The 288,358-nt window shown below is 38.2% G+C and overlaps 1 protein-coding gene, 1 non-coding gene and 2 pseudogenes across 4 annotated transcripts; all 4 read left to right on the top strand.

Annotated features, from left to right (window-relative positions):
• The first annotated feature begins 12,635 nt into the window (after nt 1–12,635).
• On the top strand, nt 12,636–15,612 carry LOC107526112 (glucose-dependent insulinotropic receptor-like; annotated as a pseudogene).
• A 101,606-nt stretch (nt 15,613–117,218) lies between these two features.
• BAZ1A (bromodomain adjacent to zinc finger domain 1A) lies at nt 117,219–229,676 on the top strand. 3 transcript variants are annotated; one of them, XM_087823434.1, is made up of 27 exons: nt 117,219–117,296; nt 117,782–117,952; nt 128,393–128,671; nt 138,042–138,185; nt 141,803–141,904; nt 143,603–143,690; nt 145,068–145,202; nt 146,783–146,882; nt 147,571–147,737; nt 149,699–149,794; nt 150,733–150,871; nt 152,127–152,273; nt 156,659–156,754; nt 156,871–157,095; nt 158,020–158,185; nt 158,402–158,515; nt 162,202–162,326; nt 165,454–166,050; nt 168,205–168,368; nt 169,090–169,244; nt 170,632–170,780; nt 177,711–177,958; nt 178,051–178,277; nt 180,089–180,555; nt 182,024–182,166; nt 186,875–186,962; nt 187,366–188,347. In XM_087823434.1, the coding sequence occupies exons 2-27, from the start codon at nt 117,840–117,842 to the stop codon at nt 187,560–187,562; spliced, it is 4,671 nt and encodes a 1,556-aa protein (XP_087679560.1). In that variant the 5' UTR covers nt 117,219–117,296; nt 117,782–117,839; the 3' UTR covers nt 187,563–188,347. The 3 variants fall into 3 exon arrangements, with proteins under 3 accessions (XP_087679560.1, XP_016075740.1, XP_087679561.1); XM_087823435.1 differs by lacking the exons at nt 117,219–117,296; nt 186,875–186,962; nt 187,366–188,347 and adding exons at nt 225,502–225,809; nt 225,938–226,014; nt 226,096–229,676 and having other exon boundaries at nt 117,825–117,952; XM_016220254.2 differs by lacking the exon at nt 117,219–117,296 and having other exon boundaries at nt 117,734–117,952.
• An 8,272-nt stretch (nt 229,677–237,948) lies between these two features.
• Nucleotides 237,949–238,112, top strand: LOC148094233 (U1 spliceosomal RNA). Its single transcript, XR_015716385.1, has one exon. It is a non-coding gene; the product is annotated as a U1 spliceosomal RNA (small nuclear RNA).
• Nucleotides 238,113–274,497: 36,385 nt separating this feature from the next.
• LOC107542799 (keratin, type II cytoskeletal 8 pseudogene) lies at nt 274,498–275,983 on the top strand (annotated as a pseudogene).
• The last annotated feature ends 12,375 nt before the right edge of the window (nt 275,984–288,358 follow it).

Raw genomic sequence — 288,358 nt, 5'->3', positions numbered from 1 at the left:
TTTTTTAGAGGCATTCTGTTTTGTACTTTTAATAAATAATGCTTAGGTCATAAACACAGTCCTACTTCTTGCCAGAGCATTTGTTTTCTATGAACCTAGACACCTGATTGACTTTTTTTTTAACCAGAAAGCCATTTATCATCAGCAATAAATGCTGAAAATGAAAGGTCCAAGGATCACATCCATAGCACATAAACTAACTTGAAATTAATCTGATGTTGTAAAGATCCTTTCTTATGTTCTCTGTACACCATGATTGGATTCTAGTTATGCATTTCTTTATATATCAAGATTAGTCCCTGTCCCTAAAATAGAGTAAATTTACATGTGATTTCCTTGTATCCCTGCTTGCCTCCTTTCCAGGTAACTTCTGAAGAACTGAACAGTAAAATTCAAAGCACAGTGACCTGGGTTGTAGCAGCAGTGACCAGTATTTTATACCCAGCCATCATAAGATATGAAGAAATGTTGCAAAATGTTACATACCCAATTCCTGATGACTCCACCCTCTCTTCAGAGAGTTTGAGTTTCTGTAGCACATGCGGTGAAACATCTGTATGTGAAAAAAGTAAGATGTGTCAGGCAGAGCCCTGTGCGAAGGCAGCTGACAAGTCAATAGAGCTACCGATAACACCTTTAAAACTATCTTCTGCCCATAAGGAAATAACATTTGTGGGAAAAACATATCACAGGAAAGAAAAACCTAAAATTTCTGAACCTAAATATAATAAGACTTCTGAATTCCCCAAGGTTAAAACCTATAAATCTGATAGTTACCTTTTCCCACTGATTAAAACACACACAAATAATTTTAAAGATGTTACCACTCAAACAGATGGCTTGGAATGCCCACTGCCTTCCAGTGAAAAAGCAAAAGCCGCAAAGGAGATGTGGGAGTTAAGGAAAATTTTTCTTGACTTTAAGTATCACCTAAAACAGGAAACTGAGTTAATTTTAAAAAGCATTTTTCATGAAATGGTGTCTGAATTAACCCATGCCATCCCCACCCTTTCCTCTCTTGCGGCCCAAGCTCTGGTTGACCAAACTGGCAATGACAAAGGGGACTTGTGCTCCAATGTCAACATCTCTGCAGCAGCTGCTGAAATTATGGAAAATATACTTGAGAAGCTACAGTCTGCAGTTGAAAAAAAATGTATTGCTGTATTTTCACAAGAAAATTTGTCAGTTCACTTTAAATCAGACCTAACAGCCAGTGGAGAACATTTCATTTCTCCAAAAGAAAAAACTTCAGAAGCTTCACTGTCATGTGCTTTGGAGAACACGAATGATACTGCAGAGGATATGGCTCACATGATTTCAGAAAAGCTGATGGCTCGTGCATCTTCTAAGCAGAATGAACTTGCTCATCTTGAAATCACAACTGGACCTGGTTGTCAGCAACATAGGAAAGATCTAACATACATGTTCCTTCAAAGAGCCAGCAAAAGGAAATCCAGTGCTGAACCTAATGTAGCCAATTTGATTGGCAAAGAAGAAATACAAAATTTTGTGTCAAATATTTTTTCCCAGTCCTCTCTGGTTGGTTATATAAAGGAAGCAATCAGCACTGTACTAGGTTGTATACAGATTGGACTTAATAATGAAAGGCTTATTGCAAATGAAGAAACAGTGACCATCACTCAGCTACTTGATGATGTCTTGGCTAAGCTCCATCAGAAACCAGTGAAAACAAATGTCCAAAAGAGTAGGTACCCCAGACTGAGTTCTTCCAGCACTGAGGACGAGAAGAGACTCGCCAGCACCAGAGTAGCTAATGGTCCTAGACATGAACGCCTATTTCCACCTATTAATGTTCCTGGCATGGTTCTTTATTCTGAAGATGAAAATGAAGAAATAGACAAAATTGTGGACAATGTACTGCTTTCATCTATCAAAAAAGTAAGAGCAAAATTACAAGAACGGGTTCCTGACCACTGGTTAACTAGGGAAAATGCTGGTTTTAAGTACAAAATAAATATGAACTTACCTACCAAGATTGATTATAGAGACGAAGTAGCATTTCGGGATTGGGAATCCAAGCCTGACCTTCCAACTTTTAAGAATAAGGACCTTTTAAAGGGCGAGCCATGTTTAAATAAAGGCATTTTGCTTTTCAGCCAAAAGGAAAAGCATCAAACACAAAAGGCCTCAGATAATGTAATTACAAGTATTTTAGCACAGATGCTCCAAGACATCTCTTCTGGGCCTTCTGGTCACTTAGATTATAAAAATGGTAAAGAAGCTTCAGTGCTTACCTCAGGAAAACCACAAGATCTGTCACATCAAGAACAGATGGATGAGATGTTCTCTGCCGCAGAAATCCATAGAGTAGCTAAAGACATTGTAGATGCTGTATTAAAAATCCTTCACATATCTTCTATTGACATTATCGAACATTCTTTATCAGCACAGCAAACTTCTCTAGACAGTGCTGATGTACCAAGTAAAGAGCCATTACAAATATGGCTTGATGGTCAAAGGGAGATGAAGCTCTTACCTGCATTTGACACAGTCCCTATCAAAGATCCCTGGTTCGAAACTAGAGACAGTGAATCAACCTTTGAACCTGTAGTTCACATTAATGATAAGATCATTTGTACAATTTTTCAGAAGCTGAAATCATTTGTTTGTCCAAAATCACAAAACTGCTTCAAACCAGAAAGCCATGCTGGCCATTTGACGTCTGCACCGGACAAGAAATTGTCTCAATCTCACCTTAGTGCTTACGTGACTAAAGTGGTCAAAATTGTTTTGGATGCTATCCAGAAAGAATTGAAGTGCAATAAGAAAAATCTAAATCTTAGGAAGAGTGGCCCTCCCAAGAACTTTATAGGGACAGGATGTTTTTCTGATACCAAAAACGAACTAGACTGTGTTGTCACAACACTAAATAATGACATTATGACAAGTTCACTAGCAACTTGTATTTGTGAAGTATTAAGTGGAAATAAAGGTAAAAGCAATGTTCTGCTTCCTTCAGATAAGTTAAGATCTAAAATTTCAAATGAAACTGCTGACATATATCAACAAAAACTTTTGCCTTCTCATTGTCTTTGTAGGCAAGCAGAAGTTCCCAAATGTCCCAGGTTGCAAGTGTTAGATAGAATGGGAAGGACCTTATATCACATGTTATGTGAGCTCATAGAAAACCATCCACATTCTCCCTTATCTGAGGAGCAAAACACAGAGCAGGTCAATGAGAATTTGAGAATGACCACTGCATTGCAGTCTGATATTCAACATACTTCTCATACAATTCTAGAAGATATCATTACAAAATTATGTAGTGTTGAGATGGATCGCATTTTCACAAATTCAGAGTTTCAAGTTATCTCAGAGTATATCGATACTGACAGCCTAGCGTTTGCTTTGCTCGTTGAGGAAGTGAGCAGATGCTGTGACATAATCTCCAGCATGGTGCCCACTGTGATCCAGCCAGGCAGTCAAGAGGTCACTAACAATAAGGGAAATGCTACTGCCCCCCAAACAGGGGCCACCACAAAAGAAAAGCATCCAAATAAACTGGAAGTTATGACTTCAGATATCTGTGAAATGGTTTTTGCTAAATTGGAAGGGTTTGCCAATAGAAATTTAGAAATTCTGAGTACTATAATCAATGGAAATAAAGAGAGCAACAAGATGTACTGTGAAAGTGAAAGTACCAACATTAGTGCTAACACACATGAAAAACAGTTGAAGTCTTCTCTACACGTACTTGCAAAGCAAATATCAAGTACTATTTTGAAGGCTCTTCAAACGGAATTAAATGGGAACTTGCCAGATCTGGAAACATGTATAAGCAAGCCACTACGAGAGAAACAAGGGCTTAAGAAAATAATCAATTTAATTTTAGATGCAGTCCCTCCAGATGTGTTTAATGAAACTGAACCAGAAGAGAAAGGCATTGAAAATTACAGATACAGGCCAACCAATGGAAATCTTCCTGGAAGAGCTGACCCAGAGTCATATTTAGAAGATCCTGCAGGTACAGAGAAAGAAAATGCTGAACAGCAAAGTCCACCAGAAGAAGAAATTAAAACAGATTCTCTTGAGCAGCAGAAACTAGAAAGAATATTTTTAAAAACTGAAGTAGAACTCAAAGAGCCACAAAAGTCCCCAGTGGTGCCCATTATAAGAAATATTTTGAAAGAAAAAATTTCAGAATAATTTAATTGATCAAATAAATCTGCTTCCTGTCCCCCAGGCTTATTTATGTGACATTCCTCACCCTGGTGATGAGCCAGTTTTCCAATATCTGTTCAATCCCTGGGTAAAACAATGAATTACTTAGTATCTGAAGCAGATGTAACCATTGTTGCAGATAATGTTGTTAGAATCATATTTCAAAAACTTTTTCTGCTTCCATGACAGATAGAACTGCAAATGAAAATAGGTATGACACTATCATCTTTCCAGAAAATATCTCTTTTCCTGATCACACCAGTGGAGGAAAGGCCTCTATTTATTCTACCACACTAAACAGAAGTCCAAGTACACTTCAGTCCACATTGCACATTGGTAAACTGGCCAAAATAAATGTAGTTGAAGATATTATACAGTCAGTATTAACAAATTTAGAAACATTTGCTACTTCCAAAGTATAAGCTCTCTTTTGTTCTCATATAAATTTCACAAGTCCAACAGTTTTAGTTTCACAGTGGGATGAGACTGCTTCAAGTCAACCATGGTTCTCAACCAAAGACTCAAATTCTGATGATCAATGTTCCTGTTGCTCAGTTTATCATGATAAATCAACAAAGACCACTTCTGTATGTCAACTAACTGACTCTAAATTGAATATATATGCGAGAGAAGTAGCTAGGCAAATTTTACAAGGAATCATAAGTTAGATAAAGGAATAAAAAGTCCATTCTTAACTCATAATGTTGTGGTTTCTGAAAGTATTCCAAGTCAGATTGTTAACACACTGTTAGATATGGTGTCTACTAAGGGTAAATATGAAAAAATACTTGAGAGGGAGATTGATCCAGGTCGGCCAGCACATATATTGTTGAAAAGCTGTTCAATAAAAGTGATTATAAAAAAAACAACAACAAAAAACCCTTCAATTTCAAATACTAGATACTATTGAGGGTATCTTAAGTGACAGCTGTAAGAAAACACTACATGAGAATAATCTCCCACTTTCGGCATCCACTCCTAACAACAGCGGAAGTGGGAGCTAATTAGAAGCAAACTCTGAAATGGGCCCTGAGAGTACACATGAGGCTATCCCAATGTCTTTAGTTCCTAAGTCATGTGTTGTACGATTTCCAATGACATGGTGGATATTGTTCTTGAAAACCTTATTCTGCTATCATGCTTGGCATAAATACAAAGAATTCAAATGTTCCAAGTTTTCCCCTGATGTCTTCTAATGAATTACCCAAAGCAGAGCATCAAGAACTCCCTGTTATGGACTCAGTAAATGAAAGGAAAAGGGATAGATTTCCATTTTCATTAAAGGGAAGACATGTGCAGCTAAAATCAGCTTATTCTGGTGATAATCAGACAATTGTACTTAAGAACCAAGATGCTAAGAAATCTGCTTCTGAAACATGTGAGGAAAATGTTCACTTCATTACTAAAACTATTTTGAATAGATTGAAATCTTTTGCCACAGAAAGAATAGATTTGAAACTTACTCTAGATGCTCAGACAAAAGGAAAACCGTATGTTGGGCCAGAATTTACAAATTGTAAATAAAATGACAGTGTATTTCTTGAATCAAACCAAGTGCCATCAGATGGGAATGTCCTGAAAATATTGAGAGCTAGAGCTGTTCTCAGTCAAGAGGTCCCCGGTTACACCCTTGCTAATTACAGGAAAAATCATGGACCTAAAATTTATATATCACAAGCTAGTTTTAAGGAATATGCTGACATAATCGCCAGTACCATTTTGATACTTATAAAAACTGATGTAGACCTAGAAATCAACAATATCTCACTTCAAGAAAACAAAAACATAATTACAAGTGAAACTGTGAACAACATGTTAAAGAGTTTACATAATAAAATATCTCCAAAGGCAAGTAGTGTTTACTCAAAGCAGAACCCTAGCATTTTTAGGCAACTGGCTGTACAGAATGAAATAGTAAGTCAAAGAAAGATGGAAGACAACACCAAATTGTCTTCCTTTTCAAAATACCCAGATCAAAAACAAGTTGTATCAGAAGCAGAAACCCTGAGAAGGGTTTTGGAAGAAATATTTAGAAATGGAGAATCTAGACAGAAAAAAACGATTGCCTTAAGTACAGGTAAGGAAATTTTAAAGAAGGTATATGAAAGGGTAATAGAAGGCATAGACTATTGGCCTCTGTTGGACAAACTCCCCCACTTTACATCTGATTCCAAAATTAAAACAGCAGTAGCATGAAAAAACACCTTGTAGTCACATATAAGCAGTGTTGCAAATAACATAGTTGAAAATGTTTTTAGAAAAATGTTCTCCACAGTTATGTCATCCTTGTATGAGAACAACAAGACCAGGGCAGAACTGGAAACATCTGGCAGTGATGAAATGCTGACGAAGCCACCGTGCTTTAGGGGACTGAAACAAGCAGAAAAGGAAGCGTTCCCCCGCAACAGGTGAGGCCACGAGCTTATCCTCGCACAGGAGTTAGAAGTGTCACCTCATTGGAAAACACCTTGCAGTTTTCTCCATCGCAAGTGGGTGAAGAATTGGTCCAAAAGGTTCTCAAGATCACAAATTTTGCTTTGCTGAATCTAGAAGGGAGTTCGCCTCCTAAACATTAATCTGATGAAATGCTATCCTCCAGGCCACCCAGATCTAAAGCTAGTTCCAAGGGCAGTACTAAGGCAGGGTTTAAAACAAATTTTATAAAATGAAAAGTTACCTCTTTGTCTAAATTTGGAACAAAACCACAGCTAGGACCTAGTGGTACGAAAGCCAAAAGCAAGACTAATTTAAGTCTTGCAGAGAAGACTCTTAAAGAGGCAGCTGGTCCAAGACTGCCACTGGGCTGCCACACCTGCTATCAAAAGGGGGTGCCAGAACCCCTTACTGAGCGCAAAGCTCCCCACTGCAGAACTAAAAATGTACGCCATGGATATAGTAAGTAATATTCTGGAAACAACTTTGAGTGAATTTCAAAAAGTGAGGCAAAGTAGAGCAACGCTAAATGTTAACTCTTTACCTTCTGATCAAATTGTGACAGCAGGTGAAATTGTTAATGGAGTTTTGTAAGGATTACGTGCTACAAAGAACAATTTGGCTAACCTGAAAGACTCATACGCTGATGACTGCAAACTTCCAGAGGAATTTGAACACAATCTCTTGCATATCCAGAAGCCTTTCTCTCTTTGGAGAATGTTTCTTCACAGCTAGAGAAAATCTTTCCTAAAGAAAATATTTTTAAACAAATGTTTGAGAAATGGAAACAGATTTAAATGACATGGAAAATGAAAAATATAAACTATTGCTAATAGCTAAGGCTGTTTTGAATAAAATTTCAATCAAAGCAAAAGAATTAGAACAGTCTGTATCGCTTTTAAACTTGTCACCCCTGAAGGCTCGTGAAAGCAGATACCATAATTTTAAATGTGCTGCTTCTAGAACTGAAGGTTCCTAAGCACAAATGAATAAATCTGGCCAGGACATTATTGAAAAGCTATTTGAAAAATTAGAGTTGTGCTTCTTAACTCAGATGTTAATAACAGATAGTAAAGAAGCACTACTAAGCAAGAAACTACTGACAGAAGTAAACGTGGTTCCTTAAAAACAAACAGCCTCAACTATGTACCAGATTAAAACACAAAGTTGAGAGACAAAAAATCTGGGGTTCTAGCCACCAAATTGCTCAAGAGATTATGGAGGAGTCTCTTAACACCTTGGAGTCATTTGTAGACTTAGGGTTGCAACATGTCTCTACATACACTTTTTCTGAAATTGTGAAAATACCTATTGAAAACTTTTTTGCTGTCCAATAGAAACCATTAATGAAAACGATATTGCCCAACTTACATTCACTGGGTAAGTTTTCTGATGAATCTAAATCAAGTAGTATGATTTCCCAGGAAAACGTACAAAATACCCTTAGACAGCTTTACTTATTCCATTCAGAATCGCTTACATAGTCTGCTAATACTGTCAATGACATGCCTGGTATAATTAAGAACAGCCTAGAAAAAGAAAAATGCCAAATGGAACCATCTTCAATTAAAGTATCTGAAGAAAACATTGTAGCAAGTCAGAGCATGAGCACACTGAGGAAGGAGTGTACTAATTTCTATGAGTTAATGATTAAAAGCCATCTAAAAGAAAACTTATTACCGGAAGTTGAAAATGCCTGCACTGTTAATTGGTCCAAATTTGCAACAAGGCTAGGACGGTTGGGTAATGCCATCTGACGGAAGCAAAATAGAAGCTGAAAGGTGGATGTGGGCCACACTTTCCTTTAGTTGAAGATAACTGATTAAACGTTTTGTTTAAACATCTGTTCCTTAATTGTAGGTTGCCTGGAGTAATAAAGGGAATAAGAAATGATGTTATTGTGTTAACAGAGGACCTCTTCCAGGAATATTAAACTAAATTCATGATGTGTATGTACAAGAACATGCATTTTTTTAGAAGGTCCATGGCTTGCATCAAGTTCTAAAAAGGTTCCATGGTTCAGAAACAACAGCTAAGGGTAACTAAGGATTATCTGTGAATACCATCAACAAGGATAATTGAGGGCAGTTTGCAAAGTGTAGCAGGAAGCTGTTGCAAGAAAACATGCATGAGTCTGGCCAGCGTGGCTCAGAGGTTGAGCATCGACCCAGGATCCAGGAGATCAAGGTTCAATTCCCGGTCATGGCACATGCCTGGGTTGCGGGCAGGAGGCAGCCGATCAATGACTCTCTCATCATTGACGTTTCTCTCTCTCCCCTCCTCTCTCTGAAATCAATAAAGATATATTTTTAAAAAGAAAACATGCATGAGTTATTTAAATCAGACATTGAAGAACTGAAATCACAATCGCACCCCCGTGGGCTCCCCTCAGGCTCAGCACAGCTGCTTGCTCCCAGCAATCTGACATTTAGCTAGAAACTCGAGGAGCTGGGTAGAGAATCCAAACTCTTGAAGCGGAGGAGGCCTAGTTGCCTCCAGGAGGAAGCATGCCTTCTAGGAGGCCTACAACAGATGTCCTCATGCCACCGGGTGTTGTTTCTCACCCTTCTTCCACTGCCCAGGCCAAAGCAGCAGCTTTCCAAAGCTCAAGCAGCACAAATTTCAGAAGCTGACCAAGTTTTTGTTGAGCTGACTTAAAAGGCAGAGCCTAGTTCCAAGGAAGAAAGGGACTAAGTAGAGAAGAAATGGCTCAGGGAGTATATGGCTCTAGCTGACCCAAGTGGAGCCTTCCTGTCATCACAGATCGTATTTCCTCTAAATTCATAATGTGAAGTCCCCGTGGGCATGCAGCCCTAGGAGCACACATGCTGAACCGAACTGAATAGGACAAACAGACCAGGTATGAGGAGGAGGGGAGCTCATTTGATTTAGCAGGAGCTGAAAGGAAAGAATTTTTGAGGGATGACGGGCCTGCCTGGAGCAGGTGGTCCAAAATGGTCATTGCAATTGCATCTAAGCAGATAAGTACAGAATAAGCATTTGATGGACCAGTGACTAGTGCCCCACCCCCTGTTCTCCAAAAGATTCTTCACATAGTCAGCTTTTACCCTCCTCTCAGTCATTTTCACTGTACCAAGTCACTTTTTCTGGGATGTTCTGTTGCTGAGACAGATCAGAGGATGCCATATCGAGACCAAGGTAAAGAAACCAGTTACCACGAGTGCCAGGAAAAACACTGACCCAAGGAATAGGAGACAGTCTGCAGATTAGGGAAAGGAGTGGGTGGGCCATGGGGCAGAGAAGCCAGAAAACTGAGAAGTATCAGTGTGAAGACAAGAGCAGATGGCTGGTCAGAGAGACAGGCTGAGGGGCAAGCAGAGCCCTCAGAGATGAAGCCCAGAGAAGGCTTGTCTTAGCTCAAGTCACAATGATGTTGTGTGCTGGCTGGCAGCATTCCTCTTGTGCATGCTGGGGGTTGGCATCAAGAGGCTGTACGCAGGTTTTTCAAAGCTGTAGGATGATGCCACACATTTTTCATTCTATCTCTGTTCAGCAACTTCTGGAGAGAACAGATAGCATGTTAGAAGAATATAGACTCTAGAGCTTGACAGATTTGAGTTCAAATCCCAGTTCCACCACTTGCTAGCTGTAAAACCTTGGTCAGTTTAGTTGGCTTCAGTAATTTCTTTATGCATTGGTGATAATATCACTTCACCGTGATGTTGTGAGAATTAAATGATATCATGCATGTAAAGTTGGATAAGAGATAGGTATTACTAATATTAATAGCAACCATCTCGAGTTCCAAACACCCCCAGCCATTGTTACAACCCCCAAGTTGTTTCAATCCCCAAATCTTACCCCCAGGTCTTTCTCAAGAAAAAGTTGGAAATGGCTGGCTGAGCAATGGAGGGCTGCAATACACAATTCAGGCTAGCACGGCCTCTTCAGCACAGTCTTTTTTTTTTTTTTTTAATTTGTCTTTATTGTTGAAAGTATTACAGATATCCCCCTTCCCCTCCCCCATTGATCCCTTCCACCCTACATCCGCCCCTCCCCAGGTCTTCACCACACTATTGTTTGTGTCCATGGGTTATGCATATATGCATATAAGTTCCTTGATTAATATCTCCCCACCCATTCTCCCACCCCCGCCTAACCACTGAGATTCATCAGTCTGTTCCGTGCTTCTATGTCTCAGGATCTATTTTGTTCCTCAGTCTATCTTGTTTATTAGATTCCACATATGAGTGAGATCATGTAAAACTGAATCAGGAAGAACCAGAAAACCTGAATAAGCCAATAACTGATGAAATTGAAGCAGTAATAGAAAAAACTCCCAGCCAACAAAAGCCCTGGTGCAGACGACTACACAGGGGAGCTTTCTAATTCTTTAAGTTGTAGGGTTATGAGTTTCTAAAAATTTTTCTTGCTTTTTGAGGTAGGCTTGCAGTGCTATGAACTTCCCTCTTAGGACTTCTTTTGCTGTGTCCCATAGATATTGGGTGGTTGTATGTTCATTTTCATTTGTTTCCAGGAAGTTTTTTATTTCTTTCTTGATCTCTTTGGTAACCCATTCATTGTTTAATAACATGTTATTTTAGCCCTTGTGATCCAAAATGCTTGATATGATTTCAATCTTCTTAAACTTGTAGAGAATTGTTTTGTGTCCTAACATGTGATGTATCTTTGAGAATGACCCATGTGCACTTGAGAGAAATGTATATTCTGCAGCTTTGGCATGGAATGTTCTGTGAATGCCAATTAAATCCATCTGATCTAATATGCCATTTAGAGTCACTGTTTCTGTGTTGACTTTTTGTCTGGAAGATCTATCCAGTGAAGTCAGTGGGGTGGTAAAGTCCCCAACTATGACTATATCGCTGTCAATCTCTCCCTTAAAGTCTCAAGGTTATTATTGATACATCCTTATTTATTGCCATTTTATCTCTTTATGCTTATATTTCTCTCTCTTTTTCTTCTATTACAGCAGTCCCTTTCACATTTCTTGACATGCTGGTTTGGTGGTGATAAACTCCTTTAGCCTTTTTTTGTCAGGAAAGCTCTTTATTTCACCATCTATTTTGGAGGATAGCCTTGCTGGATAGAGTAGTCTTGGTTTCAGATCCTTGTTTTGCATTACCTTGAATACTTCATGCCATTTCTTCTGGCCTGTAGAATTTCTGATGAGAAGGCAGCTGAAAACCTTATGGGAGCTCCTTTGTAGGTAACAGATTGCTTTCTCTTGCTGCCTTTAAGATTCTCTGTCTTGAATTTTTGGCATTTTAATTGTGATGTGTCTGGGTTTGGGCCTCTTTGGGTTCTTCTTGCTTGAGACTCTCTGTGCCTCTGGAACTTGTGTGACTTTTTCCTTCACCAGGTTAGGGAAGTAAAATAAGAAACAGCTTAGATATGTGGTAAATCCCCTGCAAGTATGCTAGGCCCTGACAGAGCTGCCTGCATCACTTCACTTCAACTGACTACAAGCATCTTGCTTGATTAAAAGCAGTCATAAAAATAACAGAATTAGTTATTAAGCAAATGCTTAATTAAGCTGAGATTAGTTGTTAAAGCTTGAGGCTGAGGAAGAAAAGAAGTGGAAATTTAACATCAAGCTATGGGGAAGAAAAGTGTGGTTATGGTCAGTTATATCTTCTGCCAGACAGGAGACCTGTGGAATTCTCTAGCCCCTCCAAAGTCCATGAAGCATCAGTGAAAGGAGAGAGAGCCTGGAGAGATGTGCACAGAGTCTTGTGAGTTGTCTAGTAACTTGGTTGTTGGAGGGGGAGGGACTAGCTCAGGGCCCCAGGGAGGTCTGCACAGGAATTACTGCCTTCAGAGAGCGGGAGCGGCAAGAGGCTGAGGACTGAAAAGGGGAGAGTGAGTGATTCTTAATAACCAGCAGGATCCCAAAGATGGCAAGCTGCCAGCCTGGACTGCCAGCGATGGCCAGAACTGTGCTGCAGCTCTGAGTCCAGGCTCCTTCTCCCCCAGCCCATGAGACTCTGAGCTGGAGAGCCAGCATGCCCTGGTAAGTGGAAATCCTGCCACTTCCAGACATGGAGTCATCTTTCCCATTTAGAGTAATCCTCGCTGTCCTGGCCTCCTCCATCATTGCTGCTAACGTGATAGTGGCTTTGGCTGAGCTGTTGTCGATCCACAGGAATTATGGTGTCAGTCTCTGCTTCACTTTGAATCTGGCTGTGGCTGACACCTGGCTTGGCGTGGCCATTTCTGGCCTAGACACAGACCAGCTCTCCAGCCCAGCTCAGCCCCCACACAAGACCCTGTGCAGTCTTCGGATGGCATTTGTCACTTCCTCCACGGCTGCCTCTGTCCTCACAGTCTTGCTGATTGCCTTCAACAGGTACCTTGCTATCAAGCAGCTCCTCCGCTCCTTTCAGATCAAGAACGGACTTGTGGCTGGAGCCTGCATGGCTGGGCTGTGGCTGGTGTCTTACCTCACTGGCTTCCTCCCACTCGGAGTCCCCACACGCCAGCAGAGCACCTACCAGGGGCCCTGCAGCTTCTTCGCTGTGTTTCACCGCACTTCATGCTGACCCTCTCCTGCGCTGGCTTCTTCCCAGCCCTGCTCCTTTTTGTCTTCTTCTGCGACATGCTCAAGATCATCTCTATGCACAGCCAGCAGATCTGGAAGATGGAACATGTGGGAGCCCCAGCTGGAGCTCCCAGCGACTTCAAGGCTGTCCTCACTGTGGCTGTTCTCATTGGGACCTTCACTCTGTCCTGGGCCCCATTCCTTATCACTGGCATTGTGCAGGTGGCCTGCGTGGCACTGGAACAGTATCTGTGGCTGCTTGGTGTGGGCAACTCCCTGCTCAACCCACGTTATCTACGCCTGTTGGCAGAAGGAGGTGGGGCAGCAGCTCTACCAGGCAGCCCTGGGAGTGAGGAAGGGCTTCGTCTCACTCCTCCTCCTGTTCTCGGCCAGGGATGTAGCCCAGAGGGGTCAGAGAAAGCTCCTGTCACATCACCGCCATCCCCCACCCACAGCTTGGTGGTAAAGAAGGTAAAGGGCAAAGAAGTTTCAAAGTGCCTTTTCCCTCCTCTCTCTGGGTCCCAACCCGGAGATGAGATGGAGCTAGGGGAATGAGAGCACTTTTCAGGCAGATGACCTCCCTCCATGCCCCTCACCCCAGACTGAGAGGTAACCGAGGCAGGGTGCTGACTTTCTTCTATAAGCGGTTTTCCCATTTCCAAACCTCCATTCCTCTGTCGTTCTCTTGCAATGAGTCTGTTTCTCCTGTGCAGGTATACTTACTTAAAGCATACTACTGTATGCTTTACACTTTTAAGAAGTGTACTACTATAAAGATGCTTAAAAGTCAAGCCCTATTTATTCTTATTGTTGAACTATTACAGATGTCCCCCTTTTGACCCCCATTGACCCCCTCCACCCTGCCCCTGCCCCCCCAGCTGCACCATCCAATAGAAATATAATGCAAGCCATATACATAGTTTTAAATGTTCTATTAGTCACATTAAAAGGTTAAAAAATAAGAAATAGGTGAAATTAATGTTAATGTTTCATTTAACCTACTATATCCAAAATATTATTTCAATGTAATCAACATACAAATTATTACATTATTTTTTCAAGCTAAATCCTTGAAGTTTGGTGTGTATTTTACCTTTACAGAACATCTCAATTCAAACTAGTCATATTTCAAATGCTCAGTAGCCACATTGAACAGCACAGTGCTAGAGAAATGAGGTCCTATTATTTCTAACTGTTTACTATGATGATTGTTTCGGTAAAGGGAGGAGTCCTGACCCCCTGATATAAATGAGACATTGTAAAGTAGTGAGTTTGCACAAAATGTAGGAACCTGTATTAGCTTCTAAAGCATGCCTTTTCCCACACTTCATGGTGTTCAAGACAGGGTTTCTTTGGGAAATAGCCTATCTTATGATTATTTCTAGTAACCCTCCCAATCTACCACCTTTCAAAGTCTGTGATGCCCCTTCCCCTCAGTTGGCCTCTTACTTAATTTGTAGCGACTTGCTTATGACAATGTTGACCCACAAGTTCTGAGGCACTGAAAGGGGAAGAAGAGGCAAAGGGGGTTGGCACCAAGAAAGGCACTACCAAGCTCTGTACACTGGACCCACTTTGCTCCTCAAAACTTGACTTTCTTCCATTTACTCCCAAACTTTCATTTTCCTAAGAAACTCAGTCATATAAGAGGATATCTCCAAAAATGGCTCAGGAGACAAGCTGAGGAGCAGGTACCTCTTTCTGCTTTCTTTGGGTATGAAAATGACTGTTGGAATCTAGGAATTATGCTCAGGCTCCCTCTGGGCAACCCTAGCAGAACAAATTCAAGAACAGAGTGGGAAAGAAACCCAGGAACTACACTCAACCTTCCTGAGCTTCCCTAACCCGTTCCTCAGCCTCCTGGTCTCCATAGTGGATTCCTAGAAAATTTGTCTCTTAAGGCCCTAAACTAGCTCATCTCCCTAGAAAGATGAATAGACAAAAGAGGGCAAGAAGAAACCCCAAGAGTATGGATTAATTTGTCTAGGACTTAGTGCCAGGACAACCTTTGAAAGTTAACCTCTCCATATCTCTAAAATGATGGCCTGAGAACCAGGATGCTTTGCACTTGGGTTTTAATTCTCCTTCCGTCTTAGATAAACGCCCAGCTTGCTTTCCCTAAGTTGTTTAGAGGTTAATGATCATCCCTTTCAATTTTCATACTCTCGACAATCCCCGTCTCCCCATCTTCAAACTCTACCTTCAGCACAAATGGTCTGTTTCCCACTAATTTATTCTAATACATAAGCCCTCCTTTGGTAGATCTTTTTGCAATTGCTTTGGTTACCACTCTGGCCCAGAGGAGGCCTGTGCTTGCCTTCACTGTAGCAGGTTTTATGTTCCTGCAACTGGAGAACATTTTGGCTCTCGAGGGGCGATGGAAGCCAATGCTTCGAAGTGTTGAGCACCCAGCAGGGACCAGTTATGCCAGCAATAAGGAACACTCTTTGATTGGGTTAAGAGTTACTGGGAACTAATTAAAACACCAACAGTAACTGGGTTTTTGGACAAAATTGAAAGCAGGCTCAAATGAATGCCCTCCTTATTAGTGGCTTGGAGCTTAATTTCTTGGCCTTTCTGGGAAGGACTGATCTTGCCAAGGTAACACAAGCAAAAGTATAATGGAAATTAGTTAGTTACTGGAGAAAGGCAGGAGCTGAGAGGAGGCTAGGTGACCGTTGTGTTATTAGGTTCAATCTTAGAAACCCTGCTGTTCCTGGGAGTCAGTATGTACAGCGGGAAAATCACAGGCTTTGAAGTCCCACAAACCAGTGTTCAAATTATGATCAGTCATTTAAATTCTCAAAGCTGCAGTTTCCTCATTTGTAAAATTGGGGTAATAATGACTACCTTACATGGTTATAGTGAGGACTAACTCTGATACGTATGTGGAAAATGCCTAGTAAACTACAGCACATTGTTAGTGCTTAGAAAATGTTCTTTTTCTCTTCCTTAAAAATCCTGAAGAATTAAACATCCAGCTGACCAATTTAAGAGAATCCATCATATCTGCAGATATTATCACTTCCAGGACAAAAACAGTTAGGCTCAGAACTGTGAATTCCTCAACCTCTGAATAAGCTTTTAAAAATGAATGATGAGAGGTAATTCCAACTGAAAAACAAACCATAAATCTAATATTTGACACAGGCTTCTTCACAGATACGGGAATGCACCAGAGAAGAAACATTTAAATTTCATTCATGGATCCAATGTTGTCTCCGGATAGACTTGCAAAAAAGCCAGATTCTGTTCAGCAAATTGATCAAGATAGCCAAAAAGATATTAAGACCTTGTCAGACAGAATGTAGGTCAATCAGTCCTATGTATAATTTCCATAAACAGCTTATTGTGAAGTTGTTATAAAAATTGTGATATGACTAAGTTTTATACTGACTTCTTGGGTAGCTAACATTATATGTAGCACACCCCAGTTTCAGGGGACTACTCTTAACATAAGAACACACAGCACTCTGTACAGGGGCATTTTGAGTGGTCTCATAAGTGTTAGAGGCAGGTTTCCTTAATTCACCAACACTGACTGCTTGTCCACATGACCAATAAGCCCATCTCTGAGAGCTGGCCAGCGAGAGTGAGCCTTGGGATATCTTCCCCCGATATGGACAAGTGTACATGCTTCAAACGGGAAATAAATTCATGACTTTGATTTCCTTCTCACTCAGTAACTGGGCAAACTGAATAGAGACCAGTGAAATCAGCAGGCATGAGAGATACTTCAAGGACACAAGTAGGACAAGAGGAAGAATAGTGTAAATAGCTGGGCAACAAGGACAGCAACAGACCTAAGGCCAGACCACAACTTCTTGGCTGCCGTCAGCCACTCACTTATTTTGTGACTCCTTCAGACCTTCCGTGTCATCCTTCAAACTGCTGACTGATCTGGAATCATCTTCTTTTAACTAAAAAACAAAAAATCTTCATTTGTTATTTCTGCAGTCATATAAACTCAATGATGGTACCTACAAGTGTCAACTGTCATTCATTCATTTATCTCTCTATCCATCTGTTTACCTACCGCACAAACAGTCATTCAGAACTAGGTATTAAAATTGCCCTAGCTTTGCTGGGATTTGTTAGAGATATATATTGATGTATATATGATTTCCATGGTTCTTTTCTGATATATAAAAGCAATTTTTGTTCATTTTAGAGTTTTTTGAAAATACCTAAAGCTACCCATAATTGTATCATCCAGAGATGATCACTGCTATTCTCTTTCATTTGCTTTCTTCACTTAACATTACATTGTGCATTTTTCTGTCATTAAGTTTTCTTCAAAAATATGACTTGTAAATGTGGCATGTTTTTTCAACACCCATATATAATATTTTAACCATTTCCCTATAGTTGTACATTTATGTTATTTTCCAATTTCTCACTTTTATAATACCACCATAAATGCCCTGCATATAAATATTTGACATGTCTGTTTAATGCCTTAGGATAAATTCTCCAAAGCAGTGTTACCAGGTCAAGGAGCATTAAACATTTATAAGAATTCTGTTTCATATTTTTGCTGGCATTTCTTGAAGTGTAATGTTTCCCTGGGATATTTGCTAACAAAAGTCGAAAGTGAGCCATAAATTAACAGACCGCACTATTATGAATCTCTTAAAGAAATAAAAGTGCATGGCACCCTGAAAGTCTAAACCATACCAAGGGGGTTTACCTAGCCGTTATTCACAAAAGGAAACCTATTGATATGTCTACTGCTGGAGTTAATCTGCAAATTTAGAAATCTGGTCTAATGGGACACTGCACTTTAAGAATAGCTCTCACAGTACAACTAGATCATCAATACAGCATTGTATGATACCCAAGTATTGATTTCAATGTGTTTTCACTCTTAAAATTTTCTGAGGTAGTTGCTTTGTACAATAGCATAAACTCCTAACGCATGAGAATATGAAAACACAATCTCATGGGGCCAGGAGACAAGTCCCGACGCAGTTAAGCCTTGAAGCCGAGGCTCCCAGCCTTGCTAAAAAGGAAAGGTGGCTCCACCTAATGGATCAACTGTGGCAGGGTAAAGTTCATGAGAGCTTAGCATGCTCACTGGATTTATAAGCTGCTGGGACCATAATCAGCCACTGAGCTCAAAGGGCCCTCTCATGAGGAGTCCTAGAAATGACCAGAGTCTGTTTCAATGCGCAAAGTACTTCCTGTTTTTTTTTAAAAAAAACACCTTCTATACAATGGGGCAGGTAGGATTAATTTGCTCCAGGGCACTGTAGGGACTAAAATCATGTAAGACCAAGAGCCTGAGGGGGGGGTCTCTTTTATTTCTTTAGGTTTGTTTTTATTTGTTGTATGTCACCCAACACTCTTGTGACTGAATCATATTTCCCATTTACTGTAATAAATCCACATCAGTTCCAGTTGTGTTTCAATTATGTTGCCATTAGGCACTAAAAAGCTGATAAACACACCGAGATAACACAGTCATTGGCCCAGTAAAATGCCACACTGTCTTACAAAACTGTTCATTGTGCTTTTATCACTCATATCATTTTTGCAGATACGAAAGCACTTGCTATTTAACAAATACGAAAGCTCTTCCTACATAAAAGCAAACTGGTGTCATGTCATCTCAGAGGTGGTTTAAAAGTGAGAAAACTAAGCCAAGAAATTATAGTTGAATGTCTAGAGATTATTTTAAATGTGAAAAACAGTCTCATATTCCAAAATTGCAACTACTACTTTAAGATTACCAGGTCCCTCAGTAGTTTTATACAATGATGTGTTAAATTGTTTTTCTTTTTACTAAATAAATGGGACAGACAAGGATGCACAATGAATGTTTATAATGAGTTGAGCACAGCCCAAAATAAAACTGAATTTTGATGCTGTGACACTGAATAAAGAGAAGAAATATTCTCTAGTGAAATCTTAGGAATTAAGATTAATGAGGAGTGGCCATTTTGAGAAGATATGAAGATATTTGTTTTTTAAAAACAATATTAATACTCTAACTTAGATGTAATATCCTGGCTGGGCCAGGCTAACAAAAATATTATCCCTTATATGATACACTTTAGTGAATAGAAAAAAAGTATTTATAATCAAGTTCATAGTAGTTTAATCATTCCTCCCATAAATTTTTTTTTAAGCCTAACAACACACTTCTTTGCCCTCGATGAGAAAGGGCAAGAATACTGGCCCCATGTCCACATCATTCAATTTCAAACTAGTGGTATCTGTAACAATAATTCCAAGTTATTTGATAAATAGTAAAACATACAACAAGAACAAGTTCATCTATATGTGGTGGGCTAGCAATGAAAGAGGCCATGGACAAGAAAGGCCAAAAAAGGAAAGAGAAGGAAAGCAGTAGAAAGTGGAGAATAAGAGAAAAATTATATATTTGCAGTCACATGTCTCCAGGAAAATAATTTTAGTCCAGTATTAGAGTTAAGTGTCAAAGAGTGGCCAACCACAACTATTGACCTTCTTTCTCCCAGGGTGCTATAAAGATAGGAGAAATAATGAAATCAATATTCTTTACTGCTCACCTGCCATAAACTTTAGGTGACCCTGGGCAAAGTTGGGTCAGTTCACTTCTAGCATAGTGATTACAAGCTTGAGCTCATGAGCTAGACTGCCTAGGTTAGAATCCAAGGTCAGCCATTTCCTAGGAACAAATGTATTTTACCTTTCTGTACCTCAGCTTCTCATCTAAAAAATAAGAAGGGTACCTGTCTTATAGGGTGGTTGGAGAAATGTAAAGACTTTTATAAACACAACAAACACACTTATAACAGTATCTGGCACATAATAGAGCCATATAAATGTTTGTTATTATTATTATTATTATTATTATTTTATGAGTTGTCTCATGCTGTAGCTTCTCAAATAAAAAAAAAAAATTGACAATGTTTTCATCATGTAACCTACAGACTTTGATCATTATTTTATCCCTTTAAACCTGGGGTTTCCTGATCAGAAATGTCGCTTATTTGATCTTCAGGTTGCTGGTAACATTGAATTTGCTTATTCCAAAGGAAACTACTCATGTAATCATCTGGAGTTAATATAAATCAGTCTGTATTTTATTACCAAGCAGCTTCACTGAAATGCCTGACTAGCCATCCTAATCAAACTAAACCACATGCTGGGCTCTTAAAAAAACTTGATTGAGATGTAATTTACATACAATAAGGATCACCTATTTCAGAATGGCAGCAGATTGAGCTGACACTGACATTCTCCCAGGACCAAATTGGAATTACAACTAACATAGAGAAGAACCATCCTGAATAAGCAACTGAAGATTAGCTGGCAAACACCCTCATAACTAAGGATGTAAAGTGGAGAACACATAGAGACTGGTAGGAAGTGTGGAGGCTCAAGAGGGCTGGCTGGGTTCCCACAGGCAGCAGCTGATGGTCCAGAGGGATATCTCAGCTGTGGGGGTTCCCACTGAAACTCTGGGGCTAATCCCCAAAGTGGGCTTCCCAGCTAAGAGCATCAGAACTGAGAAATGTGCCCACATAACATCTGGCTGTGAAAAGCAACAGGGTTTCTGCCTGCCGGGGAGAGATGGTAGGAAATGCAGGCACCCACTTAAAGGGCCAATGCACAAAGTTTCATGTATAGCCACTCACCTTGGGCTCCAGTGGAGAGAGGGCAGAGTGGACTGGAGCTATGTGGGGAGAACCCATGGATGCAACTTGGGAAATAGAGCTTAGAGGGCAGCTATCTGGGTTCTGTGCTCAGTCATTCCCCATATGGTGGAGGACATCTTTCTCAGGCAGACATTTATCATCAAAGCAGCTTTTGTCTGGGTGGGGAAGCAATTGCCCCACCCATTGAAATCATCTGCCCCACCCTCTGGAGTTTCTACAGCCTGAGGCTCCTTAAGAATCTGAATAACAATCAGCCTCTGGGTGCTTTGATTTGCCTGAGTTGCTTTGGGTTCCAGGGCTTGGAAAAGCAGACCTTGGTGCACATCTTGGTCCTTTCCAAAAGCACCCAGCACCAGCAGAGGAAACCACAAGCTGTGGAGTGTGGAAAGCTTCAAACAGTTTACACAAGGCCAGTCACAAACAGTGCCTGACATTGGACTGCACTAGAGACCATCCAAAAGACTGGGAGTCCTAGCAGATCTAACTAATACATAAAAACAAATCCAAAAAGGCAGCCAAAATGAGGAGACAAAAAAACAAGCCCCAAATGAAAGAACAAAAGAATTCTTCAGAAGAAGAGATAAATGAAATGGAGATAAGGTATCTGTCAGATATATAGTTTAGAATACTGATTGTAAAGATACTCAACAGCATGAAAAAAGATATGGAAACTATGAAGGAAATTAAGAATGACAGAGTAGAAATTTAAAACACATTGGAAGGAATAAACAGCAGATTAGAGGAAGCTGGGGATTGCATCAGGGAATTAGCAGAAAGGGTAGAAAAAAAATCACTCAATCAGGGATCCAAAAAGAAAAATCAATTAAAAAACAGGAGGACAGTTTAAGGGAGCTGTGAGACAACATGAACCACAGTAACATTTGCATCGTAGGAGTGCCAGAAGATGTAGATAGTAAGCAAGGGTTGAAGGACCTGTTTGAAGAAATAATGGCAGAAAACTTCCCTAACCTGGTCAAGGAAAAAGTCACCCAAGTTCCAGAGGCACAGAGAGTCTCAAGCAAGAAGAACCCAAAGAGGCGCACGCCCAGACACATCATAATTTAAATGCCAAAAGTTCAAGACAGAGAGAGACTTTTAAAGGCAGCAAGAGAAAAGCAATCTGTTACCTACAAAGGAGCTCCCATAAGGCTGTCAGCTGACTTCTCATCACACACTTTACAGGCCAGAAGGGAATGGTTTGAAGTATTCAAGGTAATGCAAAACAAGGATCTGAAACCAAGACTACTCTATCCAGCAAGGCTATCCTTCAAAATAGATGGTGAAATAAAGAGCTTTCCAGACCAAAAAAGGCTAAAGAAGTTTATCTCTAACAAACCAACATTGCAAGAAATGTTAAAGGGACTGCTGTAATAGGAAGTTGAAATAGAGAGAAAGAGAAACATGCATAAAGAAATAAAATGGCTCCCAGCCAGTGTGGCTCAGAAGTTGAGCATCGTCCTACAATCCAGGTGATCGTTGTTTGATCCCTGGTCAGGGCACATGCCTGGGTTCTGGGCTCAATCCCTAGTTGGGTGTGTGGGAGGCAGCCAATCAATGACTCTCTCATCATTCATGTTTCTCTCTCTCTCCCTCTCCCTTCCTCTCTCTGAAATCAATAAAGATATATTTAAAAATTAAAAATAATTTTAAAATTTTTAAAAAGAAATAAAATGACAATAGATTAGGACCTATCAATAATAACCTTAAATATAAATGAATTAAATGCTCCAATCAAAACATAGGGTAGCTGAATGGATAAGAAAACAAGACACAAATATATGCAGACTACAGGAGACTCACTTCAGAACAAAAGACTCACACAGGCTGAAAAAACAAAACTAAAACAAACAAACAAAAACTTCTGGAGTACTTTAAAGGAGAGATCAACAGCAATACAGTCACAACAGTGGACTTTAACACCTCACTGACTTCACTGGATAGATCTTCCAGACAAAAAGTCAACACAGAAACAGTGACTAAATGGCACACTAGATCAGATGGATTTAATTGATATTTTCAGAACATTTCACCCCAAAGCTGCAGAATATATATTCCTCTCAAGTGCATATGGGTCACAAAACAAGTCTATACAAGTTCAAGAAGATCGAAATCATATCAAGCGTCTCAGATAACAAGGGCATCAAATTAGAAATCAACTACAGTAAAAACACTCAAAAACATTCAAACACAAAGAGGCTAAATAACATGTTTTTAAACAATGAATGGGTTACCAAAGAGATCAAGAAAGAAATAAAAAACTTTCTGGAAACAAATGAAAATGAACACACAACAACCCAATATCTATGGGACACAGAAAAAGCAGTCCTAAGAGGGAAGTTCATAGCACTGTAGGCCTACCTCAAAAAGCAAGAAAAACTTTTAGTAAACTATCTAACCCTACAACTTAGGGTTAGAAAGAATTAGAAAGCTCCCCTGTGAAACCCTCAGGACCAGAGCTTTTGTTGGCTGGGAGTTTTTTTATTACTGCTTCGATTTCATCAGTTGTTATTGGCCTATTCAGGTTTTCTGGTACTTCCTGATTCAGTTTTACATGATCTCACTCATATGTGGAATCTAATAAACAAAATAGACTGAGGAACAAAATAGATCCTGAGACATAGAAGCATGGAACAGACTTATGAATCTCAGTGGGAAAGTGGGGGTGGGGAAGTGGATGGAGAGAGATTAATCAAAGAATTTATATGCATATATGCATAACCCATGGACACAAACAATAGTGTGGTGAAGGCCTGGGGGGCGGGGCAGATGTCGGGTGGAGGGGATTAAGAAGGGAAAAAAGGGGATATCTGTAATAGTTTCAATAATAAAGATAAATTTTTTAAAAAAGATAAATTAAAACATTAAAAATAAGATTCTTATTAAGGGTACCCATGTCTTTCACAAAGATAAATAATATTTTTACCATAGGTCTTGATAAAGAGAAAAACATTAAAACATACAAAGTATTTTTCTGACCACAACAGAATTAAACCAGAAATTCTAATAACAAAAATTTCTGGAAATGTCCAAATATTTGGATATTAAACAACATACTAATAAATAAATCATAGATCAGAGAAGACCACAAGAAAAACTAAAATATATTTTCAATTGTAAAAATTTTTTAAATACAACATTTCAAAATCTGTAGGATACATGTAACAAATTCCTTAGAGGGAAAGTAAGTACTCCTATTAGAAAAGTCTAAAATCCATGATATAAGCTTTCACATTAATAAACTAAGAAAAGAAGAGCAAATTAAACCCAAAGTAAGTAGAAGGAAGGACCTAAAAAAGATAAAAGCAGAATTAGAAAACAGACAAACACTGGAGAAAATTAATGAAATAAAAGGAAATGGTCTTCAAAGTAGGCCCTTCAGGATATGATTCTGGAACTGGATCCCCCCAGGCATGCCCCAGGGTGTCAAGTGTGTGGAGATAACCCCTCAAGTGAGCTGTCACATTACAATTACCAGGAGTCTTACCTGGGCTGAATTGGGATGGGGACCAGGTGGAAAGGGAAGTATAGAAGATTATTCAGCTAATATGGCAGCTGTGCCTTGTTCACTCATTTATATTTTCTTATTTTTCTGTGACTAACATAAATTAATTTTTAATTAAAAAAAAAACACCACATTTTAAAGAAAAAAATTCATGTCCAAGATTTGGCAAGATCAGAAATAGACACCATGAAGAAATCTCTAAGGTTGAAAGGGTTTAACCTACACCTAAATATCAGAATCATTGCATTTTAGAACCGGAAAGTACTTCAGGAATGAACCAGATCAGTTTATTTTACGGATTAGGAAGCCAAGAAATATAGCGCTAAAAAGGATTTTCCAAGGGTCACACTCGAGTTGGTAGAAAATCTAAAACTAGAACTAATAGTGACCAAAATTTTCTAACTATAAACTAGGACATATGATCTGAGTAGGTTTTGGCATCACCTCCAGGGGAAAGAGATCACTGAAAAATAGAGTTTGAAGGTAAAAAATAAAAACAAAAAATCTGGCATCATCCGAACATTTAGGTAATTTACGGAATTAATGTGACATAATATTTAAAACTGGAGCATTTGAAATATATTGATGTAAAGCATATAAAACTTTCTTTGATATAAACCACCCCCCATTTTTTGCCTTTTCATAAAAACACACTGAGCCTGAATAACTTTTGTACATGATTCTCTCATCCTTCCTCCTTCAATTTGATTATAAGTCTCTAGAGGGCGGGGATTTTCTCTTAGCTTGGTCATTTTCCTGTGGGAATCCTCCATGGACATTCACTTAATGTTTGTTGATTTTGCTTCTTCAGGTACAGAGAGCTGAAAGGAGTATCAAAGAAAGAGTAGAACCATGGGTGTTTCCTTTCACTATGATCCCAACTTTCCTACTAAATGACTCATGAGAGTTATTCTAGATTATGCACTTGAGAGGTAGATAAATCTCTTTGGGAAAAGCTATGAGCAACACCTCAGGCTTTCATATTTCTGTGTGTCCTCTGGAAAGAGTACTCTGAGCACATCCACTGGCCCTACAAGGCCATGCTGGCATCAGCCATTAGTCAGGGACATTGCCCCCCTTTTGCACTCTGTGCCAATAATCCTCCCCAGCACTCTCCTCAGTTTTCAGCCAACCAGCCATACAGCCCTCCTCTGCAGCATGGCCACCACATGCAGCCTGCCATTGGAACTGAAACCAGCATGCACCCTCCTACTGCTCGTTAACATGCTGCTGGAACCACAATGATCACGATTTATTCAAGCTCAGCCCAAATTTTTCATGAAGAAAATAATGGGCCTCATTAAATGGGAAGAAGAAAGGATAGAGTTAGAGTTCCTATGAGAATTCTTACAGTTTAAATTCTGACTGGATCTGTCAATGTAAGAAACATTCAAGCCTGTAGCAAATTTTTGTGAATTTATTTGAGCCAAACTGACAATAATTGCTGGGAAGTATAATCTCAATGGATTGAGAAAATGCTCTGGAAAATGGTAGTTTTGCACCCTGCTTTATACATTACAATCAAAAGAGAAGACATAAGTGAGTTACATGAAATCCACTGGTATTAAATTAGGGAGGTAGGAGAAAGCAAAGTGGGGAAACCTCTGGGATTGGGTAAAAATTAAAATGATAGACACATACTTCTTTTACATAGGTGGGTACAGGATAGTTAACAGTCAACAATATAACAATAACAAGGAGGGGATTTGTGGTCTCCACTCTGGTGTGGTGCCAGTACTTTGACGGTTCCGGGAAAAGGAAGTTACTTTGACATTCCAAAGGTATTTTATCATAGATGCAAAAAGACAATAGACAGGCTTAATTAAAGTAGATTGACTTTTGTCAGGGAAGATTCTAGCCTAGGACATGACTACCCATCATAAACTGTGTTTAGTTAAAAAGTTTTGATTTCAGAACATCCTATGTGGTTACTTTGGGTCTCTGAGTTTGTAAGGCCGCCATGCAAGCCTCCCCTGAGCCTGTCAGGTTAGCATGTGGCCCCTTTTCATCCACAGATCTTTATTGATCTTAAGTGAAAATATAATAAGAAATAGAAAGAGGAGGAGGAAAGGCAGCCTCGGACAGAGCATGGCAAACTGGAAAAGAAATCTGCAACAAGGAGTCCCCAAAGACAATTAGCTTAATTACTTCCATGGTCATCCACTACATTCAGTACATATTAATTGACTTTACTGTTAATTATACTAACTGAGTTTGAACATTTCTATACAATCAGTTACAGTCTGTAGAGTATTTCTTCTCTGTGGTATTTTGATAGTAATTCAGCTCTTATCTTACATGCTAGAAGACATTTCTTTAATATCTAAAGTACACAAGGAGAATACTATAAAACATTTTGGGGGGAAGGTTTAAGTGAAGAAAATCAAATATAAATTATATATAATTTCTTCCAATTCTGTAATCCTATAGTCTGCCTCTATACATTTATTTTAAGCTATATGTGAACTTTAAATTCAGCTTTAATGAATAAAGGGTGTGGCAAAAGTAGGTTTACAGCAGTTTGTATAGAAAATAATACAGTAATTAATAAATAATAATACAACAATAAATTCTGTGTTTCATATATGCACAATGATACCATTATAATTAGCTACTTAGTAATAGTGAAGGAGCAAAGGAGGAAGCCAGACATTGTAGGCATGTCATGTGGGCAGCTTCACCAGGAAGCTGCACCTTTGTACTCCCCAGGGAGCCACAGGTCTATTCCCTGCAAAACACTGGGGGAAAGGGGCTGGACAAAGGAAAGATAGACACATGTCCAGTAAAGCTGGGGTGACATAGGGAAGATACTTGGCTGTCAGTCAGACCTGGGAACAAAAATCATTGGCCAGAATGGGTATGGCCACTGCAAGTGCACAAACATTTAGGAATGCATAATCTAAATGAAGGAGCTCACTCTCTTGTTGCTGTTGTTGCTCCCTGTGGTTCCTGCTTCCTTGCATTGGCCCATGCTTCCTCCATAGCCATGTGGCCCTGCACACCCCACACGCAATGCACTGATAAACTGCAGTGGGGAACACAAACTGTACTAGCCTGATGCTGCTCCAACATGGAAAGAAAACTCTGGACACTGGTTCTGATTTTAACTCTGCTTAAGCCCCAGCTACACTTCTTCTATGACTGGGCTAAGAAAAATGAGACCTTGGAAACTCAGGGATATAATTCCACAGAAATAAAAATCCCTCATTCTCCCATGTGAGTCTCAGAAAATTCTTTTTCTCAGGATATCTCAAGAAATCCACCCCCAGCAACAACCAAGGAAGACAAGGTGCTCTCCCCTCCATTAACAACTATAAACCTACTTTTGCCTCACACCGTATATGTGAAGATCAAATTCTATGCTGTTCCAGAAAAAAATAATTTTAGCAAATGATGTGACAAGGAAAGCAGCAATTAATTAACTGATAATTAAGAGAACTTAATTCATGGAAAATATTTCTAGCAATTAGGCCTGGGTTCCTGAAATGGGCTGAAATGAAATGGACTATTGAGCCACCAAACACTGGAAACCCTCAGTTAGAAGGCTGGTGATCAAGGACGCTAGAAAGGGAATCCCTGTACTGGAGAAGAGATTGGGCTAGATGGTTCTACAGGTCCATTCCAGACATAATATTTGTATCATGTACTTGAGTGTCTAGTCAAGGTTACATAGAAATTAAGCCAGAATGTGGCCTAATTGTTTAGGAGTGGTGGGCCCTTGGGCAAGGAAGAGATGTACATCTAATTTCCTTTGCATAAAGTTCTGGCTGGTGGTAGGATCTGCTCTTGTGATTGGAAAAATCTGTGGAGCTTGAGACATAGGCTCCTTGTCTGCTACCTACAAGTTGGCTGTTAAATGCAAAGACCTTCATATATTTTTCTTTCTGCTCAATAGCTGACCTACAAACTCAACAGATGGAGGACTTACAAACATCAACTCTCTCTCTAAAAGGCCTCCATACAGAAACCCAAATGGATCTTACCACTGCTGCTTGTGGTGACTACATTATACTTCAAGTGTCCCACCTAATTCTCTACAACTGACTTCTTGGGGTTAATTTGGAGAGTGGAAATCCAGGTGAAATGAAACCAGTACAGCCGCAGTTGGGACTCCATGAGAAAACAGTCCTGGATGAGACATGCTGAGGGAGGCAGCCAGGTGGCCGTGGAGGGCTGTGCATTTGTGTACTCCACAAGGGCTCCACAGCCAAGAGGCAACACTCACGTCGTAGACAACTTCATCATTTTGAACCTTTGTCAGACTTTTATAATAATTTATTAATTCCAAAAACAGGTAATTTGTCTATTTATTATGATAATTTTCTAGAATACAGTAGCACTGCATGTTGTTCTAACAAAATCAGTATATTGTAACCATTTACTGATAAAGAGGACACACAAGTTTGATCATCAAAAGACTTTGTTAGTCAAACATCAAAAATAACCTGTGTTTTTACACAAAAAATTCTGTGTATTGAGAGCTCATATCTGAAAATGTGATCCCAACTCCTCTGTTGGTATTAGGGCAGAGGTTAAATGTGATGCCATATAGTACAATTCATATCATCTGCTATCGGTTTATTGTATTGGAATAGTATTTATGAGTTCTTAACTTAAATCTGTAAACACTCATGATAATGTAAATCACTATGTAACAACAAATCTTTATATTCCATTAATAATATACCAAGTATTACTTAGACATAAATTAGAGATTACTATGTAATCATTCACTTAATATGACAACTGATTATTTTTTGTTGTGGAAACTCTGGCAGTATAAAAATTAACTCCTGTTAAAAATACTGCAGCCTCCTTACAAAAAATATTTAATGCTACCCACAAAATGTGCAGGAACCAAAATTTAGTCAAGCACGCCTCTGATAGAATCAAAAGGAATAAGAAATTCTTTGAAGAAACATGAAGCAATGGTGCTCACTGAAATATTATCACTGATGCTGAACCAATTGCAGTTTCTTGACTCTGACACCAACTTCTCCAACACTGAATTACCACAAAAAAGAGGAAGAAGGTTTATTTCAACATAATATTTGTATCATGTACAAATCTATATTTGTATCATGTATAAATCTATCAGCCCTGCTATGATCCAAAACTAAATTTCAAAAACAATTTTTCTATATTGAATATAACAATATTGCTTTAAAAGATTATTATAATGACCACTGTTCTAGATTTTGCTACTCAAAGTGTAGTCCAGAGACTAGCAACATCGACTAAAAACTGGTTACCTGCAAGATTCTTAGAACTGCAGAATCTCAGGCCCCACCAGACTTAATAAATTAGACTCTTCATTTTAATGTGATCTCCGAATGATCCTAATGCATACTACAGTTTGAGACGTACTCTTCCAGATGACATATATAATTTGAAAGTTTGATGAATGTGAATTACTGCAACTTTATAAAATATTATAATTTATACTGACGACCTCAGTAAGGAATATGATAGTGTTACCATATCTATAACTAAGTTGTTTTTGAAAAACCAATTATTTCTTTCATTAAAATATTCCATTTCCCTGGTGATTAGCAATGTTGTGCATCTTTTTGTGCTCAACACCACTAATCATCAAAGAAATACAAATCAAAACCACAACAAACTATCACCCCACACCTAAACGTTAGTAAGGATGTGGAGACACTGGGACCCTCACACACTGTTAGTGGGAATGTGAAACGGTGCGGCTGCTATGAAAAACGGTACCGGAGATTCCTCAAAAAGTTAAAGAGAGGACTACCACGTAATCCAGCAATCTCAGCTCTGAGTATTTATGCAAAAACATTGAAATCTAGATCTAAAAGAAATGTTTGCACTTTCGTGTTCATTGCAGCATCATTCACAATAACCAAGACATGAAAACAACTGGAATGTCCATCGATGGATGAATGGATAAAGAAAATACGGCACATGCATACAATGGAATATTATTTAGCTTTAAAAAGATGGAAGATTGAAGACATGCGAAGTGAAACAAGCCAGTCACAGAAGGACAAATACTGTTTTATCCCATGGATATGAGGTATCCAAAACAGTCAAATGCATAGAAGCAGAGAGTAGACTGGTGGTTGCCCAAGACTGAGGGGAGAGGAAATAGGAAATTGCTATTCAGCAGGCATGAAGCTTCAGTTAAGCAATGTGATTAAGTTCCAGAGGCCTGCTGGACAGCACGGTGCCTATGGTTAACAATACTGCATGGCACACTTCACAAATTTGTTAACAGGGCAGATCTCATGTCAAGTGTTCTTATCACAATCTTTAAAAAAGATTTTATAATAGCATGTATAGTATGATCAGACGTTTCTTTAAAAACTATTATATATTTGAAAATCAAATAAATACACACACACAATATACTTTCAGGAACGATTTATCAGACACATCCATATACTTTATAACTCTCAGGAAATGTTTAACTTTTCTAGTATTAGTCACCAGTGGAGAAAATATCTTCTTAAAAAGTAAAATATATGAACTCCTTAAGGCCTAAAATGCCACAAAAGAGATGTGACACAACTCTAGAAACTATTTCTATAGAAAAGGAGATATTGGAGAAAGTAAGCATCCAATTTGCCACAATATTTAATTTCTATGAAAGCAAGATGTATATTTTGAAACAAATTTTTATATCCCAGGGGCTATTTTCCAAAATTTGACTAAGAATCCAAAAGATCTATTATTTTATGTTTAATAATCCAATTTGCATAACTCCTGAAGAATGGCATTACGTTTGCAATAGTTTTTATTATTGAGGAAGATGCACTTTCTAAACTTGCACAGAAGCACCAAAGGGGCAGTGGCAGCCTTGGAGGTAGCCTGAGCCCCCGGGGCAGCACTGAACAAGGGCTCACAGCCAGCGCTTTGCCGAAGTTCAGTGTCTGACTCCACACCTACCAGCTGAGCGATCTTGGGTCCATGCCCTCCCCCCATGCCTTAGTTTCCCCGCCTGCAACATGAGATTGATACAGTTTAAGTAATTATTACATATAATCACTTAGTGCCTGGCACATAGCAAGTACTCAAACGTTAGCTATTGCTAGTGTTATTGTCTTTAGTGTAATTTAAAGTGTATATCACAGTTCTTTAACTATAATAAGCATGCAACATATGGTATCTGTTACTGTTGTGAGAATCATCCCCTTCCGGGAAACTGAAGGGAAATAAGAGGAGGAAACAACCTTCTCATGAACCTTTGGTGCGAACCTGGCATGCGACTGTTCCCAGTTTTGAAAGAACGGTTTGGTTTGGTTTTCATTTGTCTGAGCTAGGAATACATTATGGATACTGTAACTTAGAACCCATTTTGCCTCTGTTTTTAGAAAAATCTAGTTCACTCATAATGGTTGCATTCATTAAAATGCTAAATGCTTAAGATGCACTGGTGAATGAAACATGACTCCTGATCCAAAGACTCTCCCATTAACGGAGGTAATTATCAGTGTGGATAATAACCCAGTAGCTAAATCATTGGTAGCTTTTTCTAACCATCGCTGCAGACTTTCAATCCCAGAAACAGGCGGCTCAAGTGGAAAAGACCAGCTCCAGGAACTATCTCAAGAGTGGGACTCGCTACTTAATTCTCCGGCCCTTCTCCTACGGTTGGCCTTTCTCTGGTACCATGACTTGAACAGATGATATTCGGGGGAGAGAAAACTCAACTCTTGATCAACAGATTGCATTTGAGATGGTGCTCTGGTTCCTCTCAGGTCTAGAGGGACCGTTAGGACTGACAGATTTCCAGAGGTTTTGTGTAGTGGCAACATTGCTGCACTAACTATATTACCACAGGAAAGCAGCTGCACTACTTTCCCATTGAATGAGGCTGCACTTCCCTGCGGCCACACTCCAGGATCTCAACGTCCATGTCATCACTACAGAGCCAGGGTAAAAATCTTAGCTAATGAGCTGTCTCCGCATCCTGACAGAGTGACATGAATGGGGGCGAGTTGAAGAAGTTTCTCTGCCCTCATTTTCCTGACTATTTAAACAAAACGGCTACTGGGGTACTGTGGCTGCTGTAACTATGAATAACCACAGACACATGGACTTGGGAACCTTCAGGGGCAGACACCTCTTAGCCCCCAGGCCCGCACCGCTGATATAGTCCCAGAGAAACCCCGACGTATCCTTGACCACCCGTCCTTGGGGTTGGTATCTGCCTCAGTGTCATCAGCTCGGCTGCTCCAGAAGCCCCTTGGCAAGCATCTCAGTACCACTTCAGTGCCCTGGTTATCACTGTCTGACTAAGCTTCATATGCTTTTGGATTTTACTTTATTTTCCAGTGGTTAAAATAATAACATTCCGATCACTTCATTGGTTTGGCTCCCAGCAGTGGTCTAACTTAATTTGTTCCACCACTATGCTTTTATTCCATTCTCCTCACTCACTGATTATGTTTTTTGTTTCTCTCAGCTCACCTTTTGGATCAGCAGGAATGTCAGAGGCAAAAGAAGCTGACCTGACAGAGTGGTGATAGTGGCTGTAGATAAGCAGTGCTGAGCGAGAAATGAGCTGTGTGTGTCATGGACTTAATGTTTGCACCCCCAAAACTCATATGATGAAGTGCTAGTCCCCAATGTGATGATATTTAAAAATGGGGCCTTTGGGAGGTAATTAGGATTGAAAGAAGCCATGTGGGCCTTTATGATAGACTTAATTCTCTCTCTCCCTCTCCCCTGCCATGTGTGTGTGTATATAAACTGAGAAGACGCAAGGACTCAGAGAGAAGAAAGCCAGGAAGAGAGTGCTCACTAGAAACTGAAATGGCCAGCACCTTGATCTTGGACTTCCCAGCCTCCAGAATTATGAGAATAAATTTCTGTTATTAAGTCACTCAGTCTGTAGGATTTTGTTATGGCGGCCCGAGCAGACTAATACAGTACAGAATAGACCCAATGCTACTGATCTGAATATGGCTGTAAATCCTCAATATTCTGGGTCCTCCATGAGCACTGGAGTATGTCAGGAATTTTCTTTTTTGTTCATGTATTTATAAGCAAAAGTTTACAGAATTATGAAATCAAAACTACAGAAATGCTTGTAATGGACACATGTGTTAAAAGACTACGTTATGCCCTGGCCTGTTTGGCTCAGTGGTTGGAGCGTCAGCCAGTGGACCAAATGGTTCTGGGTTCAATTCCGGCCAAGGGCATGTACCTTGGTTGCAGGCTCAGTCCCCTGTGCGTGCGGGAGGCAACCAATCGATGTGTCTCTCTCACATCGATGTTTCTCTCTTTCTCTCTCCCTCCTTTGCACTCTCTCTGAAAAGTAATGGGAAGAGAAAAAAGACTATGTTACATCAAAATGGAATTCTCTTAGAAATCTTAAAATGTGCAGTTGTCATAAAATTTTTTATATGTCTTTATTGATTTCAGAGAGAGGAAGGGAGAGGGAGAGAGAGATAGAAACACCAATGATGCGAGTCATTGATCGGCTACCTTCTGCACGGCCCTGGGGACTGAGCTGGCAAACCAAATCTCCTGGAGCATAGGTCGGTGCTCAACTGCTGAGCCATGCTGGCTGGGCAATCGTCATAAATTTAAGCATAAGTGTCTCATGATGCACTAGAAGATTAGCCATAAGAATTCAATGCACCAAAAGTGCAAATGTAATATCAATTTATTCTAAATAAAACAAATGATCAATCATTGAACAAATTTATTAAAATTCCTTCTAGGTGCTGTCTGTGCAAAAGTGTGTGTGGCGGGGGGTGAAAGTAAGAAATCTGGTAATGAGTAAGGCATGGGCCTGACCCTTAACGCACCAAATCCCTAACAGCCAAACACCCATAAAATACCCACCTAAATAAGCTTCTGCAATAATTAATTTGCCTTGTCTGTTATAGACATATTCATGATTGACTCCATGTTTCAAATTCTCGCATCTATGATTATTTATTGTGACTTCAAATCCACAGTGTGAAATATGTTCTTATTCACAAAGTGAGAATTTCTCCAGTACAGAAATAGGAATCAATTTGATTTTCAGAGTTAATACAGCCTGCTAATGTGTCAGTGCAAAAGGAAGAAAGAAAAAAAGACTGAGCGCAGAAGCTTTTCACTTAGATACAAAACCAGACTATTCAGAAGCTCACAGGCTGCATTCAAGACTCTCCATTGAAGATAATGAGAGCATCTGCTTGTCATTAATCTAGTTTTATGTAGCTGAAAAAAAGGCTCAAATATCCATCCAGAGCTAGTTGCACCATCTATTTTCCTAAAGTGTACAATACAAGTGCATATATTTCTTTTAGAAACTAAATTAAACTTTTTATTAAAAGAAATACATTAAATCTATTAAATTTCTTAAAAACATCTTCTAGCAGGGAAACTATTTTCTTCTTCAATATTGGAGTTGGAACCTTCTCTACAGCAACTCATAGAAATGCTATGAATGCAAACTTGTAGAACATGTTTCTTTAACTCATTTTACTATAGTAAAATTTCTTTTATTTTTTCATAGCTTATCTGCTATAATAGTCCAGAAATGTGACCCTATATACCCAGGGTGTGGGGTTTAGATTTGTGGACCTGAGATTAATACACAGAAGTCAAGAAATTCAACATTTTTAATCCCCAGTCTGAACTAGGGACTGATAATTTATGCTAATAAGACACACACTACTTAGAAATATATAAACTAATAGGTTAACTTAATTTATAATAAGAAATGAAATGGCAGTTAGGTTAATATGGAATGAATATGGTCAATAGGTGTTCCGCATTAAAAATTACAAATGTCTATGACAATAACCCGATTCCTATCTTAGGTTTTCAAACCTCCTGACAACTTTTGATATTTGTCTTTCTAGAGTCAAATTCTAAATATAAAATAATATAAAAAATTCAGGATATATTTCGCATCAAAAACTCTCTCTGAGGTGTCCGGGAGAGGCCCTGGAAAATCACAAAGATTTGTTTTTACACTTTACCAAAGACAGGTGCTAGAAATAATTAAGTTTATTTGATACGTTCCTTTTTTTTTTTAATCCTCATCCTAGGATATTTTTTCCATTGATTTTTAAAGAGGTATGCGCCCTTGATAGGGAATTGAATCCGTGATTCTTCGTGCGTGGGCCAACGCTCTAACTGCTGAGCCACACCAGCCAGGGCATTTGGTATTTTCCCATTGATAAGTTGCATGGGAAGAGTGTCAAATCAGAAGACATAGTATCTTTTCTCTAGGTTAAATTTGCATGGGTAAAATGTTATTAATATAAATATTTTAGAAAGTATGTGATATGGGGAAGTTCTTAAGGATTTGTCCACGCCTGACAATTCATATGTTTCTATTTATCAGACTCCTGGTGGCTGCATTGCCTTATATCAAACATCAACAACATATTATCAGCCATAATTTTAGTTATTTTTTTAAATGTTAACTTGAATGCTTCTTTACTTCTTTAATTTGAATTTTGCATCTTCTAGGCTAGTAGTTTACATTTGGAGATTCATGTCACTTACCTACTGAGCTCATTTAATATACATATGTTTACACCCTACTCCAAATTTGCTGAATCTTGTTAATTGATTTCTCGATGTATTCTTAATATAGCCTAACTATATGCTTTGTACAATCATAGTACATTATGTCTCAGGATTATTATATATTATGTCAGAAGAGTTTTGCTCTATCATAGTTATGTTCATCCATCTTTATAAATTGGATGTAATATCCACTTTTCTTAAAAACTACGGGTAAGGATAATATTTATAGATTTTATGTCTTGATTGATTTTATTTTCATGTTTTGCATGCCACAAAAACAACCAGATTTCATTGTCAGTTGTACTATTTTTCATGTGAACTCTCTTCAGAGCTTTCACTTTGGGAACTTACCAAGGTAACCACAGCAGTAGTTTTTGTTTTAATCTGATGCTTCTCCAGAAACACTTGTCCTCATCTACAGGCCACGGTGCTTTGTCTCAAAGAACTGTCTCAGAGCTCCTTGGAAAGGAGTATCCCATTGTATCACATCTCCTTCCTCCAATTATCTATCAGAGGACACTTTGGTTGTTTCCATGTCTTGGCCACTGTGAATAATGCTGCAATAAACATAGGGATACACATATCTTTACAAATTTTGGGGTATATACCCAAAAGAGGGGTGGCTGGGTCATACGGTAACTCTATTGTTATTATTTTTTTGAGGAGCCTCCATACTGTTTCCACAGTGGCTGTAGCAGTTTGCACGCCTACCCTCAGTGAATGAGGGTTCCTTTTTCTCCACAACCTCTCCAACACTATATCTATAGTCAAACCAGTGGTGGTTACATGAGAAACACATCTATAAAACAAGAGTATCTTGGGCAAATTAAAGATGTACAATTGTCCCCTCAGTATCCATGGGGGGGATTGGTCCCAGTATCCCCATGGATACCAAAACCCTCTGATGCTCAATTCCTTATATACAATGGCATAGTATTTGCATATACCCTACACACACACTACTGTATGCTTTAAATCATCTCTAGATTACTTATAATACCTAATACAATGTAAATGCTGTGTAAATAGTTGTTATACTATATTGTTTTGGGAATAATGACAAGAAAAAACAGTCTGTACATGTTCAGCACAGATGCGATCATTGTAGGCCTAATTACATCAACAACAAGGTAACATTTTTTCTCCAAATATTTTCAATCCATAGTTGGTTGAATCCACAGATATAGAGGGACAGCTGTATAATAACTTTAGATTCAGAGCACAAGGGGAGTGTTTGGCCTTAGATAGGACCTAAAACTGGTGAGCCGTAGTAACACCAGGAAAGGCAGAGTATACAGGACCAGATTCAAGCAGGTTGGTATACAAGATGGTGAGTGTTGTGTTTGTTTTAATCTGTTTAATAGGAACCAAGGTCATTAGCTGAGAGTAAGAAAGAGATATTAGAGTTAGAAGAGAGAACAAAAGTTAGGAAAGTAGCTGAAGATAGTTGGAGAGTGAGTGAAACAGGAAAATGTAAATAAATTATGGAGAAGCACTTTCTCGAGGTTAGTGTGACTGCTCAGTGTGTGTGTGTGTGTGTGTGTGTGTGTATGTGTTGATACACTGGATGCCTACTGATGCATATACAGAGGAAAATATTTGAGTGGTCATCTGCCATCTACTTGAGGCCTGTAAGAACTTGAAAGCAGGAATAATATTTTATTCATATTTCATACTTTGTCTCTGCCCTGAAGGTACTAATGATTTCTTTCTATAAGACATATACATATTAATTATAGTTAAAACATAAGCACCAAAACATAAAATAATGATATGAAAAAATATGTACATAACACCACAAAGAAGTATGTTGTCAGTATTCTCAACTGTACAGAATATAGATTATTAGTGAAAGTAAAGATGACTAAATTTAAATAGTCAAGAAAGGTATTGCCCAGCCCATGTGGCTCAGCTGGCTGAGCATTGCCCCAGTCAGGGCACATGCCCGGGCTGCAGGCTCGATCTGCAGTAGGGGGCGTGAAGGAGGGAGCCGACTGACATTTCTCTCTCATGTTTCTATCCCTCTCTCCCTCTCCCTTCCTCTTTCTGAAATCAATAAAAACATTAAAAAAAATAAAGTTGTCATGGTACAGGTGGGGCCTGTTCTGGGACATGAATACACATAGCATTTTATTTACTTATTTATTTATTTATTTATTTATTTATTTATTTATTTATTTATTTATTATTTTTATTGTTCCAAATATTACAGATGTCCCCTTTTTTTCCCATTGACCCATTCCACCCCGCACCCAATCCCCTCCCCAGTCCTTCACCACACTATTGTCTGTGTCCGTGGGTTATGCATATATGCATATAAATTCTTTGGTTAATCTCTCCCCACCCACTCCCCACCCCCACCTTCCCTCTCAGATTCCTGAGTCAGATCCATGCTTCCATGTCACTGAATCTATTTTGTTCATCAGTTTATTATGTTCTTTAGATTCCACATATGAGTGAGATCATGTGATGCTTGTCTTTCTCTGCCTGGCGTATTTCACTTAGCATAATTTTCTCCAGGTCCATCCACAATGTCCCAAAGGGTACAAGATCCTTCTCCTTTACAGCTACTTAGTATTCCATGGTGTAAATGCCCCACAGCTTTTTTATCCACTCATCTACTGATGGGCACTTGGGCTGTTTCCAGATCTTAGCTATTGTAAACTGCACTGCTGTGAACATAGGGGTGCATATATTCTTTCTGATTATTATTTCAGGATTCTTAGGATATATTCCTAAAAGTGGGATCACTGGGTCAAATGGCAGTTCCATTTTTAATTTTTTGAGGAAACTCCATACTGTTTTCCATAGTGGCTACACCAGTCTGCATCCCCACCAGCAGTGTACTAGGGTTCCCCTTTCTCTACACACTCACCAGCCCTGTGTAATTTGTTGAATTGTTGATGGTGCCATTCTGACAAGTGTGAGGTGATACCTCATTGTGATTTTAATTTGTATCTCTCTGATGATTAGCGGCATTGAGCATTTTCTCATGTGTCTCTTTCAAGAAGTGTCTATTCAGGTCCTATGCCCATTTTTTAATTGGATTGTTTTTCTTCCTCTTGTTGAGTTGTATGAGTTCTTTGTACATTTGGAAACTAGCCCCTTATCAGATGCATCCTTGGCAAATATGTTCTCCCATGCCATGGGGTTCCTTTGTATTTATTTATTTATTTATTTATTTATTTATTTATTTATTTATTTAAAATATATCTTTATTGATTTCAGAGAGAAGAAAGAACGGGGAGAGAGAGAGATAGAAACATGAATGATGAGAGAGTCATTGATCGGCTGCCTCGCCCGCAACCCGGGCATGTGCCCTGACCGGGAATCGAACCCCGATTGCCTGGATCCTAGGTCGCCACTCAACCGCTGAACCACGCCCGGCCGGGCTCCTTTGTATTTTCTTTAAATAATTTAAAAATATATATCTTTGTTGATTTCAGAGAGAGGAAGAGAGAGGGAGAGAGAGAGATAGAAACATCAATGATGAGAGAGTCATTGATCAGCTGCCTCCTGCACGCCCCACACGGGGGATCGAGCCGCAGCAACCTGGGAATGTACCCTGACCGGGAATCGAACTCAGATCCCCTGGATCCTAGGTCTATGCTCAGCCGCTGAGCCACACTCGGCGTGGCTTCCTTTGTATTTTGAGACTGATTTTTTGAATTATATGACAGTAAGTAGTCCTTTGATCTTTAAATCCAAATTTTCTGTATGATATTAATGGGAAATATAATTGAAAAACTATGTGTGCAAGATTATAAAAGACATTAAGGAAGGTAATGAATGTAAACGTTTTTCCTACAGGCTGTGGAAAATTTATGATTCTTCAGAGAAATTATTTGAGGGTGCTTTTGAAAGAATAAGCAAGCAGCATTACGGTGGGACTGTTCAAAGGAGAGAGGCTGGTGGTGGGGAATATACAGGGTGTCCCAAAAAAATGTATACACACTTTAACAGCTGATAGCTCAATTTTGAAAGTGAAATGTATTTTAATAAACACTGTCTTTATAATTATTCAAAGTTTATGTATACATTTTTGGAGGATGCCCTATAGTTAGGAAATTATTACAATATTCCACAAACGAGTACATGTTAATTTTGTCTTAAGAGAAAGGACAAAAAGTGGATATTAATTGAACATTCACATCATGTGATACACTATGTCGTGCATTTTTGGAAAATTGTGGTCATTTTACACACTACTTGTCAGCTTATATTTGAATTTAATCGAACAGATGCCACAGTGTTACCTGGTTAGATCTTCATGTCACTTTTAGCTTATATCCAGATAAGCTAAATGCATATTAAAAACACCTAATTTTTCTGGATATAAAAATTATAAACTTACTTCTAATTTATTACTTATTTAGCATTCTATACTTATAACTGGACATATGAAAAGAGTGAACATCTTTGGCAGGTTAAAGGGAATATGAAATGTTTAATTAAATCTAAGCTTTGCAGTTAATAGTTTTGTGGCTAACTGAGGATGCAGGTTTGATTGGTAGTATTAAATGAAAACTCATAAAAATTATTGAATACTTCTTTTATGCTGAGTTCTCTCGAATAAGAAGATAACATTTTTATAGCAAATTGTGCCTTAAAACACATAAGATGTGGAAAATGACCAGTAATTTGAGTTATAATAAAAATATCTATCCAATTCTACTTAGAATTAGAATTATTAATGCACATAATATATTATTAATGTGCATGTCAATTTCTTGAAAAATAGGGATTTTTGTCTTATTTATATTTTGTAGTCCCAATAGTATATAAATAAAATAAAATATAAAAATATAAAATTTTTAATTAAAATGCATTTTATATTTTAATTATTAATTACTTAGTAATTTTTTATGAATTTACATTGGAAATGTTTTATTTTTTTTTATTTTTTTATTTCATTTTATTTATTTATTTATTTTTAATTTATCTTTATTGTTGAGAGTATTACAGGTATACCATTTTCCCCCCAACTGATCCCCTCCACTTCCTTCCCACCCCCTTCCCAGGCCTTCACCCCATTATTAACTGCGTCCATGGGTTATACATATAACTTCTTTGGTTAATCTCTTCCCACCCTCCACCCCCTTCCCTCTTTCCCCTGAAATATGATCGTCTGTTACATGTGTCAATGTCTCTGGATCTATTTAGTTCATCAGATTCTTTTGTTCATTAGCTTCTCATTAAAGAAGACCCTTCAACATTTCCTGTAGTGTTGGTTTGGTGGTGATGAACTCCTTTAGCTTTTCCTTGTCTGAGTAGCTCTTTATTTGACCTTCAATTCTAAATGATAGCTTTGCTGGGTAGAGCAATCTTGGTTGTAGTTCCATGTTTTTCATCACTTTGAATATTTCTTGCCACTGCCTTCTGGCCTGCAAAGTTTCTGTTGAGAAATCAGCTGACAGTTGTATGGGTGCTCCCTTGTAGGTAACTAATTGCTTTTCTCTTGCTGCTTTTAAGATTCTCTCTTTGTCTTTAACCTTTGGCATTTTAATTATGATGTGTCTTGCTGTGGACTTCTTTGGGTTCCTCTTGTTTTGGACCCTCTGTGCTTCCTGGACTTGTAAGTCAATTTCTTTCCCCAGGTAGGGGAAGTTTTCTGTAACTATTTTTTCAAATAGGTTTTCAATTCCTTGGTCTCTTTCTTCCCCTTCTGTTACCCCAATAATACAAATGTTGGGCCTCTTGAAGTTGTCCCAGAGGCTCCTTATACTATCTTCATATTTCTGGATTCTTTTTTCTTTTTGCTCTTCTGGTTGGGTGTTTTTTGTTTCCTCATGTTCCAAATTGGAGATTTGATTCTCAGCATCCTCTACTCTGCTGTTGATTTCCTGTAAATTATTCTTCATTTCAGTTCATGTAGCCTTCATTTCAAATTGGTACTTTATTATGTTATCCATTTTCTCAGTTATTTCCCTAATAGTCTGCTTAAACATCCTTATAACCAAAATTCTGAACTCTCTGTTAGCTTGCTTGGATCTATTTCATTTAGTTGCTCTTCTAGAGATTTCTTCTGTTCTTTCCTTTGTGACATGTTTCTTTGCCTCCCCATTTTGGCTGCTTTCAGGTGTTTGTTTCTATGTAGTAGGTAGAGCTGCTATGTCTCCTGGAATTGGTAGAGTGGCTTTGTGTAGTAGGTGTCCTGTAGGAACCAGTGGCTCAGCCTCCCCAGTCACCTGAGCTGGGCCTCCTAGGTGCTCCCCTGTGTGGGCTGTGTGCACTGTGCTGTTGTAGTTGAGCCTTGGTTGCTGTTGGCGTCACTGGGAGGAACTGACCCCCAGGCCAATCATCTGTGAGAATCAGCTGCAACTACAGCCAAAGAGCTGCTGTGCTGGAGATACCCCTATGGATCAGGATTTACTTCAGTGGAGCTTTGGTGTTCACCAGGTGCGCCCCTTGAGTGTCACTTGTGGATGTGGTAGGGTTGTAATCCAGTGTGGTAGAGTCTGATCACCAGGTACACTGTCTCTGGGGCCTCCAGGGAGGTGCAAAGTCAGCCTCTGCCAGTTCCTTGCCCAGGGCCACCCAGCATGAGCTACACAGCAAACCGTAGCTGGCTGCTACTTGTGCTGGGCTTGGAGGAGCCCAGGAGAGGCCAAGCTATGAGCCAATGCAGGCTGTTGCTAGTGCCAGGACTGGGGCCACTTATCAAGCTGTATGAGGCCCGCTGCTGCTTGTTTGAGAGATTTTAGGGTAGTTCTAAGCATGAGGCTCGAGAGGCCACTTGCATAGAAAAGCCCCTGGAAACGGCCTGGATGAGCTTGCAGGTGGGGAGGGGCGGGGCCTCCAGGATCACGGGGCGGGGCCAAAGTTGTGAGTCAGGCGCCGGGGATTCGAATATGGCGCCTGCCTGCTGGCTGTGCGCCAAAGGAGCAATGGCCTCTGCCAGCTTTTCTTCCTGGGAGAAAGCCGCCCTCCACCTCTAGCCCGGACTTCAGGCAGGTTAGTTCCTCCCCGAGTGTCCCAGTTCCTTTCAGGCTGCTGCCCGGCGCTGGGCTCAGAGGGAGCGCGTCTGAGTGAGTCCGTGTTCGGGCCCTTTAAGAGGAGCTGCTGGGGCTCCCGCAGCCTCCGAGACCCTCAGGGACAGTCCCCGCTGGTTTCACAGCCCAGAGTTGTGGGGACGTCTCTTCCCAGCCTGGAGCCCTGGGCTGGGGGCCTGCTGTGGGACTGGGGCCCCTCTCTCCTCCCTCCTCCGGGAAAACTCTGCCGCTGAGATTCCCTTCCGGGTTTCAACCGCCGCACCGGGTGTGGGCCCGCGGCATGTGTTTGTGATTCAGCCCCGCTCCGCCCGCGTCTCCGCCCCTCCTACCGGTCTCGGTGTTTCTTCAGCTCCCTGGCTGTGGGGCTTCTGTGCAGCCAGATCTCAGGAGGCTCAGAGTGACGGTGGTTCTGTATTTTAGTTGTAATTTTCATGTGGTTGCGGGAGGCAGAGGGTGCAGCTATTACCTACGCGCCATCTTGTTGTTCCCTACATTGGAAATGTTTTAGATCAAAGTTATAGTAGCTAAATAAACATTTATCATTATACTTTGGAGTAAAATTTATCAAAAATTTACCTTAGAGTTTGTATAAGAAATCCTTCTCATTTTATAAAATCACCTCAGTTTTATCTTCTTGGGCTTTATAATTCTGCTTGTAGTATCTGGGTATTTAACCCACCTGGGTTAAATATTTTTATATATGAAAATTTATTTTATATTTATTTATTTTCATATATGATGTGAAAGAGCAATAATAAAACCTTATTTCTATCATATAGTGAAAGATTTCATTATTAATAATAAGTTATTAAATATTGCATTGTTTTCACATTTATTTGTGATGATACCTCTATGTAAACCATACTGATTTCTGGATTCTTTTGGTTTATTTGTCTGTATCAGTTCTTTATTGTTTTAATTGTAGTGGTGTCAGATAGCTTAATATCTGTTTGGATGCATTTTTTCTTGATTTCTATTTGTGTGTGTTCTCTCTAATTGCTTGCTGTAGGCACTTATTTCTCCATGTAAATTTTAGGAACCCTTTATATAATTTCATATTTTGGTCTATATTTATTTAAATTTATATTTAAATTATTTCAGAGAGAATGGCATCTTTGCAATACTGATATTTTTCATCACGTGGTATACGTCTGCATTTATGTAGGAATTCTTTTATGTTCTTTAATAGAGGTTTAAAATTATGCATGAAGTTCTTTCATATTTTTGTTAGGTGAATCTATTTTTTTATTTAATTTATGCTATTGTGTTATAATTCGTTGGGTTTTTTGTAATGAAAAATAAGTTCTTCTTAGATCTGAAAGCCTTACTCTTTCTATTAATAACTATAGCAGTTTGTTTCCGTTTGTATCATGCAGTTTAAACTTTTTGAGGCCTTTATCCATATATAGCTTTAAATCATATATTTTCATCAATTCCACTGTAGCCCCCTGACTCCTCATTGATAAATTTCCTTGAACAAAAACTTCAATACTGAACCTATTGTTAATTTCTCTTAGAAAAATGTGACGTTCTTTTTCAGGGTAGAAATCTTTGTTAGAGTGAAAGATGCAGAATTTGCAAGGTGGCAAATGTTACTATATCTTATCACTGAAGAACAGATATACACTATATAGCAGTAAGAAGATCAGAGAATTTTCCTCTTCCCAGCCACACCTGAGTGGAGTATGTAGCATACCTTCCTCTGGGGAATCACTCTTTCTTACAAGTTGCATTATCCTGGTGAGGCACACCAAGAATCTAGACTTCCAGGTCTTAGGGGAGCAATGATCAAGATCAGGTCAATTATGGCTTCTCTTTCTTCCTTCCTGTTTGTCAAAGAATTAGGCATGTAATCTAAACAGTGCTAATGAGACACATTCTTAAATATCGATTTTAAGAAACAAAAAGAGAGAAAAATCCCCTCTAAACTTGCTACACTGAGATGTGACCATGGGGCCTCTGGTAATCATCCTGCCTGTCTGAATGGTGGAAGGCCATCTGGAGAGATCCCTAAGGAGCCCCTCACAATAGGAAGCAAAACCTAGTCAACTGGAAAAATGGAGCCTGAATCCAGTTCCACTCTTCAAATTCTCAAGTTATACACTATATTTTCTTTTATTAGAACTAATTTCAGGTGTATTGATATCATTTGCAGTGAAAATTTGTTTCCCAATACTTAATCTGATACTTGGAGGTAAGGTGTGACATCTGACAGGCAGTATAAAATTTTGATGTCATTAGGTAGAAGTGACTATTTCTCCACTTATAAGCAGGTATTTGGCAATCTTTATTTGATAGTAAAGTAGCTGGTTAAATGATCTCTGAAATATCTCAACCTGGCACTGTTTCCACTGAGAGAGCTGAAGGAGGCGTTCAGGGGTCTCCAGGGAACTGGAAGGGGTCATTGTTAACAGATATGTTGGGCTATCTGTTACTCAGTTTCTCTGTTGATCACTGTGAGATTGGCAATCGGCTAATCATCCTTCATAGTCAGTATGTCTAGACTGACCTATATATCTGAAACTCTGACCACGTCTTACTATATCCACTGCTACTAACTTGCACCACCACCATTTCTCAGCTAGATCATTATAATAAATTCCTGTGGACTTTATTGCATTTCTAATGTCCATTCTCTACTCAAAAATCAGAGTGAACCTTTAAACTTCTATTTAAATCTTCTCATTTTATTGTTCAAAACCATTCAGTGTCTCTCCATGTCACTCAAAGCAAAAGCCAAAGTTCTCACAATGGTCTGCATGATCCTCCAATGTCTCTAATTCTTAGTAAAGTTATCTCCCTACTTCTTTCCAGACAAGACCATGAGAATAAGCCAACAATCTGATATCAGTTCTACAATCTGATATTTTTCTACTTAGTTCTCTCAACTTTCAAACCCTGTGTGATATATGCATGTCCCCAACACATTCACACAACACACACACACACACACACACACACACACACGGGGCGGGGGGAGCAAGGGAGAGAGAGAGAGAAAATCAAAGCAGCATAAAACTCCTACCACCCTTTGAGCACGGAAACCAAGGGAAGAGGTGACATTACCTGAACCTAGTGGAGGAGACACTAGGTGGAGGGGCTGTGGTTTGATCGTGTTCTGAGTGCAGAGGAGAGGTGAATGCAACTTAGTGCTTCAAACTAACTCCTGAGTGCTTGTTTTTGGACAGTAACTCATAACCCAGAGGGCACGGGGTGTTTCAAAAGGAGCTAGGTTCTGAACTTACCTGTCCTAAGCAAAATATTTATTAGAGATTAATATCAGTAATGGGAAGGGAAAGAAGAATGATTGAGGAGGGTAATTCTCAAACATCAGCATCACCCACTCCCATAATATCTGATTCAGTAGTTCTGAGACTGGCTGAGAATTTGTATTTTTAAAAATATCCCAGTTGAGTGGAGGTATACTCAATCTGTAATGGACGTTCCTGAAGAGCCTTGGTCAACGTGGCAGGGAGTTCTCAGGAGAGGGTTGCCCATCAGATGCTACCCTGCTGGGCCGAAAGAATCAGGTCCGTGTCCCCTCATCTCTCAGTCGCTGGCTACTGGAAGGGCATGAAGTTGGGGGAGGCCAGCTCTGTGCAGCTGAGGCAGGCTCCCGAGAAGTTACAAGCTGTCTTCTTATATTCCTTTCCACTGTTGGACAGTAAACCTTTCTGATGGCAGATCTGGTGGTACATCTCCACATCTACCAAAAAGGTAGAAATAGTTTCTTTATTAAGTCTTTAAAAATTTCAAGTAAATTAATGTAGTACCCAATATTCAAATAAAATATGGAACTATAGTTCCCTATATGAAACACAATGAAAAGAAAAATATGCTTATAAAATGAATGTGCTATCTGTGTTTCTCATATTGTTCTGAAGTAATTATGTGATAAATCTATAAAACAAAGTTATTTTGAGAAAATAATACAGGACGCAATTAAGGATGTGAGAGCTCTTCTGAAAGATATAGATGTAAATTCCAGGTATAATGGGTAAAATTTATAATTATGTAAAATACTCACTTTCTTGGTTGCAAACATAAACTATGTTCAAACTGTGGTTAGCCTAATTATGAATTCATACTGAAACCAAAAATAAACTCATTGATGAATTATAACATATTTCAACAATAATATTAAAGTATATTTAAATACACTGTATTTTCAGCTTCAATTCTTAAATCTACATATATTTTAAAGCATTAAAACTTTATGCTTATATGTATCCAGAATCATCACAAAAAATATTTTTTATTCAGAAGGTAACTAACAGGAGGTTTTTATTCTGAGAAATGAATAAAATACGTACTACGTAAAAGTATCTCTTCAATTTTAAAATCTCATCTTCTTAACAGAATGAGTTAGACTCTTGTTTGCTTCATTTTGCAAAGCCCATTGTTGCTGTGTATACAACTCAGGTCTATTTCATAATGACCACTCTGAGCTAGTTGATTCCAGTTCCATGACTTAGTAAAAAGTTTGTTCAAAAGTTGCAGCAAAAACTCTGATGGCCAGAATAAAACATGCAGAGCCTAAAATAATTATAAAAATGGCTGAAATAGGTGTCAACACCTAATAGGAAACATTATACAAAATGTTCATTCTTCATGACATTCACATTAAGGACTAAAAGTGACTCCTTAAAGATCTGGAGCAAAACTTCACCCAAGAAAAGATGTATTTTGAAAATATGTTTTTTATTTTCAGAGAGAGGAAGGGAGAGGGAGAGAGAGATAGAAACATCCATGATGAGAGAGAGCCATTGATCGGCTGCCGCCAAGCCTAGAACCTGGGCATGTGCCCTGCCTGGGAATCAAACAGCAATCTCCTGGTTCAGGGTTGATGCTCAACCACTGAGCAACACTGGCTGGGCAAAGTATGATGTATTTTAAACAAAACAGAACTGAACAGATATGCTGTCTAGCTGCAAATTCCTCAAGAATTCATGTGACTATTTTATATTGCAACACTAAATGTAGCAATTCAATTGTTGTAAGTATTTTTATATTCTTTATTATATAACATAGATATTTAAAGCATCAGAATATATTAATATGGCAAGATTATCTAAGGATTGATATTATTCTAATACTTATAAGTGCATTCAGTTATATTTATATATGTATATATAAATGTAAGTCTGTGTGTTTTTGTATGTATGGGTCTTTTTTTTTTAATTTATCTTTATTGTTGAAAGTATTACAGATATCCCCCCCCCACACACTGATCCCTTCCACCCCATATCTGCACTCCCCCAGGGCTTTCCCCATACTATTGTTTGTGCCCATGGGTTATGCATATATGCATACAAGTTCTCTAATTAATCTCTCCCCACCCACTCCGTCTTTTTTATGGGTATGGATGGATGGTTTGAATGTGATGTAAGAGTGAGTTATTGTGGGAATGAGAAAAAGTAGGAGGCGTCTACGTGTGGATCAGTGTTTAAGTAGTTGATATAGTTCTTTTAATGCTGTCCCTCAAACCTATAATTTCTTATGCATGTGGGTATGCATGTGAGTGTTTGTATGTGTGCATTTTTATAAAAATCTATAGCATTAATACTTTGGTTTAAATTCTATTTAACAGACGTAGTGACAAGTTTTAAAATAATTGCACTTGTTTGTATGTTTCTTAGAAACACTTCAGGTGATTTTTTTTAATTAGACTGATTTGTATATGTAAAAGTTTTTCAAACATTAGGAAGTTGGCTACATTTGCAAGCAGCTATTTCAAATGGTTGAGAAATAGACTAAATTTTAAGATGTAGTTTGAGTTGTCTTAGAAACTGATAAAATCAAGTTTGTAAACACTACTAGATGTTTAGGAAAATTTACTTATCGAAATGAATATTAATTGAACATTAAATGTGATTCCACCTATATAAGGTATCTAAAATAGTTAAAGTCATAGAAGCAGAGAATAGAATAGTGGTTGAGTGTCTGAGGGTGGGAAATGGGGAGCTGTTGTTGAATGAATATAGCATTTCAGTTATGCTAGATGAATAAATTCTAGAGATCTGCTGTATAACATAGTGTTATGGTTAAAAATAAGATATGCTGCACTTAGAAATTTGTTAAGAAGGTAAATCTCATATAAGTGTTCTTACTTAAAAAATTTAAAAATGGAACACAACAATGGAACACAAGGAAATTTGGGAAGGTATTGGCTATGTCTATTACCTTGATTGTGGTGATGGTATCACAGCAGTTTGCTTATGTCCAAACTCATCAAATGGTATACATTAAATATATGTAGTTCTTTGTATATCAATCATACCTTAATAAAGTTTGATTGAAAACGAATATCCCAAATAAAGGTATTTAATGATAACTCACATTACTATATTTATAATTGAATATACCGGATTGTAAACTGTATATAGAAATTTAAAGAAAAGTATATTTTAAATGTGTAAACTGAATAAATTGATCACTAAAGAAAATACACTCATAAAGAGTCTTTACCAAACACAGAAGCCCCAAAATCTCAAATAGCAAATATGTAGAGGGCCTGAGAAAATCTTCAAACAACCACACACATGTGGTTTATTTTTCCTCACAGTCCTCCATCTCCCCTGAAGTCCTTTCCTGGATAGAAGGTAAAGGAAAATCAACAGAAAAGCTAGACTCAGTATGGAGAATAAATGACTTCAAGAATCTTTCAAGGAAATATTCAGTCTCTCTAGGTAAAAAATGTTGTCCCTCAGACTTCTCAGACTTTATCTACAAACGGTGAGAGGTGTTTGGAAGTGTCGCTTATGGGATCTCTTATTAAGGTATGGGGCAGGACATTTTGTGCCCTCTGGTCACTCTTTTCCCAGATAGACTTTGCGGCCAAAGTCTTTGCTTAGCTCAAAATACTTCTTGGCTTCCATTCCACCAATATGGCCTTGTTGTTCTTGGAACATATTAAGAATGCACTGAAATGACTTGACAGTCCAAGTTGGGTCTATCAAATACATTCTTCTACTTCTCCAAGTGGCTTTTCCCTCTCTTCTTTCAGGTCTCTGCTGAAAGGTTACTTTGTCAAAGAGTTCTTCCTGGAATATTCTACATAGAACACTCCTTGTACCATTACTCTCTAGCTGTTACTTTGCCCTGATCTTCTTGGTAACATTTATATAGCCCCAGAATGCAACTATAAACCAGGAACTGTGTCTATTTGGTTTACTATCGTATCCCCAGTGTTTAAAACAGTGACTGGAAAATAATAGGCACTCAATACTTATTTCTTTTTTCTTTAAAATTTTATATTTGTTTCAGGTGTACAGCTTAGTGGTTAGACAATTATATTTTTGAAGTAATGCCCATGATAATTCCACTACCCGCTCGGCACCATCTGTAGTTATTACAATATTACTGACTATATTCCCTAAGCTGTACTTTACATCCCCATGACTATTCTGTAACTTCTTACTGCCTTCACTTTTGTCACTCATCTCCCCACTCCCCTCCCATCTGGCAACTAATTCTCAGTTTATTCACTATATCTGAGTCTGTTTCTGTTTTGTTTGTTTATTTTGTTCTTTAGATTCCACATATAAGTGAAATCATATGGTGTTTGTCTTTCTCTGTCTGACTTACTTCACTTATAATACCCTCTAGGTCCATCCATGTTGGAAATATATATGCACTCTTACGTTCACTGTTGTGTTTTTTTAAAATAGCCAAGATATGAAGCAACCCAAGTGCCTACAATAGACAACTGGATAAAGATTTGGTACATATATACAATGGAATATTTATCAGCTATAAAAAAGATTGAAATCTTATTATTTGCAACAACATCAATACTTATTTCTTATGTAAATAATATATTTACAGCTAACTTGGAAGAGATATTACCTTAGGTTCTGATGCTGGAGGGGTACATGAGTGAGAACCCTCTGTTGTTTGTGGGTTCTTGAGGTGCAGCTGAAATAAGAATTTTCGGAAGCCCCCACAGGAGGATGAGAGGTGGTAGATTTTGTTGGCGTGGAGTTACATTTCTTTGGTTCTAGCGTCTCATCTCCTCTAAGCCAGTCCTGAAAGAGGAGCAGCTGGGAGTTCAGCAGATCCAGAAAGAGAGCCAGTGTCCAGAGTTTCTGTTCCATGTTGCAGTTGGATGTGATTCAGCATTCAGGCCAGATTAAAGTCCCTTAGTCCACCTGTGGAGCCCCACATCGTCATGAGCTATGTGGCCATAGGGGACCGTGTCCCTGCAATAGGAATCCCAGGAGCCAGGAGCCCTGGAGCCAAGAGAGCTAAGTTCCTTTGTTTGGAAGTTTATACATTTAGATTTCGCCGCTAGTAGTGACCACACCCATCCTGATCAATTATCTGTTTTCAGGTGTGACTGACACCAAGCATTTTCCCATGTCACTCAGACCTTATTGGGCACGTGTCTAAACTGCCGTAGTCTGGTCCCTTCCCCTGTTAATTAGAAGGAAATAGATTTGGAGTGTTAAATGCAGCTTTTTGGCAAAATGTGTAAATGGCATGCCTATATTTAGTCTTCTCTTTCCTCCTTTCCTGTTAAATAATAACCAGGTTATTACAACGGTATCAGTACTGTTATATTAAGTGGTTTAAATATATGATACATAATCATAATAAGAATCCCTTGTTGTAGAGAGAAGAGGCCAGTTTGTTAGTGGCCAAGCTGGGATTTAACCTTGGGCAGTTTGATTACACTATTAATCATCACATCAAATTACCAGACTCTGAGAAAGGTCTTTCAGTATTAAAAATAAAACATTACTTTCTCTTCTTGGAGGTTTTGGGATTCTTCATTCTCTTAAATAAAGGAGCAAAGGCAATGACACTTATTTTTACCCTGGCTGAGAGACAACACAAAGTTTTGTTTCTTCTCCAATCATTAGTTTTATCAGTGCCTTGGAATATGTCCTCTCTAACATGCTATTCCAAGTTGGGTTTTTTCCAAGAGAAAAAAAAAATGTGGTGGATTAAAAACTTATAATTTGCCTTTAGGATCTTGGATCTGCTGATCTTGTGTATTCCTGACTTGTGAATTGCATTACATTCGCTGTCCTCTGGGAAGCTACAGGCTTTGATTTTTTTCTGCTCAGTGTTTCATAGTATGTTCATGCTATTGCACTTAACTTTGTGCTTTGTGAACACTTTCCCTACTTTACAGTGTAATTTTAATTCTAATTATATATAACATATTAATGTCACTTTCAATTCCACGTATAAACTCTAGTTTTCAGAAAACAATGCAAAAGAATATATATTACTTGGGCTGAATTCAGAAACTGACAGTATAATTTGGTCATAAAATTCTGTGCTAATGTTCTACTGCTTTTTCACTGAGAGACTGAATATATAAATGGATGATAGCCAGACCATATATAAAGTCAAATTCTGCCCCTCAACCTGCAGCAAGCAGTCCAAGGAAGCTGAACCACAGCCTCAGAAGACTTGGCCCCAAACAGCCAGGACTTGATCAACAACTGACAGCTTGGCTAATTTTTGCCCCTGCTTTCAACTTAGGACCAACCAGAGAAAGGCAAATCCTACCCATAACCAATCATATAGGATGCCCTGCTTCCAGTTAGCCACTTACAGCTCCTCCGTGACGACAGCCTCCAATCAGAAGATGCTTGAAGCCCTTCGTTTTTGTTCTGTATCCAGCTTTCCCATTCATCTGCCTGCCTTTGAGTCTGTGCCAAACAAAAGGGTTGGTGGCTGACTCCTTTGCTGTGTAGCCAGCTCTAAATAAACAGCTGTGGCTCGTTCTCATTTGCATAGTTTCTGTGTGTTTCCACAGTTCCTTTATTAGAACAGCGAGAATCTGAATTTATTTTCATTGCTTCTAGATCACATATTCCTAATACATTAAAATGTAGACTTTCACTTATTTATAGATTGTATTCATGATCACCCAGTTTTGAGAGTTTAAGTATGGAAGAGTGGCAGTCAAGGACATAGCCCCCACCCCGGGCTGGCCAGGCTCATATGCACAGCACCTTGCCTTGCCCAGGTACCGCCATTCAGAGACCACAACAGCTGAAACTTCCTTAACAAGAAACTTTTCTCCACTCTGGCTCAGCACTTTCCCACTCCTAGCAGCCCTGCTCCCCCTCTGGCCACCTGGGTCAATAAAAGGGAGGAGTTTTTGTGGAGTGGGGGGGTTTCCCCAGGATCCTCAGCCCTGAGATTATTCTCCACTGCTCTGCATATCATACAACTGACACTCTCCCAGTACCATTCCTTGGGGAAAAGGGAACACTGGCAAGCCTGCATTTTCCTTTTTCCTTGCCTCTTGGCTGCACTATCTCAGTGTTATGGGCTGAATTATGTTCCTGAACTATTCATATGTTGAAGTCCTAACCCCCCAGTACCTCTGAAAGTGACTGTACTTTATTTGGAAATGCAGACTTTAAAGAGGTGATTAAGGTTAAGCGAAGTCATAGACTAGGCCCTAATCCAATATGACTGGTGTCCTTATAAAAGATAAATTTGGGACAGAGACAGACAGAGGGAAGAACATATGAAGACATAGGGAAAAGATACTCACCTACAAGACCCAGAGAGAGGCCTTCGAAGAAGCAACTCTGCTGACATGTGATCTCAGAGCTCTAGCCCCCCAGTATGTGCTACTTGGTTACGGCAGTACTCGCAAAATAGTACACACGTGTTAGGAACACTCTGGCTGAGAGTATAGTCTTTCCTATAAGCCACTTGATGTCCTAACCCCCAGACATGTATCAGGGGTGCCTGATAGAGGCTGGGACCCTAGGTGGTCACTTGGCCCTCTAGGTTCCTGACACCAAGTAACAATAGTGAGCAAACGCAGGTGACTATGCTGTCAACTTAGTTTTTATTACTTGCAGGATTAATCCAAATCACAAACACATCAGAGTACACACACAAGTGTTGGGGGTTAATAAACCAAAAGTCCAAGAGTCCCAAATGTCCTCCGGTCTGGGTTACTCACAGAGCAGTGGTCACCTGGAGCCGTCCCAACTGGGGAGTCACAGAAGGCTCAGTGTCCAGGGGGTCCCTGTTTTGCAAGGAAGACTGCCAGACCAGCTCGAGACAGAAAGGCCCCGGAATACTCAACAGCCACCAAAGCAGACACACGAGCAGTCAGCACTGCTCATTCACAGGAGGGCAGATAGCAAGAGTCACTGTTCTAGTTTCATTTTTACCCGTCTTGTGGAGGTGTACCTCTTCGTCTGCACTCGTTATATTTGCTTGTAGTCTTCTGAGATTAGTTCTCAAAGTCCTAAATCAAAGTATTTTGCAACGTCCGTGGAGGTGCCTACTCATACTTATCGCCTGCACCTGTTGGTTGCCTCCCTTGTCAGGCAGCCCAGAAGCTGGCTGTCGGCCCAGACCTGCATGTGTTCAGACAGCAAGGTTCAAACTCAAGATGGAGTTAGTTATGCTAACTCTCAAATTCAAAATGGAGTCAGTCGTGCTAACTCTGCTTTCCATACCACTTATTTATGCATTCATTGGTTGATTCTTGTATATGCCCTGACTGGGGATCAAACCCAAAACTTGACTTATCCGGATGATGCTCTAACCAACCCAGCAACCTGGGCAGTATTTTGCCCATTTTAAAATTGGATTGTCTTATTATTGAGTTGTAAGATTTTTCCACATTCTTTTTTTTTAAAATATATTTTTGTTGATTTCAGAGAGAGGAAGGGAGAGGGAGCGAGAGATAGAAACATCAATGATGAGAGAGTCATTGATTGGCTATCTCCTGCACACCCCCTGCTGGGGACTGAGCCTGAAACCTGCCCAGACCTGGAATCGAACCTCAATCTCCTGGATCACAGATGGATGCTCAAAAGCCGAGCCACACTGGCCAGGCATCCATATTTTGAATACAAGTTTTTTATTTAACATATATTCATATGTTTTGCAAATATTTTCTCCCAGTCTATGGCTTGACTTTTCATTTTCTCAATGGTATCTTTTGAAGAGCAAAAGATATAATGATGTCTACTTTATCAATTTTTCTTTTTATAGTTTTTTGTTGTTTTTTTGGTGGTTCTTCCTATCTAAGAAATGTTTGTCTAACCCAAGGTCACTAAGATTTTCTCCTATGTTTTTGTCTAGATGTCTCGTACTCTGCTCTTACATATATGTGGCATAAGGTAAAGAACTAGTTCATTTCTTTTGTGTATGGGTATACAATTGTTTAACACCATTTTTTGAGAAGATTACCCCTTACTTGAATTGCTTGGAACTTCTGTCAAAAATCAATTAGCCATATATGTGTGTGTCTCTTTCTGGACTCTATTCTGTTCTACTGGTCTATTGCTCTCCAGGGGTGGGGAACATTTGGCCCACGGGCCGTATGCAGCCCTCAAAAATCATTTGGTTTGGCCCTGCCAAGGCAACTGCAGGTGGGACTCAAAATTCAATAAATCTAGGAGCTTTCTTCATAGCTAATTTTTTTAAATACCTTTATTAATTTCAGAGAGAGAGGAAGGGAGAGGGGTAGCGAGAAACAGAAATATCAATGATGAGAGAGTCACTGATTGGCTGCCCCCTGCATGCCGCACACTGGGGATCAAGCCCGAAACCCGGGAATGTGCCCTGACCAGGAATCAAACCTCGATCTCCTGGATCATAGGTCAATGCTCAACCACTGAGCCAAGCCGGCCGGGCCATAGCTAATTTTTAAGTTGATAATTTTTATGGCCTGTGAATGATGTTATAAATATCCAAATGGTCCTTGGCAGAAAAAAGGTTCCCCACCCCTGTGAGTCTATTCTATGACAATACCCCACTATCGTGATTACTGTAGCTTTATAATAAGTCTTGGTATAAGGAACTACAGATCTTCCAACTTTTTTTCTTTCAAAATTGTTTGGCTATTCTAGGTCCTTTGCATTTCCATACAAATTTCAGAATCCACTTGTAAATTCCCACAGAAAAGCCTACTGAGATTTTCATTGGGATTGAATGGAATCTCTAGGTCAATTTAGAGAAGATTGACATTTGAATAAATATTGAGTTTTCTAATCCATGAACAAGGTATATCTTTCCATTTATTTAGGTCTCCTTTCATTTTGTTTCTGCAATGTTTTATAGTTTTCAGTGTACAGGTCTTGTACTTTTTAGTTGTTGTTGTTAATCCTCACCCCAGGATATTTTTTCCACTGATTTTTAGAGAAAATGGGAGGGAGGGAGGGAGGGAGGGAGGGAGGGAGGGAGGGAGGGAGGGAGGGAGGGAGGGAAGGAGGGAGGGAGAGAGGGAAGTGAAAGAGAGAGAGAGATAGAGAGACAGAGAGAAACATTGATGTGAGAGAGACACATTGATTGGTGGCCTCCCCCACACACCCCTACCGGGACCAGGAATCAAACCTGCAACCCAAGTAAGTGCCCTTGACTGGGAATCAAACCTGTGACCCTTCAGTTCATGGGCCAAAACTCTAACCACTGAATACACTGGCCAGAGCTCTTGTACTTCTTTTTTTAAATTTATTCCTAGGTATTTCATATTTTTAATGTTTTTAACAAATGGTATTTTTAAAAATTTCAACTTCTGTTTGTTGCTAGTACATGAAATACAGTCAATTTTTGTGTAATAACCTGTATTCTGCAATCTTGTTTAATTTACTTTATTAGTTCTAGTAGGTTTCTTGTTGATTCCTTCAGGGAAAAAAAGTTTTACTTCTTTCCTTCCAATCTATATACTTTTGTTTCTGTTACTTGCCTTATTGCAGTAGCAATGACTTCCAGTAAAATATTGAACAGAAATGGTAAAATCAAAACTCCTTGTCTTGTTTCCAATTTTAGGGGCTAGCATTTGGTCTTTCACCTTTAAGTATCATATTATTCTAGGTTGATGGTTTTGCTTTTCAGTATTTTAAAGATGTCTCTTTATATGTTTTGGCTTATATATTTGTATTTATATATTGTTTCTCTGGCTGCTTTTTAAAATTTTTATCTTTATTGTTGGAAGTATTGCAGATGTCCCCTTTTTTCCCCATTGACCCTCTCTACCCCACTCCCACCCCCTCCCCAGGCCTTCACCTCACTATTGTCTGTGTCCATGGGTTATACATATATGTATCTAAATTCTTTGATTAATCTCTTCTTGCTCCTCTCTCCCCCAGTGAAATACATCAATCTGTTGTCTGTGAAGCTCTTTATCTGACCTTCAATTATTTATCTGACCTTCAATTTATTTTTTTTTTTTAATCCTCACCCAAGGATATTTTTTCAATTGCTTTTTAGAGAGAGCAGAAAGGAAAGAAGAGAAACACCAATGTGAGAGAGGCCCATCAATTGGTCACCTCCCACACTCACCCCTACCAGGCCCAGGGACATGCCCTTGGCTATAATCATACCCAGGACTCTTCATTCCTGGGCCAACACTGTAACCACTGAGCCAAACTGGCAAGGGCTAACCTTCAATTCTAAATGATAGCTTTGCTGGGTAGAGTAATCTTGGTTGTATGTCCTTGCTTTTCATCACTTTGACTATTTCTTGCCACTCTTTTCTAGCCTGCAAATTTCTGTTGAGAAATCAGCTGACAGTTGTATGGGTGCTCCTTGTAGGTAACTAACTGCTTTTCTCTTACTGCTTTTAAGATTCTCTATTTGTCTTTAACCTTTGGCATTTTAATTATGATGTGTCTTGACGTGGACCTCTTTGGGTTCGTCTTGTTTGGGACGCTCTGTGCTTCCTGGACTTGTTAGTCTATTTCTTTCACCACGTTAGGGAAGTTTTCTGTCATTACTTTTTCAAATATGTTTTCAATTTCTTGCTCCCTCTCTTTCTCCTCTGTTATCCCCATGATGGGAATATTGATATGCTTGATGCTGTCCCAGAGCTCCTTACACTATCTTCTTTTTTTCTTTTTTCTTTTTTTATTCTTTTTTCCTTTTGCTCTTTTGATTGGGTGTTTTTTGCTTCCTCATATTCTAAATCACTGATTTGATTCTCAGCATCCTCTACTCTACTATTGATTCCCTGTAAGTTATTCATCATTTTAGTTAGTGTATCCTTCATTTCTGACTGGTCCTTTTTTATGTCATTGTTGTTCTCATTAATTTTCTTGAAGGTCTCACTAAGTTCCTTGAGATTCTCACTAAGTCCCTCAAAGTTCTCATTAAGTTCCGTGAGCATCCTTATAACCATTGTTTTGAACTCTGTATCTAGTAGTTTGCTTGCTTCCACTTCATTTAGTTCTTTTTCTGGAGATTTCTCCAGTTCTTTCATTTGTGACATGTTTCTTTGTCTCTGCATTTTGGCTGCTTTCCTGTGTTGTTTCTATGTATCAGGTAGATCTGCTATGTCTCCCAGACTTGATAGAGTCGCCTTGTGTAGCAGGTGGCCTGTAGGGCCCAGTGGCTCAGCCTCCCCAGTCATCTGAACTGGGCAATATAGGTGCTCCCCTGTGTGAGCTGTGTGCACTATCCTGTTGTAATTGAACCTTGATTGCTGTTGGCGTCACTGGGAAGATTTGACCCCAAGCCAATTAGCTGTGAGGACCAGCTGAGGCTACAGCTGAAGAGCTGGTGTACTGGAGTTACCCCTATGGAGCAGAATCTGCTTCAGTGGGGCTTTGGTGCTCAATGAGTCTACCCCTTGAGTGTGTCACTCGTGGAGGTGGTAGGGTTGTAATCTGGTGTGGTCAAAGTTGACCACAGGATGTACTGTCTCTGGGGCTCCTGGGAAGTGCAAATTCAGCCTCTGCCTGTGCCCTGCTCAGGGCCACCCAGCATAAACTACAAAGCAATCTGCAGATGGCTGGGCTTGGAGGTGCCCAGGAGTAGCCAAGCTATGAACCAAGACAGGCTTCCACTAGTGCTGGGCCTTGGGCCATTTATTGAGAGGTATAGGGCACTGTGAGGCCAGCTGCTGCTTGTTTGAGAGATTTTAGGAAAATTCAAAGCATAAAGCAAGAGAGGCCAGTTGTATGGAAAAGCCACTGGAAATGACTTGGATGGGCCTACAAGTAGGGTGGAGCATGGTCTCAGGGAATTACCAGGGCAGGGCAAAAAGTGTAAGCCAAGTTGATGGAGATTCAGATATGGAGACTGCCTGCCTGCCAGCTCTGTGGGGGAGAGCTCAGCAAAGGAACAATCACCTCCACCAGCACTTCTGTCTGGAGAAAGCTGCCCCTCCAGCTCTTTCCCTGATTCCAGGCAAGTTAATTCCTCCCCAAATGTCCCAGGTTCCTTTCAAGCTGCTGCCTCAGTGCTGGAGCTCAGAGGGAGCGAGAAACTGCCTGGGGCCAGCAGCCTCCTTGTCACTGAGCCATAATCTCCACTGTTTTTTTATAGCCAGGAGTTTGGGGATTTTTCTTCCTGGTAGTGGAACCCTGGGCTGGGACCCCTAGAATCGTCAGGGAAACCTCCAAAGCCAAGATATCCGTCCAGATTTTAAGCCCCCACATACTTCTTTAATTCACTAATTGTGGGACTTCCATTCAGCTAGATTTCAGGTGGTCCTGAATGATGGTTGTTCTGTATTTTAGTTGTAATTTTGATGTTGTTATGGGAGGTGGCAGGTACTGCATTTACCTACACTAATATCTCGATCAGAAGCCTCTCTGGCTGCTTTTAATATTTTCTTTTTGTTACTCGTCCTCAACAATTTCAATTTGATATACATTTGGTGTGTTTTTTATTTCATGTTTCTTTTGCTTGGGATTTATTGACCTTCTTGGATCTGTGAGTTTATATTTTGCATCAAGTTTGAAAACATTTTCATCATTATTTCTTCAAATATTTATTCCATCTCTCCATCTATTTCCTCCCCTTTTGAGACTCATATGTTAGGCTGCACATATGTTAGGCTGCATGATGTTGTACAGTTAAATGATACTTTGTTGTTTTTTCCCTCTTTTTTTTCTGTTTCACTTTTAAATAATTTCTATTGCTATGTCTTCAAGTTTACAAATCTTTTCTTCAGCAGTGTCCAATCTGCTGTTCATTCCATTGAAAGTGTTGCTCATTTTAATCATTGTTTCCTTTTTCATCCCTAGAAATTTGATTGGGGCCTTTTTATTTCTTACATAACTCTTCTTATCATGCTTGCACCTTCCTCTACCTTTTTGAAGATATGGAATATAGTTTTAATAACTGAGTCAATATCCCTATCTAATTTAACTAATTCTATCATCTGTGTCATTTCTGGGACTGTTTCTATTGGATAATTTTTTTCTCATTAGAGGCTATAATTTTCTGCTTTTTTGAATACCTTCTAATTTTTTATTGGATGCCATTATACTGGAGCTTTTTGTACCTTTAAATAATTTTGGGCTTTGTTCTGGGATGCAGTTACATTACTTGGAAACAGTTTAATCCTTTCAAGGCTTACTTTTAAGCTTTGTGAGCAGATCGAGAACAACCTTTAATTTGGGGCTTATTTGGCCCAACTACTGAGGTAATAACCTTCTGCTCCATATCCTATAGTTTAAGAGGTCTTCCTACTCTATCTGGTTGGAACACATTATTCCTGGCCCTGTGTGACTCCAAGTTTTGTTCTGCTTATTCTTTCCTAGTGATTCTTTCTCCAGCATTGGTGATTTTCTCACATACATGTACTTAACAGTATTCAGCTTAAGACTTAAAAGGAACCCTTCTGAGCTCTGCTTTTGTGCATCTCTCCCCTTTGGTTTTCACCCACAAATTCATATGCCTTTGCCTCCCAGGATCTTTGAACTATCTTTCCCCTACTCAATGAAGTGGTTGAAGTCTAGGGATTTCTCCTCCCTATGCTACAGCTGCAACAGTTTCCTGCAGCCAGGGATAATCATAAAACTAACCCTGTTTGTTTCATTCTCTGAGAAATCACTGTCCTGCACTACCTGCTACCTGATATCTGAAAACTATTAATGCATACATTTTACCCAGTTTTTAAGTTACTTGAGGTGAGAGATTAACTCGGGTCCCTTTTATACCATTCTCATTGGTAACAGAAGTCATACCATATATTTTTTATTACCTAATATTTTCCTAGTTATATAAACAATATAAATTTATTTTTTATTTAAATTTTAAAAATCATTTCACAAGATACAGGAAACTACAAAAGTGAGAAAGAGAAAAAAGCCTAAAATGAGCAGTTGAGCAATGAGAAAAATGATCATGATACTTTGGTATAATGTAGTACTAGCTCATAATTAAGCAATGTAAGTAACACCTCAAAGGCTTTTAGAAAACATGTCAAAAATTACTTTAATCACTTATTATATCTAGATTTTACAGCTTTAAGTATTAAATTGATTCTAGGAGTTTTTGAAAACCCACCCTTCCACTGCAATTTTCTTCATAAATAAAATTTGAGAAATTTACTTGAAGTTATGGAAGACATGAGCATAAAACTTAATTTTCAAGTGGCCAGTTGTTACTCTAGTGAAGCCAAAAGCAAGTACAATCATTTTCTACCACAAGTTACAGAATGACAAAGCAGAGAGGCAACTCAGAAGAAATTATTTTGAGACAACGCTCTAAACCAGGGCTTTTAAAAGAAAACGTTCAAAGTGAAATAATATGTATTTCCCCTCATATTTAAAAAAATCACCTCAGATAAATTATCTCACATTTCTCAAAGAAAAAACAATCACCTTTGGTGTGGAAAGTTTCAAACAGTTTTCAGAAAGGGTGGTGAAACTGAAAAGGGATTGTAATACAGAAACCTCTCCAGTAGGGCTTCTTGGACCCTGGCCACCTAAAAGCTGTATCGTCAGCATTCCTGTGAAAGGGATAAAATGAGCCCAGAAGGCTACCTCTGACACAATGGAAGGCACAGCAGAATGTTACTATGTAAGGTGCCAATGGGCTGGGGATGTGGTTATTATCCTGTACGAATTGCCCAAGAACAAATCACCATCTGCTCCTTTCTGAGGCTCCCAGTGATCTCCACATCTTGGTGTCATTTCCTCCTGTTGGAGATTACAACTGGATATAGTGATGACTTGTTTCTAATGAATCAAATATGGCAAAAGTGAGGGAATATCATATCTGAGATTTAGATTACAAAAGACTGTGACTTCCTTCTTTCTTTCTCTCTCTTTATCATTCTGATGAGGGGACTGCCATGTTGTGAACTGCCCAATAGGTAGGTCTAGAGAAGCCTCCAGACAACAGCCAGTGAGGAACTGGGACCCTCAGTGCAACACCCTGAAAAGAATTAAATCCTACTAGCATCCTCCTGAGTTGAGAAAGAAGCAGATCCACCTCCAGTTAAGCATTAAAAAGACTGTAACAACAGCCAACACTTTGATTGCAGCCTTGTGAGAGACCCAGAGTTAGAAGACCCAACTAATCCATGCCCAGCTTCCTTTCTCCTAGACTCTCTGAGATAAATGTTTATTGCTTTAAGCCAGTAAGGTAATTGTTATACAGCAATAGATAACTAATACAGGTTCCATTTGACAAATATTAACTTACCCCAATTCATATTTCACTCAATTAAAGAAGTTAGTGTGCATCTGAGAATATTTATTCTTTACCCAGTCAAGGTAGTTATTGCCCAGAAAAAAAGCTTAGAAACTTGTCACGTGATTGTGCCATGATTTCACTTTTTAATTTAGAAATTGATCTTAAAGAATTATAGTTTCCATTGTATTTATCACTATGAACTTTCCCCTTAGAATTGCTTTTGCTGCATCCTATACATTTTGAATAAAGAAAAGAGGAAAAAATTTTCAAACTTTGACTTTGCAAACTCTACATTGTCCAGAAAGTTCTTCAAAAGTACAATTCCTCCCTAATGACATTAGTTTCATCTGAAGGTAGCTATGATGGCAAGAACCATGTTCACCAAGGGATCTTTACCTTACGCGGGGGTTTAGAAGATTTGCAATGAAATCCTCCAACAAATTCAAAATGTGATGAGAGTGGGTGAGGAAATTCAAAAACACAGTAGGTTCAAATGAGCCACATTTCAGCCTTCCCCTTTAACTCACATAATGCAGTGGGTCTCCCTGAAGGGGGGGAAAAGCAAGCAAATGCTGGAGAGTATTGTAATGTGAATATACCATGTAATTTTCTGAAAGGAGCTTGGAATAATTCAGCCAAAGATGTTTAAAAGTGTCTTGGTTTGAAAATACAAGTACAAATATATATGTTTTATACATATTTTGCTCATATATAATAAAAAGTGCAATAGGCTTAAAAAAAAAAGAATTATAGTTTCCAATCATACTTTTCCATTAAAAAACCATGAGATTCTATTTTTACAAGCCACAGGTACCTAATTAGTTCTCTACTATTCTGAAAAGTAATATACACCTACTTCTGGAGGAACTATGGTTAATTCTGGAAATGAGTATTCTGTAGTAGAAATTACCACAGCTGTGGATTTGAATAGACCTATCTATCTATTTAATTAAACAGCCACCACTTCGTGAAAGCTCAACTAGAGAACAGACAACCAAACTGACAATGCTCATAGTTCATTTATGAAATCGTTCTCAAGCTAGTGGGTACACAGAGGTTTCTTTAATTATTATTCTTTAAAATCTATATGTTTTATATACTTTTTGGTAGGTATAATATATTTCACAATAAAATTGAGGTTAAAAAATTAAACAATCTTTCTGCCTTATTCTGATATCTAAGACTGGTTAAAATTTAAGTTTTAAAGCTTACATATGGTAGTCATCTCAAAAAAAAAAGTGCTTTCTAAGCTTCTATTAAGTTAACCTACTTTAACTAAGTCTCCTAAAATTGTGCCAGTTGCCTATTTACTGAATCAGTCACCCAGGTCCTTCAGGTTTAATTAAACCTTTAGTTTTGGAATCATAAAGGATGAAAAAACAAAAGTTAAAGAGAAGCCCACAAAATCAGAAAAAGAGAAATTGCTCCTGTAATTACCTCTTTTTTTATCCTCTATATAGGCCTCTGCCCTTTCTCAAATGTTCAGTCAGAACCCCAAGGACCATCTTTGACAATGGTATTATGAACCCCACTCTGCCTTTATTGCTTATTCTGAGTTTTAACTATTATTATTAATATCTAATTACATCATTCATTGGACCAGTAGTGCATGCTACCACTTTAAAGTTTGGAATTAGATTAAACTTGCAAGTCTGTTGACAAATGTGGTCTGTTTTAGAACTGGTTGCTTTTAGAACTTTTGTTTATAGTGTTTTTATAAATTCACTGCTGTTTTTTACTCTTATATATACATTTGCATTGTTTTTAGAAAGAGAGGGAGGGAAAGGGAGAGAGAGATAGAAACATTGATGAGAGAGAAACATCAATCAGCTGCCTCCTGCACGCCCCCTATTGGGGACTGAGCCTGCAACCCAGGCATGTGCCCTGACCATGAATCGAACTGGTGACCTCTTGGTGCATGGGATGATGCTCAACCACTGAGCAACACCAGCCAGGCTATTTTTTACTCTTTTAAAATGCTATCTCTATTTTTTTTTCTTTAGGAAATATTTCTAGACCTTTTACTACCTATTTGGAGCTGTACAGGATAGGAATACCGCAATGAACAAGATGAACAAGCTCATAGTCCTTATGGAGTGTAGATTCTCCCTGGGGGAAGGGAGCAGATGGAGAGTACTAGACAAGTAAAATAAGTTACCAACCAATATTTTGAAATAATTTTTAATAACATATGACCTATTGTTATTCAAGGGTTATTATATATACTATAGATACTTATATATATTGCTATATATCTCTTAATATAGGTTTATAATAAAGTGACAATATATTCATTTTCCTTTTCTAAGTATGTCTTAACAATTTAAAATACACACCTACAACATCTATACATTATATAATCAACATCTTAAGTAACAGTTTTCAAATATCTCAAAGATGGGTTGTGACACACTAAAAATTGATATATACATTTACTGACATACTCATTAAAATGGGATGGAGCCCGGCCGGGCGTAGCTCAGCGGTTGAGCGTCGACCTAGGATCCTGGCAATAGTGGTTCAATTCCCGGTCAGGGCACATGCCCGGGTTGCGAGCTGCAGCCGATCAATGACTCTCTCATCATTGATGTTTCTATCTCTCTCTCTTCCTCTCCCTTCCTCTCTCTGAAATCAATAAAGATATATTTTTTAAAAAATAATGGGATGGAATTAACCTGCATCATGCATATGTTCAAAGTTAATGCCACTTGGTTTTCTTTTTGTTTTAATAAAAAAAGTACAAATAGTTTACAATTAAATACAAAAAGAAATTATCTTTAGAGGAGACCCGATCTTTCAGTCCACTTATGTTTAATGAAAATGATGAAATCTGTTATTACCTTTTTTAAAAATATATATCTTTATTGATTTCAGAGAGAGGAAGGGAGAGGGAGAGAGATACATAGAAACATCAATGATGAGAGAGTCATTGATGAGCTGCCTCCTGCATGCCCCCAACTGGGGATCGAGCCCGCAACCCAGGCATGTGCCCTGACCAGGAATCGAATCGCAATCTCCTGGGTCCTAGGTCAATGCTTGACTGCTGAGCCATGGCCAGCCGGGCTGTTATCACCTTTGAAGGGAAGAAGATTCAGGTAAGAAAGACCTATAGTGCCCTGGTTGTGTAGCTCAGTTGGTTAGAGCGTCGTCCTCATACATCAAGATTATCGGTTCGATCCCTGGTCAGGGCACATACAAGGAACAATGAATGAATGCATAAATAAGTCAGACAACAAATCCCTCTCTCTCTGCCAATTTGGTGTTTCAATGGGAACACCCATTCTCTCTTAATCAATCAATAATAAATAAATTGGAAAAAAAGATCTATACTGTCCACCTGTAGCAGACTGCTTAATATTGTGTGGAAGGCATTTAACAGAAGCACATTGGAAATGAAAAGAACCGCCCAAAGCTTTTCTCCTCTTTGATCTACATATGTGTCTCACATGACAAGATATGACACCACCTTAAACACAAACTTACCCTTTCCCATTCATACACCAAACTGGCAGGGTAGAATGGGTAGAGCACTGTGTCTCTTCCTTGGTATGGCCTGCTGGGGAGGAAACGCTCTGTTATGTAATATTCTGCATCTTCAAAACACATCAAGCCCTCAGGTAAGAGACATTGTCACCCCTAGAAAACTTTTACCCATCAGAATATGAGATCCTCATATGTTGCTGATAGGAGTGTCATAAAAGCCTTAAGATGTTTAAATACCTTGACTAAGCAGTTCGATTTCTAGGAATTTAAGAAAATAATCTAATGTTTACAAAAACAGTTTATGTATAATAGTTCCCTACAGTGTTGTTCATAGTGGTTAAAAACTGGTAACAAACTAAATGTCTAATAGCAGGAATTAAGTACAGAACATCCGAATTCTGGAATTGACAATCCACTATAGAAGAATATTGCAGGCTGTGAATAAATACTCACGATATATTGTTAGGTTAAAAATGATGTTACACAAATGGACAAACAAACTTGTAGACACAGACAACTGTATAGCAGGGGAAGTGAGTGGGGGGAGGATGTGAGTAGGAAGTGATTCGGGGGTGGAAAAGAGGGAAAAGGAGTCAAATATATGATGATGAAAGGAGAGTGGACTTTGGGTGGTGAGCACACTATGATGTACTATAGAACTGTACACCTGAAACATATGTTACTAACCAATCGTACCCCAATAAATTTAATTAAATTAAAAATGATGTTACAGAGTATTACATCGAATAAGATTCCATTTATATGTGTGTGTTTGTGTGTGAATGTGTCTATATATGTTTAAATGTATATATAAATGAAAATGTCATGAAAGAAAAGAACAGTAACTTTAAAAAAAAAACACCAAAATTCTACCTCGTTAAAATGCTGCCATTCTCATTTAGAATTACTCTCCTGTCATTACTTTGAGTGTCTATTTATTGTCTGTACCTCTGTAATATCAATTGTCAATAACAGTTTCACAGTTAAACTTTCAATTTATCTCAGTGTAGCTCTATTTAACAAATGTTTGCTAAACTAAATTGAATACTTTATCCTTCTTGTCACCTCTGTGGCAGAGTTGCAAGATGGAACTGTAAGTAATGGGAACTTGGGGGGTTATAAATAAATATTATAGCAAATATTAATAGCAAAGCCACAGGCCTGATACATTTCTTTACAAAACAATATTATAAAGCCCTAGCCAGTTTGGCTCAGTGGTTAGAGCGTCGGCCCGCATACTGAAGGGTCTTGGGTTCAGTTTTGGCCAAGAGCATGTACCTTGGTTGCAGGCTGGATCCCCTGGCCTGGTCGGGGCACGTGCAGGAGGCAACCAATCAATGTGTGTCTCTCACATCGATGTTTCTCTCTTTCTTCTTCTCTCTCTCTGAAAAAAGCAATGAAATATCCTCGGCTGAGGTTTTAAAAAGCAGCAACAATATTATGAAGATGCAATGCTGCAGACCAGGAAGAAATAGAAAATGTTCCCAGAAAGAAGTGGAGACATTGGGAAGACAACTGAACATGAAAGTATTGGGGCCATACTCTACAAGAAATATACCTGACGTGAGGGCCAAAAAATCCTTTCCTATTCAATTTACCTCCCCAGAGAAAATCTTAAGGGACTAGGAAGTCTTTCTTTTTTGCTCCTTCATTCCCTTTTTAGCTTTCTTTTAGTTAGTTACATTTTGGCATCTGTATAGTGAGAAACGTTTTTTCTTTCCCCCTAACACAAAGGTTTTCAAAGGCTTTCAAGCATGAGTGGGAACGTGCTCTGGGAGAGAGTAGTTCCAGGAAATCAAGACCACAGAAAACAGCATGTGCACCTGAGGCGGTGAGAGAGCGGGGATCCCTACTCCTGGGAAATCAATATTAAAATGCCCATGGGCAGAAGGAATTACTAAAAAATAATAATAGGACACTGTGCTGGCTTAGGGGAGAGTTACATGTGCCCCTCAAGCAGGGCTGTGACTCTCCATAGCCTCAGCAGAGAGAGTTGGGGCACCACCAACCGTGGCAGACAACTTTCATCAAAAAGTAGACAGCTACAATACAGATGATGTATTATAGAATTGTACACCTGAAGCCTATATAATTTTATTAACCAATGTCACCTTAATAAATTAAATTTAAAAAAAATTTTTTTAAGTAGACAGCTACAACGTAGAGCATCCAAAGAACTGGCAGTGATAAGAGCAGCCACTTCCATCAATGGAACATAAAACTGAAAGCTGCAAATTACATTTTTTCTATTCTGTGCTTTGTTTTCCAGCAAGTCACATGTTTATCAGACTTCTCTTTATTTAAAAACTGGGTAGTATTTCTTTCCCACCTCAGAGGTACCTCCCAAAATACAGTCAACAATATGCTGTGCTTTGGCTGCTTTTGTTTTTTAAGAATAATCACAAATCAGCATTTTTAATCCACCACATAGGACCAGATTGAGAGAGAAAGACTAATGTGTTCCAGTTGCCTTGTTCCCCTTTATGACCAAGCAGGAAGTTTCAGAGCAAACCTCCACCTCTCAGGAAGTTTACGTCAAACTGAGTATTGACATCCTGTTTAATACAGTCTGAACTTTTTTCAATTCTAGATACTCACTATTTGAACTAAATAGTTTGAGTAATCTGCCCTGAAATTGTTTCCTTTGACTCTCAAAAAGCTATGTATATCTGTTCTAAGTGACAAATGGAATATCTCTATGACTAATAATGATAAAAGTTGAACTTTTTGTATTGAAGTGTCTATAACTCTACTTATAGCCCTATTTCCTATCCTTTATTCATGTTACTTCTCAAGTAGGTACCTGTTGACAACATTCTGATTCATTATTTATGCAGCTAATACACTAAAAACAAGCAAATAAAACCCTCAATGGAACATACTGGTGCTTCTCTCCAGGACATACCATGTCATACTGAAGAGAGGGAAGTAACAGGGTGGTGGTTCTTGATCTTCTAGAAACTGGCTGTATGACTTTGGCTAAGTCCCTAACCTCTCTGGCTTTAGTTACCTCACATGAAAATGAGAGGGTTGGGTTAAATGGTCTTTAGTATATCCTGTGCAATTGTACAATGAGGGAGTGGAAATCTTTATCTCAGATACTGTTGTAAAGTCATACTTCTTAATTTACTAAAAAAAAAACACACAAAAAAACCCCCCCACACATATTCTAAGTGTAAGCCTCAGGGTGAATATAGTTGTATCTTCCTAGATGTATTGGTTAGGATTCTTTATGGATGTACTTAATAGAAATACAAATGGATTTTGTTTAAATAAGATGAGTTTATCATAAAGGTAAAGAATCATCTCATAGAACCCAAGGAGAGAAATTCAGCTGCACATAAAACAGGAGGGTGGCCCGGCCAGGCATGGCTCTGCAGTTGAGCGTCGACCTAGGATCCAGGCGATCGGGGTTCAATTCCCGGTCAGGGCACATGCCCAGGTTGAGGGCTGCAGCTGATCAATGGCTTTCTCATCGTTGATGTTTCTATCTCTCTCTCTCCCTCTGCTTTCCTCTCTCTGAAGTCAATAAAGATATATTTTTAAAAAACTAAAAAAAACAGGAAGGTGAATGTCCAAAGGACTCTTCCTCTCCTGTCTCTCCCTGATGTTGTACATCTGCTTCATTCCACCCTCTCTATATAGACTAGGTTCTTCTGCTTTCCCCAACCACAGAATCTAAAACAGGACACCTGGAAGCTCTTGAATTTACAAGGTATAGTCCAGACACATGAAGAGACATGGCTCCCTCTCAGTCCAAATGTCATATTCCAAGAAAAGGCTCTAATAGGCCCACTGTAGGACTGATGCAACCCCTGGAGTATTCTATAGTCATCTAGGTTGACAGTTGGGACCATTTAGATTGAACGTAACTTTCACCACAATCCTGAGGAAGGGAAAGAGAGAAATTTTTAGAAAGGGGATCTAAGTAGAAAAATCCAATAGTTGTTCTCATACTAAAATACCACTACACAAGAGTATTTTTTATTTTGAAATAATTATAGATTCACAGGAAGTTAGTACAGAGATGTTCCCCCCAGTTCCCCCCAATGGTAGCATCTTATGTAACTGAAGTACAATACCCAAACCAGGAAACTGACTGGTACAGTCATAAACGGTATTCAGATTTCATCACTTTTACATGCACTCATTTGTATGTGTGTATAAAAATCCATGCAGTTTTGTCATATCCTTATAGATTTATATAACCAGCATCATTCCATCACCACAGCACTATTCCATCACCACAAAGATCCTGTGCATAAATGTACAGCTCAATAAATTTTCATGAAGTAAAAGTAGCCATGCAATTCAGTCCGAGATTCAAAATCACCACCACTTCAGGAGATCTCCTAACCCTCCTGTCAGCTATTCTCCTTCCGTAAGAGTGCATGACATATCAAGTACTCTTTTGTATCTGGCTTCTCCTGTTCAACATTGTGTCAGTCATCTATGTTGTTTTATATAATTATAGTTCACTCATTCTTCTGTGAGCCTAAATTTTTTTACAATTTTATTAAGGTTATAGGACAGAATAGATTGTACATTTTATTTTATTTTATTTTTAAAATATATCTTTATTGATTTCAGAGAGAGGAAAGGAGGGGGAGAGAGAGAGATAGAAACATCAATGATGAGAGAGTCATTGATCGGCTGCAGCCCACCACCCGGGCATGTGCCCTGACCGGGAATCGAACCCCGATCGCCTGGATCCTAGGTCAACGCTCAACCACTGAGCCACGCCCGGCCGGGCTGTACATTTTAAAAGTATACAATTTGATGAATTTTGACATATGTATATACCTGTTGCAATACCACAATCAAGATAATAAACATAGCTATTTCCTCAAAATATTCCAGGAATTTTCAAATGGGACTTGAAAAGGTGAACATCTTAGGGTTACATTGGCTTCCAGATCTTTCACAGAAGGTTTGAAGAGGTAATTTTTACTTTTCTCTGTTAGGAGTACTTTAATGAGAAAGGTTCATATTTCATATGTGCTATCAAAAAACAAATCTAGCTTTACAAAACCATAAATCTAAATAATTATTCTAAACTGCCTTCAATAGTGGCTCCTTGAAGTACTTTTATCTCTGACTGCCAGAGATAAATGAGAAATCCTGACATGAAAGCAAAAATGAAATCTACACACACAAGTATACATGCAGGCACTCACGCATATATGTGTCAAAGGACAAACTGAACCAAACTTCTGGATGAACTAAAAGGTATAAATCCGAAACTGTAAGTATAATAATGGTGTTTAGAACGCTATAGAACAACAAGTATTTGTTAATTTTATATACATATGATATTTACATAGCACTAATCTTTTTTTAACGTGCACAACATTTATGTAGCTGTTATAATGCTTTTTTCACATTCATTCATTCACATATACTCAAAACTTCTCATTAAATTTATTTAACTGACTTAGCCATTTGGTAGAGGGGATATAAAGAACTCTAACTAATGTTTAAGAGCAAGTCAAATGGGTAAAACTGGAATATAGGTCATCATTTCTCTTCATTTCATCACTTAGGTCATAAAGAACTCTCTTCAGCATCAGACTGCTTTTGCTTTCCAGAGACAATAAATACCACACATCCATTAAAAAAAAAAAAAGAGAGAGAGATACAAATGAAGTAAGTGAAAATCTTTATATACCCTATTTCACTGTTCTCTACATATAGGTGATCTGAAAAATTATATTTTCATACACAAACATTTACTGAAGTCCTCCTGGTAGGTTGGTAGTCAGGGAGAATGCTATATGAGGATGTAAAACGTTGAATTCCTTGTGGACAAGATGAAAAACTGATAATCAGTTAGTCCTTGCCTGAATTACTTTGGCCCAAGAAAGCACATAAATGTTCTCCTGGACGAGCCCTTCAGTTATGCTGGGCTCTGTGGTAGGCTCTATTGCACTTAACATTTCTTATTAATAATTTGAATAGAAATTCACATGTAAGTAAATTTGTAGATCACATGTAGTTAAGGATTACTAAGTTGTTCATTGACACTAAAGAGCTGTTTGGGAAACCTACTTATAAAAGCCAGAATTTCAGTTAAAAATCAACTGGGCAAGTATAGTTCAGGTAAACATATTCTTCAGCAGTATTTGGAAAGAAGAATTTTAGTAGGCTATAATCTTGGGCTTTATTCATTGAAACACAGTGTTTAGAACCAGGGGTACAGGTCCTATCTATTCTTGCTTGATCATACCACACCACATTTTCAAAGAAACATTAATAAACCAAAGGTATCCATAGAAAGCCAACCACAGAGATTTGGAACTGTGTCCTATTAAGCTGCTGAATAAATGGTTTTATCTGGGGCACGGGAGTCAATAGATCTTCAACTATCTGCAGGAGAGTTATGTGGCAGATATTAAACTTAATATTTGTGACTTCAGAGGACAAAGCCAGGATCAATGTATAGAAACTACATGTAAATAAAGTTTAGCTCAACATAACAACTTTCTAGCCATTAGGATTGTGGGCTGCTTTGGGGGTGTGGAGGCAAATGGGCCTCCCAAAGATGTCCATGCATTAATCCCTAAAAACCATGAATATGTTGCCATATATGGCAAAAGGGACTTTGTAGATGTGATTAATTTAAGAATCTTAATTTAGAGATATTCTCCTGGATCATCCAGATGAGCCCAATGTAACCACAGTGGTCTTTAAAAGAAGAAAGAGGTAGGCAGAATAACCAGAGAGAAAGATGTGATGATGGAAGCAGAGGGCCAGAATCAAAGGGAGAGGTGAAGATGCTATGTTGCTGGCTTTGAAGATGGAGGAAGGGGCCATAAGCCATGGAATGCAGCCACTAGACACGGGGAAAGGCAAGGGAACGGATTCTATCCTGAGCCTCTGGAGGGAATTCAGCCCTGCCAACGCCTTGATTTTGGCCCAGTGAACTATAGAACTGTAAGATTTTTGGACATCTGACCCACAGAACTGTAAGATTTTATGTCTGTGTTGTGTAAACCACTAAATTTGTGGTAATTTGCTACAAGAGGAATGACAAGAGGAAACTAATGCTGGGGATAGTGAGTTTCCATCATCACAGATATAGTAGTAGAGCTAGATGATTTTGTTCCAGGGAGCTGAGATTTGTGGAAAGGATTGGACTGGAACAATCTATAAAGTCTTTTCCACCTAGACTGAGCCCTCTGTTTTCATTTTTTAATATTTTTTCCTTGGAAGTCTTAAATATTTTCTATAATTTCAACTATAACCTCTTTATGAATAATAACCAAATTCATATCTCTAGCCCTAATTTTTATTCCCACATATCTCATTAGCTGACACTTTCATTTGGACATCCTGAAACCTCTTTAAATCTAGAAAAGATTCAGGGATTGAGAATTTAGAATGCAGAGAGGTAAATGTGGTCCTTCCTTGAAGGAGGAAAAATAAAACTAACTTTTCTTCTATAAATGAACAGGTCCAAAATTGAGTAAAACCAGCCATGAAGAATTCTGGTGACAAAACTTCAAATGTTTTTATGCAGCAAACTACATAGAAGCTTTTTAACTTCAAAGAGGATAGATTTAAAGTTTTCCCAAATATTATGTTCTTAACAAGAAAAATTAGACTAATATCTGGACCTAATGTGCATATCCCCAGCCATCTCTCTCAACACTAGGTTGAGCCCACTGAAATGATGGATGATATGCCCGGCCAGCATGGTTCAGTGGTTGAGTGTCTACCCATGAACCAGGAGATCAGGGTTCAATTCCCAGTCAGGGCACATGCCCAGGTTGTGGGCTCGATCCCCAGTAGGGGGTGTGCAGGAGGTAGCTGATCAATGAGTCTCTCTCATCACTGATGTTTCTATCTCTCCCTCTCCCTTTCTCTCTCTGAAATCAATAAAAATGTATTTTTAAAAAAGAAAAGAAAAAGAAATGATAATAAGCATGAGTTAAAACTGCAGGGAGCCATGTACTATAGTTGTTTAGAGTGCAGGCTCCGGAGTCAGGCTGCCTGGATTAGAGTCACAGCTCTGCAGTTTATTGAATGAGTAACTCTGGACAAGCTGGTTAATCTCCTTTGCCTAAGTTTCTTCTATAAAACGCAGATACATAGATTACCTACTTCATTGGGCTGTGGTAAAAATTAAAAGAGATAATACAAATAAAGTGCTTAGAATGGTGATGGCATATAACAAGTGCTCAATAAATACCAGATTAAAAAAAAACAAACATAACTATGGAAAGCTCTTGACCATCAACCAAAAAGAAAATTCTAGTTTCCAGATGGCATTTGTTTGCATACAAGATTTAATGCAAGGATATAGTGGGTTTCTCCCCCCCCCCCCCATGACAGCCTGACTTATCTTGGTCCCCAATTTCTGCCCTGATAAGGCATCTATTTTGATCTCCTAAATCCTGGCTCCTTTTAGTCCTGACTTGATGTCAACAACCTCCCTGACCTCCCAGTGACGAATTCTGAGCATACCACAACTCCTTTCTGGTACCTCCTACCTGCTCTACATTGGCAACTTGACTCACCTGTTCTTCAAGGCTTCCAGGAATGCACCACTCCAGTAACCCTCAACTGCCTTCACCTTTCACCCATTCTAGTAGGTGCAACATTCCAGCCCTGCCTTAGCTCCAAAAACACCTTTGGTGGTTTGGGCAAGTTATTATTAAAAAGAGTTGAAATTGAACAAAGGAGGGGTTTTGTACATAAGTGTTTGTGCTTCTCTAAGTCTTATTGAATATGACGTCCAACATATGTCATTAGTAATTAGATAGGTCACACTTTAAGACTATTATTTTTTAAGAACAACTTTGTTTGTTTGAAATATTAGTTTTATTTTGTAGGTGAGGAAATAAGGATTTAGAGATGGTAATTGTTAAAGTTCACCTAGTTACTAAGAGGCATACAGAACTGAATTCAGAACTTTTGACTCTTAGCCCTGTGATCTTTTGTGTGTGTGTGTGTGTGTGTGTGTGTGTGTGTGTGTGTGTGTGTGTTTTAACCCTCACCCGAGGATATTTTTTCCATTGCTTTTTAGAGAGAGTGGGAGGGGGAGAGTGAGAGAAACATTGATGTGAGAGAGATACATCGATTGGTTGCCTCCCACACATGCCCCAACCAGGGCCAGAGATCAAGGCTGCAACCGAGATATGAGCCCTTGGCCAGAATTGCACCAGGAACCCTTCAGTCCTCGGGCAGGTGCTCTAACCACTGAGCAAAACCAGCTAGGGCAGCCCTGTGATCTTTTGAAGGCAAAGAGTTTTATGAAAAGATTATTTATAATGTTTTCAAGATTTTCTCCTTGTCTTTTACTTTCAGCATTTTTCCTGTGAAATATCTGTTAGCGGGTCCCTTTATATTTATCCTATGTGGAATTTGTTGAGCTTTCTAGATGTGTAGGTTATAATTTTTCACTAAATCTGGGGATTTTTCAACCATAATGTTTTCAAGGTCCCCCCCCCCATCCTTTCCCTCTTGTGGTCCCATTACATGTATGTTAATGTTCTTAATGATTACTCACTTTTTCTGAGGCTTTCTTCTCTTCTGTGGCTTGCATAATCTCTATTAATCGTTTTTATTTTTTGTTTGTTAATTAGAGAGAGAGAGAGAGCAAGAGAGAGAGAAACATCAACTTGTTGTTCCACTTATTTATGCACTCTTTGGTTGATTCTTGTATGTGCCCTGTCCAGGAATCCAATCCGCAACCTTGGAATATGGGAACGATACTCTAATCAACTGAGCTATCCAGCCAGGGCTCTATTAATCATTTTTGAAGTTCACTTGTTCTTTTTTCAACCAGTTAAAATTAACTATTAACCTCTCTAGTGAATTTTTATTTCAGTTATTATAAATTTCAACTCCATAATTTCTGTTTTTTCTAAATAATTCTTCTTTATTGATATTCTCTATTTGATATAACATCATCAATATACCTTCCTTTATTTCTAATCATGATTTCCTATAGTTCTGAGAACATATTTATAATGATTACTTTCACGTTTTTTTCTGATAAACCTGACACATCTGGTCTCTCTCACAGGCAGTTTCTATTTGTTAGTGGCTGACTAAATTACTTTGGTGAAATCTATCCCAGCCCCCTTCCCCCTGCCCCATCAAACACAATGTTCAGCCTCTGATGTTCCTCAGGGATGGGTATGTCAACAGTCACCCTAGAAAGAAAGTGGCATTGGAAGGAATCTCTAAGACTATTATTTTTAATAAATAGACATAATAGAAAAAAATTGGCTAGGTTATGGACTAATCTATATTCTCTTATCCAAATCAGAGAGAACAGACAGTGAGCCCATGCAACCATAAACCAGCACCACTATCCATTTGGTGGCATCTGAATAATAAATACAATGGCTCACGGAAAATAATATGCTTTCATAAGGCTAGCCTTACAAAAATTAAATCTACAGCATGATGACAAATAGCCATTTTAAAGTGGTGTCCAGTGACCAATGCAATGTTGTAGAGAAAAGGAAAAGTGTCAATGTTGATTACAGAGTTAAAAAATAGAAATAAATGGTTTGGGGGATAAATGGCCATAGAAGAAATTATATTTTGTATAATAGTGTACAAAACACAATTTGTTTAGAAATTAACATTTATATAGCATGTTACAATATACTTTTTATACTCTCTACCTCAGTTATTCCTTGTAACAGTATTATAACATTGATGCTACTATCATTCCTATTTTAAAGGTGAGGAAATTAAGGGTGGGAAGGTTAGGTAATTTGCCCAGGTTTGCCACTTAGAAAGAGGCAGAACCAGGACCTAATTACACTTTGCCTGATTCTACGTCCTGGACTTTTCCCATATCACACAGCCTCACTACTCCATGGGCTTCATTTAAATGCATTGCAGACCTCAACTATCTAAATAGACTTTTAGAATCTCCATTCTTAGGAATCTTCAAGAAGAGACTACACAGTTTTAACCAGTCTGTAAGCAAACTTTTAGCTATTATTTTCTTGAAGTTCTTTTCTGGTTGTTGTTTTTTCAATTACTATCAGCTTAAATCTCAATAACCTTTATGACTTATATCTACCCCACATGCACATATAAACTGAGGTAGCCTGAGCATCTGCTTTGAAAAGGTATCATTCAATCAAAGACAGTATAATGTGGGTGACCAGATAGTTAATTGTCTCACTAGGTCATCACCATCTGACCAGGCAGCGATTCATAACCTCACAAGAGGTTGGTTTTGTAAACATTTTCAGGTGCATCCCTTCTGCTGCACCCCACCCCTTTCCCCATCCTCTACCCCCCAACCCTCCATGACCCAGCCTCCATTGCTTATCCCACACGACTTGCTCCTTTCTGAAGTTCTGCTAGTGGGAAAGGTGGAGTTAGGCCTCTCTCTTGCCCAAAGTGTTTTGTTTGGCTTTTGACTAGAGCCACTCAAAATGTTTTTCTGCAGAAACCCTGTCCTGAAACATGCACAGCATCCTGAAGCGACCTGTAGATCGCTTCAGGCCCACAGCCACTCTCTAACCCAGGCCCCATTGTGGCAAATTGCCATTGGGTTGATCGGGGTGGAGCAGCAGCTGCCGGGAGCATGGCCAGGACCCTGAAGTCCTCACAACCCCAGGCTCAGGAGGAGCAGCCGGCCCCGGGCAGGGCAGGGAGGATGGCAAGGCTGGCAGAGGAGCGATGAGGAAAGGGGAGAACCCAAGGAGGACAACCAGGGCGACTGGAGGAGGGGTGAGCTACCCTGCCTGGGTGGTACAGGTCCTAAGGTTTACGTTGGGCACAGCGCAGAAATGATCTGCTGTAAATTACCAAGAAATGCCTTTACTCTACATTGTAGAGTCTACAGGACCATTAGAGGACACTTGTAGACTCAGTTTCTAATTGTAAAAGTCCTTAATGTTATAACTCGGGGCAGGAGTCTTTACACCTGTTGTTCCCAAATCCTTGCCGGAGCACAATGCTCATCTCTAGAGTGGGCTCCTTTTCCTAACAGCATTTTTGTTGTTGTTGTTTTGTGTTTGTTGTCTTTTCTTTTTCTTTATCTTTTTTCTTTTTTAAATTCAGCCCCAGTCCAGTTCTCTTTTCCACGAACTTGATGTATTTCTTCACAGGCTCCTATGACATTATGGTGCAGAATATACTTAGCTATGAAATACAATCAATAAAAAATATCTTATTGAATTAAATCTACCCATAGTGCCAGGACAGTGTGGCTCAGCAGTTGAACATCGACCTATGATCCAGGGGATCGAGGAATAATTAAATAAATAAATAAATAAATAAATAAATAAATAAATAAATCTACCCATAGTGTTTTTAATGGCCCACAGTGTAGTCATCTCATTAACAATATTGTAATATCTAACAGTTTTTTAAATAAAATATAGTATGTAGCTAGCTATTATGATCCTAAGTTTATAAATAAGAAAAATAAATGTAACCAAAAGGCATAGGAATATTGACATGCTATCCACATGCAAAAGAATGAAATTGGGCCTTTAATTTACACCATAAACAGAAATTAACTCAAAATGGATCAAACCCCTAAATGTAAGAGCTAAAACTATAAACCTCTCAGAAAAAAACATAAGGGAAAATTTTTATGACATTGGATTTGACAACGTTGTCTCGAATATGACACCAAAAGTACAAGTAACAAACAAAAAAAATAGGTAAATTGGACTTTATCAAAATTACAACCTTTTGTACATCAAAGGACACTATCAAGAGAGTGAAAAGATAACCTACAGAAAGAAAATATTTGCAAATCATGTATCCGATAATGGAATGAAATCCAGAATATATAAAGAACTATAACTCAATAACAAAACAAAAAAATCAACCCACAATCCAATTTAAAAATGGGCAAGGGAATTGAATAGACATTTCTCCAAAGAATATATACAAATGGCCAATAAGCACATGAAGAAATGCCCAACATCACTAGTCATTAAGGAAATGCAAACCAATGAAATACTACTTTGTACCCATTAGTATGGCTATCATGAAATGAGAGGAAAGAAAGAAGGGGGGGGAGGGAGGAAGAAACAGGGAGGAAGGAAGGGGGAAAGGGGGAAGGAGGGAGGGAGGGAGGGAGGGAGGGAGGGAGGGAGGGAGGGAGGGAGGGAGGGAGGGAGGGAGGGAGGGAGGGAGGCCTTTAACAAGTGGAAGATTTGGACATAAAATCCAGATTTCTTGTGTTTTTTGAAAACTTGAAAATTTGGCAATTGTGAGCCCCCTTTCCTGCCTGACGTTAATTAATTAAGAATTGGGTTAATTACAACAGTATCACAATGAAATATTATTCAGCCTTAAAAGGGAATGAAATTCTTCACATCAAAGAATGTATGAAACTCAAAAGCAGAAAGAATGGTCTACTTTTCTAAGGCTATTTGCACCTATTTACTATGAAAAGAGAAACATGGGACTGTTCTGGGCAGATGAAGAATCATGACGAGAAAGCTGAGTGTGCTGGAGTGCTTGTGAAATTATTAGCATCAAAGATACCTGGTATTGCCCTAGCCTGTTTGAGGTATTGCCCTAGTGGTTAGAGGGTCAGCCTGCAGACTGAAGGGTCCTGGGTTCGATTCTGGCCAAGGGCACAGACCTCAATTACAGGCTCAATCTCCAGCCCCAAGTCAGCTTTCGAGCAGGAGGTGATCAATCAATGTGTCTCTCTCACATCGATGTTTCTCTCTCTCTCTCTCCCTTTCACTCTCTGAAAAGCAATGGAAAAAAAGAAGTAGAGAAAAAAAAGATACCTGGTATTCACATAAATGCACAATAGCAAATTGTTTTCCATAATCTATTTTGTTAATGTGATAATAAAAATTGACTATAAAATTCTGTACTCAGATTACCATTGATTCTAAAATAAAGACATGGACTGTATCTGTACATCTGGGATTCTCAGATGTTATTGTCAGCACTTTTTATCTAGTGCCACACAATTCAGCAATTAATAATATTATGCCTTAAGTAATTTTAAAAAGGAACGATTAGCATTTTTGGTTTTCTTGGAATATATTCCCAGAAGTGGGATCACTGTGGTACATTTACACAATGGAATACTACTCGGGCAGGAAGAAGAAAAAAAGGAAATCTTACCTTTTGCAACAGCATGGATAGACCTGGAGAACATTATGCTAAGTGAAATAAGCCAGTCAGAGAAAGACAAATACCATATGATCTTACTAATATGTGGGGAATCCAAGGAACAAAATAAACTGACAAACAATATGAAAACAGACATGGTCTCATGGAACAGACAGACAGCTGCTGTCAGAGCGGAGGAGGGTTGGGGGAATGGATGAAAGAAGGTGATGGGATTTAGTAAAACAGCGTAGACTCAGCACCGTGGTAATAGCCAGAAGGAAAGGGGGTGGGGAGTAGTTGGAGGGGGATGGAAAAAGACTTTGCTTGGGGCGATGAGCATACGATGTTTTTGATGGTTTTGAGAACCAATGTCACCCCAATACATTCTATATTAAAAAATTTTTAAAAAGAAAAAGAAATGAAAGAAATGAAATTCTGATTCATGATACAACATGGGTGAACCTTGAAATCATCATGCTAAGTGAAATCAGCCAGACACAAAAGGACAAATATTGTATGATTCCACTTATATGTGGTATCTAGAATAGGCAAATTCGTAGAGACAGAAAGTAGAATAAAGTTAAACAGCAGCTGGGGGGAGAGAGGAATGGGATTTATTGTATAATAGGGACAGAGTTTTTGTTTGGAATGATGAAAAAGTTCTAGGAGTGGATAGTGACGATAGTTACACAAAACTGTGAATGTACTTAAGGCCACTGAGTTGTATACTTAAAGATGGTTAAAACAGTAGATTTTATATTGTGTATTTTGTCACAATAAAAATAATTTAAGCATAAGAAGCACGAGTCCTTAGCTTTATATTGGAAGACTTTGTGACGTCCACGTTTTTGCTAGAGTGAACTGATAAGCCATCACAGTGTGAGGACATCAGATATAAATACGAATTTAGTTAAGGAATTTATGTGTGTGTCTGTGTGTAGACAATAGGTGTTTCGTCTACAGTAAATATGATTCTTCTTCTGATTGATTTGCCAGAAGTGCCAGCTTCTTTGCTCTCTTTCTTCACCTTTTAACATCCTTCCCCTCCTAACCTGGAGATTGGTGGGAGGAAATAAGGTGACTAACAGAGTCCCCGCTGGCCATGCCTCTTAGCTACGTGACCACTAAGTCACTTAATTGCTCCCAAGATCAGAAGTGCCCCAGTACCAGATTGTTTACAGATACTCCAACCACCTTCCCCTCCCCTCTCCTTGTGGTTTAGCTTTAAATGTTTTAAGAATTAGCCAACTGGATTATTTGTTTCCTGGTGAGTACTGACATAAACTGAGGTTTATTGTAGAATGTTGACACTGAACGATAATTCTGCACAAAACTATCATCATGCTTAGCAAAAGGAAATTTGCTCAGTAAACACTAAATAAGATGGTAAAGACATATTAAAACAATTCCCCAGATGTGACTAAAATATATCATCACAAAAAAATAAAATAAAATAATACATCATCACTGCCCTGGCCAGTGTGGCTCAGTTGGTTGGGAATCATCCCAGTGCACCAAAAGTTTGCTGGTTCCATTCCAGGTCAGAGCACACACCCAGGCTGCTGGCTTGATTCCGGCATGGGGAGTGCAGGAGGCAGGCAATGGATGTCCCACTCTCATACTGATGTTTCTCTCCCTCCCTCTCCCTTCATCTCTCTCTAAAATTAATTTTAAAATCTTTAAAAACACAGACACTCATATATGTGTGTGTGTGTCTATATATATATATATAGTGATATGTATAGTGATATATATATAGATATATATATAGTGATATATATAGTGATTATATATATATATAATCACTATTATTGTTTTGGAAAGTCTAGTCACTTATAAATATGGTGATTTTAAACACGAGGTTTATTGAAACCCTTTTTCTAGCACACAACATAAAAAACATTGAGGATAGTAATACTAAGAGGGCTTTCTCAAAAGTCTCATTGTCTTTATAATGAATGGAAAGAATATTATAGGAAATGTCAAGAGATATTCAAATTCTAAAAACAACTCATCTACCAACAAATTACATGATCTTGAATAAGTCTCTAATCATTCTTAATAATTGTTTTTTCATCAACATACTGGAGGTAAAAATGTTTCTCCAGCCTAGCTAAGATGGGAGATTTTATACAATAAAATCATGGATGCTATACTTGCAATTATTGTTGTTACAGAGATATTTTTAAATGAAAACAAATCATGATGAAGAAAGGGAGAAAGACATAGTGAAATATATGAATATATGCCTAACGCAAGATGGAGGCATGAGAAATGATCAAGGAATTTTAACAAGAATAGTTTCCTGTGGCTTAGTCCCACTCAGACATTAGTAGAAAGTAGCTGACATATATAGCTCAACCCAGTTTCACTAAACTAATGAGAAACTACCAGGCATCTTTTCAAGATCCTGGGCTGATCCAGGGGTTTAGAGTAGAATTAGGATAGGTCTGGGGGATCTAATTCAAGGGAGCAGAAGTAGGGATTTCTTATGTCAAAAGGACAGAGACATGGTAGATTCTCAGAGGAGTTCTAATCAGTTTCAGAAAGTGTATGCTACCAGAGGACACCAATTAGCATAAGCATAAGGAGTAACAGGACCAAACTGGGTTGTCTGGAGTCACCAGAATTATTCTGTCCTGGGGACTGATCGGAATTTAAGGACAACCCCCATGATACATTAGAGTGACAATTGACCAAATCAAATGCCCCAAGCCTCACAAATCATTAGGGACTATAGATTGAGTTACTGTTTTTGTCAACACTATTAGTTTCTGGTTATGACTGAGATTTCTGGTAAGAGTATCAAATTCAAATACATTAGGTCCTCAAGCAACGCCACTTAATTATAAGGCTGATAAGATGCCATAGGAACTTAACTCTTGTTTATATCAGTTAGCCTATGAAAAAATTGGTTTTGTTATACATCATTTCACTTCAAATCCCAGAACCTATCGATGACATCAAGTGAGGATTTACTGTATAGACTCTCTCCTCCCCTGTCTTTAGTATTTTATACTTATTTACTGGTAAGCACTTACATTTGAGGAAATTAAGGATCAGATAGATTAAATAACTTATATATATAAAGTTACACACCTGGGATTTAAACCCAGGCTGTGTGACTCCAGTGTCCATACACTTAATCACTGTACTATGCTGTTCATGCTACTATGATCACTTTGTCAAGTATGGACACTTAAATTAAATCTTACAAGGCCCCAGGACCATGAGCAAATTATTGTTTTCTAACTTTAGGCTCTCAATACATGCATATCTATATACAATTAGTCAACAAATTCTGTGTGTTTTCAAGAAGAGGTATATAACAACTGCAAGAGTATTTTATATTGTAGGGTGTGTGTTTTTATAAAACACCAAAAGAAGAATGAGAGTACAGATGTGTGGCTCAGATAGACTAAAAAGTAAAACACAGAGGTATTGTGGCCATTTTGGAACACTAGAGAAATGTATAAATTATGTTTATAAACCTGTGGCTACTTAATTTTTTCATGAAAATTTTATGATTCCAGTTATAGTATATGTCCAGAATAGGAAAATCCATAGAGAGACAGAAAGTGGATGAATGGTTGCCAGGGGCAGTGGGGAAGAGGAAATGGAAAGTGTGTACTACCAGCTATGGGGTTTTCTTTGGGGATAATGAAAATATTCTGGAATTAGATAGGGGTAATGACTGCACAACCTTGTGAATACACTAAAAATCACTAATTGTGCACTTTAAAATGGTGATTTTTCTGGTATGTTCATTATATCATTTTAAAAGGTATTTATTGGATTTTTGAGACCAGGGTGTTGATTGGATTTTTGAGACTAGGATGTCCTTGGTCTCCTTGGCAAGAGTAGTTTTATTTTTATTTTTTTTTAGATTTATCTTTATTGTTGAAAGTATTACAGATGTACCCCTATTTCCCCCATGGATCCCCTCAACCCTACATCCACCCCACCCCCGGGCCTTCCCCATAACAATGTCTGTGTCCATGGGTTATGCTTATAGATATATAAGTTCTTTGATTACTCTCTCCCCAACCCCACCTTCCCTCTCAGATCCCTCAGTCTGTTCCATGCTTCTATGTCTCTGCATCTATTTTGTTCACCAGTTTATTTTGTTTATTACATTCCACATATGAGTGAGATCATGTGGTACTTGTATTTCTCTGACTGATTTATTTCACTAAGCATAATAGTCTCCAGTTCCCTCCATGCCATCCTAAAGGATAAGTGATCCTTCTTTTTACAGCTGCATAGTATTCCATGGTGTAAATGTCCCACAGCTTTTTTATCCACTCATCTACTGATGTGCACTTGAGAAGAATGTATATTCTGCAGCTTTGGGGTGGAATGTTCTGTAAACGTCAATTAAATTCATCTCATCTAGTGCATCATTTAGGGTCACTGTTTCCTTGTTTTTTGTCTGGAAGACCTATCCAGTGAAATCAGTGGAGTGTTAAAATCCCCTAGTATGACTATCTTGCTGTCAATCTCTCCCTTAAAGTCCTCTAGAAGTTTTTTAATAAATTTAGGTGCTCCTATATTGGGTGCATATATGTTTATCACAGTTATATCCTCTTGTTGGAAAGATTCCTTTAGTATTATGTAGTGACCTTTCTTGTCTCTCATTATGGTCTTCATTTTGAAGTCTATTTTGTCCAATAGGAGTATTGCTACCCCAGCTTTTTTTTTTTTTTTTCATTTCCATTTGCATGGAAAAAATTTTTCCATCCCTTCACTCTCATTTTGTGTGCGTCTTTTATATTGAGGTGGGTCTCTTGTAGACAGCATATATTTGGGTCATGTTTTCTTATCCATTCAGCCACCCTATGTCTTTTTATTGGAGCATTTAATCCATTTACATTTAAGGTTGCTATTGATAGGTACTTATCTATTGCCATTTTAATTCTTTATGCCTAAGCTTCTCTTTCTATTTCTACTTCTAATTACAGTGGCACTCTTAACATTCCCTGCAATGCTGGTTTGGTGGTGATAAAATATTTTAGCCTTTTTTTGTCTGGAAAGCTCTTTATTTCACCATCTAACCTGAATGATAGTCTTGCTGAATGGAGTAGTCTTGGTTTCAGATCCTTACTTTGCATTACCTTAAATACTTCATACCATTCCCTTCTGGCTTGTAGAGTTGCTGATGAGAAGTCAGCTAACAACCTATGGGAGCTCCTTTGTAGGTAACAGATTGCTTTTCTCTAGCTTCCTTTAAGATTATCTCTATGTCTTGAATTCTTGGCATTTTAATTATGATGTGTCTGAGTGCGGGCCTCTTTGGGTTCTTCTTGCTTGAGGCTCTCTGTGCCTCCTGAACTTGTGTGACTTTTTCCTTGACCAGGTTAGGGAAGTTTTCTGCCATTATTTCTTCAAGCAGGTTCTCTAACCCTTGCTTACTTTTGACCTCTCCTGGCACTCTTATACTGTGAATATTGTTATGTTTCATGTTGTTCCACAACTCCCTTAGACTGTCCTCCTGTTTTTTAATTGTTTTTTTTATTTTGGATCTCTGATTGAGTGATTTTTTTCTACCGTGTCTTCTAATTCACTGATCTGATCCTCTGCTTCCTCTAATCTGCTGTTTATTCCTTCCAATGTATTCTTTATTTCTGCTATGTCATTCTTAATTTCTTTCATAGTTTCCATACCTTTTTTCGTGCTGTTGAGCATCCTTACAATCAATATTCTGAACTCTGTATCTGATAGATTACTTATCTCCATTTCATTTAGCTCTTTTTCTGGAGACTTCCCTTGTTCTTTCATTTGGGGCTTTTTTTTTGTCTCCCCATTTTGGCTTAGTTTCTCCCTGTTTGGGTTTGTTTCTATGTATTAGGTAGATCTGCTAGGACTCTCAGTCTTTTTGGAGGGTCTCTGGTACAGGTCGATGTCAGACGCAGTTTGTGACTGGCCCTGAGTACCCGGTTTGGTGCTATCAACAACCCTTGGTGTGAGGTCTCCTCTGCTGGGATTAGGTGTGGTTGGACAGGACAAAGATGCACACCAAAGTCTGCTTTTCCAAGGCCCGGGTCCAGAAGCAGATCAGGCAAAGAGTCTGAAGTCTGCCTCTGCCTTCAGGCTGATTAATCTAATTCTTTTAATGAGCTTCAGTCAGTAGAAACTCCACAGGGTGTGGTGGCTGGTTGTTATCAGCCTCTTAACGAGCCTCAGGCTGTAGAAACCCCTCTGGGTAGACCAAGAAGTTTTCCAGCAGGGTGAGGCAATTGCTTCCCACTCAGGCAAAAGCTGCTTGGAAGGCAAATGTCTGCCTGAGGAAGGCATCCCCTGCTGTATGGGGGAAAGACTCAGCACAGGAATCCAGAGGGGTGCCCTCTGCGCTCTAGCTCCAGAGCCCACAACCCTACATTCTCCTCACACAGCTCCAGTCCACTCTGCCCTCCCTCTGCTGGAGCCCAAGGTGAGTGGCTGCACAGGAAACTTTGTGTGTTGGCTCTTTAAGAGGGTGCCTGCATTTCCAGCCATCTCTCCCTGGCAGACAGAAACCCCACTGCTTTTCACAGCCAGATATTATGTGGGCACCTTTCTCAGTTCTGGTGCTCTTGGCTGGGGAGCCCAGTCTAGGGTTTAGGCCCCAGAGTCCTCAGTGGGAACCCCCACAGCTGAGCTATCCCTCTGTTCTTGAGCTGCTGCGTGTGGGAGCCCAGCCAGCTCTCTCACACCTCTGCATTTCCTACCAGTCTCTGTGTGGTCTCCGCTTTTCCTCCTTGGTTATGAGGGTGCTCTCCAGTTCATCTTCAGTTGCAGTTGACTATTCAAGATTTTTTTTTCTCTATTTTGGTTGTAATTCCAGTTTGGTCCTGGGAGAGTGTCAGTGTAGCTTCCGCTCAGTCTGCTGCCATCTTTAATCCTTTGGCAAGAGTAGTTTTAGAAAGGTTGGTGGTCAAAGACAGATTGCAGTGGACCAAAGAATTAGTAGGAAGTAAAGAATGTTAAGGAGGTTTGGTGAGAAGATGAGAACAAATACAATAGCTGAGAGAGATGAAAGGTCAATGACCAGTTTTGGTTTTGTTTTTTTGATGGGAGAAACTTGAGTAGGTTTAAATGCTAACAAAAATATCTAGTTGAGAAGAAGTAGTTGAATATATTGGCAAGGAGGATGATAAATAATAGAATAATTAAGGGAACAGAAGTGGGTAGGATGAATTCTAGAACATAGATAACCATTAAATAGGAAGAAAGACCCTGATTGGGGAAAGTGAAATTATCTATATATTGAAGTAGTTGAATTTGAGGAAGTTAGGTATATTCTCAACAGAGAGGCTGAAGTTTGGACCATGATAAAGGGTCATATACTTTCCCCATCTTTCTTGAGGGAAGGTTGTGGATCTTTTATTATTGTTATTCTTTTGTAGGAACTCTTTAATTTAGAAAAATTAATTCTTTGTCTATGCTGTGAGTGACATGTGTTTTTCCCCAACTTGTTCTTAGTCTTTTGACTTTCCATATAAAGATTTTCTTTTTCTGGTCAATTAATCAGTTTTGTATGGCTTTTGTCTTTGTATCATGTTAGGAAAGGGTTTCTCCACTCAGACATTAGCAGAAACAAAAATACTTTCATGGCTTTGTCTCATACTTTCATGGTTTTGTGTTTTACATTTAAATCCATGATCCATGTGGAATATATATCCTAGGGCAAGGTCTGAAAATGCATTTCTTTTCTGGATGGCCATTTTCTTTTGGTTCAGTTTGATTAATTGAATAATCCTTCCCCATTTTAAATAGCCACTTTATCATATCCAAATTCTTTTGTTTTAAAATGTACTTATCTACTTACTATTCAATTTAATTAATTTATCTATTCATAAGCCATTACCACAATATGAAATTATTATTGCTTTATAATATATTTTAATATCTTATTTTTTCCAGAGTTAGCTTAGATGGTAGACTTTAAATGGTCCCTGTTAATGAATAAGTTTTTTTTTTTTTTAAATATATCTTTATTGATTTCAGAGAGAGGAAAGGAGAGGGAGAGAGAGAGATAGAAACATCAATGATGAGAGAGTCATTGATCGAGCCCACAACCTGGGCATGTGTCCTGACTGGGAATCGAACCCCAATTGCCTGGATCCTAGGTCGATGCTCAACCGCTGAGCCATGCCCGGCCGGGCTGAATAAGTTTTATCTTGTTTATTTCAGCCTCTGAAAATATTTTTTAATCTTAATTCCGAAGTAAACTGTTATCTCTCTTTTTACATAAGCACCATTTTTAATTACCATGCCTATAGATATTAATCTAATATAAAATTTTTAACAGAAAAGAGCTAGAAATAGAGTCCTATAGCCCTATTATTCTAACTATAGTCTATGGACCAACTATATATGGAATTTATTATAAATTCTAAATCTCAGGCCCCAAACTAGACTTATTAATTCAAAACCTGCATTTTAACAAGATCCTACAAGTTACTTGTATGCCATTAAGAGTTTGAGAGCAGTGTATAATAGAGATTTCCCTCTAGGATAGTAATCCACAATCTTCACTGCATATTAAATTCACCTGAGAGAGCTTTTTAAAAATACTGTGGTCCTAGTCAGTTTGGCTCAGTGCTTCGAGCATCTGCTGGTGGGCCAAAGGGTCCCGGGTTCAATACCAGCCAAGGGCACGTACCTTGGTTGCAGGCTCCATCTTCGGTCAAGGCATGAGCAGGAGGCAACCACTCAATGTGTCTCTCTCACATAGATGTTTCTGTCTGTCTGTCTGTCTCTCTCTCCCTTCCATTCTCTCTGAAAAAGCAATGGAAAAAATATCCTTGGGTGAGGATTAAAAAAAAAAAAAATACTGTGTACTGGGCTGCACCCCTTGAGACTGATTTAATTGACCTAGGGTTGGGACCCTTGGCACTGGTATTTTTTAAAATCCCTAATTGCAGCCAGAATTGAGAAACAGTGCTCTAGAATTACAGCTTACCATTGTTAGTATCCTGGTTCCTTAAAAACCAGGAAGGATGCCTTTATCACCTATTTGATGGGGTGTCACTAGAAAACAACCACGATCCAAAAGTGTTATCTACGCAACATGCATCCCCAGAACTTCTTAGTTATTGCACCTGCCTGGCTTGGCTTTTTCCCTCACCATTTCTTTGGTTTCCTAGATAAATGACTCTTGCTTCCTGATAACTTAAGCACTTCTTCATCTTTCTGTTCTAACACCAAATCAAGTTTTCTGGCTTGTCTGTTTACTGTAATAAGGAACCACAGGTTGGTTCCTGCCTGTATTTATCTTACTGCCTTATTCCTAATTCATGAACCTGATATAATTTGATTCCTACCTGCTTGTTCCAGTTTTGGTTTAAGATATTTTTAGTTCCTTGTACAGTTAGAATTCCATGCGCATAAATAGTTATCACAATGGTCAGTTCTTCTCCCTGTTCAGCCACAGTGATTAGTGAAGGAGAGCTGCAGCATTCTCCCCATATACCAGACAAGTAATCCTAGCAAAAGAAAGGGGATTTATTTTGAATGATATTCTGAGGAAACACGTGTTGGCTTTTAACGATCACTATGTACTTCCATAAGTGCTGAATGAACTGTTATATGTAGAATGCTGCTGGATATCAGAATCAAACTTTCTACCATGTAATTATTGAAATATACATTATTGAAAATTTGATAAGTTATCAGTTTACAGTTTTCCAGAAACCTGCTCAACCCTACCCCTTATCACTCAGAAATACATTATTTCTCAGAGATTACTAACACTGACTCTGCAATCAACGGGCAAACGCTTTCAGCATCTAAAGGTATAATACTCAGGAGTCCTGGAGTCTGGAACTCTGTTGAAGTGAATGAATTGTCCTTATTTCTTCACATATCGTGGGCCTCCAGTCCACCTTGAGTTTTGTTCATTTAACATACATAATGAACGTTGAGGAAACAAGATGGTGGTGCTGCCTCCTGCAACCACATCAAAATTACAACTAAAATACAGAACCACTGTCGCTCAGAACCTCCTGAAATCTGGCTGAACAGAAGCCCTACAACCAGGGAGCTGAAGCAGCACTGAGAGCGGTAGGAGGGGCGGAGACGCAGGTGGATCAGGGCTGAATAGGAGACTCAGCTGCAGGCCCACACCCAGTGCCGTGGTTTAAACCCGGGAGGACATCTCGGTGGTGGGGGTTTCCCGGAGGAGCGAGGGGTTCCAGCCCCACATCAGGCCCCCAGACCAGGGTTCCAGGGCCGGGAAGAGAAATCCCCACAACTTCGGGCTGTGAAAACCAGCGGGGACTGTCACTTAGGGACATGGAGGGTGCGGGAGCCCCAGGCTTTCCTCTCAAAAGGCCCGCGCATGGACTCAGACTCACTCCCTCTGAGCCCCAGTGCCGGGCAGCAGTTTGAAAGGAGCTGGGACACTTGGGGACAAACTAACCTTCCTGAAATTGGGGCAAGAGGTGGAGGGGCAGCTTTCTCCCAGGCAGAGCTGGCAGAGGCCATTGCTCCTTTGGTGAGTCCTCCCCACACACAGCCGGCAGGCAGGCGCCATATTTGAATCGCCAGCACCTAACTCACACCTGTGGTCCAGCTCCGGTGATTCCTAAAGACCCGGCCCCTCCCCACCTGCAAGCTCATCCAGGCCATTTCCAGTAGCTTTTCTGTGCAAGTGGCCTCTCTAGCCTTATGTTTAGGACTTTCCTAAAATCTCTCAAACAAGAGGCAGCATGCCCCATACAGCTTGATAAGTGGCCCCAGGCCTGGCACTAGTGGCAGCCTGCATTGGTTCAGAGCTTGGCCTCTCCTGGACACCTCCAAGCCCAGCACAAGTAGCAGCCAACTACAGTTTGCGGTGTAGCCCATTGCTGGGTGGCCCTGGGCAAGGCACAGGCAGAGGCTGACTCTGCACCTACCAGGAGGCCCCAGAGACAGTGCACCTGGTGGTCAGACTTGACCCTTCCACATCCATAAGTGACACACTCAATGGGCGCACTTGGTGAACACAAAAGCTCCACTGAAGTAAATCCTGCTCCATAGGAGTGTCTCCAGCACAGCAGCTCTTTGGCTGCTGGTAGTTGCAGCTGGTCCTCACAGCTGATTGGTCTGGGGGTCCGTTCCTCCCAATGATGTCAACAGCAACCAAGGCTCAACTACAACAGCACAGTGCACACAGCCCACACAGGGGAGCACCTAGGAGGCCCAGCTCAGGTGACTGGGGAGGCTGAGCCACTGGAACCTACAAGACACCTACTACACAAAGCCACTCTACAAATTCCAGGAGAAATAGCAGCTCTACCTAATACATAGAAACAAACACCTGGAAGCAGCCAAAATGTGGAGGCAAAGAAACCTGTCACAAAGGAAAGAACAGAAGAAAGCTCTAGAAGAGGAAATAAATGAAATAGAATCAAGCAAGCTAACAGATACAGAGTTCAGAATTTTGTTTATAAGGATGCTCAACCATATTAGTAAGAGTATTACAAAAACAACAGACCATCAATGACACAATAAAGTACAAATTTGAAATGAAAGCTACACAAACTGAAATGAATCATTTAGAGGGAATCAACAGTAGAGGACACTGAGAATCAAATCAGCAATTTGGAGCATGAGGAAACAAAAAACACTCAACCAGAAGAGCAAAAAAAAAAAGAATCCAGAAATATAATGATAGTATAAAGAGCCTCTGGGACAACTTCAAGAGGCCCAACATTCGTATTATTGGAGAGTACTAGAAGGAGAAGAAAGAGAGCAAGAAATTGAAAACCTATTTGAAAAAATAATTACAGAAAACTTCCCCTACCTGGGGAAAGAGATAGACTTACAAGTCCAGGAAGCACAGAGAGTCCCAAACAAGAGGAACCCAAAGAGGCCCACAGCAACACACATCATAATTAAAATGCCAAAGGTTAAAGACAAAGAGAGAATCTTAAAAGCAGCAAGAGAAAAGCAGTTAGTTAACTACAAGGAAGCACCCATAGGACTGTCAGCTGATTTCTCAACAGAAACTTTGCAGGCCAGAAAGGAGTGGCAAGAAATATTCAAAGTGATGAAAAACATGGAACTACAACCAAGATTGCTCTACCCAGCAAAGCTATCATTTAGAACCAAAGGTCAGAAGAAGAGCTTCACAGATAAGAAAAAGCGAAAGGAGTTCATCACTACCAGACCAGCACTACATGAAATGTTGAAGGGTCTTCTTAAAGAAGAAGCTAATGAACAAAAGAATCTGATGAACTAAGTAGATCCAGAGACATTGACGCACGCAACAGACAATCATATTTAAGAGGAAAGAGGGAAGGGGGTGGAGGGTGGGAAGAGATTAACCAAAGAAGTTATATGCATATATGCATAACCCATGGACACAGACAATAACAGGGTGAAGGCCTGTGGAGGGGGTGGGATCGAGGTGGAGGGGGTTAATTTGGGGGAAAATGGGGCACCTGTAATACTTTCAACAATCAAGATAAATTTTAAAAATAATAAAAATAAAAAACAAAAAACGTACATAATGAAACACCATGATGTACTAAGCTTAAACAAATTTGAATAATCAAAGACTTTACTCTCCATTGGAGGTGGTGATATTTATGTCCCCAACCAATTCACATTTTTGTGTGAATGAAATGGATTGGTTGAGGCAGATGAAATTCTGTATGTGAAGTACCTAGCCTTAAAGTTCTGAATTTCTGCCCTAGCTGATTTGGCTCAGTGGTTGGAGCATCGGCCCTCGGACTGAAGTGTCCTGGGTTCGATTCCGGCCTAGGTGCACGAACCTCGGTTGCAAGCTCCATCCTGCCCTGGTTGGGGCACATGGGAGAGGCAGCCAACCAATGTGTCTCTCTCACATTGATGTTTCTTTCTCTCGCTGTGTCTCCCTTCTACTCTCTCTGAAAATCAATGGAAAAAATATCCTAGGGTGAGGATTTAAAAAAAAAAAAGTTCCGAATTTCTAATATAATATTAATGGATTTTCAGATTTTAAAGTTTGTCCCAGGAATGTGGATAATATTCAGTTTTGTATTGGAGGGGCTGAAGAATAGTTTCCAAGTAGTATTTTGATTTTTTTTTCAGGTTGAAAATATTTCTTTTTGCTTGGAAGATGGAAGCAATATAATAGCCCAACTCTTTTTTTTCAGCTACTAAAATCATACCATTTCCTCAAGCAATAGGCCTATTTCTTTTTTGAAGTATTTCCTCCTACAAACTCCTAAAGGGTGTCTCTAGATGAAAGATTAAAAAAAAAAAAAAAAAAAGGGTATCAGAATAAAGATTTAAAATTTGCAGCATACATAATACTAAAGGCAGATAGCTCAACAAATATTTATCAAGAAGTCACTCATTTGTGGGGATGGAGGGGATGGGTGGAGGGAGAAGAGGGCATAGAGGGGCTAAATGGTGATGGGAAAATTAAATTTAAAAAACAAGTCACTCATTTTGTGAACTGCCTCAAAATCAGTCTTTTCCAACTTCAGAACAGCGTAGGAAAGAGAATTAATAATGATGACTGCATAGCTGGTATTTACTTCATGCCCAGCACCTATTTTATTTGATCCTTACAACAATCCTCTGAGGCTTGTTATTAACTGCCTTTCCAGAGCAGGAAAGAGATGCATACATTGTTTAGGTGTAGCTAGTAAGTGCCAGGGACAGACAGGATTCAAACCGGAGCCTGCCTGACTTCAGGGCGTAAGTGAGGAACCACCATACAAACTGCTCTCTTTTCCACTTTTGTTCACTGCTACGCTACTGGGTAAAGCTTGCCTTCCTGCCTCCTTTAAGTCGTCAGTGGAATACTGAAGGCTCAGGCTTGAAAAGATGCCTGGAAGCTGCTGAGTAAGCAATTTCATCTCTTCTTAACTCCATCCCTACTATGTGTCTGTGGTGGTGGTTTGTATTTGTTTTTTGTGTCTTGGGTTGTTTTATAAAACACTCTGCTTTCCTTCAGGGACATATGAGAATAAAACAAAAAAAACTGGGGGGGGGGGAGTCCTTCTGTAGCCCCTCTGCTCTACTCTCTGAGGAGAGGTTCATGGACTCAGGAGTGCCCATAGGGCCTATTTGGTTTTTTGTTTTCTTTTTTTTAAATCCTCACCCTAGGATATTTTTCCATTGCTTTTCAGAGAGAGTGGAAGGGAGAGAGAGAAAGGGGGGGGGGGCGGAGAGAGAGAAAGAGAAAGAAAGAAAGAGAAACACATCTATTGGTTGATTGGTTGCCTCCCGCTGGGGCCAGGACTCGAGGCTGCAACTGCGGTAGGTGCGCTTGGTCAGAATCCAACCGGGGACCCTTCAGTCCTTGGGCCAACACTCTAACCACAGAGTCAAACTGGCCAGGGCAGGGCCTATTTGAATATATGCTTTCTTTTCTGCCGTTGGCACCACTGCACAAATCTAAAACAGGCATAAATTCAGACATATATCTTCTCCCAAATATATCTTCTATTACTTTTTTCGATTTGAACTCAACACCTGATTATAGCCCATATATCAGAATTGGGTAAGGGAACAGCTGAGAAAGGAGAATAAGAATACATTTTTCTCCAATCACTTAGACATTTATAATCTCATTTTTTTCTAATAAAAAATTAAAGAAAATACACATATCTTTACTTCACTATAAATTACAGTAAATGAGCTTACCACTTCAGTATTGGCTCAGCTACTGATTATAATCAACCTAAATAGAATGTTGAGATTATACTACTGTTTTCCTGTAAGTTACTGGTTTTTAACTGCTAGAAGGAAAAAACCGGTAGAATAAATAGAATACATTCACAGCAATTTGAAATTCAGCCTATCATTTTTTTCAACACCGAAAAAAGGTAATTAAGTATTTCTTAACTGTTTAGAACTTTTGTTATCTGTAACCGCATTTAGTATTTAAGATCTATGTTGTTTGAATACTGTTTGGAATCAACTGTATAAATTAAATACTCCAGCTTATTTTAAAAATTGTCAAATAGGATAAATATTTTAAATTAATCCTTTATCTCCTCTTCTGTGGTATCTTTCTGCATTCTCCATTTTTCTAGGACAGCGATTTTCAATCTTTTTAATCTCATGGCACACATAAACTAATTACTAGTTACCAAAATTCTGTGGCACACCAAAAAATATACTTTTTGCTGATCTGACTAAAAGAATAGGTATAATGTTCATTCATACCAGACAGCTAGTATTGTGTTGGCTGTTGTCATTTTTTTATTTGACAATCTCAGGGAAAAGAGGTCAGGGCCCTGACTAAATAGTCAGGTATTGCATGTTTTAAAATTTTGTGCTGCACACCGTTGAAAATCGCTGTTCTAGGGTGTTGTATCCTTCTGCTGCTCCCCAATCTGCCTACTGTCTCTACTGCAGATTCACTAGCCTGGAAGTTGTCCTTTCCTTCCCTTTCTGCAGTGAGCTCCTATTTCCTACAAGTCTTAAACAGGTTGGTAAGTGATAACTAATCCAAACTAACATATTAATGTCTGACAGCTGCCATGGGAATTTGGGGAAGAGATTGAGGACAGGCCTCTCCCTGTGGCTTTCAAATACCACCTGGGCAAGAGATTAATTAGCTTATTTCCAAGAGTTGTCTTGTTCGTAATCAAATTAATAGACAAGTACTGTACATTTGAAAAGATTATATTGTTTAAATATAATAAAATAGTTCTTTATTAAGGGGACCATTGTTTAGATTTAATTGTGTCTCCAAGGTGGGAATTTTTTTTAATATCCAGGTTTGAAGTGAGAATTAGGAAACTAATTGCAAAATCACATACCAGAAACTCATCTTTTCCTAGCTTTGTTGCTAATGGATATCTTCTATGCATTTTTAAATTAACCATTTATAAAATAGAAATAAAATGTGATAATATTTCATAGGAATGTCATGGAAATTAGTGATTATTCATAATATAAATATAAAATATAAAATATAAAATAAATATAAAATAAATAATAGTTATGATATTTAAAGTCATAATCTGTGGTTTTCTACAATAGTACCATTTGTAAAATTACACAAGAATAAATATAGCATTATAAATTTATAATTTAAAAAGTATGAAATGTTCATTCATATAAATATGTAATCAGAATGGATAAAACTTTAAAAGTGTTAAACACTCAATGAATTTGCTGTATAATTTAGTTTGTGTGTGTGTGAAAATTTTCCCTAATTAGCTAGTCAGAATAAAATAAGAAAACAACTGGCACTTTACCTCAGTGTTAATTATAGGTTTTAAATCAATACTGCTGATTGATATAAACAGTTATATTTTTAATCTCATGCACAGTATATAACCCAAGTATTGTTTTGGTTGCAGATCTCATGAGTTCTATTTTTAAACTACAGTAACTAATCTGGGTTTCTTCCTGAGGTTTTAGAATCGGGTGGGGGAGGGATTGGCATAGCTGTGAAAGCAAAATTGTTTTCAATAGTTATGTTCAAAGGTCCTTGTATATGTTTACCATCATAGAGATAGTTTAATTTTAAATACTTTTATGGACAGTTTGCATCATATATATTTCTTTCAATTAAATTTAAAAATTTTTGAATTTTCATGAGCATGACTAAATATTGTACATCATTTTAACAAACATTTACTCATTTATTTTCTTTATATGAATGGTGTTGCTTTTTCATTATTGCACAAACAAAAAATTAAATTGAACCTATATTTTCAGAATTTAAGAAATAGGAGATAAAACTTAGAGGTAATTTGCGAACTCTGCTTATTCTTTCTGATCCATTTTAAGTGATACCTAAAAGAAAAAAGGGATTTTTATGAAGTAGATAATGGGAATTAAGAGAGAATGAAGTGGTTTTTACCATGAAATACAGTCATGCTTTAGAGATAAAGTGGTTTAGGTGTGAATTATATTAATCACCACCACAACAATAAAACAAAACAAAACCCTCTTAAAATATAGCTGAAGGTTAAGTTCTATTAACAAAAATAAAATATTTTAGCTAAAAATAATTGACTATAAAAAGCATGAGTAAAAATCTAAATTATTTCTAATTTTGGTGGTAGCCATGATCTGGCACATTTGCATGTCTTCTTACAAAATTTGAAATGGTATTTTAGATATATTTTTAAATTTGTGTGTGCAGATTGTGGTTGCACTGTTGATAGTGATGCATTACTTCTGAATGTCTTTCATCCCAGCATGGTAAAAGCCTTTACCGAAATTAAAATGTATAGGCAATTAAATTCTGTTAACTACCCACTTGATATATGGATCAGTTCCTAGTTAATATTCTATTTTACATATTTAAAATAAAATTTAAAAATTTAAATAACAATAATGGCATGTGCCACAGAGAAATCCAAAAGAGTTTAAAATAATCATTAAAACTCCTAAATGTAAAAGTAGAGCTTCTTTAGAAATATGTGAAACTTTGTATTTGAACTAGTTCAAGATGGATATAAAATATTAAAAATTAATTCATTTTCACCCAAAAAATATTTTTGGAGGCCCAGCGTCCATCAGACATATGCTAGAAGTGGTTATACAATGATACAGAGGATATGGCAGGGTGGGCACCTCTCCTTGAGGAGCTAGCTGTCTAATCAAAGAAACCATCAAGAAAGCAAATTAATTGTAGTACAAAGTGACAGGTGTAAGGCAGGTGTTTATAAAAGTGCTATTCTACTAATGCACAAGGACAATGGCATGTTAAAAAGCAAAATATATTACTGTAATTAATAATCACCCCAAAGACTATGTTAATAATACCAATTTTTCTGAAGCACAAAGATACATTTCTGTGCTATGGAATAATGAGAGGCCTTACAAAAATCTATAAATAATATGTTTCTATGGCAAGCATCTAATTTAAACCTCTCATTTGATAGATATGTTAACCCATCACTAAGAAAACTGACTCCCCATCACCACCAGAAATTCAGTGAGTAGAGTTAATGGTAGAGACCAAATCTCCTGGCTTCTATTCGTGTTCTTTCCATCCCACTTTTAAAATGTTTTTATTTCAAACTTGCTCATGATTCTAAAAGAATAAAGTCTATTTCAAATCTCTATAAATTTATACACTGGAGATGCAAAACATACAATCCAGATTCTTCATAGTATTCATTCATTCATACTCATTCATTCATTCAGGCTATATTAAATAAGGGACTATAATGTGTCAGCTATTGTTTTAGAGGAGGAAGGCACTGTTGCTGCCCACCCCCCTACCAGGATTATTAGCATATAAACAAATGGATACAGTGTATTATAGGAGCTATGTAACTGGTGGGGGGGGCGGGATGCATCAAGAAAGAAATGTTCAGTATTATGGGTGTTTGGGAGGTGGGGGTACAGGAAGTGCTTCCTTGAGAAGATATGTGCTTAGTCTAATATGTATTCTTAATCTGTATTTGCAAAACAATGGCTTCATCTATATAATTATATCTGACTTGTTCAAAATATAACTTGGGGGCAATAGTAGTTTATTTTGGACTCCTTAATTTTCCCTGAGTTCTGCTTATTTTGGAAATTTTATCCCTCTTATTGCAATTTGTTTTCTCTGACTCTTGAGACACACTAATGATCTTTTGTTCTTGAACAGACTGGTTGCAACAGCCTTGGAATGTGTTCATAAAATTAAGAGACAAACAAAAACAAATGCTACAGTTCAAAATTTGCTTCTTATTAGATCTGCTACTTTACTTCAAACTTTAAACTGTACACAGATAATGCAAGAAACAGATAAGTGCAAGTTGCAGAGAACCTCCTGTGTTGATTGCCTCTTGGGGATCTTAACATTTGAATATACTTCCCAAGGTCCAAGGATACAATAGGAGTGGACTGCAGAGGATACAGGAGCCTCCCTAATTGTGAACCCCATTATTAAAAAGAACAAATTATAGCAAAATTAAATTTTAAGCTATCCTTGAAGACATGCATAGAAAGTTATATGTTACTAATAGACAATTTATAAGAGTGAAGCCATTCAAAAGCCATAAAAGCAATATTCAGACCAAAACAAAATTTGCTACTTTGTTAGAAGAGAGATTATGCTTTTGGGGGGGAAGCTAAATTCTAGGAAAGAGACTAAGTACTCCATAGAGAGCAAATACCAGAAAATCTTACTTTTGAAGTGAGAGAGAGAGAATCACCAAATGACCCAGAGACATTCCTAGGAAAGAGAAGTGTTGCTCCAGAGTTGCTGTTGCCGTTGCTGTAGTTTACAGGCCCCAGAGTGGGTGTTTTTAGTGAGTTAGGTCAGGAGGCCTGTGTGAAGTCTGGGGAAGAACAGAAACCGCATAGGAATAGAGGTGAAATGCGTGGGTGGGACTGTAACTGACAATTTAGAGTTGGGTCCAGATTCTGTTACACTGGGCGCCCACCTAGCATTTTTTAAAAGGTAAACTCAAGTTAAAATTAACATCAAGGCCTAAAAGTAGAAAAGAGATCTCTCAGGTTGTAGAGATAAGGCATGATCAATCCCACTCTTGGTGGGAGGGTGAAGAAAAACATTGACCACTTTGACTTTGCCACTATGGAAAGACTTGGTATAAATATGAATACTGCTTAAGGGGAAGAGAGAATAATATTAAGTGCCTGTTATGGGCCAACATTGTGCGTAGCGCTTTCTCTGAAAGGTAACAATTAACTTTTTTCATTAAAAACAAGCAATTAAAGCCCTGGCCAGTGTGGCTCAGTTGGTTGGAGTGTCGTCCTGTACACGGAAGGGTGGTGGGTTTGGTTCCTGATCTGGGCACATGCCCAGGTTGTGGGTTCGATCATTGGTCAAAGTGTGTGCAGGAGGCAACCAGTGTCTCTCTTTCTCTCTCTCTACCTCTCTTTCCCTTCCTCTCTCTCTAAAATCAGTGAAAATATATCCTTGGGTGAGGATTTAAAAAGGAAAAAAAACCCAAGCAATTAAAAGACTGAGAAATTTATTATCAGTGCTTAGGGTGATCTGATCTTTGCTGGCCAATAGATTTAATGATCAAATTAATTTACTACAGCAATAATTTTTCAAAAGCCATTTTTCTTGTATTTTTCTGTATGAAATTGCCAGTGTCATTAACAGAAAGAGAGAATTGTAAAAGAGAAAGAAAGTGATGTCCAGTTGTGGTTGCATTACCTAAAATAAAAGCAGTGTGGAGGCAGGTGCAGTGACCCAAATTGTAGGGACTGGATTGTGTTGCTTTGGGGGCATCCATACTTGCATTCTGTATTCTTAATATGTAATTATATTGCCAAAGACAAACTATTTTATCATGTGTTGTAAACACTTTTCCCCAGACCTACCATAAAGTTAGCAGTGATGTATTATCTTCCAGTTGTCATAAAAATTACTGAGTTGCAGCACTTAAAGACTAAACCCAGCTAATCTTATTTTTATTCTTATTATAAAAACAATATATGCTCATTACAGAAAACTCAAAACAGCAAAAAAAAAAAATTTAATAAAAATTTAAAAAACACTAATTACTCAGCAATCCAGAAATAAATACTGGCCAGTGTTAAAATTTCAACATATCTTTGAAACATATAATCCATACTGTTTTGTAACATTATTTTTCATTTGAACCATGTATTAAATTTTTCTTTTCATGGGAACAAAATACACTTTTACAATATCATTTCTAATGGCAATACAGTATTCAGGTATTTGGATATACCATAATATATTTAATCCCTTTTTACTGAACATTTGAATTATTTTTGCTTTCTTTTGATTTTTCTGTTTCTTTTTTTTACTAATATAAATAAAACTTTGATGAACATTCTTATAGATAAATATTTACCCATAGTACCCAAATTTTCTGGGTAATATAATTATAGTTTAAAAAGTAGGCAAATTTTATACCTGGAAGGTTAATAAATAAAAATTGGTGTGCATATCTCTAATTTCTAATGAGACAACATCTTTCTCCAAATGTTGGTCATTTGTATTTTTTTCTTTTGTAAGGGGCTTTATGTCCTTTGTGCATTTTTTTATTGGGTTCTTTCTTTTTTTTTAGAGGCCCCTTTATTAAGGATACTAAACATTTACCTGTCATAATTATTACAAATATTTCTGTGTTTTCCATGCTTTTTAATTTTATTTTTAGGTTAACAAAAGATTTTATTTTTATGTAGTTAACTTTATCCGTCTATTCCATTTTATTGCTATCTATTATAACATGTTTAGGTAGTCTTTCTCCACAGTAAGGTTATATAATACAAACATTTTCTCCTAAGAGTAGAATTTTAAGTCAGCATAATATGGTTTGCACTTTTATGTTTTCTTTCCCATATAGTATGTATTGCATGTGAAACTTACTTTGAAATAAGACAGTTTGCCTAGTTGACCCAATACCATTTGATCCATGTTCCCCCACTGATTAAAAATTCTACCTTTTTGTATGCTAAATTCTTACCTATACTGGGGCTATTTCTGGACTTTCTCTTTTGTTCCATTGATTAATCTGTCTATTCTTTCTTCCCTTTTCTTAAATCGAAACTGAGTTTATTTACTTTGAGGGCAAGACAATACAAACCAGTAAAAAAATTAGTTCACTGATTCACTAAGGGAGATTATTTTCCAGAGCAACTGGACCTTTTACAACCCCACCAGCAATGTAAGAGTGATTCCGTTTCTCTGCTTCCTTGCTAACATTTGATGTTGTCATTATTTATTATTTTAGCCATCCTGATAGATGTGCACCAATATCTCACTGTGGTTTTAATTTGCATTTCCCTGATGGCTAATGATGTTGAACATCTTTTCATGTGCTTTTTATCTGCCATCCAAATATCCTCTTCAGTGAAATGTCTGTTCATATCTTTTGTCCATTTTCTAATTGGGTTGTTTTCTGATTTTTGGGGGGGGAGGGGTGTTTTTTTTTTGTTTGTTTTTGGGGGTTTTTTTAACTGTTGAATTTTGAGAATTCTTTATATAGTATATTAGATTTATGTAATCCCTTTGGTGGTGGATATTAGTTTGCAAATATTTTCTCCCGGTTCATAGCTTGTCTTTTTATCCTCTTAACAGGGTCTTCGGTGTTGTGGATCATGATTTTTGGTGTTAAGACTAAGAGCTCTTTACTTAGCTCTAGGTCCCAAAGATTTTTCTTCTAAAAATTTACAGTCTATGTTTTATATTTAAGACTATGATCAATTTTGAGTTAATTTTTGTAAAAAGTGTGATTTTTAGATTGAAGTTTATTTATTTATTTTGCCTATAGCTATCCAATTACTCCAGCACCATTTATTGAAAAGACTATCCTTCCTCCATTACTTGCTTTTGCACCCTTGTCAAAAATCATTTGGGCACACTGTTTGGAATCATCTGTGGCTGTTCCATTGATCTGTGTGTCTACCTCTCTTGTTTATTCTTTTTTATTTTTATAGATTTACAATATGTTTCTGTTTCTGGCGATGTAAGGTCCTCTTGGTTACTTTTTTCCAAAAATATTCTTGCTCTTGTGAGCCAGTCTAGCCTAGTGGTAAAGAGCAGAGGCTCCACAACAAGTGGTTCCACCACTCCAGTAGCTATGTGACCTTGGGCAAACTAAAATCCTTAAATTTGTATTTTCTCATCTGAAAAGGAAGTCTAAATTACTTAAAGTGCCATAACATTTGACATATAGTAAGTATGTTTATCCAATTACCTAATGTTGTAATGAACAACCCCCAATTTTTTCCTTGTAAGAAATAAATGTGCTTCCTGCTCACACAACAGGCCAGTGCTGTTCCCCAGTGGGCAGCTCCCCAGAGCAATTCTCTTCTAATCGGTGGTTCCATCTCACCTCCAACTTGTGTCTCCACCATTTCTAGGTCTTTGGAATATTTTCACCTAGCTGATGGGAAAGAGAAGGGGGAGCAGAGAGACGCTTGAGAGCTTTTATTCCCCTGCTTTACAAGTGGCACTTTCTCCCATAATACGTTGGCCAGAACTCAGTCACATGGGCCCAACTAACTACAAGGGAGGCTGGGAAATGTGTTCTGTGTGCCCAGGAGGAAAAGTAAGCACATGCAAGCACCCACAGAGCAGCAGTCTCCGCCTGGGGAAATGCTTAATGGTGTCAGGGCCTGGGAAGGGGAGAAGTCTTTCTAAAGAACAGGAAATTGAGATGAGAAAGGAATGATGAGAGCAACAGACATAGATGTAAGGGAAGTGTTTCAAGCAGAATAAATATCAAGTGCAAAGGCCTCAGTGTGGGCTCCTTTTGAATGGGATCTTCCTTCCCCTATTTTTTCCACATGGTTACTGCTACTGTACAGGAAAATTATAACCGAACATCTTTCTGAACCTCTCTTAGTAGTAGCCATAGTTTTTTTTAGGTGAACTTTCCAGTTAGATCATCTATACATAATTATAAACTTCTCTAATATTTCAATGTCATACTTATTTCTTTTTCTTGTTTTGTTAGCTAGCTTCTGGAACAGGTATGAATAATAGCAACAACAGTGAGGATTTTTTTATTGTTTCCGATTTTGATAGAAATGTAAAGTTTTAATGTTAGTGTCAAATTTGCTATTTATACTTCATTGTGTCTTCATTTACAATTTTGTTGATCTTTGTATAAACCGAGATCAGACAGTAAATTTTATCAATTTCTATTTTGTTCCCTCTCAAAGCAATCTTGGACTTTTACTGTTTTGATCTATTAGTGTATTGAAAGCTATGTGTTGATCTAAAGTTGAACCATCTGTACGTTCTCAAAATAAGCCCTTCTCAGTTAGAGTGTGTTATTCTGCTAATATTTTACTGGATCTGATGACTAATACTACATTTGGGAATTTTTGGCATCAGTTTTCATTAATGATATTGCTCTGTGGTTTTCTTTTTCTGTGTGTGCTATGTGCCTCAGATTTTGTTCTCAGGATTATGCTAACTTTGTAAAATGAATAATTAAGCTTTCCATAGCATGGTATTTTCTAGAATAGACTCGATATTATTGATTATAATGTATGTATGCCTTAAAGTTTTGATAGAATTCACATAGAAATATATATAAACCTAGAATCTATTTCCAGTCTTTATAGATGAGCAAACTTTGTTTCCCAAGGTTTTATATGCCAAAGGGAAATTTAAAAACCCAGTCTTACGAAAGTGTTTGCTTTCTGCAACAGCCTATTTTTTCTCTAGCATGAATAATTATCCTTAACTATTGTAAGGATGTCTGGCAAATAAGGGATTCATTCTTCTCTTATTTAAAAAAAAAAAAAGAGAATTTACCAAAAGCTTCAATAATCTGACAGGAAGGGAAATGAAACTTCTATATTTGCGAATTTCCCATATATGATCACCCAGTGGTTAGCTGTCCCTCCCACCCCAGCCCCCGCTGCAGCTTTACTTTTAGCCTATGAGGGAGTGCCAGTCAGGCTTACAGTCTCTCTGGAAAATATTTTCTGATTTTGAGACTCCCTTCTATTACTGAAAGCCCCTAGAACCTGGCAGGAGTCCATCTTTGAGCTAATGTCTTCTCTCCCTTGAGGCCTAGAGGGAATGCGATGGATCAGGGTTCCTCTTGCCTCCCTGTTCTTATAGATACCACAAAATTTACACATTAAACTTTGAAACATAGATACATTTCTCTAAAGCCTAATGAGAAAATAATATTTTCCCTATATTTGTAGGCGTCAAGCTCAGTTCATAGAAACAATGACTCTATGTCGTTAGGCAGAGCAACTTTTGGTCTTTCCTTGCTTTGCTCAAGAAGCCCAGTAAGTAGCAAACTAAAGAGTTGTGATGGCTGTTCTTTGTCCCTGTTTTACCTAACAAAATCTATTCCATTTTTTTGAAACACTTAATATCAAAATATTTTAAAATGCAAAGAGGATATCACCAAAGAAAAATCTAAATGGTAAGTAAACATGTAAAAAGATAATTAACCTCATTAGCAATAAAAAAAAATGCAAATTTAAGCTACAGTGAGATATTACTACATGCCTACAAGTGAGGATATACAATCATTGGAACTTACGTAATGATGCTGGTGGGAGTGCCAATTTACGTAACCACTTTGGAAGACAATTTGAATCTATTAATGCTAAAAATATGCATATTCTATGACCCAACAATTCCACTCCTATCTACACATTCATATGTCCAACAGACACCTACAAGAATATTCATAGGTAAAACCACAAACAACCCAATGTTCATCAACAAAATAATGGATAAATTATGGTGAAGGCATATGGTAGAGTACCATGTAGTAACAAAAATGAATAAACTACAGCTATGTGTAACAACATGCATGAATCCCATAAATATTCTAAATATTTGGGTTCAGGCTATGCTCTCTTTCTTTACCTGGGTAATGTTTTCTGTGGTAATTCATTGAGCTGTATGTTTATTTTGTGTATTGTTCTAAATATTTCGCAATGGAAAGGGTTAAAATATATATGTGTGTATATATAGATGTGTGTGTGTGTGTGTATACAGCACACATTTCCTCGGGCTCCTGAATAGTATATTGAACATAATTTTATCTTTTTTTGTATTTTTCTTTTTCTTTTAGTTTTAAATTTTATCTTTTCTTAGTGATTTAGAAGCACCACAATAAACATTGTTATTACTGGACTGGAATACACTTGATCTATGTGGGACTTTTTGTCCTAACATTAAATGACTCTAAATTTATGCTTTGAAAATTATTGCATCTGCTTCTGAGTGTGTATCTTGAGTCAGAAACAGTTCTGAGTCACCTTCTGAGTGGTAGAAATTATGTCTGACTTTTATACTAGCTTGTAGTTACTCTATTTTCCAGTAAAATGTATGACACAGTGAAAATGAGTATATCATCTTGTCTGTATTAAAAAGGTCTTAAAACCATGAAAAGTAGGGGGCATGCAGGAGGCAGCTGATCAATGACTCTCTCTCATCATTGCTGTTTCTATCTCTTTCTCCCTCTCCCTTCCTCTCTCTGAAATCTTTTAATGTGAAAAGAAGAAATCCTCTAGATGATTTCAGGAAAAATTTAGCCAGTTTTCTGACTTATTCAGCATCTCACTGTAATGACAGTAATCGCAGGAGAAGGTCCCTATTCCTCCTTCTTAAAGATACTCATGGATATAGACATACCATTCTTATAAAGCCAGGATAAGGTGACTTCTCATCAGTTAAGGCAGGAGTTCCCAGGAGTGCTCAGCATGGTTAATGTTGTAGAGAATTTGAGAGGCATGAGGACTGCACACAAAATAGGAAAGGACAACAAGGTAGCAAATGATGAGAGAGAATGAGGGCTGTGGAATTTGGAGTATGGTGTGGAGCAAGAAAAAGGAATGGAAATAGGAACAAATAGAGGCATTTTTCAAGATAAGACTTGTGTATATTTAATGTAGTTAAATGGAAGTGGATGAGGCAATCATTGATTAAGCCATATTTGAAAGGAGTCTTTTGATAAAGACAGCCTAGGTAGAAGGGTTAATCTTGGGAAAGTCAATTTTTCTTTATTTGTGTAGATAGGTGGCAGGGGAGAGAGCAGAGGAGTTGTCAGCTAATAAATATAAGCACCAAGGATGCAAGGATCTTCTGTTTTCTTCCCCTGACATAGTAGCCCAAGTCTCTAGAACAGTTTCTCGCATATAGAAGGCACTCAAAAATATTTGTTGAATGAATAGACTTTGACATCCACTCAATCTGAATTTGAATCCCAGCTCTTTCACTTGCACACTGTGGGAACTTGGACAATTTCTTTACCCTGTTAAACCTCAGCCTTATTATCTATAAAACGAGAATAATAATATAGAATGTATCTCTATATATGTTTGTAACATAGACCTTTAATATGAGCTATTATGACTTTCTTATACTTAAATATTAAGCTCAGTAGTTTGCAAAGTGTTTTATACCTAGCAGTTGCTCTCTAAATGATTTTTAATTGAATTTTCTTCTTTAACTGTAAGAAATAAGCTTGCATCATTGTAAATCACAATATTTGTGGGTTTTTTAATTGATTCAGAGAGAGGAAAGGAGAGGGAGAGAGAGAAACATCAGTAATGAGAGAGAGTCATTGATCAGCTGCCTCCTGCACGCCCCCTATTGGGGATCAAGCCTGAAACCTGGGCATGTGCCCTGACTGGGAATCAAACCAGGATCTCCTGGATCATAGGTCGATGCTCAACCACTGAGCCACGCTGGCTGGGCAATCACAATATTCTTAAATATTTTTCAGAAGCTTTCTAGTTGCGGGGACTTAATTTTGTTAGAATAACATAAAATACGTATTTTATTTTTACAAAGTTATAAAAATAACTTTTTCTAAAAGTTGGTTATAAAAATTAATTTGTTTTTAAATAATTTATTCTTGACCCCTTAGATCCAAATACTTAGCATCACATTCTGGCATTTTCTTAACTTCATCAGCAATTAGGAAGGCAGCTATAGTGGAACAGGGCTAAAAGGTAGCTTTTTAGGACAGAAGGAGAAATGTAGATGTATATGTAGAATACAGAGGGGAAAGCACTCTCAACCTTCCTGCTAGGAAGTTCTAAAATATAAAGTAAATAACTTTTATAAAGTAAAAATTGGTTGTATCTAAATAATAATGAACAAAATTAGTGTTCTCATAAAGCCTTCTAAGTTTAAAACTTGACTGCTCACTTCTCATGCTAACATCTACATTTGTTGCTGTAGGGGTTGCCCAAGACTCTTGCTTAGAGCCTTAAATGAGTATAATTGCTATTGTTATAGACATCAGAAAAATTCTGCCTATGATTAAGAGATAACCATCACATGACAACTCTAAGTGCATTTACACTTTTAACTCCTTGGAAACAGATAAAGGCAAAGTAGTAGTATATTATTTATTATTTCTCAGAAGTCAGCATTCCAAATCTCACAACTATTTCTTGATTAGTCAAAGCTGAAAACATTTTGTGATTGAAGTTATCATATGATTTCTGCCCTGCAGAAACTTACATTTTGGAGACTCTGAAACAAAAAAATGAGAGACATAACACAAAAGTGCCTATTAAGATTCTATATAGTTGTGAAGTTTGTATTAGTTAGTAACACAGAAAAACAGTGGTAAGATGATAGCTCTGAGGGAATCAAAGTGAAGGGGAAAAGGGTTTTTTTAAGGATAAGGCAGGTTTGCACATGTTAGGAGACCAAAAGAAAAGGACAGCTGAAGTGGGGAAATATTAGAGAAGGAAGTCATGGAATAAGGTCCTGGAGGTTGAAAGAAATGTGATCAAAGGCACAGATAGAGCCTCAGAAAGGAGAAGACAACAGGGAAGGGGGAAAAAGGGTGGGGTGAGTAAAAAAGAAAATTTGGATTGAGAACAGAAGTCATATGGAATGGCCCAGATTTTGTAAATAAATTAGGAGGCAAAATGAGTGTTGAGAGCAAGATAAGGCTAAGAAAGAAAGAACAAGTTGGAAGCTTGGGAAAAACGAAAAGAGTTTCAGAAAACCTGTTGTAAGGGCGTTCAATAGAATGTCAACAGGAGATGACCTAAAAAGGAGTCTAGCATGTCTGTGAAGGCCCTAAGATTGCAGAGCATGCTTTTGCAGTATCTTGCAATGATCAGCCAAGAAGAAGCAACAGGAAAAGCAAATGCTGGGGGTTGCTCATGGTGGAACAGGGAGGTGTTCTGGAGTGCTGGTGAGTGTCTGGGCACCCTGGTGCCTCTGCTGGGTACTTGAATAGAGAAAAGAACGTCAAGGGGTTTATTTATTTATTTAGCCAATGTTAACCACCTACTGTATACCCATCAACGTGAGTAGCTTTTGTTATCTTATTCCTGGAAACAGTTCCCTAATTTATAGCCTCAGTCCTGATTTCTCTTTTGATTTCAGAGCCCAGCCTTCCAACTGCCTGTAGGGCATCTCTGCTTTGATGTTCCATATCTAAAACTGAATGATTCATCTTTTTCCCAAACCTATCTCTATACCTGATTACCCCATTTCTGTTAATGATGGCATTACCTTTCTAGTCTCCCAGGTCTGAAACTTTTGAGTCATCTCTGGCGTTTCCTCTCCCTTCCTGAATGTGTCATCAAGTTCTGTCACTAATTCCAGGTGTACTTTGGAGACATAATGGGTTCAGTTCTAGACCATCGCAATAAAGTGAGTATCACAATAAAGCGAGTTGTATTCTTTTTGCTGGTGGAGCATCTTGCCTTCAGTTTGTAAAAAATGCAACACTTGTGAGGCTCAATAAAGCGAGGCGCAATACAATGAGGTACGCCTGTGCTTCTGCCGGAATGTTTCTCTGGCTTTTCTACCTTCCCATTGCCAAGGCAATACAGACTGTTGTTATTCCATACGTTTATGCCTTTTCAACTGGTTTCCCTGCCTCCAGGCTCTACCCAATCCATTCAGTCTTATAAACCACACCCAGATTAATCTTAATAAAATGTCAGTTTGATGAGTCATTTCTCATCTCAAAAATCTTGAAGGAGCTGTCACAGAGTGCCTAAGGAAACAAGAAGGCCCTAGAGGAGTTCACATTCCAGTGAGAATGGATGCAGTTAATGAGACAGGAGGTGACTCTGATCAAGGAAGGATTCTCCCAGGAGTGATGAGAGAAGAGAATGGATGGAAGAAAGCTGGGAAGCCCCAAGGTTGAGGGAATAGGTTGTGGAGAAAGAGGTGATGCCAAGGAGACTCAGGGCAGTTTAGACGGGTCAGAGGAGAACCAGGGGAGAGTGTGCCACAGAGGCTAAGGTAGGAGAGGATGTCCAGGAGCAGAGAGAATCAAGAGGACTTTTCCCTGGTGAGAGTCTATTGAATCTGGCAATTAGAGGGACAGAATCCAGAGCAGTTTTAGGGGAGTGTACAGGGAGGCTATGGAGGGTTGAGAAATAAAGAAGTAGAAACAAGGAACATAGGTTTCTTTTTAAATCTTGGTTGAGAAGAGAAAAGAAACCGTGCTAAAGCTAAAGATGTACTTAATTTTTACCCCAACAATGGTAGAGACACACTAGATCACAGCCCAAGGGCAGAGATCTCAGTGGTGAAAAAGAGTCTGATAGTAGATAGAGGGAACTATCTCTATCTAGATTGATGGAGCAAGATCCCTAAGGAGGTCTGAGGAGATAGACTCTAATGAGGGCAAAAAAGTTTTTGTCCATTTATAATCATCTTCTTGCTACATACATCCTAATTTTGACTGTATATGTGTTATGGTTGTATGTGGTTTAGGTAGTGATGCATTATGAAATGACTACATGAATTTTTGCAACTAGAAGGGGTAGCAGCTGGATAAGTCATTACAAAGGAGTTACTAGTAACCTCAGCTTGAAAGAGTGAAATCATTCACTAAAGTTCAAAGATATCTTTCACTGTTGCCATGAAAATCAGCTGAGGATCAATAATATTTTCTGACTGGGAACTGGGTGTATTAGTTTTCTATTGCTGCTCTAACAAATTACCAGACATGTAGTGGAAGGTCAGAAGTCCAACACGGGTCTCACTGGGCAAAAATAAAGGTGTAGGCAAATCTCCCCGTCTCAAGGTCCTTAACCTTAATCACATCTGCAGGTTTCTTTTGCCATATAAGATAACATATTCTCAGGTTCTGGGAATTGGACTGTGGACATCTTTAGGGGCTGCTATTCTTCCTGTCACACTGGAACTGAGGATGAGATCTTTGTTTTAAGGTGGAGGTTTGAAATGGGAAAAAGAAAGGTGTTTAGTATTGGGAATTTTGTTTTTTGCACTTGAAACAGGCAAGCTGCTTGTTCTGGTAGGCACATTGGTTTCTAGATGCCAGGTATGTGATGTCTAGATGCTAAGAAGTTATTGATAAACCGTTTACAGGTAGCTTAGAGAGAAATTAATCTATTTTTCAGATGAAAAAGATAAAATTTTAGTTGTGCTAAGAAAATAAGAGATGGGTATTTTGACCTAAACATTTAGACTAGAGAAAATAGGGTAATAGCATGACTACTGGGTTCTAGGTATGATGATAGCAACAGAAATAAAAGAGAGAAAACCCTAAATGTTTTATTTTATAGGAACCCATAGCATTAGAATAAGTTTCACTAGGAAGTCTTAGATTAGAATTTGGTAACAATATATTCAGAACTTAATTCTCTCTCTTCATCCATAATTGCCAGGTAGTCTATAGATACATGCATTGTAATATGGGGCTAGTTATTGGTGTCAAACTTAGTAAAATACCATACTTCAACCACATGAGCTAACTGGTAAAAAAAAAAAAAAAAAGAAAGAAAGAAACGGTCCTAATTATAATATTATTAATTGAATATTATAAATATTAATTTTTAAAATATTATTTTTAAATATAGGAAAAATGAAATGACATAGCACTTTTTTATAATAGAGTTTGCCTACTATATTCCAGGCATTGTAGTAAATATTTTATTAATATATCTTTATTGTTGAAAGTATTACAGATATCCCCTTTTCCCCCATTGATCCCCTCCACCCCGCATCCACCCCACCCCCAGGCCTTCCCCATACCAGTGTCTGTGTCCATGGGTTATGCATATATGCATATAAGTTCCATGATTAGTCTCTCCCCACCCACTTCCCCACCCTCGCCTTCCCTCTGAGATCCCTCAGTCTGTTCCATGCTTCTATGTCTCTGGATTTATAGCCTAATTCCAAAACCAGATAAAGACACTACAAAGAAAGACAAAGGCCAATATCCCTGACGAACATAGATGTAAAATCCTCAACAAAATATTAGCAAATCGATCCAACCATATATTAAAAAGATCATACATCATGACCAAGTGGGACTTATTCCAGGGATGCAAGGCTGGTACAATATTCGCAAATCAATAAACATGATACACCACATAAGCAACTGAAAGACAAAAATCACATGATGATATCAATAGATGCAATGTAGTAAATATTTTTAAAAGATTTTAAAAATTGTATAGTATTACGTATTTAAAATGATATCTGATAGTGGTTATATCCTGAGCTCTAAAGGGAAAGTAAAAGAAGAACAAAATATATTCCATTTTATACTCCAGTATTAAGAGAATTTAGTCAGTAAATGAGATGGAAAATATTAGTGTAACTTTCATCTGATTTATTTTACTACGCATAAACTAAAACTTAAAAATTAGTTTTGAGGTTGATAAAAATAAGAACCCTGTAAATTCACATTTTAAAACCTTCTACTTGTTTTTTTATATATCTTATTTTTAAAACAATAATAATTCAATTTGGCTATAATTAATAGGATTTGTTCTATAAATTAGTATATAAGAAATCATTACTACAAGCAGTTTAGAGAGTTTTTTGGAAATGTGTAATCTAACTTCTATTTCCATATAAGTTGAAAGCAACCATCTGACTTTATTTTACTGTAATCAAATTAAACTTGTATTTTATATACCTATCTAACCATTCATTTTTCCAACAAATAAGTATTGAACTCCTGTCATGGGAAAGGCACTATGCTAGGTCCCGTAAAATATTTAACACACAGACATTTTTTACTTTTTATTTGCAGTTCTAAACTTATGCCCTGTTGTGAAATGAAAGACTTTATTACGTCAGCTATCTGTCCTGACCTGCCCCTTTATATCTAATCTCTGTATCTTAAAAAATTTTATTCACCTTTCCACAATGAAAAGTCTCTCTTTCATCCCTGCCAATTCTTTCCCCAGAGGCAACCAGTGTGTTATTTTCCTGTATAACTTTTCAGATGCATTTTGTGTATCAAGCAACTATGTATATATTAAACCCCATACATATTTTCCTGCATTTTGCTTTTTTAAAAAAACTTCCTCATTCTTTCTTATGTCTGCATACTATTCCATTGTATGGACATATCACAATTCATTTACTTACGGACATTTTCATTAATTTTAATATTATGCTATTCCAAAGTAAAGAGTCTTATATTCAAATATATTTGTGGGATATCTTCCTAGAAATTGAACTGCTCTGTGCACTTGTAATTTTGGGTAAATATTCCAATTTGCCCCTTATAGAGGTTGTGCCTGTTTCCCCAGACTTCAGCAACATATGATGGTGATCTTTGCAAATCCAAAGGATGAAAAATGTCATCTCAATGTACTTTTAATTTGTATTTCTCTTATTATGAGTGAGATTAAGAATCTTTTTATATGTTTTAAAAGCCATTTGTATTTCCTTTTCTTTTTCTCTTAGGTTACTGTGATTCATTATTGCTTATATAATAGAGAAATAGGAAATTATTTATATACTAGAGAAATGAGCCCTTTGTCAGTGAGTTGCAAATTATCTTTTCCCAATTTGATATTTGTCTTCTCAGCTTGTGGTAGCTTTTGTCATGCAGAAACTTTTATTTTTATTTTATAGGATTACCTTTATGGATTCTGGACTTTGTGTTATGCTTAAGCTTTCCCCACTCTTGAGATAATTTTTAAAAATTCTTCATGGTTTCCTGTAGTAGTTTTAGATTAACAAACATTCTTAATCATTACAAGTTCTAAATTGTATATCTGAGCTATATTAGCAAATCATCCCATGAAAATATAGAATAGTAATAAGGAGCTTGGACTCTAGAGTTGATAATTTGAGCTTCTCTGTTTCCGGGCTGTATGACCTTGGGCATGCTACTTAATTAACCTCTCTGAGCCTCCACGGCTTCATCTGTAAAATGGAAATGATAAATAGTACTTAGTTTGTTGTGAGAATTGCAGGAGATGATTCATGTAAAGCCCTTAGCATAATGTTTAACAAGCTGGAAGCATTCATTAAATGTAACCTATTACTGTGATAATGATGATGGACACAGACTATTCTTTCAACCCCCACTACCATCCCATAATTCATGACTTTAGTCAAAAAGGGTTGAATTTAAAAAATGCATTCATTCCAAATTTGCTAACATTACCACTCCGGCATTAACAATCCAATTTCCTCTAAGTGTACTAGTTCTCAACCATGGCAGTACATTAGAATCACCTGAGTAAAATTTTAAACTCCAAATGCCTGGGTCCCTATCCCAGACTGTTTTAATTGGTCTAGAGTGTGGCCCAGACATTTTTCAAAAGTCTCTCTGGTGATTTCAGTGGTCATCTAAGATCTAGAATCACTATCCTAACACTAGGCTAGTGATTTCAGATACGAAGGGAAACATACTCATTGCTTCTTAAAAACAATATATAGAAATCTTTTATAGTAAAATGCCATGAATTAGTTAGGAAGACATTAAAAAGAGAACATAGAAGAGCTGAGACAGGTATCAGAGATATTGAGGAAGAGTTACAAAGTTGAAGATATACCTCATATATGTATAAGAGTAAAGCTTAGGGCAGCTTTACTCTAAATGCTTTTATAACTATTACTTAGAGGTAAGGGACATGAAGTGTTTATATTTGTTAGATGTGTTAACTGAAGAATTTAAGATTCTTACTACCCCCATTGCTTTCCCGGATAATTCTCAAAAAATAAATAATTTCTGATCGTGAGTAATATATCTTATTTTCTTACACATTTTAGCAGTTTGGAAGGATTTGGAACAGCATTTTAGCTCATTTATAGATATAGTGTGAGTAGGATATAGATGAAAATTAGATATTACTGAATCTGAAGAGCAGCATGGTCTAGAGAGACTGAACAAGGAGTCTGGGGGCCAAAATACAAGTTCCTGAGCTTCAGTTTCCTCAGCTGCAAAATGAGAGAATTAAGATTTCCCAAAGGTTTCTTTCAGCTGTCTCACCAAGTCACCTAAGGAAAGCCTTTCTTTTTTTTTTCCTTTTTTTTTTTAATGTATCTTTACTGTTGAAAGTATTACAGATGTCACCCTTTTCCCCCCATTGACCCCTTCTACCCAGCACCCACCCCAGGCCTTCACCACACTATTGTCTGTGACCATGGGTTATGCATCAGTCAATAGAATACAGGGAAAGTATTCTAGCTCAAGCTTTTAAAATATATATTTCATAGTCTTTTTTGTCTTTAGCTATGTAAGGCAGTATACCTTCTCAAATATTAAACTGTGCCTTGATGATACTAGATTAATACATGTCCTGCCTAACTAGTATATTTACATTTTACATTTAATCAGGGGCCCCTGGTATCTTAGTCCAGAGGGGTGACTAATGGAGGGTTGGGGGCTGCATCTTGAGACTGGCTAGGATATGTTGGAACATGAGCTTTCTGTTGCCCTTCAAATCAAGCCCTGTGGATCCCCCTTCTACATTTTCCATTGCTTTCTACTGCTCTTTTTGCATTATAGTACTCATTAGGACTCACACAATTCTTGTATTGGTTGTCTTTACATTCTCTCTTCCCTACAAGAGTGTACATTTTTTTTTAGCCAGAATACATTTATATTATATTCCCTATATGAGCTAGTACAGTGTCTTGGCACACAAAAGGAGCCTGACAAAGGTTTAATTGAATTAGGTTGTTAAAATATCATTTTAATTTCATTTTTTCTCTATCTTTTTTTCTGTGATACTGTACCTTTCATAGTTTGCATTATAATATTTCAAACTGTTTTACACCATCCTATTACACAAAGTATTATTTCACAACAGTGTCCTTTATTTTCTGAATACAGCAATGTCCTTTTCACTCTCAAAAGCCTAGTAGTAGTAATTAATAAAGCAAGGAAGTAGTCATGATACCAATATAAAAAACCAACATATTAAGTAAGCTTTTTGTAGTAAATATGTAGGATAACTTAAAGAGAAGTGTGATTTTGAGGTAGCTTATGTATGCTATCAATGTAGTTAAGTATTATAAACACATCAAAACTAAACTTTTTAATATGTTAATTATAATTTACTAAACTTACATTATTCTGAGTTAACAATGAACAACTATGTATATAACATTTATTGAGTATCACAAACCATTAAAATAAATCCTATGTATGTAACTCAGAATTGAGATTTGATAATATTGAAATTTGAATGTAATAGTAGGGAGTACATTGAGTATGCTAGTATTTTGATGAAGTAGCATAAAATTTCAAGTTACTATAAAAAATCCAGTTGTTGCCCTAGCCAGTTTGGTTCAGTGGTTAGAGTGTTGGCCCTTGGATTGAAGGGTCCTGGGTTGGATTCCGGCCAAGGGCACACCCCTCAAGTTGTAGGGAGGCAACCAATTGATGTGTCTCTCTCACATTGATGTTTCTCTCCCTCTCTCTCTTTCCCTTCCACTCTCTCTGAAAAGCAATGGGAAAGAATATCCTCAGGTGAAGATGAAAAAAAGAAAGGTCAGATAAATAAAGTATTAATAAATACTTAAATAAATAATCCAATTGTTTAAAAATTTGTATTGAATAAAATGAAATCAGCATTGTTTTTTTTATCATGGATTTAACAAAATTAACAGCTTATCAAATAATAAGATATAAGAAATATAAAAACTACGTATTCAGAGAAAATTTCATGTTTTTAGCTTAATAGTTAAGCTGGGATTTTGAATTGTGAGGATGTTTCAATAGCTGAAACATTAGGATGGTTGAAAATTCTCCATCCTCTGCCCTCCCTTTGAGTCTATCTCTGTGGGCTCTTGAAAGAAGTTGAAAATGATAACTCTTGAGGTCTGGATATATACCTTACATTTTGAGCTGCACTGGTCACATATACTTAATTAAAAGATTCAGAGATGATCCCAAATGGTTTCTATAACTATGATCATTTCAGTAGTGGTAGTTACATCCTTTATTAACTGTTCTTCAAACTGTCTTCTAACCTCATTATTATAAGCAACTCTCAAGGGCAGCAGCAAAAAAAAAGGCATTTAAAACAAGAGCCAACAGACATTTGGAGTTATTTGGAGTTTCAACAATTCTTTTTAATTCAGAAGTCACGTGTTATACACATTAAAATTCATTTTATAAATGAAAATTACAGATATGGAAAAGTTGTTTTGGGGGGAAAATTCATGATCTTTAAATTCTGAGTGATTGAATTAAATATTGACCATTTGCGAAATATTTTCACGGCGTATACCAGATATTACTTTTTCAAGGTGTGTTTTTTCGTTTTAAATATTTGGGGGTCCAATAGGCACGATGACATTTTCTAACATACACTTTTTGGGTCCTTTCCTCTGCTAAATCTTTGAATTGCCCGAAGTATTAAAGAGAACTGCTGTCAAGAAAGGTATTTTCTTTTCAAGATGGACGTTTGCACAAGCAAAATATTGTTTTAGACAGGAGAATTCCAATTTTGAAGAAAATATCAAAACACTTTTTATTCCTTATTCCTCATCCCCTATGTAAAATACAACTTAAATCTTCATTGTAACCATTTTCCCATCGCGTGGTGCCAGACTCGAGATGAAGGCTTTCCTCTCCCAGCGCCGTGTTTCTGAAACCCGGCGCTTTCCCTCGATCTTTGGGCTGATAACCTCAAACATGGAGGATGCTTCTGATTCTTCACGAGGGGTTGCTCCATTAATTAATAATGTAGCTCTCCCAGGCTTTCCGCCGTCTCTTCCTGTATCAGTGACAAGCTGTAAAAGTCATCGAGTAGCCAATAAAAAGGTAGAAGCGAGAAGTGAAAAGCTCCTCCCAACAGCTCTTCCTCCTTCTGAGCCGAAAGTAGATCAGAAACTTCCCAGGAGCTCGGAGAGGCGGGGAAGTGGCGGTGGGACGCGAACCCCCGCGCGGAGCCAGGCCGTGGCAGCCGAGCGAGCGGCGGCCGGCGGCGCGTTCGGGCGGCGGGAGGCGACCCCCCGGGAGGACAGAGCCTCCCTCGCCGCCTTTGTAGTGGAGACGGCGAAGTGTCAGTCGGCGAGCTCGCAGGTGAGGGGCTCCGTGTGGTCGCTCGGGAGCCGGGAGCCGGCGGGCGCCGGCAGGGAAGTGTAGGCGAGCGGGGAACAAAGCGCAGGGGGCCGGGGGCCGCCGGCGGGGAGCTCCCTTGCGGCACCGGCCCGGCCGGCTGCGCGCGGAGCACGTTGAGAGCCTGGCGGCGGCGGCGGGCGGGGAGCCGACGCTGGGGGAGGGGGCTGCCGCAGCTCCCGCACCTCCCGCCCGCCCGCGGCGGGGCGGCCGGCCCCATTGTGAGCCTGCGAACCGGCGTGCGGAGGTGGGGCGCGCTGGGAGGGCAGAAGCGGCGGCTCCGCTTGCTCAACACCCCGGCAGCTACGGGCTCGACCTCGTCTCCGGTGGCACCCGCGCCGCGTCAGTCACACAAAAGGCAGTCGAGCTTCCCCGGCGCGTGGACCGGCCCATGCCGCCGCCGAGCGCTCCCCACCTTACCGGCTTTCTTTTCCCTCCAATTTTCATAGGAAAGCGGGGCCGACGCCGGCGGCCGAACGTCAGAGTGAGCCCGCGGGCGGACAGGAGATGCCGCTGCTACACCGAAAGCCGTTTGTGAGACAGAAGCCGCCGGCGGACCTGCGGCCCGACGAGGAAGTTTTCTACTGTAAAGTCACCAACGAAATCTTCCGCCACTACGAGTAAGGACCGAGCGGGGGTGCGGGGGGGGGAGGACTCCCTCCCCAGCGTCCTTTTGTCTTTCCCATTCCTCGCCCTAGACTTGTGGCTGGGCGACTTAAAAGTGCCAGGTGGCCGCGGGCCCACGTTTATCTGTTCCCCGAGCCGGACCCGGTGACTTTGCGGTGCCCCCGGGGGGGCCAGACCCTCAGCGGCGCGCGTGGGGAGAGCGGGCGGGGTCCGAAGGGGCGAAGGGTCCCGGGCCGCCGTGTGGGCTGCTTCTAGCTGCGGCTGCCACCCGGCCGCAGGGCGGCGGAAACTCCCCGCCTCGCCCCTCCCTGCCTCGGCCACACGCGCACTACGGGGCCAGTTCCGGGATCCCCGCCCGGCCGCCGAGGGGATCCCCGCTCGGGTCAGCGGCGAGGGGCCGCCGTCCCCCTGCCCGGAGAGGGAATCCCCGCCCCTGAGGGCAGGAAACGGCCAGGCTGGGAGTCGTTTTCTCGGACTGGAGTGGAGCCTGACTTCGGAACTGCTTAGGGTAGGGGCGGGAGGGAGTGGAGCTGAGAGTCGGGGAAGGAGGCGGCTCTGGGGGGGGAGGAGAGGCCCGGGGCCCGGGACTAAACCGTCCGCCGGTGGCCTCTGGTCCCGTGCGGCTAGGCCTCGGAGTGAGCGGCTCGAGCCGTGCGCTGTGTCACCGCCTCTTCTTGGTGACTAACTCCGGGCCCTGGGGAACTCAGCGTCTCCGCCCCCGGGAGACCGGGTGAGGAAGAAGTCAGGGCTGGGGGGCGGGAAGTGGAGGAGTAGAGATCAGGGCCCTGGGCGCCCCAGGTTTTCACTTTCGCACAGCCCAGAGGGCCTCGACGAGAGCTAAGGGAGGAGGTTAAGACAAGTTCAACAGCCTCAGCCAGTCTCTTTATCCCCCTGCGCATGTGGGCTGCCTGACATGTGCCATTCGCTATTGTTTTGATAAGAATCCGGAGCTGCCGCATGTGTAGTTTTAACCCCTAAATTTTTAGTCCTTCGCCTGGTTTATCCCAAGAGATCCCCTTGCCCTGGTACACCAAACAAGGAGGTGTTTTAGAGATCTGTATTTAAACACAAAATCTCCAAGTGAGAATCTGAATTGATGAATCACTAAAACAGCCTGATTCTCCCTTTTCTTGTGCTTTCTCCTGTCCTCTCCACTCAGAAGGAATCCTTTGTGGGTTTTGTATTACAGCAACCAAATAAATTGTGTAGGGCGCACTGTGGGGCTTGATCCAGCGAGGGCTTTAGTCGAACTGCACCTGTCTGAGAAGTGAGTACATAGTGAAGTTAGAAAAGTCAGTTCCTTTGAGCTTCTAAGTAAGCCTTTTCCTTCAGCTCCAGAGTTACACATAAATATGTTAGATCTAGAGACGTTTTTCAGCAGGCAGTGCTTTTAAATAGGAGTGCACATCTTACTCTGTTCCTGTACAGACTTGTTTTGTTACTTGTAACTATTTAAGTGAATTTGGATTAGGTAACTTGACAAGGATGATGCCTCGTTTTTCTTTTTGAAGTTAAAGTTAAAATCCTTGATAATAATTCCAAATTTTTAAAAAATTATACTTAAGAGTGCCAACAAAATAGGAAACAGGCTTAGATTTCAAGCTGTTCTCTTCTTTGCAATCTTACCTTTTTAAGAAGATCTCGCTTTATCAGGGAGACTGCACATGGATGTTATCTTTTAATTAAACACTTTTCATATACTTTGGTTCTTGATAATTTACAATAGTCATGGAGAAATCTCAAATGCGGAAATAAAGGAAGAGACTTTTGGTATTCCATATCTACTACCTTCATTAATAAATAACTGTGTCCTTTGAAGCCTTATGGCATTAAATTTTAAAAACAACAATTGTTGTTGTTTCCTCTGTGCTGATGTGTTTAGGTTTTGGGAAATTACAAGCAGTTCAGGAGATTCAGTTTGCTTGGGAGCAGAGATATTAAATCATTTACCCTGAACAAAGGAGAGCTACTGGTGTTCTTAGGTATTCATCTTTCGGACTTTGAATTGGCAAAACTCGAAAAATTTAATTGTGTTAAATTTTGGATTACTTTTTCTTGGATGATAACAAAGAAATCTTTTCAAAAATACATTTACAGTGGATGGTATATGATGGTCTGCAGTACTGTGGTAATCTGGCCCTTGTCACAAGTCTGGAGAAACTATGAAGGAAACCTGTTTTCACCAATTCATTAAATCACCAATTGGTTTATGTGAATTTGTTTGAAGATTATCCTTTAAGTGCATTATCTTGAATTTCTTTTATATTTGTCCACTGTGCTCACTAATTTGCTCAGGTTTTTTATTTTTTTAATATAACTTCCTCTACTTTAGTCAGTCTCAAAGAGATTTTCTATACTGTCCCACCTTGTTCACTTCCCAGCACAATGCAAAGCAACTTTTTCCTCTACCTTTGGTTAGTGAGTTTTTAATTGCCAAATAGTTTTCTGTCTTTATCTTATTTGATACTATAGTCTAACACTTCCTCCTTTGTCCTTCTAGGCAGCAGTGATCACCCCCTCCATTTTATCTAGTGTGACATCTGCTATTATTGCACTGTAATGCAATGTATTTGTTGCCTCACATTTTCTCTTTTCCTAGACCCTGAATTCTTTAAGACAGGGACTATGACCAGGCTAGATCCTAAATGATTATACAGTACAAACTCCTTTATTTTGTTTGTTTGAACTATATGCTCTTTAACAAATTGCTAACTCTTGTTTGACCTGCTTTCCATAAGCAAAAGAGACTCATTAAAAGTAGCACATTAACTATAGGCAAATGCATAAGCTAAAGTGCAAAAGAATGAGATTAGACTACTATTTTACAGTATAAAGAAAAGTTAACTTAAAATGGATTAAAGACTTGAACATAAGAAATTAAACCGTAAAACTCCTAAAAGAAAAGATAGGTGGGAAGCTTCTTGACATCAGTCTTGGTGATAATTTTTTGAATCTGACATCAAAAGCAAAAATAAACAATGGGGCTACATCAAACTAAAATGCTGCATAGCAAAGGAAACCATCAACAAAAAGAAAAGGCAACTTAATAGGAGAAACTATTTGCAAATCATATACCTGATATAGATTAATATCCAAAATATATAAAGCACTCATATAACTCAATAACAAACTATACAATCTGATTTAAATGTGGGCAGAAGAGTTGAATAGATATTTTTCCAAAGAAGACAAACTAATGGCCAACAGGTAATGAAGAGATGCTCTTACATCATTAATCATCAGGGAAATGCAAATCAGAATCATAATGGTTATCACCTAGCACCTGTTAAAATAGCTATTATCAAAAAGACCAGAAATAACAACTGTTGGCCAGGATGTAGAGAAAAGGGAACCCTTGTGCACTCTTGGTGGGAATGTCAGTTGGTGCAGCCATTATGGAAAACAGTATGGAGGTTCCTCAAAAAAATTAAAAACAGAATTGCCATATGATCCAGCAGTGCCATTTCTGAGTATTTATGCAGAGAAAACTAAAACATTAATTTAAAAATATAGCCATCTTCATGTTCATTGTGGTATTATTTACAATGATCAAGATATGGAAACAACCTAATTATCCATCGATATACTGGGATAGCCTTTCTCACCATGTGGCCTTTCATCCTCAGAAGGCTAACCTGGGCTTCTTCACCTGCTGGTATCAGAGTTCCCAGAGAGGGAGAGCAGAACGCTCAATGTCATTTCTGTATTACGTTAGTCAAAGCTACTGTCAAGGCCAGCTCAGATTCAAGAGATGGTAAAATACACTCTGCCTATTGTAAGAATATCCCAAGTCATATTTCTGAGGAGCCTGCACACCTTCAACCCTCTTTGCAAAGTCTGCCACTAAGCAGTTGACAAAATTTTATACTTAGGTTATCCTGATTGGATTTTTGGATGTTCCTGATAGTTCCTCTTCAGTTAATCCCTCTTCCTGTCCCCCTTCCCAGGGCCAAACTTTCTCTTCAAAGAGTCCTAAGTTTTTTATGTGTTCCTCTGACATTGTTCCTCTCTCATACTGGTTATTCTCCTGTGTATTCTAGCATCTCTCTGCAAATATGGTATCTAAACAATCAGAAATTGATGCTATTTACTAAGCGGGCATATACTATGCTGGGCACAGTATTATAGCTTACCTTATTTAATTTTTGTGTTGACTGTTCATGAAAGATATACTCATTTTACAGAAGGGGAACCGGGTTCACTAAGGTTATGTAACTTACCCAAATTCACATTCTACAAGTGGTAAAGCTGAGATTCAGATACTTTTCCTCTCCTTTCCATTCATATGTGTACTTTCTCCATCTAAATACACAGAAATAAATGACAGCCCTGTTTAGTTTTGAAAATATCAAATAGATACAGCTTTAGTGAGGACATGTATAGCTCATTTTGCCCCACTGTCTTTGGGATTTGCGTGTGTATGGGAATTTCCTATGCATACATATTAAAATTTTATTTTCTCCTGTTAAAAAATAAATAAATGACTGCCAGTGAGAGAACATTTTTTTTTATTATTTTATTTTTTCAATCACCATTTATCCCCTCTATGCCCTCTTTCCCCTCCACACTCCCTCCCACCCTAACCCCCATAATCACCACACTGTTGTCCATGTCCATGAGTTCTCTTTTTTTCTTTTTTGCAATTCCCTCCACCCCTCCTCCAACACCCCCACACACACACCAGAGCTGTCTGCCTGCTTTCTATGAGTCTGTCTCTATTTTGCTTGGTAGTTCAGTTTGTTCATTAAATTCCACATATGAATGAAACCATATGGTACTTGTCTTTCTCTGCATTTGTTTATTCTTGACGCTATACTTTGGAGAGTTTTTGGAGATGCTGAGATAATTTGTCCTTGTAATCAGAAATGAATGTATGTCTGTCATGGAAGCACAGATGAGACTGATGAATGTCAGAGGGATGGAGGAGGGCGGGTGGGTGGAGGGGGAGAGAGTAACTAAAGAATTTATATGCATATATGCACAACCCAAGGACACGGATAACGGTGGGGAGAGGGATGGGACGGGATGGAACGGGTCATTGGGGAGAAAAGGGACATCTGTAATATTTTAAATAAAAATAAAATTTACAAAAAGAAAGAAATGAATGTATGTCTGCAACACGATTGCATAAATCACATAGCTACTATGGGAGTCAGTGTCATGGGAGTATAGAAAATTGAGCTGATAACTGCTGTGGAGTTGCAGAGATACCCAGATTGGGGACAGTGTCCCAGTTGGGTCCTGAGAGATGGAACTGTCAAGACACAATGAGAAAAAGGGGCATTCTAGGCAGAGAATGCTCTAAAGTATACTTTTTAAGCAGAGAAAACAATATAAAAAGGCACAGAAATGTGAATTTGCAGTTCACTTGAAATTGGCCTTTTCATGTTATTGTTAAGCTAGGACATTTGTTAAACTTGTATAGTTTTCACTTGTTAATTTCTGTTTAAGGTTTTAGTTTCTTGATTTTAAAAATCTTTATTGCTATTCCTCACCTTAGTGTCATCTGCAGATTTTAGGGGCCTGCTTTGTATGTTGTCATTAAGTATTCACTAAAGTTTTTTAAGACTAAACTTTATATTTTTAATTAGTCATACTTTCCCCCTGACCGTTTATAATAAATGTAATAAATGTAAGTTTCCTCTAGCTTGTATTTCTCTATACTGTATAACATAAGGCATGTGCAATCTGCCATGCCCAGGATCACCTGCTCTGTTTTTGTAACCTGTCAGTAAAGGAAATTGTTAGAACAACCTATGCTGTCTTCTAGCAGTTACTGTTTTTAAGTTCAGAAGCCATACTTTCCACGTCTTGCTATACCATATACTGTTTAAGTCAGGAATTATGTTCATTTTTATCCTATGGCTGCATTTCTCAGTTATACTAATTATCTTGTGGACAGTGGAATTTATGTCCCTTACATCTTTTCTGCAGTATTGTGCTGGATCTTTTTTTTAATTTTATGTCTAGTTAATAAAGTTTTGGCCCTTAAGTAGAATACACTTTGCATTTATCTTTTCTGAATTGAATTTGGTTTTTGGTTTTTGTCACTTCATTCTTAATCTTATTCTAGGTTTTTAGTTGTCCAGATACCCAGCAAGTTAACAGTATGTTGCCCTTTGTTCCTTAGTTTGTTCACCAGAGAGTTAGTTGATTTTATATTAGAGGTGTTTTCTTACCAGTAATGGACCTGGTAACTCAGAAACAATTTTTCCTTAAGAAATAATGGTAAAGAGCACAGGTCATCAAACTTTTTCTTAAAGGGCCAGATAATATTTTAGGCTTTGCAGGCCATAGGATGTCTGTTGCACCTACTCAGCTCTCAGATTATATGTTGAGAAAGCAGTCACAGATAATACCTAAAGGTATGGGTGTGATTGTGTTCCAGTAAAACTGCAAAAACAGGTGGAAGGCTGGATTTGGCCTCTGGGCCAGTACTATGCCAATCTCTGGTAAAGAGGATTGTTGAAGGAATGTAGTAATAAATTGGAGACATAATAATCTATATTAGCCTAAAGGTATGTTTGTATCAAGCAGTACTTTGTATTTTATTTTTTTGAATTCCTGATTTTTGAAGTTTTTTTCCTTTTTTAAATTTTATTGTTGACAGGATTACAGATGTTCTCCAGTTTTCCCCAGCTTTGCCTTCCTCCTCCCAGTCCATGCCCCACCCCAAGCCTTTACTACACTATTGTCTGTGTCCATTGGTTATGCAGTATGTATATGAGTTGTTTCATTAATCTCTTCCTGTCCCCCCCACCCCCACCCCGCCTCTGAGATTTGCCAGTCTGTTCCATGCCTCCATGTCTCTGGACCTATTTTGTGCATCAATTTATTATGTTCATTAGAGGTACTTTGTATTTTATAAACTTTTGTTCACAATAGTAAAATGTGCTTCTTGTAAATGTTTCATTTTATAATACAGAAATTGAACAGGCACTGTAACCTACCCCCTAGAGTTTATTATTAACAAAATCTTACACATTTGAATGTGTTTGATGAATGGGTAAAGAACAGAATTACAGAATTGGGGGAAAGTGAAGGTATGTAATGTTAGAGATGGGGTCATGCTGGTAGAATGTGATGAATAGGAAAAATAGCCCTTGGGCTTTGGAGGCCATGCCGGTAGGGGGTGATGAATAGAAAAAATAGCTCTTGGGCTTTTTACCCCTTGCATTAAAATTGCCACTGTGATGGTAGTGTGTCCTGCCTCCCTCCTCCTGAGGGTAGATCTTTGTGCACAGCGGGACTATAATGTAACAATAACTTTGTAGATAGACACAAAGGAAACAAACAGTACAAACACTTTGCTGGAGGTGGTGGAAAACTGGTGTAGAAGGGCTACTGTACATCATTGGTTACTGACTATCCAATTTTTCTGCCTGGTTAACACCTCTAGTAGAGGTTTCTGGCACTTGTGCCATTGCTCTCCTTGTTACTTTGCACAGTGTTAACAAATGTAAGTAGTGTTTATTGCAGCTCAGTGTGAAGTCTGTCTCCCTGCATTGCCACCAAATACCTGTATACCAAATACCTCAGGCTACCGAATACTGATTTGCTATGGGTCCAATACAGGAGCCATTACTTGGCTGGGAAGTTAGTAAAAACTTGAAATGTGTCAGAATTAAGATGTGCAATAAGTTTAAGATACATATACACATACTAGATTTTGAAGACCTAGTACCAAAAAAATGTAAAATAATTCAATATTGATTACATATCGAAATGATTTTAGAATATATTGGGTTCAATAAAAGAGAAAATTAATTCTATTAGTATTTCTTTAAAATTTTTTAAATGTGACCACTAGAAAATTTTAAATTATATGTGTGGCTAGCATTCTATTTCTCTTAGCACTGTTTTAGTGACTGGTTAATGTGTAAGGTATCTAGATTTGAAGTTTGTTTTTCTTAAATAGTACTATAGTTTGAATTATTAGAAGTATACCTCACATACTATATTATGTGCTAACCATATGTTGGCTTGGGAAGCTAAGTCTTACAGATATGTTTGTTTTTATAGGGAAAAAAGTTTAAAATCTATAAAGTTGTCTAAGTAAACTGCAATTTTAGGCAATAAAACAAATAAGACCTCTTTCAAGATCCATTCATTCATTTTATTCTGCAACATTTGTTGCCTCTCTATTTGCTAATGTTATTTATCTGGCATAGATTTTCTTTTTCTTTTTTTAATATATTTTAATTGATTTCAGAGAGAGGAAGGGACAGAGAGAAATAGAAACATCAATAATGAGGGTCATTGATTGGCTGCCTCCTGCATGCCCCCTGCTGGGGATTGAGCCTGAAATTTGCCCCAGCGGGGAATCAAACTAAGATCTCCTGGATCATAGGTTGGTGTTCAACCATGTTCCACGCCAGCCAAGCTGACATAGATTTTCTGGCTTATAAGAACCAGATTATATTCCTTTTTTTTTTCTCTGGCAGCTCTTCATTCAACTCTATTTTTCCTTTACCACCCTAACTCTTTAGTGCCACTTCCTTCAAAATATGTTCTAGTATTTCTTGATCTTTTTTACCTGCCTCTCCTCCTTCCCTTCCTCTGAATTCCCAAAGGACATCTGCCTCTGTTTATGAAGATAATCACTCTTTACTTTGTATTTTAATGATATACATCCGTTATCTCCTCTACTAAAGGGTACATATTTCAAAAGGAACTTCTTTGTACTGAATTAGTCGTATAACTTGGCTTATGTATGCTGTCTCTTTAGATCCTATGTTAAAGTATGATTAGTTTATCTTTATTTCCATAGATTTCATTTTTTGTTGTTGTAGTTCTGCAGACAAATATACAAATGAAACTATCTTAATGGAATTACACCAAACCTTTGGAGATCAGACTACTACAGGGACAATCTAAATAGATTAACTAGAAAGTAAACATATGGCAGTTTTAATACTTTGCTGAATGATGGGAAAAGGACAGAGGGATTTCAGGAAGGAGAAAAAGAGAAGAGTGAATTATATCGGTTACATATAATTATTGCGAAGTAGACCAGAGTATGGCGGGGGGGAGATACACGTACCATTTAGAGGTTTAGAGGCAACCATTGTTAACCCTATTGCATATGTCTAACCTTTTCTATTTGAAAATATGTTTATTATAGCCCTGGCTGGTGTGGCTCAGTTGATTAGGCATCCTCCCGTGCACTGAAAGGTTGCCATTTGAGTTCCGGTCAGGGCACATGCCCGGGTTGTAAGATCGATTAGAGGGCATGCAGGAGGCAGCCAATCATGTTTCCCTTTCACATCGATGTTTCTTTCTCCCTGCCTCTTCCTTCCTCTCTCTCTCTCTAAAAAAAAAAAAATCAATAAATTTTTTTAAAAAATAAAATGTTTATGTTTATTATAAAAATAATAGAAGTACATGCTCCTTATAAAAATTCAAACAATGTAGAAATATTTAGAATAACAAATTTTCCTTTTCCTTCCTTCCCAGTTCCTCCCTTTCTCCACAGAGAACATCTGTTTATAGTATTTGTATAAATACACACATTTTTGTTATTATTATAATAATGTATATGGGATTGTGTTATTCAGTGATTTGAGTTTTTTCTACCTAGAATACCTGACAAATCTTTCCAAATTATAAATCTCTTGCATTTTAAAAGTGACAGGATAGAATTTTTTGAAAGAAATGCCCATATTAAAAAATTCCAATAGTGCAGAAAAGGTTTGAGTAGAATGGTTGCCCAGTCCCATCTCCATTTTGTAGGTGTTACCTTCATTTTTGTATAATGTTCCAGAAATATTTTATGCTTTTTTTAGGTTCTCTTTCTTTTTCTTCCTTCCTTTCTTTCCTTTTTCTTTTATTTTAACACAAATGGGACCATATTATTATACACAAAAGTATGAATTTTTTCCCCATTAACATGTTTTTTAAGATCTCGCCGTATACTGTGTAATGACTATGATTTTTCACCATATGAAGTATTATAATTTACTTAACCTTTCTCTGATTGTTAAATGCTTAGATTTCCCAGTTTTTCACTATTATGTTAAAGCCTTTTAAAATTCATAGCTTAAAAAATTAAAAAATAAAAATAAAATTCATAGTTAAGTGCTTGAATTGATTCCATCCAGTGTTTTGACTGTTTTGGATCTAAAAGCTTAAAAATTAGAATGAAAAGGAAAGGTTGAGGTTATTTTCAGTTGCATTTCCATCATCAAAAAGTGATGGAAATCAAAGTCCAATTTTGTTTGAATGTACTTTTAAATTGTAAAATATAAATGTCTAGTTTATTATATTTTTTCTTAGGTTTGTATTAATGTGTACGCTGACCTGTTACTAAACCCTTGTTTGAGTTCTATGATTCTATGTAAATTTTTGCAATAGAGGCACAAATGCTTATCAGCTTTTAATGTAAAATTTGTGAAATGATAGGTAATGGATTTTTATTTTTGTTTTTTAATCAGTGACTTTTTTGAACGAACCATTCTGTGCAACAGTCTCGTTTGGAGTTGTGCTGTGACGGGTAGACCTGGACTGACCTATCAGGAAGCACTTGAGTCAGAAAAAAGAGCAAGGCAGAATCTTCAGAGTTTTCCAGAACCACTAATTATTCCAGTTTTATACTTGACCAACCTTACCCATCGTTCACGCTTACATGAAATTTGTGATGATATTTTTGCATATGTCAAGGATCGATATTTTGTTGAAGAAACTGTGGAAGTCATTAGGAACAATGGTGCAAGGTAAAGTACTTTTAATTTTTTCTTTTGATCTACATACACCCACATTGCTTAAAATTCAAAATACACGAAAGGCTGAAATGAAGCTTCCCTTTTACTATCCTTCAGCTACACCTTTTCCCTCCCCACAGAGCCCTAGTATTAGCAGTTTCTTATGTATTTTCCTAAAGCTAATTTTTATGTAGGCCACCAAAAACAGGTACAGACACACACATACCACATTTCCTCCCCTTAATGCAAAAGATAGCATACTGTATGCTATACCTTTTTTCACTTAAAATATCTTTAAGATCAGTCCATAGCTTTATAAATCACCTTCTCTTTTTATTTACTGTATAATAAGTTCCATTATATGGAAGTTTCATCTTTACTTAAGAGTAAAAAAAAAAAAAAAACCTTAGATAAATATATCTACTGTGTCTTCATTATGTCACCTGATAGTTTAAATACGCCTTTTTCTCCTTCTGGGTTTAGTGGTTCCTGGGATGAGGACTGAGTTTTGTGGTACTCCACTGAGTTCTCTCTTACCCAGGTCTTCAAGAAAAAAATGGATTTTTCATATATGAAAATTTTAAATGACATGAGCTGTGGTACTAAATTAAAAATTATCACTGCTTTCCTGAAGTCTTAAGCATTTGTGATTGGCTAGTCACTGATATTTATCATAATAACCTTTATTTGTATTAAAATTTATTATAGCCTTCTTTAGTTTTAGGGCAGTGTCTATAAAATGTTTTTTGGCTGCTTTTCCTCCCTTTTTATTGACCTGAATGCAGATTTTTTCTTTCTGAATTTTAACCTTTAGCAGTCAAAAGTTATTTTATTATGTTCTTTATTTTATTTTGGAGAATCACCATGAGTTTATATGTAATTTCAGAGTAATGTCTTAAAATATTATAATCTATTTTAGTTATTAAATGCTACTATACATGAATCTTAAAAAGCCAAGAGATGTTTATATTAAGATCTAAATTTGTTTGGATTTTATTTTGATGAACAATTGGATACACTTTTTTATTAATTGTAGAAGCAACAAATGGTAAAAATTGAATTTTTCATGTCTAGTGACTTTTGGGGAAAAATTATATCTTTATTTTCAGGAGAGAGATTAACATGTCACCAGTAATTCCACCAAGACCATACCCTTTTAAAAAGAGATCAAATTATAAATACTGCTTTGGAGTGTGTTTTATGGTTTTTGGTGATATACTTAGAAAACAGATTTTTGTGTTCCCATCTATATCATCAAAAGGAATAATAGAGACCATGTCTGGGGAGGATAGTTTTTTTTCTTTTTATAATTACTGTTTTTATTTTACTTATGCCAGAAGTGTTTTCTGAATTACAAATCACTGTGATGCATTAAACTTTAACATTAGGAATATGGCTTTCATCTAAAAATGTAGTGGCTCATTGTGCTTTCTATAGTTTTGGGGTTTGTTTTTTTTAATACTTTAAAAGTGGACTTCAGGTAGTTACAGCTGTTAATAGTAGTAAATTAAGGTACATTGTAGAAATGGGAAATCTGGGAGTCACAGTTTTATTGATTATTATTCATAGGAAGCATACCTCTTCTTGCTTAAGAAGACTTTAAATTGTAAAGTATAAGAAATTGGTATTTTTCTGAAAACTTTTAGGGCTTGATTTTCGTAATACACATTAACCATTCTTAAATATTTGTACAGGAAAGGAGAAATTGTGAAAGATTCCTTGACTTTTTGCTTTAGCAGCTGGGTAGATAGTAAGATGCAGAAGCCTCAGGAAGTAATATTATGAGTCTAGCCATCTTTGCTCTCATCTCAATATTTCTGATTGCTCTGATACTGTGTTTCACATGTTGCTTAGTGATTCGTGTCATTTATAGGCTAGGCACTGGGTTGGGTACTGGGAATATAAAAAGGATTAAGATGCCCTTCAGGATTCAGTTAAGAAAGAGACAAACATTTTGACTTGCCAGGTATTAAAATAAATATATGAATGAAGTAATTCAGGAGCATCCAGGGCCAGAATGCCATAAAGGCTAGGCCTGGGTTCCCTACACTCAAGCTAACACTAGATATTTTAGTTTTTTAATCTTTGCCAGATCTGATGATATCTCAGTGTTTATTTTCTTGTTCAGATTCTTTGCCCATTTTTCTTTTTTCTTTTGGTTTGTCTTCATTAGACTTGTGAGAGCTATTTATTAAATACTAGGCATATTATACTCTTTGTCTTACTGTTGCAAATATTTTTCTATTTCATTTTTTGTTGTTTTTTCCTAAATATGCAGTTAATGTAAAAAGAATTTTTAAATATGTATGAATAATAACGGTATAATTAAGGAATAAAGAATAAAAGTGCAATCAATATTCACATGTATAATCTAATGTAAACCTTTAAAAATATAAAAAAATAACATCCAAGTTTTAAAAATAATAATAAATAAATATTTTGATGCAAAAGGAAAAGGTGTAAGAATATGGAAAATAAGTGACAAGAATTTTAAAAATATGTATGAGCAGTAATGATATAATTAAGAAATAAAGATGAACGTGCAATCAATATTCATGCATTTACCATTTAGTTTTAATAGAATACTTTTATCTTTTTTTTTTTTTAATCCTCACCCAAGGATATTTTTTTCCATTGTTTTTTGGAGAGAGTGGAAGGGGGAGAGAAAGAGAAACATTGATGTGAGAGAGACATCGATTGATTGCCTCCCGCACGTGCCCCCTACCGGGACTGGGGATTGAGCCTGCAGCTGAGGCACGGCCCTTCAGTCCTGGGATCAACACACTAACCACGAGCCAAACCAGCCAGGGCTAGAATACTTTTATCTTTGATTTTTGCTTATAGTTTGAGGAAAGTTATAAATAGAATATAGCAATAGCATTTTACAGGGGGATACGGCTGCTATTGGCCCAAGAGGTTTATATGGAAGTTAATATTTTTCTTCTATTATTGACTAGCTTTTCTATTAAAAATTAAATTTTATGTTATAACTAAGCTTCAAGCTTGACTTAAGATTTCTGCTACTTTTAGATCCTAAGTTCCTGTGTACATCCTATCCTTTTACCCTTTTCACTTAAATTTCAGTTAAAATACTTTTAATGTATAAACTTGCTTAACTAGATTTCCTTTAGTTGGAATTGTGCCTCCACCATCTACTTACCACTTGCATAACTTTTGGACAAACACTTAACCATCACTTTATCTCTCCTTTGCATACTTAGTAGAATTATTATGAAGATTAACTGAGATATGCTGTGTGCGAAGTGCCAGGCACACAGCAAGTGCTCAATAAATGACAAGTTAAAAAAGTCAGTCTTTTTCCATTTTGATTTTTGAGTTCTCTGTCATGCTTATGAGCTCTTAATCTAATTGTAGTTTCTGGGGTCTCTATTTGGGCTTTTGTTTTTATAAATTGCATTATAGGATGATGGTCTAAACTGTTTAGGTAGCCAAAGGGGCCTTGTTCTTACCAAGTCAATGACCATTCCTGTGTCTCTGGCACCTACAAATATTGTAAATAGTGCTGTTCTGTCCTGTGGGGACAGCTTTTAAGATGACCATTTTAATTTGTTCTCTTGCTTCTGCATATAGTGGTGAGAGTGTCTATCCCCTTTAATAAACCATAGTCAATAGTCTTGATTTCATTATATTAGTTGCTTCCCTTGTTGTTTTCCATGGAGATGTTTTAAGGGGTAATATATTAGGTACAGGCCATCTTAATCTCCAGGCTTCTGCAACCCAGTCAAATAAAGGTCTTCGTAAATTAATATTAGAAAAGAAATTTTAAAAACCTCTTATTCTACGACATAAACATGGGGAAATTACTTGATGTGATGTTTTTCATTTGGCATGTGTTCTAGGCCCCCAAGGATATATGTCCCTCCTGGCTTCATATCTGCTTGTGTAACTTTGGGGATTGAGTTCAATTTTGAGATGATAGAATTGGTAAGATCCTGGCATCCTTAAGGAGTGGGCTAAGGCAAGCCCAGCTTCTGTGATGAGAGAAAGTCCAGGTTGAATTTCCTGAGTATTCCTGTTGATTTTTTTTTTTTTTCATTTTCACCCCAAGATGTTTTTATTGACTTGAGAGAGAGAGACAGACAGACATCAGTGTGAGCGAGAAACATCTATCAGTTGCCTCTCCTACGTGCCCCGACCAGGGATCAAACCCCCAACCCAGGTATGTGCCCTGACTGAGAATTGAACCTACAACCTTTTTGTGTACCAGACAACGCTCCAACCAACTGAGCCAGCCAGCCAGGGCATTCCTGTTGATTTTTATTTGTAGGCTTCTTTGGCCTTTTTACCATGCTGTAGCATGAGGTTTATTGTTAGGGGGCTTATTTAGAAAAATAAATGGATTTCTCCTTGTGACCACTTCCATGGGACCTCCCACCTTTCACGCTTCATCCTTTCTCCACAAAATGTGAAGCTGCATGAGTTTGCTCACAGCGTACACATTTTCATCTCTCTCTGCTTTTTTGTTGCTGTTGTTAAGTGAGCTTTGATTATATTAATAAGAACTGATACCTGTGGTTTGGGTGTTATCCAAAGTTAATGGTAGCATTGATAATAACTACTATATTTATATATAAAATATGCACCATATTCTAGGCAATGCCCCTATGCTATACTGGTTTCCTTCACCCTTATTCCTATTAGGGAATTTGCATTTCTGTTAATTTTCTGTTGGTTTTAAATAAATTAGTTCTTAAGTTTTTGTAGCTCTGTGGGCCACACCAGGGTCATAGACTACTCCCTTCAATGGATTGTCAAACCATTTTAGGCACCACATCAACCACACCTGCACCCAGAGTAGACGCATTTACTTTGTTTTTCCTTGTGACCACCACCTAGGCCCTGATAGTGAAAGCCATCTCTTTTTCTAACTTGAAGAATTTTTTCAGAGGTTCACTGAAAAGCTTTCTTCATCACCTCCAAGAACCCTGAACAAATATGATCCCTGGATGTGATACCCAGGCACTTCAAAAGTGGGTCCATTTGATTCCTACCATACTTTTGTGCAGTTTATGTCACTAAGTTACAGATCCTTTTTATCATTAGACTACATAATTACCTAACAAGTTTTGATATAATTTCCTGTAGTTTTTCCTCTTTAGAAACACTGGTTAATTCTACCAGCCAGTAGTGAAAGTCAACCTTCGGTTCTTTTAACACCATTTCCGTTTGCTACCAACATACGCTTGGTAACTGAGCCTTCTCAAACTTCACTCTTAGAACAAAAAAAGTTTCTCTTTTTTTTATTATAAAATAAGCATAACATAAAATTTACCATTGTGAGCATTTTTAAGTGTGTAATTCAGTGGCATTAAGTACATTCAGTGTTGTGTAACCATCATTACTGTTTCCAGAACATTTTCATCACCCCAAACAGAAACACTACCCATTAAGCAATAACTCCGCATTTCTCCCTCATTCCAGCACCTGGTAATTTTTATTCTACTTTCTCTCTCTGAATTTGTTTGCCTATTCTAGATACTTCAGATGAGTAGATTCATACAATATTTTTTCTTTTGTGTTTGCCTTATCTCACTGAGCATAATGTTTTCAAGGTTCATCCATGTTGTAGCATGTATCGGCCTTTTATGGCTGAATAATTTTCCATGGTATATACCATATTTTGTTTATCTATTCATCTGTTGATGGACACTTGTGTTGTTTCCACCTTTTGGCTATTGTGAATAATGCTGTTCTGAACATTGGTGTGCAAGTATCTGTTGTGTTCCCATTTTCAATTCTTTTGCATATATACCTAGAAGTGGAATAGCCAGGTCATATGATGATTCTACATTTAGACTTTTCAGAAACTGCCATATTGTTTTCCACAGTACTGCACCATTTACATCCCCACGAGTAATGCACAAGGGTTACAGTTTCTCTACATCGTCACACACACTCATCATTTTTCATTTTTTGTTTTTGTTTTTTAATAATAGCCATGTTAGTGGGTATGAAGTAGTATCTCATTGCAGTTTTGATTTTGCATTCCCTTCTAACTAAGATCCTGAACATCTTTTCATGTATTTATTGCTATTTGCATCTTTTTTGGGGAAATGTCTGTTCAGGTTCTTTGCCCGTTTTTTAATCAGATTGTGTTTTTTTACAGAGTTATAAGAGTTCTTTACATGTTCTGCCATGTCTTTGTCTGATTTCTGAATCAGGGTAATGCTGGTCTTATAGAATGAGTTAAGAAGGGTTCTCTCCTCTTCAGTGTTTTGGAAGATTTTGGGAAGAATTGGTATTAATTGTTTAAATACTTGGTAACTTCACCAGTGAAGCCATATGGTCCTGGTCCTGGCCCTCCTTTTTGTTAAAAAGAGAGGGGATGCAGGGAGAGAGAAACACCGATGTGAAAGAGAAACATCTATTAGCTGCCTCCCGTAAGCACTTGACCAGGGATCTAACCCACAACCTTTTGGTGTATAGGTTGATGCTCCAACCCACTGAGTCACACCGGCCAGGGGCTGGGCTTTTTTTTAATTGGGAGGTTTTAGATAACTGATTCAATCTACTTGCTAGTTATAGATCTCTTTAGATTATCTATTTCTTTTTGTTTTTTTAAATATATCTTTATTGTTTTCAGAGAGGAAGAGAGAAGGAGAGAGAGAGAGAGAGAAACTTCAGTGATGACAGAGAGTCATTGATCGGCTGCCTCCTGCACGCCCCCGACTGGGTATCGAGCCCGCAACCCAGGCATGTGCCCTGACCTGGAATCGAACCACGATCTCCTGGATCCTAGGTCAATGCTCAACCACTGAGCCACACTGGGCCGGGTTCTATTTCTTTTTGAGTCAGTTTTGGTAGTTTGTGTGTTTCTAAGAATTTGTCCATTTCACCTAGATTATCCAATTTATCATTGTCCATAGTATTTTCTTATAATCTTCTTTTATTTCCATAAAATCAGTAGCAATGTCCCCCTTTTCACTCCTGGTGTTAGTAATTTGAGTCTCCTCTCTTTTTTCTCAATTATTTTTTTAAGAGCAAATAGTAAAGGAGCCACATATGATACTTTTCTTTTAACTTATATGAGTCTCAGAGTGAGAGGAAATGAGTGAAGGAGGAAGACAGAATATTTGGAGTGCTTTGAATTCATCCACATGCCATCCAACATTTTATTTATTCTTAAACTTTGGAGTGCTGTAGAACCAGCTGCTTTCTTCTGTTTGAGTATGGTAGAAAGTTCCTAGCAGGAATTCCATGGTCCTGATTCTCTCTGTGCCTGACAGCAATGTTAGATATTATAGGGGATACTAAAGGTGTTCCCCTAAAGGAGAACAGAAACGTATTCTGAAATGCACGCTAATGTAAAGTGCTATTATCTTATTAAAATCCACCAGCTTCCCAAAGTGAACCAACTCTAAATATACTGTTTGTCTTTCTGGAATGGTATGATTCTGTTTATTTTGGCTGTGACAAAATTTCAAAAATTTTGAAAAAACATGCAGAAAGGTAAATTATCAGTTTATTGAATCAAAGGAAAGATTAACCAGCTAAACCTGACATGATAAGGTGCATCTAAGTCTGAGGAAGAACAGGAGTAAGAGAACTGATTGCCTCTAGTACCCTTGCCATCTCTCCTCTCTTCTCTCTTGTAGGCTTTCTTTTCTCTCACTGCCCACTCCATGTGGCAAGAAACATGGGTGTCAACAGCACCAGAATTTTATAGGTTCCATGACGGGAGGAGAACTGATTTTTACTTTCTAGATTCCACATTTTAAAATCTTAGAAAAGATGTACTGGCTCAGCAAAAGGTGCCCACCCAGTATCAACTAACCATGTCAGGGTCTTGTGGGAATATGACAGCTCTAGTATTAGCCATATGGAAGAAGGTGGGGTATGGGAAGAAAGAAATTCCCAGGAGAATGGGGCTGGTGAATGGACAGTCTTATGAAGGCCCACAATATATCAAAGCTTGTTTATAGCATGAGATGACCAAATGAAAGACCCAGTGAGCAAATTTCCAATTCTTGAGCTACTTTTTCTCTAGAGAATAGGGATTTACCCACTGGTATTATATATGTGCTTAGTTAATAAAACCTCTCCCTGGATAGCCTAAGAGTTGTAGAAGTGCCATATATATAATCTCTCAAAGATATATAGTCTCTCATTCTCTCTCTCCCTCCCTCCTGTACCCTACTTTTACTTTTGACTGCATTTAACAACTTGAGATGTATTTCACCCATTTAAAATGCGCATACAGTCCAGTACTTTTTAGTATATTCATAGAATTGCACAACCATCACTACAACCTAATTTTAGAATATTTTCTACATCCCAAAAGGAAAGCCCAGGCCCATTAGCAGCTACTGCCCTTTGCTCTCATCTTTTACCCCTCCCCCTTCTCCCCCAAGTTCCTTGCAACCACTCATCTACTTTCTGTCTCTATGGATTTGCCCATTCTGTTTGTTGTTTGTTTTTTGTTTTTTTCATATAAATGAAATCATATACTATGTGGCCTTTTACATCTGGTTTCTTTCACTTGGCATAATGTTTTCAATGTTTATCTATACTGTAACGTCATCAGTATTTCATTTCTTTCTTTTTTTTCTTTTTTGCTGAATAATATTCCATTTTATGGATACACCACATTTTAATTATTTCAGTTGAAAATTGGTATAGTGAAATGGGATTGAAGAATATTTTAATTGTGGTGAATAAGTCTGAAACTGTAGTGCATAAAACCCAGGTAGAGTGGGCAGAGGTAAGGGATGCCAAAATAAGGGTAATAGAGTTTGTGAATAGGAAACTTTCCAGAAATCAGAAATCGCAAGCGAGGCCCTGGCAGCGTAGCTCAGTTGCTGAGAGCATCCTCCTTATATGCCAAGGTTGCAGGTTCAAATCCCCAGTCAGGGCACATACAAGAATCAACCAATGAATGCATAAGTAAGTGAAACAACAAATAGATGTTTCTTTCTCTCTCCCTCCCTCTCTCTCCCCTTCTCCCTCTCCTTTCCTCTCTCTGTAAAAATCAGTTTTAAAAAAATGTTACAGTGAGAATGGAGAAGGTTATGATCAGGAAAATTTCAGAATTTAAAATATTGGAGTCTTTGAAAAACTGTAACGCCCAATCTGTATAATGAGATATCATGACAGAATTTTATTTTCTAAATAGTAACTTTAATTTAAAATTGCCAAGAATCTTGATAAATTGACCTTTAAAATAGTTTTGTATTATTTTAAATTATAGCCAACCTTTGCTTATATTGTATGTTACAGATTTTCTTTTTTATAAAATTGGTTACATCAGTCATAGTTTCTATAAAACAAAATAGCTTTCAGTTCCCAATAATTAGGTTGTTTGAAATATTTGATTATAAAATACCAAATGATTTGCATTTTTTAATGTATCATTTTCTTTCAGGTTACAGTGTAGGATTTTGGAAGTCCTCCCTCCATCACATCAGAATGGTTTTTCTAATGGACATGTCAGCAATGTAGATGGAGAAACTATTATTATCAGTGATAGTGATGATTCGGAAACACAAAATAGTTCTTTTCAAAATGGGTAAGTGATTTTTATTCATTTTTAAATGTATATCAGATTGGCTAATGATATCCCATTGAAACAATTTTTTCTTTAATCCCTCCCTTCTTCCTTTCTAGTCATACTGTGGTATACTATTCAGCTAAACAATGTGGTTCCACAACACATTAGAGTTTGTAAAACTGAAACTTACTTAGTTAACTCTAGTTAGCAGAGTAAGAGCAATTGAAGCTCATCTCATTCAATTATACTTACGCATTCCACTTTTGTTTACTTGGGAAAATTCATTTTGTACTTTATTATACTTACTTTATGATACATATAATAAAGAAACTTTGTAGCCTTCTGAAATGCATTCAGTTGACAGCCTGGGTTGGCTGAGTGCTGTTGGAGAAAAATCACACAAACGCATCTAGATTGGCACTCCCTTCAGGAAAATGTAAAGTCTCAACTGAGTCCTCAACTGATTAAGAGTTTGTTTGAATATTTTAGCTCAGCTCTCTCCTGTCCTCCACAACAACCATCTAATTCTTTACTGCTCCATTCCGTTCCCTCTCTGCCTTTTAGGAATCTCAGACTTAAAAATGCTCTCTTCAGCCTGTATTGTGTGTCTCTTTTTCTTCCCTATTGTCAGTGAATAGTATCATAATCAAATAAGAAACCCGAGGCCACTCTTAAATACTTCCTTTAACTCCTTTGCTCCTGAAAATACTAGTGACAAGTTCTGTCACTCAGAACCTTGTAATTCAAGTTCTCATTTGTCTGACTTGAACTAATATATCCATAGCTAGCATTTGAGCATTTACTATGTCCTGGCACTGTCCTAAGTGCTTTATTTGCATGTTTGTCAGTTCTGGAAAAGTATTGTTATTTTTACTTAACAAAAGTCTGAGCCTTAGAAAGGTTAATTGGCTTTGCATGAGGTCATCTAAGTAGTACATTGCAAGTCTTTTGATATATCTCATTTTTTTCTTGAGTTGCTACTATTAAGCAGAAAAAGAAATTAATAGATCACTTGTCTATGTCTCTTGTTGAATACATAGTTTGGCATGCAACATTAGTGGGTATTGTGGTAGTTAATGTATGTTCTTTAGCAGCTTTGAGAGTAGTTCATGTGGTTTTTTGGACTATAGCAAAGATTATAACCCTTAGATTTAGTTTATATTAGATGAGTCTTGAATGGTTAAATACAGATTTTGTATATAAAAGATATTTTTAAATTGATGTTTAAATATGGTAAGCATTTGTTTATCTAATTTTTTCCATTTTAAAATTTATCATTTGCTGGTGGGGCATGGCTCAGCTGTTGAGCATCGACCTAGGATCCAGATCACCTTTTGATTCCTGATCAGGGCACATGCCTGGGTTACGGGCTCGATCCCCAGTCAGGGGCATGCAGGAGGCAGCTGATCAATGACTCTCTCATCATTGATGTTTCTGTCTCTTTCTCCCTCTCCCTTCCTCTCTCTGAAATCAATAAAGATTTTTTTCTTTTTTTTTTTAATTATTTAAAGTTATTTTATAGTAACTTTTAATATACTCTTCTAATTCTTTTAGGTGCTTTGAGACAAGGAATGTCTAGATTCTTAGGTTTAGCACTCTGTTCACCACATTAATGTCCTTACCCTTCTTTTTAGATTTGAATATGAGCTACCTGCATGTTTTGTGGCTAATTTGTTACCTTGAGTACAAAGCAAATTAATTCAGAATCCCAGTTAGTAAGCAAATATTTTGCCTGTTATATGTAGCATTTAGAGTATTTCAATTGGTAAATCCCACTTGTGCCACTTATAACAAGCTCATTACAAAGTGTAATTGGATTTGGCCACAGGAGTGATCAGTCATAATTTCCTACCTATATAGTGTGTGCCTTCTCCTTTGAATATAGGCAGTTGGAATAAACCCTTGATATAGGAAACATGAGTAAGCTGGTCTATTATAGATATTTATTCATAGATATTTTTAACCTGTTTGTGTTTCTCAAAGAATCTGAGTTTTCACTATATATCAACATCATAAAATGCCTGGTGGTTTATAGGTCGCTACTGCTGTACCTGGAGATGTCAGAAAGGGTGAAACATAGTTATTAGTGGCCTTTACTCTGTTGAATTACTTCTTTTTTTCTTTTCTTTTTTTTTTTTTTTTTTTTTGGTAATCCTCATCCAAGGATATTTTTTCCATTGATTTTTAGAGAAAGTAGAAGGGAGGGAGGGAAGGAGAGAGAGAGGGGAAGAGAGAGAGAGAAACATCAATGTGAGAGAGACACATCGATTGCTTGCCCCCTACACACGCCTGGACTGGGCCAGGGATCAAACCTGCAACCCAGGTCCATGCCCTTGACTGAGAATCAAACCCAAGACCCTTCAGTGTGTGGCCGACACTCTAACCCTGAGACACTGGCCAGGGCATCTGTTGAGTTATTTCTATTAATGCCCTAACTTCAGTGATTTACTTCTTGGTAGTTCCCTACCAGTAAAATGTAATCTGGATTTTCTTATGTTTTAGCAGGTGGGCTGAAGGGAAGGGAATGGAACAATCCCTTATTGGGCATTTTCCATGAGTTAAACGGTGTAACAGCACCCACATATCTTGTTTTATTTATTCCTCAGACCCATTCTATAAGAGCAGGTGGTCATATTTTTATATTTTTAAGGAGAAAGAGAAGTTGGGTTAGAAAATTTGCTGAGTATGATGTAGTTCATACCTGCAAGACATACTAAGGCAGAATACTTGGAATTAAATCTAGGTGCCCAAAATGATCATCATTTTGTGGGGGAAAGGGTGAGGCAGAGGGAGAGGGAAAGAGAGAGACAAAACATGTATAACATGATCATTTGCCATTTTAACCATTTTAAATGTACAATTTAGTGGCATTAATTGCATTCTCAATGTTGTAAAATTATCACCAGTTTTCAAAACTTTTTCATCACCCTAAACAGAAGCTCTGTACCCATTAAGTAATAATTTCCCATTTCCTCCCAACCCCAACCCCTAGTAACCTCTAATCTGGTTTCTGTCTCTGAATTTACCTATTCTAGATATTTCATATAAGTGGAATCATGTAATATTTGTCCTTTTGTGTCTGGCTTATTTCACTTAGTATAATTTTTTAAAGAACATATTGTAGCATGTTGAAATTTATAACAGGATGAACGAATTAATGTACCCCCCAAAGGGAAGAAAATATACGAAGCGGGGGGGGGGGTGTTGGGGGGAAGGGCGTAAGTGTGTACTTCTTTGCCAGTTCTTAAAATAAGATAAACTACATTATCTCCACTTTTGTTCTCGGATTACAAAGCTATGAAGAAGAAAGTTTAAAAGCAAATGTAAGAGCTATTTGTTTACTAATTTAACCTAAACTGGGTGCTCTGTGCTAATTCATCTCTAGTTATTTTCTTCACCCATGGAAAATTTATCAAATGAGTAATTAGAGTACCTTTGTAACATAAAATAGTGCTTTGTGTACTATTTTGGTTAATAGAATGGTGAGGGATATTGGTAACATATAAAATTCTAGTTAAACTAAAAATACATTAGGTTCTGTTATAGTATGTTCTTAGAAATTAGATTTGCATTTAAAACCTCACATTTCCAAAGAAATTATTAACTGATTTATATCTTTTCTCTGCTATTTTTAGGAAGAAAAGAGATGCAATTGATCCCTTATTGTTCAAGTACAAGGTGCAACCAACTAAAAAAGAATTGTTTGAGTGCGCTATTGTTAAAGCCACACAAATCAGGTAAATTCAGTACCTTCCTTATGCTGGTTTAAAGTAGTATAATTATGTTAGGTTAAGAGATTTGATGTAGAACAAATGGGTAGTGCTGCAAGTGGTTGCTTCCTTTTTTTTTTTTTTTTTCTTAATCCTCACCTGAGGATATTTTTTCCATTGCTTTTCAGAGAGAGTGGAAGGGGTGGGGATGGGAGAGAAAGGGAGAGAGAAAGAAACATCGATGTGAGAGAGACACATCAATTGGTTGCCTCCTGCTCACCTACCAAGGCTGGGGATCGAGCCTGCAACTGAGGTACATGCCCTTGGCCAGAATCGAACCTGGGAACCTTCAGTCCAAGGGCCAACACTAACCACTCAGCCAAACTGGCTCGGGCAGGTTACTTCCTTTTTTAAAATAAATGTACATTTATGTTCATAGACTGATTCCATAATGGATTCCATGAGGCCTTTATTTAGATTTGTAAATAACCCCAAATGGTCTTCACATCTAAGAAATTATGAAGGATCCTATTTATGAAGTACTTCCCTTGAGAAAACTCAATTTTCAAAGCTGAGATGTCTGATGGTGCTTACAAATATTTCGGTCACATTTGTAATATTTTATTCATTAGACACAAACATCTCATAAGTCTCATTCCTTAAGAAAGTTAAATAAAAATTGAGTATCTTTAAAAATTCCTCTTTAAGACCTAATCAAAAGAGAGAGGTAGTAAGTGGTTAATATTTAGAAGAATCAGCCTGTACATAGGGGAAGATCCCTATTGTTGCCCGTTGAGGTTGGGCTCTTAGTCATTGAATAAGTTGACATATCAGCCAACCATCAGCTTGCCCTGCAGAAGTCCTTCTTGCATTTCCTTTGAGTTGTACTTATTCTCTCGTCCCTGCTGCCCCGTATGTACCCATGTGTTTGAAGAAAAGTGATGATAATATTTGTGGGAGGACTTCTACTTAAAAACTTCTCCATAGTTTGTTTAGTCATAAAAGCTTTTAATGTGACTTTTTCTTGAAAGGAATACATTGAATTTAACTAAAGCATTTACTTTCCAGAAATACTTGTGTGTTATTTATTGTGTTTGCTTTGTTGTGGTGGTAGTTATTACTGTTGTGGTTACTCTTTTTGAATTTAGGAACAAGGGAGAATGAAAAATAGTATATTCTTAGAATTTTAAGAATTCTAATTCTCTTTCATTTTAATACCATGAATTTGTTGGCTGCCATATGAAGTTTAAATACAAAATATTTTAGAATTTGATAAAATCCATGTCCTATTCTGTTCACAGTATCCATCTGAATGTTTGCTTTACTTAGTGTTATGTGATATCTGGTAACCTACTGATTTTAATTTTTTAAAGAATTTTAATCGTGATAACTTGTAGGAATGATCATCTAATTTTATAAGATTTAGCTTACTCTTCGTAGTATATTTTCCTTGAGGCTAATTTGATTTCTAAGTGGTTCCTAAGCAATAAATGCATATACTATTTTTAATGGACTTCTATAATAGACCTAGTCAAGTAGATCTTATAACATTCTACATGAATACTTCTGAATAAAGTTTCTTGTTACTTCTACATAAATACTCTTAGAAAATGAAATGTCCTTTTCCTAGGCTTGAAATTGAGGTTATGGGTTTATAGAAATTATTGAGTTTGGATTGAATTCTTTTATATTAACACTTTCTTCTTCTCTTTATTTCCCTCTTAGCCGGAGAAAACACCTATTTTCTCGTGATAAACTAAAGCTTTTTCTAAAGCAACACTGTGAACCACAAGATGGAGTCATTAAAATTAAGGTAATTAGAAAAGTGAAACTATTTGTTAGAAAGGAGAAAAAAAGAAATGGGTAGTGATATAAAGTCATAACATTACAAAAATGTTATTTCAGAGTTGTTTGAAAATAGCTCTCTTTTTATCTAGAGCCAATTTTTAGTAATTTTCTTTATATATTGGATTAAATACTGGTTTTACAATTTCTAGAATTGCTAGGTAGTGCAGGTACTACCACTTCCCCCCCTGATAAAAATAATAACCAGGTGAGAACAGATGAAAAACTTGGGGGGAAAAAGTTGTGGGAGTGGGATAACTATAATTTTCTTAATAGTGTGGTTCTGGCTCACAAAAATAGATTAAAGAACAATGCTAAAATAGGTCCTACTAGATAGGAGAGCAGCATATATAATAAAAACATCAAAGCAGATAGGATTTATTTTATTCGTAACCATTAATAGAAGGAAAAATCAAGTCTAGAAACCTCACATTGTACACTGGGTAAAAAAGTTAAATGGTAAAATTAATACTTAAAAATGAGAAATATTTAACACACATTGGAAGAAATGTTAAATCTAAGTAAAAACAGAGTAGAATGAGTAGGAGAGTTGTACATGTGTCAGAAATCAGCCATTGTGTGCTTAAGATTGATTCATTTCATTATATGTAAATGTTACTTCAAAAGAAAAGAAATGAAAAAAAAAATAGATGAGTTTACTCTATGTGAAAAGTAGCCTTTTAAATCTCTGGAGACCAAGATAGGTTATTTATTAAAGAAAACTGGGCCCTGGCCAATGTTTCTCAGTGGTTATAGAGCGTCGGCTATCACACCAAAGGGACTGGGGTTCCATTCCCAGCCAAGGGCATGTACCTAGGTTGGAGGTCTTATCCCCAACCCCAGCCAGCCAGTCAGGGCACATGAGGGAGGCAACCAATTGATGTGTGTCTCTCTCACATCAGTGTTTCCCTCCCTCCCTCTCTCTTTCCATCTCCCCCTCCCTCTCTCCCCCTGCCCTTCCCCCCTCCCTTCCACTCTAAAAAATCAATGGGAAAAATACCCTCAGGTGAGGATTAACAACAACAAAATAACAATGAAAAAAGAAAATTTCATATAAAATTATTTAAAAGCAAAGCAAATAAAATATTCCTGTGTAAGGGTAGTTTGGAAATAGTTATAGAATTTAAGAAACTGTTGAAACATTCTTGAGTATTGTATTTTAATTTTGGTTTTCTTTCTTGTAAAGCCGATTAATTATGTAGTTTTTTAAAGAATCAAGTAAACTAAAATATATATTACTTCATAATAGCATAAGAAATTCTAATGTTTTGGACCTGGTCTAACATGTCAGTCATATGTGGTTTACTAATTGTTATTATTGTACCCTATGTCTTTTTTTATAAAGGCATCATCTCTTTCAACATATAAAATAGCAGACCAAGATTTTTCTTATTTTTTCCCTGATGATCCACCCACCTTTATCTTCAGTCCTGCTAACAGGAGAAGAGGGAGACCTCCCAAACGAGTATCTATTAGTCAGGTAAGTAGAGGATAGATAAAAACTACCTTGTAGCTCTTAATAAAACTATTTAAAATCAAGAGTAGTGGTTGGCTCCCCTACCTCCACAGCCTGTAGGAAGGAACACATTCCTTCACACACAAAAAATGTGTGTACTACATGGTGATAACCGCTCAGCAGCGAGGCTTGTAGAAGCTTCAGGCGTGAATTAGACACGGCTCTCGTGCTACAGGGATTTTATACCGCAGCGGAAGCAAGCATAAAGCAATTACTAAAATGTAAACCAGGATAAAATAGAATAAACGATGGTTGAAGCATAAGGAGTATTTAATACATGAGAGATAGTAAAGCAGGTTAGAGACATTATTTTCACAAGAAATAAGGTAGAAATAAACTTTTGACTTATTTTAACTGGCCACAGAATGTTTCTGATTTATGTTTTCTCTACCACTTACATATTTGATGTCTACACCATCTAGTCTGTAAGGATTTATTTTTGTTTTTCTAATGTGTATTTTTTTAAGTCTCCCTTTATAGATTACCAGTTGTTTTTTCTGGAAGGTGTTTTTGTACTAATTTGTAGGCTATAGAATTAGTACTATGATTAGAGTTGTTAAAAATTCGGTTATTAGTCAGATGGAAAAGGACAAAAACTGTGATTTGACTCACATGGAATAGAAAACAAGCAGCAGGTGACCTGACCAAACAAAGAAAACCACAGATACAGACCACAAAATGGTAGTTACCAGAGGGGAAGGGGGGTCAAATATATGGTAACAGAAGGAAACTAGACTTTGGGTGGTGAGCACACAGATAGTGAATTATAATGCTGTACACCTGAAATTTACATGGTTATTAACCAATGGCAACTTAATAAGTACCATATTTTTATTTTTTATTAATCCTCACCCAAGGATTTTTTTTTTTTTTTTTTTTTTTTTTTTTTTTTGAGAGAATGGAAGGGATGTGGAGGGACAGAGAGAGAAAAACATCGATTGAGAGACACATCGATTAGTTGCCTCCCACACGTGCCCCAATCAGGGCCAGGGATCGAGCCTGTAACCGAGGCACATGCCCTCTATCAGAATCGAACCCTCGACCCTTCAACCCACAGGCTTAACCACTGAGCCAGACTTTATTTTTTTAAGTTAAAAAAATTCTTTTAGCGGGAGCTGGGTGGAGGGGGTCAATGGGGGAAAGAGAGGGACATCTGTAATACTTTCAACAAAAAAGATGTATGTTTAAATTTTTTATTGATTTTAGAGAGGGGGGGAAGGGAGACAGAGAAACATTGATTTGTTGTTCCACTTATCTATGCATTCGCTGGTTGATTGTTGTATGTGCCCTGACCGGATCAAACCCGCAACCTTGGCGTATCAGGATGACACTCTAGCCAACTGAGCTAACCACCAGGGCCTGAATATCATGTTTTTTAAAGTTCAGTGATAGAACTTTTAGAATAAAACCTCATTTAAGTATAAAGAAAGTGTCATTGAGGGCTATACATTTTTTGTTTTTTATTCTCACTGTAAGAACAAGACAGACCATCAGTTTGTGTAAGTTGTGGTTCTACAACCTTAGTTTCTTGGTTTGTGTTTTAGGAGGACAGCATTGCTAATAAACAGACTTTTGCAAGTTATAGGAATAAAGCTACTAAAGAGAGAGACAAACTTTTGAAACAAGAAGAAATGAAGTCACTGGGTGAGTTTTAACATTCTCTCCAAAAATTGTTTATATACAGGAAAGAATATTTCTCTGTGCCTGAGTGGGAGATGTTTCTAAAATGCCTATTTCTGGAGTTTTTAAAAAGCATAAATCAGTTTTTTCCTTTAGGCATCTATTGACTTTTATGATAAATGAGACCTCTGCTTATCTCTTAAAATTATTTCAAGGTATAGCATAGCCCATGTTAAACTGACCTAGTGTTAGATTAAGCTCAAGTTGGAGTTTCTAGAGTTTACAAACTGTTTTAGGCCATTTTGTTTGAGTCACACAGCCTTATAAAACGTGGCTTCCCAAACCTGACTGCATATGAATCTCTTGGGAATGTTATTAAAAACGAAGATTCTAAATTAGTAGATCTGGGTGAGAAGAGATTCTGTATTTCCAAAAAGGTGATAACCTGGCTGCTGGTCTTAGGGCCACACTTTGAGTAGCAGGGCTTTCAAAGGCAGGTAAATGTTTGTCCCACTGCAGTAGTTTGTCTTATATACTCAGCCAGCTTGCTTTTTCAGTTTTAATCACCTGCTGGCTCCCTCCAGGAATTTATAACCCCTGTGTTTCTCTGCTGATCTCATTTAACCTTAAATTATTTCAGGATTCTTTTGTTATATTACAAAATGTGTTGTTTTCTGTCTCTATACAGTTCTAACTTTGACCTTCTCCACAGCTTTTGAAAAGGCTAAATTAAAAAGAGAAAAAGCAGATGCCCTAGAAGCAAAAAAGAAAGAAAAGGAAGATAAAGAGAAAAAGAAGGAAGAATTGAAGAAAATGGTTGAAGAAGAGAGACTGAAGAAGAAAGAGGAAAAAGAAAGGCTTAAAATAGAAAGAGAAAAGGTATTCACTTAAATATATTAGCTATGCTCTCTACATATAGCGTAAATAGTGCTTTACACATTCCAATTCATGGTTAATTTTCAAGGGTTTTTACCAGTTTCATTCACATTTATAATTGTGTATAGAGCACTGATAAACAGTATTGATTTACCTCCCATTGATCTTTTGCTTTGAAAAATTTAATGAATTATTTAAGGTTCAACATATAATAACATGCTTTATACCTCAAAGCTTCTTTTAATGTATAATTCCTGTGTAATCAATGTGTAATTCTACTGTGTTAATTTTCTTCATCATTTAGACTTTGAAATTTAGGGAAGGTGATAATGCGTAAAACCTTTAAAAGTAAAATACAATAAAATCTATGACTAACAAAAATTGTTACAGAGTTGCTATTCTCCTTAAAGAATAAGATATCTGTGATGATAAGAACATTCAGCAAATCTTTAGTACAATCTTTAGTGGTAGATGTTCCTTAGAGTATCCTGTAGCTGGTTTTTTCCAAAGACAGTCATTGTCATTGGTTTTCTGAGATACTCACAAGTAACCTTAGATGATGGTGTTATACACAGTGTTTGTTTAAACTGCCTGAAATTTTATGAATTATTTCAAATAGGCCATTGCAGTGGGGGTGGAGGTGTCTAATATACATTCATTCCAGAAAAGGCAGAGAACAAAAAAAAACACTTGTTATTTAAATGGTAGCATTTAGAGATAGCATTGTTAACACCTTGATTAATTTATTTCTAATCTTTATTCTGGACCTTAAAAAAAGAGGTCCAGCATTTATAATTTTGTATACTTTTTTGTTTAACATTATAAACATTTCTTCATGTTATTAAATAAACTAAGGTGGGGTTTTTAGTGACTGCTTAATAGTTAATCAAAAAGATATAGCTAAGTGCTTTATAATTTTTTGCCTATAAATAATGATACTCTGTTTAAATTTGTGAATAAATTTCCTCTTTTTGGATTATGTCCCTGGATAAATTTGTAGAAGTAGAATAATAGGTCAAAGGATACAAAAATTTTTTAAACTTTCTATCCATGTACATGGATATTTGTTTACCAAACATTTTGTGCTTATTTGCACTCAGCAGCAGTGAATGAGAATACCCATTCTATTACATCCTATAAGAATTATGTTGTAGTAGTGGGATGACTTATTTCAACAGACTACTCAAAACACAGTTAATAAGCTTTGTAACCATCTAGTCATTTTATGTTGAAAATTTGATAAGTGCACATCTGTTTACCTTTGGTGTTTCTAAATTTCAAAGGAAGAATATTAACATATATTAAACATTTATTGGAAAAAATATAATAAAATATTTTATTTATACTGTGCTTTATTAGTAACTTCTTTTAGGACAGTATTTATCTTGCAGTTTCAAATATCAGAACCAAGAAGTAAGGGTTTCAAAAGACCAAGTGAGCAAGAGAAATGGCCTGGATTAAAAAGAAAGAAGTTCATTAACTGTACTCTAATATTCCTTTCACTTACTGCTCCCTCTGTGTATCTCTAGGCTGTCAGTCAGGTTTAAATGAATCTTGAAAGCAACCAGTGTATTGCAAATATAAGGGGAGGTTTTATTTTAGGTACTGTAATAATTTGTTACCTACTTTGTCAGGATCTAATTGATTTGAAGTATGGGGAGAGCTGCTATAGGCAGAGCCAGATTGAATTAATACTTATCCAGGAACTACTGTGTTGGACATTTTCCATCTTTGTAGCAGTTATGTCAGGTAGGCATTGTTTTGATCAGTGGTTCTAACACTTTAGTGTGCATCAAAATCACCAGAAAAGCTTAAAACATCCTTTGTTGATTCCCAGCCCCAGAGTTCCTGATTCAGTAGATCTGGCGTAGGGCCCAAGTGTTTGTATTTTTACAAGTTCCCAGGTGATGCTGATGCTGCCTTATAAATTTCTTATGAGAATTTTTATTAACCTTTTGTTTTAGGAAAGAGAGAAATTACGTGAAGAAAAACGAAAATATATGGAACACTTAAAACAGTGGAGTAAACCTAGAGAAGATATGGAATGTGATGATCTTAAGGTATAAGTTTGTTGTGTTATGTTTCACACACCCATGTTCTGTGTGCCCTATGTGGCTTTGCTGATGAAATCTTTCTTTCTTTTTAATAGTCTTTTCTTTCTTTATTATTTAACTGAGAGGAAATAGCCAGTTAAGCAAATGCTATATTTAGAGTTTCAAGATAGCATTTCCTAACAGGCTTTGATAATGATTTTTATTCTGGAGAAATAATTGGTCATTTTTGTGATCCTTGATAATCTAATAACCAGTGGGGCCAGGATGCATTTAGCTGGGTTGCTGGATAAAGAGTTCTTTCATGCCCTTGCTGGGTGGCTCAGTTGGTTGGAGCGTCATCCCGTACACCAGAGGGTTGCAGGTTTGATCCCCAGCCTGGGTCCCTATGGGAGGCAACCAGTCCATCTGATCGATGTTTCTCTCTCTCCCCCTTCCTCTCTCTCAAATCAATGAAAACATCCTCAGATGAGGATTAAAAAAAGAATTCTTCCTGTCTCCAGAAATCATCATAATATTCAAACCAAACTCATTCAGCTCAGTTTATAAGGAAGCATTTCTAAGTCAGTAGATGGTGGATTAATTATGTTCCGTATCTTAAGGAGATCCCACATTGAAGATAATATTGGCACAACTGTCTTGACCTCAGAATCTAGGTTAAAAGTCCCTCTTAGCTAGGAAGTGTAGTCAGAAGCACACGTTAGCCTAAAGTTACGTTCTTAATTCGATGAAGGAAAAGTCCTTAGAGACTATGGTTTAGTAAAGTTGGAATAAAGCCAGGACATCTGTAATTTTAAAAGTTCTGAAAGTGATTGTTGTAAACATTCAGAGTTGAGAACCACTAGTCTACATTAAATAATTCTTATTAGTAAAAAGTATATCATATTTATCTTTTATAATTTCCTATACTGGGCTCAAATAGTTACATAAATTGTTTAATCTTGCAGGAACTTCCAGAACCAACTCCAGTGAAAACTAGACTACCTCCTGAAATCTTCGGTGATGCTCTGATGGTTTTGGAGTTCCTTAACGCGTTTGGGGAACTTTTTGATCTTCAAGATGAATTTCCTGAGGGAGTAACCCTAGGCAAGTACTGTTGCTGTGTTATAGTTCACCCTAAAATTAGTGGCTTAAAATAACATTATTATCTCTCTAAGTTCTACGTAGTCACTGGACCTAGCTCTCTAGTCCTCTGTTAGGTTTCATGAGGTTACTGTCAGACAGTGGCTGGAACTGGAGCCATCTGAAGACTTATCTAGCTACATGTTCGAGATGACTTCTTCACACACATGCCTGGTGCCTTGGCATCTCGCTCCATCAGAGTAGCCTACACTTCTTATGTGGCAGCTGAGGACTCCAAGAGGCAGGACACAGAAACTGCCAGCCTTCTTAACTGCTAGGCCTGGAACTGGCAGGCCTTATTTCTGCCCTATTCCATTAGTCAGGCCTGCCAGGATTCAAGGCGTGAAAGAATAGACTCTGCTTCTTGATGGTAGTAAGAAGTAAGTGCAGGGAAGGAAGGAATTGACATCAGATGTATTTGGAGACAAGTTGATGGCCTATCTTTAATTTGTGATTCTGTTTTGCCTCTGTGCTTACATACTTAAATTTGTATGAACATCATTTTAAGAGCTAACAGAATGAGTAGAGCTTTGGATCCCATTTTGGATCTTCAGCTGTCAAATGGTAAAATAGTATCTTAAGATCCAAGTGAAGACCCTCAAAGATGGAATTATAATGCCCCTCTTATTTTAATAAGAGTGTATTTTTCAGTAGGGCTTTTACATTCCCTCAATTTCTCTCTCTGAGCTAGGTGAGGTATGAATTGTTGTTACAAGTCTAAATAATGCTGGTTTAGGTAAGGTGAATTAGATAAACATTTATGACTTGGATTTGATATTAGGATTACACCTAGTGCTGGTGATTACCTCTGCTATGAACTATTTGTTAAAAGTAATGTCCCACATAGTTCTTAAGAACAATGGGACAACAATAACAAATCTTTACATTGCTATTCAAATTAGAATAAAATCATAATTTTTAAGACGTGCCTTAATTTGCACCTCAAATTTAAACTTAGATGAAATATTGTATTGATCTACTGAGTCTAATTTGGATTTCTTGAACGTGGTGATTTTGGCTTATGATTTTGTTGAATTTATTGTAATCATTATAATTGTTTATTTTACCTTAGATAATATTTGGCTCTACTTTGATAAATGAGCACTTAAGAAAATAGTTACATAGGCTATTATTGTTTGAAATGTTTAGTATTCCATTGGAGTTGTTTTGTCAGTACATGAACAGAACTTTAAATTCATTTTAAACATTTTATTCACAGAAGTGTTAGAGGAAGCTCTTGTAGGAAATGACAGTGAAGGCCCACTATGTGAATTGCTTTTTTTCTTCCTGACTGCCATCTTCCAGGCGATAGCTGAAGAAGAAGAGGAAGTAGCCAAAGAGCAAATAACTGATGCTGACACCAAAGGTCAGAATTCATATTATTGTTGATTGATAGTGACTTTGTAGTGACACTTATTTTTGAAGGTTATTTTAAATTAACTTGGCTTTTACAGTTATAAAATATAGTTGTTCAAGTTACCAAATTCTTGAGTCATATACCAGGAACACGTCAGTTGTTGTATAAAAACTTGGTTTTAATGTATCCTGTTTCTGATGTCTTAAAAATATTTTCTCCCCAATCTATCTTGCCTTTTATTCCTTGAGTTCTGCTGTGTAGCAGCATCACAGATCTCATTGACTGGCATCTGTAATTACAAGAAAGTCTGCTAAGTAGCACTGATTTTTTTGCCCCCACCTAAGGAAATACTTTTATTGTTGTAATTAATACTTTAAATTGAAAATGCTACTGCTGATTTCATTTTAGATCTGACAGTTTTTAATTCAGAGTTAAGTAAAATTTTATTTTTTATTTGGCTATTTAGTTTGAATTAAAAATTTTGCTCCTTAAATTCTATGTACTTAAATATCTGGAGTTAGTGTGTAGTACATCTTAATGTAGGAATAATTCTTGGATAAACTCTTTTTAATTTTTAAAACAGAGTACATTTACTATTTTGTTTAGGATTTACTACAGTCAGGAATCATTAAGCCTTTATATTAAGAGATTGATTTGGCTTCCTAAATAATACTTTATGTGAACTTGGCCACCTATAAGATTTAGGATCAGAAGCTTTATTAAACAACACTTTAGTGTATTGCATAAAAATTCACAATAAGAAATAACTATTGGGAAACACCTTGATAGTAGAAGCTTGGTACAAAAAGATAGGACATTCTTCCATTCAAATAATATTGTTGCCCTTAGATAATTTGAACTCGTTTTCCTTTATGCCTGGTCCTTGGAGCAGCAAGATAATGACGAGTATGCGTCCAGTGTTGGTTGCCTTTTGATTTTACAGCCTAAGTTCAAGCAAGATATATTCTCTAGCTTGAGTGCTAATCACCATAGATCCGTTATCAAGGCCATTCTAGCAACGTGGCCCCCATTGTCATCACAGATAACTTAGTCAATTAAATGAGATTCTGCAGAAGGGAAGACAGTAGGGTAAATCTGTTTTTGTTTTTGTTTTTTTTCTTTTTGTTTTTTAATTTTATTTTTGTTTAAAATATTACGGATGTCCCTTTTTCTCCCCAGTGACCCATTCCACCTCGTCCCATCCCCCTCCCCAGTCCCTCTCCCCACCATTGTCCATATCCTTGGGTTGTGCATATATGCATATAAATTCTTGGGTAAATCTGTTTTTAAAACATCTAAAGATTATTTCAAATGACAAGTACCAGCACTAAAGATGGATTATCTAAGACAGACAATGTAGCACATATTCATTCTTGTAACCATTAGGATGTCTTAATCACTAATAACATCACAGGGTTATTGACCAAGTTCTGACCTTAATGCAGGACATAAAACTGTACTTAATGCAGCACTTGAAGCAGATGAGTATTGTAGTTTTGGAAGTCCCGGTGACAAAAAGTAGATAACAAGGTAATTGTGTTGGAAAATCAGCTAGTGTTAAGGAAAAATATATGTGACTGTTGGTATTTGTATTGTCATTATATTTTGTATTCATGATTTGTTTGATCTATAATTTTTATAGCTCTACTCCTTTATAGAACTGTCCATGCATATAAATGTAAGGCCTCTGAATAAGTATTGGCCATTACATAAAAATTGTAATGCTCCTTTTGAAAACATTTATTTAAATGTTAAGGGGGGGGAGAGACGTACTTGAGAATTTTTCACCTTCCTCTCACTTCCCTCTTATTTTTTACTACATTTTACGTAGTTATTCCAATTTTCATAGGGGCCCTAGATTGTTCCCCCAGGTATTTTTCATATATCCTCCCATCTCAGAAACAAAAAAGCTTTTCCACAGTTTTCCTAAAGCAATTGAATAGTCGGATGGGATTCAATATCTCTTACTTTCTCTTTAGCTGGTCTCTTCCTGCTATTTCTAGAAAGGGGGAAATTGATCTTAGTGATGAGAAAACAGATTCAGTGAGGTTATTTACTGAAGATCAAATAGCTAGTAAGTGATATAAGACACGGTATGTGCATTATTTCATTTAACCCTTTTATCACCCTTGTGAGGTAGATACTATTATTTTCTGCCTTTTACATATAAAGAAACTTAGATTTAGGGAGTTTCATTAACTTACCCAAAGACACATAGCTAATAAGAAAGTGATAGGATACAAGCTCAGGCAGTCAGGTCTAGAGCTTCATAATGACTATGCTATAATGGTAAAAAAGTTGAAATTTTAAGTATTTGTTTCCCTAACATTGCCCATAAATTTATCTGTACTCAAGAAGATCTAATTTCTTTGGCTTTTGGTCTCTCTGTTGTTACAGAAAATCTTGTAAATTTTTACCAGCAGTTTTTAAAATCTTATATTAAAAATATTTATTTCTCACTTTAATCTTACATCATAAACTTAAAAGCCCTTCAAAGTATAGGAATAAAAGCATCCTTCTTAAAATAGTTTTGTATATTTGCTGCAATATTGTTTAGTGTTGGAATTTTATGTACATAATTCTAGCCTACTATGATGATAAAAGTATCTTTTAGATAGTCATAACACATACAGTTCAACTATATATTCTCTTGGTATGATGTACCCAAGTGACCATCTCCAAGCAAATCCTAGAGTGATATTTACAGTTTCTGGAGAGTACCATTTGGTAGATAAATTGAGTTAAGTAATACATATTTTAATATGTTCATTTAACACAATTAAAAGTAAACTGCTACTTCATTGGTTGTCCATTTCCTAAGGCCTTTATAGCCTTTGTCCTAGGAAATTATAACTTACTATAGATAAAGTAAGTTGAACGTGTGATTGCTGCAAAGGAAGAGGGCCAATACACTTTTACAGCTCTACAACTAGGACTGTTGTTAATTTTAGAGTGCCTATTAATTGTAAATTTGTTTGGCTTTATATGTAAAATGAAAGTTAAGGAAAGTTTTAGGTCTAGTATTTTCCTGGCAAGGAAGAATATAATGTCTGTGTTTGGACTAGATTCATGGCCTGGTAAGAATGACTTCTGCATATATGTAAAATTTAGTCAGATAATTTCTTCTGTGTAGTATTGTTTATGCCTTAAGTTGCATGAACTTATCAGTGATTGTAATCAAACAGGATACCAGAGCTGCCTTTTTCCTTTAGTGAAAGACATCAGTTCTGTTTTCTAAGATTCATTTTGTGAGCTTGTGAACTTTGGGAAGGAATTCATATAGTAGAAGGTTAATGAACCACAGAACCAGTTTAGCCCAATGATTTTCCAAACTTTAATCCATGGAGTCCTTCAGGTGGTACAGGGATTTCTTGGTGCCACTGCAGGAGGGTTGGAAAGATGAATGGGCAGGATTGTCATCTCCATAACCCTACTTTAACAAGGGCATCTTTTATCTCTTTTATATTGGGCTTCCAAGAATTATTTGAAGAATTTGAAAACTGCTGATCTAGACTCACCCCTTCAAGAAAAATGAAGCCGATTAAGTGATTAATCTTAAGGCTACATAACGAGGAACTAGGGACTGGCAGAGCTAAGACTAGAATATACATGATCTGACTCAGTCTGAAGCTGAGTCCACTGTACTATGACATCAGCTTAAGTTTTGTAAGCTTAAAGTTTTTCATAGTTGACACTTTAATTTTTTTATCATTTATGTATTATAATTAGAAATAATTATATATGCTAATACTTTAAATACATTGGTACTTGTTGATTTGCTCTTTAGTCCTATTTGTAAGCTAAACACTGTTTTCAAAGCTAAAGCAATTTACTTAGAAAACACAGGAAAATCTTCCTATTGTTTTTTAGATTGGAGAGTTTTCAAAATCAAAACATAAATGTGTAGGATAAATCCGTGGTTAAGTGATAGCAGTGCTGTTTTTAAGTTCTTTAGCTTTTTCTGTGCTGGTTTTGTGATGATTACAACCTACACTTTGTTATAATTCAGTCTTAAGATATTTATAAAAGATTGGATATCTTCAAGTGGATTCTGATTCTTAAAGTAGACTTTTCTAAAGTTATATTGAGCAAGGAGATTTGTTTTTCATTTTAAAGTGTATTTTACCATTTTTTTGGAAGGCGTATGTGCATCTTGTTGGTAACTTGGAAGCTGTCCTCTCTGTGTTAGGGAAGGAAAATATATGTAGTGCATGTTGCAGGATGGAGTTTTAGGTGGAGACTAGGCAGAATGTAAATGATGCTTGTACCTAGTGTTGGTTCTTTTGAGGTTTGTGAATATTAAGCTGTTTGCTGTTTCGTCATTGTAAAAGGGCATTGTTCCTAAATATTCGAGCTTTAATTTGCACTAGAATAAAGTATTTATTTCCTTAAAGATTTAACAGAGGCTTTGGATGAAGATGCAGACCCCACAAAATCTGCACTGTCTGCAGTTGCATCTTTGGCAGCTGCATGGCCGCAGTTGCACCAGGGTATGTGTGGGCTTTTTTTTTTTTTAATTGGCTTTTTAATTTTATAAAGGTACATTTTACATTGCTGAAGATTTATGGTTTACATTCTAAATGACTATTTTTATTTTTAACTATAGGCTGCAGTTTGAAAAGCTTGGATCTTGATAGCTGCACTCTTTCTGAAATCCTCAGACTGCACATCTTAGCTTCAGGTGCTGATGTAACATCAGCAAATGCAAAGTACAGATATCAAAAACGAGGAGGATTTGATGCTACAGATGATGCCTGTATGGAGCTTCGTTTAAGCAATCCCAGTTTAGTGAAGAAACTGTCAAGCACTTCAGTGTATGATTTGACACCAGGTAAACCTTGCAAGTTGGAATATGTATAACCTTTCCACTTTCTACCCTCTTATGCCTCTTACACCCAGAAAACTAGGTTGCTAATGAGAAATAATAGATAATAAGCAGTTTTAAAAGAGAAAGAGAAATATAGTCTTTTCAAAAAAGTGTTGGAATACTAATAGTGACCTAAATTGAAACTACTGTTGTTGTTCATACTAGCTTTAATTATTTATGATTTTCTTTTCTTTTTCATTTGAATTTTTTTGATTTGTCTACTGAATCTAAGTTTAAAAGGATAAGTGAGAATTAGCTTTCATTTTTATTAGTGTATCAGTTTAAGCTGTAGCTGCTAATTTCTAAAACTTGCTTGAATAAGTACTTGAGGTATGAGAAACAGTATGAGTTATTTTTACTTCCTTTTTAAATAAAAAATTATAATAATACAAATATATATAGTTTAATTTTATATGACTAAGAAAACAGAACATATGATAGAAGTAGAGGACCTTAATTCCTAACATTCATATAGTTTTTATAATTTATGCTAGTGTTTTTGAGCAATTTTTTCAGAGTAGCAATTTGCCTATTGCCATTTTAGAGAAAATTCATGTTGTTATAACTTAGTTTTGATTTGAACTTTATATGTGAGCCTAAAAATTAAAACTTGAAAAATAATTTTTTGTAGTTAGAAAATGTTTCATGTCTATTTCACTCTAGTATATAAGGTAATCATTAGTATTTGAAATGCCTTATATATCACATAACTATTAAATTGGACTCAAAGGTGCTTTTTTCTGAAGGCATGCCATTGGCATGTATGACCTTAGGAGACTTTCCCCTATTCTTTCTTAAGCATTTTCACATTGAGCCACAAATTAAAATATTTCAAACATAATTCCTTTTTTGTCAATAATACAGAAGTCATTTACCAATTTTTGACAGGAGAAAAAATGAAGATACTTCATGCTCTCTGTGGGAAACTACTGACCCTAGTTTCTACTAGGGATTTTATTGAAGATTATGTTGATATATTACGACAGGCAAAGCAGGAGTTCCGGGAGTTAAAAGCAGAACAACATCGAAAAGAGAGGGAAGAAGCAGCTGCTAGGTAAGAGACAATTATTGTCAGTTGTGCTAATGAAAGCTGTTTATTTTTTGCATCTCACACTGGTGTTTGCTGCCTTTACTAAGAGGTTATGAATGAATTGGTACATTATAGTTTTGTGATAACATTTGGAGCATTTTCCATAATTTGATGTTTAAAGGCAAGATGCGAAAAGTTAAAAACATCAGATAGACTATAATATTTTATTTTAACTTTCAGAATTCGTAAAAGGAAGGCAGAAAAACTTAAGGAGCAGGAACAAAAAATGAAAGAGAAGCAAGAAAAACTGAAGGAAGATGAGCAAAGAAATTCAGCTGCAGATATGTCAGTTGGGTATGGTTTGAATTACACTGTTCACCTTGCTTTCCATAAAGAATAAAAATCAGCACCTTGAACTCTAAAACGCTTTCAAAATTTTTAGAAAACTAGTGGTCTGTAGATACAATAATTGTGTTGTGAGCCTATGAAAGTTCCACAGTATAGACAGTCCTTAAGTATACATGTGTTGTGTTTAAAAGTACTTCCAGTGAATCTGTAACTCATTTTCTCATAGAATTAATGTTATTAATGATAATTTCCCAGAAAACTTACAATAGGCCATTTTTAACCAGTAATATATGTCTAGCATTAATAGTATATCCCCTACTCCACCACCATCATCATCAACAGTTGTACACTGTGTTTCACAGAGCTCCTCTGAGCCTATTGACGATTAGGGATGAGATTGGAGGTTTTGGTAGAAAGTATAAAGAAAGGATGAAAGCACCTTAAGTAATTTAGTAACTACCTAAGTATTTTATTGCATTTCAGAATATTTGGGATGAAGATTAGCTATGAAGACAAGTGGGAATTTTTCCATATTGTAGATGCCAAACCATATTCAAATTTAGCAGAAATAATAATTTTATTTTTTTTTTACAAAATCTGTAAAGGAATGTTTCAAAAGTCTCAGTACTCCAAAATTAGTATACTGACTTTTGATTATACTTACATGTAAAATAACCTACTGAGTCTGAAGTTCATAGGTCACAAACTTGTAACAGCTATATTTTATATGGCTATCAACAATACTTTAAGAAATTGAATTTGGACCCAGCCGGGAGTGACTTAGCGGTTGAGCATCGACCTACGATCCAGGAGATCGAGGTTCCATTCCCAGTCAGGGCACATGCCCTGGGTTGCGGGCTCGATCCCCAGTAGGGGGCATGCAGGAAGTAGCCAATCAATGACTCTCTCATTGATGTTTCTATCTCTCTCTCTCCTTCTCCCTCTCTCTGAAATCAATAAAGATATATATTTTTTTTTTTTAATTGAATTTGGATGCCTTAAAGAAAGTTAATAGATATGACACCTTGAGCACAAACAACCAAAGAAAAAAATAGATAATTAGACTTCATCAAAATTTAAAAATTTGTACTTTAAAGGACACTGTTAAGAAGGTAAATAGAGCCCTGGCTGGTGTGGCTCAATTGGTTAGAGCATCACCCTGTGCACTGAAGGGTCATGGGTTCAATTCCCAATCAGGGCATATACCTGGGTTGCCAGTTCGATCCCCATTCAGGGTGCATGTGCAAGGCAATCGATTGATTTTTCTCTCTCACATTGCTTTTTCTCTGTTTCTTTCTACCTCTCTCTTCCTCACTGTAGAATCAATGAAAAAAATATGATAATGGTCAAATATCCAGAATAGATAAAGAACTCATACAGCTCAACAATAAAAAGACAACCCAGTTAAAAAATAGACAAAGGCTCTAGCTGGTTTGGCTCAGTGGTTAGAGCGTCAGCCTGCAGACTGAAGGGTCTTGGGTTCGATTCTGGCCAAGGGCATGTACCTTGGTTGCAGACTCGATCCCCGGCCCTGGTCGGGGCACAGGCAGGAGGCAACCAATCGATGTGTCTCTCTCACATCGATGTTTCTCTCTCTCTCTCTCCCCCCCTCTCTGAAAAGCAATGGAAAAAAATAAAAAATAGGCAGAGGATTTTAATTGGCATTTCTCCAAAGAAGACATATAGGAAGTACATGAAAAAATGCTAAACATCATTAGTCATTAAGGAAATGTGCATCAGAATCACAATGACGTATTACTTGACACTCAATAGGATGGCTGTAATCCAAATGAGAGACAATAGGAAATGTTGGTAAGGAAGTGGAAAAAGTTGGAACTCTTATACACTGATGGTGGAGTAAAATGGCATAGCTGTTTTTGATAAGTCTGGCAGTTCCTCAAACAATTAAACCATATGATACTATATGACCCAGAAATTCCACTCATAGGTATTTACCCAAGAAAATTAAGAATATACGTTCACCTGAATGTTTATACATGGAAGTTTATAACAGCAGCATTCTTTATTTTATTTGAGAGAGAGAGAAACATTGGTTGCTTCTGGTTCAGGGATCAAACCCGCAACCTGGGTATATGCCCTGACTGGGAATCAAACCAGTGACCTCTCAGTGCACAGGACGACGTCCACCCAACTGAGCCACACTGGCCACAGCATAGCAGCATTATTCTTAACAGCCAAAAAGGTAACAACCCGAGCCTGGCCAGACTTGGCTCAGCGATTGAGTGTCACTCCAGGATCCAGGTGATTGGGGTTCAGTTCTCAGTCAGGGCACATGCCCAGGTGGCGGGCTTGATCCCCAGTCGAGGGCGTGCAGGAGGCAGCCGATCAATGACTCTCTCATCATTGATGTTTCTCTCTCTCTCCTTCTCCTTTCCTCTCTATGAAATCAATAAAGATATATTAAAAAAAAAAAAAAGTAACAACCCCAAATGTCCATCAGTTGATGAATAAACAAAACTGTATATCCCTTTTGTGGTATATTCATACAGCAGAATGTTATTCAACAATAAGAAGGAACTCTCTTATATGCTACAATGTGGATGAACTTTGAAAACACTATGCCAAGTGAAAGAAGCTAGTCCTAAAAGGCCATGTTTTGTATGATTGCATTTATGTGAAAAGTCCAGAATAGACAAATCCATAGCACAAAGTAGATGAGTGGTTACTAGAGTCAGTGGGGAAGAGAAAATGGAAAGTGACTACTATGGAGTTTTTCTTTTGGGATAATGAAAATGATCTGGAATTAAATAGGGGTAATGACTGTACAACCTTATAAATATACTAAAAACTACTGAATCATGTACTTTAAAAAGGTGTGTGAATTTTATGTCAATTCTTTTTTACATTTTATAACCTTTTCCCAGTTTTATTGAAATATAATTGACATATAACATTGTATTAGTTTAAAGTGTACAACAAAATGATTTAATATATGCACATATTCTGTCATGATTACCACAGTAAGTTTAGTTAATATTCATCACCTCACATAGTTACAGTTTTTCCTTGTGATATGTTTTTCAAAAAAAGAAAAACATGTTATAGATCCCACAACTTCATTTTTTTAATATTCATCTAGCCTCATTCATTTACATTATCTCTCTGACTTCTGAATACAGTTGAGTTTGCAAACCTCACTTTGTATGTAGAATATAAATGGTGGAATTTATTTCAGATTCATACAATTTTAGTTTTAATTTGGACAGTGCAATGGATTAGGTAAAACATTCATATTGTGTTCTTTCTGCCTATTTTATATCTGAAATTTGTCCACCTTTCTCCTGCACTATATATTTATCTTCTTTCTACTCTGAGCCACCATCACCTTCCAGCCAACTACCTGGACTATTATAGTGGTCACTTTACTGGTCTCCCCTCATCTACTTTCTCTGCCAGATAATTTTCCATGTAGCAGCCAAAGTGCTTCTTAATCATATCATTTCTCTTTACTAAACTCTTCTATTTTTTTACCATTGCTTTCTCTCCCTCTTTCTCTCTTTTTTTTTAACCATTGCTTTTTGAATAATGCCTACAAAGACCCAGTATTGTCTACCCCTGCCTCTTTCTCACCCATATCTTGGATTACTTTTTGTTTTACATTCTTGAAATTATATTTTATGAATGGAATTATATATTCATTAATAAATATAATCTTTGTTTTTATCCTCAAGGGAGGAAGAAAGGGAAGATTTTGATACTAGCACTGAGAGCAAAGAAATAGAGCAAAAGGAACTAGATCAAGATACGGTCACTGAAGATGAAGATGACCCAGGATCACATAAAAGAAGCAGAAGGGGTAATACAGAAATTTTTTAAGGACATGCTTACTTGTTTTTAATAAGGCACTATTAATTCAGCTATCTTGACATATGTATTAGATTACTTCCATTTGTGATTTCAAGGCGTGTTTGTTTTTTAAGTGCCTAACTCATAGCTGTGACTGTTTTGTTATAAAATGGTGTTATGACGTTACATTAATATATTTATGATTAGGTCTTTATTTACATGTCGCGTAGGGAAGAGGGGCAGTATTCCTATCTCTTTAATAAGTCAGTTTCTCATAACTTCTAATTTTGGTTAGTCAGTGAGTTTTGTTGAGTTTTTATATTTACTACATTATATTAGGCCAAATAGAAATTTTTTTCTATAATGTACCCATTCAACATTCATTGAATGCTAGATACTAGAGATACAAAGATCAGTAATGCTTGTAATTGGTGTCATATTTCTGAGAATGGAAATCTCTACTGCCTTAAAATAATTTCACAAATTCCTGGATCAAAAAAATACATTTTTTCAAAGCTATTGATACAAATTACTTCTGAGGATCTTTAACCATCTGCATTTGATAACTTAATCCTTAAGTTTATTCTGTGCCTGTAATTTGGATGCTATTTTTTTCTACATTATTTTCTAAATGGTTATTATAGACAGAAAGTCTCCTGTATCATGGCGGCTGTATTCTCTGATTGCAATGCAATTGATTTAGAAATTCAAAACAAATAAACCTCATATGATTAGAGTTTTAAAGCATACTTCCAAGCAGTGTGTCAAAGGAGAAACCATAATGGAAACTAGAAAATATTTTAAACTAATCAATGTTGCATGTTAACATTTGTTTCATACAGTTCCTTTACTTTGAGAAACATTTAATACATATTAAAGCTATATTAGGAATCAAGAAAGGCAAATTGAACCAGGTATTTATTTAAGAAGTTAGAAGTAGGAAATAGAATAATCCCCCCAAATACCAGGAAACAATAGATTTGAGTAGAAATTAATAGAAAATAAAACTATAATAGAGAAGAACAACAAAGCCAAAAGTTTGTTCTTTGAAAAAGACGCAAACTAGACAAACCTGTTTTGAAATTGATTTTATGTGTACAATTTTATGGCAATAAATTGAAAAATGTAAATTATAAAAATGGATTAATGAAAAAGTTAAAAATGTAAATGGTTCTAAACCATTAAAGATCTTGAATTAGTAGTAAAAGTCTTCCTACAAAGAAAACATCAGTCCTGGACAAATTTTTTTTTTTTGGTTAACCCTCACCTAAGGATACTCTTTATCCATTGATTTTTTTTCTTTTTTTTTTTTAAGAGAGAGCAGAAGGGAGGGAACAAGGGAAACATCAATTGGTTGCCCCCCACACATGCCTGGACTGGGCCAGGGATCAAACCTGCAACCCAGGTACGTGGCCTTGACTGGGAATTGAGCCCGAGACCCTTCGGTCCACAGGCCAATGCTCTAATCTCTGAGCCAAACTGACCAGGGCAATCTGGACAGTTTTATAGGTTATTCTGCCAGTTTTAAAGAATGAAATAATTATAATCTTGTACAAACTCTTTCAAGCAAAAAGAAGTAGAAATGAAAAACACTCCCAACTATTTAAATAATTTGACAGTAACTGAAATAAGAGAGAAGTTTAATTCTTCAACACATCATTAATGCGAGCCAGGTACCAGGAATCCAGAATCTTTCCATCTTGTCGGTGTGTCCATCCTGATCTGATGTTCCAAAATGATTTATCATCATGTCTTCACTTTAGAGCTAGTTGGAAGAGGGAAAGAAGAAAAAGAAGCATGACTCTGAAGTTACATATAATGCTTCTCTTCCCATTTCTTTCATCAGAAGTTTCTCATGTAGCTATGCTTGCTGGGGAAACAGGGTCTAGGAAATGTCCTTTTGGATTGCTGGGTACCCAACTAAAAGTTAAGGGTTCTCTTACTTGAAAGCAGTGGTTAGCAATACAGTCCATTTGGCCAAATCTGCCCTGCCGCCTGTTTTTATATAACGCATAAGCTAAAAATGGTTTCTACAATTTCATTTATTATTTTAATCCTCACCTGAGGATAGTTTTTCCATTGCTTTTCAGAGAGAGTGGAAGGGATGGGGGAGAGAGAGAAACACTGATGTGAGAGAGACACATTAATCGGTTGCCTCCCGCACATGCCCCCACTGGGACTGGGGATCAAGCCTGCAACCAAGGTATGTGCCCTTGGCTGGAATCAAGCCTGGTACCCTTCATTCTGTGGGCCAAAGCTCTAACCACTGAGCCAAACTGACCAGGGCTACAATTTTTAAAAGTTGAAAAAATTCAAAAAAGGAACTCATTTTTTGACATGTGAAAATTATATGAAATTCAGATTTCGGTGATCATAAAGTTTTATTGAACACAGCCATGCGCATTCATTTACATATTGTCTGTGATTGTTTTCATGCTACAGTCGCAGAGTTGAGTAGCTGTGACAGAAACCACATAACCCATAAAGCTTAAAATATTTACTAGCTAGCCCTTTTTAAATGTAGTTTGCTGATTCCTGCCTCAGAAGAAAGCCTGAATGTATATTGCAGAGTAACAGACTGCCACACTCTCCAGTGCAGAAATCACAGATTTTTGTGTGTCCTTTTATATTTAACTGTACCAATTTCTTATTAACGTGGTGTATTAGTCTGTTAGTGCTGCCATAACAAAATACCACAGACTGGATGGCTTAAACAACAGGAACTTATTTTCTCACAGTTCTGGAGGCTGGAAGTACAAGATCAAGTTGCCAGCAGGGTTGATTTCTGGTGAGGCTTCTCTCCTCAGCTTACAGAATAGCACTTTCTCACTGTGTCCTCTCACAACCTTTCCTCTGTACTCACAGTGGAGAGAGAGAGAGAATGCTCTGGTCTCTCTTCCTCTTCCTATAAGGACAGTAGTCCTTATAGGGTCCCACCCTTATGACCTCATTTCACCTTAATTACCTCCCTAAAGGACCTGTCTCCAGAAGCAGTCACATAGGGGTTTAGGATTTCAACCTATGAATTTGGGGGCATACACTTCACCCCATAACACATAGTAATTTGGGGTAGCCTTATATCTTATTTTTCTAATGAAAGTTTAAAATATGATGATCCAATGTTATTTCAACTATAGGGAAAAGGGGACAAAATGGATTTAAAGAATTTACGAGTCAAGAAGAAATCAACTGTTTAACAAGAGAGCCTCTTACTGCTGATGAGGAAGAAGCTTTAAAACAGGAACACCAGCGAAAAGAGAAAGAGCTCTTAGAAAAAATCCAAAGTGCTATAGCATGCACCAACATCTTCCCCTTAGGACGTGACCGCATGTATAGACGATACTGGATTTTCCCTTCTATTCCTGGATTGTTTATCGAAGAGGATTATTCTGGTCTCACTGAAGATATGCTGTTGCCTAGACCTTCATCATTTCAGAATAATGTACAGTCTCAAAATGCTCAGGTATCCACTAAAACTGGAGAGTCTTTGATGTCTGAATCTACCTCCAACATTGACCAAGGTCCATGTGATGATTCTGTGCAACTGCCAAAACCAGTGCATAAGCCAAATCGGTGGTGCTTTTACAGTTCTTGTGAACAGCTGGAGCAGCTTATTGAAGCTCTTAATTCTAGAGGACATAGAGAAAGTGCCTTAAAAGAAACTTTGCTACAAGAGAAAAGCAGAATATGTGCACAGCTAGCCCGTTTTTCTGAAGAGAAATTTCATTTTTCAGGTAAATTTTTAATGATAACTATTGCCTTTATTATTCTTTCCCCATAAAACTCTGATTCAGGATTAAACATTTTTTAAACTATTAGAGCTATATTAAAATAGCTTATCTTTGATTTGGACCATGCTATCAGTTTGAGAGTTAAGAGGATTTGCCTGTTAGGGAAACAAAGTTCTCTAGATTCCACTGGGTTCCATTTGTATTATGAGGTGCACATCAAGCAATGAAAGAAGATACAGTCTTCCTGACCTCATTCCTTTATCCATAGGTTCTGAATACCCAAAGCCCTTAAGGTTACCATCAGTTTTAGAGATCTAATGGTGAGGGAAGTCACTCACTGAGTGTTTTTGGCTGAGGGTCCAGGGACAAGTTCCATTAGTGATCCCTTTGGAGATTGGCTGCAAGGGCAGATCAGGTAGCAACATTTTCTGTTCAATGTCTGGTCCATTGATGACAGATAAGAAAGCAGTAGGACATATTCAGGTGTAAGTTTTTGTTTTTGTTTTGTTTTAATCCTCATCCAAGGATATGTTTTTATTGATTTTAGAGAGAGAGAGGAAGGGAGAGAGAAACACTGATTGGCTGCCTCCTGTATGCGCCCCAACTGGGGATGGAGCCTGCAACCTCGGTATGTGCCCTAATGGAGAACCTAACCTGCAACCTTTTGGTGGACAGGATGGTGCTCCAACCGAGCCACCCAGCCAGGGCTAGGTATAATTTTTTATATTTCTTTTTTTTTTTTTTTTTTAAGATTTTGTAAAGTATCTTTATTGATTTCAGAGAGAGGGAGGGAGAGGGGGAGAGAGAGAAACATCAATGATGAGAGTCATTGATCAGCTACCTCCTGCATGCCCCCTGCTGGGTTTCAAGCCCGCAGCCCAGGTATGTGCCCTGACCGGGAATCAAACCACAGTCTCCTGGATCATAGTTTAATGATTTCTAAGTGAGAGTCTCTAGGTAGAGAACTCTTAAAATTTGGGGGCATATTACCATCAGTACTTTAGTTCTCTTCAGGATTAAAAACTATAGCTTACAATTCTTTTTTTTAACAGCTTTATTAGATTTAATTCATACACTATACAATTCACCCATTAAAAATATACAATTCAGTAAGAGTGAAATTACTAGGCTATATGGTGATTCTGTTTAATTGTTTGAGGAAGTACCAGACTGTTTCCCAAAGTGGCTACACCATTTTATATTTCTGCCAACAGTGTATGAGGGTTGAGATTTCTCCACGTCCTTCCAACACTTGTTATTATCTGACTTTTTTATTCTAGCCATCCTAGAAGTGTGAAGTGATACTTCATTTTATTTTAGACATGCATTTCCTGAATGAGTAAAATGATGTAGAGCATTTTGTCATGGTCTTACTGGACATTCATATATCTTTCTTAAAGAAAAGTCTATTCAGATCATTTGCCCATTTTTAATTGGATTGTCTTTTTATTGTAAGAGTTCTTTATATATCCTAGATACAAGTCCCTCTTCAGATATATGGTGTACAAGCATTTTCTCCCCTCCCCTTTTTTTATTGCACTTGAGGATTTACTAAAAGTTATTTTTATTTTATCTTTATTGTTTCAAGTATTACAAATGTCCTCTTTTTCCCCCATTGATCCCCTCCCCACAGGCCTTTACCCCACTATTGTCTGTGTCCATGAGTTATGCATATATGCATATAAATTCTTATGTTAATCTCCCCCTTCCACCCACCCACCCCCACCTTCCCTCTGAGATTCATCAGTCTGTTCCATGCTTCTATATCTCTGGATCTATTTTGTTTATTAGATTCCACATATACGTAAGATCATGTGATATATGTCTTTCTCTGACTTGCTTATTTCACTTAGCATAATACTCTCCACGTCCCACCAGGCTGCCTCAAAGGGTAAGGGATCCTTCGTTTTTATAGCTGCATAGTATTCCATGGTGTAAATGTCTGAGAAGATGCTTGATATGATTTCAATCTTCTTGAACTTGTGGGGACTTGTTTTGTGTCCTAATGTGGTCTATCTTTGAGAATATCCTATGTGCACTTGAGGAGAATGCCTCTAAAGGTTTTTATATCCATTATCTCATGATCATTAACAGTCACATGGGGTAGTTGTATTTTTTAATAAAGAAATCATAATTTATTATGAATAACTATTTCAGACAAACCTCAAACTGATAGCAAACCTATGTATACTCGAGGAAGAGTTTCCAATGCATATGATCCATCTCAGATGTCTGCAGAAAGGCAGCTTGAATTGCGGCTGAGAGATTTTCTTTTGGATATTGAAGACAGAATCTACCAAGGAACATTAGGAGCAATAAAGGTTTGTATCTGTTCTCATTTTTAGTTTATCTGATTACCAGAATTTTGGGTCATATTTGTCCATTTCTTTGATATAGGTAACCCATGTGTGTTTTGAATAAATACCAGCGAGTGATATACTTTTTATTAAAATTTAAGTTTATTATTCCCCTGTATCACAATGTTTATGTATGGATATAAATCTTTCTTAATTATGCTATATGACTATATCTGCTTTCTTAAACAGAATTTAGTGAACATAACTGACCTTTTAATATTAATTTTTAGTATTTTTAAAATATCTGTTTTATGGTATTTTCATCCAAGATGTTGAAATGTGTAAGGATATTTTCTTCTTCCTTGACCAGCTCCCGCCTGCTCTGCTGAGTCTGGTTTGTTTATTGGTTTCTTTGTTACCTTTTTAAAATCTGTAAGTAATTCATGCTTGATATGTGTGTTCTATTCATTGCTTTGCTATCATCTGTCACTTTTTTGCTACTATCAGGTGACCAATCTTAGAATTGTTTATGATTTCCCTATATAGAGAGTAAGGTACTAAAGCTTCCATCTATGAATGATATGAATTCCATTTTGACCACTTAGTAATCTTATTTTTAGATCCCTTTTTGATTCACAATCTCTTCTACAATATTCATGAGTTTTTCATATGTACATTGAACCTCATATTCCTTAGAAACAACATATTCCAGTTTTCAGGGTTAGTAATTTGGGGTTTGTTACAGGTTACAGATCGACACATCTGGAGATCAGCATTAGAAAATGGACGGTATGAGTTGTTAAATGAAGAAAACAAGGAAAATGGGATAATTAAAACTGTGAATGAAAATGTAGAAGAGATGGAAATTGATGAGCAAGCAAAGGTCATAGTAAAAGACAGGTACAAAAGATTTTTAAGTAACCATCACTTTTCTTTGCCACACACTGTTTTTTCTAATGTAAATGTTCTTTTTCTTCAATAAAAAAATTGTTTAAAATCTTATCATGAGGACTTTAACTTTTATAACCACTGAAATGATGCTTTTGCTCAAACCTCAGGCGCTTTGTTACCCCACTTTGTACTGATGTAGCCAAAAGACAACTTGTTAAGGTAATAATTTATCCAAATTTAAAAAGGTCTTTGAACTTAAGGTTTTATTAATTTCAGAAAGTAATTTTATACTATCCATTTTTCTTTTCCATAGGAAAATTTAGTAAATTGTGGTAGACTTAAATATTATTTGAACTGAAAATCAAAATCTATATCTCTATATCTGTAGATAGGTACTGGTACATTTTGGGGTTTTTGTTTGTTTTTAATCCTCACCCGAGGATATTTTTTCCATTGCTTTTCAGAGAGAGTGGAAGGGAGAAAGAGAGAGAGACATCAGTGTGAGAGAGACACATCGATTGGTTGCCTTCTGCTCACCTACCAACCAGGGTGGGGGATTGAGCCTGAAACCAAGATACATGCCTGTGGCCCGAATCAAACCCAGGACCCTTCAGTTCACAGGCTGACGCTCTAACCATTGAGCAAAACTGGCTAGGGTGATGCTTGAACATTTTTGGAGTTATTTTGGATAATATCTTCCCTTAAGGAGTTTATTGTGTAGAAGGAAATGGTAGAGAGACATTAAGCTAGCAATTATAGAACAGGGTGAGAGTTCTGGTGGAAGTAAATACTCAGTGCAAATGTTGTTCCTAGGAGGGCTGTTTGTCTTGGTAGAACATGGAAAACAGCAAAGAGAATTCTAGAGGGAGTGAATCCAAAGCTGAGACCTAAATGTGGGGAAGATATGATACTGGGAGGGAAGACAGTAAACCGGAGGCTTTGAGTGAATGGGTTTGTACGTTTAAATGACCGTTTTAGCTGCAGCATGGAGATTGATTGCAAAGGGAGTAAGATTGGAGGCTAAGGAACTAGTTAGGAGGCAGCTATATTGTCCTACCCGGTAAAAGTTAAAGCAAGAGAAATGGAGATAAGCTGCCTGAGCTACTCTTCCTTTAAGGCCCATCATAGTGCCTCTCTAAAACCTTTCCCCTATGCCTTGCCTCATCTACCTTCCCTCCTCCAAATATTTGCCCTCTGACCCTAAATAACTTGATATTTAGTTTAGCTCTTGATTCATGTATAAATCTCCCTTTCCTACTGTCTTCTGAGAGCTCTTTGAGACTGAGGAAACTGTTTCTTACACAGATATAAGTAAGCATTTTGATGAATGAGTGTACTCAAGTCTCACCTAATAGTGTTTTTGAATACCATAAACTCTTCATTGTTTTAATTGTAGACTTTTGGGCATAAAAACAGAAACTCCAAGTACTGTCTCAACGAATGCAAGTACACCTCAATCAGTGAGCAACGTGGTTCATTATCTGGCAATGGCCCTCTTTCAAATAGAGCAGGGCATTGAGCGGCGTTTTCTCAAAGCTCCACTTGGTAAGTATCTGTTTTTAATTCAAAATATTAGTTATATTTTAAATGATTCTGAAATTGCCCCTTGATTAATAGAACTTTATTGGCTAAAATAATGAAACTGATTGACTTGAAAATTTTGAGATTGTATTTTCATTTTAATATATGAGTTCTTTCAGGTGAGATTTATTTTTAAATAATACTTAAATACTATTTTTTAAATTTTATTCTAAATATTTATTCATTTTAATAAATACCTTTTTAACTATTTCTGTCAATCTCTTCTGTGAAACCTTAATCAAAAGAAAGATTACCACAACCTGTGATTAGCCAGACCCTCAATAATCAAAGATTGTACATAAATTTGTATGTTATTATTTTATTTTATATATCTTTATTGATTTCAGAGAGAGGAAGGGAAAGGGAGAGAGAGATAGAAACATCAGTGATGAAAGAGTCATTGATCGGCTGCCTCCTGCACACCCCCAGCTGGGGATTTGAGCCCACAACCCGAGCATGTGCCCTGACTGGGAAAGGAACCTCTATCTCCTGGATCTTAGGTCGATGCTCAACTGCTGAGCCACGCGCGGCTGGGCCATATGTTGTTATTTTTAAAAAAACCCCAAAGAAGTTACTTAAATGTCCCCCATTAGGGTATGGTTTAATAATGTTGGTCACTAACCTGAACACTAAGAAGTGCTAGATCAGAAATACCAAGTGTTAAAGGGTACACAGATGAGGAAATGTTTTATAATTTATGGTTAGGATCATAGAAATAATACTATCTGGATCATGTTTTAGCAGTTTATGAAATTAATATGCTTTTTAAGGACTGATCAAGGAATGTAATCATTATATCTTTAGGAAAACATGTGTTTCAAGTTCCAAATCAATTTTCATGTCATGCTGTGTCTACTTCCCTGTGGTCTCTGTGAAATGTTGAATTAATTTATAATTCATCATATCGAGATAGTTTATATCTCAATAATAGGGTACTAAAAGAAACAGTTTTTTAAAACCATATCCTTTTGGTCTCATTAAAAGGGCAACTTGAATAGACTAAAATCCCTTAAAATTTTTTTGACTATTACCTGTTGAGTAGTAAGAACAAAGTTTTATAAATAGATGGTGCTTTCAGAGCATTTTCAGAATGTGAATATATTTGTAAAGTGTCTATTTTTAAGTTGAAGAGCTTCTGGCCAGTATCTCATTGTTCTAATAAACTTATTCATATTTTTTATGAATTGATAATTTCACCATGAGCTTAATAGCTCGTTTTCACATTGAAAGTAGCATTTGTTAGAAATAAAATACATATGATCACAGCTCACAAAGGTATCATTGTTTGTTTTACTGTCACTGTTATTTCCCAGTTTTCAGTATTTCTCAATATTTTTTGGCTAAACCATATTACTTGTACAAGGGGTCTCTATCATTTCTTACAATTACATGTTGAAGCTGCAGTTACTTCGGTTAAAATTTTAGTTAAAAGTTATTTGTAAATTATGTAATTCTTATAAATGTAAGATGTTACTACTACTCATTAATCCTATAATTCCAAAACTGGTAGGGGATAAAATACAATTCTGCTATTTTTATACTTCTGAAATTGCCATCAGTTAAAGTTTATAAGTTCAAGAGGAAAAAAATAAAATTGTTTGGGGTGTCTGTATTTTCATCAGTACATCTTATTAACTATTTAGACAAAGAGTTAACATTGAGAGATGTTGTAACTTATATGTGGTAGCTATATTAGAGCTATAGAGTTCTTAAATGCTGGTTTGTATATAGCTGTATTAGAACATTCATTTAATCCTAAAAGATATTTTAAAAAACAATTTTAATTTGGAATTTTAAAGTAAGTAAAATAAGAAAAGGTCCACTTACCTTACTTACTTTGGTGGTGTATGTTGGTCAAAGTCAAATGTTGGTTATGTATAGTATGGATGTTACCATTGCTGCCCCATAAAAAGTTAATAGTAAAACTGATGTCTGTGGCTCTTTATTTTATGTTTAAAATAAACATAAAGGGGTCTTTTTTTAATGCGACCAGCAGGAGATGGAGGTACTACTGGGGCTTTAAAATAGTCTGAATATTTGGAGCAAGGTAATCAAGAATATCATTAATGTGGGAGAGAAAAGGGAGTTCCTCTTTATGAATGTTTGAGTAGAATATAAAAATTCTCCATTCAAATTAACTATAGTAGGAATTTTCCCAGTTTAGCTTCAGAGATTATTTCAGTTTCTTGAGGAAGCAAATAAAAAATAAAAATTCTGCTTATGTTCTACCTTCCCTAATTTGTCCTTTTTATTCTAGGGATTAATCACATTGATAAAACTACGCTTTTTTTTTTTTAATTTAGGAAGATCATATTTCAATTATTTATTTTATGTAAGATTTGTGAAAAATAATTTAGGTTTATAATTTTATTATTTATAAAGTCATATTTATGGTTAAACCCTTAAGCTATGAAAAATCCTCAAACTAACTTTATCAATTTGAAATTAGGTAACAGAAATTAATAAAGATCAAAAGGGAGATAGGAAAAAAGGACAAGAAAAAGAGAGGAAGATCAGTCTAGTGTGAGAGATGGTAAATTTTTAACTTTTTAAAGAACTTTGTTTTTTTAAAGAATTAAAATTTTAGCCCGGCTGGGTGTGGCTCAGCAGTTGAGCATCAACCGGGGATCCAGGCTATCGGGGTTCAATTCCTGATCAGGGCACATGCCCGGGTTATGGACTTGATCAATGACTCTCTCATCATTGATGTTTCTATCTCTCTCTCCCCCTCTCCTTTCCTCTCTCTGAAATCAATAAAGATATATTTTTTTTAAAAAAAAAGGAATTAAGATTTTACTTTCTATATTGCTGAATACTGGTTTGCAGATTTAGCTTTTGAAGGAAAACCTTGGATTTGATATTTGGAAGGGAATATCATCTTCCTAACATTTTCCTTTTTACATTTCACACCTCAGCTAATCAAACTTCTAAGTTTGTATAGAAAAAGTTAACATTGGTCAATCTTAGTATATTTAGATATTAATGAAAAGATTGGCAAGCTATGGGATGTATGTTTACTTATTTTGCATATAGTATTTATTCACGGCATTTTTTTTTTTCTTTTACTAGCATAGGGAGATTTACAGGTTAGGAGTTTTTGTTGTTGGATCTCCTGGAGAAGCCTCCATGGCATGGTCACATGGGTTACTGTACAGGGGCAGTTAACAGTGTGAAATCTCCCAGTGTAATAGTTGATCATAGGACTCTAACAGTATTTTATGTGAGTAAAATCCTTTCACTTAGTAATTTCTTGAGGAATTTATCTGTGCTGGCAGAATGGAAAATAAAAGAAGAGCAAGAAATTCCTGCCCATGAGCATGGTATAATCTGAGGCAGCAGCAAGGTTTAAGATAAAAAACTAACAGGAAAATGGAATCAGTTGTATATACTGTTTTTATCCTTATTTAAATATTATATGAAAAGAGAAAAATGTAGACAACCATTTATATTTATTTTAAATTGAGAATATTTTAAAGTAGGTAGGAGTAGGTGGAATAAAAATTGAGCCTTGATCAGTTCATTAAGTTCTTTAGATTCCACGGATAAGCGAGATCATGTGATGTTTGTCTTTCACTGCCTGGCTTATTTCACTTAGCGTAATATTCTCCAGGTCCATCCATACTGTCCCAAAAGGTACGAGATTCTTCTTCTTTACAGCTGCATAGTATTCCATGATGTAAATGTCCCACAGATTTTTTATTCACTCATCTACTGATGGGCACTTGGGCTGTTTCCAGATCTTGGCTATTGTAAACTGCTGTTATGAACATCGGGATACATATATTCTTTCTGATTAATGTTTCAGGATTCTTAGGATACATTCCTAGGAGTGGAATCAATCACTGGGTCAAAAAGCAACTCCATTTCTAATTTTTTGAGGAACCTCCATACTGTTTTCCATAATGGTTGCCCCACTCTGCATTCCCATCAGCAGTGTACTAGGGTTCTCCTTTCTCCACACCCTCGCCAGCACATGTCGTTTGTTGATTTGTTGATGAGCCATTCTGACAGGTGTGAAGTGATACCTCATTGTGGTTTTAATTTGCATCTCTCTGATGATTAGCGATGTTGAGCCTCTTCTCATGTGTCTCTTGGCCATCTGTATGTCCTCTTTGGAGAAGTGTCTATTCAAGTCCTTTGCCCATTTCTTAATTGGGTTATTTGTCTTCTTCTTGCATGGAAGCATAGATGAGACTGAAGAATGTCAGAGGGATGGAGGGGGGCGGGTGGGTGGAGGGGGAGAGAGTAACCAAAGAATTTATATGCATATATGCACAACCCAAGGACACGGACAATGATGGGGAGAGGAACTGGGGAGGGGGAAGGGACAGGGTGGAATGGGTCATTGGGGAGAAAAAGGGACATCTGTAATATTTTAAACAAAAATAAATAAATAAATAAATAATCTGCTGGAACCTAACTGGTTTTTCCTGAAGGCTGAAAATAAAAAATTTACTAATCTTGGAAATAAAAAATAAATTTTTTTAAAAAAATTGGACCTTGAGCTACCAGTGGTTTAATTTTCTTAAAGCACCTCTTTGATCAAAATCCATAGCGTTTCACCAGCCTTTGAGTTAAAAACCATTCAAACTGGTTTTCAGGGTTCCAAAAGATCTTCATAATTCACCTTTTTCTTCAACTCTTCCACATTGGCCTCTGCAACCTTATTTCTTGCCATTACCAATAAGAATGCTCTCTAATGTATCCAGAAAGATTCCTTCAGGCTCTTTGAATTAGCAGTTCTTATTGTCTCCTTCTTTGGAGGTCCTGCTCAGGCCAGATTTTTCATGAAGCCTTCTCTCAAAAACCGAGATAAATAGAAAGCACAAAATGAGAAAGTGGAAATAAGTCAAATGGGCTGTATTGCGTTTATTTTCCACTTTGCTAGTATTTCTCTTTAGCTTTGTCTGAGGAGCCATTTGAACCATCCATTTTTTCCCCTCTCCCATTGAGTGATTTATCTCTTATTTTTAGTTCTGATGCATTTGCAAACTGCTGTTTACTCATATTTTCAAATGTTTATTTCTTAAAACATTAAACTATTATTTTATAAAATATTTTATAAAAATTTCTCAAATCTTTATGGGTCCGATTCTGCTGGCTCTTGCTTATAGTATTTTGTTTCCATAGTGCCTTTTGGGTTTTGACTATTAACTCTCATTCCTCAGAACTCTATCTGTAGATATTAATTCAGGGAGAATTTGCAAAGATTTGTACTTGTTTCTGCCATTCACCTGAGATCACTACCAACCCTGGACCACTGTAAAATCTTAGCTTGTAGTTTTTCGGGTTTTAAACTGCTCAAGGCTCTGCTTATAGTTACATATTCTTAGGGTGTCTTTATTTCCCCTTTCTACCCAACACTAAGGTCCAGATGAGCAGATTTCCTTGCTATCTCTTTCTCTGTGCTACCCTTTCCACATTAAAGGTATAATCTTTTGGAGTCCCAGCTTTTCAGAGGGGATTTACCACATTGGATGGGCCCTAGGCTTCACGTCCTGTCTCTCTCACCCTGCCCCAGAGTCATATGGGAGCTCAAGACCTACTAGTGTTTGGCAGGTCTTTTTTATGGCTTGAACTCATTATATATATCTTCACCCTCCAACTATATTAAAAATTTCTTAAAGGTAGGGACCATAGAATAGATTTGTTTCATATCTTCTAAAGTGCTACACATAGAAGGAACAATGTAGTGCAGGAATAATAATAGCATTTACACTATGACAGTCACTTTACATGTCATATGTGTATTATTTCATTTAATCTTCCCAACAGCCCTCACATGTAGATACTATCCACGTATTACTGTTAAAGAACCTGAGACAGAGGGGTTAAGTAAGTTGCCCAAGCTCACACAGGGGAGCTAGTACTCACCTGAAGGCAGACTGGCTCTGGAGCCCACATGTTCTCAACCATTATGCTCCTCCCCAAGAGGTTTTATTTGAGGATAATAATATGAAATACGGCGTGACAGCACCAAGCTATGTATGGAGTCTTAAATACCTTGCAAATTTTGACATGATATGGTAGGCCCTTCATAATTAAGTATAATGTTTTAGGAAAAGAAAATTAAGGGTGGTAGCAATAGAAAATTAAAGATGGCAATCACATACCATTGCAAAATGATAGACTAGCTAGATTAATGCCATCAAATGACTTGATAAATGTTTTAGCCCAGAAGACAAAGGGATGATGTTAATGACAGAAGGTTTCAAATGTTTCTATATAAATATTGGTGCTGAAAGTTCATTTAGGGAGGTATTAACATTTTTTTTATTTACCTCACTTTTAAAATAATATTTTCTTAGATTATAGTTGGCATTTGTACATAATTGGTATTTTTTTAATAACAGCCATATTGAGATATAATTTACATATATAAAATTCATCCTTTTAAAGTATATAATTCAGTGGTTTTTTTAGTATATTCACAGTTATACAGCCATCCATTATCTATTTTCAGAACGTTTTTATCAACCTCAAAAGAAACTTCGTATATGATTGATATTTAACTGAGAGCAGTCTTTTATCTGAAAATGAGGAAGTAACACCCTTGATTCAAATGAATAGTAGCTGAGTTGTAACCATATTTAGCCAGTTTTCTAAATTAGACCAAGATTTATTACAAAGGTTAGATTGAGAACACATTGCCTAAGTTATTTTTTTAACAATTGAAATACCCAAGCATTTGATGTATGCATTTAATGTAAACAAGATGTGGTTCGGCAAATATTTTCTTTAACATGAGGTTTTGTTTTTAATATCAACGTGGTATTTTTGTTAAGTATTACAAGAGAAGAACTGTAACATTCTGTTTAAACTACCAAAAAACTAGTTCTAGGATATGTCTAAGGTTTGCCTAGAAACTTTAATCACTTTCCCTTTTGATTTAAGATGCCAGTGACAGTGGGCGTTCTTATAAAACAGTCCTGGACCGTTGGAGAGAGTCTCTTCTTTCTTCTGCTAGTCTATCCCAAGTCTTTCTTCACCTCTCCACCTTGGATCGTAGCGTGATATGGTCTAAATCTATACTGAATGCTCGTTGTAAGATCTGCCGAAAGAAAGGTGATGCTGAAAACATGGTCCTTTGTGATGGCTGTGATCGGGGTCATCATACCTACTGTGTTCGACCAAAGCTCAAGGTATTTTTTTCTTTTTCTAATTTGCAAATTAGAATTGTGACATTGAGATTTTGAATGACGGGTGATTAATGAACATTTATGTGATCTGTCAGACTGTGCCTGAAGGAGATTGGTTTTGTCCAGAGTGTCGGCCAAAGCAACGTTCTAGAAGACTCTCCTCTAGACAAAGACCATCCTTGGAAAGTGATGAAGAGATGGAAGACAGTATGGAAGGTGAGGATGATGAAGTTGATGGTGACGATGAAGACGATCAAAGTGAGGAGGAAGAGTATGAAATAGAACAAGATGAAGATGACTCCCAAGAAGAGGAAGAAATCAGGTAAGTTCTAATATGCAATATGATTTCAGAGAGAGGAAAGGAGGGGGAGAGAGAGAGAGAGAAACATCAATGATGAGAGAGTCATTGATCGGCTGCCTAGTCCCCAACCCGGGCAAGTGCCCTGACTGGGAATCGAACCCCGATCTCCTGGATCCTAGGTCGACGCGCAACAGCTGAGCCACGCCCGGCCGGGCCATCATTTTTTTAAAACTAGTATGTAATATAGTAACTTGAAGTTACCCTTGCTTTATGTATTGTAAACATTTGAATTTTTCCCAAGGGAATATCGTAGCTTCATGGGCTTCACCAGATCATAAAATCAAATACGAGTTCAAGTTTGGACAGGAATACCAGTCAGGCCCACATCAAGGTTGATTTTATGCCTAAAGCAGCAAATAAACAACCCGGAGGATATTTGTAAGATAAAGATGGATGCAGCTTCCCAATGCTTCTGTTACTTTTTCAAATTTGTACCCAATTTGGTTGATCTCAGCAGTCTACAGAGAGAGTGAGAGAGATAGATGCCACAGGCACGTTATATTATACTCCTACCACATCAGCAACAACTTCTATATTGCCATATTAAGTGTTCTGCCACTTAGGAAATTATGTCGCCCAGGCCTAACCTGTGGGTTTAGGGCCTGGTTCTTCCTACTCTGCCAGCTCATGGAGCAGTCTCTCATTTGTCCCTAAAATCTTCCCCCCTTTTAACACTTGAACCTCATTCACGTGGAATCAGGAAAGTGAGTGTGAAGCCAGGGCAACATAGAACCAGCAAAGCACACAAAGTCCACAGTCTGAGGAGATTAAGTAGAGAGAACTACTCCATCTGTTTTAAACAAGTTGCTGCTGCTGCTGTTTGTTTTGTTTTAAGATTTTATTGATTTTTTTTTTTAGAGAGAGGAAGGGAGAGAAAGAAACATCCTTGTGAGAGAAAAATATCTATTGGTTGCCTCCCACACGCACCCCTATAGGGGACTGAACCTGCAGTCTGGGCATGTGCCCTGACCCAGAATCGAACCTGCCACCTATTGGTGTACGGGATGACGCTCCACCCAACTGAGCCACACTGGCCAGGGCACAAGTTGTTTTTTAAATAGCTCCAACTAGCAGGAGCCACATTCCCTGTAGCTTATACAGGCAATATTGTGTTAAGCATAAAGATGATAAAGAGTTCAGAAAATTCTTGGAAATATTTTAGGTAAACTGGAAGTCCAGGCATATGGGGAGATGGATAAATGGAGGTTTAATGGAGTTATTTCATCTTTGTCTACAACTTAAAAGCACTGAATCTAGTTTTGTATTTTCCAGTAGACTCAGAAGATGGCAAAGAGATTCTTGGCTTGGTGTTCAGGAATGACAGGTTTAAGGCCTACTTTAATGGCAGCTATTGGCGGGAACTGTAGGTTCACTCAGTGTCAATGGTAATGAAAAGTGATAATAAGGAGACACAAGATTTGCATTTTAAGATTAGTCACTCTTTAAGTTCTTCAGCATGATTAAGTATATTTACTTGTTCTGTAGATTTTATTGTAGTTTATCACAATTTAGGATTTGATTTTCATGACAATGTCCTGGAGTTACTAAGAAAATAATATTCTCTTTGCATTACAAATATATGAAAACACATTTTAGATTTCAAAAAAAAATTTGTTAGCTCCAAATTTAAAGAATTGAGCATAGGATAAGTCTCAATATAGAAAAGTAATATGTATAACTTACTGGCTGAACACTAGAACAAGGAGAATAGAAGTAATTGTATATTCATCATTGCTCTGTACAATAATTGTGTTTTCTAACAATATCTATAGCCCACCAAGAAGAGGAAGACCACAAGTTCGATTGCCAATTAAAACAAGAGGAAGACTTAACTCTTTTACAAGTCGTGGCCAACAACAAGATTCTAGAAGATATACTTCAAGGAGTCAGCAGAGTACACCCAAAACAACTGTTTCTTCTAAAACTACTGGTAGAAGCCTAAGAAAGATAAAATCTGCTCCTCCTACAGAAACTAAATCTTTAAGAATTGCCAGTCGTTCTACTCGCCAGAGTCATGTCCCACTGCAAGCAGATGTATTTGTGGAACTACTTAGTCCTCGTAGAAAACGCAGAGGCAGGAAAAGTGCTAATAATACATCTGAAAATAGTCCCAACTTGCCTAACTTCAGAGTCATTGCCACAAAGTCAAGTGAGCAGTCAAGATCTCTAAATGTTGCTTCAAAACTTTCTCTCCAAGATAGTGAATCCAAGAGAAGAGGCAGGAAAAGACAGTCTGCAGGTATGAAAAAGCCTGATTTAAACTATCCTTACCTAAGAAAACTGAATAATTTGGAAAGATTAAATGTTCGAATACTTTGGACCATTTTTTAACAGCTGTAACTAAGTTATACAAAGTTTTTAGGGAGCAACCTGACCTGAAGCATAATATTCATTGAAGGGCAGCTATTTGGGGAATAAAGGTAAACTGTATTACTAGTATTTCTACTAGTATAGCTGGGTAGTTGTGAGAAATTCTGTTTTTAATGGAGAGATTTGCCAGTACTTGAACAATCTCAGTATACCACATTATAACACGTTTCATCCTCTTCTACCTTTTCCCCCTTAAAACACACATACTTATCATTCTAGACAAGCTGCATTAGGTTATTTGTTCAGGTTCCCATCTGATATACCGCACTTGAGGCAGTAGAGAGTTGGGGGCAGTAATATTGTTAGCGAGTGATCACAATCTATCTAGTTCTGATAATTGTTTATAGTAATTTTTGTCCATATAATAATCTCTTTATCCATTTATCTCTTTAATCCTATCTTTTTTCTTTAATGTCAGTAGTAATAAAACTTTATTTCCAAAAAATGAAGTGAAACATAAAAAATGCATTATTCTTTAAAGAATTCTAGATAGATTGTATTGCATTATTCAAACAAAGACAGGAGTAAAGAATTTATTGATGAAAGAATAGGATATATTTAGTCACCATGTTGTCGAGTGTGGGAGGGACTTTGCACCAGAATCTAATTTATCTTTTTTTATCCCTTTATCTGTTTTGCTTTTCCCTGAATCTGAACTTCAATCTAGTATACCTAAACTACTTTTATTCAAAAACACTGGTGAAAAAAACTTTTGTTGTTATTAATTGATTTGAGAAATTGCTAACCTGTTTCTAAGGACAAATAAAGGGGGAAATACGTGGATTTGCATTTAAATAGAGAATTTAAACACCTAAATTCTTATGTGGACTATACTACTACCCTTTCCTACTACTTCATACCCTTAGATTTCATTATATACATTAGATTTTATGAGAAAGCATCTGGCTTTAAGAAAATTCTCATAAAATTAAGATTTAAAGAGGCCTAGTTTCTAGATCTGAAGAAATAACTTTTCTATTGATGTTTTTCAGGAAATATTGGAGAATTGCTAACTGTTATTTTATCATAGTTGAAAACATATTTTTAATAAAAGTAAAAAATTCACAAACTTTGTGTTCTAGAATTTTCTTTTGTATTACACTCATTTTACAATCTATTCCCAGTGAATGTTTAATGTGATTGGAAATTTTTAAGATCAAAAAGGAAATAATGAATGTTTGGTCCAGATTTTCATATCTCAAAATGTAAATTAATTTAACTTCTCAGTGTATAGTGTCAATTTTGTTTGAATTTAGTTTGTATTTATATGCCCTGTTTAGCTTGTAATGATCAAATGTTTTGCTTTGTCATCTACTAAAATTAATTTATTTATTTAGAATCATCTCCTGTGACACTGAGTCGAAGAAGTTCAGGCCGACAGGGAGGAGTTCATGAATTGTCTGCTTTCGAACAACTTGTTGTAGAACTGGTGCGGCATGATGACAGCTGGCCTTTTTTGAAACTTGTTTCTAAAATCCAGGTAATATTTCTAGACTTTATAAAATGTATTCCTGTACATTATTTGATTTAGTTTGCATGGCGGTTTTGAGATAGTCCAAACGTTTGTTAATCACTATGCACTCTTTTTTTAAACACTTGAAAAGTTGGCCTCTAATTTTTAATTTTTATTTATTCATTTTTAGAGAGAGAGGGTAAGGGAGAGAGAGAGAAACATCCATTTGTTTTTGTACTTATTTATGCATTCATTGGTTGATTTTTGTATGTGCCCTGACTGGGGATCAAGCCCTCAACCTGGGTGTATTGGAACAACGCTCTAACCAACTGAGCTATCCAGTCAGAGCCAGTTGACTGATTCTTATAAACGATGACAGTGTGTTGAAATAACCTCAATGTTTTTATTCAAGGTAATGGATATGAATAGAGTTAATTCAACTACCATTATTGGTATTTCAATTATAGAAGACAGTGGTTCTCAAACTTCAGCATATACCAGAATCACCTGGAGGGCTTGTTAATATACAGATTATTGGGCCCCACTCCAGAGTTCTTGATTCACTAGATCTGGGATAATGCCCAACCATTTGCATTACTGACAAATCCCCTGATGATGCTGATGGTGCTGGTCCAAAGACCACAGTTTGAGAAACATTGATTTAAAAAATAGGTACTCTTAAATAACAGAATTAGCCTAACCTAACTAAAGATTAGAGATGGTGCTCTAGTTGTTTATACATCGGACCCTTGAACAATGCAGGTTTGAACTGCGCAGGTCCACTTATATGTGGATTGTTTTCAATATACATATGTGTATATATTATGGCAGATGTGATATGCTATAGCAGAGATAGAACCATGTTATGGTCTATAATAGAGGTTATGTAATGGTCTTTCAGAAATAGAGAAGAAAGGGAGACTGATTTGAGCATTTCAGAGGGAGGGAATAGCAGGACTATTTGAAGAACTATTTAGTCTGGTCATTGAAGTAAGATGGAATTTCAACAGTAAGAACTGGAATAAGGGAATTTCAGGAAGAGGGGACAATAAGGTAAAGAGCCAGAAATGAGAATATGAGGAATGATGGGTAGTTTGATTGGAGCAGACTAGCTAGCTGGACACAACTAGCATATAAAGAGTCTCACTACTCAGTGTTAGGTAATGGTTTCTGAATGAAAAAGTGACATCAGAATTCTACTTTGAGATTTCTAAAGCAAGAATATAAAGGATTAAGTAACAATGAATAGCATCTAATAAAAATTAAATCTCAATTTCACTCGGTTCTTTATTTTTTAAGATTTATTTTTATTATTGATTTTTAGAGAGAGAGGAAGGAAGAGGGGAGAGAGAAACATTGATGTTAGAAAAATCTATTGGCTGCCTCTTGCACAACCCTGACCAGAAATTGAACCAGCAACCTTTTGGTGCATGGGACAATGCCCAACCAACTGAGCCACAACAGCCAGGGCTCAATTTGAATTTTTTTTTTTTTTTTAGTGTAACAAAAGGGTTTTTATTTTTTATTTACTTACATATTTTAATTTATTTCATTGTTAAGAGTATAACAAGTATCCCCCATTACATTGCCCCCCTCCACCCATCTCTTATCCCATCCCCAGCCTTTACCTGTGTAGTGTCTGTGTCTCTGGGCTGTGACTAATTTGCACTTCTAAATCCCTTCACCCTTTTCACCCATCCAATCACCCCTCCCATTTCGCCACCGTCAAAATGTTCTCTGTATCTTATGAGTCTGTTTCAGTTCTGCTTGTTCGTTTATTTTGACTTTTAGATTCCATTGTTGATGAATATGTATTTATTGCCATTTTTTTGTTCATATTTTTTATCTTTTTCTTTCCTACTTAAAGAACACCCTTTAACACTGCATGTAATACTGGTTTGGTGGTGATGAACTCCGTTAGCTTTTTTTGTCATGGAAGCTCTTTATCTGACCTTCAGTTCTAAATTATAGCTTTGCTTGGTAGAGTAATCTTGGTTGTAGGTTCTTGCTTTTCATTCACTTTGAACAGTTCTTGCCACTCCTTTCTGGCCTGCAAAGTTGCTGTTGAGAAATCACCTGACAGTCATATGGGCACTCCCTTGTTAGGTAACTGCTTTTTTTTTCTCTTGCTGCTTTTAAGATTCTCTCTTTGTCTTTAACCTTTGGCATTTTAATTATGATGTGTCTTGGTGTGGACCTCTTTGGGTTCATCTTGTTTGGGACTCTCCGTGCTTCCTGGACTTGAATGTCTATTTCTTTAACCAGGTAAGGGAAGTTTTTGTCATTTTTTTTTTTTTTTAATATGTTTTCAACTTCTTGCTCCCTCTCTTCTCCTTCCAGCATCCCCATGATGCGAATGTTGGTATGCTTGATGTCCAAGAGGTTCTTTATACTATCTTCATATTTTTGGATTCTTTTTCTTTTTGCTGTTCTGATGGGGTGTTTTCTGCTTCCTTATATTCCAAATTCTTTTTTTCCTTTTTAATCTTCACCTGAGGGTATTTTTTCTGTTGCTTTTCAGAGAGAGAGCAACACTGATGTGAGACACATCTATTGGTGGCCTCCTGCACCCGCCCCAACTGGGGCCAGGGATCAAGGCTGCAACCGTGGTATATGCCCTTAGGCAGAATCAAATCTAGGACCCTTCAGTCCATGGGCCAATGCTCTAACCACTGAGCCAAACTGGCTAGGGCTATTCCAAATTCTTGATTTGATTCTCAGTGTCCTCTACTCTACTGTTGATCCCCTGTAAATTACTCTTTATTTCAGTTAGTGTATCCTTCATTTCTGACTGGTCCTTTTTTATGTTGTTGATGTTCTCACTAAGTTTCTTAAAGTTCTAAGTAAGTTTCTTGAGCATCCTTATAACCACTGTTTTGAACTCTCTATCTGGTAGCTTTCTTGCTTCCATTTCATTTAGATCTTATTCTGGAGATTTCTCCAGTTCTTTCATTTGTGACATGTTTCTTTGTCTCCACATTTTGGCGGCTTCGCTGTGTTTGTTTCTATGTATCAGGTAGATCTGCTATGTCTCCCAGACTTGATAGAGTCACCTTGTGTAGCAGGTGGCCTGTAGGGCCCGGTGGCTGAGCCTCCCCAGTCACCTGAACTGGGAAATATAGGTGCTCCCCTGTGTGCTGTGTGCACTGTCCTGTTGTAGTTGAGCCTTGATTGATGTTGGTGTCACTGGGAGGAACTGACTCCCAGTCCAGTCAGTTGCAAGGATCAGCTGCAACTACAGTGGAAGAGCTGCTGTGCTGTAGACACCCCTGTGGAGCAGGACTTGCTTCAGTGGGGTTTTGGTGCTCACCAAGCCCGCCCCTTGAGTGTGTCACTCATGAAGGAGGTAGGGTTCTGCTGCATGGTCGAAGCTGACCATCAGGTGCATTGGCTCTGGAGCCTCCCTGGAGATACAAAGTCAGCCACTGCCTGCGCCCTGCCTGGGGCCACCCAGCATGAGCTACAGAGCAATCTGCAGATGGCTGCTTATTTTGCAGTGGCTTGGAGGTGCCCAGGAGAGGTCAAGCTTTGAACCAGTGCAGGCTGCCACTAGTGCTAGGCCTGGGGCCACTTATTGAGAGGTATGGGGCATGCTGAGGCCAGCTACTGCTTGTTTAAGATTTTAGAAAAGTCCGAAGCACGAAGAGAGGCCAGTTGTATGCAAAAGCCACTGGAAATAGCTTGATGAGCCTGCAAGTAGGGAGGGGGCAGTGTCTCAGGTAATCAGTCACCAAGGTGGGGCAAAAGTGTGAGCCAGGTTGATGGAGATTCAGATATGGCACCTGCCAGTCAGCTCTGTGGCAGGGAGGGCTCAGCAAAGGAACAATGGCCTCTGCCAGCACTTATGTCTGGAGAAAGCTGCCCTTCCAGCTCGCGCCCTGATTCCAGGCAAGTTAGTTCCCTGCCTGAATGTCCCAGGTTCCTTTCAAGCTGCTGCCCCAGTGCTGGAGCTCAGAGGGAGTGAATCCGAGTAAGTCCATGCATGGGCCCTTTAAGAGGAACTGCCTGGGACTCCCAACAGCCTCCATGTCACTCAGTCACAATCCCTGCTGGTTTTTACAGCCAGAAGTTTGGGGACTTGTCTTTCTGCCATTGGAACGCAGGGCTGACTCCTCACTTCTCACGGAAACCACAGCCAAGATATCCCTCCCAATTTTAAACCTCTGTACGTGGGTGTGGGACCACCTGGTTCTGTGATTCCACCCCACATCTCCACCCCTCCTACCAGTCTCCATGTACTTCTTCTTTAATTCCCTAGTTGTAGGACTTCTGTTCAGCTAGATTTCAGGTGGTTCTGTATTTTAGTTGTAATTTTGATGTGGTTGTGGGAGGCAGCAAGTACTGCATTTACCTGTGCTGCCATCTTCTCAAATTGACTCTTAACTCATTTTTCCTGAGTAGTTCTTGTGCTGAATTAATTTTTGTTGCATTTTTTTCTTTATTACAAATGCAGTAATACTCATTTTAAAAAATTTTTATAGCTTTATATATGTACCTATAGAGACAAAGCACACAAAACCATAATCTTTTTATTTGCACAATAAATTAACACTTTTATAGTATCAAATGGTCTTCTACAGCATTTAATGACTGAAATGTCTTATATGGCTTTAATGAAACAATAGAATTCAGAGGTTAATACACAGTTGCTTTTCAGTGCAAAACCTTCATGTATTTGACCACTTATCTCTGATAAATTTTATATAGGAGAGATTATATTTGAGTTATTTTACAGGTCCCAGACTATTATGACATCATCAAAAAGCCCATTGCCTTAAATATAATTCGTGAAAAGGTGAACAAATGTGAATATAAATTAGCATGTAAGTAATTTATATTTTTCTCTATATTTTTGTTTAAAGAGATAGAGGCTATTTTTCTTTTTACTTATATGATACATATTAATGTAATTGTGTAGATGGCATCCCAAGAGGTCTCTCAAATGCTTATCCATGTATATGGGGATGAAAGGTGGATGGGGATTAAATAAATTAAAGATATTTTGTAGACTCTGACCTTATGCTAATAGCATAATTTTAATAAAACAGTTTTAATTTGTAGTTTAACAGTTTTAAGCTTCAGTTCTGCTATCTTGTTTCAGTCTTCAATTTCTAAGGAAAAAAGTGGGCATCTGTTTCTTAATGACATTTCTAGATATGATACAAATAAAATTTTTATTTATGTTATATGCTTTCATTCTAATCTCATTTGGTTTTTCCTTTCCAGCTGAGTTTATTGATGATGTTGAGTTAATGTTTTCGAACTGCTTTGAGTACAACCCTCGTAACACAAGTGAAGCAAAAGCTGGAACGAGGCTTCAAGCATTTTTCCATATTCAGGCTCAAAAACTTGGACTTCACGTCACACCTGGGAATGTGGATCAAGTTAGCACGCCACCAGCTGCAAAAAAGTCACGAATCTAATTTTGTCCTTCTAAAGGATATATTTGAGGAAAACAAATTATTCGTGAAATGGAACATTAAATCATGCTCTAAGGCAGACATATATGTATAAAGCAATAGCAACTGATTGACCACTTTGAAGTGTGGCCTGCACTATATTCTCAATTTTAATATTAAGCACTCAGGAGAATGTAGGAAAGATTTCCTTTGCTACAGTTTTGTTCAGTATCTAATAAGTTTGATAGATGTATTGGATACAGTACTGGTTTACAGAGATTTTGTACATTTTGAGATCATTCATGTGTCCCAATATCTTGGAAAATATTTTTTCACCTATGATTTATTTTGTCATTAATGACTTTTCTTAGACATGTGGTGTTAAGGGAGATTTATCTACACAGATAAATGTTCTGTTACAGCACAGGAAAAGTGTATATGTCTAAGAAATTTTAATGAGCACATTCTTTCAACACTACACATGAATGAATCCAATTTTATATCCTTGAAGTGCTGTACCAGTGCTGGCTGGAGGTATTAAGTCTGAGTTTATTAACTAGATATTTATTTAGAATTCAAAGTAATTTGTGAATTTGTTTTGTATTTATAAAATTTGTACCTGGAAAATGTTCTTTAATTTTTTAAACATTTTATTGTTTTTGTTTTATTTCTCTTCCTTAATGATCATTCAATAAAAGGTAACATCCTTCCTTTTTACTGACAGTTCTTCCAGTTTTACAGAACTGTGTTATAAGTTTCTATGTACAACTTTTTTTAAGTGTACAAATAAAGTGATACATTTTTTCAAGTATTCTGAATTTCTGGAATTTTTACAAATCAGAATTGGACTTCTATACATGATACATACAGACCATACAAACCAATGTTTTATTGTACCTCAATCATTTAAAATCCTGAGCATGCTGTTACGTCATCTTTTAACTAGGCTCATTTATTTGGGAAGTTACCCCTCTTTACTTTCATTTCTTTCTCAGATACTTTGAGATTATCAAAGTCTCTGGATTCTTTTCATGAGTGTGTTCATATATATAAATTCGGTAAATTTGTAATCATTTCATATGCCAATAACCAAGTTTCTTAGAAAGTTTCACTTAGCATTTAAATATTCAGGAGGGAATTCTAGAACATAATTATATTAAAGTAAATTATCTTATTACTTAATATTCTTTATTTGTTGTTAATAACAAGTAACTTTTATATTTGTTTTTCTTCCCTATAATAAACACTAAGAAGGAACCATTTCTGACCAACTACTTACTGATTTAATCTGCCCAGCCAGATTGTCTCATACACAAAAATCATTTACTCCTCCAGTACATGTCTGCAGTAATTGAGATTTAATACAGCAACAGGTTAACACACAAGGATATATGATAGTGGCTGAGAATGTCATGTTGACATCACCAAGAAAGCAGTCAGCATTATTCAGCTTCTATTTGCTTTTGTTTCTCTTCAAGGAGAAAGGATTATATAATGGAATAGGTAGAACAAAAACTAAAAACTGGAAAAACTAAAGTCTAAGATAGTGAAGGAGACATTTCACTCATCTGGGTACCACTTACTGAGATCAGTCTCTATGTTCAGATTATATTTCTAAAAGCACTGGTTTGTAATTGCAAGAAAGTGCCAGAGGGAAAGAAATTAACACATCCTGTTATATGCCAACATGATTATTAGAGAAGTTTATATCCTTTGTACCTAAAAACTATGTAGCCCATTAACAGAAAAGTTTATATCCTTTGTACTTAATAACTACGGTAAATGCTTTTTATGTTAAGGCAATTCTGTGACGGTTTTTGTTGCTGTTGTTACTCTATTTCTCAAATGAGGTTTAGACTCAGACTTTTTTTTAAGTACTTGTCCAACATCAGAGTAAAGGACACTAAGCTGTCAAAGTTTCATCTTTCATCACACTAAGGTACCTCTTGGAGGATAAGAAATCTGCAGACTTATCTTTGTGCACAACGTAAAAGGGTGGACAGATGGGAAAATGTATATGGGAGAAGGCATATGGACATATATTTGTGTCATAATTATATTTTTTGCATCGATATTCATTGTAAGCACGTGGTTCTTTCCCTTTTTTATTTGTAGTTTCTGAAGATCTCTGTCCTCATACTCTTCAGCCATGTATGTGCTCACAATATGTACTGAAGTTTGCATGAGTACTGGAAAAGCTGCTGTCTCCCAAACTTTGAATTTAGTTCCCATGTATATATGGCTACAGGTCCAATTAATATTGGCTATAGCATCCTTATTATTTAAGCATATGCAGAAACATGTTTTTGTTTTTGTAATAATTCCTTTTAATTACAGTTGACATACAATATTATAATAGTTGCAGGTATACAACACAGTGATTAGACATTTATATAACTTAAAAAGTGCTCACCCCGCCCTGCCAGGCGTGGCTTAGCAGTTGAGCATCGACCCAGGATCCAGGCAATCGGGGTTCGATTCCTGGTCAGGGCACATGCCTGAGTTGCAGGCTCCATCCCCAGTCGGGGGCATGTAGGAGGCAGCTGATCAATGACTCGTCATTGATGTTTCTATCTCTCTATCCCTCTCCTTTCCTCTCTATGAAATCAATGAAGTTTTTTTTTTTTTAAGTGATCACCCTGATAAATCTGGTACCCATCTGACACCATATATAGTTATTACAATATTATTGACTATATTCTGTGTGCTGTAGTTTACATCCCCTTGACTATCTGTAACTACCAATTTGCTCCCAGGACCCCTCCCATCTGGCAACCATCAAAATGTTCTCTGTATCTATGAGTCTGTTTCTACTCTATTTGTTTTTTAGATTCCACATATAAGTGAAATCATATTGCATTTGTCTTCCTCTGTCTGACTTATTTCACTCAGCATAATACCCTCTAGATCCATCCATGTTGTTGCAGATAGCAAGATTTCATTCTTTTTTGTGACTGAGTCAAATTTCATTGTATATACAGGGGTGGACAAAGTAGATTTACAGTTGTGAGTATGCAAAACAGTTTATTCTTGTATTCTTATTAATTATTGTATTATTTATTTGTATTACAACTGTAAACCTACTTTTGTCTATTCCTATGTGCACCACTGCTGCTTTATCCATTCATCTATTGATGGATACTTACGTTACTTCCATATCTTGGCTACTGTAAATAACACTGCAATTACATATGGATGCATGTGTCTTTTTGATGTAGTGTTTTGGGTTTCTTCAGATAAATACACAGAAGTGGAATTGCTGGGTCCTTCTTTGTCTCTTGTTATAGCCTTTGTTTCAAAGTCTATTTTTGTCTGGTGTAATAAGTATTGCTATACCAGCTTTTTGCTTGTTTGTTTCCATTTCATGAAATATCTATTTCCATCTCTTTACTTTCAGTCTGTGTGTATCTTTCTATCTGAAGTGAGTCTCTTGTAGTCAGCATATATAGGGTTTTGTTTTGTTATCCATTCAGCCACACTATGTCTTTTGATTGGAGCATTTAATCCATTCACATGTAATGTTGGTAGATACGTAATTGCCATTTTCAGATTTTTTACTTTTTTCTTCTTAAAGAAGACCCTTTGACATTTCTTGGTTTGGTGGTGATGAACTCCTTTAGCTTTTTCTTGTCTGGAAAGCTCTTTATATGTCTTTCTAAATGATTCCTTTGCTGGGTAGAGTAATCTTGGTTATAGGTCCCTGCTTTTCATCATTCAGAATATTTTGTGCTAATCCTTTCTGGCCTGCAAAGTTTCTGTTGAAAAATCATCTGACAGTCTTATGGGCATTCCCTTGCGATAACTAACTGCTTTTCTCTTTCTGCTTTCAAGATCCTCTCTTTGTCTTTAACCTTTTGCATTTTAATTATTATGTGTCTTGGTGTGAGCCTCTTTGGGTTCATCTTGTTCGGGACTCTGCATTTCCTGGACTTGTATGTCTATTTCCTTCACCAGGTTAGGGAAGTTTTCTGTCATTTTTTTCAAATAGATTTTCAACTTCTTGCTCCTTCTCTCCTCTTTTCGGCATCCCCATGATGCAAATGTTGGTATGCATGAAGTTGTCTCAGAATCTCCTTAAGAACCGAGTTTTCGGTTCTTTCATTTGGGACGTTTCTTTGTCTCTTCATTTTGACAGCTTCCCTATGTTTGTTTCTATGTATAAGGTAGAGCTGCTATATCTATTAGTCTTGGTAGAGTGGCCTTATGTAGTCTATGTCCTGTTGAGCCCAATGGTGCAGCAGCTTCCACATTCACCCGAGCTGGGCACTCCAGGTACACACCCACCCCCTTGAGGGCTATATGTAACTGCCTGTTGTAGTTGAGCCTTGATTGCTGTTGGCACGTCAATTGGAAGGATTTACCCCCAGGCTGAATGGGTTCAGGGATTCTACAGCAGAGGATCTGCTGTGCAGGGGCCAATCCCACTGAGCAGGACTCATTTGGTGCCCAGTGAGTCTTCCCCTTGAGTGTGTTGTCCACGGAGGTGGTTGGGTGGTGCTCTGGCATGATCTGAAGCTGTCTACCTGGTGTTCTAGCTCTAGGACCTTGTGCAGGCCCAGGTCAGCTGCCACCTGTGCCCTGCCCAGAGCTACCCAGCATGAGCTACAGAGCGATCTGCAGATGGCTGCACTTGTACTGGGTTTGGAGGTGCCTGGGAGAGGCCAAGCTATGAGCCAAGGCCAGCTGCTGCTAGTACTGGGCCTAGGACCATTTAGCAAGAGACATAGGGCACTCTGAGGCCAGATGCTGCTTGTTTGTGGTTTGAGATCCTTTGAAAGATTTTAGAAAAGTCCTCAGCATGGTCATTTGTATGGAAAAGCCGCTGGAAATGGCTTAGGTGGGCCCACAAGTTGAGTGGGGCAGGATCTCGGAACCACCAGGGTGAAGCAGTGTTAGCCAGATACTTCATATCTGATGGAGTATCAGATATGGCACCTGCCTGCCAGCTCTGTGCGGGGAGGACTTAGCAAAGAAACAATGGCCTCTGCCAGCACTTCTGTCTGGGAGAAAGCTGCCCCTCCAGCTCACACTGGACACTTCAGTTCCTCCCTATATGTCCCTGGTGCCTTTCAAGCTGCTGCCCTGTGCTGAAATAAAAGGGAGAGAGTCAGTGAAAAAGTCTGTTCACAGACCCTTTAAGAGGAATGCCTGGGACTCTAGCAGCCCTGTCTCACTCAGCCACAATCCCTGATGATTTTTACAGGCAGAAGTTACGAGGATTTCTCTTCCCAGCACTGGAATCCTGGGCTGGGGAGCCTGGGATTCCCTCACTCCTCAGGGGGACCTCTGCAGCTGAGATATCTCTCCCCTGAATGTGGGACCAGGCCATTCCACATCACCCCTCCTACGAGTCTCAGTGTGGCATTTCTTTATATCTTTAGTTATAGGACTTATGTTCAGCTATATTTTAGGCTCTGTTCAGCTATACTTCAATGATGGGTCTGTAATTTAGTCCTAGGAAGATGCAAGTACTGCATTTACCAACTTCACCATCTTGATCAGAAGCCCCAGAAACATGTTAGAAGCAGAAATGTAATACCTATGTCAAACTTTGAAGGTAGCTGTACTTCCAAATAGAATATTGTCTCATTTGTTGCTTTTTCTCCACTGTATCAGAATATTAAAAATGTCAGGCATTTTCTTGAGAGAATAGGTTTGGTGAGTTTCACACATGTGGGTACATTCTTTGATCTAAAAAAAAAAAAAAAGGCAGTGTGCTTAGGTTAATTTCACTAACAACATCAGGAAGATTGTGCTTATTATTCCACATTATCCTTTATATTCACTGTTCAAGAGCTTGCAGTGTTAAGATATCAAAGCAAACCTCTAGATTAGAATAGATATGCAGGAATGGCAGTGTATAAGTACTTTAATAGTATGCAAAAGACCAAACACCCCTTTAATTTTTAATCTTGGGAGCCAGCAACCCTTTCTATCAAGGAAGTTTGAGAAAATATATTCAGAGTATTGATGAACAAATCTCTAAAATTTAAGGTTGTGATTTAAGCCTTTGATCTGGTCAGTTTTAGAGGTATATTTAATACTTTTTCCCCAGTATAATGAAAAGTTTACTACTTCTAGTTATAAAATTAATGAAGGGTCATTGTCCAAAAAGGAGAAAACGATAAATATATAAAACAAAAATAAATTTGGTATATGACTTTTTAGATTATTTTCCTCAGCAAAAAATGGAATCGTCATACAAATCATATTTTAATCAGCTTTTTCACTTAGCACAATACATTGTGGACACCTGTATTCATTTATGTGCTGTCCAGTATTCCACTGTATCTGGGACTCACCTCAATTTGTAACCCTTCTCTCAGATATCCCAGTCCTGCATTTATTTAACCAATTATCTGATGACAGGTTACAAAAAGTTATAATTTCATGGGATATTTTGCCTAGCTACAATTAATTCATGTTATTAATCATTATTATATATATAACAGCTGTTTCTGTTATTAGATAATGATCTACTGATCAGAAGAGTGACAAATTAAAAAATGAATAATGGGGCAGTGTAGTATTTCTATAGCAAATTGGCATTTAATTTTAAATATTTTCCTGCCTTGGCTTCTTGTGGTATTTTTTCTTTTGATCCCATGCACTTTTTACTGTCCAGTCCACACAATCCTCTAGGACAGGGCTTAGCAAACTTTCTTTAAAGCATAGGAAATATTTAAGGCTTTGCCAGCTGTCTATGCTGTAACTATTTCTGCCAGTGTAGCACAAAAGCCAGAGAGAATACAGAAGCTAATATGTGTTACAGTAAAACTTTATTTGCAAAAACAAGTGGTGCGGCAGATTTGGCCTGCAGGCTGTAGTTTGCTGAGCCCTGATCTGGGATATATAATATAAAGATCATTTAAACAAAGGTATTTGACAAACAGGAAGAACTCTTACTTCCTTTCACTAGTCCTTGCTCTGGCTACTTCTTAAAAGTCGAGATTCACCTGTGCTCTCATCTTTGGTTCTTTTATTCTAGGTCTGTACACAGTCCCTGAACAATCGCATATAGTCCCATGGTGAAACTTAGCTGGACCTCTGAAACTATGCTGGACCACTATTTCTACCCATGAAGGAAGAATTGGTACCGGATTTTACATCCTTCTGTAAATAACTAGAAAACTGGACAAACCTCTATGAACAAACTTTTTTTTTAACCCTCACCCAAGAATATTTTTTCCATTGCTTTTCAGAGAGAGTGGAAAGGAGGAGGGGAAGGGGAAGAGAAACATCAATGTGAGAGAAGACACATCAATTGGTTGCCTCCTACACGCATTGCAACCAGGGCCGGGGATCAAGTCTGCAACCAAAATACATGCCCTTGGCTGAAAGGGAACCCAGGACCCTTCAGTCCACAGGCCGACACTCTAACCACTGAGCAAAACCAGCTAGGGCTGAACAAACTTCATACACTGGACAATAGGCAGTGTAGATCTCTGCAGAATCTACCTATTGTTAGAGTTATCTTACTAAATAACAAAACTAAGCAACTCAATTTCTTATTTATAAATTTCCTTTCCTTGTTAGTTTCCTGAGATTAGCTTGGCCTGCACAATCTGACACCATTCTGTCAGCCTCATCTGTCGCGTCTCACCACACCATCTATGTAGAGGCTCCTGTCACACTGGCCCTTGTTTCTTAGATATTAGGATTCTTCTAAAACTCCATGCCTTTTTACTTGCTGTACCTTCCACCTAAAATGTCTTTCTACTGCCACTTCACCAGCAGGAATCAGGTAACCTAAAGAGTTGTTAAAAAAATACCCAGAACACAGCCGGCCAGTGTGGCTCAGTGGTTGAGCATCAACCTATGATCCAGGAGATTGCGGTTCAATCCCCAATCAGGGCACATGCCCAGGTTGCGGGCTCAATCCCCAGTAGGGGATGTGCAGGAGGCAGCGAATCAATGACTCTCTCATCATTGAGGTTTCTAACTCTCTCCTTCTCCCTTCCTTTCTCTGAAATCAATAAAGATATATTTAAAAAGAAGGAAGGAAGGGAGGGAGGGAGGGAGGGAGGGAGGGAGGGGAAAGAGAGAGAGAGAGAGAGAGAGAAAAAGGAAGGAAAGAAAAGAAAGAAAGAAAGAAAGAAAGAAAGAAAGAAAGAAAGAAAGAAAGAAAGAAAGAAAGAAAGAAAGAAAGAAAGAAAGAAGAAAGAAAGAAAAGAAAGAGGAAGGAAGGAAGGAAGGAAGGAAGGAAGGAAGGAAGGAAGGAAGGAAGGAAGGAAGGAAGGAAGGAAGGAAGGAAGGAAGGAAGGAAGGAAGGAAGGAAGGAAGGAAGGAAGGAAGGAAGGAAGGAAGGAAGGAAAGGAGTTTCCATTTGGGGTGATGAAAAAAAGCTCTGGAAATGGAGAGTTGTGATGGTTGCATGACTGTATGAATGTACTTAATGCCACTGAACCATACACTTAAAAATAGTTCAGCCTGGCTGGCAGGCTCAGCAGTTGAGCACCAATTTATGATCCAGGGGATCACGGTTCGATTCCCTATCAGGGTATTTGCCTAGGTTGCAGGCTCAATCCCCATCAGGGGACATGCAAGAGGCAGCTGATCAATGACTCTCTCTAATCACTGATGCTTCTTTCTCTCTCTCTCCCTCTCCCTTCCCCTCTCTCTGAAATCAATAAAGATTTTTTTTTTAAATAGTTCAAATGGAAAGTTTTATGTTGTGTATATTTTACCACAATGGATTTTAAATGATAAATTTTGTTATGTATATTTTACCACTATAAAATATATAAATTAAAATACCCATAAATGCTAACTAAAACACAATGAGCATCTGTTTAAATTCATATCTGAGTCCATAGAGAGTGGTTGAAAAACTATTCTGTTAGTGACATAAGCTGAAGCTGTCGCCATCCTGGTGACGGTAGGCAGCAGGTGAAGGAGACTTGGTGGTCTTAATTCTACAGGGTCTTGGTTTTAAAACCTACACAGAGATAAGTCCCTGGGCTCATTCAAATAAGAGTTGAACTGAAAACCCATATAAAGCCAAAAAACTCATAGGACTATTCCTTTATTGGAAATGTAGATGGGGGAGGGGGGATCTGCCAATATGTGGTTCAAAACATATAAGGAGAAAAACCAAATTTAAAAGGTGATCTTTAGGTAGACTTCCACTTCTGGGATGAGGAAGTGAGCACCCTTTTCCCTAGTCAACCCACTCAGTATAACTAAAAAACCGGGACATTATATAGGGTGTCCCAAAAAAATGTATACACACATTTTGAATAATTACAAAGGCAGTGTTTATTAAAATTCATTTTCAAAATTGAGCTATTAGCTGTTAAAGTGTGTATACATTTTGGGGGGCACCTATATATAAAGCAAACTTAAGACAAAGATATAGAAAACCAAAAAGGAAAGAAAAATAAATTTATAAAAGAAAAAATAAAGACTGAAAGGTGGAAAGAAGGCAGACTGACCAAGGAACTCGGGATCCAAGGAAAGACACAGTGTTGAGTTCCCTAGGTTTTCTTTTTGACTCATATATCCAAACAGTGCTGCCAAAGCTGGCAACCGGAAATTCCAAAGGCACAAGCAAAAAAAAAGAAAGCCACAACAAAAGCTTTCTCTAGCCAAAGGACCAGGAAAGGAGCAATCCTAGCAAGAAAAAAACATTTAGACATAACCACTCTATTCCAGCCAAACTCCACACACAAAAAAACACAAAAAAACCTGGCCTCACCAACACACCAACAAAAACTAAATGGGGAGCCTAGACTTCTACCCTCATAAAGATAAAATGAGGTACTCAAACACCCCCTTTGGCATGTCAGAGAAGACCAAGTAGGGAGTCTGGACTTTCCTCCCCACAGGTTGGTAATGAGGTATCCCCCTCTTTCTCCACAGTGTCAGTGGAGAACATGTGAGGGACCAGGACTCACCACTGCCAAGCAATTATGAGGAACACCACTTATGGTGTCAACAGACACTGAGTAGGAAACTTGGATTTCTACCTGATCTGGCAGTTACAAGGTAGTGCCCCTACTTCCCAGGTCAGTGGGGTTAGAGAAAGCCAGCTAAGACAAAGTTTAAATAAGATCCAGAGTCTCATAATATAATATAAAAATGTCCATGTTTCAGTCAAAAATTACTCATACCAAGAACCAGGAAAATCTCAAACTAAATGAGGGCGGGGGGAAACAGATGCCAAAACTGAGATGGCATGTTAGAATTACTTGACAAAGATTTTAAAGCAGCCATGATATAAATGCTTCACTGACCACATCAAAAATTGCAACTAAACTACAGAACAACCATCATTCAGAACTGCCTGAAACCTGGCTGAACAGAATTCCTACAACTAGGGAATTGAAGAAGCTACATCAGGACTGGTAGGAGGGGCAGAGACAGGGAATGGGCTGGTCCAAGTGTGGCAGATAAAAATTGGGAGGGATATCTCAGGTGCAGAGATGTGCCCTGAGGATCAAGGAATCCCAGCCCCACACCAGGCCCTCCAGCCCAGGGTTCCAGTGCCAGGAAGAGAAGTCCCCATAACTTCTAGCTGTAAAACCAGTGGGTATTGAGGCTCAGGGAAACAGAGGGCTCTTGGAGTCTGAGGCAATTCTTTTAAAAGGCCCATACAGCCCAGCCAAGCATGGCTCAGTGGTTGAGCATTGACCCAGGGTCCAGGAGATCGCCGTTCAATTCCCAGCCAGGGCGCACACCCAGGTTGCAGGCCTGATCCCCAGTCGGGGGAATGAAGGAGGCAGCAGATCAATGACGACTCTCTCATCATTTATGTTTTTTTCTCCCTCTCCTTTCCTCTCTCTGAAATCAATAAAGATATATAAAATTAAAAATTAAAAATAGCCCGGCCGGGTGTGGCTCAGCGGTTGAGCATCGACCTGGGATCCAGGCGATCAGGGTTCGATTCCCGGTTGGGGCACATGCCCGGTTGTGGGCTTGATCAATGACTTTCTCATCATTGATGTTTCTATCTCTCTCTCTCCCTCTCCTTTCCTCTCTCTGAAATCAATAAAGATATATTTTTTTAAAAAAAAAAATTAAAAATAAAAAGGCCCATACACAATCTTACTCAGACTCCTTCCCTCTAGGCTCCAGCACTGGGTCAGCAGCTTGAAAGGCACCAGAGATATATGGGGAGGAACTGAATGTCTGGCATAATGGCAAGGGCTCGGGGTGTTGGGGAGCAGCTTTCTCCCAGATAGTAGTGCTGGCAGAGGCCATTGTTCCTTTGATGAGCCCTCCCCACATAGAGTTAGCAAGCCAGGGTCATATCTGAGACTCCACAACCAGGTTCACACTGTTTGCCCTGCCCTGGTGATTCCCTGAGGCCCCACTCCACCCAACTTTTAGGCCCACCCAAGCTGTTTCCAGTGGCTTTTCCATATGAATGGCCTGTTGGCTCATGCTTCAGATTTCCTAATATCTCTCAATCAGCATCTGGCCTCAGCATGCCCTGTACCTCTCCCTAAGTGGCTCCAGACCTGGCACAGGAAGCATCTGTCCTTAGTTCACAGCTTGGCCTCACCTCGTCACTGCCAAGCCCAGCACAAGTAGTAGCCATCTACAGATGTCTTTGTAGCTCATGCTGGGTGGCCCCAGGCAGAACACAGATGGCAGCTGACCTTGGCCTGCACCTCCTGGGAGGCCCCAGAGCCAGGGCATCCAGTGGACAACTTCAGACTATGTTAAAGCATCAACACCCAACCACCTACATAAGTGACACACTCAAGGGGTGGACTCAGCAGGCACCAGATCCCTGCTGAAGTAAGTCCTGCTCTGTGGAGTAGGCCTCTGCACACCTCATCCTCCACAGTAGTCAGAGGTCAGTGGTCAGTGGTTGTAGCCAGTCCTTGCAGCTGACTGGCCTTGAGGTATATCCCTCCCATTGACGTGCCAACAGCAATCAAGGCTCAACTACAAGTTGAGGGTGTACACAGCCCACATGGGGCATGGGGCGCACCTTGAGTGCCTAGCTTGGGTGATCAGAGAGGCTGTGCCACTGGACCTTACAGAATACCTACTCCATTAGGCCACTCTACCAAACGTTGGAGATGTACCAGCTCCACCTAACACATTAAAAACAAACACAGGGAGGCCGCCAAAATGAGGAGACAAAGAAACATGTCCCAAGTGAAAGAACAGAACGAAACTCCAGAAAAAGAACTAAACAAAATGGAGACAAGCAATCTACTAGATGCAGAACTCAAAACACTGGTTATAGGGATGCTCAATGAGCTTAGTAAGAATTTCACCATCATAAAAAAGGACCAGTCAGCCTGGCTGGTGGTTCAGCTGTCTGTACACCAAATAGTTGCAGGTTCGATTCTCAGTCAGGACTCATAAAAGAGGCAAGCTATCAATGTTTCTCTCTCACAGAAACTTTTCTCTCTCTAAAAATCAGTAAAAACATATCCTTGGATGAAAATTAATTTTTTTTTTTTAAAGGACCCATCAGAAATGAAGACTACAATAACTGAAATGAATAATAATTTAGAGGGAATCAACAGTAGAGCAGATGAAGCTAAGAATCAATTCAGTGAATTGAAAGATAAGGAAGCAAAAAATACCTAATTAGAACAGCAAAAACAATAATGACTTCAAAACAATGAGGATAGTTTAAGGAGATTCTGAGACAACTTCAAATCAACCAACATTCACATCATGGGGATGCCAGAAGGAGAAAAGAGAGAGAGAAAAATATTAAAAACCTATTTGAAAAAATAATGACAGAAAACTTCCCTAACCTGCTGAAGGAAACAGACATACAAGTCCAGAAAGGGCAGAGTCCCACACAAGATGAACCCAAAGAGGCTTACACCAAGACACATAATAATTAAAATGAAAAAGGTTAAAGACAAAGAGAGGATCTTGAAAGCAACAAGAGAAAAGCAATTAGTTACCTACAAGGGAGCTCCTATAAGACTGTCAGGAAAAAAAAGCCTTGCTGGCGGATAACAAGATGGCAGCAAAGCTGACCACAGTAGCCGACGCCTCCCACAACCACATCAAAATTACAACTAAAATACAGAACCATTATTCAGAACCTCCTGAAATCTAGCTGAACAGAAATCCTACAACCAGGGAACTGAAGAAGCACATGGAACCAGTAGGAGGGGCAGAGACTTGGGGACTGTGGCAGAGGGACACAGAGGCTGCAGGAGTCCCGGGTAGCTCCTTTTAAAGGGCCAGAGCAGGAATTTACTCAGATGCACTCTATCTGAGCTCAAGTGCTGGGCAGCAGCTTTAAAGGAACTTGGTACATTCAGGGAGGAACTAACTTGCCTGGAATCAGAGCAAGAGCTGGAGGGGCAGCATTCTCACAGACAGAAGAGCTGGCAGAGGCTGTTGCTCCTTTGATGAGCCCTCTCCCAAGAGAGCTGGGAGGCAGACACCTGCTCTGAATCTCCATCAACGACTCACAACTCTCGCCCTGCCCTGGAGATTCCCAGAGACCCTGCCCTTCCCTGCTTGCAAGCTCATTCAAGCCATTTCCAATGGCTTTTCTATGCAAGTGGCCTCTCTAGCCTTATGCTTAGGGACTTTCCTAAGATCTCTCAAACAAGCAGCAGCTGGCCTCAGCATGCCCCATACCTCTCAATAAGTGGCCCCAGGCCTGGCACTAGTGGCACCCTGCACTGGTTCAGAGCTTGGCCACTCATGGACACCTACAAGCCCAGCACAAGTAGCAGCCATCTACGGATTACTGTGTAGCTCGTGCTGGGTGGCCCTGGGCAGGGCACAGGCAGAGGCTGACTTTGCACCTCCTGGGAGACCCCAGAGACAGTGCATCCAGTAGTCAGCTTCAATCACACCAGATTACAACCCTACCACATCCACATGTGACACACTCAAGGGGCGGACTAGGTGAACACCAAAGCTCCACTGAAGTAAATCCTGCTCCATAGGGGTGTCTCCAGCACAGCAGCTCTTCAGCAGTAGTTGCAGCTGGTTCCTCACAGCAAATTGGCCTGGGGCTCAATTCCTCCTAGTGACACCAATAGCAACCAAGTCTCAACTATAACAGTACAGTGTACACGACACATACAAGGAACCACCTAGAAGGCCCTGCTCAGGTAACTGGGGAGGCTGAGCCACTGGACCCTACAGGACACCTACTACACAAAGCCACTCTACAAGTTCCAGGAGACATAACAGTTCTACCTAATACATAGAAACAAACACCAGGAAGCAGCCAAAATGTGAAGGCAAGGAAACATGTCACAAATGAAAGAACAAAAAAAATCTCCAGAAAAAGAACTAAATAAAATAGAGCCAAACAACCTACTAGATACAGAGTTCAAAACAGTGGTTATAAGGATGCTCAAGGATCTTAGTAAGACTATTAAGGAAACTAGTGAGATCATCAATGACATAATAAAGAACCAGTCAGAAATGAAGGCTACACTAACTGAAAGGACAAATAATTTACAAGGAATCAACAGTAGAGTAGAGAATGCTGAGAATCAAATCAGCAATTTGAAATATGAGGAAGCAAAAAACACCCAATCAGAGAAGAAAAAAGAAAAAAGAATCCAGAAATATGAAGATAGTGTAAGGAGTCTCTGGAACAACTTCAAGCAGCCCAACATTCACATTATGAGGTATCAGAAGGAGAAGAAAAAGAACAAGGGGCTTCACTTGAAGCATGAGCATCCTCGCCTGCTGCCACCGGCGCTGCCGGGTCCGCGGACAGTACGCACCAGGACTCTGGGTGCACCGCCTCAGCATCCTCTGTGCCCACAGTCGGGGCCCCGGAGGAGTTAAGGCGGAGGCTAGTGGCAGGCAAACTGTGGGTGATTGCGCCTGCGGGGGAGTGTGCTATGGGTCCACCAGTATCTGGGGAGGAAGAACCAGCAGCTACACACCCCCTCCCCCTCCACCACCATTTTGGATACTCTGCAGGGATGCGTTTTGGGGTTCCCACTGACTTCCAGGAAGGAAGCTTGGCCCTCTCTGACCCCAGCTCCAGCGGCCACCTGTGTTCACCGCGGTCACCCTTTGCCCATGACCCTGCGGTGCCTTGAGCCCTCCGGGAATGGTGTGGAAGGGACGCGGAGCCAGTGGGGGATGGCGGGGTCCTCGAAGGAGTCGTCCCCAGAGGCAGCGCATCTGACGAAGGCCTTGCAGAAGCTCAGTCAAACAGGTTGGTACAGGGGAAGTATCACTGTTAATGAAGCCAAAGACAAATTAAAAGAGGCACCAAAAGGAACTTTCTTGATTAGAGATAGTTTGCATTCAGACTACCTACCAACAATATCTGTTAAAACATCAGCTGGACCAACTAATCTCCGAATCAAATATCAAGACGGGAAATTCAGATTGGACTCTATTATATGTGTCAAGTCCAAGCTTAAACAGTTTGACAGTGTGGTTCATCTGATAGACTACTATGTTCAGATGTGCAACGATAAGCGGTCGGGCCCAGAAGCCCCCTGGAACGGCACGGTTCACCTTTATCTGACCAAACCACTCTACACATCAGCACCACCTCTGCAGCATCTCTGCAGACTCACCATTAACAAACGCACTGGTGCCATCTGGGGACTGCCTTTGCCAACAAGACTAAAAGATTACTTGGTCCATCCATACTGTCCCAAAGGGTACAAGATTCTTCTTCTTTACAGCTGCGTAATATTCCATGGTGTAAATGTCCCACAGCTTTTTTATCCATTCATCTACTTATGGGCACTTGGGCTGTTTTCAGATCTTGGCCATTGTAAACTGTGCTGCTATGAACATCGGGGTACATATATTCTTTCTGATTAATGTTTCAGGATTCTTAGGATACATTCCTAGGAGTGGAATCACTGGGTCAAAAGGCAGCTCCATTTCTAATTTTTTGAGGAACCTCCATACTGTTTTCCATAGTGGCTGCACCAGTCCACATTCCCACCAGCAGTGTACTAGGGTTCTCCTTTCTCCACACCCTCACCAGCACATGTCGTTATATTTTGCATTCTAAGGTACCTAGAGGTTTTTCTTGGTCAGATATGCTTGTATTTATTTTTCATTTTATGCAATTAACCAAGTCAACGAAAAAAAGTGACCACGAAATCCTGTATTTGTCTTTTTACTACATGTATGAACTCTCATGTGAATGAGTACTGTAGTAATCCATTTTAAGGGAGCCTTACTTCAGAAATATTTCGAACTGGTGCAAATGGAAAAGACTCTTTTCCTTTAAGGCCAAAGACAAGAATGTCACGCTATATAGGTGCAACCCAGTCCTGGTTAATAAAACCATGTAGATACAGACATTTTACCCTTTGAAGTAGCTGTGTCCCAACCTGTTGCCATGGATTTTTTTGGAAATGGCTTTAGAAATTTCCAAGTTGTCCTTGAATTGTCTAGCTATGGACATCAGCAGTTGTCTCCCTTCTACCATGTAGAAAACTTTGACTTAATTTTCTTCCAGATATAGGGGGATACCTGCCTGTTTTTCAAAGTGTTTATTTACTGCTGTTACTATTTGATTAGAAGGTATTAAATTTTTTAAAACCCTGGCTTCTAAAAAAAAGAAAAAGAGCAAGAAATTGAAAACCTATATGAAAAAATAATGACAGACTTCCCCTATCTGGGGAAAGAAATAGACATAGCCGGGCAGAGCATGGCTCAGCGGTTGAGCGTCGACCTAGGATCCAGGAGATCAGGGTTCGATTCCCGGTCAGGGAACATGCCCGGGTTGTGGGCTCGATCAATGACTCTCAAATCAGTGATGTTTCTATCTCTCTCTCCTTCTCCTTTCCTCTCTCAGAAGTCAATAAAGATATATTTTTAAAAAAAGAAAGAAAGAAATAGACTTATAAGTCCAGGAAGCACAGAGAGTTCCAAACAAGAGGAACCCAAAGAGGCCCACACCAAGACACATCATAATTAAAATACCAAAAGTTAAAGACAAAGAGAGAATCTTAAAAGCAGCAAGAGAAAAGCAGTTAGTTACCTACAAGGGAGCACCCTTACAACTGTCAGCTGATTTCTCAACGAAACTTTGCAGGCCAGAAGGGAGTGGCAAGAAATATTCAAAGTGATGAAAAGCAAGAACCTACAACCAAGATTACTCTACCCAGCAAAGCTATCATTTAGAATTGAAGGTCAGATAAAGAGCTTCACAGATAAGAAAAAGCTAAAGGAGTTCATCACCACCAGACCAGCACTACATGAAATGTTGAAGGGTCTTCTTTATGAAGAAGCTAATAACAAAAGAAATTGACAAACAAAATAGACCCAGAGACATTAAAGCATGCAACAGACTGTCTTATCTCAGAGGGAAGAGGGAAGGGGGGTAGGGGTGGGAAGAGATTAACCAAAGAAGTTATATGTATATATGCATAACCCGTGGACACACACAATCATGGGGTAAAGGCCTGTGGAGGGGGTGGGAGAAAGGTGGAGGAGGTCAATGGGGGGGGGAGGGAATGGGACACCTGTAATACTTTCAACAATAAAGATAAATTAAAAAAAAAAAAAAAAAAAGCCCTGCTGGCAAGATCAGAGAAGCAGGACCTTTCACAATTGACTGCATCTCTCCCTTCATAACCCTTCCAAATAAAGTGGTGGTTCGTGTCCAAAAAAAGAGAAAAGAAAGGGAAAGGGAAAGGGAAAGGGAAAGGGAAAGGGAAAGGGAAAGGGAAAGGGAAAGGGAAAGGGAAAGGGAAAGGGAAAAGGAAAGGGAAAGGGAAAGGGGAGAAAATACTATCAGCTGACTTCTCAAAAGAAACTTTGCAAACCGGAAGGGCAAGAAATATTCAAAGTGATGAAAAGCCAGGACCTACAACCAAGATTACTCAACCCAGAAAAGCTATCATTTAGAATCAAAGGACATATAAAGTGCTTCCCAGACAAGAAAAAGCTAAAGGAGTTCATCACCACCAAACCAGTATTATATGAAATGTTAAAGGTCATTCTTTAAGAAGAAAAAACTATCAAAAATATGAAGAATAAAATGGCAATAAATACCTATCAACAATTGAATCTAAAAAAAAAAAAAATAGACAAGCAGAACGGAAACAGACTTATAAATACAGAGAACATTTTGATGATTGCTAGACGGGAGAAGAATTGGAGGGATGGGGGCAAAAGGTGAAGGGATTAAGAAGTACAAATTGATTGTTAGAGAACAGTTATGGAGATGTAAAGTAGAGCAAAGGGAATATAGTCAATAATATTCTAATAACCATGTATGGTGTCAGATGGGTGCAAGATTTATCGGGATGATCACTTAGTAAGTTATGTAATGTCTGATCACTGGGGTGTACACCTGAAACTAATATAATAATGTATTTCAATTGTAATTTAAAATATTTTTTAATGATTTTTTAAAAACATCAATCACACTCAAAGAGTAATGAATACTACACTAACTTTTAAAACAGTATCTTGTCTGGATACTGCAAAGTTAAAGACAAAAGTAACTATATAAATGCTATAATATAGTTCATAAACATATTTTCCACAGGAATATGGGTTAGCAATTCTGACACTACTTTATGTGTATATTATAACTGAATAAGTAAAACTATTGTTTAAAAAGAATGGAAAACAGTATGGAAGTTCCTCAAAAAATAAAAAATGGAGCTTCCTTTTGACCCAGTGATCCCACTTCTAGGAATATATCCTAAGAATCCTGAAACACTAATCAGAAAGAATATATGCAACCCTATGTTCATAGCAGCGCAGTTTACAATAGCTAAGATCTGGAAACAGCCCAAGTGCCCATCAGTAGATGAGTGTATAAAAAAGCTGTGGGACATTTACACCATGGAATACTATGCAGCTGTAAAGAAGAAGGATCTCATACCCTTTGGGACAGTATGGATGGACCTGGAGAAAATTATGCAAAGTGAAATAAGCCAGGCAAAGAAAGACAAACATCATATGATCTCGCTTATATGTGGGATCTAAAGAACTTAATAAACTGATGAACAGAATAGATTCAATGACATGGAAGCATGGATCAGACTGACGAACGTCAGAGGGATGGAGGAGGGCGGGTGGGTGGAGGGGGAGAGAGTAACCAAAGAATTTATATGCATATATGCACAACCTAAGGACATGGACAATGGTGAGGAGAGGGACTGGGGAGGGGGATGGGATGGGGTAGAATTGGTCATTGGGGAGAAAAAAGGACATCTGTAATATTTTAAACAAAAATAAAATTTAAAAAATAAATTTTTAAAAAGAAAGAAAAATAAGCCCTGGCTGGTGTTGCTCAGTGGTTAGAGCATCAATCCATGCACCAAAGGGTCTCGGGTTCAATCCCCAGTCAAGGGCCTGTACCTGGATTGCTGATCAACTCTCTGTCCCCAGTCGAGTAGGTTCAGAAAGCAACCAGTCAATGTGTCTCCCTCACACCTTTGTCTCTCTCTCTCTTCCCCTCCTTCCACTCTGAAAAACAATGGAAAAAATATCTTCAGGTGAATATCAACAAAAAATAATAAATAAATAATAAATGCTTCAGTAATTATAAACACACTTGAAATAAATGAAAAAATAGAAAGTTTCAGTGTACTAGTTTTCTATTGCTGCTGTAATAAATTACCAGAAACTTAGCAGCTTAGAAAATGCAAATTTATTAGTTGTAGGTTAGAAGTTTGACATGAGTCTCACTGGACTAAAATAAAGTTTCTGGAGCACTGCTTTCCTATTTAGGGGCTCTTCCTTTTTAGGGAAGAATCCATTTCCATGATCTTTCCAGCTTCCAGAGGCCACCCACATTCCTTGGCTCATGGGCCCCCTTATTCCACCTTCAAAACTACCAGTGTTACATTTCTCTACACCTTTCTTCAATATTCACATCTTCCTCTGATCACTGCCAGGAAAGGTTCTCAGATTTTAAGGACCTGTGTGATTATATTATACCTACCCAGACAATTCAGGATAATCTCCCCATTGGAGGTCCTTAAATTAATCACATCTGACAAGTATCAAGAGAAATAAAAAAGTATATTGAAAATGAAAAAACAACATATCAAAAATTTTGGGACACAGCTAAAGCAGAATCAAGAGGGAAATTTATAGCACTAAATGCAGCCATTAGATTAGAGGAAAAGTCTCAAATCAACAATATAAGCCTCTACCTCAAGATTCTAGGAAAAGAAGCCCTTGGGGACTAGTCATACCTCCTGCACCTAACAGAAACTAACCTCAAAACTAGTCATACCTGCTGAGCCTAACAGAAACAAATGCAAAACTATTCTGGATGGACTATGCTTCAGTCCAGGCTGCAGAATATTGCAGAAAAGCCCCATTGAAAATTAACCCAGCGTCCAAAACTACACAAACAGTATACATGAGTGTCCACTGAGTGGCAGTGTGGTATGACCAGCATGGTATAGGCTTTTAATTCAGAGATATCAGGGTTCAAAACTAGCTGTCTAGTCAACATAACTGCTGTGATCTTCAGTTTCCTCATCATAAGATGAAGATGACACAATATTCACCACTGTACTTTTGTAAAGGTTAAATGAAAAGAGAACATGCAAAAACTCATTGCAGATAGTACCCAATTTTTAGTTTTTTCATTTCAATGAATTTCTCTCAGGATTCAGTTTCAGGAGAAAACTGTTTCTCCTTACAAACTTTATGCTTCTTTTTATTAGCTAATTAGAGCTATCTAAGTCAAGGACTTTCCCTTTTGCTCTGACCAATAAGAAACTTAAGGCTAAACTTTAATGTTTCATCATTTCTGTGCCCCTTAAAAAATTGAAATATACAGATATTGAAAAGAAATATCTCAACCCTGAGTCTTTTAAGCAACTTTAAACTCTTTTTTGGAGGAATCACAGTATAAATAAATAAATGGATGGAATGATGCCTTATAGTCATTCTCTCATTGTTTCAGACTCAATTAAGCTTCACTCAACTATCTCATCTCTGTTATTCTTTGTTTAACCCAAGCTTGCAAGTTCCTATTTGAGGAGTTCAAAAAGCAATATGACTCAGAATGATTCAGTCTGCAACATTATAGCAGCAAAAGAGTTTATACTTTCAAAGTTCACGGATGCTGATGCCAGGTTATAGATCACATGATGAGAAATATGCCAGTGGGTAATAGAAGTGACATACACTCATTAACAATGTATTTTTCTCAGAGCAAAATGGAAGCTACAGAGATAGTCAAATATTTGATGTTCTCTTATTTTTATGGTTACTAAAAGTTGAGGATTGGTAGAGATGAAAATATCTCTTCCCTTAGTCCCTCACAAGTACGTATTCTTAACTGTAAGAACAGATTAGCAGCCCGGCCGGACATGGCTCAGCGGTTGAGCGTCGACCTAGGATCCAGGCGATCAAGCTTCAATTCCCTGCCAGGGCACATGCCCGGGTTGAGGGCTCGATCAATGACTCTCTCATCATTGATGATTCTATCTCTCTCTCTCCCTCTCCTCTCCTCTCTCTGAAATCAATAAAGAAATATTAAAAAAAAAAAAAAAAAGAACAGGTTAGCAGAGACAATCAGAATGTACTTCTTAAAACAGTGTATACCTGCTTGAAGAACTATTGCTGAATTATCTGTTTGTCCTTAGGGGTTAGTAATGAGTTAGTTAAGTCTTTCTGTAGAAAGAGTTGGGCAAATAGAGTACCAGGCACATAGTGGATACTCAATAAAATACTATGGCTGTGAAACTAGCAAGAAAGCTAGCATGTTGAGTTGCATTACAACAGGGTATTTAAGTTCATCCTGAGATCTCCTGGATCTCAGTAAGACTAGACAGTCTCATTTTGATTCTGAGCAAGAAAAAAATTTTTTTCAAACCACATTCTTCTTCCTAATACTCTTTCTCCATTTCAACTCAGGGTTTTTTTCTCTCCAAAGTGTAAACTAACCATGGCAGAGTCTGCAAAGTACTGTATTTGTTTAACTCACTGGATAGCCTAAAAATGCTATCTTTTAGGACAAAGAAAGATAAAGGGTCCACCAGTCCAGGCTATCTCTTGACAATTTCTTGGAGGGAAATGAGCAAACTACAAATCAAAAGAACATCTGGAAATCCATCCTGTATAATAGAAAGCAAGAGATCTGTAACTAAAGCAAGTTATAAGTTGATGGATTCACTATGAACAATTTGGCTACATCTGGTAAAATTAGAGAAAGTATGGTGGGCATTCACATGTGCTAGAAACACCAGCAGATCAAAGACTCTGTTTGAATTCTTTCCTAGAAGATCTAAAATCATCTGTCACTCCTCACATCAAATGTGGAAGAAGCTCTTCCTCTCTAAATGTACATGTTACTTTGAAAGTAGGAATTCCAAGAGTAAAATATAATGATCTAACTTTCTGAGATAAAGGCTTTAGCAAAATTATTTTACTAGATAAATAATGCAATTATCACTTTTTTTTTTAAATGGACAATGGTCAAAGCGACCAAGGGTTTAAAAATCTTTTAACAAATGTCAAATATTTCCTTTGGCACACTCCTAGGACACAGGCTCGATCCCCAGTAGGGACATGCAGGAGGCGGCCAATCAATGATTCTCTCTCATCATTGATGTTTCTATCTCTCTCTCTCTCTCTGCCTCTCCCTTCCTCTCTCTGAAATAAAAAATTTTTAAAAAACATATTAAAAAAGAGACACCATAAACAAAATTAACAAATAGTCCAGAGAATGGAAGAAGATATTTGCAATGCATATAACAGACAAAGGGTTGGTATACCGAATATAAAAAGAACTACCACAAATAAGGAAAAGGAAAATGATCCTAAGAAAATTTTATAAAATACGTGAACTAGCATAGCTAAGGATGGTCAATAGCACTAGTAACCAGGGAAGTGCAAATTAAAATCATAGTGAAATACCAGTTCACACAGTCAAACTGGAAAAAATCAGACGTATACTAGTGTTGGCAAAGATGTGATCAATGGGAATATATCCACCACTAGTGTGAGAATAAATTCCCCTAATCTATATCAGAGACCCGTTATTTTCTCATTAGACTACAAGCTCACTAGACTATAAATACGGAACCCATATGCTTGAAAAGATTTGAGTTGATAGAAACAAGAAAAAAAATTGATATTGGCAGAGGACATTATCAAAATTTTTTTGCCCTGGCCAGTTTTGCTCAGTGGTTAGAGCATCAACCCATAGACCAAAGGGTCCTGGGTTCCATCCCTGGTCAAGGGCACATACCTGGGTTGCAAGTCCTCCATGCCTGAGGTGCATGCAGGAGGTAACCAATCAATGTGCCTCTCTCACATCGGTGTTTCTCTTTCTCTCTCTCTCTCTCTCTCTCTCTGCCCCTCCCTCCCTTGCACTCTCTCTCTGAAAAGCAATGGAAAAAAATATCCTCCTGTGGGGATTAACCAAAAAAATTTTATTTGAATATGTACAGAAAAAATTTAAATGTACAGAAAACTTAAAAAAATTTTATGTACAGGAAACTAATTAAAAAATCAAATCTTTGTTGTAACATTCACAAGGGAAAAAACTCATCCTACTGAAACTAGTTTTATCAAATTAGAAAAGAAAATGGGAAAAATGACAACAGCAATGTACAGAAGAAAATGTTTGAGAACATAAACCATCCTAATGGAATTTCTCCTGTGTATACTTTCCTGGTGAAAATTCACCTTAAATCTAGTGTCTAACACAGTTCCTGGCACATAGTAGGAACACAATACTTTAAATAAATAAATGAATAAATAAATTTCTATTCACATATTTACTAAGAAATTAATTTTCAGACACCTAAGTAATTCATCTGTAAAATACAAGAGAAATTCCTTTCTTGTTATCAGTTTAATTCATCATTTTAGAGTGTGATTGCTGGCATACCTATAATGGCATTTAAAAAACAAATTTGGAGATCCAAGATGGCGGGCGGTAGACCGACTGTAAGCTACAGTGACACTCTCCTGGGACCAATCTGGATTTACAACTAAAACATAGAAAAACCATCCTGAAAACTAACTGAAGACTAGCTGGAGAGCACCCTCATAACCAAGGAGAAAAACTGGAGACTGCATAGAGACTGGGAGGAAGTGCAAATGCAAGAGAGCTGGCTGGGCTCCCACAGGGAGCAGCTGAAGGTCTGGAGGGATATCTCAGCTGTGGAGCATTCCCACTGAGGACTCTGAGGTCTAAACCCCAGGCTGGGCTTCCCAGCCAAGAGCACCACAACTGAGAAAGGTGCCCACATAACATCTGGCTGTGAAAAGTAGCAGGGTTTCTGTCTGTCAAGGATACAGCTGGAAATGCAGGCACCCTCTTAAAGAGCCAACACACAAAGTTTCCTGTGCAGCCACTCACCTTGGGCTCCAGTGGAGGGGGAGTGGAGTGGACTGGAGCTGCATGGGGAGAGTCTGGGGTTCTGGGCTCTGGAGAGTGAGATCAAGGTATGTCCATCTGGATTCCTGTGCCTAGTCTTTACCTCAGACTGTGGAGAACATCTTTCTCTGGAAGACAGTTTTTGGCTTTTGCCTGAGAGGGGAAGCTATTGTCCCACCCTGCTGGAAAGCCTCTCACCCTGCCCAGGGAGTTTCTACAGCCTGAGACTTGTTAAAAGACTGATAGCAACCAGCTGCCCCACCCTGTAGAGCTTCTACAGCCTGAGGCTCATTAAGAGAATCAAATTAATCAGCCTGCAGGCAGAGGCAGACCTCAGAGTGCTTTGAGTCTTTGCCTGATCTGCTTCTAGACCCAGGCCTTGGAAAAGCAGACTTTGGTGTGCATCTTGGTCCTGTCCAAATGAACCCAGTCCCAGCAGAGGAGACCTCAAGCCTAGGGTTGTTGATAGCTCTAAACAGGGTACTCAAGGACAGTCACAAACTGCGTCTGACATTGGCCTGTACCAGAGACCCTCCAAAAAGACTGAGAGTCCTAGCAGATCTACCTAATACACAGAAACAAACCCAAAAAGGTAGCCAAAATGGGGAGACCAAAAAACAAGCCCCAAATGAAAGAACAAGAGAAGTCTCCAGAAAAAGAGCTAAATGAAATGGAGATAAGCAATCTCTCAAATATACAGTTCAGAATACTGATTGTAAAGATGTTCAACAGCATGAAAAAAGATATGGAAACTATGAAGAAAATTAAGAATGACATAGTAGAAATATAGAATACATTGGAAGGAATAAACAGCAGATTAGAGGAAGCAGAGGATCAAATCAGTGAATTAGAGGTCAGGGTAGAAAAAAATCACTCAATCAGAGACCCCAAAAAGAAAAAACAATTAAAAAACAGGAGGACAGTCTAAGGGAGCTGTGGGACTACATGAAACATAACAATATTCGCATTATAGAAGTGCCAGAGGGGGTCGAAAATAAGCAAGGGTTAGAGAACCTGTTTGATGAAATAATGGCAGAAAACTTCCCTAACATGGTGAAGGAAAAAGTCACACAAGTTCAGTAGCCACAGAGAGTCCCAAGCAAGAAGAATCCAAAGAGGCCCACACCCAGACACGTCATAATTAAAATGCCAAGAATTCAAGACAGAGAGAGAATCTTAAAGGAAGCTAGAGAAAAGCAATCTTTTACCTACAAAGGAGCCCCATAACACTGTCAGCTGACTTCTCATCAGAAACTCTACAGGCCAGAGGGAATGGCATGAAGTATTCAAGGTAATGCAAAACAAGGATCTGAAACCAAGACTATTCTATCCAACAAGACTCTCATTCAAGATAGATGGTGAAATAAAGAGCTTCCCACACGAAAAAAGGCTAAAGAAGTTTATTACCACGAAACCAGCGTTACAGGATATGTAAAAGGAACTGCTGTAATTAGAAGCAGAAATAGAGAAAATGAGAAACATAGGCATAAAGAATAAAAATTACAACAGATAAGTATCTTTCAATAATAACCTTAAATGTAAATGGATTAAATGCCCCAGTAAAAGATATAGGGTGGCTGAATGGATAAGAAAATCTGACCCAAAAAAAAAAGAAAAAGAAAATATGACCCAAATATATGCTGTCTATAAGAGACCTACCTCCGAACAAAAAATTCACAGAGGATGAGACTGAAGGGATGAAAAAACAAATTTTCCATGCAAATGGAAATGAAAAAAAAAGCTAGTGTAGGAATACTCATATTAGAAAACATACACTTCAAAATGAAAACCATAACCAGAGACAAGGTCATTACAGAATACTAACAGGATAAATCCAACAAGAGGATATAACCCTGATAAACACATATGCACCCAATGTAGAAGCACCTAAATTCATTACAAAAACCTTCTAGAGCACTTTAAGGGTGAGATTGACAGGAATATAGTCATACTAGGGGACTTTAACACCCCACTGACTTCACTGGATAGGTCTTCCAGACAAAAAATCAACAAGGAAACAGTGACCCTAAATGACATACTAGATCAGATGGATTTAATTGACATTTATAGAACATTAAACCCCAAAGCTGCAGAATATACATTTTTCTCAAGTGCACATGGGACATTCTCAAAGATAGACCACATGTCAGGACACAAAACAAGTCTGTATAAGTTCAATAAGATTGAAATCATATCAAGCAGCTTCTTGGACCACAATTGCAGGAAATTAGAAATCAATCACACAAAAAACACTAAAAACATTCAAACACATGGAGGCTAAAAGGCATGTTTTTAAACAATGAGTGGGTTATCAAAGAGATCAAGAAAGAAATCAAAAACTTCCTGGAAACAAATGAAAATGAACACACAACAACTCCAAATCTATGGGACACAATGAATACAGTCCTGAGAGGGAAGTTCATAGCACTACAAGCCTACCTCAAAAAACAAAAACTTCTAGCCTGGCCGGGTGTGGCTCAGCAGTTGAGCATCCACCTAGGATCCAGGTGATCGGGGTTCGATTCCCAGTCAGGGCACATGCCCCGGTAGCAGGCTTGATCCCCAGTTGGGGGTGTGCAGGAGGCAGCCCATCAATGACTCTCTCATCATTGATGTTTCTCTCTCTCCCTATCCCTTCCTCTCTCTGAAATCAATAAAGATATATTTTTTTAAAAAAACAAACTTCTAATAGACTCTCTAACCCTACAACTTAAAGACTTAGAAAGAGAACAAGAAAAGCCAAGAGTAAGTAGAAGGAAGGAAATAATAAAGATCAGAGTGGAAATAAGTCACACAAAGACTAAAAATATATATATACAAAAAATCAATGAAACCAAGAGCTGGTTAATTGAAAAGATAAACAAGATTGATGAACCTTTAGCCAGACTCATCAAGAAACAAAAAGAGAGGACCCAAATAAACAAAATCAGAAATGAAAGAGGTGAAATAACAACTGACCCAACAGAAATACAAAGGATTGTAAGAAAATACTATGAACAACTATAAGGCACCAAACTGGACAACCTAAATGAAATGGACCACAATTGCATTTGATTGTATTTGGAAAATACAATCTTCCAAAACTCAGTCAGGAAGAGTGAGAAAACCTGAATAGAATGAAAACTGCTGAGGAAAGTGAATCAGTAATCAAGGGAATCCCAGCACACAAAGGTCCTGGCCCAGATGGCTTCACAGGGGAGTTTTACCAAACATTCAAAGAAGAATTAATACCTACCCTTCTCAAACTATTTCAAAAAAATCCAAGAGGAAGGAACATTTCCAAACTATTTTTATGAGGCCAGCATTAGCCTAATTCCAAATCCAGACAAAGACACTACAAAGAAAGAGAATTACAGGCCAATATCCCTGATGAACATAGATGCTAAAATTTTCAACAAAATGTTAGCAAATCAGATCCAGCAATATATTAAAAAGATCATACATCATGACCAACTGGGATTTATTCCAGGGATGCAAGGCTGGTACAATATTCACAAATCAATAAACATAATACATCACATAAATAAACTGAAAGACAAAAATCACATGATCATATCAACAGATGCAGAAAAAGCACTCAACAAAACCCAACACCAATTTTTGATAAAAACTTTCAGCAAAGTGGGAATAGAGGGATCATACCTCAACATAATAAAGGCCATATATGACAAACCTACAGCCAACATCATACTCAATGGGCAAAAACTAAAACCATTTCCCCTAAGAACAGGAACAAGACAGGGGTGTCCACTTTCACCACTCTTATTCAACATAGTACTGGAAGTCCTAACCACAGCCATCAGACAAGAAGAAAACATAAAAGGCATCCAAGTTGGAAAGGAGGAAACAAAACTGTCATTATTTGTAGATGACATGATATTGTACATAGAAAATCCTAAAAACTCCACCAAAAAACTACTAGAGTTAATAAATGAATTCAGCAAGGTAGCAGGATACAAAATTAACATGCAGAAATCAATGGCTTTATACACCTACAATGAACTCTCAGAAAGACAAACTTCAAAAAATCCCATTTACCATTGCAACCAAAATAATAAGATACCTAGGAATAAACTTAACCAAAGATGTAAAAGACCTGTACTCGGAAAACTACAGGACACTGAAAAAAGGAATAGAGAAGATATAAACAAACAGGAAAATATACCATGTTCATGGATTAGAAGAATTAACATCACTAAAATGTCCGTACTACCCAAAGCAATCTATAAATTCAATGCAATCCCTATTAAAATACTAACAGCATATTTCACAGATCCAGAACAAGCACTTCAAAAATTTATATGGAACCAAAAAACACCCCGAATAGGCACAGCAATCTTGAGAAAAAAGAACAAAGTTGGAGGGATCACAATACCAGATATCAAGTTATGCCACAAAGCCACTATAATCAAAACAGCCTGGTACTGGCACAAGAATAGATATATAGATCAGTGGAACAGAACAGAGAACCCAGAAATTGATGCACACCATTATGCTCAATTAATATTTGACAAAGGAGGCAAGAACAAACAATAGAATAAATATAGCCTCTTCAATAAATGGTGTTGGGAAAATTGACAGGTACATGCAAAAAAATGAAACTAGACCACCAACTTATACCATACACAAAAGTAAACTCAAAATGGATAAAAGACTTAAATGTAGACATGACACCATAAAAGTCCTAAAAGAAAACGTAGGCAGCAAAATCTCAGACATCTCTCCGAGCAGTATGTTTGCTGATACATCTCCTAGGGCAAGAGAAACACAGAGAAAATAAACAAATGGGACTGCATCAAAATAAAAAGCTTCTGCACAGCAAAAGAAACTATTGTATGGGAGAACAATATTTGCCAGTGACACATCGGCTAGAGGGTTAATATCCAAAATATATCAGGAACTCATACAACTTAACAAAAGGAAGACAAACAATCCAATTAAAAAATGGGCAAAGGACCTAAATAGACACTTCTCCAAAGAGGACATGGAGATGTCCAAGAGACATATGAAAATATGCTCAAAGTCACTAATCATCAGAGAGATGCAAATTAAAACCACAATGAGGTATCACTTCACACCTGTCAGAATGGCTGCCATCAACAAATCAATGCACGATAAGTGCTGGTGAGGAGGTGGAGAAAAGGAAACCCTAGTACACTGTTGGTGGGAATGCAGACTGGTGCAGCCACTATGGAAAGCAGTATGGAGTTTCCTCAGAAAATTAAAAATAGAACTGCCAATTGACCCAGTGATCCCACTTCTAGGAATATATCCTAAGAAACTCGAAACACCAATCACAAAGAACTTATGCACCCCTATGTTCACAGCAGCGCAATTTACAATAGCTAAGATCTGGAAACAGCCCAAGTGCCCATCAGTAGATGAGCGGATAAAAAAGCTGTGGGGCATTTACACCATGGAATACTATGTAGCTGTAAAAAAGATATTTTATCCTCTGAGACAGCCTGGAGGGAACTAGAAAATATTATGCTAAGTGAAATAAGCCAGTCAGAGAAAGACAAGTACCACATGATCTCATTTATATGTGGAATGTAAAAAACAAAATAAACTGATAAACAAAATGGATCCAGAGACACAGAAGCATGGAACAGACTGAGGGATCTCAGAGGGAAGGTGGCGACGGAGGAGTGCATGGAGAGAGATTAATCAAAGAACTTACATGTTTATAAGCACAACCCATGGACACAGACATTGGTCTGGAGAAGGTCTGGGGTTGGGGTGGATGCGGGGTAGAGGGGATCAATGGGGGTAAAAAGGGGACATCTGTAATATTTTCAAAAATAAAGAGAAAAAAACTTTTTAAAAATTAAAAATAAAAAACAAATTTGACCCTGGCCAGTGTGGCTCAGTTGGCTGAGTGTCGTCCCATGCACCAAGAGATTGTCGGTTGGATTCCTAGTCAAGACATGCCCGAGTTTCACGCTTGATCCCCAGTAGGGAGCAGGCAAGGGAGCAGGCAGGAGGCAGCCAATTGATGTTTCTTTCTCTCTCTCTTCCTCTCTCCCTAAAATCAATAAAGAACATATTAATAAATAAAATAAAAAGCAAATTTGAGAAGAATAATCTTTTCAACAAATGGTGCTAGGACAACAATATCCACATGCAAAAGAACAAAATCAGATACCAACCTCACCATACTAAAAAAGTAACTCAAAATAAATCATAGGCCTAAATATAAAGTTGGAGCTCTTAGAGAAAAACATGGGAGCAAATTGTTATAAACATAGATTAGGCAATAGTTTCTTAGATATCACACCAAAAGCACAAGCAACAAAAGAAAAACAAGATAAATTAGGCTTCATCCAAATTTCAAAGTTTTCTGCTTCAAAGGGAAGACAACCCACAACCCACAGGATGGGAGACATTTTTTTCAAATCATATATCTAATAAGGGACTCATATCCAGAATAGTTAAAGAACTCTTGCAATTTAATAAAAAGACAACCAACCAGTGAAAAAAAATAGACTAAGGATATTAATAGGCATTTCTCCAAAGAAGATATATAAATGGTCAATAAGCACAAGAAAAGATGGTCAACATCATTAGCCATTTAGTGAAATGCAAGTCAAAACCACATGAGATATCACTTCACACTTTCTAGGAAGGCAAAATAAAAAAAAAGACAAACAGTAACAAGTGTTGGTAAGGATGTAGAGAAACTGGAACCCTGTACATTGTGAGATTATAAAATGGAGTGGCCACTTTGGAAAAGTTTAGCAGCTCTCCAAAATGTTAAACATGAAGTTACCATATGACCCAGTAATTGCATGCCTAGGTATAGACCCCAAAGAAGTAAAAATATATGTACACATAAAAATTTGTACATGAATGTTCATGGCAGCATTATTCACAATAGCCAAAAAGTGCAAACAACTGGAATGCCTAACAGCCGATGAATAAAGAAAATGTGGTATATCCATGCAACAGAATATTATTTGACCATAAAAAAAGAATGATGTACTGACATATACTGCGATATCGATGAACCTTGAAAATATTATGCTAAATGAAAGAAGCCAGACACAAAGGCTACATACTACATGATTCCATTCATACAAAATGTCCACAGCAGGAAAATCTACAGATTAGTTGTTGCCAAGGGTTGAGAGGAAGGGGAATGTGGAGTTACTGCTGATGAATATGGGGTTTTCTTTGGGGGGTGATAAAATGTTCTAAAATTAGATAGTGGTAATGGTTACACAATTGTGAATATACTAAAAAATATTGAACGGTACACTTCAGAAGGGTGAGTTTTATGGTATGTGAATAATATCACAATATAGCTATTATTAAAAATACACATTTGAAAAATCCTATTGTCTACCTCATCACCTACAGAATACAATTCTGACTGTAGGATTGTATGCAAGGCCCATAAGAGCAGGTACCTCCTACCACTCCATCTTGACTCCCTGCCAAGGACAGAGACTCTAGTTACAGCAAACTACTTGGGGTTCCTTGTGCTCTACTCACACTGCTCTCTCTGCCTTGGTTGCCCTTTCCCTATTTGCCTAATTAACCCTCACTTGTCCCTAAGACCCAACTCACTCCAGACTTAGCTGGTGGCCCTCCTTTGTGCTCCCAAGGCATTCTGTACATATGCCCTTATAAGATGCATTGGGATTATTCCACAAATATTGACTTCCTTGCTATATTTTCACTGAACTAGCTTTCTTCAAGGCAGGGCCTGTGCTATTTTTATCTTTGTATTCCTAGCTCCTAGCAGAGGTGCTCAGTAAATAAAATAAAGTAATACATGAATGAATGGAATGAATAAACTCTTCTCATTCTTGAATGTTTTTGATCTCTTGCCTTCTCTTAGTCATGTGTGTTAACATATAGTTTTCATGTTACATTTTCCTTGATTTCTGTCTATGATTTAAAAACCTACAGCTACATCTGTAATATTTTAAACAAAAACAAAAATAAATAAATAAAATTAAAAACCCACAGCTTTTGCCAATCCAGTGTGGCTCAGTGGTTGAGTGCTGACCTAAGAACCAGGAGGTCAAGGTTCAATTCCCAGTCAGGGTACATGCCCAGGTTTTGGGCTCAATCCTCAGTGGGAGGCATGCAGGAGGCAGCCTATCAATGACTCTCTCTCATCACTGATGTTTCTGTCTCTCTCTCTCCCCCTTCCTCTCTCTGAAATCAATAAAAAGGAAAAAAAATTTTTAAAAACCTTACAGCTTTTGTAATAAAGTAAGCTAAACAAAGGATTTCCACCTTAAATAAGTTACTAGCAAGTTGCTTTTCTCAGATGCTGTTTTTCTATATGGTTTGTATAATTTAGGTACTTATTATCATGATCGAGTTAATATCACAAGTAACTGATAGTGGACCTGATAAATGTGTCTGTGAGCTAATAAACTGAAACTGGCATTTATAAATATAGAATTTGAAACTGTTTTAAACTGCATTTCACTATTTCCTACATTTCACTGCTGCTATCCTCTAGCTCATTACCTCTTCACGTGACACAGACTGCTAAATTTCTTTATTGTGAGTTCATGTTCCTAAATTAGAAAGAAATAGAGATGAGACATGTAAGACCCAAAGTGAGTTTTGTGGCTCAGGGAGTGAGTCACAGAGATTAGACTTCAACACACGTCTTCCATTACGTTTCTTTTCTTTTCTTTTTTTATTAGAAAGGTCTTTTTTCTTTTAAATTGATTTTGGGGAGAGAGAGAGAAAGAGAAGAGGGGAGGGAGAGAGAAAGAAATTTATTGTTCCATTTATTTATGCATTCATTGTTTCTTGTATGTGACCTGACAGGGGATCTTACCACAACCTTGGTGTCTCGGGAGGACACTCTAACCAACTGAGCTACCCGGCCAGGGCCCATCACATTTATTTTCTAGTTCTAAGTTCAAATTTGAATTTACAAAAGTACATGACTTGCCTCCTTACCAGTCTTTTAGCTTGGGCGTGGGGTAGGAGGGATGTGTCAGAGTAGAGAAGGCATGTGGGTAGAAAGGTACATTTTGAAGTGGTGTCTCATGCTTACATTTGTCTTTGTCAGGAAGTGGCTGTGGGAGATGAGAGTAATATGTCTTGACAAGGAGTGGGTCTCAAACAGAATTTTTCTGCATAATCTTCCAAATGTATTGTTTTAGATAGCACTTGAAAAATGATTTTAAACTTTTACATGCCACAGAAACTCCATCTAGATTGTTTCTTGGGACAATATGCATTAGGAAGTGTACACTTGTTCAATTTTTTAGGACTCTTGAGTAAACAAACTTTAGCTAAGTCTTACAAATCAATACTAATGAGGTTTGGGATGCTTCATGACTGTTGCCTATGAGGGTAAAATGCTCTCACCTTCATTCTCTCTGCAATGGTGGTAACAACAGCCCCAGGGTTCCTATTCCTGTGCTGAAAGGAGCTCTACATACATTATCTCACTTGATCCTCACCATAATCCCAGGAGGGAGGAAGTAACTTAATCCCATTTTACACATGAGGAAATAACCTTAGAGGGGTTAAGTAAATGACACTACTGTACCAGAGCTGAGATTCCATTCAGATGTATCCTCTTTGAGGTTACCCTCATTTAGTTCCTAATGGTGGTTTTTCACTGCCATCCCTATGTCCAGCAAAGGGAAAATTATAATTTAGATGTATGTTCTAGGACTGGGTTGTTCAGGGTCCCACCTGCTAATTGTTTGGGCTTGAAATCAAGCCCAATTGTTTGGGCTTGAACAGATGTGGTGTGGTAGGAAAAATAATGGCCCCCAAAAGATATTCCTGTCCTAAACTCCAGAACCCAGAACATAGGACTGCACGTGATTAACGTAATGATTTTGAGATTGGAGATTTAGAATTATCCAGTGGGTCCCAAGTAATCATAGTAACCCTTAGAAGTGAAAGGGAGGCAGGAGAGAGTCAGAGATATAATGACTAAAGCAGAGGTAGAAGTGGTACAATTGCTGTCTGGGAGCCACAAACCAAGGAACATGGCAGCCTCTAGAAGCTAGAAACAGCAAGAAAATATATTCTCCCCTACAGCCTCCAAAAGCAATAAAGTGCACTGATAACCTTGACTTTAGCCCCATAAGGAATCATTTCTGACTTCTGGCCTCAAGAATTTTAAGACAATAAATTTGTGTTGTTTTTAAGCCACTAAATTTGTGGTGATTTGTTATAGCAACCACAGGAAACTAATATATATGATGTTTGACATTCAGATCCTTCCACTACACAGGGTCCAAAATTAATGCAGCAATGCTTAATAATGCTGTCCCTTTACCAGTAATCGGTGGTAGGTGTTACAAATAACAGGTATGAAAAGAAGGAGTTGTTACCGACCCTGAGGTTCTAAGAGCCAGCCTCACAAGGACATGTCACAATCTTCAGGTGCTTCCTTTTTGTTCTCTTCTTAGCATTAAAGCATCCTAAATTTATTACTTCATCATGTGTTGAGCACCTACTATGCCAGGTTCCAGAAATTCAAAGGTGAGTAGGACTCAGGTTCTTAAGGAGCTTACAGTCTAGTGGGGTAACGAGTAAATAAGTTATTTCAAGGCAAGGAGATGTGTGCAAAGACAAAAATATCTTCAAAGGAAAGAATATTAGAGCATGGGAGATGAACTCTGCCTACGGAGGGTGAAGGGAACAGAGAGGTCTGGAGAGGGGTTGATGTCACAGCTGGGGGTGCCTAACATCTTTGGAATCCCCAGCTTTGGTGGGAGAGATTCTGACACCTAACCTAAGTGTCCCTAGATCTGGTTTCTGCGAGGGCTGTGGCGTCTGCAGAATCTCTTTGCTGTACATTTCAAGGCTGAGAAGAGAGGGAGATCCTGAGAGGAAGAGTACAGGAAAGAGAAGAGTTGCTGATACCCAGACACAGCAGACGTTTGGAGCTCTGGAGAGCCATTCTCCATGATTTCCTTGGAATTTCAAAAGAGATAAAGTGAAAGGTTTCATAAACTATAATGTACCAACTATATGTTAAAAGTATTATTATCTACTCGCTTCAGATTCATGCTTAGACATTGGGAAGGTTCTTCTCAATTTTTGTCTCTAGACTAAGTAAATCTTCCCGTTATGAAAATAAACACAATAATGGGCATAAAAACTAGATTGATGTTTCATGGGCAATACCTAAAATGCTCCGTTTAAAACATACTGAATTTTGGATACAAGAATTTATCACTTTGTACAAACTAGGGCCTTTTCTCATTATTATTTTCCATCCATAAACTTACTTAATCCTGAGAACGTATACACATTATTTCCTAAGAAACACTGATATACTAGGAAAGTGAATTTTAAAGTTGGAAAGGACTTTAAAGATAATTTAATCAGAACTTGTTTCACATATGAAGCATCTGAGGTCTGCAGGGGTTAAAAGCCCTTGTTGTTTACAGAGACTGGGCAGTGCTAAGATTAACATCCAAATCTCCCAATTCCCAGCCCAAAGTACACTGCACTTGCTTAGTTTGCTTCAAGGTTTATCTGGACTTACTATTTGGTTTCCAACCTTTTTAGGCAATAAAATTTTTAGCTTTTAGTGCAGGTCTTTTTCACAAAGTAAGTTTAACTATTGATCAGAGTTTTAAATTCATTTTACCAATTTTACAAATGAAGAAAGTAGAAATTGTAAATGTTGAGGAGAAAGGTAGCATAAATCAGCCCAAATTAAATACTTAAAGTGTTTCATTAATAACATTTTCATTATAAACTTACAAAGAGTTAATTTAAATATTTACGAAAATTTTCCTCAAAGTATAAAGTGACATTTTTTTCTGTGATAAATGGCATACTTGTTAAGTATTAAAAAGGCTAGAGAAGCGCCTTGGCTCAGTTACACAAGCTTTGCTAGAAGAGGTGATTGCCAAGGAAAGGGAGGAATCTCTGCTTCTGAGTCCACTTGACGTCGCCCGTCAGCTGAGGCGTCGTGAACAAAAGACAACTAGCAGAGCGTACAATCCACTTCCTATGAGGTCTGATATATAAAAAGATATTACCAAGGGACGTTACTACCAATTTTTCCACCTATTACTATTTCATCCACAGACTTTGGAAAGCGACTTTCCACATGTTTATCATTTTGTTTTTTCCCGGAGCGATTCAATCAACCGGGAAACCCCCTAGAGCGTTTCTCTTATTTCACTGAAGGAAGGGGATCTGACAATTCACTCGGTCTCTCCTGGGGGGCTTTCCAAAATGACTCACAAGGTTGGAATCCTGCCCCTTTCGATGGAAACCACGGGTGAATAAAAGACACCTCGGTGCGACGTTCCCCTCGCACGCACCCGACGCCGGGAGCTGCGCACACGCGGAGGCAGCGGGGAGACGCCCCGCGACGAGCCGAGCGCCTTCCCCGGCGGGCGGGCGGGCGGACGAGCGGTGCCGGGGGGCTGGCGGCGGCTCCGCCCGGCTCCTGAGCTCCGGCCACCGCCGCGAAGTGCAGCCGGCCTGCTGGGCGCGCGCGCCGGGGTCAGGTCGAGGACGCGGGCGGGGCCGGGAGGCGGAAGGGCCGGCCCCTGGGCGTGCCCACGTGACCGCCCGCCCGCAGCCTGCAGCCCCCCGAGCCGCCGCCGCCGCCGCCTCTTGGGCTGCAGCTCCCGGCGTGCCCCGCACTCGCCGTCGCCGGCCCGCCCCTCCTTCTCCTCCCAGTGCCACCGAGCAGGAGCCCCAGCCGCCGCCGCAGCCACAGCCCGGCACTATGGTAAGACGGGCGCGGCGGCCGGTGGGTCGGGGGCCGGGGCGCGGCGAGCGAGCGGGCCCTGCCGGGCCTGGGAGTGAGCCGCCATTTTAACCTGATTTTGGCCTCAGAGGTGGGCGCTCCTGCGCTGCGGCCCGGCAGCTCAGCCTCCGGCCCGTCAGGCCGGGCCCTGCGGCTCTTAGGATTCCGGGGGGCGGAGAGGGCCCTGGGGCGGGCGCGGGTCTGGGCCTCAGCTGGGCGGGAGGCGGCGCGACACCGGGCGCGGGCGAGTCTGCGGAGCTCACGCCGCGCTTGCCCTTAGCCGCCTAGGTTTACTTAACACGCGCGATCTAGAATTGATACGCTCTCTAAAGCCCTTGGCGAAGGCTTTTGGTGAGGGTCTGGATGGCCTGTACTAAAAACCCTTGGGAGGATATTAGGGAGGTGGGAAAAGTCTTCTTAAAATGCTTTCTCTCGCGGCAGAAAAGCTTTGACACTAGATCCGTTAGTTTGGTGTCTGCATTTGCGCTGTGAGGCAGTTACGTTGAAGCTGTGGGCGGTTTGGAGTTCACACTTGATTCTCTGTCCTTATGAGGAAACGGCACTGGCTAGGGTGACTTTAAAGAAAAAAATAGTAGAAGCATTAACTGAAATCCAAAAGTGTTTTTTTTAAGCCTGCAGAGTTGACACAATACAGAAGGTATTTTTGCTGCTGCTCCTGAAGCTCTGACATCACCCAGTGAAAGAGGAAACATTTCAGGGATGGGACAGCTTGTATTTGTCCCCTTCCCTCTACCTTCCATTTACTTCAGCCAGCAAACCACTTTTAAAAGGATGAATGGGACAGGATGAGTTAGAATCCATAGGTGCATAATATACTGATACTTAAAATGTGGCAAATCTGATTGGACTGCTTGCGTGGGAAGATGCAATTTTTGATGTCCAGACTAAAGTGAATCCTCTCTAGGCAAACAGCAATTTTGGTTAAAACCAAAATACTTGTTCTGAATTACTGTTCTTTTTTTTATTATTATTTTTAGGCTTCTGGAGTTACAGTGAATGATGAAGTCATCAAAGTTTTTAATGATATGAAAGTAAGGAAATCTTCTACACAAGAAGAGATCAAAAAAAGAAAGAAAGCTGTTCTCTTCTGTTTAAGCGATGACAAAAGACAAATAATTGTAGAGGAAGCAAAGCAGATCTTGGTGGGTGACATTGGTGATACTGTAGAGGACCCCTACACATCTTTTGTGAAGTTGCTACCTCTGAATGATTGCCGATATGCTTTGTACGATGCCACATACGAAACAAAAGAGTCTAAGAAAGAAGACCTAGTATTTATATTCTGGTGTGTAACAACAAAAGAAAAAAGTACTTTTAAAATGCAAGGATTGTTATTAACATAGTCAGTTTTGCCTTTGTTTTTCTTTTAAGTGGGATTCAACAATTGTGGTGTTTTTTTTTCTCCTTCTGTAGGGCTCCTGAAAGTGCACCTTTAAAAAGCAAGATGATTTATGCTAGCTCTAAAGATGCCATTAAAAAGAAATTTACAGGTACAAACATTGAATATTTTGTGCAGAGGAATTACTCTTTCTTAATTATAAGGTAATGGGTTCATGTCTTTTTCTTTTTAGGTATTAAACATGAGTGGCAAGTAAATGGCTTGGATGACATAAAGGACCGTTCAACACTTGGAGAGAAATTGGGAGGCAACGTAGTAGTTTCACTTGAAGGAAAACCCTTATAAAATGACAGTCAAGTGCCATCTGGATCTTAAGGAGCTTCCATTTCTCCAGCTGTCAATGGAATAGTATTAGGTTTTTGTTTTTGTTTTTCCTCTTCCCACTGGGTCCTTCCAACAAAAAGAATGAAGGAAATATCATTCATGTAAGCAGCTTATCAGTGATTGCCATTAGACTGTTTAATACTGTTACTTTGATGTAGAACCCAAGGAATGCCTTCCCATGATATTTTAGCCAAAACAACTGGTTATATGCCTCCCTTGCAGCAAACACTACACTGAATGTGATTGTCAATGTGAATAGCTTAGAGTACTGCAAAGGGTAAGCTAATTGAATGCCTCGAAAGTATTATCCACTGGTCAGATGGTAAACTTTATTCAGTATTATTTATAGTTGCATTTGATTGCAGTTCTGTGAGGCTCCAGCATTCATACACCTCACCTGCCTTGGCAAGCCTATTTTTGTGACATGGCAGCACGGATATAACACTATGCATTGAAAGCACTTTTTTTGTATTGAGTTTAACTCCCCACCCTCAAAAGGAATGCCAATTAAGTTGTGTTAACTGTGTCATCAACTTTTCCTAGTAAGTCAGTGTTCATTCCTGTTCCCTGCATATCTTCGTAAAAGAAGTAGCTGTTATTAATGCCTTTTTATTTTCCTTTGAGTGTACACTACTGAATAAGTGTAGGTAGGAGTTTTATGTTTACCATGTAAGTCTTGCAACACTTAAGATATTTTATCAGTCATGATGGCAATTTCTGTATAAAAATGCCTTAAATGGAACGTTGTTTTTGAGATCAAACTCCCCACCCTCACAAAAATGGCCACTTTGCAATAAAAATTGTGGCATGTTATGGAACGTTGCCTTGTTTTCCTTGGACATTTTGCAAATGTTACGTGGAGCAACTTCTAAGGTAAACAGCTATTATTAATCTCTGCACTGGTCATTTAAGAATTTTTTTATACAACATTCATGCATGGTATTTTCCAGTTTGTTGGGTTTATTTGGTTTAAAAAATACACTATGCTAAAGCCAACTAATATAAAATATAGAGGGATACTTTTATAAGCATTAGTTTATTTATTTCCTTATGTGTTAATATGGAAATCAAATTATTTTTTTGCACTTTGACATAAATACTCTTCAATACCTGATTTGTTCTTTGGATAAATTAGGGTAGTTATTTTTTAATTCACGTTTACATTTCTAAGTAGTTAAGTAGCTAGCAGAAGCAGGACGCTCTTCTTGTGTATTTGATCATAATGAAAATAATTTGTAAAATGTCCTTCACAAGTTTCATAATACTTTGCATATTAAGAAACTTTCAGCTACTATTTCTTATTTTTGCAAATTGGGGAAAAAATTGATATAACAGTTTTAAACGTTAGGAGTGGGATTTGGCTGTGATTCAGACTGCTCTCCTTATAGAGAATTTGATCTGCTCAGTGTGAGCAGTTTGCTGTTAGCCAGAGCTATTTATGGCAAACACATGCTTTTGTATCTTGTCATAGTTATCCACAAATGGCAAAACTGGACTGGATTCTACTGGTATGCAAAACAGGCATGCTAGTAAGCAGTCAGTCGTGGCTTAGAACTTAACCCCATAGCTCTGAAGAATGTTCTTATCTCAAAAGAGGAAATGAAAAGTCTCCCTTTTTTAATGTGTGGAAGTAATTTGAATATGTTAATTAGATATTTTTCCTCATTTTCAGAAAATTTTTTAGTTGAAAACAAATAGGAGTTAAATATCTAGGCTGCCATTTAAAATTATATGAATGGCTTGGGATCTTTTGCACTGAGCAATTTTATTTCAGGCTTCCAGCTGTCCCTGTGAATTACTCTGGACATTCTGGTGGCTTTTTGGTAAGGCCAAACTCCTAAGTAAAGCAGGAAGATACTGACATATACAAAACCGTATGTGTAACTGATACTTGTACCGTGGAATTTTCCTCCTTTTTCTAAAAAATAAGGAATTCTAAATAAGTTATGTAGTATGTTTTGTTTTTTATAGCTGATTTCTCAACTTTCTTATATGCCTTTTTAATTATATAATAATTTCAGAGATTAAATACTGCTCTTACTGTGGTACTTTGATTTGTTAGATTGACAGAACTGATTTTACTTTTAAATTCATTTTTGAAATACATCTTTGTGCATAAAGCCAAAAATAATGATAAAATTAATGGTTCACATGTTACTTGAGACTAATTTGGCATTTAAAATGATCATTTTATTTTATAATCATTTACAATGAAACAATGTTCCAGTTAGCTTTAAAAGGTATATGGTGCTAATTAGTAAAATATTGAGGACAGTATTTTACTGCTAGCTTGCAAAATTATAAGTGTTAAAAAAATAAAATATATGAAAATATATAAAGCTGTTGAGATGTGTTTACTTCAGAACATTAAAAATTTTAAAACTAATATTGCAAATCAGAGAGCCACCATTATCTTGAGTCTTTTTTAGAATTATACTTGATTATACTTTCTCACTTAGAGATAACGACGATATTCTTTGAAAACAGTGTTGTAGCAATTTTAACATTGTCAGGCAAATGGGAACAGTTGGCATTTGTTCCAAACTGGCTATCAGCTGTTGTTTTCCATCATTATGTAAAATAATGTGGCCAGCATCATGTATTTAATGTACCTTTCAGTAGATTGAAAGACAAGCCTAGTGTTTGGGGTTTCTCTAATACAGATCTTTTGTAGCACCTAATTTATGGATTCTGGCAAGTAAGCTTTAAGAGAAAATTGTTTTAAAAGTGTTTCCTTGTTAAGGAATAATCTCAGCAGTGTTAAATCATAGAGGGGTTGGGAACACCTTCCATTGCATTTGCCACTCTGAAAAAATAATGTGGTTCTGCTTTTTTATAGGTCCCGTTTTTGTTTGCAAATTTAATAATACTTTGAGATACAAAACAAATATGATGATTCATTTTTCTATGAATATGAAAGCTGCTAGAGAAGCGCAGGCAGGCTCCAGTGAATGTTGCTTTTCAGACAGCATGAATTTATAGATACTGTATGTTTTGTCTCAGTAAGGAAGTCTGAGGCTTTTCTTTTGCTCTTAAGCATTTAAGTAATTGCTTTCATCCATGTAGAATTGGGAGTCATCCCTCCACTTCAGTTTCCTGTCATAAAGCAGTTGGGCAAATTAATCTCTCTGAGCCTCAGTTTCTTCATAACATGAGAATGAGAATACCTGTCTACCATACCTGATTGCTGAGGATCAAATATGGAAATGCTTTTTGCAAAACAGGACAATGCTATGTAAATGTAGTAATTTGTCTATTCATTCTAAATGAGTACAGTTAAGTAGTTTTTAAAAATGTTAAAAATAAGTATTATAAGTGTTTTGAACCTCTTTATTTTTGTAACCCGCTTAATCTCACCATCTAAAGACTAATTAGCTGAAATGTAGCATCTTTTTCAGAATGAAGAATAAAGTATAGCCTCTGAGTTGATGTTCGTGACTACTAATTTTTTTAGTGTAGTTTGCTTTTTCATATGTGATTGATCAAATACTATTTTCAGAACAATTCTGAAGTCAAAAATAAAAGAGGAAATAAAGTTAGAGAAATATTACTGTTTTGGAATTTTTGTATCCTAAGAGAGCCCATGCTCATAAAACTTTGAACTTTTTTTACACTTCAAAGATTTTCTTACATGTTTCAGTATTGTAAGTTTATGGGATTGTGGAAACCATGACTATAGACATTTTCCAGAAAGCTGATGCCTCTTTTTTTTTTTTTTTTTTTTTGATGCCTCTTAATCCTTCTAAAACCTTGGATATTTCCCTCTCCCTGTTCAATACTTGTCTTCCTAAAGAGAGAGAGTACTGTGTATTATAGTGTTTAAGTATTAGGACTTTGGTATCATATGTCTCAGTTGTTCACATATAGTCCTTTAACACTTACTAATTGAATGATAATTAGGGAAATCGTTTAACTTCTCAGTCTTAGTTCATGTATAAAAAGAGGATAATAATTGTACTCTATTTCATAGGATTATGAGGACAAGTGAAAGCACCTGGGATGAATAATTCCTGGCATATAGTATATACTCAATAGGATGACCCTAAAAGTTATAGTCCAAACCAGGACACTTTGAAGAGTGAAGGGGAGAGCTAGTAATAATTATACCAGAACAACAGGCTTAATCTGGGACAATCCCAAGCAAACCAGATGTGGTCACCCTATCTAGAGGTAGGCTGGTATCAAAATGTAATACTTAAAAAGAAGGAACTGTATTATTCAAGGTCATTATTAATCTCAATTGTATAATGTACTAGCATGCTGACTTGATTGAGAGTCTCCAGAAGTAGGTAAAGGATTGCTCTTAAGTAACCTTATGCCTTTCCTTTTTTGTAGCTTTCCTTTTGACTTCCATACTTGTAAACTCTCAGATTCTGCATTTTGCTGTTATCAGTATGCTTTGCCTATCTATAGTAGTTTCTCATAATTGTTGCTTTTTTATTGTTTTTTGGTGAGGTTTTTTTGAGAGAGGAAGGGAGAGGGAGAGAGAGAAACATGTATGTGAGAACAAGACATCAGTCAGCTGCCTTGTGCAAGCCCCTGACTGGAATCAAACCAGCAACCTTTTGGTGCATGGAACAACACCCAACCAACTGAGCCACACTGGCTAGGGCTCATCATTGTTTTTTGTTTTGTTTTTTTAATATATTTTTATTGATTTGAGAGAGAGGAAAGGAGAGGGAGAAAGAGAGACAGAAACATCAATGATGAGAGAGTCATTGATCGGCTGCAGCCCGCAACCCGGGCATGTGCCCTGACCGGGAATCGAACCCTGATCGCCTGGATCCTAGGTCGACGCTTAACCGCTGAGCCACGCCCAGCCGGGCAAGGGCTCATAATTGTTGCTTTTCGTCTCGTGTGGATTTGGAAAGCCAAGTTTGTTAGAATTAGGTATAAGATGGTGAATAGATTCAGAGTAAGTTACCTTGAGAGCAAAATGCCTGAGCACATGAACCTAACATTCCTTTTGGCTGCGTAAAGAACTTTGGTGTACTTTTTGGGTTTTGGTTTTATTTTTTTATAAGTAAGGTATGTAAGATAGCTGAGCTCTAGATAAAGGAGCCATTACTGTATCTCAGCAAGGTATCTAAAATATCATTAATATTTAAACAAGTCATATTTGCCTTAGTACCTCTATCATTAAAGGCACACAAAGGAATTTGTTGCCATTAAGAGAAAGAAGGTTGATCAACTTTTTTTTAGTTATTGAAAGATAAAGTAATCTTTAAAAATGTAAAATAACTGTTTACTTCTTTTTAGCCTATTAGATATTTCTTACATGTACTCTGGACATGTTAACTTGGAATTAGCTGTGATTACTCTTCATCTAGATGTATAAATATTTTTCATTTATTTATTTTTGACAGCTAATTTGATTATGTATACACAACATTTTAGTAGTTTATTTGACATAAAATTTTGGAACAGATTTTCGTATCATTTTCTCACAGAAATGAAAAAGCACTTATGTTAATGGGTACTATTTTCTTGTAGCACTTTTTTCTCATTTTATATATTTTTAATAGTGGAATTTCAAGTATTTCCTTTGGAAAGTTGATAGTTACTGAGTGAATCAGAAAATTCCTGGGCATATGGCCCAAAGCTGCCTTTGTGTTCCTGTGAGCTGATGGAACCTTTTTTTTTAATTAGCTGCAAACTAAATCGCCAGATAAAAAGAAAGGCAATTCCCAAGTTAGCATAATTAGACACAGTTTTGTAAAAATGGCAACAGAGTATTTGTTCTAGACATCATAAAACTTTGCTATACCACACAAGAAATAAAACATGAGCCCTGGTCGCGTGACTCAGTCAGTTGGACTGTGGACTGTACACCAAAAGATTTCGGGTTCCATCCTCAGTTGGGGTGCTGAGAGGGAACTGATGGATGTTTCACTTTCACATCGATATATCTCTCTCCCTCTCTCTAAAATAAAACATATCCTCGGGTGAAGATAAAAACGAAGATAAGAGATGTAGACTTCATGAAATAAATGGAAAAGAATTGCACATAAGGATTAAATTATGGTTTATACCTTTTTTGGAAAATAGCTATGGATCAAAGATTGAAAGAGTGCCATTCCCTTTATTCATTGCTGCTTATTGATAATTGTGTTAGGAAGAAATGTGTAGAAATTTTTTTTTAATATGGCTTCCATTTCAAAAAGTCTTATATGAGATGGAAGGGAGCGAAGAGTTAACAAAACTGGTGTTAGCAATTTTCCTAATTTGAAATATATTTAGATTTTAGAATGTGTCTTTTTTTTTTTTTTAGGCTTAACTGATTTTTTAAAGTAAAAGTTGTTGATTTGTAGTTTTTAATACTATTACATATCAAGTAATGTGTACACTTTGAATAATTGCATTAGAATTCTATTTGTTATGAAGTTGATTTAACAGTATTTCCCTCTTTATTTTGGTTTTGTTTTTATCTGCCTGCTAAAGAAAAAATGCTTTATAGTTACAGTGCAGCAGTTCTTAAGAAATTCCAGGTGACTGAATTAATATCTTGTATCCTGGCTATAGAAAAAAGTTTTGGAATTCAGTGTCATTGCCACTGCAACTAAAAAGTTTTCTTCTGAGCCGGGTATTTTAATTTATTCAGATTTTCTCTTGGCAATTTGTAAGGTAAATGAATAGAATTCTAGAAAACAAGCCTTAGGGGAAACAGAAAATCTAGTGACATTCTCATAGAAAAACCCTAAAAATATGGACTAAGCTAATATGGTTGATATTCTTCTGGGTAACTCTTTAAAATAATTGTGTTTTATTTCAGTAGTAATGTGTTCAGTGTGGAACCTCTGCAAAATACAGAAAAGAACAAGTAAAGTTAAATCATGAGCTAATTTTAAATACTGCGGACAAATTACTATTAAACTCTTATGACTATTAGGGAGATTTCTGTAGCAAAACCTAGTGTTAAGTTATTTGTGTATGCCGGTAGGAGGAGAGACTTTATTCTTAAATACAGGGTGGGCAAAAGTAGCTTTACAGTTCCTCATATGGAAAAAGATATGCAGGTTATGATTATTAACAATAGTTTTATTAACTCAAAGGAGTGTCACAACTATAAACCTACTTTTCCCAAACCCTTTATTATTTGTGCAAATTCCCTAGTATTTTTCATCCCAGAAAAAGAACTTTGTTGTGGCCTTAGTCACAGAGGAGTAGATTTAGATCTTGAAAATTATGCATCTGAATGCTTGCTGCATGACTTAGTGCCATCTACCATAAATATTTAAAGCCACAAATTTTTTCTGTATTTCTTGTGCCACCTAATTTTGTTCTATTGGGATTTGCTAATAGGCAATTCTGGTATAATTTTTACTGTTCAAAAAAGGAATTATTTTACAAAATAGTTTCCAATGTATCAGTACTCTACTTTTCCTGGTATGACTATGATAAAGTTTAATAGATCTTAGTTCCTAGTGCCCAGTGTAAGCTAAATAAACCATCCTTTAACATAATGTGTATATTTTGCAGAAAGCCAGAAACATTCAATCTAAGAGTCTGTGTTTTGTGTGCTATTCCAAGAGGATCTGGTATCCCTGTGATTAATCACATAAGATTTATGTTTACTGTGGAGAAACTTGATCATCCTGGCCACTATGAATCACTCTGGAAACTTACCCCTGTTTCCCAATTACTCACATTAAATCAAATTCAGTTCAGTTCAACAAACATGAAGCACCTTTCATGGTCTCATAAAATTTACAGTGATTAGGAAAGGGAAGCATATAAACATATCATACAAGGTGATAAGAGAAAGTGATTAATTTTGGAGTTGTCTGGGCTTCAAGAAGGCCTTATAGAAGTAATGTTTGAGCCCGGCCGGGCGTGGCTCAGCGGTTGAGCATTGACCTAGGATCCAGGTGATCAGGGTTCGATTCCCGGTCAGGGCACATGCCCGGGTTGCGGGCTCAACCAATGACTCTCTCATCGTTGATGTTTCTATCTCTCTCTCTCCCCCTCCTTTCCTCTCTGAAATCAATAAAGATATTTTTTTTTTTTAAAAAAAAAGAAGTAATGTTTGAGCTGGGTTGTGAAGGATGATGGAATTCGCCAGAGCTCAATATGAAAGAATGGTCCTGGTGAAAGAAAAGCTATGCAGAGGCCTGCAAATAGTTGAGAGCTGATTCGTCTAGTGGGAAGCACTGTGGTGAGAGAAGTGCAGGAGAGGTAGGTACGACCCAGATCATTGAGGGAGGGCCATGGGTACTGTGCTAATGAACATGAAAACTGCATGCTGAGGAGCCATAACAGTTTTAAGCAGAGGAGTGGCTTGATCTTTCTGAACCACAAGTCTCACCATGTTGAGAATGTATGGGATGGTGAGGAAATTGGAAGCAGTTAGGAAGGGAGGCCTGAATTAAGGCAGTGGCAAGTACATTTGGAATGAATATATTTGAGAGGTATGTAGGAGAATTGAGAATTGACAGAACCTGATTAATTTCATAATTAAATGAAAGGTGTAGCTTTAATAATTTGAAAAATATTTTTAGTATTACTGACATTTAAGGTCATTTAAGCATTAAATTGGCTCAGAAAAGTCAGTAAGAAACCTATAAATGTGAAAGGAAAACCACATTTTTAATGAAGCATTTTGAAAGCATGAAATCATTGACTAAAAATTTACAGGTCTGCTATTTTAATTTAGATTTACAAGCCTGATTTGCAGTAATTTTTATATAACTGGTTTCAATAGATAAGAAAAATTTAAAACTATCACAGCTATAGAACCTTTGAAATGGAATATCCTATAGTTTTAAAAAATCACAGGTGTATTTTCTATTCTGTGTGTGTGAGCTTTTATCATAAAATTTTTGTCCACAGATAAGCCGTGGCTAAATTCCTAGAACAAATATTTTAGAAGGAATTTAGCAATGTTTTTCATCACATAATCTGCTCATTAGATAAAGCCTGGCTGTTCTACTGGTGATAGAAAATGGAATTTTCAGGTCATCTGAAAGATCACTTTCTATTAAAAAGGATTTTTAATTCTTACTAGTGAGTAAAAGCTACTTATAAACACAGTGTCTTCATTCCTTTCACAAGTACTATCCAGAATCAAAGATTTCTCTTTTCACCACCCTGTAATAAAATTACTTAACCTTATTAATTTTTAATATTGCTCTTATGGTAAATAAATTTACTTTTCTGAAAAGCCTTACACTCATCAGGAAGCATTTATTGAGTGTCTTTTTGTAGAACACTATTTTGGCCATCCTGAGAAATAAATTTTCAAGGGTACTTTTATAATCTACTTGGTGAAACAAAACTGACTTGTGAACTAATAAATCTTCAGTGATAAGCAACTGAACAAGAACTATGGGAATGCAGGAAAAAAGAAGAATCAACAGAAGATGGTTTTAAACAAAGCTTAGAGAAAATGTTTTTTAAAAATTAAGACATTTTCCCTTCAAATATAGAATTGTTATTTGAAACGAGGTTCCAACAGGCTCTTTCTTCACTGAGTATATCTCCTTAACATCAAGACAATGATGGGGTTTTTTTTATATCATTGATTTCAGAGAGAGGAAGGGGGAGAGAGAGACATCAGTGATGAGAGAGTCATTGAAAGGCTGCCTCCCGAACGCCCCCCACTGGGGATCGAGCGGGCAACCCGGGCATGTGCCCTGACTGGGAATCGAACTGCAATTTCCTGGATCACAGGCGGATGCTCAACCGCTGAGCTGGCTGGGCCAAAAATGGCTTTTTAATCACCACTTCCATTAAATCATTTAGGAGGAAGACTAGTGCCAAAGGAGAGATTTTACTTTGGGAACTCTGTGTTCCACATGGATAATTGTCATGGGGTTTTTAACCTTTTCTTGTGCCATGGGTCCCTTTGGCAGTCTGGTAAAGCCTATGAATCACTTCTCAGAAAAATGTTTTAATATTAATAATATATATGTTATATATCAAATTTGTGATACCTTAATATGTATCCTTATTAATGTATTACATATCTATGGCAATGTGATAACTACCACAATATGTAGTGAAGAATGTAAATGAGCCTGGCCAGCGTGGCTCAGCGGCTGAGCATGGGGGGGGCCCTGAAGGAGGCAACCAATTGTGTCTCTTTCACATCCGTGTTTCTCGCTCTCTCTCCCTCTCCCTCTTGCCCTCCCTCTCTCCCTTCCACTCTCTCTAAAAATCAGTAGAAAATATATCCTCTGGTGAGGATTAACGAAAAGAAAAAGAAAAGGAAGGTCTGGGACTAAATGTATAATTTTGAAAATTATAAATAAATAAAAATTCTCTGTTTATCTTGCTTTTTTAACTTAAAATAGGTTTCTTGGTAAATGTTCTAAGCACATTAGTGTACCATCGAGTTTATAACCCTGGAAATAGAAATTTAGAAGTCAGCATTATATCATAGAAGCCATGGAACATCAGTCAATAAAATTGCCCAGCAATAACCTGTGAGTGTAGCATAAGAAGAGAAGCCTGGAAAGAAGACAGACAGGAGTTGTCAGGTAGGTCAGAAGCAAAGGGTGGGTGTCAAATGCTACAGAGATGTCACATATGAGGACAACAAGAGAATCCACCAAACTTGGCCATAAGGAGGTCAGTGACCTTTCCCATGGCATTTTTAGCAGATTGGGGAGGGCGGATGCCAGATTGAAATAGTTTGAAAACTGAACTAGAGAGATGAAGTGGAGTCAGTATGGTATAGACCAGTGCTTTTCAAACGTTTATGGTGAAGCACAGTATTTGTAATTTCCAATCTGTTGTGTATTGACCACAGCCCTGCTATGTGACTAGTATGCCACTTGTGCCAGGGGCAAGGTACCCTGAGATTTGGGTGACAACCAAGCTGGTCTATATTGTGTTCAACAAGACAAGTGTGCAGTTGACAGACTTGAATGCTGTGGCCATGTCAAATTCTATAAAAGTTCTAAATGCTTTTTTTTTTTTAATTTTATATATATACATCTTTATTGATTTCAGAGAGAGGAAAGGAGAGGGAGAGAGAGAGAAACATCAATGATGAAAGAGTCATTGATCGAGCCCACAACCCGGGCATGTGCCCTGACCGGGAATCGAACCCCGATCACCTGGATCCCAAGTCGATGCTCAACCGCTGAGCCACACCCGGCTGGGCTAAATGCTTATTCTTAATTCTATACAGTAGTAGAGGTATAGACTATTTTTGCCAGAAGCTTATCTGTCAAGGAAGAGAGAATAGCCAGTACTTTATGGGACCTTATAGGATTGAAAGCAAGTTTCTACCAATATTATTTCTTGCAACTTTCTCCTCTGACTATCTTCTAGTGTTCTTCATGCTTCACATTCGTTTCAGCCCCTAACTTGGATCTCCAGCACCTAAAATAGCTCCTGGTACATAGAAAGCATTTAAATTAAAAAGTTGTCGAACAAATGAAATTTCACGTGCACTGCGGAGGATCTAAGTGGTTCTGTGTTTCCAGATTTTACAGTAGAATATCGTGCCTCATTTAATCTCTGCATATTATTTTGCTGGTAGTCAGGAAATTATCAGAGAGGCCCATAATCTTCACAGTCTTTGAGTGCATTAAAGTGCTGCTCTCTGTGCTTTGAGTTTCATTTGTTTGTTTTCTTGAAATTGGTGGTGGATTTGCCTCTTGCTTTGCCTTCCCTTTCCTCTTCAAAAGCATATATTAACAAAACACTAAACAGGTTTGGGACTATACCATAGCCACAGAATAAAGAGAACTGAAATGATACCTGGCAGGGGAGATACCATGATCACGAAGGTGGTTTTCCCAGGGCAAGGCTTATCCATTGCACTCCGGATGTGCTGACCCCTGCGATTTCCCCAAATGTGGGAAACTCGACTGCATAATTTGTGGTAGTGGGGGACTGCGTTCGCGCTCTTCCCTATAAGAAAAAAGAGAACTGATTCACCTGCACAGAGTTCAAACCCTAAAATAAATATTTTAGCATAAAAACTTTTTTTTAAAAAATCTCTTCACTTTTCTCTTTTTCTAATTGTACTGTTTTCAAACATTCCTCTTATTTTCTCATCTACAGCATTGCCCCTAGCCCATACAGGGAAACTCAAATCTGTACCTGCAAACATGAGAATTCTAATATAAAATGTGGACAATATGAGTAGGAGCCAAAGAAAAGCAGACAATTTCAGTCATTCATACAACAAACATTTACTGAATGCTTAGTATGTGCCAGACACAGCACTAAGTGCCAGGCATGTAATTTCCCTCTGGGCCAGGTGGGTGTGGCCGACTAGACTTCTATATTTAAGAATTCAGCCAAACTTGTTTCCCATGGAGGCTGGAAGGCTTTTCACATGCATACAGCTTACACAGCTCCAGTGCATCCTATACTAGATTGTTAACCTTAGGCATTATTTAACAGGTTTACGGAAGAAGCAGGAAAATCTCAGCTGTGTATGTTTGAGGAAGAGAGTAGAGATAGAGGAGATTAAACGGGAACTTCCAGTGCTTTGGGGGAATAAGTGGTAGTTGTTTCTGTAGCTTAATCAGTAGGGTTTTCATGGCTTTTTGCCCATTTCTGGGATGAAGAGGACTTTAACTCTTTGGTTGTAAGTCTTATTCTTCATCTGGTCCTGAGCATGAAGTACACATCTGTAGGAAAATCTGTTTATTACCACATTAGAGCCAATGACTGTTGAAGTGTGTGGCTTGCATGTATTTGTTTATTCACTCAAAAACAATTTAGTGGCTACATTCCATGTTTAGCATCCTTAACTGTGCTACAGGGGTTGGCCGAGAAGAGAACTATATGTCAATAGCCATAACGCAAGGTGGAAAGTGTTCAGTGCTGCACTTAGATCAGCGATTTTCAACCGGTGTGCCGCAAGAATTTTGAAAACATGCAGTACCTGACTGTTTCGTCAAGGGTACTGACCTCTTTTCCTTTAGATTGTAAAATTTAGGAGAGAGAGAGAAAAAATGACAGCTGACAACAATAGCCATCCGGTGTGAATGAATAAAAATTATACCTATTTTTTTTGTCAAATTGGCAAATTTTTTGGTGTGCTGCAGAAGTTTAGTAATTCCTTTATGTGTGCCAAGAGATGAAAAAGGTTGAAAATCGCTGACCTAGGTAATACATAATTAATACCATTAACCCGGCTGTAAAAACAGCCCCAAGGCAATTCAGAAATACTATGTGAATAAAGAGTAAGTCTGCTTGTTTCTCACCAAGCCAAACTGTGATCTTATTGATTCCCTTTATGTCAGATGATCAAGCTAGAGAAGTTTGGGGACTATGAAATAAATAATACAACTTTGACATATAAGGCTATGTCAAAATTATGTATGTGTTTTTTGGCATATTGATTTCTCATGTGCAGTTACATTATTTTTTTTTTAATATATATTTATTGATTTCAGAGAGAGGAAGGGAGAGGGAGAGAGATAGAAACATCAATGATGAAAGAGTCCTCATTGATCAGCTGCCTCCTGCACGCTCCCGACTGGGGATCGAGCCCACAACTCAGGCACGTTCCCTGACCAGGAATCAAACCCCGATCTCCTGGATCCTAGGTCGATGCTCAACCCCTGAGCCATGTCCTGCTAGGCCAGTTACATTATTCTTAAAGCACTTTCTATAAATATATGTTATACTATGAAAGATATATCTACTCAGGCAGGCAGAATTGTATAGTGGTAAAGCCTGGCTTTGCCGTCACGTGTCATCAGAATGTCTGCTTCTACTTTCTACTAAGTTCATGATCTTTGACAAAGTATTCACTTTTGTAGGCCTCAGAGCACTCATCTGAAAAACGGGAACAGTATCAAACTCCAGGATTGTCGGATAACCAATAATAATAGTTAACGTTTATTGAGCATTTACTATGGGTCCTTCACATAAATTATCTCATAGATTATCCCCCCAAACAAGGCAAGTAGTGGTGCTACTATGCCTTTATGTATTAGAAACTGTAACTTAGAGATTAAATAACTTGCCCAAGGTTATATGACAATGAAAGTGGAACAGACAGTATCTAAATCCAGACAATCTTGACTCCAGACTTGTTCCTTTTTTTTTCCTATTGTAAAAACAGCTTTATTGAGATATAATTCACATCATACAATTCACCCACTTAAAGTGTACAATTTAGTGATTTTTAATACAGTTATGTAACTATCACCACAATCTTTTTGTTGTTGTTAATCCTCACCAGAGGATATTTTTTCCATTGATTTTTCAGAAAGAGTAGGAGGGGGAGAGGCAGGGAGGGAGAGAGAGAGAAAGAGACATTGATGTGAGAGACACATCGATTGGTCCTCCCGCATGCACTGCAACCCAGGTACGTGCATGTGCCCTTGACCAGGAACATAACCTTCGACTCTTACGTTCGAGGGCCAACTCTCAAACCACTTAGCCACACCTGCCAGGGCACGACAGTCTAATATTAGAACATTTTTATCCCTCCTAAAAGAAACCCCATGTCCATTAGCAATCACTCCACCCCTAACCCTCTACTCCCAGTCCTAGGCAGCCACTAATCTGCTTTCTATTTCTATAGATTTGACAGTTCTGGACATTTTATATAAATGAAATCATAAAATATATATGGTTTGTGACTGGCTTCTTTTACTTAGCATAATGCTTTCAAAATTTATCCAGGTTGTTTCATATATTGACTTTTGATTGCCAAATACTATTCCATCGTGGGGACAGCACTTCTGTTTATCCATTCATCCCTTGATGGGCTTTCGGGTTGTTTTCACTTTTCGGTTACAGCAAGTAATGAGGCTATGAACATTTGTGTATAAGTTCTTGTGTGTGTGGATTTAAGTTTTCACTTCTCTTGGTTATATATCTAACAGCCATATGCTAGGTCATATGATAATTTTGTTTACCTATTTGAGAAAATTCTTTATTTTAATTGTGAAAATTTTAAAAAGTTGAAAGAATAGTGCAGAGAACACATGTACCCTCCATTTAGATTCAATAATTGTTAACATTTTGCCAGGTTTACATCCCCATTTCTTTCTTTCACATCCACCTTTCCTTCTTTCTCTCATTACATTTTTAGAGCCATCTCTCTTAACTACTACTTTATATTTATCACCAATTAAATGAGTAAACATCAGTAAAGTAGTATAATGTATAATGTCTGGCCAATAATAGCTACTCAATAAATGTAAGTTCCCTCCTTTCCTCTTTTCCCCAGCACTTAGAAATGTTGTGTACAATCTGGGGCTGCAAGCTCTACATCAAGATAAGAGAAGGGATATCTAAATAAAGATTTGTAGACCTTACTTTCTATAGTATTCCTCTACCAAGGTCAGTAGACTAGGTAGGCGACCAGCTAAACTGTGGTGATTCAGCTGTCCAATTCCTGGTTGATCTTATTAGGGTGACAATTAAGAAGAGCAAGATGGATTCTATGAATAGTTAAATTAATAGAAAGTAAAATAGGTAAAATCCAAACCATCACAACTGTGTGTTTTTTAAAGGTAACAGGAACTTCAGCTCCTATGCTATATAAACAAGCCTATTCTAAAGCAAAATAAGAAATCTTATTTACTAATTCAGGCCTTTTCACATTCTCACATTTTTTGTGGAAACATGAGGAAGGAGCTGTGAAAGAGAACTGACCAAAGCTGAAGCTTTACCAAAAATGCCAACAGGAAGGGTCAGTTTCTTCCTGGACAGTGACATAGAACAGGTGAGAAATAGGGTCACATGCTGCTGGGTGTACTGCCTGAGTCCCACCGGACCTGGTCCTGAGATTCTGAGTTCTGGCTTGTACATCAGAGAGAGACCATTATCACACCTAACAAAATTAACAGCTTCTTAATATAATCTGATACTTGATTTACATAAAAATTTCCACCACTGTCCCCAAAATGTCTTTTTATAGCTGGTGTGTTCAAACAGTGGTCCAACAAAGTCCACACGGTGCATTTGGTTTTATTCTTTTAAGTCTCTTGTAATCTAGAATAGTCTCCAAAACACCTTTTTTAAAAAAATGCCATTGAGTTGTTAAAGAAACTCAGTGTATTCAGTAGAATGTCACACTTTCTGTATTTGTCTGACAGTTTCCTTGTGATGTCATTTCCCTGTTCCTCTAGTCCCTGTAAACTGGCAGTTAAATCTAAAAGGTTGGTTAGATTCAGGTTAAACATTTTGGTGAGAATACTTCATAGGTGGTGCTGTGTCCTTCGTACTGCATTCACATCAGCTGCACACTTACCTGGTTACCCCACTGATAATGAGGCCAAGGTTGATCCCTACCATTACAAAGTTCTGTTTTCTCCTATCACCAATTAATTATTCTGTGGGATGATACTTTGGTCCTTCTATTTATTGTCACCATGTGCGGTAATCTCCCAAATTCTGGAAGATTAAAGGGGAAATAAAATAAATAAAGAATTGCCTTTGTTTTTCTATTTTGAATCAGTAGATTGAAACAAAACATGTTTTATGATCACAGTGAAGTTAGAAATTAATAATGGAAAGAGAACAGGAAATTCACTAACATGTGGAAATTAAACAACTCCTAATTTCTTCTTCAATTAAAGCAAGACTGCAAAAATTGGCTCTTTACAAAAGAAAAATTTTTAAAAAAAAGATTGTCTAACTCAGCTTCATGATTGTAGCTCCTCCACCAAACTTGCTTCCTTTCCAGTATTCCTGATGTAGAGACTGTGCCTCCAGTTCAGCAAGTCAAAAACCAGACAGCATCCCGACACCCCCTCCTCCTTCTTCCCTCCTTAACCAATCCACTGCCAGTCCTCCAAATTTTATCTTATAAAACATCTCTCAGATTTGTTCACTTCTTCCCAAGCTCCCTGGCCCAGGCTGCCATCACCTCTCACCAGGATGACTGTTCAATTTCCTCCCATTCTCACCCCATCTCCAGCCTGTGCTCCACACTGTAGGCGGAGGAATCTTTCCCAAGTTCAGTGTTTATCCAGTTTACGATCCTTCGATCTCTTTTCCTTTTAGGATAAAGATCAAAATCTACAATGAGCCCTAGCTGGTTTTGTTCAGTGGTTAGAGCGGTCCTGCAGGGTCCCAGGTTCGATTTCAGCCAAGGGCACATACCTCTGTTGCAGGCTCAATCCTTGGCCCTGTGCAGGAGGCAACCAATCGATGTGTCTTTCTCACATCTGTGTTTCTCTCTCTCTCTCTCTCCCCCTCCCTACCACTCTCTCTAAAAAGCATTGTATAAAATATCCTTGGATGAGGATTTTTTTAAAAAAAGATCTACAATGAGGCCTGCAGGGCCCAACTTCCACCCTCTTGCTACCAACCCCACCTCTCTGGCTCCTACACCCTCTTGCTTTCTGAGCTACAGCTCCTCCAGACTCTTCCTCAAATGCCCCATGCTGCTCCCTCCCACAGGGCCTTTGCATTCACTGTTCCCACTGCCTAGATTGCTCTTGTCCAGCCTCATTGCTCATCTGTCTCCAACTTTTCATCCAGATCTCAAGCCCAATATTACTTCCTCCAAGAGATCTTCCATGATCCCCCAGACTAGAGCAGGTCTCTGGTCTCTGGTCTGGTGTATGCTGTCAGCAACATGTGCCTTCCCTTTTAATCATAGTATATATTTACAATTTTATTTTATGACCAGTGGATTAATGAGGGTTAAGCACCCTCATTAGATTGCTAACTCCCTGAAGATGGGACCATGCCTCTTTTGCTCACTGTTTTCTCTCTTGTGCCTAGCACAGTAGCTGACACATAGTAGGAGCTCAATATATATTTGATCATTCATACAAATAGAACAAAAATTTAAGATGTTCATCACAATTTTATGATACAAAAAAAGAACCAATATAGAGGTTAAATTATAGGAAATTTATACAATGATATATGTAGCCACTTAAAGATCATGTTTCTGCGGGGGGTGAAGAGAGTAAAGGGAGGCAAATATATAGTGATGGAGGGAGACTCTGGGTGGTGAGCAAACACTGCAATATACAGATGATGTATCATAGAATAGAATTGTACACTCTAAACCCTATATAATGTTTTCAACCAATGTCACCCCAATAAATTTAATTTTAAAAATAAATAAATAATGTTTCTGAGTAAAATTTAATGATATTGAAAAACACTCATTATGTAATGTTAGATTTAAAAAACATGATGAATGTGGAATAAAAGTCCTATTTATCATTTCCACATGTTTTTAAAACATAGTTATTCAATGTAGTTTTGTTTTCTGCTTTTCACTTAACATTCTATGCAAATATGTATAGTATATATACACGCAAAAACTATATAGTAGTGCCCCTTTATCCAAGGTCTTGCTTTCCTCAGTTTCAGTCACATATGGTCAACCTTGGTCCAAAAGTTAAATGGAAAATCCCAGAAATAAACAGTTCCTAAATTTTAAATTGTACACTGCTCTGTCCTGAGTAGTGTGATGAAATCTTGTGAGTACACTACTTCCCGACCCAGACACAAACCATCACTTTATCCAGCGTATCCACACTGTATACACTACATACATTACCAGCCTGTCAGTCACTCAGTAGCCATCTAGGTTGTGAGAAGATTGTCCATTATTGCAGTGCTTGTGTTCAAGTAACCCTAATAGTAACCTAGCGCAGCATCACAATGCCCGCGTCATTCACTTTACTTTGTCTCATCAGGTAAGGATTTTAATCACCTCACATCATCACAAGGAAGGTGAGTACAGTACATTTTGATATTTTGAGAGAGATAGATAAAGGTCACATTCACATAACTTTATTATGGTATATTTTCATAATTGTCTATTTTATTATTAGTTATTGTTAATCTCTTTCTGTGCCTAATTTATAATTAATTTTTATCATAAGCATGAATGTATAGGAAAAAAATAGTATATGTAGGATTTCGTATTATGCACAGTTTTAGGCATCCGCTGTGGGTCTTGAAACATATCCCCCGTGAATAAGGGGGGACTACCATGTAGTAAAGGGAAAAAAAAAGGTTGATGACAATGTTATTGTTGATCTATTGTGGTAGACATGATTTCAGGGGAATTTATTTATTCTTCAGACTTTTGGTATTTTCCAAATATTTTTACAATAATCATGTATGTTTTTCTAATTATGAGGCAGTTATAATTAAGAGCATGGACTTTGGTGTTAGCTAGGTCTAAGTTCCAGTTTCAGTTCTACCTCTGCCACCTAGTAGCTGAGTGACTCTGGCCATTACTTAACCTCCCCAAAGGCTCAGCAAAATACCTACCAACAAAGTTGTTGCAGGAACCAAATGATAGAATGCATATAAATCACTTAGCACAATTTCTGCCATGTCAATAAATAGCAGCTCTTGTTACAGATTTTGATCTGATAAAGATGCCACTTTTAAATTTAAAAAAAAACAAACAACATTTCCTAGGGAAAGAAGAAACAAAGATTAAACCCACATCTAGTTTCAAGTATATTTTCGAAAAGAAAAAAATGAGTTTAAAGTCACCAGGACCTTGAAAATGTGGACTACAGGACCTGGAGGATCAGCTGTAGGGAGCAAGATAATTGAATGTCAAGAAATAATTCCTGAGTCACTTTCTAAAAAGCAAAAACAAAACCCTAACATTGCCAGCTTAAAGAGAACTGAGAAAGTAAGCGTTGAATGGAGTCATATACTGAAATGCAGCTGCTACAGCAGAGCCCCTCAGAGCTATGAATACCATGATTGTGAGCAGGAAATAATTTAGCCAAACTGATTTGACTTGTGTCAGCAACATAGTGGCCAGCTTTGAAATCTGGATAACCCTTTACTCGATGGGCACAGACTTACATGACCTCAGCTTCTCCATAGCAAATCGGCAAATTGGCTCCACAGTCAGGTTGATCATTTGTAAGCTATCCAAAATTTGGGCATCATGTTCCAGTCAGGGCAGTGTGGAGTCAGGGAGACCAATTTTATAACCCTCATTAGATTTTCTCCAGTGGAAAGATCTGGTTTGAATCTCAGCTCCACCACGTACCCAGTTTTATGATTTAGGGCTAAAACTTAACCACTCATGGGCTTCGTTTTCTCATTTGTAGCTCAGAATGATGGTTGCTTCCTCACGAGGGGGCTGTGCAAATGGAAAGAAGTGATGTATGCGAAAGCCTAAAACAGAGCTTTTTACAACTGGCAGAGTCAATGCATTACTCCCCCCTCCTGTGGCAAGTCAATTCGCAGGCCAGAACCAAGCATGCCGTGTCTATATCTGAACATGGCTACTGCAGTGAGGCATGTAGCCCACGTCCTTCATGGGACATATGTCCAGTGAACAGGGCTCCCTGCCAAGTGGTGGAGGCCTCCGGGGAGGGGACTGACACAACCCCTGCCTTCAGGAAGCAGCATGCCTAAGCGGCCCTTCCACGCACTAGAACAGTCCAAACTGTTAATGATTTTAAAAAAGCAATGATTACATTGGCTTTCTTGAATGATTATACCTCCAAAATCTCTTTTTTATTTGTTAAAATTTTTATTGATTGATTTTTAGAGAGAGAAAGGGAAAGAGAGAGAGAAAGAAACACGTATCGATTGCTCCACTTATTTATGCATTCATTGGTTGACTCTTGTATGTGCCCTGACCAGGGATGGAACCCACAACCCTGGTGTATCAGAACAATGCTCTAACCAAATGAGCTATGGGGCTAGGGCCACCTCTGAAATTTCTAAATATAAACTTAAACCATGATACCTCCTACACACACACACACACACACACACACACACACAGTCCTTGAATCAAAAGAGTGATGGCTTTTCCCTAACCTTTTATTTTCAAAAATTTCAAACATAGAAATGTTGCAAGTAGCACATGAACATCATGTGCTGTTGACTTAGATTTATCAACTGAATTTCACTGCATTTCATTTCTCCCTTGCTGTTCTTTTATTTTTTATTTGTTGTTGAACCATTTAAGATTTAATTATAGACTCTGTGACACTTCATCCCAAAATACTTCAGAGTGTATTTCCTAACAACAAGGACAGTCCTCCTACATAACCATAGAATAAGTATCTCACTCAGGAAACTTAACATTAATACACTAGCATTATTAATATGATCAAATATTCTCAATTGTCCCGAAAATATCTTTTGTAAGTATTTTTAAAAATCCAGACTTCAAAAAGAAAAAAGGGGGCTAAAATCACACATGACATTTAATTGTCATGTCTCATCCAGTCACTCTGAAATTCAGCCCTTCTCTCTTTGGAGCTAGAGCTAATTGCTCTCTTTTTAATTTTCCTTTACATCAATGGGCCTCAAAAGTAAAATCAGCAATTTTTCATCTTCATTGCTTTCTCATTTTTTAATGGATGTTGAGAGAGAGAGAAACATTGATTCATTGTTCCACTTATTTACACATTCATTGGTTGATTCTTTCATGTGCCCAGACCTGGGATCAAACCCACAACCTTGGCATATTGGGACACAGCTCTAACCAACTGAGTGAGCTAACCAGTCAAGAGTCATCTTCATTTCTGACCCATGTGCTTAAAAAAAGCAAAAGGTGGCCTGTACTGAATATAATCTCACTATTTTTCAGTTCTTAGCTTTAAACCATATTTAAATAGAATAACAAATGTTAACAGCACCTACACAATGACAGCCCTGGGCAGGGAAGGAACAAGGCAGTCAGCTTCGGGCGCGTTCAAGTCAAAATAATGAACAGAATATCCAGATGACAAGACCAATAGGTCTTGATTGGATGGGAACCTGAATTTCTCCCTAGATAAGATAAAGAAAATCACCTACAGAGAGGCAAGAAGGGAAGCCACAGAATGGTGACTTTCCCAAGGGAGGGACTATTCTGTGAGAAGGGCCAGCCTAAACCCTGGGAGACTTCCAAGCCAGAGGGGAAAGAGCAGGGCATGCTGCAGACCCAGAAAATCCAGGGAAGTGAGGTGTCCTAGGAAACAAAGAAAGAGAGGGGTGTACAGGTAATGAGGAAGGAAGAATGAATCTCATCCCTGAGCCACTTATGGTTTTTAGTTCCAGATGCAAATTAATTCTCAGAACCAGGACAGGAGAGGGGCCCTGGGACCTGGAGCTATGACAGCTGAAGTCAGATCAGGTAACCTTCTTGAGGGGCAGGGTGGAGGCCAGGCTAGAGGTGCAAAGCCCCACGCCTCAGATCTCCTGAGGCAAAACTCCTTCAGGTAAAACTGAAGACACAATCCAAGAATAATCATCAAGAAGAGAAGTTACAGAGGAGACCATGAAGGGACAAGCTGGGGGACAAAAGCCAATTCAGTTGGGATGGCCAGGGAACAAGTGGAAAGAATCTGTGTCCTTGACAACACTGAGCCACTGAATTAACCAACTCCAAAACTGTCCCACCTTTGGACTTCCTGTTACTTAAATAATAAATTTCTGTGCCATTAAAAAAAAGAGGCAACCTAAATCGATGAATTAAGAAAATCTCTTTAAAAACGTATTTACCAAGAACTCTTAAGAACCAAGAGAATAAAGTAAAAATATCAAATAGGTGAACGTAACATAGTCATAGTGACTGCAGCAAATTCACTAAGCTCGTTAAGTAGATCTTATACAGATGATTATATTTGGAAGTTTATGGAGACTAAGCCTATCAGCCAGTAACTCAGTGATTATAAAAGATCAGAGCGGCCCTAGCCTGCTTGGCTCAGTGGTTAGAGCGTCGGTCCTCAGACTGAAGGGCGCCTGGTTTGATTCCCGCCAAGGGCACGTACGTTGGTTGCAAGCTTCATCCCCGGCCCAGTTGGGGTGCATGCAGGAGGCAACCAATCAATGTGTCTCTCTCACATCAGTGTTCTCTCCTCCACTCTCTTTGAAAAGCCATGGAAAAATATCCTCAGGTGAAGATTAAGAAATAAATAAAAAGATCAGAGGGAAAAACCAGAAAGGCAGGCAAAGGCAAATCTGTTATATATGCCCTCAGTTTCTAAAAACAAGACATATAAATACATACACACATATGCATATTATATATGTGCATATACATATATGTGTATGTGTATATACATGTATATATATGGGTGTACACACATGTCTATACAACACACATATATGGATATATACACCTATGTACATACTATATATATATGCATGTGTGTGTACGTGTGTGTATACACAAAATTTCTCCCACATAGGAAGCACCGATGAACACATAAGCAGTTCTTATTACTCAGGTGGTGAGAACAAGAAAAGGCAGTGTCCAAACGACTAAACACTGAAAAGAGCTTTGAGGTGCTCTCACCACCTAACAAGGGAATTGTTGCCAGAGTTACTAGAATTAAAAGGGCTTTCGCAATGCAGCAGCTTTAATGGGCTTTCAGAGCAGCGTGAGTAACAGAGGGAAGCGTCCTGGCACTGCTCCCATTGTCGTGTTTCTCCGAGTAACTTCTCAGCAGAGACTGAATCATCAGCGGAGATTACTAAGCCCTTTTTGTATCTAAGAAATTAGCCCCCACAGTGCTTCAGTTTACGCTACAAATCTTGCTTTAGAGTTGTTTACAGGACCGTGAATGGATTTAACAGATTATACTTTGCAAATGTAACTAAAACTTTTAAATTTATTGCCTTCAATTGATTATGAAAATAGCCTGTGCTGGAGTTATGAAGAAAGAGGAAAGCATATTTTCCCTCTCAAATTAATGATATGACTGTAGACGTGAAACATCCATGATTTCATTTAGAGACTGTAGTATAGACTGCTTCTTTCCTAGTCCTCAGATCCTCTAATCCTGCGGGGGAGGGCTGGGGGGGTTTGAACAGCTGCGCATTTCCAACATAGTATTCCCTAAATGGTGTCAAATGACTGGGAATGAAGTTTTGGTGACTGGATGATTTATTCACTTAGTCATCGTTGTTCCATCAGGGGAAACAATAAGAGGCTTTTGTTTGTGTTTCCCTGTGTAGGGTGTGAGGGACAAAGAGAAGAAAATAGCTATATAATGAAACCTCGGTCCTCTTTTTTCCTCTCTCAAAAGAGGTCTTTATCTTCAAATTACTAAAAGCATATCATAAAAATAGAATATACGCTGCATTGTGGCTCTTCCTACATAGTCTTTTTGCACATGTTTCTGAAAAGGTTCTTTTTTCCTTCTCTATAAAAAAATGGTAATTCATGAATGTGTCCTGATCATAAAATATTCAAACATCACAGAAGTATACAGGGTGCAAAACAAAAGCCTCCCTTCAGTGCCCTTGCCCAGCTCCCTTCTCCCACCAGTCAGCCTTTTTTATAAAAAAGTTATTTTCTTGTTTTAAACTTCTGTTACCCCGGTTCAGGGCAGTTTCATAACAACAGATGGCATATGACAAGCAACAGGCAAATTCCAAAATACAGACAACCATGAACCACTGAAAATGGGCCTCACTGAGGAGGGCAGTCCCAGGGAAAATCGTCACAGAGTGACTGAATACAGACGAAGGTAGCGCCTCTGAGAAAAGGGCACACAGAGCCAGAAATATCTGGGTTTGCTTCTACTCTGTCCCTAGCTAGCTGGATGTCCTTGGGCAACTTTTGTTTCCTCTGCTGTAATGTAGGCATGATATTAGGAGCTGAAATAACATCACGTGTATGAAACAAGTGCCTGATTTATGCTACGTCTTTGGCAAATATTAGTTTTCCTCCCACTTCCAGGGGAACTTTGTTGCATCCAAAGCACACTTTGGTTTGTTTCTAGTGAAGTTCTAGCTATGCCTGCGTGTTTACAAGGATGTTTATGACTCTATTTTGTACCCTGATAATCAGCAGTGAAAACGAGCATGCTTTGCTCTCCTGTCAAGCTCCCCAGAACATGCTAGTGCTTTACAGGTTAATCAAAGGCTGATTAGAAATAGATCTGCACCACATTTGGGTTCAGGCAATGTACAGAGGTGGGCAAAAGTAGGCTCACAGTTGTAATACAAATAATAAAAGAATTAAGAATAATACAAGAATAAACTCTGTATTTTGAGCACTCACAACAGTAAACCTACTTTTACCCACCTTAAATACGGATTCAGGCAACAGTGTTCAGGATTAAGAAATCCTCATAATTGTGTCTTTTTTGCCGGAATTCTGAATCATTAAATGACCGAATCAAAGAACAAGTTGAATAGTTTGGCAACACCGACGCAAGAACATTGGATTATTTTTAAATAATTCGTGTAACATTAGCATGACTATTTGGGAGTTAAGAAATTTTGGGTTTCAGCACCAAGAAAGCTGCTCTGCAATCATCCAATAAGCAAGCTCATAATAAGGTTAAAGTGTCTTGCAGGAGGTAAAAGATGAAGGCTTCTGGAGGGATCCGAGAGCGCTTTTCCGCCGTCTATGAAGCGTAGAGTGCCCCCTACTGGTTACCTTCCAGAAAGCCAGGCAGTTAATGGTTTCGCAGAGGACTCGGTTTTGAAACACCCTAAATATAACCCTCTCTCTCTCTGTACCTTCCTTACTGACTGACCCTCTTCTGAAGGCTTATCGTTTGAAAGAGGAAGCAGTGGCTTTTTTTGATACCAACTTGATCCCTTAATCAGAGTGTGTCTGAGATACCATTCTAAATGTGATCAATTATCTTTGTTGTATCCTAAATTCTAAAGTAATCTGCATTTCAGAAGAATAGTTAAATGGAATACAGTGGCCCAAAAATATTTAACTGGATTTTACCTTTTCAAAATATATTTTGTTGTAGGCCACACTCATCTCTCTGTGCTAGTTTTTTTTATTATTCTTGTGAATATAAAATTATTTCAAAATAAAAAGTTGAAAGAAAAATTCTGACTCTACTTTGCAGCTTTAAATCATTTAAATATTTCTTTGAGCTTATTGAACCACAAAGGAAAGAAAATGCCAATGACAAAGATAGAAAAATGTGCATCACTTGAAATTTGTATTTTCTGTTCTTTCACTTTCCCTGCTTCTTCTTTTGCTGGTAGCCAGTAGTCCTTCCTGATCATCCCTGAGGGACTTGAAGGATCCAGCAAGAGCAGATATGCCCACACTCACAGGCAGTCAGAGCCAACCAGACTTCACATGTGAACTAACTCGCTGCTTTTCATACATGTGTTTAAAAGAAGAATCCTTATCTTTTAATGCAGTGTTGCCCAGAGTTCATTTACTTTTCATTCATCCATGCATTCATTTATTCCAGTTACTGGGCACTCATTATGTGCAGCACACTGTCTATATGTCATGAATATGTGTCACTTCTACCAGATATAAGTCTAAAATATGATCACATTCCTTTTAACATTAAAACTAAAGCTGTCTCTATCATTCTCTCTCTCTCTTTCTCTTTATCTCTCTCTCTCTCTCCCTTTTGCCCTCCCCAGAATTCCCTTCTGTAATAAATCATAAACTCCAGAGAGCAGACTCAGGCTGGAAACCAGTCATTCTCTTGGCTTGCCTACTGGTCTCTGAAGGAAGTATGAGAACTTAGGTTTGAACTTGTTTCTATTGCTTCCAACATTGCCCTGGATTGTTCCCCACAAAGGGTAGAAATCTCAAACTGCTCTTTAAACACACACACAGCGCAGAACCCACCTTTCCCTGGATGACTGGCAGCTGGAATACCCAGTCTTGCATCCATGACCTGAGAAATTTCTAAAACAAAGTAGTCTGTCCTTGATCTGGACTCCTTAGTCATATCCTTGGTTATCTTGGTCCATATAAAGCAGACAGCAGAGCTTGAAATACAGATGGGGATCTGTCTCTTTACTCCTGTCTTTTCTTTCTATCTCTCCCCATCCAGGTTGGTGAACATTGAGGTACCTCTATGGAATTGTGGGAGGTTGTGAGCTGTAGACTGAAAGCCACCGATATTTTAAAACCCTTATTTTACAGATGAGGCTCAGAGGTGTTGTGAATTGCTGATCTGGAACTTGATGGGGAGGGAGATAATTCCCTCCCTCTATCCTTCTTTAGTTCTTATGGCTGGACTAATAATAAAATAATAACATTGATTAATAAAATAATAAGCCTAGATTAATAGGCTAATTTAATATGTGTGCTTTGGAGAATCACAATATGATGCTCAGATCATAAAATGAGGCTCAAAGAAATCATCAAACCAGACACCTTTTTACACTTTTTAGACAAAGAAAGAATAAATTTGTAAGAGATTGACAGAACAAAGACAACCTGATTAAATTCCTTTCTGAGGAATGTAGGCAAGGTTTGGGTATTTGTTAGTAAGGAATCTAAACAAATTATGGGCTTGGGTAGTAAATTAGTAAAGGCAGTACAGGCTTATTTATATAAGCTTTTTACTCTAGATTCTTTTAACTCTTGTGATTAGATTGTCTCTCAGCCCTCAGGAGCAGGGAGGCACCTATCACATGGGAGATTCATCTTCTGGTTTAGGGGGACAGAGAGGTCAGGGTTTTCTTCTTGAGTAGGCAGTTTCTTAAGTAATTTTAATTGAAAATGATCAATATGACCTTGGGGCACTCCTTTTCTGTAGAATCCCCTTTCTCAGCATCACAGTTTAGACTGACAGGATTTGAATCATCTTTATAAAAAAAAGACTAAGCAAATAAAAACATAGGTGGATCTTGTCCTGGCCAATTTACCTCAGTGGTTAGAACATCAGCCTGCAAACTGAAGGGTCTGGGGTTTGATTCCAGCCAAGGGCACATGCTTCAGTCGTGGGCTTGACCCGGCCCCAGTCAGAGTGAGGGCGAAGGCAGCTAATCAATGCGTCACTCTCACATCGATGCTTCTCTCTCTCTCTCTCTCTCTCTCTCTCTCTGAAAAAAAGCAATGAAAAAAATATCCTCAGGTGAGGATAAAAAAACACACAACACGATGGATCTTGAGAATATCATACTAAGTGAAATAAGTCAGACAGAAAAAAATCAAGAACCATGTGATATCACTTACATGTGAGATATAAAACTGAGAACAACAAATGAACAAGCAAACAAACAAAAACTCGCAGACAGACAACAGCATGGTGGTTACCAGAGGGAGAGGGGTTGGGTAGGAAAGGGTGAGAGGAGGTCAAATATATGACGACAGAAAAAATTTTGGCTTTAGGTGGTAAACCTAAAGCAATGCAATATACAAATGATGTATCATAGAATTGTACACTTGAAACCTGTATGATTTTATTAACCGATGTCACCCAAAAAAAAATTTTTTTTAAAAGATCAATATGCCAGTATAAGCTATCTTGGTTTGGCCTGCCTTGGGCCCTGATGAACTCAAACTGAGATATCCTAGTCTCATATCCCTTGCTCTTTCTGTTGTGTTGTTTCTCTTTTATTTCTACAAAGATTTGTTTGTCTTCTGTCCCATTCCCTCTGAGCACAACCTTAGGTAGTTAGACCTTGAAAAGCAATCTCATAAACTAATTTATGAGCGGATGTCTGTAGCCAGTAATAATTTGGTAAATTGCTTCTATCAAGGTATATCTGTCAAAGTCCCAGGAGGAAACAGATGGAGCACTCAATTAGGATAATTCAAGATGGATTTAATAATAAAGGTACTATTTACACAAGTGTGTGTAGTGTATAGGGAGACCACAAGAGATAGCAGCATATGGGCATCCATCCTTAGGCCTGGAAGGATAAAGAGAGGGAGCAGACTCTCCAGAGAGGCATGGGGCCTGCCAGAGAGGACTTGTGTCCTCTAGTCAAGAGACCCAGGCAGCCCAAGGTGACCTTTCAGGGATGAAGCTGAACAATTATAACACTACCCTGACTGACCTCTCTTCTTTTGATCTCTGATGGGGTCTTCATTGTTTGAACCCAACTGGAAGTCAGAGGCATTGAACTAGCAAAGGCTGGAGGGGCGGGGGGCACGGACCTGGAGGGCAAATGGAAAATATCCTTCCTACAAAACTTATACAATTTAGTAAGAAAATCCTGGAGTAATCTAATGGTGGCTCATTGTGATATGACTTATAATAAGAAGTATGTACTTGGTCCCTTTTCTAGTACACAGCTCCTAAAACTCTTGAAATTTTCCAAGTGCTGAAAATGATAAAGGTGTCATTTGTTATGTTAATGAGGTAATTTTTGGACCCACCTCAGGATGAAGGCTGATGGCAAAAAAAAAAACACACACACACAGAAAAAGCACTGCCTTGTGATTAGAGGGTTTGAACTTTCAGTCCCACTCCCCTGACCTCCAGGGAGGGGAGAATGGAATGGAGGTTGAATCGACCACCAACGAGCAACGGTTTAATCAATTAAGTCTCTGTAATGAAACTTCCATAAAAACCCAAAAGGCCTGGGTTTGGAGAGCTTCTAGGTTGGTAAGCCAGAATGCTTCCACATGCCACTGTGTCAGGCCCCAAACCCCATTAAGACCGAAGTTCTTTTGTTCAGGGGCTTTTTTAAATATCCTTTGTAATGAACTGGTAATCTAGTGAATAAAACAGTTTTCTGAATTCTGTGAGCCACCCTAGCAAATTAATTGAACCCAAGAAGGGAGTCATGGGAATCTCTGACTTATAATTAGTGGGTCAGAAGAACAGGTAACAACCTGGATTTGCAATTAGCATCTGGAGTGGGGGCAGTCTTGCAGGACTGAGCCCTTAACCTGTGGGATCTGATGCTAACTCCAGATAGACGGTGTCAGAAGTGAGTCAAATTGTAGGGCACCCAGCTAGTGTCAGAGATCGGCTTGGTGTGGGGAGAAGTGGTGACAGACTGCATTCATCTAAGGACGGTGTAGACATAAGAAACTTCCAAACCTGTACAGAATTTTTATGAATGTATTTGAGCCAAAATGATGGCAATTGCCAGGAAGCAAAAATCTCAAGGGATTGAGAAAATACTCCCGAGAATGTCACTTTTGCAGCTTATTTTATACATTAGAATAAAAGGAGGCAGTGTAAGGAGGATTACAGGAAATCCACTGGAGTAGGTTAAGAGGGTGGGAGAAAGCAAAGCAGGGAGGAAATCTCTAGAAGTAGATAAAAAGTAAAATGGAGAAACACATGCTTCTTTTACACTGGTGGGTCCAAGATAGTTAACAATTAACATTTGCAGCACATAGAGATAGTATGCAGGAAAGAAGGCAACCTTGAAGGGCTCTGTGGTCTTGTGCTCTGGTGCTAGGGGTTGTGCCTTGGGTTCTGGCAAAGATTACTCTGACATTTCAAAGGTATGTTATCTTAGATGCAAAAAGAGAGTAGACATGCTCACTTACGGTAAAAATTGACCTTTGTCAAGGAAGCTACAAGCCTAGGATGTAACTACCTGCCATGACTCAGATGGTTACTTTCAGTCTCTGAGTTTCCAAGGACTGCCATGCAGGCCTTCCCTGAGCTTGTCAGGTTTAATATGTGGCCCTTTTTTTTAATTCACAATGGGATCTCAGGTTCTGGGGGAAAACAAAGGGCAAGAGGTTTGGGAGAGAGAGCTTTCCCAAATACCCTCAACTCAAACCACACAGCCTATCCTGGAATTAATGTTACTGTAACCTGCTGTTCTATATATTTTTGACACAATTTGTATGCAGGGAATTTTACATGAAAGTGTTATAATTTCCTAGGTCCACACAGGTATTTGGGAAATCCCTCAAAGTATTGTCCTAGCAAAGAGCCTTGTTTAGAGCCAAAATCATAACAGGGGTGCAGAGGCATGCATTGATTCCAAGGGGGGAGCTGAGGTAAAATGGAAGAAATTAGTGAACTTCAGATAAATATTTTTTCAAGGTAAAAACTAATAATTCCCAAAAGATTTCTCCAAAGTAAAAAAGAAAACATTTGAAAAGAAAAAAAACTTAGGAGATTAATGTTACTATTTTTTCTTGGCTAATTTCTTAATGGGTATATGTTTAAGTTTTGATTTAGTCAAAGTAAGTAAAACGGCTCTTAAAAATCAGATTATATAACTGATGTCTTTAAAAATATTGTTTAAATATCCAAACTACATTTTTAATTTTTCTTTAAATAAGTTAATAGAAAAAGGCTGATGTGAAAAAAAGTCTTGAAGAACAAAATATTTTAAAAAGCATTTATTTTAATAAAAACACCCAACCACTCCCGAGTTATGGGAAGATAGTTATATAGCTATTACCTGTTATAACTCCACAAAGTCCAACTAGGTAAGTAAATTTATCTTGAATAGAAGTGTGACCTTCAAATGGAGATATCTGAGCTGTGATGGACAAGTAGGATGCAAACTGGACTGAATCCTTCATAGCCAGTCGTCAAAGCTGGGGAACCTATACATACAGCAAGATTCTAGAAGGCAAAAAAAAAAAATAGACCACAGGAATTATTTTAGTCTCTACCTTTCCTGCCATAGCCAATCCAGTCCCTTAATGGAGGCAGTGCTATCTTTTATAAACACTTCATGGTCCATTTCTCTAACTTCCAGCTTGATTGCCACTCAAGCTTGCTCCCTACCACATCATACCTGGATAGTGTGATAGCTTCCTAATTACTGTCCTGCCTTTAGTTCCCCAGCTTCCACCACTTTTATCCAACTTCCACACCACAGGCAGAATTTTTTCTAAGATTCAGATCAGACCACTTACTTCTCTGCTTAATATCCTTCAATGATTTAACATCACCTCACTGATATACCCTGTATCAGTAATAAACTATTCTAAAATGTAGTGGCTTAAAACAACAATAATCGCACATTCTCTCACGATTTCTATGGGTCAGGAATTTGGAAAGGGCTCACTTAAACTCTGAGGATGGAATCAGATTTTGACTGGGGCTGCAGTCATCCAAAGCAAGGATCACAGGAGGTCATCGTGGAGACTGGCTATTACACATACCTAGGATAGCATCTCATCTCCAAGTCTCCTACAAGACCATTCACCTTTGTCATCAGGAACAAGAACTTGCATGTCCTAGTGCATCTCCAAGCTTGCTATTTCAGACAAAAGAGGTAGTTCTTGATTTATTTACTCCTAAGACCCAATAATTAGAGGTGGGGGCTCTATTCCAGTTGGCTCATTTCTTTTTATTTTCTTGGGGAGGCAAAGGTTAGTGATACATAAAAATAAGACATTCTTTGATTAGCATTACTGACAAATACAAAATTATTTGTAAGTCATGTATATAAAATAGTATACATTAAATTAAATATGTATATTTAGCCCTGGCTGGTGTGCTCAGTGGTCAGAGCATTGGCCCAGGCACTGAAGGGTTGAGGCTTTGATTCACCGTCAAGGGCACCTACCTGGGTTGCAGGTTCAATCCGGTGGGAGCACATATGGGAGGCAAATAATCAGTGTGTCTCTCTCACATCGATGTTTCTCTCTCTCTCCTCCCCGCCCCCTTCCACTCTCTCTGAAAAGCAATGGGGAAAATATCCTCAGGTGAGGATTAAAAAAATAAAATAAATTTTTTTTAAGTCAATGGAAAAAGTATCTTCAGGCAAAGATTTTTTAAAATAATAAATAAAGCCCAGCCGGGTGTGGCTCAGCGGTTGAGCGTCAACCTAGGATCCAGGCAATTGGGGTTCGATTCCCGGTCAGGGCACATGCCTGGGTTGTGGGCTCGATCCCCAGTAAGGGGCGTGCAGGAGGCAGCTGATCAATGACTCTCTCATCATTGATGTTTCTATCTCTCTCTCCCTCTCCTTTCCTCTCTCTGAAATCAATAAAGATATATTTTAGAAATTAAAAATAATAATAATAATAAATAAATAAATAAATATGTATATTTAGAGAAACATAACATAATACTTAAAGTTTTATATATTTGATAGTTTAAGTATAACATACTCAATAAAAACAAAATTCAGTTGCCCGGCCAGCATGGCTCAGCAGTTGAGTGTTGACCCAGGAACCAAGAGATCACTGCTTCGATTCCCATCAGGGCACATGCCTGGGTTGCGGGCTCCATCCCCAGTGGGGGGCATGCAAGAGGCAGCCGATCGATGATGTTTCTCTCTCATCAATGTTTCTACCTCTCTCCCTTCTTCTCTCTCTAAAAATCAATAAAAACATATTAATTAATTAATTAATAACAAAATTCAGTTAATAAAATATAATATACCCAATATTTCTCATCTGCCCTCTCTTCCTAAGACAAGGTAATCACAGCACCTCTTATAGCAGCTCCTAGCCCAATTTTTAGCATAAAGTAGAGGCCATTAAATATCTGTTGAATTGGATTGAATAATACTAGGAATAAATAATCCCCCAGTCTTCTCTTTGCTGTTCCTTCTGAATTTCTTCAAAGTAGTGGGCAATATTATGTCCTAGGCACTAGGGTAAGCACTTTACATGTATTATCTCGTTTAATCTTTATAGCAATCTTAGGAGGGTGGTACTTTATTTTATCCATATTATAGATTATAAAACTGAGGCTTGAAGAAGTTGGTGTCTACTATTCACATTCTCCCCAAATTCTTCATAGTCTCTGGTTTGAGTCAGAAAAAGGCTATTCAGTTAACTTTATGCCTGGTTATGAATATACTGATTCTACTGCTTCTATTTGCATGTATTTAGCAACAATATAATTGAAATTGCTTTCTTTTCAGGATATAGAGGAATATGGGGTAGAGGACCTATACAGAAAATATAATACCCCTTGCTTCTAGAATACAGTTTTATTGTTCTCATTTTAAAGTTTTGAAATCAAGACACAGCCTATCATTGGTGTGAACATTTAATACACTCCCTTTTTTGTTTCCCCCAAATGCTGTTGGTGCATCTTAGAGTCGCAGAAATACCTATTGTCAAATATGTGGCTCATGTCTCTGCTTCCCCGCGGTCTGGTAAAAAACGTGAAGACTATGACAGTACATATGCTTCATACAGCTGGGCTGACATACTGTTGTCTTCCAGGAACTTGCTGGCTGCCTGCTATCCACATACATTTACAAAATGCATCTGCAGAGTTAAGCATTTTTAATTTTGAAAGCTTAAAGCACTTTACAGACTGATTCTGTAGTAAACAGGGGTATAATATGCAATCTCTTACATATCAAAGAAATGACCATTGATTTTCCTGGAAGAGACCATTTTTTTCTTCATATAATAACTTCAGCATATTTACTTAAGGGTTGTTGTCATCATTACCATCATTATCATCATCATTATCATGTTCATGTAATGGAGGAAAAAATTCAACACCCTCATGTTCCTTCCAGAGTAACAAGTGTTAAAGTTCAAGAGCACATTTTATTTTATTTTATTTTATTTTATTTTATTTTATTGTATTGTATTGTATTGTATTGTATTGTATTGTATTGTATTGTATTGTATTGTATTATTTTATTTTATTATTAATATGTCTTTATTGATTTCAGAGAGAGGGAGAAGGAGAGAGAGAGATAGAAACATCAATGATGAGTCATTGATTGGCTGCCTCCTGCATGACCCCACTGGGGATCGAACCCGCAACCTGAGCATGTGCTCTGACCAGGAATCGAACTGCGACCTCCTGGATCATAGGTCAATGCTCAAGCACTAAGCCACACAGGTCAGGCAAGAGCACATTTTAAAATTAATTATAAAGATGTGGCCTTTGGGAATGACTTAAATGGTCTGGAGCCAATAAAGAAAGGACTAAACTGCTCTATAAGAAATGAGAATTTGGAGGATTGAGGACAAGTAAGTTAGGAAAGGACAGGGGCTAAAGCAAGATGAGTGGCACTGAGGCTGAGATCTCACCCACTTTCTGCTGTCAAGCTGTGAAGTACAAAAACTCCTGAAGGAGAGCTGCCTCTTTCTAAATGTGCACAAAAGTGTCATATAGGCCAGCAGTGACTCCAAGAAGGACCCAACACAATGCCAAGAGACTACAACCTCAATGGAAGAGATATAGGGTGATTTCTCCTTAGGAAGAAATGGACCAGAGAATTTCGAGTTCAGAATTGCTAAAATCCAATTTAAGTCATTCTGACTTAGAACATCATCTCCTCCATGGCTCTCTTCCTTCCATAATATCTGTTCACATATAGAGTGGATGAGTGGCACTTCAGGGAGAAGAGGTTGGGCAGGCTCCAGTGAGGGAATGGGGGGGGGGGAGATAGAGAAACACTGAGTAGAGGGGCTATGGTGTTGCTGGAAGCAAGACCTCAACCAGAGGAGACTAAGCCCCAGAGTATCCTCAGAGACACTGGGATGAATATTTGAATCAAAAGTCATTTGAATTTCAAAGAGCTTGAGGACATCCATGCAGCTGACATTTGTATTATACACATATAAATATCATTTAAAATCATTTGAGTGTTCAATAAATGGTGCTGGAACAACTAGACATCCACATGCAAAAAAATTAATCTAGACATAGACCTTACACCTGTCACAAAAAATAACTCAAAATGGACCATACACCTAATGTAAAATGCAAAACTATAAACTCTTAGAGGGTAACATAGGAAAAAAATCCAAATGACATTGTATTTGCTTATGACTTTGTAAATACCACACCAAAGGCACAATCAGTGAAAGAAATAATTGGTAAGTTTAACTTCATTAAAATTAAATTTTTCTGTTCTGTTAAAGACACTGTCAAGAAAATAGAAAGACAAGCCACAGACTGGGAGCGAATACTCACAAAAGGAATATCTAGTAAAGGACTGCTATCCAAAATGCACAAAGAACTCTTAAAACTCAACAATAAGAAAACAAGCAACCCAATAAAAAATAGGCCAAAAACCTTAACAGATACCTCACTAAAGAAAATATACAGATGGCAAATGAGTATATGAAAAGATGCTCCACATCACGTGTCATCAAGAAAATACAAATGAAAACAACAATAAGATACTACTGCACACCTATTAGAAGGGCCAAAATCCAGAACACTGACGAAGCCACTCGCCGGTGAGGGTGTGGATCAATAGGAACTTTTATTCATTCCTGGTGGGAATGCAAAATGGTACAGCCACGTTGGAAGACAGTTTGGCAGTTTCTAACAAAACTTAACATACTCTGACCACACTGTCTGAGTAATCATGTTCCTTGTTTTTTACCTACAGGAGTTAAAAAACGTATGCCCACTCAAAAACTTACACACAGATATGCATAGCAGCTTTATTCATGATTGCCAAAACATGGAAGCAACCAAGATGTCCTTCATTAGGTAAACAGATAAATAAAATGTAATACATCCATAATAGAATAGTATTTAGTGCTGAAAAGAAATGATCTATCAAGCCATGAAAAGACATGGAGGAGCCTTCAATGTATATTACTAAGTGAAAGAAGCCTATATGAAAAGGCTTTGTACTGTATGATTCCAACTATATGACACTCTGAAAAAAAAGGCAAAACTATGAAGATGGTAAAAAAAAAAAACAAAAAAAAAACAGTGGTTCCCAGGGGTTCAGCTGGCAGAAATGACGAATAGGTGGAGCATAGAAGATTTTTAGGGTGGTGAAACGACTCTGTATGATACTATAATGGTGGATACGCGTGATTGTACATTTGTCCAAATCCATAGACTGTACACCAAGAGTGAACGCTAGTGTAAATTGTGGACTCTAGGTGAGAATGATGAATCAATGTAGGTTCGTAATACCATATGTACCATTCTGGTGGGGGATGCTGATAATGGGGAAGGCTATTCATGTGTGAGGGCAAGAAGTATACGGGAAATCTCTGTACCTTCCAATTAATTTTGCTGTGAACCCAAAATTGCTCTTTAAAAAGTCTTTTTTTTTTTTTTTTTAATATCTTAATTGATTTCAGAAAGAGGAGGGGAGAGGGAGAGAGAGAAATAGAAACATCAATGATGGGAGAGTCATCATTGATCAGCTGCCTCCTGCACACCCCCAACTGAGGATGGAGCCTGCAACCCAGGCATGTGCCCTGCGGGAATCGAACCTCAATATCCTAGATCCTTGTTCAATACTCAGCCACTGAGCCACGCCCAGCCGGGCAACAGGCTTTTTGTTTTTTTTGCAATCATTTGCAGAAGTGAGGACTGAGAAGTTAACTAACTTGCTCAGGGAAAAATAGCACATCTGTAACTGAAATATGGTTCCTGGGACTTCTGCTTTCTGCCATGATAGAGTAACAGGAACTAAATTTGCTGCCTTCCTTAAAAAACTAAAAAACTGGAGAAAATTTTTGAAACAGCAGTTTCAGACATTGAACAACAGGCAGCATAGGACTGTGATCCCTGAAGGGAAACAAAAAAGATGAACCCCAAGGTTGCTGCAGCTTACTGTTTAGAGAGAATTTCCTGGCAGTAGCACAGAGAGGGGGCAACTAGGTAGAGCCCTGAGGTCTCCCTGAGTCTAGGAGACAGAATTTAAAATTTGAGAAAATTCAGTGGCTAGAATTTGCAAGGCAGAGTACCGGAGAGATTAATTCAAAGAGAGAGAGAGATTCAAAGATCTGAAGAGAGTCCTTCTTAAGTATTAGCTGAGTGCTGCTACTGAGGAAAGAACCACCAAAAAAAAGATTGCTGAAGCTTACACAGGACTGATAATAGTTTACATTTTCAAACACCAGACTGAAGAAACCTTATAATCAGGTCATCAGATAGTGTGCTCAGAAAGCTATTTATTTCCTCAGTAATAATGGGGTCATTTAACCTTAAATTAAAGGCTGCTCTGGTCTCACCTAGCAAAGCTTAAAAACAAGCCTCTAATGAATCAAATTAGTTATTTAACTGTGTGCCAAAACAAAGCTCAAAAACATTTAAAGGAGCCCTGCTGGGCGTGGCTCAGTGGTTGAGCATCGACCTAAGATCAAGGAGATCGAGGTTCAATTCCTGGTCAGAGCACATGCCTGGGTTGTGGGCTCAATCCCTAGTTGGGGACATGCAGGAGGCAGCTGATTAATGATGACTCTCTCATCATTAGTGTTTCTATCTCTCTCTCTCCCTCTCCCTTCCTCTCTCTGAAATCAATAAGGATATATTAAATATATAATATATTTAAAGGAATACAAAAAGTCCAGCACCTAATAAGGTAAAATTTCACAGTGTTTGATATCTAACCAAAGCATGCAAAGAAGAAAATATAACCGATATTGAAGAGAAAAATCAAGCCAGAAGAAATCCAGAAATGAAATAGATGATGTAATTAGTATACAAGGACATTAAAACAGCTATTACAAATATGAAAATGCTCCTTGACTTATGATGGGGTTATATCCTGATAAATCCATCATAAGTTGAAAATATTTTAAGCCAAAAATGCATTTAATACTCCTAACCTATCAAACACCATAGCTTAGCCTAGCCTACCTTAAACATGCTCAAAACACTTAAATTAGCTTATATTTGGCCAAAATAATCTAACACAATGAATAGACTGTAGATTATTGGTGATTTACCCTCATGATCGTGTGCTGACTGGGAGCTGAAGCTCCCTGCTACTGCCTAGCATCATGAGATAGTATTATACAACCTTTCGCTAGCCTAGGGAAAGATCAAAATTCAAAACCTGAAGTGCAGTTTCTAGTGAATGTGTATCACTTTCACACCATCATAAAGCTAAAAAATAATCATAAGTCAAACCATCATGAGTCAGAGACTGTCTGTACTCTATATTTTCAAAATGGTAGAGAAAAGATGAGCATGGTAAGGAGAGACATGGAAGATATAAAAATATTCAAATCCAGCTTCTACTGATAGAAAAAAAACAGTATTTGAGATAAAAAATACACTGGATGGTATTACTTACTGCAGATTATGCACTGAAGAAGAAAAGACTGATGAATCTGAAGACATAGCAAAGGAGACTATCCAAAATGAAATACACAGAAGAAAACTACTGGAAAAAAATTGAACAAAGCATCAGTGAGCTATGGGACACCTTTCAGAAAGCCCAATATACATTAGATGCAAGTCCCAAAAGGAGGAGGGAAACAGAAAAATATTTGACTAAATGGCTGAAGTGTTTCTAAATTTTATAAGCTCTATAGATCTTATGCAATAGTCTCAACCAACATCAAGCAGAACAAAAAACTACCCCAAAGCGTATCCCAATCAATGTGTTAAAAACAATAATTTTTTAAAAATCTTAAAACCAGAGAGAAAAACATATATTTTATACAGAGAAGCAAAAATAAGAATGACTGTACACTTCTCTTAAGAAACAATACAGTGGAGCAATATCTTTAAATAAATGAAAAGGGAGAAAAAAACCCTGTCAACCTCAAACTCTATAATCGGCAAAAATATCATTTAGTAACAGAGTTTTGAAATACATGAAGCAAAAAAACTGATAGAACTACAATGAGAAATAAAGCCACAATTACAGTAAGAGGTTTCAACATCTCTCTCAATGACTGACAGAACAAGTAGACAAAAAAATCATGAAGGCTGTGAAAGGTTTGAACAACACTGTTGTCATTGTGACCTAGTTCACACTTACAGAACACTCTACCTAACCAAAGCAGAATATACAACCTGTCATAAGGACACACTAGAACATTTATCGAAATAGACCATATTCTAGGCCATAAAACAATATATTTTATTTTAAAAGATTCAATAATACAAGGTATGTTCTATGGCCACAATAAAATTAAATTACTAGTCAACAACAGAAAGATAATTGGAAAATGCCTAAATATTTGGAAACCAATCAACACACTTCTAAGTAACTCATGGGTCAAAGAGGAAATCAGAGAAAAATTATAACATGTGGCTCTTTAATCTACATTTCAATTTATTGAAATAAACTTACAACTCAAATGCTAATTTATTACACTTCTTAAAATCCCTTCTATTTTTTCTGTCCAATCATCATGCAGAAGTAATCTTGTCATGACATCTTTAAGGTTTAACAGGTTTTTTTATTCTGGAGATCTATTTTCTCGTATTAGTGAGAAGTACTGTTTTATAATGAGTCATCTTTGTAAACTGAGTTGCAGGAAACCAAAACTCAACTCAAACTAGCTTAAGTAAAAAGAAAGACTCATTAGAAGGATTCTATAATATCTCACAGAATTGAGAAATGCCATGTATTTTAGTTTCCTGTTGCTGCTGTATGAAATTACCACAACTTTAGTCGCTTAAAATAACACATATTTATTATCTTACAGTTTTGGAGGTCAGAAGTGAAAAATAATCTCATGGGCTAAAATCAAGGTGTCCCAGGGCTGTGTTTTTTCTATAGGCTGTAGGGGAGAATATATTTTCTTGCCTTTTCCAGCTTCTAGAGGCTGGCTACATTCCTTAGCTTGTGGCCTTCTTCTGTCTTCAAAGCCAGCAAAGTTGGGCTGAGTCTTTCTCACACTATCTCACACAATCCAAAATAATCTCTCCATCTCAAAATCAACTGGTTAGCAAACTAAATTCCATCTGCAAACTAAATTGTCCTTTGCCATATAAGGTAACACACTCACAGGTTCCAGGGATTAGAGCATGGATCACTCTGGGGGCCATTATTCTGCCTACCACACCATGTAGACTACTTAGAGTTAGAAATGTGACATATAATGTCATCTGTAATGAGGACAGATAGCTTTGGTCAACTTTGCTGGAAAATTAATTTGATATCCGCAGGGCACCTTTAAAGCTGCAGGAAAAAGTAAGTTTATGAGCACTTCCAGATCTTTTTTAGGAGCAAACAAAAGGCCCATTTATCCTAGGATTGTCTTGTTATCAGCAAACTTAAGATCTACAAAGGACATGCAGAATATTCTCATGCTATTTCTTGTTCCGTTAAACTTTATGAAACAATGAAATGAGCCAATTGTTACAAAGGCAATTATCAAATAAATGTGCTAGTAGAAGACACTTTTTCACTTGCATTTAATTTTGGCCTTGTTGAGGTACCTACCCATTGCCGTAATTCTTTGGTCCACTCAGCAGAAGTTTCAGTGTAGTCTCACAACACCTATGGTTTAATGAAGTCTTTCCATCCACACTGTCTTTCTTCTCTTCTGATGGACTCTTTCCAAGTTAAGATCTCACCTTCCAATTGCTACATCACCCTTCCCTTGTTTCCATACAAGAAGAATTAGGAGGAGGTCTCCCACTCCTAGTTACTATTTACAGGGCCATTCTAACAATTCTAAATTTTCTTGTTTCCAAAGTTACCTGGTGTTTAGCTTTCCAATCTCAAGACTAGTTCCTCTTACTCAGTGGTGGCTCAAGCTTGTAGTCTTCCACTCCAACTCAAGTCTGTCATTATCTTAGACCTGCTCTTTTCCAGTGACCTTCTCTATTCAGTTTTATCCACTCCCTTCCATGGTTACACCCTGGATCTTGCTGTCACCAGTAACTGCTACCCCACTGGAATAATACATTTCAACTCCCCACTTTCTGGCCACAGCATTCTATTCTTCCAGCTCCCTCACTCACTCTCCCAACTCCTGTTTTAGTCATTGCTATTTAGTAAACCACCCTAAAATTTATTAGATAAAAATAACATTCATTATGAAGCACAAATTTGTGGGTCATCTGGAGTTTGGCTGATGTAAACTGGGCTTGTGGTGATGGCAAAGACAAATGAGTGCAATCAGAAGAACAGTGATGTCTTAAGGCCGAGGCACACTGTCAGTCACTTCCACTCACGTGCTATAGCCAAAGCAAGTCACATGGTCAAGCCCAAAGTTAGGGGCCAGGAAATACAAGGGGCTTGGCAAAAGTGTGGACACAGGGAGGATAGAAGCATTGGGGCAGTAATTCAATCAACCACAGTGGCTTGACATAATATTTTTCTCCCTCATTTCACAGTTCAGTGTGGTCAGTAAGGAAACTCTTCTCAACCCAGTCATTCAGTGACCCAGCTTCCTTCTTTTGTCTCTCCCATCTCTTTTTGGCCTTATCATTCTCTGCAATCAGCTGGAAAATATGGAAAGAGAGACAAAGTGTGTAGGATCACTATAGTAGGCTGACTAATGTCCCCTAGAGACATCCAAGTCCTAATCTCCAGACTCTGTGAATGTTATCTTATATTGCAAAAGGGGCTTTGCAGACGTAATTAAGTTAAAGGTCTTGAAATGGGGAGATTATCCTGGATTATCTGGGTGGGCTCTAAATGTAATCACCAGAGTTCCCTTATATATAAAAGGGAGGCAAGAAGGTCAAGGAGGAAGTAAGTAGGAGATGTGAAGGTCAAAGATGGTGGGGTGATGTGAGGAAGGGGTCATGAACCATGGAATACAGGCGGCCTCCAGAAGCAAAAAAAGGCAAGGAAATGGATTCCCCACTAGTGTCTCCAGAAGGAACTAGCCCTGCTAACATCCTGACTAATGGCCTCTAAAAATAAGAGAATAAATTGTGTTGTTTTAAGCAACTAAGTTTGTACTAATTTGTTACAGAATCAATAGGTAACTAATGTAATTACATAAGAGGTTTTTAATGTGCACATCATTTTCATTCATGTCCCATTGAATTTAGTTATACAGCCACTCCTATCTCTACGGGGTGTGGGGGACGCAGTCTTTCTGACTTGCCAGGAAAAAAGGAGAGGGTGTGATTTGTGAGTGCCTGGCCAGTCTCCTCCCTTCATGGAAGCTTCCAAAACCATGGATCCCACGAGCCAAATGGAACAGCTTTTAGCACTCCAAGAGCACCATGCTCCTGCCCCACACCAGGCCTTTACAATTACTACAGTCTCAGTTTTGCAGTGAACCCTGTTGCAGGTGGTGGTAGTTTTTACCCAAATTCCTGAGACCCTCCCGTACCAAGTTTATACAAGGTCCCTATTCAGTTAAATTCAGGAGAGGGAAAGAAGTATCTTTAATAATTTAGAATTTAGTGTATGCTACCAAGAGGTTTTTAAAATGAAAATACACATGTTCTGACTTTCCTTTTAAGAAACTACAAAGCAAAGAAAATTGTGTAAGTAGCAAGGTCAGAGAAGTAACTAAAAAATGTGATCAAAGAATATAAAATAGTAAATAATTTAGTACATTTTCTGAATCAAAAAGCCCAAAGAAACCTCAAGAGGTAATTTGGCCCAACTCTTTACTTCTTCCTTTTTTTTTTTTTAATATGTTTTTATTGATTTCAGAGAGAGGAAGGGAGAGGGAGAGAGAGCACTATAGAAACATCAGTGATGCCCGGCCAGGCGGGGCTCAGCAGTTGAGCATTGACCTATGATCCGGGAGATCACAGTTTGATTCCCGGTCAGGGCACATGCCCGGATCACGGGCTCAATGCCCAGTAGGGGGCATGAAGCAGGCAGCCCAACAATGACAACTCTCATCATTGATGTTTCAACTCTCTCTCTCTCTCCCTTCCTCTCTCTGAAATCAATAAAAATATATTTTTAAAAGAAAAAAAAGAAACATCAATGATGAGAGAGTCATTGATCCATTGCCTTCTGAATGCCCCACACTGGGGCTCAAGCCCGCAACCCAGGCATATGCCCTGACAGGGAATCGAACTGTAATCTCCCGGATCATAGGTCAGTGCTCAACTGCTGAGCCACGCCAGCCGGGCCCAACTCTCTACTTCTGAGAAGGCCCAAGCTGAAATCATCCCAGATAGGGCAAGGGTGGGAGTTGGGAGGAGGTCAGGAGTGGTGAAGACAGAAAGGTGGGCTAGGGAGTATGATCTGTTCTGTTCCAAGATCTGTATATATGGAGAAAGTTGTATAGACCTTTTCAAAGTTTTATCTGAGTTCCCAAAACCTCTCTACATAGCCAACATACTCAATACTAATAATATCTGGTAGGTGCCCTACATGTGGAAGACCCGCTGGCTTTTGACTTTGAAGAAGAGCTAAAGGTTGGGGAAACTCTTGGGCCTCAACCATACCCCAAGGAAAGCTAAACCTCAAGATTCTGTCTGCCTGGTTGGGCTGAACTGCTAGGTTAGCAAGTGGCAGCTCTCTGGACAACTCACCTCAAAATCCTAAAACTGAGCAAGAGCAAGATGTACCATCAGCATATGCCTCAGTATATCTGCTATTCCAATTCCCTCCAGACCTAAATTCTGAAGAGAAGAAATCAAGATCCATATGTCTATCCATGCCCCCCTCTTCTTTGGCTTCCCCTTCTCCCCACAGCCCATCAATACCGGAAGGAATTGGCCCTACTGTCTCCCTCTCCACTCCAGCCTCATGACAAGGTCTTAGGGACGGGCAAGAATACCTTGTTTACACTGTCAAGGGAGCTCAAACTGCTACGTTCTAACTACTTCACCATCTAAGTGCCCCGCAGACAAGGGCAAATGACTGCTCTCTCTTGCTCTGGGACGGTAAACCTCTAGACTCAGGCCAGAGATGGAAAGCTAGGGAACACAATTTAGGGACATATTTATATACAGTGTTTTAATATTTACAAAAACAAGTCCTATTTCATTAAGTAGCAAAGCCTGGACTCAAATGCAGTTCTGTCTGACTCAAGTCTTTGCACTTGAAGAAGTTATTCTTTAACTTTTCTGTTCAAGGTCAGCCTTGCTTTGTAATATATTTTCCAGCTTTAAAATTCCATTTATTTCAACTTAATTAAAACTTTGCTGAGGATCTATTAAGGACTCTTTACTCTGCTCCTGCTATGGTGGACTTATCCCTGCTCTCAAGAAAATTTAAATCTTTTGGGGCTTTTGCTGGCCCTGGTCCTGTGTTATTGCCACACTCAACTTTGAACTTCTCCCTAGTGAATGAACCCTCCTTGAATCTCCTCATTTGAGTGTGACATCTGTTTCCTATTAGAATCCTGACTGGTAGGAAGTATGTGACTCAACTGCTTGAACTTATGTGGCAGATGGCTAGCTGAGTCGAGTGCCCTTCCGTAGTTCAGAGTTGTTGCTGCTCAGCCCAGGGGTTAGTGTCGTTTCCCAGACCTCCTAGGGTCAGGACAGGCCACATGACTGAATGTGGACAGAAATGTTCCTGCCAACAGGCCTGGACCGCAAAAGCTTCCCAACTCAGAGTACTCTCTCTGACCTTGGTAAATAGAATCTGAGGCTCTAGAGCAGGCATTCTTAATCATTTTGTGCTATGGATGCCTGCATCCCTTCACAGAGTATTTTTTAATAACCTTTTTATTTTGGAATGAATTTAGAGGAGTTGTAAAGATAGTGTCCTAGTCCATTTCGGCTGCTATAACAAAAAATCATAGGCTGGTTGGCTTATAAACAACAAATTTATTTCTCATAGTTCTGGGGGTTGAGAAGTCTAAGATCAAGGCACTGGCAGATTCAGTGTCTGGTGAAGGCCCACTTCCTCACAGACAGCTGTCTTCTTACAGTAATCTTACAGGAAATGGTGAGCAATTTCTCTGGGGCCTCTTTTACAAAGGGACTAATCCCAATCATGGGAGGCACCAATCACCTCCCAAAGAACCCACCTCCTAATACTATCACCTTGGTGGTTAGGATTTCAACATATGAATGTTTGGGGGATATAAGTATTCAGTCCATTGCAATAGAGGAAAGAATTTCTATATAAACCCTACTCAGTTGCAGCTTCCCCTAATATTATCTTCTTACATTACCGTGGTACATTTCCTGAAACAAACTCTGGTACATTATTATTAACTAAACTCCAGACTTTATTCAGATTTCATCAATTTTTCCATTAACCACCTTTTTTTATTTCAAGTTCTAGTCCAGCATACCACATTGTTCTCTCTCCCCAGTCTCCTTTGGTCTGTGACAGTGTTTCAGTCTTTCCTTTTTTTCATGACTTTGGCAGGTACCAGCCAGGTATTATGTAGAATTCCAGAATAATGTTTTAAATGTATAAAACAGGATTATAAAGTAAACAAATCATACTAGAAGTTTTAAAATTGTAATACAAAAATTATATGCTTTTTTATTAACACATTAAATAACTAGATCTAGTAATGGGTCTAGTAACTATCTTAGTTTTGAAATAGTGATGAGTATAAACATTATTTGGAGATTCTGTGACAACTATAATATATATGAAAACATCTGTGATTTCTCTTGGTGGCAAAGTCCTGGGTACTGCTGATACTGCTGTGGTTTGTTGCCTAAGTAAAGCCTCAAGAAAATAAATATGCAAATTGTTTTCCCACCCAAGTTTACAGATTCTCTGAATCTGTGGCCTCCATGACTTGCCTAAAAGGGATGGCAGAACCATAAGATAGGAGGAAGCTGAATTCCTGAATATCTGCATATAGCAGTGACTTCACTCTCAAACTATCTCCCATTGCCAAATAAATTTTGTATAAGTAAGAAATAAATCACATGGGGTTACACCATTGAGGTTTTGGGTTTATCACTTAAAGCAGCTAGCATTATCTTAATTAATATGCCTCATACCACTGAATTTTATATAGATATACACATGCATTAACTAACAATACAAAAGTACATATATTTGTATTAATTGAAACTTCTTTTTCTTACAAGTAACCAAAAGCTTGACCAAAAAAGGAGATGTTAGCCCTGCCGACATGGCTTAGCAGTTGAGCATCGACCTATGATCCAGGAGATCCAGGCTAGATTCCCAGTTGGGCACATGTCTGGGTTAGGGGCTCAATCCGCATTAGGGGGCGTGCAGGAGGCAGCCAATCAATGACTCATCATTGATGTTTGTATCTCTCTCCCCCTCCCTTCCTCTCTCTGAAATCAATAAAGATACATTTTTTTTAAAAAGAAGATGTTCCAACGAGAGTTCTAGGGCACCTCACTGGATACAATAAGTTAAATTATCAGGCTTCTTTTTTTTAATGTTTTTTATGATTTTTTTTTTAAATATGTCTTTATTGATTTCAGACAGAGGAAAGGAGAGGGAGAGAGAGATAGAAACATCAACGATGAGAGAGTCATCATTGATCGGCTGCCTCCTGCACGCCCCCACAGTGGATCGAGCCCACAACCCAGGCATGTATTCTGACCGGGAGTCGAACTGCGATTTGGATCTTAGGTCAATGCTCAACTGCTGAGCCACACCCGGCCAGCCTATCGGGCTTCTTAAAGCCTGGGGTTATAGCAGTTCCAGGGACCACAGCAGCAGGATTCTGGGGTGCTTGCCTCTTATAATAGGCCCTGCATTAAATGACAGCTTCCAACTCTGTCTCTGCATATCTCTGCTAAAATTCTTTTTTTTTTTTAATATATCTTTATTGATTTCAGAGAGACGAAGGGAGAGGGAGAGAGAGAGATAGAAACATCAATGATGAGAGAGTCATTGATCAGCTGCAGCCTGCAACCCGGGCATGTGCCCTGACCGGTAATCGAACCCTGATCGCCTGGATCCTAGGTCGATGCTCAACCACTGAACCATGCCCAGCTGGGCTCTGCTAAAATTCTTAAGCAGAGGAACCTGATTGGCTCATCCAGCTCAAGTCAGATGTCCTCCTCTGGTCCCATCAGCCATGGCCAGGGGTTTACTGTCCATGATAGAAACATTGCTATTGGGGGCCCACTAACTCTTGAGTGGGACAGGTAGTTCTAAGGTAATAATTATAACAAACATCTGAGCTTTTGCCAAATGCCAGATACTCTCTTGTGTGCTGTATATGGGTTATTTTAAACCTCCTCAAACCTTTTGAGATAGGTAGATAATTTTTCTGAGAAGAATGCAGTGACCTTTTGGGATATCTTTCTTAAGAACTCTAATGTGTAAGATCCGAAGAAGAAACTGAAGAACAAAGAAGCTTAGAAAAATGTTGAAGCGTCCATGATAACTGACAAAGCCTAGATTTACACTAAAGCAGTCTAACTCCTGAATCTGTAATTGTTGCCTTGTTACACATGAGGAAAAGGGATCAGAAAGACAACATGGCTCATCCATCCATAGTTACAAGTTGAAGGGCCAAGATTTGAACATAGGACACTATCGCCAGAGCCCATGTCCTTTCTTAATCTTGAAGGACAGATAAGTCAGGACAAGCAAAGATGAGAAAGGGAAGTCAGTTCAGGCAGTAGGAATAGAGAACCTTATACTACCTACACATGCCAAAATCTGGGCAGCTTCCCTTTCTGGGCCAGACCATACTTTGATTCTTTTTACTATAATGAGAATCAAAGTTTAGCACCACAAATCAAAGGGTTTCTCTACTGAACATAATGTCTAAACACTGCTTTGTGTTTCTGGGCACTCTTGGGCCCAGCCTGGGCTGAACAACAGTACCAAAGAGACCAGCAGAAGGGGGTGCCCAGGGCCTATGGCTGAGCCTCCATGGAGGATATCTAGGCCTTTTGTTCTGGGAGCTGGAAGGGTTCCCTGATTCTGAATGTTTCCTTTCAGGGGACTCCTATGACAGAGGTTGAGGGCACTTCATAGGCTCCCTGGGGCTTAACCCCATTAGTCTTTGCCAGAAAATGGTTCTCACCCAGGTACTCTTAGATCTTAAACAAAAGGAAAAGTTACTCCAAGAAAGATTAAATCAGTCGAGTGAAACAGGTTTTCCAAACAAGGCTTGGGGTTTGTGTACATTACTCATTCTCCTTTGGGCAAAAGTCTAGATATCTTTTCAGAAAAGAATGCAGTGACCTTTTGGAACATCTTCCTTAAAAACTCTATGTGTAAGCAGCTTTTGGTTCCTTCTCGAATCTCTGTTTGGTTCCTTGACTCCACTCCAGCCTTCACCATGTCCACAAGGGTGACCCAGAAGACCTACAGGGTGTCCACCTCTGGCCCCCGGGCCTTCAGCAGCCACTCGTACACGAGTAGGCCCGGCACCGCATCAGCTCCTTGTCCTTTACCCGGGTGGGCAGCGCCTACCGGGTCGGCCTAGGCACCAACATGAGTCTGGCCGGGGGTCACGGCGGGACTGGGAGTATGGGGAGCATCACAGCTCTCCAAGTGAACCAGAGCCTGCTGAGCCCCTTGAAGGTGGCTGTGGACCCCAACATCCAGGCGGTGCGCAACCAGGAGAAGGAGATCAAGATCCTCAAAGACAAGTTTGCTTCCTTCATCGATAAGGTGAGGAGCCTGGAGCAGAAGAATAAGATTTTGGAGACCAAATGGAACCTCCTGCAGCAGCAGAGGACAACTCGCAGTAACATGGACAACATGTTTGAGAGCTACATCAACAACCTTCGGCGGCAGTTGGACACGCTGGCCCAGGAGAAACTGAGGCTGGAGGCAGTGTCTGGCAACATGCAGGGGCTGGTGGAGGACTTGAAGAATAAGTAGGAGGATGAGATCAGCAAGCGCACAGAGATGGGGAATGAATTTGTCCTCAAGAAGGGCGTGGATGACGCTCACATGAACAAGGTGGAGTTGGAGTCCCGCCTGGAAGGGCTGACGGATGAGATCACCTCCTACAGGCAGCTGTATGAAGAGGAGATTCGTGGACTGCAGTCCCAGATCTCCAACACATCCGTGGTCCTGTCCATGGATAACAACCGCTCCCTGGACCTGGACGGCATCATCGCCCAGGTCAAGGCCCAATACGAGGAGATCGCCAACCGCAGCTGGCTGAGGCTGAGACCATGTACCAGATTAAGTACGAGGAGCTGCAGATGTTGGCTGGGAAGCATGGCGATGACCTGCGCCGCACAAAGACAGATTTCTGAGATGAACGGGAACATCAGCCCATTCCAGGCTGAGATCGAGGGCCTCAAAGGCCTGAGGGCTTCCCCGGAGGCCGCCATCGCTGATGCCGAGCAGCGTGGGGAGCTGGCCATCAAGGACGCTCAGGCCAAGGTGGCTGAGCTGGAATCTGCTCTGAAAAACACCAAGCAGGACATGGCCCGGCAGCTGCAGGAGCACCAGGAGCTCATGAACGTCAAGCTGGCCCTGGACATGGAGATCGTCACCTACAGGAGTCTGCTGGAGGGCGAAGAGAACCGGTTGGAGTCTGGGATGCAGAACATGAGTATCCACACCAAGACCACCAGCGGCTACTCAGGTGTGCTGAGCCCATCTTATGGGAACCTCACCTGTGGCATGGGCTTCCAGGCCAGTTTGGGCTCTGGCGGGAGCTCTGGCTCCTTCAGCCACACCAGCTCCTCCAAGACAGTGGTTGTGAAGATTGAGACCCACGATGGGAAGCTCCTGTCTTAATCATCTGATGTCCTGCCTAAGTGAATGACTACTGCTGTCCCTCCTGTCCTCCAAGCCTGCGGGAAAGGAGCTGCGCAGGGGAGCGGCGGGCACAGGAGACCCGCCTGAGGATCAGCCTCAGTCCTCAGCTTACCCTTGGGGTGGGAGAGTTTACTGCCAGGGGGACTACCTTTTTCCTATGTCCACAACATAAAAGCCAAAACAAGTGTTTTTTTCCAAAATAAAATCTCAACTGGCTCAGCCAAAAAAAAAAAAGACCCTATGTGTAAGATCTTAAGACTGGAATTCCCAAAAGTTACTTCATTCCTTTTTCTTTAAATTGAGATATAATTCACATACTATAAAATTCATCCTTTTAAAGTATACAATTCAATAGTTTTTAGTATATTCATCATCTGCAACCATCTAATTCCAGAACATTTTCATCATCTTAAAAAGAATCCACATACCCATTAGCAGTCACTCCCTATTTCCCCCACCCCTCCAACTCCTGGTCATCAATATCTACTTTCAGAGATGTATGTGTGTAAAGGGAGAATTTTCAAATCTATCTCCTTAGCAAACACATCAATTAATATCTGGCATCTCAGTAAGTGGTGCTGGGAAAACAGGACAGCCACATGCAAAAGAATGAAACTGGAGCACTATCTTACACCACACACAAAAATAACTGGAAATGGATGAAAGACTTGAATGTAAGATATGAAACCACAAAATTTCTAGAAGAAAACATAGGTGGTAAGCTCCTTGACATCATTCTTGGCAATGATTTTTTGGATCTGACACCAAAAAACAGACAACAAAAGCAAAAATAAATAAATGGGGCTACATCAAACTAAAAACCTTCTGCACAACCAAGGAAACCATCAACAATGAAAAGGCAATGTGCTGAATGGGAGAAAATATTTGCAAATCATGTACCTGATAAGGGTTTAATGTCCCAAATACATAGAGAATTCATACAACTTAATAGCAAAAAAGCCCCAAACAATTAAATTAAAAAATGAGCAGCAAGCCCAGCTGGACATGGCTCAACAGTTGAGCATCGACCTAGGATCCAGGAAATCGCGATTCAATTCCCAGTCAGGGCACATGCCTGGGTTGCGGGCTCCATCCCCAGTGGGGGGCATGCAGGAGGCAGCCGATCAGTGACGACTGTCTCATCACTGATGTTTCTATCTCTCTCTCCATCTCCTTTCCTCTCTCTGAAATCAATAAAGATATAGTTTAAAAAATAAAATAAATTTTTTTAAAAATGAGCAGCAGATCTGAATAGACATTTTCCCAAAGAAGACATACAAGTAGCCAACAGGTACAGAAAAGATGCTCAGCATCACCAATAATCAGGGAGATGCAAAGCAAAACCATGATGAGAGATCACCTCACACCTGTTAAAATGGTTATTTTAAAAAAAGAAATAAGTGTTGGCGAGGATGAGTAGAAAAGGGAACAGTTAATTGTGCACCATTGTGAGAACGTAAATTGGTGCAGCCACTATGGAAAACAGTATGAAGAGTCCTTTAAAAATTAAAAATGGAACTACCATATGATCCAGCAATTCCACTTCTGAGTATTTACCCAAAGTAAACAAAAACGCTAACTCAAAAAGATATATGCACTCCCATGTTCATTGCAGCATTACTTACAATTGCAAAGACATGGAAACAGCCTCAGTGTCCATGGATGACTGAATGGGTGAAAAGAATGTGTGATATATATGGCATACATATGAATATTATTCACCCATGAAAAAGAATGAAATCTTGCATTTGTGACAGCAAGGGTGGACCTCAGGGTCATTATGCCAAGTGAAATGTCAGACAGAGAATGACAAATACCATACAGTCTCACTTATATGTGGAATCTGAAAAACGAAAACAAAAAATGGAGCTCATAGATACAGAAAACAGATTTGTAGTTGCAAAGGTGGGGGTAGGGGATAGGTGAAATGGGTGTAGGGGGTCAAAAAAGAAAAACAAATCTGGCAGAGTACATTTGTAATAAATAGTTTAGAAAGCATATTTATAAAAACCTATTAATAGCCCTAGATGGCTAGCTCTGTTGGTTAGAGCATTGTCTCCATACATCAAGGTTGTGGGTTTGATCCCCGGTCAGTGCACATACAAGAGGCAACCAATGAATGCATAAATAAATGGAATAACAAATCAATGTTTCTCTCTCTTTCTCTTTCTCTCTCTCAAAATCAATAAATAAAAATATTTTTTAAATGTAAAAATCTGTTAATAGTCCCACAACTTTTTTTTAAAGCTGCAGTGCCTCACTCACTGTTGCAAATGCGATTGCACAATCCAATTACCAAATTGACATTTTATCCAGAAGAACTCATCTGGTGTTGAAAAAAAGTCATATTTGTTAGCATAGTGAATGTAATTGTCAATGTTAAGATTAATTATCTGTTAATTGACCAAAATAAAAAAGGATCTAGCTCTAAAAGTTAACGTGATACGATTAAGAGAAGACAAAGGATTTCTCAACTCCTAAATTCAGTCTTCAAAAGATGAAAACATACAATATTGATGACAGTGCACTGTGAGTAGAGGGAGTATCCAAAAATGATTAGAAGTTGCTAAGTTTTGTTTTGGAGATTAATCACATTTTCTGGAGACATCTTGAGTCATCAGCATTCTCTGAAGACCAGGACTATAAAAAATACTTTAGCTTCCAAAATACAGGGAAAAGTGGAAATGAAAAAGCTTCACACACAAAAGAAGAAGAGAAGGGGAACCCTAAAGAAGTAATAGGATGTCTTATTTTTTATTCTGAAGGTATAAATTCTTAACTAGAGAAATAGTAAGTTCCATGCTGGATGGAGTCCAATATTTTGTAAAATATCTTAAAATCCTCTTTTTCTATGATCTAAAAAAAATACAGCTTCACTTCATGTTGCACAAAAGGTGTGTCCTTGAAAATCTGAGTAAAAATGTAATTTTTGGAAATTATGTATTTTAGATGTTTGAAAGTCTCTGACTTTAAAAAAAATCAGAATGATCTCTGGGTAGAATTCGTCTCACAGTGGGGTTCTTAGCCTGCTCCAATGTACCTAGAATGCAAAGTAAGTCAGATATTTTATTTCAAATAATTTTTGAAAGATTTGAGTTTCTGTTTCTTTTTCTGTACAGCCTGAATCCTTATGTGAAATAATGGAATATGACCAAAGATGAGAAAATATATATCTAAATAGAGCTTGGTTTCCCTTATCCTAAAACATTTTACATCTGGGCTTAGTGAGTTGAGGAATCTTAAATCTGAGCCCTTATATTAATTTTTCTGACCACTTACAAGTGTCATATTTCAGGCACTGTCCCATATTCCCTCCAGGCTTTATGTATTGTGCTTCCACTGCCGTTCTGTGATGGAGGAATGAGGTCATCAAATTATCAATATCAAAATGTAACTTAGAGCCCTAGCCGGTTTGGCTCAGTGGTTAGAGCGTCGGCCTGCAGACTAAAGGGTCCCCGGTTCGATTCTAGCCAAGGGCATGTACCTCAGCTGTAGGCTCGATCCTGAGCCCCAGTCGGGGCTAGTGCAGGAGGCAACCAATCTATGTGACTCTCTCACATTAATGTTTCCCTTTCTCTTCCTCTCTCTTTCTCTCTCCCAGCCCCCACTCTCTGAAAAGCAATGGAAAAAAGATCTTCAGGTGAGGATTAAAAAAAAAAAGTAACTTAAAAATAATTTAATATATGTGCTGCTAATGTTCTAGTCATGGAGCAAAATTAAACTGTTTTCTATGTCTCTCCCTTAAGGAAGTCATGTTAAAAATAAGCAAAAGAAAATATGCTAGACTTTAGTTCCACAATCTTTGGCTTCCAAACAGAATTTTTCCAAATAGAATTAGAGTTACTGACATTAATCAATTAATCTGCATATGCACTGGTGTTTGGGCTCTGTAGAGGTCATGACACTCACGTCACTCCTTCTCTTGGTCTTTAGGCACCATGGTCAAGACCAGCTCGTTCACCATAGGTGCTGATTTCCAGGTCTGAATCCCAGAAATGTAAGAGTTGATTGTTTCCCTTAAGAGTACTTTTGCCCTGCCGGGTGTGGCTCAGCGGTTGAGTGTCAACCTAGGATCCAAGCAATCGGGGTTCGATTCCCAGTCAGGGCACATGCCCGGGTTGCGGGCTCGGTCCCCAGTTAAGAGGGTGCAGGAGGCAGCCGATCAATGACTCTCTCATTATTGATGTTTCTATCTCTCTCTCCCTCTCCTTTCCTCTCTCTGAAATCAATAAAGATATATTTAAAAAAAAAAAAAAAAGAGAGAGTACTTTTTATCTCTGGAACACTAGCCTTTTCACCTCCATCTGCTGAGACATGATTTTTACTTCTTTGACCTCTATATGGTGTCTGTGTTGCTTGTTTGCTCATTGATATATTTAAATAAAATGTGGTTTGCCCTTTTTTTAACTCCTAAATTATGGGAGAGGATCAAGGAGCAATGAGATTGACAAATTTATTTCGTTCATCTGATTTGGTTTATTAACTGAAGTCAATAACTCTCAATCTTATAACTTATTACAAAAAAATTGTGAATATTTATGTAATCTTGGGATAGTCTGGATCTTTCTTGGCATTATCACTAAAATAGAAGCCTAAAGGTCAAGAAGACTGATGGATTCAACTACATTAAATTTAAAAACTTGTGCATGTCAACACATCATAACCTAAAATTAAAAGGCAAAGTTAAATCAAAAATATATCTTTATCATACCCAATAAAGGGATTTTATTCTTACCATATAATTTTCAAAAGTAATAGTAAAAATATTGTATTCTTAGCCTATACTAAGAACAGAAATAGGTAATTCACAAAAGAAGAAATACCAGTATCAAATTAATGAACAAACAAAAGTTCAAAGCCACAGTTAAAATATTGAAATTGCATTTTTACATTGTAAATAAGTTATTTAATGAATATTTTTTTATGCCTGCTATGTGTCAGGTACTGTGCTAGGTATAAATGTAGAAAAACCGTATGAGAAAAAATGAACACTTCATACAATGTTGGTAGGAGTATAAATTAGTACATTTCTAGAGAGTAATTTGGGAATGTATAGTTAAAACTTTTGACCTAATAATTGAACATCTCAAAAATAATCAGGCTCAATTGGTTGGGCATCACCTCATGCACCAAGAGGTTGCTGGTTTGATTCCTGGCCGAGCACATGCCCAGATTGAGGGCCCAATTCCCAGTGAGGTGTATGCAGGAGGCAACCTGGTCAATGTTCTGCTCTCACATCAATGTTTTTCTTTCGCTCTCCCTTCCTCTCTCTCTAAAAATCAATAAAAATATATATTAAAAATACAATAAAAAATAATCAGGTATATTTCCAAAGATGTAACTACTAGGATGTGCTTTACACTATTTTTTTTTAAATAACAAACCAAGTCCAGCCAATGTAGCTCAGTGATTGAGCATTAACCTATGGTCCAGGAGATCATGGTTTGATTCCTGGTCAGGGTATACGCCCAGGTTTCGGGCTCAATCCTCATCAGGGGCATGCGGGAAGCAAACGATCATTGACTCTCTCTCATCATTGATGTTTCTATCTCTCTCTCCCTCTCCCCTCTTCTCTCTGAAATCGATAAAAAATAAATAAATAACAAACCAAAACATAATGTCAGTTTCAAACAATGGGGATTGTTAAAATGCATTGATACATCTAGCTGATCAAACATTATACAGTTGCCTGGCCGGGTGTGGCTCAGCGGTTGAGCATCGACCTAGGATCCAGGCAATCGGGGTTCGATTCCCTGTCGGGGCACATGCCCAGGTTGCGGGCTCAAACCCCAGTAGGGGATGTGCAGGAGGCAGCGAATCAATGACTCTCTCATCATTGATGTTTCTATCTCTCTCTCTCTCTCCTTCCCTCTCTCTGAAATCAATAAAGATTTTTTTTTTAAAACCAACAACATTGTACAGTTATTAAAATGTATGCTGAAGAACAAAAATATACCTAATAGTGTGACATAAGATTATAAAATATTATCTTGATTATGTCAATAAAAATGCTATATGAGGTATATGCATGGGAAAATATTTAAAGGGATATGTGCCAGATATGAACAGTGATTATCTCTAAGTAGTGGATTATAAGTGATTAAATCTGTTAGCATTGTACCTAACGGATCTGGGCAGTGTCAGAGAACCTGTCTGTTGATTGTTTTGTTGATTGCTATTATTGGAGACATTGATGGCTTTTTACCCCACAACCATTTCCCTTTCTCTCCTTCCTGGAATCTCCACTTTTATTCAGGTGCCCACATTCTTCCAAGAAGCCTTGTGGTTTGGGGAGGTTAGCTCTGGTCCCACTCCCAGTAATAATTCCTGACTGGTCTAAGGCTTAGACTCTAAGCCAGTGATTTTCAACCTTTTCCATCTCATGGCACACATAAGTTAATTACTAAAATTCTGTGGCACACCAAAAAATATATATTTTGCTGATCTGACAAAAATATAGGTATAATTATGATTTGTTCACACTGTATGGCTAATGTGTTGGTTGTTGTCACTTTTTTATTTGACAACCTAAGGGAAAAGAGGTCAGTGCCCCTTACTAAAAAGTCAGGTGTTGGGGATTCCAAGATGGTGGCGAATTGGCTGGAAGCCACACTGACACTCTCCCGGGACCAAACTGGAATTACAAATAAAATATAGAAAAACCATCCTGAATAATCAACTGAAGAAAAGCTGGAGAGCACCCTCATAACCAAGGACCTAAAGTGGAGACTGCATAGAGACTGGTAGGAAGTGCAGAGGCACAAGCGGGCTGGCTGGGCTCCCACAGGCAGCAGCTGAAGTTCCAGAGGGATATCTCAGCTGTGGGGGGGTGCCCACTGAGAACTCTGGGGTCTAAACCCCAAGCTGGGCTCCCCAGCCCAAAGCACCAGAACTGAGAAAGATGCCCACATAACATCTGCCCATGAAAAGCAGCAGGGTTTCTGTCTGCCAGGGAGAGGCAGCTGGAAATGCAGGCACCCTCTTAAAGGGCCAACACACAAAGTTTCATGTGCTCCAGCAAAGGGAGGGCAGAGTGGACTGGAGCCATGTGAGGAGAATCTAGGGTTGAGAGCTCTGGAGATACAGCTCAAAGGGCACCCCTCTGGATTCCTGTGCTGAGTCATTCCCCCATACTGCAGAGGCCATCTTTCTCAGACAGATCTTTGCCAGCCAGGAAGCTTTTGCCTGAGGGGGTGGGGGGAGCAATTTCCTCACCCATTGGAAAACCTCTCACCCCATGCTGTAGAGTTTATACCTTGCTGGAGCCTACAGCCTAAGGCTTATTAAGAGACTCATATTAATCAGGCTGCAGGCAGAGATGGACCTCTGGGTACTTTGAGCTTTTGTCTGATATGCTTCTGGACCTGGGATTTGGAAAAGCAGACTTTGGTGTGCATCTTGGTTCTGTCCAAATGCACCCAGCCCCAGCAGAGGGGACCACAAGACATGAATCGTTGATAGCCCCAAAGAAGGTACTCAAAGCTAGTCACAACAGCGTCTGATGTTGGCCTGCACCAGAGACCCTCCAAATAGACCTAGCAGATCTACTTAATACATAGAAACAAACTCAAATAGGCAGTCAAAATGGGGAGGCAAAAACCAAGCCCCAAATGAAAGAACAAGAGAAGTCTCCAGAAAAAGAGCTAAATGAAATGGAGATAAGCAGTCTATCAGATAGAGAGTTCAGAATACTGACTCTAAGGATGCTGAGAAAAGACAGGGAAACTATGAAGGAAATTAAGAATGACATAGCAGAAATAAAGAATACATTAGAAAGAATAAACAGCATATTAGGGTAAGTTGAGGATTAGATCAGCAAATTAGAAAATAAGGTGTGAAAAAATCAATCAGAGATTTAAAAAAGCAATTTAAAAAAAAGAGGACAGTTTAAGGGAGCTGTGGGACAGCATAAAATGTAACAATATCCACATCATAGGAATGCCAGAAGGGGAAGAGAATAAGCAAAGGATAGAGAATCTGAAGAAATAATGGCAGAAAACTTCCCTAACATGGTGAAGGAAAAAGTCACACAAGCTCAGGAAGCACAGAGAGTCCCAAGCAAGAAGAACCCAAAGAGGCCCACACCCAGACACATAATTAAAATGCCAAGAATTCAAGACATAGAGAGACTCTTAAAGGAAGCAAGAGAAAAGCAATTTGTTACCTACCTACAAAGGAGCTCCCATAAGGCTGTCAGCTGACTTCTCATCAGAAACTCTACAGGCCAGAAGGGAATGGCATGAAGTATTCAAGGTAATGAAAAGTGCCAGAGCCCGCTGGCAGAGTCGAACGGTCCTGAGGAAGGGGTGAGGATGAAGAAAAGACAGACACAAAAAAGATGGGATCGGGAGGGCTGCAGCTCGTGCCTCCTGCCAACTGCCAGCCCCGAGTTTATTTTCCAAGCTCTTTTTATACCGGTGATGTTGTTTTTGCTGAACAGCACCCGGTCCTGTTTTCCTCCCCCTTGCCCAATACTAAGTAATTCCTTTAAGGCCGTATGACTGCTCTTTCCGAGTAAACATCCTGCCTCTTGCAGGAGCTCAGACCTTGGTAACTAACCTTATCTCGGCTTCTAATAGGAACTTTTGGGGGGGATTAAGTCCTTGGCTTGGTATGTGGCTTGACTGTCCCTTAACCCTTCAGGCCGGGGCCAACTTCCTAATAAGCCTTTCTAGAATCTAAGGCTGCAAGCTAAATTAGTATCGCCTTGGTGCCTCAAGGTCTGAGTCAGGTAGCAGGGGAGCACATCTGCAGCTCACCCAGGCAGCTCCTCTGTGCCTGGGGCCACAGCAGCTCACCCACATCTCCCTGGGAGCAGGGGAGCACATCCGCAGCTCACCCAGGCACTGTGCCTGAGGCCACAGCAGCTCACCCACATCTCCCTGGGAGCAGGGGAACACATCCGCAGCTCACCCAGGCACTGTGCCTAGGGCCACAGCAGCTCACCCACATCTCCCAGGGAGCAGGGGAGCACATCTGCAGCTCACCCAGGCAGCTCCTCTGTGCCTGGGGCCACAACGGCTCCCCACAGAAAAGCAAAGATCTGAAACCAAGACTACTCTATCCATCAAGGCTATCATTCAAAATAGATGATGAGAAAAGGGCCTCTCGGACAAAAAAAGGCTGAAGGAATTTATCACCACCAAACCAGCATTGCAAGAAATGTTAGAGGGACTGCTGTAATAAGAAGCAGAAACAGAGAGAGAGAGAGAGAAACATAGGCATAAAGAAGTAAAAAGGCAATAATAAGTACCTATCAATAATAACTTTAAATGTAAATTAATTAAACTCTCTAATCAAAAGACAAAGGGTAGCTGAATGGATAAGAAAACAGGACCCAAATATATGCTGTCTACAAGAGACCAACCTCAGAACAAAAGGCTCACATAGCATGAGAGTGAAGGGATGGAAAAAAATTTTCCATGCAAATGGAAATGAAAAAAAAAAAAATCAGGTGTAGCAATACTCATATCTGACAAAATGGACTTCAAAATGAAGGCCATAATGAGAGACAAGACAGGTCAATACATTATACTAAAGGGATTGATCCAACAAGAGGATATAACCCTGATAAACATATATGCACCCAATATGGGAGCACCTAAATACATTTAAAAAAACTCCTGGAGGACTTTAAGGGAGAGATTAACAGCAATACAGTCATACTAGGGGACTTTAACACCCCACTGACTTCACTGGATAGGTCTTCCAGACAAAAAATCAACAAGGAAACAGTGACCCTAAATGACACACTAGATCAGATGGATTTAACTGACATTTACAGAACATTCCACCCCAAAGCTACAGAATATACATTCTTCTCAAGTGCACATGGGACCCTCTCAAAGATAGATCACATGTTAGGACACAAAACAAATCTCTATAAGTTCAAGAAAATTGAAATCATATCAAGCATCTTCTCGGACCATGATGGCATGAAATTAGAAATCAACCACAGTAAAAACACTCAAAAACATTCAAACAAATGGAGGCTAAATAGCATGTTATTAAACAATGAATGGGTTACCAATGAGATCAAGGAAGAAATCAAAAACTTCCTGGAAACAAATGAAAATGAACACACGACAATTCAAAATCTATGGGACACAGCAAAAGCAGTCCTGAGAGGGAAGTTCAAAGCACTTCAGGTCTACCTCAAAAAACAAGAAAAACTTTTAACTCTCTAACCCTACCACTTGAAGACTTAGAAAGAGAACAACAAGAAAAGCCCAGAGTAAGTAGAAGGAAGGAAATAATAAAGGTCAGAGTGGAAATAAGTCACATAGAGACTAACAAAACAATACAAAAGACCAATGAAACCAAGAGCTGGTTCTTTGAAAAGATAAACAAGATTGATGAACCTTTAACCAGACTCATCAAGAAACAAAGAGAGAGAACCCAAATAAATAAAATCAGGAACAAAAGAGGTGAAGTAACAACTGACACCACAGAAATACAAAGGATTGTAAGAAAATACAGTGAACAATTATATGACAACAAACTGGACAATGTGGACAAAATGGATAAATTCCTAGGAAAATACAATCTTCCAAAGTTGAGTCATCGGGAAGAATCAGAGAACCTGAATGGGCCAATAACAGCTGATGAAATTGAAGCAGTGATAGAAACACTCCGAGCAAACAAAAGCCCTGGCCCGGACATCTTCACAAGGGAGTTTTATCAGGCATTAAAGAAGAACTAACACCTATCCTCTTCAAACTATTCCAAAAAATCCAAGAGGAAGGAATATTTCCAAGCTCTTTTTACAAGGCCAGCATTAACCTAATTCCAAAACCAGGTAAAAATACGGCAAAGAAAGAGAATTACAGACCAGTATCCCTGATGAACATAGATGCTAAAATCCTCAACAAAGTATTAGCAAATCAGATCCAGCAATATATTCTTTAAAATCATACATTATAATCAAGTGGGATTTATTCCAGGGATGCAAGACTGGTACAACACTTGCAAATCAATAAATGTGATACATCACATAGACAAATTGTAAAACAAAAATTACATGATCATATCAATAGACACACAAAAAGCATTCGACAAAATCCAAAACTCATTTTTGATAAAAACTTTCAGCAAAGTGGGAATAGAGGGATCATACCTCAACATAATAAAGGCCATATATGACAAACCCGCAGCCAACATCATACTCAATGAGCAAAAAATAAAGGCCTTTTCCCTAAGAACAGGAATAAGACAGGGGTGTCCACTTTCACCACGCTTATTCAACATAGTACTGAAAGTCCTAGCCACAGTAATCAAACAAGAAGAAAACATAAAAGGCATCCAAGTTGGAAAGGAGGAGGTAAAACCGTCATTATTTGCAGAGGACATGATATTGGACATAGAAAATCCTAAAGACTCCACCAGAAAACTACTAGATTTAATAAATTAATTCAGCAAGGTAGCTGGATACAAAATTAACATGCAGGAATTGATGGCATTTTTTATACACCAATAATAAACTCTCAGAAAGAGAAACTAAAATAATAATCCCACTTACCAGTGCAACAAAAAAATTAAGATTCTTAGGAATAAACTTAACCAAGGAGGTAAAGAACCTTTACTCAGAAAACTACAGGACATTGCAAAAAGAGATAAAGGAAAATATAAACAAGTGGAAGATTATACTGTCTTCATGGATTGGAAGAATTAACATCATTAAAATGTCCATACTGCCCAAAGCAACCTATAGATTCAATGCAATTCCTATTAAAATGAAAAAGACTGACAAATCTCGGAGGGAAGGGGGAGGGGAGTTAACCAAAGAATTTATATGCATAAATGCATAACGCATGGACACAGACAATAGTGTGGTGAAGGCCTGGGGCTGGGGGAGGGGGGCAGAGAAGAAGGGGTCAATAGGGAAAAAGGTAAGGGAAAATACCAATAGCATATTTCACAGATCCAGAACAAATACTCCAAAAATTTATGTGGAACCAAAAAAGACCCCGAATAGCCGCAGCAATCTTGAGAAAGAAGAACAAAGTTGGAGGATCACAATACCAGAAATCAAGTTATACTACAGAGCCACTGTAATCAAAAGAGCCTGGTACTGGCACAGCAACAGGCATATAGACCAGTGGTACAGAACAGAAAACTCAGAAGTCGACCCAAGCCATTATGCTCAATTAATATTTGACAAAGGAGGCAAGAACATACAATGGAGTAAAGACAGTCTCTTCAATAAATGGTATTGGGAAAATTGGACAGGTACATGCAAAAAAATGGAGTTGGGAAAATTGGACAGGTACATGCAAAAAAATGAAACTAGATCACCAACTTACACCATACACAAAAATAAATTCAGAATGGATAAAAGACTTAAATGTAAGATGTGAAACCACAAAAATTCTAGAAGAAAACATAGGCAGCAAAATCTCAGACACCTCCCATATCAATAT

This window comes from Miniopterus natalensis, chromosome 1 (genome assembly GCF_054644295.1).
Source record: "Miniopterus natalensis isolate mMinNat1 chromosome 1, mMinNat1.hap1, whole genome shotgun sequence".
Lineage (NCBI taxonomy): Eukaryota > Metazoa > Chordata > Mammalia > Chiroptera > Miniopteridae > Miniopterus > Miniopterus natalensis.
The sequence above is the reverse complement of the archived record's forward strand: the minus strand, read 5'-3'. Positions and strand labels throughout refer to the sequence as shown.

What these genes read in the sequence shown, in the direction of transcription:
- BAZ1A (XM_087823435.1), top strand. Translation starts at nt 117,840, where the DNA reads ATGCCGCTGCTACACCGAAAGCCGTTTGTGAGACAGAAGCCGCCGGCG. An exon ending in AGAAGAAATGAAGTCACTGG is followed by an intron (nt 146,883 to 147,570) that starts GTGAGTTTTAAC and finishes CCTTCTCCACAG; the next exon opens with CTTTTGAAAAGGCTAAATTA. An exon ending in CAAGAAGAGGAAGAAATCAG is followed by an intron (nt 178,278 to 180,088) that starts GTAAGTTCTAAT and finishes CAATATCTATAG; the next exon opens with CCCACCAAGAAGAGGAAGAC.